The sequence below is a fragment of the Corvus moneduloides genome, chromosome 2, assembly GCF_009650955.1.
Source record: "Corvus moneduloides isolate bCorMon1 chromosome 2, bCorMon1.pri, whole genome shotgun sequence".
NCBI lineage: Eukaryota > Metazoa > Chordata > Aves > Passeriformes > Corvidae > Corvus > Corvus moneduloides.
In genome coordinates, this window is record NC_045477.1 from 17764412 (window position 1) to 18025718 (window position 261307).

The 261307-nt window shown below is 40.7% G+C and overlaps 9 protein-coding genes and 1 long non-coding RNA gene across 39 annotated transcripts; 4 read left to right on the top strand and 6 right to left on the bottom strand.

Moving 5' to 3' along the window:
• Positions 1–4127: 4127 nt before the first annotated feature.
• Positions 4128–15828, top strand: CCT8 (chaperonin containing TCP1 subunit 8). Of its 2 annotated transcripts, XM_032098255.1 has the most exons (16): positions 4128–4249; positions 6049–6139; positions 6747–6826; positions 7995–8144; positions 8416–8596; positions 9314–9375; positions 10046–10183; positions 10622–10800; positions 11762–11828; positions 11909–11996; positions 12105–12220; positions 13464–13535; positions 13710–13874; positions 14271–14390; positions 14838–14936; positions 15596–15828. In XM_032098255.1, exons 1-15 carry the CDS (start codon positions 4190–4192, stop codon positions 14928–14930), a joined length of 1662 nt encoding a protein of 553 aa, XP_031954146.1. In that variant the 5' UTR covers positions 4128–4189; the 3' UTR covers positions 14931–14936; positions 15596–15828. The 2 variants fall into 2 exon arrangements, with proteins under 2 accessions (XP_031954146.1, XP_031954147.1); XM_032098256.1 differs by lacking the exon at positions 14838–14936 and having other exon boundaries at positions 4129–4249.
• Positions 15829–17746: 1918 nt separating this feature from the next.
• Positions 17747–36701, bottom strand: USP16 (ubiquitin specific peptidase 16). 7 transcript variants are annotated; one of them, XM_032098248.1, is made up of 18 exons: positions 36624–36701; positions 34517–34615; positions 32737–32918; positions 32009–32112; positions 29605–29708; positions 27675–27856; positions 26586–26678; positions 25819–25949; positions 25378–25465; positions 24763–24841; positions 23800–23891; positions 23016–23072; positions 21998–22165; positions 20745–21414; positions 20386–20480; positions 19102–19188; positions 18692–18845; positions 17747–18074 (listed from the first exon to the last, which is right to left on the bottom strand). In XM_032098248.1, the coding sequence occupies exons 2-18, from the start codon at positions 34575–34577 to the stop codon at positions 17950–17952; spliced, it is 2472 nt and encodes an 823-aa protein (XP_031954139.1). In that variant the 5' UTR covers positions 34578–34615; positions 36624–36701; the 3' UTR covers positions 17747–17949. The 7 variants fall into 7 exon arrangements, with proteins under 7 accessions (XP_031954139.1, XP_031954138.1, XP_031954140.1 ...); XM_032098247.1 differs by having other exon boundaries at positions 36552–36637; XM_032098249.1 differs by lacking the exon at positions 36624–36701 and adding an exon at positions 36136–36262.
• Positions 36357–40841, top strand: RWDD2B (RWD domain containing 2B). 6 transcript variants are annotated; one of them, XM_032098257.1, is made up of 5 exons: positions 36357–36509; positions 37458–37676; positions 37768–37835; positions 38976–39341; positions 40043–40841. In XM_032098257.1, exons 1-5 carry the CDS (start codon positions 36399–36401, stop codon positions 40278–40280), a joined length of 1002 nt encoding a protein of 333 aa, XP_031954148.1. In that variant the 5' UTR covers positions 36357–36398; the 3' UTR covers positions 40281–40841. The 6 variants fall into 6 exon arrangements, with proteins under 6 accessions (XP_031954148.1, XP_031954150.1, XP_031954154.1 ...); XM_032098259.1 differs by having other exon boundaries at positions 36428–36634; XM_032098263.1 differs by lacking the exon at positions 36357–36509 and adding an exon at positions 36553–36634 and having other exon boundaries at positions 37468–37676.
• A 259-nt stretch (positions 40842–41100) lies between these two features.
• On the top strand, positions 41101–74503 carry LTN1 (listerin E3 ubiquitin protein ligase 1). Its single transcript, XM_032098264.1, has 30 exons — positions 41101–41215; positions 42828–43031; positions 43339–43437; positions 44422–44652; positions 45623–45675; positions 46099–46279; positions 47050–47223; positions 48297–48487; positions 49679–49823; positions 50545–51330; positions 51815–51856; positions 53039–53231; positions 55635–55874; positions 57518–57671; positions 57927–58077; positions 60205–60406; positions 61296–61455; positions 61624–61728; positions 61988–62130; positions 63930–64065; positions 65137–65281; positions 66353–66566; positions 66841–67078; positions 67887–67961; positions 68786–68972; positions 69414–69585; positions 70901–71121; positions 71641–71835; positions 72484–72651; positions 73445–74503. The coding sequence occupies exons 1-30, from the start codon at positions 41174–41176 to the stop codon at positions 73505–73507; spliced, it is 5310 nt and encodes a 1769-aa protein (XP_031954155.1). The 5' UTR covers positions 41101–41173; the 3' UTR covers positions 73508–74503.
• A 33139-nt stretch (positions 74504–107642) lies between these two features.
• On the bottom strand, positions 107643–125287 carry LOC116439136 (OX-2 membrane glycoprotein-like). 8 transcript variants are annotated; one of them, XM_032098265.1, is made up of 6 exons: positions 123859–124566; positions 123556–123637; positions 122469–122795; positions 121577–121843; positions 119643–119759; positions 107643–110234 (listed from the first exon to the last, which is right to left on the bottom strand). In XM_032098265.1, exons 1-5 carry the CDS (start codon positions 123919–123921, stop codon positions 119647–119649), a joined length of 852 nt encoding a protein of 283 aa, XP_031954156.1. In that variant the 5' UTR covers positions 123922–124566; the 3' UTR covers positions 107643–110234; positions 119643–119646. The 8 variants fall into 8 exon arrangements, with proteins under 8 accessions (XP_031954156.1, XP_031954157.1, XP_031954159.1 ...); XM_032098266.1 differs by having other exon boundaries at positions 107643–110254; XM_032098268.1 differs by lacking the exon at positions 107643–110234 and adding an exon at positions 111798–111816.
• On the top strand, positions 125089–132633 carry LOC116439138. The gene is made up of 2 exons (XR_004238061.1): positions 125089–125176; positions 131179–132633. It is a non-coding gene; the product is annotated as an uncharacterized LOC116439138 (long non-coding RNA).
• A 712-nt stretch (positions 132634–133345) lies between these two features.
• On the bottom strand, positions 133346–141764 carry LOC116436750. Its single transcript, XM_032094130.1, has 5 exons — positions 141683–141764; positions 140593–140931; positions 138989–139094; positions 138654–138777; positions 133346–133495 (listed from the first exon to the last, which is right to left on the bottom strand). The coding sequence occupies exons 1-5, from the start codon at positions 141762–141764 to the stop codon at positions 133346–133348; spliced, it is 801 nt and encodes a 266-aa protein (XP_031950021.1).
• A 6242-nt stretch (positions 141765–148006) lies between these two features.
• Positions 148007–185569, bottom strand: LOC116439140 (TPA-induced transmembrane protein-like). 10 transcript variants are annotated; one of them, XM_032098284.1, is made up of 9 exons: positions 180164–180179; positions 179275–179345; positions 167128–167142; positions 161545–161583; positions 159051–161306; positions 157234–157569; positions 152185–152496; positions 151510–151655; positions 148007–150620 (listed from the first exon to the last, which is right to left on the bottom strand). In XM_032098284.1, the coding sequence occupies exons 5-9, from the start codon at positions 159100–159102 to the stop codon at positions 150516–150518; spliced, it is 951 nt and encodes a 316-aa protein (XP_031954175.1). In that variant the 5' UTR covers positions 159103–161306; positions 161545–161583; positions 167128–167142; positions 179275–179345; positions 180164–180179; the 3' UTR covers positions 148007–150515. The 10 variants fall into 10 exon arrangements, with proteins under 10 accessions (XP_031954175.1, XP_031954169.1, XP_031954174.1 ...); XM_032098278.1 differs by lacking the exon at positions 148007–150620 and adding an exon at positions 164728–165112 and having other exon boundaries at positions 150644–151655; XM_032098283.1 differs by lacking the exon at positions 148007–150620 and having other exon boundaries at positions 150644–151655; positions 161084–161306.
• A 468-nt stretch (positions 185570–186037) lies between these two features.
• On the bottom strand, positions 186038–210604 carry LOC116439141 (transmembrane protease serine 7-like). Its single transcript, XM_032098287.1, has 17 exons — positions 209613–210604; positions 209122–209290; positions 208354–208478; positions 207427–207494; positions 206281–206459; positions 206146–206184; positions 205160–205379; positions 202346–202485; positions 200955–201052; positions 199938–200050; positions 199110–199243; positions 194642–194749; positions 193495–193614; positions 192747–192930; positions 191767–192038; positions 190402–190538; positions 186038–187799 (listed from the first exon to the last, which is right to left on the bottom strand). The coding sequence occupies exons 1-17, from the start codon at positions 209688–209690 to the stop codon at positions 187641–187643; spliced, it is 2343 nt and encodes a 780-aa protein (XP_031954178.1). The 5' UTR covers positions 209691–210604; the 3' UTR covers positions 186038–187640.
• Positions 210605–211364: 760 nt separating this feature from the next.
• TMPRSS7 (transmembrane serine protease 7) lies at positions 211365–239005 on the bottom strand. 2 transcript variants are annotated; one of them, XM_032098275.1, is made up of 17 exons: positions 238707–239005; positions 237814–237944; positions 235443–235510; positions 234214–234407; positions 233314–233352; positions 229498–229726; positions 228030–228160; positions 226687–226799; positions 225009–225115; positions 220584–220720; positions 219532–219639; positions 218827–218937; positions 217595–217711; positions 215447–215624; positions 215003–215271; positions 213854–213888; positions 211365–211604 (listed from the first exon to the last, which is right to left on the bottom strand). In XM_032098275.1, the coding sequence occupies exons 1-17, from the start codon at positions 238876–238878 to the stop codon at positions 211434–211436; spliced, it is 2310 nt and encodes a 769-aa protein (XP_031954166.1). In that variant the 5' UTR covers positions 238879–239005; the 3' UTR covers positions 211365–211433. The 2 variants fall into 2 exon arrangements, with proteins under 2 accessions (XP_031954166.1, XP_031954165.1); XM_032098274.1 differs by having other exon boundaries at positions 213752–213888; positions 238707–238999.
• Positions 239006–261307: the final 22302 nt, after the last annotated feature.

Genomic DNA, 261307 nt, shown 5'->3' on the forward strand with positions numbered 1-261307 from the left:
GGCCCTGCGGAGCAATGACCTAAGTAGTACTTAGCTGATTAGACATACTCTAGTTGATTAGTCTGTTCCTTCCCATTATGTCACAAGTGATGCAAGTACAGTCTGGGGAAAGCTAAAGTAACTGCTGCTGCTGTTACTAAGAGAATTATTCTGAATGTTTAGCACTATGCAGGTCACAATTTTCTGTTTCAGGTTTAAGCATGATTCTCTGCAAACTCAGCATGACCCTTAGCCTTCTCTCAAGATGCCACTCACATTTTTTTCACTGGCCAGGTGTCAGTATTATTGGTGAAACACAATTGTTCTACTCACACTTCAGTAGATGCTTTTCAATCCCTCCTTTTCCATTGCTCATGTTCCCACAGCTAAATAACCAAACAAAAATTAACACTCTGTCCTTTTTATGAACTTCCCAAGATCTTGTTAAAATTTTACCATCCCAGAATTTGACAAACAAGTGCCTACAGATAAGCTGGGGATTTCCATGTGCACAGTTATAGATTTTGGGTGGCGAAAGTGCAGCCAACAGCCAATAGCCAACCCTCTGACCTCTGCATGGTCCTTTAGCATGGCAATGTCTGTGCAGAATATAAATGGTGCAGATGCATAGCTAAAAAAAGATCAAGGAAAAGTCAAAGTCATGATTAGACAGTGAGTCCCAAAGAACTCCTGGTTGTAACACAAAGAGATGTTTTAGTGATAATTTAATACAGCTTAATACATCTATATATAGTCTATATTCATAGTCACAAACATACATATTTTGATTTTAGTGGTACTCTGGCTTTAAAATGTAGGTAGAACAAGCTTTGATAAAAGCACTGTACCAAGAGGGCAGCTCAAAAATCACACCATCATAGAATATCCTGAGTTGGAAGGGGCCCACAAGGATCACAGAAGTCCAATGGAGTAAGTGCTGCTGAGGGAGCAGGTATTGTCCCCTGTTGGGGGGTTTCTGTGTGGATTGCTGATTTCCTCTGTCAGAAATATTGTTGCTGTTAGTGTCTGTTTTCTAAACTCGTTGCTGTTTCCAGTAAATTGCTCTTACCTCAACCCATGATCTTTACCTTTTGTGCTGCCTGTTCTCCTCTCTTGCCCACGGTGTGGTGGGGTAGGGTGGGAAGGAGGGGCAGTGAGTAGTCACGGTTTCAGTGGAAGCAATAAACTGGGGAGTACCATTCCTAAATGACAACACATCTCAGTCACCTCTCTGCCAGGCTGGACAAGACAAATTACCTCAGCCACTCCTTGCAGGGCTTCTTCTCAAGATCCTACACCATCTTCGTAGCTTTCCTTTGGATGTTCTCTAATAGCTTTTTACCCTTCTAACATTGGGGCACCCAGAACTGCCCCCAGCACTCAAGATGAGGCCGCCCCAGCACAGAGGAGGGTGGGAGAATCCCCTCCTGATGCTAGGGCACAGGTAGCCCTCCTGTGACTCATATCCAACTTTCTGTAGATCAGGATCCCCAGGTCCCTTTCCCCGGCGCTGCTCTCCAGTGTCTTGTTCCCCAATCTGTCCATACCTCTGGGGCTGCCCCATCCCAGGTGCAGAATCTGGCACTTGTCTTTGTTAAACTCCTTACAAATACCTGGAGGAAGCAGAAGACAGCACTGGCACAGAGAGACTGTAGATTATAATGAGAAAAATTTGTACAAAGACTTGTAGAATTAGGGCAAAGTACAAGGAGTTATTCAAGCTGTATCACTAGCAGACAGCCATCAGTTCATAGAATCTAAAGTTTTCTGTGCTGACTTAGGAGTAAGCACCTCTTCTGATCTCCACAGCTAACATTAGATTACGGAAGTTGCTTTACAAAGTACAGTTTTTGGTATCTTGACTCTAGATGGATATTTCCTTCTTCTCTTGCTGCAGTGTGGTGCAAGATACACTGGAAAAAAGAAGAGGGGGATAAATGGGGTTATGCCCCTTGTGCCAGCTCCCAGAAAAGCTTTTTGGAAATGCCCACACTGCTAGGTCATGATAGACATGGCTGAGTAAGTTCCATCTTCTGCTTCAAGTGGCATCTACCTCCAAATACTTCTGGCAAAACTGCATACAGAATTTCTGAAGTTCATTTGTGGGGCAAATTCATAGTTTTCCTCTATTGTTAATTTTTTTTTTATACTGCCAGGGGCAGTGTACAAAATTGTTACCCTGTTACCCCGTTTTACAGGGTAAAACTGATTTAATTTTAAGAATCATAGGACAGTAAAACTAAACTGTGTTGTCCTGAGGTTACTTAAGGAACACATATCAAGTGATTTAACCAACCTTGCAGGCAGCCTGCTGCAGAGGTGGGTAATAGTCTCTGTTGGCTTAAAGGTTCAGGTACTGCAGTATTATTTCTGAGGCCTTGAACTTCTTGTCTTTAAACAGTGTATTTGATTTTGTGTGGCACAGAAGCAAAGTTAATAAAACTTGTCAAACTTAAAGCAGATCCACTGTCTCCTGGCAGGAGAAATGTCAAGGTGGGCCTCCAAAGTGCTCTTCAGCATGTTCTGTAGTGAGCAGACTACTTGGCATTACCCTGGATAAAAAGGACTTGACTGTGCTGCATCCAGCTCTGGGGTCCCCAGCACAGGAAGGATATGGACCTGTTGGAGTGAGTCCAGAGGAGGCCACCAGGATGATTAGAGGGATGGAGGACCTCTGCTGTGAGGAAAGGCTGAGAGAACTGGGATTCAGCCTGGAGAAGAAAAGGGTTTGGAGTGACCTAATTGCAGCCTTCCAGAACTTGAAGGGAGTCCACAAGGAAGATGGAAAGAGACTATTTATAAGGGCATGCAGTGAAAGTTTTGTGAAATGTGGAATATATAAAATTCTCATAAGAAAGGATATTCCTTAATGTTTGGTCCTTGTATACTTTCAAGTTGAATCAACAAGAAGGGAGATTTAATCCCTGAAATAGATAGAAGCTAACAAGCAAGTTCTAAGTGATGTCCAGGTGTTAGAAAAGAAAATTACTTGTTGGGAGAATTGCCTTGTTAAGGTTTAGGGCTTGACATGCTTTAATGATCTCAGATGCAGGGGAAGGATAACAAAGGGAAGAAGGATACCCACTGATAGTGGACACATAGCATGCAGAATTTATGGGCCACAAGGATATCTGGCCGAAGAAAACCTAATAAAACCAACTCAGCAATCATGCTGAAATCAGCTTGAACTGGGTAAAGGGTAATTCTGGCAGGGGGAGATCATTACCACTGACTCATGGACCACCAACTCAATAAACCCACTGACTCAAAAGACTAATTGACATGAGAAGCAAGAATCATTAAAAAACAGCAAATAGAATACTAATTAATAAGAGAACTATGTAACTTGCAGCCAATGAATACTAACTCCTTTGTTTGCTAAAATGTATTAAAACATTTTCATAATTGGCATGCATTATTTGTGGAAGTCCACTGAGCACCCAGGCTTGTACAACTCTGAAATAAATCATCAATGACCCTCTTGTTTAATTATTGGCATGTTGCACGCCAGGTAATGAATCTGATTTTTGTGGACAATAACAGGACAAAGGGAAATGGCTTCAAACTGAAAGCAAGCAGGTTTAGATTGGGTATTAGGAAGAAATTCCTCCCTGTGAGGGTGGTGAGGGCCTGGCTCAGGTTGCCCAGAGAAGCTGTGGCCGCCCCAACCGTGCCAAGTGTTGAAGGCCAGTTTGGACAGGGCTCGGAGCTGCCCGGTCTAGTGGAAGGTGATCCTGCCCATGGCAGGGCGTGGATCTGGATGAGCTTTGAGATCCCTTTCGACCCTAACCACTCTGTAGTTCTGTGACACTTAGTTTTCCTGTCTGTGCATTGTGCTTCCATTTGGACAAGTATGTACTAAGCGAAACAATTGACTGGAGTCTACTCAGTTTTATGATGAGCGTTTATCATCGGCAGCCATAAAAGCTCTGCACTGTTCCTGAAAATTCCATCGCAAAGCGTACCGAGAAACGCCTGAGGGACGGTCAACTAAATTCGACAGCGAAAGAAAGGCTCAGAGGGAGCCAACCTCCTTTCCCGACGCTCTGCCGGCTGCCAACCCGGCCAGGCCTAAGCGTGACGAGCCCCGCTGCCCGCGCCCCTCACAGACCCGGCCCGGCCCGGCCCGCCCCGCGCCTGCGCGGCCCCGCGCTCCCGCCGTGCCCCGCGCGCTCCTGCCGCCGCAGCCCCAGCACGGAGCGGAGCGGAGATGGCGTTGCACGTCCCCAAGGCCCCGGGCTTCGCCCAGATGCTCAAGGAAGGGGCGAAGGTGAGACCGCCTTTGGATGTATGCGCGGATAAATGGATGGATGGATGCGAGAGGAGTCTCAGGGTGGCGGTGCGGGGAAAGCCCCGGAAGGCCGGCAGGGCCAGGCGGCACCACGTGTCCCGCAGGGCGGGGGCCCGGGGGGTTCGCGCACTGTCCCTCTCCCGGCGCGGGGCCCCTCCGCGGCCTTTGGGCTGCGGGGATCCGAGCCTGCCCGGCCCTGCAGGGCGGCGCCCGGTACACGCGGCCTTCGAGAAGTCTCTGCGGGGCCGGGATCCCGGGCCCTGCCGCTTCATCCCGCCGCCCCGGGGATGCGCCGGGGTCCGACTCGTGCCCACGCTGTTCGGGGAGCTCTCACAGGGGCTGGACAGCAGCAGTCAGCCGGGGCCTGTAGTTGAAAGCTGTTCAGACGTGTCCGGGTCGTTCTCTGCACTTGTGCTTGACTTTTTCTGTTAACCTTTGTCAGCGATGCAGAACAATGTAGTATTTCCTGTATGTTTCCTTGCCATTAAGTCCGGTTTCATTATATTTAACGTTAACATAATAAAGATTTGGTAGAGTTGAAGGACTATGCCTTAATAAAGGAGAACCTTTCTTTGAAAAGTGGACTGAAAGCAAGCAGGTGTGGGATTTTTCTTTCTTATTCATAGAATCAACAGAAGGGTTTGGATTAAAAGGGACCTTAAAGATCATTTAGCTCTAAACCCCATCCAACCTAGTCTTGGACGCTTCCAGGGTTGTGCATCCACAGTTTTTCTGGGAAATCTGTGCCAGAGCCTCACCACCCTCACAGGGAAGAATTTCTTCCTAATACTTAATCTAAACCTATTCTCTTTCAATAGGAAGCCATTCCCCCTTGTCCTGTCTTTCCAGGCCCTTGTCCAAAGCCCCTCTCTCCAAGAAAGAAGGAAAATAGGAAAATTTCTGTTTGCTTCTACATAATAGAAAGAAGAGTGGAGGTAGCAGCTCTGAAAGCCCTCTTTGTTTCTTTTTAGAATCCTTCTTGGAGCCAAATAATGGCATATGTCTAGGGCAGGGGCAAAACAGGGAAGCAGAATGGCCTGACTGCTGGTTCACTGTTAGACAATTCAAGGTCAGAACAGCAAGAGTTGTCTTCTGCAAAACAAGGAGGCAGCTGGCAATCTGAGATATTTGGTTTGTATTTAGAAAGCAAACATTATTGCTACTTTTCTCCCTTCTCTTATGGGCTGCACAGTACTTTTTATCCTGCTTTTTCTTCTTTCTTAGGGCCCTTTCTGGGGATCCCATCTTGTCTTAAGGTTTCCAAACTGAAGCCAGGCTGATCACCTTCTCAAGCACAAATATTTTGCTTAATCATTCTGTTTCTGTACTTTCAAATCACAAATGTTTTGAATGTAGAACTGAGTTAAATGATTTTTGTAGCATACAAAGGTGCGAGTAAAGAAGCACATACAAAAGCCCTTGCCCCTCTCCAGCTGGGTTTCGGTTGTTTTCTGTTTCTCTTTGGCATGTCACAAAACTTTTTTGGAAGACTGAGGGGATGCAAACTGTATTGCAAGTCGAGTCACGGTTCAGATTTTCTGTTTAGAAGCTTTTTGTGCCTACTGAGCTGTTGAGAAGATGTACACAGTAGTTCTCACTGTCTTTGGGTAAGGTTTGGTGTCTGTTTAAACTGTAAGTGAAATACCAAATGTATATTAATAAAAAACTTTGGGGGACTCACTAGATTGGCACTGCTTTGATGAGAAGTTACTAGTTCATCTTTTTTTTTTTTTTTTTTTTTTGTTAGCCTAATTCTGATCTGTCATTTTTCTCTTTAGCATTATTCAGGACTAGAAGAAGCTGTCTATAGAAACATTCAGGCATGCAAAGAACTTGCTCAAACCACCCGTACAGCTTATGGACCAAATGGTAAATAAATCCTAAAATTAATGCTGCATTTTTGAGACAAATGCTATGTTTGGAGGCTAAACATAACCTTGACAAAGGAGCAGCTGTTTGTTTCTGGGGGAAACACACTGGACTTGCTCTAAAACTGTGAACATGTTCTTTGTGACTGTAGAAATCAGATTTTGTTTTGATAGCTTTTGAGTTATGCTCAGTGTCTGCTTTTGCCAGGTTTTTGTCACAGTTACTGTGTTCGCTTTGAGACATGGTATAAAATACACGAAAAAGCACAAAAATTAAAGGAAACACGATAACATGGTAGTAGTCACAGCGAACATAATCTTGTTCAGTTAGATATATGGAAACAAAAGATATTCCCCTGTATTGTTTAATTAAATAATGTGCTGATATTTCTGGAAAGAAAACTGCTTACTCAGAAACTACTGATTTCTCCTTAATGTCACATACTTCAAGTGTTATTTCACAAAAATCTTTTAAAGTTCTTAAATTATGAACAGAACTAACACTTTCATGTGCAAGATACACCTGAAAGTTACGAAACAGTGTATGTGTACAGGATATTGTGTGCATAATGAATGATTTTTAAAAATTATTTTGTTTTCCCATTTAGGAATGAACAAAATGGTTATCAATCATCTGGAGAAGCTTTTTGTTACAAATGATGCTGCTACTATCCTGAGAGAGCTAGAGGTAGATTTTCTTGCTTCAGAAGATGTCAATGTTTCTGCTCATGGGCTGCTATGGTTCTGACTGTCAGTAAGGAAATGTCACTTTGCCAGATGATTTCCATATGTCACTTTGGAAATCATTTACTTTTTTCACTGAATTTGAGGTCCACAGTGAAGAATATAATTCTTCTGTGAAGCAGCATTAATAGTTATAGGAGATGCTTAATAATTCCCTACTTTCCGCCAAACCAGTAGGTTTAGAAGGGGATATGTCTAGAAATGCAGTGGTTTGGAAAAGTCTCCGTGGCATACCTGTTGAGTTAATATCCCAGTGTTGTTGGTTGCCATGTTCTCCTGACTGCTTGGAATCCATCAATTGAATTTAAGAATCTGAGGCTATGGCAGCATCCTTCTGTAAATACTGTAAAGGCATGAAAAGGCTATCCTCTCTTAATTCTTCCTCTGACTTCAAATTGATACTTGAACAACATGAATAATATTTTACTGAATTTTATACTTGGTGATAGAAATAATGTAAGAATGAAGTAGTTCCTTACTGAATGCATTGTGTTGGTGTTCCATATGAGTAGAATAACTGTGGAAGTCTCAGTTGTGTTTTTAAAAAATATAGTCTGCATACTAGGGACCTACTCTGATGAGTTTTGCATGTTACTTTCTGGTATAAAATGTTAGGTATAAGTATTCAGGAATATAGTGTTTTATTGCATTTATTTGAAAGAAAAGTGAAGCAGTGGAATCTTTAAGCAGAGCCTCCCCACTCACCCCCATTAAAATTAAACTGTTATTTAGACATGTACTTTGTATGTTACACATGAATTCAATTTGAAGATCTAAACTCCAGACTGTTTTCCTGTTGCAGAACTGAGTTGTGAAGCCACTGCATCCTGTAAAAGTAGTTCAGAACCAATGTCAAGGATGTCTAATGCATGTTGTAGGGGCAATGCTCAGTTCTCTGATTTTTTTTTTTTTTTAATATATATTTGTCCTTTTTCTTGCTAGGGACGTTAGCCAATCTAGATTATCTGTGCTGTTTCTTTTCCAATTTTGTGCATTATTAGTATCTCTAGGTACAATTTCAAATAAGAGAGCTTAGAAAGATACGTAGAAAAGCCTGAAGCCACAATCTTAGGTGGGATGTTGGTAACCAAGATGTGTAATGTCTTTTATAGGTTCAGCATCCTGCTGCAAAAATGCTTGTGATGGCTTCACACATGCAAGAACAAGAAGTTGGAGATGGAACAAACTTTGTCCTTGTTTTTGCTGGAGTTCTTCTGGAGTTAGCAGAAGACCTTCTGAGGATGGGGTTATCTGTCTCGGAGGCAAGTTATAGTCTCATTACAGTTCACACAGCTTGAATCCAGATTGCCACTGGTCAGTATTCTTGGGTCATAATATTGTGAATCATCTGCTTTCTTCTCAACTGATTTTTTAGATAAAGATGTTTGAAGGAGAACCATGTGTTCTGCTGCTTGTGATTGCTTGCTTCCCTTATAATAAAACTTTTGCATCTATTAATGTTTTATGGCAGTTTGAAAAGCAGATAAAAACAGTATGAAATGTTGTAGTGAATATTTACTGTTTGCTGCACAGGTGATAGAAGGATATGAAAAGGCTTGCAAGAAAGCCCTAGAAATTCTTCCAGACTTGGTGTGCTGTTCTGCAAAGAACCTTCGAGATGTTGAAGAAGTGGCATCTTTGTTGCACACGTCAGTGATGAGCAAACAATATGGCAATGAACAGTTCTTGGCAAAGCTTATTGCTCAGGCCTGTGGTAAGTGGGCAGGAATAGGTGTGGGTATGCAGCTAAAAAACAGTAGGTTTGCTTATGGTTGTTACTTCTTCATGTAAGATGGAAAGTATGGTTAGGTTGGATTGGATGGAACGCTTTCTCTCTGAAATGACAGTAATCTTCCTCACGTTGAACTCTGCATTGGCATTGTGGCTCAGAAAAGGTTTGCCTTTCCTACTAAGGATTCCTAGAAATAGCTTTCAAGTCTTTTCAGTGACCTTTTTAGAAACCCATCGTTTTCCCTCTTTTTATATCATTAGGAGGACATATTGCGCTTCACATAAGCGGATATTAGTTGCAGCCACAGAACAATGGAAGCAAGACTGTAGTTCTGTTGAGTTGTTCTCCCTTTAGATTTCCAGGAAAAAACCTTCATTTTTAGTTCCAGTGTTTGCTCTAAATACTGTGGGTCACACTTGTCTCTTGACTGTATCTGTATGAGTGCATATTTAAACTTATTTATTCAGACTGCTTAGTTAATTATTTCTTTCTGATTATTACTTTATTAAAAAAAAAAATTCTGTTTCTCTTTATGCCAGTTATTAGTAGGTTATAATTGTCTTGAATTTAAGCAGGTATCTCAAACCACTGAAATTCAGTAGTTCAGAAAAATTGCAGGCATTATTTACGCTGTCATTGTTCTACTTTATTCACTAGGCAAGACATACTAATTTTTTTTTTTCTTTTTTTTTTTGCCAGTTTCTATTCTTCCTGATTCTGGTCATTTCAACGTTGATAATATCAGAGTGTGCAAAATTGTGGTAAGTTTGAAGTAGCTGTCTTTGCTGTGATTATTAAGGTAAACAGTGTAATGAAGGTTAATCTTTGAACTTCCAAAGAGTCTTTCCTAATTTTGTTGTGGCATGTGTAGTAAATTTTGGAAATTAGTCTTTACTTCTCTTCTTTAGTGCCCAGTAGAAACAGTCAGAAACAAAAATCACTAATATTGAAAGTAATCTAAAATGGGAACTTGTTAGACAATGTTTTTGTTGCTGAATAAGCTAAAGTCTTACACTTAGGGTGTTCCATCCAAATGATTGTAAGGTTTGCTTTTTAGGCAGAATAGTGCAGCTTTCTGACAATAAATGGTCAGTAATATGATGTTTCCCCATTCATAGAACCAAAGAGTGGTTTGGGTTGGAATGTGTCTTAAAGATCCCTCAGTTCCAGCCCCCTACCATGGGCAGGGACACCTTCCACTAGACCAGGCTGCTCCAAACCGTGTCCAACCTGGCCTTGAACACTTCCAGGTATAGGGCCAGCCACAGCTTCTCTGGGCAACCTGTGCCAGGGCCTCACCACCCTCACACGGAAGAATTTTTTCCTGATATTTAATCTAGACTTAGTTTCTTTCAGTGGGAAACCATTCTCCCTTGTCCCATCACTACTTGCCCTTGTAAAAAGTCTCAGATTCCATTTATTTCCTTTCAGGGTGCTGGTATTTCTGCTTCCTCAGTACTGCATGGCATGGTTTTTAAAAAAGAAACTGAAGGAGATGTTACTTCTGTCAAAGATGCAAAAATAGCTGTGTATTCCTGCCCTTTTGATGGTATGATAACTGAAACTAAGGTATGTTAAAGCTCAAAATAAGTTACATCTCTGTTTATGCTTATGTGCTCTTATTTTTAGACTTGGCTATAAATATTCTCGACACTTGGTGATTGAGATATTTTGAATATTGATTTTGTTAGTTTAAAAAAGTTCATAGAAAAGTTTTGAACCTTGATTGCTTCACAGGGTTTTTGAGATAGGGGAAATGGCGTTGGTTTTGTTGGGTTATGTGAGCCAAACTACAGCTCGAATTTCTGAACCTCAAGGTTGTCTAGAATTCCCTGGTGGTTTCCTTTTTTTTTCCTCTTGTTTTACCCTGTTGCCTGGGGAGGGTGTCAGTATTACAAAATAGAATGACTTGAAGGTTATAGTTAGGTTGGGAGACAAAATGGTTTGTCAGAAACTTGTAGGCATGTGGTTTAATGGTAAACTGTAACAGTGTATATGTTTTACTAGGGCACCGTCCTAATAAAGAATGCTGAAGAATTGATGAATTTCAGTAAAGGAGAAGAAAATCTAATGGATTTGCAAGTCAAAGCTATTGCTGATAGTGGTGCAAACGTAGTAGTAACAGGTGGCAAAGTGGCAGATATGGCTCTTCATTATGCCAACAAATACAATCTTATGTTAGTCAGGTAAGTACTAGGAGAGCACAAAAACATTTGGTCTACCAGATTTATGAAATGGACTTGCCATCTTATCTCTTAGCTCTTAAATTAATTACCAACAAAATACTGCAGATTACGTGTGTTCTTCTAGTAAGCCAAAATCTGACCTTCAACTTGGTTGTTTCATATCTTAAGTTTCTTGATAGAATTTCACCTCTGACAGCTAACTGGGGGAGTAACTTGTATATATTGGTTATATCTACAGTGTAGTGTATATACTGTTATTTTGGTTTAAGTGTTTCTACAGCACAGTCAAAATCCAGAATATCAAAATTCGTGGCTCTGGTAAAGAGGGATATGGTCTCAAAGACACGTGAGACTATTCCACAATGGTTTTCCCTCTTCACAGTCCTCATGTGATGATTTAGAAATGATGAGATGCCTCTGTGTATCACTAATGTATTTATAGATGGAAATTCTTAACTTAATGACTTTTCTGTCATTTTTCTGCTCTGTTTGTCTTTTTTCCTATAAATCATGTTTGTACATCTTCAGAATATATCCTGCATCACATAAAGTCAGATATACTTAGCAGCAGCTCTCACCATCTCACGCAGATAAGTGGTCCTTTTTTGAAAGCTGTAAATTTATTGGTGCTGTCCAAAAAGTCTGTACTTCTGGAAATGGAGTGTGATACTGTAATGTTGTATAACAAAGAAGGATTATTATTACAGAGGCATTTTAAAGATCAAATCTTTTGCAATAGTGGATGAAGCTTGGTGATTTCCATGTGTTTGAAACTCTTATTTGTTTTAAAATTTGCACACTATCCTTGAAAACTGATATTTATAACTCAAAAAAATAATTGAGTGGATGCTTGATACTTGATGCAGTAAATTTTGATCTTGCCATTGGTTTACAAAATGCTGCCAAATTAAGAGAATACTCTTGTATGTGTTAACATTGTTATGGAAACTTGTTTTTAAAGGCTGAACTCCAAGTGGGACCTGAGAAGACTGTGCAAAACTGTTGGTGCAACAGCCCTACCCAGACTGGTATGTACCTCCCAAATGCGGTGCAGGAGGGTGAGAACTGATGAGCAGGTTCAATTCTTAACTCATGTTTTTCTTTCCAGACTCCCCCTACTCTTGAAGAAATGGGTCACTGCAATAGTGTGTATTTATCAGAGGTTGGGGATACACAGGTTGTGGTGTTTAAGCATGGTATGTATGTTCTGTAGAACTTCTGACATTGCTGTTGTGTTTGTGTGTTTGTATGTGTTTTAGATATAAGATTAATGAATTAATTCAGTAATGCATGTCTCTGAACAGAAAAGGAGGATGGTGCCATTTCTACTATTCTCATTCGTGGATCTACAGACAATCTGATGGATGACATAGAGAGAGCAGTGGATGATGGTGTCAATACTTTCAAAGTACTCACAAGGGTGAGTAATAAGAACACTTGAGTTATCAAAAGTGAGAAGTGGATCAGTTTGAGGCAAGACTTGAGCCTGCCCTGTGCTCGTTGCTACAAAGGCTGTAGATACTAATCTGCTTAGGTGCCTTCTGGAGTTGGGGAGATGGCTGTGTAGTATTGAGATGTGGAGGGCTGTGTAGAGAAGATTGCCATTGTGAACATAGGGTACAAGAAAGGTGGTGCTCAACATGGACTGCACTCAATTTTCCAGTAATGAGTGAGTTCTTGAAGGCAGATTAGCTTTGCTACTTTCTAAAGACAGCCAGCTCTTTCTTGACTTACTCTGTAGAAGTTTTGTAATGTTCTTTGGAAACCAGGCACAGAAGAAAAGCTAGATAGCTTTGTCACTTGGGATCAGGAGAAACTGACTGGTTGGAGACTCAATTTCTAGTTCATTGGTGATAACTCATGCTTCCTCCACATAATACAGATAGGTTTTTATGGATGGAAGAACTCAAGTCTTACAGAGGATTTTTTTTTGTGAGCAGCTTATGTGGTCTTAAATATTATTATTTCATTTTTCTTCTCTTTATACAAAAGGAAATGTTCTTGTATTTACTTGGAAAATGGCATGCAAAAATTGTTAAAACTGTTAATCTCTTCTACATACCAAGACATGGATATTGATTTAGAATACAGAAATGCTGTGCATTTATGATTGTGTCCAGGAGTTATCCTGTTTTAAGATTTATGATGGTTACTTTGTGGGTTAAAAGACCAGAGTTATTAAGTAAATTCTGGTTTGCCAAAGGATGTACAAAATGCTTAATTTAAAGTGAAAGAAAACAAAACAAAAACTCCCAACACCTTGTGATACCTGTTGACATATTAAACTTAGTGTACAGTAGATTGGTTTCCTGTATGATACTTCCCACCGAAATAATAGAAAAGACGAGAAAATCTAGGAATGCTGTTACAGTTAACCATGAATTGAAGTTGTTACACAAAAAGCCAAAAAATCCCAGACACAAAACCCCCACTGCATTATTATTTTGCTTTTTACAAAAGAAGCTGTTTTTCTTCAAAGACATTGGAATGAACGAGTAAATTCTGGTAGATTTCCCTTATAATGTGTGTTTGTTCCGATTCTTACTAAGTCTGTGTGGAATAAATTTCTGCTGCATTCTTGATATACTAGAAAAATCCAAAACCAATAAAAAGTAATAGATGCTTTAAGCAAAACACTGTGTTTTGGTGTGGTCTTTCCACAGGATAAACGTCTTGTTCCTGGAGGTGGTGCAACAGAGATTGAATTAGCCAAGCAGATCACATCGTATGGAGAGGTACAGCAAACAGGCTTCTTGGCTTTTCGTCTTCACACACACATTTTACAAAAAAACCACAAATACTATTTTATACCAACATATATAGTTGTGTATTAAAAACAAGTGTGGGAGGAAATGCTTCCCTATCTTACAGTTTTTGAAATGCTGACGTGGTTTTCAACTTCACTTTAGACTTGTCCTGGACTTGACCAATATGCCATCAAGAAGTTTGCTGAGGCATTTGAAGCCATTCCTCGAGCACTGGCAGAAAACTCTGGAGTAAAGGCTAATGAGGTCATCTCCAAACTTTATGCTGTGCATCAGGAAGGGAAGAAAAATGTTGGATTTGATATTGAGGTAAATAGTCTTTCATGTTACTTGTTGCCCTGCAGTGCAGGGTTATACCTAATAGCACTTCTATCAGTATGAAGTATTTATAGATTATTTTGAATTGTTGGAAGCTCTGTGTTGCACAGCCTAGAATAATAATTTATTGGAATTGAAATAGTTAAATGTTCGTTTTTATCAGCAAGCAGTTCAATTCAGTATAGTGTAGTGGCCTTAGATCAGAGGTGGAGGGGGATACTGAACTAATGTGACAGGGAGTAAGTCTTCAGTAATTACTGACTTTGTCTTCCTGCTAATGGGTTAGGAATGAAGGTTTTCTGAAGGGAGGAGATCAGAAAAGTGATACCACCTTGCTGGGTAAAAGCCTGAGAAAGTTTTCAATAATGTTTTTTGCCCATCTGACAGGCTGAAGCTGCTGCGGTGAAGGACATGTTGGAAGCTGGTGTGTTAGACACCTATCTTGGAAAATTCTGGGGTATCAAGCTAGCTACAAATGCAGCAGTAACTGTCCTAAGGGTTGATCAGGTAAGCTTATGTGTCATTTGGGTGCTCAGTTAAAACCTGGCAGAACCCTCATGCAAATAGATGGAATCTCCTGGAAATGGAAGGCATAAAAATAATGCTACTTGAGAATGTGGTTTGTTCATTTCTGAAAGCCAGGAAGTAATTTGTTCAAGAGCTTGTAATCTGGAATGTGGCTGCTTTACTATAGCAGTACTATTAATGTTTGTTGGGTTTAGGATTTTTTTAAAAAGATTTTGTTGATATTTTAAAGACAGTTGATATTTGTATCCAGAGAGTTAACCCTAACTTCTGTAGGAACAAGCTTCAATAGAAGAAGCCTTCTGTCATATATTGTTACATGAAAATCCCATTTTTAGGAAAGATAGAGATTACTGTCATAATGATAGAAATCTTTTATTATTTTGTGAAGCTTCAGCAAAAACGAATTTGCATGTCAAATTTCTGTAGATCATTATGGCAAAAACAGCAGGCGGTCCAAAAGCCCCTAAGCAACAAGGACATTGGGATAAGGATGACTGGAAAGATGAGCCTGAAAACTAGTGTGCAGTAAGCTCTGTTTTTCTAGCAGAGAGGTATCTGTGTGAGTGCATGCATGAGTTCATTGACAAGCACATAGCAGATTGGATTCTCCTTGAGAACACGTAACACTGCTGTCGTTTGCTGTGTGCTGATTGCTACATCTTGTATTTGTGCCTTTGCAAACGAATTCTGCTCCTAAATCCAAATTTTCATGGAAGGGATGACAAGTGCAGGTTCAGTTTTACCTTACTTGTCCATATAGGCAGTGCAGAGAATGTGCTTTAACACGGACTTCATGGTTTTAAAGTGTGATACTTAGAGACAGTAATTGAGAACAGTAGCTTTGATAATCCTCCTTTCTGTAGTGTGCACTCTGTAAACTAGTCTGCTGTTGGTCTATTTAAGCACTCACTTTCTGTAGACTAACTGAAGTCTTACTTTGCATGCAAAAATGAGGTAAAATACCTTTTTTTACTGTATCGGGGTCAGCTTCTACCATTCTCAAGAAAGAAAAGAAAGTTGTTAATATCTCAATTAGATGGATAGTAATATTCACTGGCTTAGGTTCAGAGTGGGGAAACTGCATGAATGTAGTGAATGCCAGCAGTCAGCATCATGTGGCTGTAAGAGTAGGGTACGAGCCTGATTTTAACATCAGCTTTTTTTATTTCTCTGTTTTCTTCAAGATCATTATGGCAAAACCAGCTGGTGGCCCAAAACCTCCATCAGGAAAGAAAGACTGGGATGAAGACCAAAATGATTGAACAGTTTAACTATTTCTTAAGTGACATGACTTTGTGAGTTTTTTAATATCCCAGTTGGAGCCTGTCACAATGTTTTGCTCTAGCCTTTAAATTATGAACAGTGTCCAATGGAGTGCAGAACTTCAGACACCTCAATAAACGTACTCACTGTTAAAGCGTGGACTTACTTCATTTGGAGCCAGCATGACATACATGGTTGTTCCCAATCTGTGAATGTGTAGGGATAAATGACACTGTGTGGGTGTGATGGGCTGACCCTTGGCTGGCTGCCTGACACTCTCCTGGCGAGGAAGGAAGCAGAACTTCTCAGGGGCTGAGATAAAGAGGGGGAGATCACATACCAATTCCTGTTGCAGGCACAACAGACTCAATGTGCAGGGAGGCTGACCATGAGCCTGCTACAGGGAGCTCATAATCCACAGTTGTTGTGACTCTTTGTGCTCTTATTTGTGCTCCTTGGCCAGTACTTGAGAGTAAACAGTCAAATGAATGTCGAAATAATTAAGTGTTGGCAGCAGGTCTGTGGTCCCTGCATTCAGTAGCCCCTCTCCTGAGACCCCACTTGGAGCACTGTGTACAGATGGGGTGCCCCAAACATAAGAAAGACAGAGAACTGTTAAGAGCGAGTCCAGAGGAGGGTTACCAAGTTGATAAGGGGACTGAGCACCTGCCCTATGGAGATGGGCAAAGTCAGGGCTGTTCTGCTTGCAGAAGGTTGTGTGGAGACCTCACAGCACCTTCCAGTGTCTGAAGGGGCTACAGGGAAGCTGGAGAGGGACTCTGCATCAGGAAATACAGTGACAGGACAAAGCGGAATGCCTTCAAACTCAAATAGGGGAAATTTAGGGTAGGTACACAGAAGAACTTCTCCCCTGTGAGAGTGGTGAGGTCATGACACAGGTTGCCCAGAGAAGCTGTGGCTGGCCCATCCCTGGAAGTGTTCAAGACCAGGTTGTACAGGGCTCTGAAAAACCTCATCTAGTGGGAGGTGTCCCTGCCCATGGCAGGGGGTTGGAACTGGATGAGCTTTAAGGTCCTTTACAACACAAACCATTCTATGATTCTGTGCTGCTTTTTTTTTTACATGCATCTCTCTCCTCACCCTTTTACGTCCCCATGCTCTCAAAAGGGCAGCCTGACAGCAGTGAACTGCATCACATTCTAATGACCTTAAAAATAAATGCTGAGCAGCACTAGCCAGCATGATGCAGAGTGCTGGAATCTTTCAGCTGAAGCCCCCTGTTAAGATTAATCTTGGGAAGTAAACAGCTTATGTGTCTCCAAGTAGCTTGAAAGGAGAACTGCACTTGAAATCCAAGCCACTTCAATAATTAATCCTTTTACTACTCTTGCCAGCACTACTCTTATCTCACAACCAGAAGGGAGTGGAAGGCTAAATCAAGTCTGGAACTATCTTTTGCCTAAATAAGGCTGCTCTACTAATGCTGGCTTTATAGTCAGTTGTTGGTGAGGCTGAAAAATAAACTCAGCAAGTTTTCAGAAGGATTGGCGTACTGCTAGAGTCAGCTGCACGAGGACTACCGCTGATGGCTCTAAGGGTTACAAGAACAAGATGCCCATTTTCTTAGTAAGGCTGTTGCAAAAAATGCACTGAATGTAAGCAGCTGCTGCTCTAGCATGCCAGAGCCAAGATTTTATTCACATGAAAGTCAACATGAAGCTTGTGGAGAACTTCACAGTTACAAGTCACTGCAGGACTACTGGTCTTATGCCTGTTGTGTGGAAAGACTACGTGGGACTGCCTGTAATAAGAGTGAGCCAAGCAAACCAAGCCAAACACCAGCAAAAGAATTCCTGGAACATTTGCAAACTTGAGGGCTCTTCTATTGGACATAAACCAATAGTGGAAAGAGAGCTGAAAGCTGCAATTGTCTTGGCTCTTGTGGAGGAAGAAACAGCTTCTTATGCTTGGAACCCAGGTCTAAAAAACACATAGGAACGCATAATAGCCAAGATTAACTATAGTTCAAAAGTAGAGCTGGTTGCTTTAAAGTGAAAAAGCTGCTGATCAAGATCTATATCTACCCAAATTACTCACCAAAAACTCAAAGCTGTAATTTTGAAAAAAACTTTTATTGAAAAGTAGTGGAAACACTGGAAAAAGTATAAGTTAACTGCTTGTCAGTGTGTCTAAAATGCATAAAGTGAATTCCTGTTATACAGTAGCTCCAACATGTTAACATGATTTGCAAGTCTGCCTTCTCTCACACCTCTGAAGAAGGTGGCTGCACACACAGGAAGGCTCTTCTGAAGAGTTACAGCAGCCTCTCATAGAACAGAAGATAGGCTTGGGAGCTCAGCACTTTGGACACAGAGACAGGTTGTACGTGTGTATCGCTGATGTGGAACCACTGACCTTTGACTGGCTCAGTTTCTAAAGCTGTGAAAGGAAAAATTTAGGAGTAAAAGTTATTACAAAGAATTGAAGCAATCAGTTCTATTAGTGCTCTTCAGTAAGAATCATGGAGTACAATCATAGAATCACTGAGTTGGAGAAGACCTCCAAGATCGAGTCCAACCTGTGACTGATCACTGCCCTGTCAACCAGACCACAGCACTTAATGCTACATCTGGTTGTTCCCCGAACACCTCCAGGGATGGGGATGTCACCACATCCTTGGGCAGCCCCTTCCAATGCTTAACCACCATTTTGTCTTCATGTCTTCCTAATGTCCAACCTGCACCTCCCCTGGCACAGCTTGAGGCCATTTCCTCTTGTCCTGTCACTTGTTACCTGGGAGCAGAGCCTGACCCCCACCTGGCTCCATCCTCCTTTCAGGCAGTTTTGGAGACTGGTAAGGTCTTCCCTGAGCCTCCTTTTCTCCAGGCTGAGCCCTCCCAGCTCTCTCAGCTGCTCCTTATAGGACTTCACCAGCTTCACTGCCCTTCTCAGAGAACTTATCTGCCATGGCAGGATGTTGGAACTACATGATCTTTAAGGCCTCTTCCAACCCAAACCATTTTGTGATAATTTGTAAAATATTTCTAATGACTTACCTTGAGATTGTCCTCGAAGGACAAGATCAGAGAGGTGGGTGTTCATAGCTCTCATTTTAACATAGGCAGTGTAGTGCCCAAACCTCATTGTTCCGCTGTGTTCAACAACTCCATAGAGAGAGTACAAGACCTTTGTATTCCCTTCAGCCACATTCTAGAAAACCACAGGTTTAGCTATGTCAGCCAGGTGCTGAGTTTTGAAGAATGTAAACTCTTTGATTTGTTTGGTGATGAAATGGAAACTGGTTATTAGAGATTCATGCAAGCACTACAGTTATGAGCAGTGAAGTACAAGTTATCACACAAAGTAACAGGCTTGACAAGCGTTCTACAAAGATTTTGCTATGCAGCTTTGTTGTGAAAGCACATTAGAACATGGGAAAGGAGAATCTGATTGTTTTCCCACTTACTTTACATTTAGCTGTACAGAAAGGAGCCAAGTCTATCACTTCTGGGAACTTGATATGCCTGTTAACCTTCCGCAGATTAAATCCAGCCTTAAACAACCAAAGTAGAGGAAAACCCCATAATATTAAAATGGAGCATATTAAAACCATGCTTAGTTACTCTATGTTTCAGGTTAAAGTTTCAACAATACAAAATTAGTTTTACATTACGCAAAACTGGGAAAAAGCAAACTTTTTTTTTCTCTGATGTCCAGTATTCCAGCATTATTTCCTTGCTCCCACATGCTGCACTGGAGCACAAGTTAAGATGGCTCTTCAGCTCACTCGTACATTAACGTAATGGTAACAAAAGTGGAAAAAGAATCAGCTCTAATGCACTTCAGTAACTATGAGGACAAGTCTTGGCTTCTCAGATACTGGAACATGCCTGAGGATCTGATCTTAGAGCATCCAAACTGATGCAAACTGTGCTCCCACCATAATCACATAATTGTAATAATCACATAAAAACAAAAGGAGATGATGGCAGAAGTTATTTTCTTCATATTTCAGTCTCTTGGAATAGGCTACATATTTCCATTTTCTATATGAAATTGGTTTTCATCTAATTAAAGTTGCCTCCCTTATTTTTCAAGTATCTTGACCTAAACACCAAATGGGTTTAAATTTAGAAGAGGCAGAACTGCCTCTCTTTCCTTTCCTCCTTCTCTCTTGAAAAGCTAAAGGCCTGAGTTAAAATTTTTTCTACAGTTTGGGAATAAAGAGGTAAGTGACTTTACTTCAGTGTCTGTAAATAAAATTTAAGTTACTTTGCTTTCCTTTCATGCTTCCTTCTCCCCCACAAGGCTCAGAATCCTCTTTTCCACTTCTGCTAACTTGTTACTTACTTGTTACTAGTAAGGGATCCTATTTACCTGTACTTAGTGAAATGCATGAGCCCATGAACAGCTGTAATAGTAGGAAACCATTAATGCTAAGATTCCACTTTAATACAGTAAGCAGTAAGAATAATGAGGGAATATGTTGTGAATATGCTCACAAAACAGTGTTTTCCAGTTAATTAGGGGACTATTCTTTCAGAAAAACACTCCTCAATGCCTCGAAGACCACAAAACACAATGCCGCACACAAATGCCTTCCAAACTTTGGGAAAAAAAAACCAAACTAGTTTTATAGAAAATAAAAGTAACGTTAGCATGTTTTCAAGTTAAACTAGTACAACATGCATATGTACACATATATACATATTAACTTGAGGCTATATACATGTGTCAGCTTGCTACTTACATGCTGAAACCTCTTTAAGTGAAGGGTTAAAATTGGAGGAGCTAGAGAGATGAGCATCTGCTTTTTGGCATTAGTATAAACAAACTTCTTTTCACCTGCAGAAAAGAAAAACCACCAAGATTAAAACAAGTGTTTTATATCAAAACAAATGTTACAGCAGGAATTTATTTTCACTATTTAAACTGTTACAATGTCATCTACTGCAAGAACTGAGAAGCTGAGCGTTCTCCTTTAATACGATGAATGAAAGTAGGCAAAGTTATACAAATACCACTTTAGGGATAATCCCCCCACCTTTACCCACTCAAGAAGCACATAGGGATATATTTAAAGTTTTCTTTTAAAAAAGTTTGTCATACTTTTTATGTTGTTCTTTGGTCCACAATGCCTTTGTGTACACACATCACACAGTAGTTTATTGGTCTCAGTAAGTGTTTCATTACGGGTAAATTGATACAAACAGTGATGGATTGAACCTTCCTCTGGGTTCAGCTCTTCCCTGTTTGCCAGAGTACAAAATGCTGTTTCAGGGTCATCTGTAGATACTTCGCACGTCTTGCTAGGAGCAGGCTGAAGGCCATCCATGGTGCTCATGTCAGATTCACTGGCACCCAAGTGGAGTTTTGAAAAGTCTATAGCAAGCTCTTCCTCATCTTCATTGTCATCATCCTCCTCTTTCAAAGACAGGTTGTCAAGGCCATTGACAAACTTCATAGGAGAATCTAAGCCTTCCACAGAGAGATCCGTGAGAGACTCGTTTTCTTCACACTCTTGTTCTGGCTTTCCTGTATTTTCATGCCTGCTCTGAATTTCTGTACTATTTCCCTGTATACTCAAGTCTTTCTGAGTTAAGCAGTGATCTTTGCACTCATGTGATGATTCCTCTTCTTGCTTCTTATCAAGAGTTTCAGAGCTCATTTCAGTCTCTGATTCTTGCTTGTACTCAACATCTATCTCTGGCTGTTCAGTTGCACAGAGATCTGACAAGTGAAGCATCTTTCCTTGAAGTTTTTGCTGCCGGCGCTGGCTCTGCACATTTGAATACATAGAAACAAGAGTACAAAACACAAAGTAAGCATGAATTATATTCAGCATTTCTTACCACTTCTTTATCAGAATGTTTGTTGCATACCATAGATGCATAAGGCAGGAGAGGGAAGAATAATCTATGATTTAATGATAAGAGGTGATCAGTTCCACTAATACTGAACTTACCCTCACTCAGACATAGTTCCCATTGCTCCTTGTTAAGCAGTATCATCAAAATACAGCTAATTGTTCCCTTGCTATCTTCCTGATCCTTTCTTATGTCTGTATTCTAAAGTTTTGTGAATATTCTTGCAATCAATGACTGGAAAACAGTCTGATACAGATTAAGGCTACTTCAGACAAGCAACAAATTCTGTTGGATATTATTATATTATTCCTACAAACCAATGCTCAACAGAACATCTTAACAACAAAGACACGGGTATAATTAAGTCTTTTCAGTTGTGCATTTGAAAGAGGAGAAATTTTAAGCTGTCTCCTCCTTCATGTAAACTAAGGAAACAAAACCAGTATATTTCAACAGAAATAGCAAGCACAAAGTGAAATACCTATCCAAACCAACCTTGGCTTGTTTTCTGGCCTGTTTCTTCACTTTTTTCTGAAGGTGCTTACTTGTACCAGGGGGCTCATCCTTCTGCTTAAGGTAATGGTCATTGATTTTATCCTCTTCATCTTCGGACTCCTTTTCTTTGTTTTCTTTAATGTTTTCTCTCTTTGTAATTTTCACTTTCTACAAAACCCAAAAAGCCACAGAACAACCACAGAAATAGAGATGTTATCTGAGTTTTCAGCTCAAATATAACATTTTAATGATGTAACATACAACTAACTCACACCCTGGTGTTAATGGAAGGAGTGTCTCACTCCAGAGAGTCCGTATGAAACAAGGACTTATGGAATGAAACAGCATGTAAGAGCAAGGCTATTGATGGCCAAATTCTGAACATGTAAAGGGGCAACATCACCGTTGCCTCTAACCGATCTCATTAAATGCATTGAAGAGTCATGTTTTACACAAGCAGAGACATTTTCAGTTGAACGTCCTGCCACAGAATTTTTTGCTTCTGCTAAAATGAAACTTGTTTGTGGCAGAAGTCGTGATCTTTTTGGCTGTGGGGGTTCCATTCCAGTATTTATGAGTAAGCAGTGCTACACAACAAATGTGAAATATTACATATACAGATTATCAATACAAAACACAAAGCAAATCACGTACTTTGAGTGTCTGGAGATCGACCAAATAAGTATTCACATACTATCCTATCAACATTTCTTAACTTTATTCCATAACCTGAATATTAGGAGAAGTGTTCTTGGACTCAGTGCAGGAAAATGGATGAAAAAAGTGACAAAAACCCCCCAAAGAACTCAAACAACCTGTGTGATTTTCCAGAGACAATTTACGAACCACAACTTACAGGAATGACTCTCATGAAAAATCTTATTCTTTATCTTTCTGTGCAATTTTGATTTGCAAAAGAGACTTTTAGAAAGATGCTTAAATGCTGTTCCTAATGATTGTATAATAAGTGTTTCCATATAAACAAAAAAAATATAGGCCATAAAGTACTATTTCTTACCTGAACATCTAGTATGGGAAGTGACAAATCAAGGAAAGGCTCATGGACCAAGGATACCTTTAAATGAATAATCAAGAGTCCAATTTAATTTTGTTTGGAAGCAGCTGGCTTGCTGTCAATAGGTGTATTTGCATGTTTACATTCAAGGCCTGCTTTCACTTGTGCCCACAACTGTAAAACACAGCTCATTTACCTCCACAAATAGCTTCCACTGACTAAAATCCAGCAGTCACATTACCATAGAAATGAGCAGGAAATATTTTTATGAATTTTAGTTATCTAGTGATACTGCACCTTAAGGCCTAAGAGACTCATAGCTGTAATCTATCATGATATTCAACTAGCCCACTTGCTAATACACTCAATTACTTCATTCTCAGGATATATTATCCCAGTAGTGCTTTCTTCACTGTCCTCCTGGCAATTCCATGGTCTTTTCATTGTGGGAAAGGGGACGATGTAATCCCCTGAATAAAAAAGGAAAGGGCCCCATAACAATTAATTTGCTCTACGATCTGTACCACTGGAAGGTGTTCACTGAGAATCTAGGAGGGAATTCTGGCAGAGGCAGCTTGCTGTTGACCTCTTTTTCTGGAAGGCTTTTGAAAGGAACTGAAAGGTTAACTTTATAATACAAGGGAAGTAAGATTCCAGCCAAATAATGCTCCTTTTTGAAAAGCATGCAGCTAGTCAAGTCTTATTTCTACATTCAGTCACTTTGGGGTTCTCCTGCAGATTACAGGACATTACACTCTAGGTTATTCAGAGCAGGCAGTTTACTTACAGTTCTGCATTCCTCACACATAATTGTGCTGGTTAATTCTCCACCAAAGATTCGATCTACAAAACTTCGTATTCCATTTTTCTTTTCATATTCTGAGAATTCAAAAAGCATATAGTAAAATTAATAATATTACATACAATATACTGGCAACCAATTTCATTACCGCAAACCAAATAAAAAAAGGAGAATGTAACATGCAAGGTGTATGATGGAACATGTTGGCCTGTTCTGGTTTCCTCAGGATAGCAAGTACAGCAAGACTCTTAAATTAAGAATCTTTTGTGTATCAAAAGAGTGGGGGTGAAAACACATTTGCAGAAGACAGCTTGGTTAAACCATACCCTACCACTTTCTCTGCTCAAATGCATTTCCCTATTTTCTCAGAAGTACTGCTGTTTTAAGAACTCCTGTTTTCTCTCAGGACTGAAACAACTATCTGAACTTAAAAAAAACAAGCACCAACTTTTGTCTGACAAACAAAACCAATTTCCTCAAGTTGTAATTTCAGAATAACACGTAGTCTGAATTTAAACTGGCAACTCATCTCCTAAGTCACGTTGAAAAGTTTAAAAATTTCCCTGTTCATTATTTAAATTTTTTATACCACTTTTAAGTAACAATGAACTATTAGCAGCTGCATAAATTATATTCATATGCTAGTATTTTAACTTCTTACATGTTTGAATGATTAATCACTGCCCAAACATATTTTAATGTATGATGTCTACAGAATCAACTATCTCTTATTCTGTTAAGAAGGAAATGCCACCAAGTTCAGCAAGACATTTAAATATAGACTAAAACTATTGAGCCTCTTATTCTAGATGCACACATGTTCAAGAGGTGGCAAAAAGTTGTACAATTAGACATGTATCTTTTAGTTGATTCTATTAATGTTACTTTATATACTTCAACAAAAAAGGAGATTTTACAAGTTACTGATGCTGTGATAATTTATTTTACCTTTAATTTTCTTTTTAAGTTCTTCTTCATTTTCTTTGTTAGAGTCACTCATCGCCTTTAGTATTCCAACACTTATTTGCTGAAATTTTCAAAACAAATATACTCCGTAAAATTTTCTAAACTAATTCACTTAACGACTTCATTTTACGATGTGTTTCAGATGGAGGAAAAAGTAAAATCTTCACCAATTAAGAGAATCAATTCAAACAACACAAGTACCTGTAGAACTACACAATAGTTCCCATAGATAACAACAAAAAAAAATCAACTGGAAACAAGGTGCAACCATAGTGTTCCAATTAGTATGTAAGAAAATCAGTCTAAGGATTGCCCAAATTAAAACTAGCAAAAAAACCCCATGGAATTTCTACAAGTGCATTTCAGAAATGAAGACATATGGACATTCTTTAAGGTGACTACATATACTCCACACCCACTTTTTCTGCGGGTTCTCTTTGCTAATATGCTTCAAGTTAAGTCCTGTGGGCAGCACAACCACTCTATGGAGGCTGACATATCTCAGAAAGTATGGTTTTTCTCCCCTCAGCAGGAGAAAGAGGCTGGGTCTGGGGTACGAAGAAGAAAGGTATGCACAACTATGACTTTAGCACTCACCTGAATTTCTTCTGTTCTCATTCCATCAAGTAAGTAGCGAAGCAATTCATGACTGTCTTGCTGCTGATAACCTTTAAATCGTATTGCTCTGTTAAATGAAATCGTAAGGTATAACTGAACTCAGAGATAAACACAGCAAAAACAACTCACACCAAACACACATGGACAAAGTCTCCAGAATGTATGTATATAAAAGCAACACGTGTCTACATATACTATTTTCTAAAAATATGAAGCCAGCTCATCAGTATGTCACTAAGTATCTTTCATTTTACTGCTATTCATTTATATTTTGGTCTTCTTTCAAAAATTGTTAAGTGTTCTACAAATTTTATATGCTGTGTTCTGAGCTAGAGATAAAAAAAAGAGGAAAAACTGACAGTCTTTCAAACAATAAACTTTTTCATACTCACTATGACATGCAATTGTACAGATACTCACTTTTTACAAACCTGAGCAAAAAGTTCCTTAGGAGTCACTACCCCTTTTTTTGTCTCTTGCATTTCTGTCACGAACTGATGCATGGCTAGTGTTAAAGGACCTGGCTGATCTAGTTTTATTAGCTGAGGTTCCTGTTTGAAATAAAAGCAACAGAGCTGTTTTGCCTTAATTCAGTGGCAGATTCTTCAGCAGTAAGTTTTTCCTTTTCAGTTCCTGAAAACATTATTGTCAAATAGAATACACAAAATTCCAAAATGGCAGTAAGTTAACCTGAAAAAACAATGCATGGCTTATCATGAAATGATAGCAAAACTCAGTTATTTATTGCTCAGTTCAAAGTCTGGATTTCTTGCCTTTACTAGGAAAAAACCCGATTTCTGAAAAAGGAATTGTGCATCCAAATCTCTCACTGTAGTGACAGGTGTGTTATTTAAGTTAGTGCTACAGACATCCTCTAGTTTCCTATTTTGCATTTAGACAAGTGACACTATAGCAAGAGTTACACATTTTCATCCTTCATATAACATCATCATAATGCAAGCACTCCTTCTACAACAGAGTATCGAATCGCTGCTCTTACATTGTGAACAAAATACCTCCACTGACTTCAGAAGCAGCTTTATGGAAATCAGTGGTGAAGTTCCTGCTGAGTTTACATCTTAATCTTGTTAGTATTTAGCTGGAACAGCTTTAAAATCGAGAGATAAATACTGCTTGTTTCCTTAACTGGAAGGTGAGCACACACTACAGAGGTCAAAGCATATTACCATGCATAGCTCAGGTGACTCAATTTTAACTGTTGTGCCAGGCATTTTAGCTTCTTTAAGCAGCTCCCTCAGGACTGGAGTTTGTGATAAATTCTGTAGAATATAAAAGACAAAGAGATTGGAAAATGGGGACAACAGGAAGGGCAGCGGAACTCCGCTAGTCATGGAATTTGGAGCAACCAGTTTAGCAGCAATTTATTTTCCCAAACACAGAACTAAAGTGGTTAACTACCACTCTAGAATCTCCATCTGTGTTTAAGGCTTAAAGGTGAATTTCATACAGCTCATGGGACTTCCAATGCCCTCTATAAACATTACTTCAGATTGCAGAAACCCTAAATATATTATTCTTCAACAGACTGATCTTTTGACAAGTGTATTTACTAGCGTCTGTTTCTAAAACATCAAAAGATAAAATGCAGTGTGGGTATTTGCTTGGTTTAAAAAGTGTTTATAAGTAAATCAAAAGCAGTTTACTAAAATCTGCAAGTACAGTGGGAATTTTGAGTAAAACTTCAAGTATCAAGAGCCACAGAGCACCAGATCACATGTCAGTTTCAATACACATGAAAGAACAAGTTTATTCTACGCTTTCAGCTGAAGAAGTCACACAAGATGGCAATGGCTGCAACATGCTCATCCTGGTTTTTTCATCCAATATTTACTTTTGACTTTCTGTAGTTGAGACATTTTTATTGCAATAAACACCCATGGTCTTTGAGTACTCATCTCTTACAGTCTAAGAAGCCACAAGGGTGATGTGTCAGACTATTTCATATTTTTAAAAAATAACTAGAAGTTGGCATGCTAATTTTCTGTCAGTGAAAAATGCCCTCCCTCAAGGACAAGGCAGTTTATTGTATTTCCCCTTAGAGCAAGTCTGAACCTGCAGCTCCGTTTCTTCGTATTTCTCTGGGCCAACACACTATTTTTAGAAAGAAGCCATCATTCCTGGCAGATAAAAAAAATCACATTCTAATTGTGTCACGGTAAAATGCTGGGGGCAAGGCTGTTGTGGGCTGTTTTTCATTTTGTTTGTGGCTTCTTTCTTATTCAAAGTTTTTCTAAAAACAGCAACAAGTCCTGTACCTGCATCACTGCATTAAAGAAACATGTATTCCCCAAGTTACTAAGTCCTTTCACAGTGACTTCTCCATTAGCAGCTGAATGAGAATTTTCTCCCTTAAGTGAAACTTCTTTTTCTTGTTCATTTTTGCTGTCTTTTTCTACTTTCTTATTTTCAACTTCTTTGTTCTCTTGTTGTTTTTCTACTGAAATAATACAAACATACCACATATTAACATAGTAACAGGGTATAGGCCAGGAAAGATTATTACAGTCAGGAGCAATCTATGACGTTTAGATATTATACGTATGATAATTAATTCTTTAATTTTTAAATATAAAACTACTGGTTTAGGTTCTTAAATTGTCTAGGTAACAGAAGTTAAAAAATAAACAGAACAAAACAACAAAAACAACAAATCAAGAACCCCCTGAAAGAGCATTTCAAATCAGCATGTAAATTAAACATCTCTTGGCCCACAAGCCATTCATGCCAACATCCTCTGAAATTCTTCCAAGTGTTATCTCTCATTTTATTGCTGTGTCAAAATCACCTATGTGAGGGCTTTCTACAACATCCAACAGGCTCCCACTGTCAAAGCATTCTCATATTCATCTCATGTACCTAAACAGATGATACTGAAAGGTTTATAGTCTTCAAGACAAGTTAATAATATTTTCCCCCAAATTATTTTGGTGTACTGCTGAAAATTTCAATGACCTGTTTAATAAAGCCATAAGGGAGTTACAGGCAGTTTTCAAAATACACCCACACTGATTCTGCCAGTTTGGCAGTCAGCTATTGATTAGGCTTCTGGTAAATAGGGCTGTGAGCTAATACTAACTTTAAAATCAAGTAACATCAGTTCAAAGAAAGCAAGGAAAACAGACAATACAATCTTTGGACAAGAAACAGATGGATGGACAATGACACACAGAACACATGAAATAGGCAACAACTGCACGCAGGTATTCACTGGTTTTCCAGTTCAAAACTGAGAAGAAAATTTTGGCAACTGATATGAAGTTCAAATATTAGATGTAGAGTAACTGTGTATCTGGGAAAGACTGACCACTCAGAACACTCTGCTCTCCATGGGAAAACCTCAGCTGTTTTCTGAACAAATTGAATTCAGAGACAGCCACGTGGCATTGCTGTATGTTTGTGTTCCATTTCCCACAGGGCCTGTGATTTCACTCAAGGGTTGCAATTTCTGACAGTCATTTGTTATAGCATTTATTTTTATATGCAAATTCTTCCAATTTTTCTAGTGGAAATGCCTTGTACAAAACCAGTTTTGCTATTGTGGAAACTAGGTGGTTTTGCTGCGTTTGTTTTCTTTTAAACAATCATATTTTACAGATAGACTGCAGGCTGAACACAGTATTTTACAGTTCTAAAAGCACTGCAGCTGCCTATACTAAGTGTACAGACCCAGTGACAAAACCTCTGTATACTCCTTCCATTACTGGAGATTTAGTCATTCCTGATACATTCACAAACACCCACAAAAATACTGTAAAAAAATCAAATCAAATTATCCTTAAGCAATGACAATTTTTCTTTAGATCTCAAGACAGACTGAGCAACACTGATGAATAAACACAGCACCCTAAGTACTGAAAGTCAATTGCCTATTTGCAGAAAAAGTGACTGTCACATTTTTTTAAAAAGTCACAGTAAAACTGTCTTTTTTTTCTCCTGTTCTTGTTTGTCTTGTCTGTAAAAGTTTAGGGGATGCTGAGCAAAATCCTAATCTAATTAGATCAATGGGCTAGAACATTACTTATGTTATCAGATTTGTGACAAAAAAGATAAAAAAAGGGGAGAAATTAGTTTTTCCCTTTACCATAAGGTGCTAAATCCAATTTAGTGTAAATTCTGGATGTAAAGTACTGTCTCCAACACTTAGGAGACCTTCTGATTTACTGTATCTATACTATAATTACTTACCTGCATGTGATGAGTCAATACCAACTTGTTTTCTAACAAAATCCACAGTCTGGCCCAAAAGGGTTGAAGTTTTATATGGAACTTCATTATCACATAGGTAGCACCTGTCTCCGCCGCCCCCAAAAGAAAACAATTAATCCTATTTTTTTTTCTATTATTTAAAAATCCTAAACTATTTGCTTGCTTGATGCAATTCATTACACAAAGTTATAAAATTACAAGGTTTAGTGTAAGATTTAGAAATCTTAGGGAAGAATCCAATCTACTTATCACAAAAATAAAACACTTAAAAATTTTCTTTAGTAAATTATTTTGGTGACTGGCAGTTGCAATTTACAAGTATAAATTAGACTCTTAAGAGATATGCTTAGAAACCTTGCTGCAAGAAAAATAAAAGCTGGGAAAGTTTTGCCAAAAATCAAGAAACTAAGATATCAGGCCCTAAAGGAAATGACTCATGAATATTATGGCATGGAAAAATACTTTCAGTATTCTAGCCAAGCAAATACTTAATTGTATTTAAGTTGCATAAGAAATAATTCAAGTGTCCACCATTAAACCTGCAGACTTTTAGTCCCTCTTCTACTGCTGATACAAACTCTGTGTGTCTCTTTGTGAGCAAAGACGTGTATGGTTATACCAGTAATCTGCTTTAGACAAAATTGTGGGAGAAGCTGCAGTCATAAAGGCTCAAGAAGGGTAAAGTGCTGACGGAACACACACAGCAGAAAGTTTTACACGTACCAATTTTGTAGTTCCACCCAATCAACTCCTTGAAGAAGTGGCAAAAGGTACTGATACTTCTGCATTTTGGAAAACACCAATTACAGTTCTTAGGCAGACTTCAGGATTACCATAAGTCAGACTCAACTTTCGGATATTAAAAGCAGAAGAAGTCTGCAGTAAAATGTTTCCCCAAAACTCTAGCATCCCTGGCATTAGCTATAATCATCACATTTCTTCATATCTCATTAAAAAAATTGGCTCAGCTTTTGGATCCCTGATTGTTTATCTATTGTCTATCTGGTTAATCATAAAAATAGGCATCTCACTCCTGGAATAACAAAGGGTATTTACTTCCATGGTGTGTTTTAACACCAGAACCTTCTGCATGTGAAAAAAATTGTAGACAACCTTGAAAGAATCAAGGGATTGGAAAAAGTTTTGTTAGGGATGGCTGTTTGACCAGTACTGAAAATGTGTACAACAGCACTTGTAAACTCAAAAGAGCAGAACTTAGTGAATTCCTAGAATTGTTTCCTCTCCAAAACATGCCTTTAAACTGTTTACAGTTATTACTTATATCCAATTTGAACCACTTTTGCATGCATACCATAAAGAGATTTAGTCACACATTCATATAATTAATAAAAGCAAAAGCAGTTTTGATCAGAATTTTTGTACTAGGCCCACTGTGAAGTACAGTTCTTGACTGTGGGTTTTGATTTATAACTCATTTATAGCCAATATATCAATCTTTGGTTAACTTATTGGGCAATTAAATTCTAGAAATTCTAGAAGGAAGCCAAAACATCTTACTTTGACAACTTCCTCTCATTTGCAAATATTTTGATTAAAAACCAGGGAATATAAAGCACTTCAAGCCCACGATTTTAACACTAATTTAAATTCACAAAGAGAAGTTCACTAGTTCATTAGTAATAATGTTATTAATAATGTCCATTTCCAGTCTAGAATTCATTAAAAGTAGTGGTTGTTACACGTAAGTGCAAAGTATAATCAAATAAATAGATACTGTTATATATAATGAACATAATGACAGATACTAAGTTACAAAACCATGTTACTAAGCAAAACAAAAACTTTATGTCAAGTATAGTATTTCTGTATATCATAGTTTAGAAAATTAGGGCTCCCCCTTATATACAGAAGTGTGTAATTACTTTGAGAGAAGCAAAAACTACCAGGGACATGGACTTTGTATTGCTTGATCCAGTAGCATCTTGTAATTCTAGCTGCGCTTCCTGTCTACATGTGGTATTAAAGAATTGTATTTACCAGGAAGATAAAGGTAAGGTTGCCACTAAGTGCACATCAGAAAGAACCTTCTCCCAAGGTCGAAACTTAAGATTTAGAGCTACAGATCAACATTTGTTTTCATGTGTCAGTATTCTGACCAAGTAAAAGCAGTAAAATATGAAGTCAACCACATTTGACTAGTTGGTCAAGTTCAACCTTAATTATTAAAATATTCTGATCATAAATTTTACAAGAAAATAATACTTATTCTGCAAATCTCAGCAAAGACTGCTGGGAATTACATGTTTGGAAACATTTTAATATATGCCTAGAGAGAAATCTCAGAATTCACAAAAAAAGGACAAATTATATCCCAGCCTCTGTTGCTCTCCAGCTCCTGTCTTGTGTTGCCTGACAAACTCACCACACACTCCAGTTGTCCAAACTGAGAACCAAACAGTGGGGATCTGATCTTGGTGTTTTATAATGCTTTAAGGCATGCTGGTCTGCAGAATTTCTGTCACAGCCCTACAATATCGATAACCACAATTGTCACAAAATCCACTTGACTGTCAATGAAACATACATAAAGTCAGATCACAAAATATTAAAATGAAAACTGTTCAATCACGTTCAACTAACTGGAATCAACAGATAGCTATCTATTTCAAAATATTTAGTTCTGCAGATAGATAATTTACTGGGTGCAGAATAAAGGTGCTCTGGGACTGAACGTTTAATGAACAAATTCCAGTTTGAACACCTGAAAGAATAAAACAGAACAAAAACCTCTTCAGCATGCAGAGTTCCAAGTTTCATGAACTAACATGAGCATTAAGATCTTGAAAAAATCATAGATTAGGAGCATTTTTATTTTCTCAGCAAAATAATTCAAACTTTCTAGGAAACAAGTCCTCAAGATGATGTTTTGGCCTTAAGCCTGCTAAATGCCTTTGGGCCATCTTCCAAGTACTTCATTTGATCAGAGCAGGCATTTTTAAATCACACTCTACAGTATATAAAGTCATCTAGGTAGCACCACCTTTACAATAAAAAAAGAGACACTATAAGAGTTTAATTAGAAACTCTCTTGTTCCACTATATTATGAGACACTGAAAGGTATTAAGACAAATTAACAACAAAAAAGATACCCTATGGCCACATTTTAGGCATAACCATATCGAAGTGCCTTCATCAGTCTCCTCCTCCTCAGCCTTCTCTTGTGTCTTACTGTCTGCCTTGCAGTCCTGACAAACATGCCATTCCACACTCTGCAGTGCCTTTCTCAGATGCCCTTGGTCCAGTCCTTTACGAATATGCTTGCACACAGGTTCTACAAATTAAGAAGCACAAGAAGGATGTAGGCAACATAACGAATGCAAGTATTGAAGACACAGGCAGCAATCCAGAAGCTAGGATAGTTTTTCTAGAGCCAAGGAAACACTGACAATTTATCAGAGCATCAGAAAGAAACCTATTGTTACCACCATTTACAATCTGGGTATACTGTTGCTGCATCCTAAACTTTACTTTGAGGTGCTTTTATTGCTCAGATAGTGTGACAGCTCTGAATCCATCTTTGTTGAGGCAAGATTACAGCCCCAAGATTGCAAACTTCTATTGGCATAAGCTGAAACCAGTGTAAATTTTTGTACCTACAGTTCTGTTCCTGTCCAAGATTCCAGGATTTTATCAAAGTGCAAACATAGATATTCAGAAGCATTCTTTTAACTTTCTGAAAAACATGAGCTTCATCTACAACCTCAAAATTGTCATTTAAAAAACAAACAAAAAAATTTGGTACATTGGCAACTACTATTACAGTGGAATTATTCACCATGATCAGTCTTAGTTTCATTTGTGGCTTTATAAGACTTTGTCATTGTAAGACCACTTACTTATAGGCAAAAAAGTGAGATGCCACCAGCAGCTAGAACATAACTGATCTCTTTGCAGGAGAAAAAGAGGAACAGTTACAGCAGACATTGACCCTGACTCCAGGAAACAAAAAAGCCCCCAACACTCCCAACAACCAAACCAGACAAAAGCAGCTAAAAAAGGCATCCATTAGAGACAGAAGCTAACACAAGAAGACCAGGACAATCAGGAAACCAAAGCAGAGTAGACTTAAACAGGCCATCCCACCAAGCCTCCTCAAACTCTTAAGTGCTCTCTCTCCCAACTAAATTAACCTGGTTCAACTCACTTCCCCAGCTGGGATCAACAAAAAAGATGGGAAAGACACAATCTGTGACCTGGCAGATAAGGTGGTAGGAGAGAATGCTACACAATACAAGTAAAAACAAAAGCTACAATAAACAGGGTAAACAAGATTAAAAAAAAAAATTTCAGCACAGGTGAGATCCAGTGGAGCAAGGAGAATAAAATTTAGTTTTTGGGATTAGGAACTACTAGGAACAGAAGAACAGAAAGAAGAGGTTTTAACCAAAATACACTATGAGAGCTGAAATGCCCAGGGTCAGTACCAAATTAGCAGCTAGAATAAAGGCAAATTGCTTCACAAAAAGTATTTTAATCACAGCTTTTACTGCTGAGGCAAGAATCTTCTGCAACAAAATTTTCACTAGGAAAAAGCAACTTAAGCTTAGCAGCTGACTCCACAAACCCTTTATATTCTGAGTAATTCTACACAATCTGTATCAGTAAACGACTGTGTGTCCGAGTTTCCTGAAAACCGGAAATTAATCTCAGTTTTCAAGACAGGATTATTATTTTCTAGCATAGTTAGAAAAGTCATGACACCAATATTTCTTGCTAGACTTGAGTTTCAATTAAAAAAAATCCAGATTTTGTAAATGAGACTTCAAAGCCAGTGACCAGTGTAAAGGCCTTCTAATGTTAATCAGCTTTCAAGACTTCTTTGACGTTAAAAGAAACATTAGGTCCACAAACTTCTGCAAGGAAACATACTCAGTATATCCGGAGACTCATCAGACTGTGCAGTTTTGCCTTTGATGCGTTTCTTTCCCATACTTGTACTCTGTAATTTTTCCTAAAAGGAACAGTGACCTAACAAAGAAAAACAGTAAAATTAGAAGGTAGTCTTGGTTTTCCTTGTTCATTGCTACAAGAATTATTGCAGTGACCAAGCTGTGTCCCTTGAGGTGAATTAACTTGTTTTAATTTGACATTTTCAAACCAAAAAAATATTAATTATGTTTTAACATGAAACAATTGTAACTGTTGTATAGACAAGATCACAGTGTGAATTACAAAACCCAAATGATTAAAAATGTTAAATCAAAAGCATTGCACAAAATAACAAAACTGAAAACTCTAGTACCAAAAAATTCCTATAAACTTTAAGGACTTTAACTAACACCACAGGGATTTTATGAAAAAGAATTGGTTTTGTCCCAACTAAAACTTGGAAGTTATTTGCATTTGCAACCTTTTCGTTTTGTTTACTGCAAATTCCCTGTGTTTTTGATGAAGTCTGACACAGGTAAGATACTCTTAACATATTTGAAAATATACAGACAGTCGGAATTCTGATTTTTCAATTTCTTTACTGTGGAAAATTTATCATCACCTTCCCCACATATCAATCAAATAATTCAGATGGGTCTGTTACTCACTATACCTGTGGACCCTTCTTGACAAGAGTGATCTACCACTACATAGTCCTAAGCCAAGTGCTTGGCTTCAGATAGGTGGCTACTGCAGATGTGACAGAACATTTTTAGTTTCTAGTCTGTAGCACCTGTGCCTTACCTGACAGAAGATCATCCAAAAACCTCAGATAAACTTAAAACTCTACATATGCTATACAATGAAAACAAGGAAGCAAAAATGGTTCAGAATCAAGTCTCTGCAATCTTTGCAGGCTAGCTTAACCCTGCTGTCCACCCTTCATGTAAACACAACCCGCACTAAATCTGACCTTTATCAATCCACATTTCCAAATCCATTTCTTTGCTTGTACATGGCAGCACACCAGCCCCAGAGCACAACTGCCTGTTTGGAGCTGTCACAGCCAAAAAATTAAGCCAGACCAAGAGAACTAGAGAGAAAACTTAAGCTGGGGAGTGTTTAGGCATGATACTCATAGAGCAAGTTTTGTATGAAAAGCCATTTACAAACAAGAGCATGTTTGCATGAGCATACTCGTAGGGCAGATGACCCAGTTGTTGATGGCTGGTTGGCAGCCACTTCATCGAGAGCAAAATTATCAACTTTTGCAACTTAGCATTCAATTTGTTCAGAGTAAGAAATAACTGTTCATCCAACAACCTTCCTCTACAGCACATTTTTCTGCAAAAAGCTACAAGACTTGATCTTGTATGAACAACTTTTAATTGATAAAATCCTTTCCAAACTGTCCTTGCTCCTGCCGGGAAGGCAGGACTGCATCAACACGTGGGGTTGTTAACTTAACCCACGCCGTGCCTGGGCAGGCTTGTCAGACAGGCTCTGCAGCAGCCTTTCCACGGCGCAGCCCTCACGAGGAAATGCACAGCCTAAACGACCGACGCATTTTATGGTTTTTAAGATAAGATAAAGCGGTGTTTCAACGACCAAACGAGCACCTGCGTTTGGCAGACACCCTGGAAAAATGCGCTCAGAGGCTCGCCTGGGGAACCCCCGGGGCGCGGCGGGCAGCAGGCCGGACCCTGTCGCCAGCCAGCATTCCCGTCCCGTGGGCAGCAGGTGAGCCCCGAGCCGACCCGAGTCGAGCCGAGTCGAGCCGAGCCCGGCCCGCAGCCCCCCGGCTGGCCCGGCCCGCTCCGCCCGTCCCGCGGCTGGGCCACCCCCGTGCCCCGACCCCGCCTGCTTCCGATTGGCGGGCGCCATGACTGACAGCTGCCGCAGCCAATCAGAAGCCCCGCGTGTCCCGGCCAGAGCGGCGGCTGCAGCGCGCCGGCGGAGCGAGCCCCGGACTGGGAGGAGAGCGGCCACGGCGGTAGGAGCGCGGCGGCGGCCCCGGGGGGCTCCCGTCCCTCACCTGCCACTGCGGCGGGGCGAACAACTTGGTGGCGCATGACTCCACCAGGCGGGGCAGGCGGCAACCTCTCACCTCAATCACGGGTGGGTGGCGGGGCGGCGGTCACCGGCTGCCATGCGCGCTTCCGGCGCGCTGCATTGTGGGGCCGTGGCGGGGGGTGGGGACTGGGACGTGTACGCGCATGCGCGGGCGCCAGGCCGTGTCACTTTTTGCTCCCCTGTGGTCTGAGGGGAGCATGGAAGCGCAGGGCGAGGGGAGCGGGAGTGGTGTGTTCGAGGGGCAGCGGAGGCTCCCCAGCTCTCACGACACCTGAGAGCGGCCACCACAGCAGCCGTCTGTGGAAGACGTTGGTTTGGCGACGCACCAGTGGGTCCTGTCCCACCTCAGGGCAATGGAAACCGCGTGGGCTATCTGTGTGTGCGTGACCCAGAGTCCCCGGCAGACACGAACCGGTTATGATGGGCTTGTTCATAACTATTAACATACATAAAGTCTCCAACTTCCTCGTGAGGGGAGGTGGAGGGGCAGGCACTCTCTGGCGACCAGTGACAGGACCCGAGAGCATGACATGAACCTGTGTCGGGGGAGGTTTAGGTTGGGTATTAAAAAAAAAAAAAGGTTCTTCTCCCCGGAGGGTGGTTGGGAACTGGAACAGCCTCCCCGGGAAAGTGGCCATAGCACCGGCCTCACGCAGCCCAAGAAGCGTTTGGACAATGCTTTCAGGCACAGGGTGTGACTCTTGAGATTGTTCTGTGCAGGGCCAGGAGGCAGAGTCGATGATCCTTGTGAGTCCCTTCCAACTCAGCTTATTCTATGATTCTGTAACTTGATTTGCATAGGAGTAGTTAATGGACTTTGTCCCATATTCAAGCCGTGTTTTTCTTCCGTGATTTTTTCTTTGCTCAGGGAACAACAGAAATGGCCAACCAAGAAGAAGCAGAGATACAAATTTCTGAGTTAGATTTACTCTCTAGCATGTTTCCTTATGAGGAAGAGTTTGCTGTGACAGACCAACTGGCTCTAGCTGAACTGAAACACTATGTTGAAAATGAGTCTGCAGAGGTGCCATCTTCAAAAGTTCAGTTCATACTGAACATAAAGGCAGAGGTGCCTAATGCCGCTATGGTACTGTGAACACCTTTTTTAAAAAATTATTTTATTACTTTGTGGGATTTTACCGCTTACTTGAACTAAACATTTGCTCATTTTTTTTTAGGTGGAATTCTCTATGGCCTGTGCTTTACCATTTAAATATCCGACTGTTCTCCCAGAAATTACTGTGAGGTACGACTGCTAATAAAAACATCTGTAAGTTAGAGTGTGTTGCACAAGTACGGTTATGATCAGAGAAAACAGTCTTTTTTTTTTTTTTTCATGATTTACTGCCAAATTAAGCCAGGTGGACAACAGTGCTGAAGGAAAAACAAATATACAAGCTTATGATTTCTCTGGTGTGCACAGCAAATAAGTGAGGAAAGGGGAAAAAGTGTGAAGGAGCCATCGCCTATACAGGAGGGTTACATGTAGATACTGTTCATAGGTCTGATGTTCAAGAAGAGACACTTGTCTGTTTTGATAAAGCTTACCACTAACTAAAGGGGTGAAAAAATAGTCAAAGGTCTTATTTTTCCCCTGTCACAATCCTATTTCTTCCAGCCTTCTGATATTTTTTATTTCTGTTTAAAGAAGTAGGCTTGTGTATTACAAAATTAGTTCAGCCACCATACTTACTTTTCAAGTACCTTTTTCTTGATTTTGTTTTACAGATTGGTAGTGCTGTTTGTGAATTCAAGAGTTAGCACACCAATTAAATACTAATTAAGATGTTTTCATAGCTAATATGACTTAAATAGCAATAGCAAGTGCATATTATCTAACTATGCCTGATTTTCTTGGCAGCTTGAAGCAAAACTTTTGAAAAGTTATGAAGCTGGGGAAGGATCTGGAGCACAACTTCTATGACAAGCAGCTGAAGGAGCTGGGGTTGTTTAGCCTGGAGAAAAGGGGACTCGGGGGAGACCTTACCACTCTCCAGAACTATCTGAAAGGAGGTTTTAGGCAGGTGGAGATTGGCCTCTTCTCCCAGGGAACCAGTGACAGGACGAGAGAAAATGGCCTTAAGCTGTGCCAGGGGAGGTTCAGGTTGGACATCAGGAAGAATTTCTTCATGGAAAGGGTGGTCAGTCATTGAAGGAGCTGCCCAGGGAGGTGCTGGAGTTCCCTCCCTGGAGGTGCTCAGTGCATGACTGGATGTGGCACTCAGTGCACTGGTTTGGTTGACAAGGTGATCATCGCTCAAAGGTTGGACATGATCTTGGAGGTCTTTCCCAACCCTAAGGATTCTGTTATTATGTGTTTCTAAAAACATGCTAAATTGTAAACACATACGTATTTATACGCATTTATATTTTTCTTTTTCTTTAGGTCATCATTACTAAGCCGCTCTCAGCAGATTCTCCTGAACTCTGATCTAAAAACGTATTTGATGCAAAACTTCAGTGGCGAGCCCTGCATGCTGAATGCGAGAGAATGGGTTAAGGACCACGCAGCTGCTTACATCGACAAAGATCTTTCATCTTCCTCAATGACAGCCTCCGATGCCACGCAGTCACAAGTCACCACGTTCACTCGATTGTGGATCTACAGTCATCACATTTACAACAAGCAAAAAAGAAAGAATATTATTGACTGGGCCAAGGAGCTCTCTCTGTCAGGGTTTTGCATGCCAGGGAAACCAGGTGTTGTTTGTGTAGAAGGTTTACAAAGTAGTTGTGAAGAGTTCTGGTCAAGGTTAGTTTTTCTTTGTACTTAAATGCCATTAGCAGTTAGAATATTGCATGTTGTCATGTTGTACATGTGGCCAGAAGGTGGGAAATCCAACTGCCTGCCAGCCTGTGAAGATCTGCAAAGTATTTGTGTTTATAATGCATGTACAACTCTGAATATCCACTGTACTGTTGGTTGCAACAGTCAAAGCAACCAGTACTGCATGGTGCACATTTATTTCTGTTTTATTTTCCTCTGTTTCACTTTTATAGAGATGGACTGCCGTACCCCAGTTGTGTTAGATATGTGTGCTGTTGTATCACTTCACATGTGTGTTTTATTCTGCTCCCATCATTTATCCTTCTGGGTGGTGCAGATTAAATAAGCATTGTAATTCAATTGTGTAGCTAAGAGTGTGTGAGAATTCTTAGCACGGGGAAGGCAGAAGTGAGCTCTGAAATGGAAACCACATCTTCATTAATTATGTTGTGAGGAATAACATTAAATTTTTTCAGTTCTGAGATATAAAAAACCAAGCTCCTGCTTATGAAAGTGTTTGCATGTGAGTAGGTGGTATTTCTATCACCGGGTCATGAACCATTATCTCTGTCCATATATATACACAAATAGAATTTATTGACTTTCATGATAATGGTTATTCCATAGTATTTCCTAAAACAGACTTCATTTTATAGGTAGATTAATATTTCTCCAATTGCTTTCAGGGTAAGAAGATTAACATGGAAAAGAATTCTTATTCGGCACAGAGAAGATGTTTCTTTGGAAGGTGGAGGACATGCTGAGATCCAGAAGCAACGAAAGTTCCCCACTTTGGAAGAAAAATGTTTTGATGCACATGGTGCCAGGGGAAATCATATGGATTTGGGGCAACTATATCATTTTTTAGAAGAAAAAGGATGTGCTGACATATTTCAAATGTACTTTGGGGTTGAAGGGCATTGAAGGGGTTGAAGATCAGCACAGGCCCCAGCACCCACATTTCTAATTTAATCCTCATAACAGATTCCTTAGCTTTTCTGCAACAGTTGATCAGGGAAGGAATTAATATTTCATGATTTATGTGATGAATCCAGTTTTCAATGAAAACAAATATCCAGTGAAATCCCAAATAATGAAAATGACTGTATGAATGCTTTATACACTTCTTTATACACTTTTTACTAAAGAGATACCATAGTGGCTCCACTACGTCTGTTATTTTAGTTTGAGAAAAAGCAGCAGTTTAGCAAGGATAGGGCTCCCTTACAGCATGCTCCAAAACTCTGAAAGGATCCACAACCTCCTGAGTTCACAAATTTTCAGTCCTGTAACATGAAGTGCGTTATGCTGCGTGTGTTTTTGAGTTGGGTTTCAACGAAGTTGTATCAGTGAATGCTGATTTTGCGGATATTGTATCTAAACCCCATGGTAAAAAAACCAGACATTGGTTTCTTTGGATTAAATATTTTTATTAAATATTGTATTAATGTTTCTGTACACATCCAGTAAAATCGCTAACATTCAGATCTCTAGTATGGACTTGGAACACCTTTTGTAGGGATACTTCACAGCGATGCCATTCGACTAGCGTGGGTGAAACTTTCCCAAATCCAAAGTCCTTGTAAGTGTACAAGAGCGCCGCGGCTCCCTAAGGCCGCTCGAAGTTGAAGATCGATGGATTTTATTTTTATTTCTAAGGGTGGTGTTGAGTCTAAGGCCTCACCAAGCGGGTTCCCTCCCGCGCCGCGCGCCCCCTGGCGGCGCCTCGGTGCCCGCGGCCGCCGGGCCCCGCCCCGGAACTGTCGCGCTGCCCGCGGTGGCTGCGGCCGGGCCCTGGTGCGGCCGCCGCCGCCGCCATGGGGGGCAAGAACAAGCAGCGAACCAAGGGCAACCTGCGGGTGAGCGCGGCCCGCGGGGCCGAGGAGGGTGGCGGGGCCGGGCCCAGGCCTCGGGGCCTCGCGGTTCCGGCACCTCCGGGTGCCCTGGGCCGGGGGCCGCGGGCCGCCGGAGCCCGGCTCCCACGGCGGGGCAGCGCGATCTTCGGCCCGGTTGTGGTATCTGGCGCCTCTTGGCCTGAATCGTGCTTTAGGGGAGTGTGACTGCTGCTGCTGTGGTATTTGTATGGAGAGGGGCAGCAAAATCACCGCGGGTGTAGATTCAGCAAGGTACCGGTGGTACATTCGGTGTGTTTTTCTGTGCAGAGTCTTAGAATACTCTTGCCACAAGGCCAGAGGTGATGTGACATCTGTCCTATCACTCAGGATGTGGGAGAAGTCTGGTGTTCAGGTTCCCTAATTCCTCCCTGGATTTAGGGAAGACTAGGGAACGCAAAGCAGCGTGTCCGTAATAGCTCACATGCAGAAAAGGTGATTTAAACCCCACAAGCTCAGAAAATTGCTGCTGTCATTAGAAAATAAAAGATTAGATTTCTAATTAGAAATTAGAAGATGTCCCAGAGGACATTAAAGCATCAGTCAGTTTTGCGGCAGTCTTTCCAAAAGAGAGTGGTTGAAACAAACCTGAATGAATGATACAACTAGCAAATGGGGTAAACTAGAAGAGGCGCTGAGCTCCAAAACGCAACTGTGTGATGGTATTTGTTATACTTGTTACATATGCATGTTTTTGCTCCATTCCTCTAAATAATTTTTTACCATTTGGTTGGTGGGCGAATCCTTTGATTTGTCTGTGTGTTTTTATTTATTCAGAGATACAAGGAGCATTCCCTGGGAGCTGTATTGGCCCATGATAAGAACCAGGAAAACCAGAAGTAGTGAAGGAGGATAAATAGTTTCTTAATAAATTGTTCGCTTGCAGAAGGAGTTTTCTGTTAGGCTTTATTGTATAGCAAAAAAAGCAATAAGAAGCAATAAAAGCAATAATATTTTCCATAAGTATTCATGCATTATGAGAAAAGAGAATGCTGATTTGCAGAATCTTGGAATAGACTCAGAAATGTTGGGGTTGGAAGGGACTTTAAAGCTCATCCGGTCCCACCCCCTGCCATGGGTGGGGATGCCTTCTGCTAGATCAGGCTGCCCCAAGCCCCATCCAACCTGGCCTTGAACACTTCCAGGGATGGGGCAGCCACAGCTTCTCTGGGCAGCCCGTGCCAGGAATTCACCTTCCTCACAGGCAAGAATTTCATATTTAATCTAAACCTACTTCGTTTCAGTTTGAAGTCATTCCTCTTTGTCCTATCACTACAGTTCCCGATGAAGAGTTCTCTCCAGCTTCCTTTTAGGCTCCCTGGAAGGATACTGAGGGCTCCCTGGAACCTTTTCTTTTCCAGGCTGATCAGCCTGAACTTTCTCAGCCTGATCCTAAAGAGAAGAATCATTTTCTAGGTCAAATTTCTATGTTTAAAGCACAGGTGGACTTCTCTTTGTGAGACTTTCTTTTAATTAGAAGGTTAATTATACAATATAAATAGGATCATATCTTCAAATGCATGATATGTGCAAAATAAAATGAAATAGATCATTGACTCCTATCCCTGTTTTTTGTCAGCCTTCTAGCAGTGGCCGAGCTGCAGAGCTCCTTGCCAAAGAACGTGGAACAGTGCCTGGGTTTATCGGCTTTGGAACATCTCAGAGTGATCTAGGATATGTTCCTGCAATTCAAGGAGCAGAGGAAATAGACAGCCTTGTGGATGCTGATTTCCGAATGGTGTTGCGAAAACTTTCTAAAAGGGATATCACAACCAAGTTAAAAGTAGGTGTATCCTTTATCCCCCCCTAATTTATTTGTTTTTAATTGGAGAATAATACAGTTTTCTTAAGGGTGGAAGAGGATGTAACTAACACTAATTTCACTTTGGTGGATTTGCTAGAACTGCAATCCAGAAGATATCTTGGATACCTGTAGCAAGCTCCATGATGCAATTATCTCTATAGATGCTCAGTTGCAAGAAATGAATTGATTTTTGGAAAAGGGAGTTGCAGTTTCAGATATAGACTGGTAAATTACAGAACATATCTACCTGACTTCTTAAGTCATGCTCTTGATATTTTGATTTTAGGCTATGCAGGAGTTTGGGACAATGTGCAAGGAAAGAGAAGCGGAAGTTGTTAAAGGCGTTCTTCCTTACTGGCCGAGAATTTACTGTAAAATTTCACTAGTAAGTATTGAAGTATTTAAATTAAAAACTTACCATGTACTTCCTGTGACTACCTCTGAGGTGGTCATTGTTGACCTATCTGCCTTTGTTGGAATTACTGACTTGTTCTAGGACAAACATCAAGTTGAAGGAAAATACTGTTCTTTTTTTTTTTTGATGTATTTCAGTATTGGCAGTGGGTGGAATCTTGAACTGTTGATGTCTGGGCTGTACTTCCTTGATAGGTCTGTTAGACTTTATGTTTAAAAGATGGTACTGTATTTCTTAGGAAAAGTTCTTTTATTCCAGATTCCAGAAAGATTCCAGAAAGGCTAGAGAGTCTGTTCAGTTAATCTTCTTGATCTAAGACTAATACTTGACTAGACTTAACACTAAAAGAAAACCCCAAACCCAAATATGAAAAGACCATGTGTAGCCAGATTAGCAATAGATTTTTTATATATTTACTGTATTTCCAAGCTCTCTGGAATGGCTACTGTTGGAAACATGATATGGGACAAAATGAATCACTATTCTTACCCATTAGAGTAATTACTGACGTTTCTTTCTGGAGTCAAGAGTGTAGAAAATCATGATGTTGTAAATTCATATGCAAATAAAGGATAATGATGCACAGCTTTATGGTAGTTCTAATTCAAAAGATGTCTTCAAGGCTTCCTGTTTCTCCTGCCTCTTCTCTGTCTGTAAAATGTTTGTGTAAATTGGAAACAAAAACTGTAGTTAGGGATATCAGAGAAAGGTTACAATTCTGAGTGTACAACACTTTGGGAGTATGATGCTACTAAATTAGGACTCTCCCCGTATCTTGGGAGAGGTAAACTTTTTTGTTGGTGGTGTGTATTCTCAAATTTATGTTTCAAATCCAGTTAACTGCAAACATGGCTTTTTAATCACCCCTTTTGCTTTGAAGTACCTGAAATCAAAGGTACATTTCTTAAATCAATAAACCTTTCTCTTACTCTTCTTTCTTTTTTTGTTTAACAGGATCATGATCGCCGTGTTCGAGAAGCAACTCAGCAATCTTTCGAGCAACTGATTCTTAAAGTAAAAAAACACTTAGCTCCTTACTTAAAAACTATCATGGGTTACTGGCTGATTGCTCAGTGTGACACTTACTCCCCTGCTGCTTCTGCTGCAAAAGTAGCTTTTGAAAAAGCTTTTCCTTCAAGCAAACAACCTGAAGCCTTAGTATTCTGTAAGGATGAAATTCTCAATGTGAGTTTATAGTTTTATATTTCTTTAAGGCTTTGTATATGTAAACTTCTATTCCCCCATCTGTTCTTCACGGTTAAATTTCTTTCTCACTTGAAACTTTGCTCCTGTGAAGAGAATCATAGAATGGTTTGGATTGGAAGGGACTTCCAAAAGGTTCATGTTCCACCCCCTGCCATGGGCAGGGACACCTTCCACTAGACCAGGTTGGTCCAAGCCCTGTCCAGCCTGGCCTTGAACACTTCCAAGGGATGGGGCAGCCTCAGCTTCTCTGGGCAGCCTGTGCCAGGGTACCGTCACCGTCACAGGGAAGAATTTCTTCTGTAAGGAAATATAAAAAAGAAAAATAATAAAGAATGCAGAGAAAAAAATACATCTGTTTTTTTGGACTTGAGATGAGAATGACTGGAACCAGAGGAATGACTAGTGAATTTCCTTGTGTGCATTCCCATGTAATGATGCTCAGTCAACACATAATGTTGCTGACAGAGGGAGTAATGATGCTGGAGTAGTTTAGCTGCAGTGAACAAGGGATGAAGAATGCTGAGCAGTGTTTCAGCATCTACAAGTTTAGTTCTGACCAAGGTTTATACTCTTCTGCCAGTCAGATATGATACGGAATTGACTGAATTAAAAAAAGGTAAAAGATTGCATTGCTGGCCGATCATATGCAAACCTGACTATTTTGATTTGCCTCAGTTTGGCTTCTTTTTAGCAGGGGCACATTGGCATAGGGCTGTAATTTACTAAGTATTATGAAGACTTAATTCAAACAGTACCACAGCTACTATGTTCAGCATGAGTCAAATTCTTCTCTAGCATGTTTACTAGCATGTCTAAAAATACTAGAAAGACAACTCAGAGGTTGTGGAATTTTATTGTAGGGCTGTCTCTAAATAATGTATGGACTGTATTGTTCACATATAAATATTAGATTTCTTCATGTTTATATGTATTGTTTTTTCCCCCATAGGTACTTCAAGATCACCTTCTGAAAGAAACAGCTGATACACTCAGTGACCCTCAGTATGTCTGCCTGCTTTAATGTATATTTAAGTCCTTAAATCTTGGTCTGTATTGGGTTCTCTGTCCCTGGAGGTAGTGATTTTAGTTTTGTTTCAAGAGACAGAATAATTATTTGAGTCCAGATCCCAGCAACTTTGTTTGGAACTTAAGTATAAATGGTTTTGAAAGTATTATCAGTTGTCTAATTCTTGTTTCAGCTCTTTTAAGAATAGCATTTGTGAGTAGCTGGAAGATGAGATGACTTGAAACTCTTTCTTTTCTAACACTTTATAATGTAATTTAGAACCTATGGAACATTGCTGTCACCTGAAATCAAAAGAACAACACAAAAGAATTGAAGACAGTTTCATTAAGAAAAACATGGGATGCCTGCTGGTTTATTTGCGGTTCACTTTAACTTTTTTGTTTGTTTTGCTTTCTGAGAACTGTACCAGAAGAAGAAAGGGAAGCCAAATTTTTCCGGATTCTGACCTGTTCCTTGTTAGCTTTAAAAAAGTTGCTCAGCATGTTGCCAAAGAAAGAGATGCATTCACTGGAGGAGAAGTTAATGTCACTTCTGTCCCAAAACAAATTTTGGAAATACAGCAAACACAGCGTATCACAGGTGACTTTTAAATTTCTTCTTTATTTTGCTTGGTTTTTGTAAAAGGTAATGCACTTCACCTAAGGAAGTATTAGTTACTTGTATTCTACAGCTATGAACTTTGTACTTTGCTTAGGTTTGAAACAGCCTTCTGGTTTCTAGATAGATTCCAGAAAGGCTAAAGAGGCTGTTCAGTTTACATAATTACAAATCTTTTTGATCTAAGACTAATATCTGACCAGACTTAATGTTAAAAACCCCCCAAACTCAATATAGACAATATTGCTTGTAAATTTGTCCAGTAAGCTAAATTTTTATTTTCAGATTATCATGATCTACTTTTTGGCAATTTGCCAAAAATAAAAATTCATGTATAAGGTACAAACTTTGTCAGCTCACAGTATGTGTTCTTAGTGCCTTGGGATTTTCATTTTTTAAACCATGTTACTAGTCTTTAGTCTGTCAAGACCAGCAGTGCATAGAGTGACGAATTCATGCCATAGTATTTTGTTTAAAAGTTTTAAGTTGCTTTTGGGAAAAAATGCCTTTTGAGAAGTATATAAAAATACAACTTTTGATAAGCTTTTTATCACTAAACAAATTATGTTAAAATATTTGATAAGACTGTTGAATAACTGCTTTGTTTTTCTTCGTTTTTAATAATATTTTAACCTTTGTTAATAGGATAAAGTGTGGGGGTGGCATGTTGTAAGGTTTTGTTGAATTTAAAAGGAGTTTTATAAACTACATGTAGTGACAAATTGTGTTTTTTCTTCTGTGGCCTCTGTCAGGTTCGCTCAGCTTTCTTTGAGCTGATTTCTGCTTTTTGCCAGCATTTGCCTGAGATGGTGAGAGCTGAAGCACCAAGAGTTTGTCCTGCTGTTCTTCTCAGCATTGATGACAGTGATGCAGTGGTGTGTCCTGCTCTTTGGGAAGCAGTGCTTTATACTATCACCACTATTGAGGTAATGTGGGAAGCCTAAGGGGCAGATACTTTCATCAAATTTAACGTTTCGCTAAGTGTTGTTGTTCTCCGTGTAGAATTAGGAAGACAGGCTTGTCTGGGTTTCATTTATGATTAATAACAGGAACTCCTTAAGGCTGCATCCTCCTTTCAGTGTAACTTTCAAATATATCGTGTCTAGCAAATCTGAAAATTAGAGTTGTGTTATGAATTTAATTTAATTAACCTGAAACCCTTTCATTAAATGTAGTTACTAGTAAGTCAAATAGTGCTTAAAACGTTTTTCTTTGTTAAAGACAGTTACAAAAATGACCTGCAGTGTGTTTTTGGTTAGTTTGTTTCCCCTTCAAATGTAAAGGTTCTATAGCTTTTTATTTTTTTCAAATTTTAAGCGAAACACCAGCTTTGCATTTATTAGCAGGATGAGGTGTTGCCATAGACTGGGATGCTTTGAGGGTTTAATACTGCAGATCCCTTTTGCAACTGCTGGAATGAACTGTAACAAGTTTTCATGAAGAAAAGCCCCTAAACAGTCTTTGTTCAGCTTGTTATAAATATAGGTACCTTGAACTATAACAAATATTATAAGAAATAAAATAGATCAGGTGACAAAAAATTTTAGGGAGGGGAAAGTGCCAAAGCATCTTCTAACCATCAGAAAATTTTTGAAGAGAGTTTTGAAGTTAGTGATACTTCTAAAGTCAGTTATTGGTTGGTCTCGATAATGAGAACTTAAAATTAAATACAGGTCTAATTAAATAGTGATTTCTATGGAGCATCATGAAAGCATTATTAAAGAGAAACCTTTAATTGCAGTTGGCTAACAAGGAAGGGCAATTGATTTTAAACGATGCAGAAATAGTTTTGTCATGTTAACTTCTTAAATTCACAAGCCGAAATAGGGAGAAAGTGATTTTAAAGAATACTGGCAAGTGAGTAACTTAACAGAATTTAAATTTCACAATAACTTGTTTCAGTTATAATACAGGGAGGTGGGTTAAATGCCTAGCTTGGGAGTTCTTCTGAGGCAACATATTGTTGTTTAATTTATAGTAAGTGAGTTTCTTTCTGTAGGGCTGTTGGAGTCATGTAAATGCCAAAAAAGGAGTTCTGCCAAAGCTCTGGACAGTGCTTCGAGAAGGTGGGCGAGGATTAGCCACTGTTATCTACCCAAACCTCCTGCCCTTCATTAGCAAGGTGCCTCCTGATGTTGTGGAACCGAAGCTGGAATACTTCAGAGTTTTTTTCAGCTCTATAGTTCAAGGGTATGGACCACAAATTTATTTATTTGGAATCAGTCTATTTTACATTTGGAAATAAACTAATCTTTAAGCATTTAAAGATGAATGAGAATCATAGTTTAAAAATTCTTTTCAATATCCAAAACTGGAGTCAGTCCTTTGTGGCTATTCCTGTTGTCTTAAATCTTCAGCTTTCCTTTTGATTTCATTACATCTTCCTTACATGAAGCATTCTTATCTTTCCTTGTCCAAGCTTTGTGTTTATTCCATGACCAGTTTGAAAATGGAAAATCAATTATAATTAAGGGTGACTCTTTCAGAATCAGGTTTTTCTCACCAGTGGGTAATTCTTACAGAGGGGATTAGCCTTGTGATAGTGACATTTCCTTTATGCAGGAACTGTAATTCTTGTGATACTGCTTTTTAAAGGATTGAAACTGCTTTTGCTGTGTGTCTTTAAAATACCTCAAAGCCAACTTTCTATCAAATGTAATTTAAATGTGCACCTGTGCATTGTGTACTCAAAAGCATATAGAAATTATTTTATGAAGTACTGAAATTTCATTTATTTAAACAAAAATCAGTTCTCGACTGATGTTGGTGTGGCAATTAGCGGAGCTCTTGGGGAAGAGAGTTATGTAGGGGTTTGATTGAAAAGTGTATAGAATTTTATTACCAGTAGTAAAATGATTGTAATATTTCTATGATAATTTGTGTGACCTAATATTTATTAAAAAGCAAAAAAATTGCAGTTTTTCAGACTCAGAACTTGTGAAACTGTCTTTAGGTGGCTCTTTTCTTTTTTTCCTCTTTTTTTTCCTTCTTTTTTTTCTTTTTTTTTCCTGTAATGACAGAAAGTGACGGTTTCTGAACCTCTGTAGTGTGTGTGTAAGATTGCAAAGGAGTTTTGACAGCCATCTATCTGAAACATAAGACAGTGTGCTTGACTGTATATGGTTTCTCTGTTTACATAGATCTTTTTTTTCTGAATGCTAAGACTGGATGAAGAAGTTATTTTGATGTAGGTTCTATTAAATGCCTGGGTTTATTGACTTTTTAAATGGAATTTATTTTGATCTGACTCCTATAAATGATTCTATGATCCTGCATTCTCATACTGGTGTTGTCTGGATCAGAACAGCGTAACTGAGGGTGCATTGGTGACATTCCTACTGGGTTTCTTGGAAGCACAGCTGACTGTGTGTCCTCTTACAGATTGTCAAGTGAGAGGACAATAGCCAGCCCTTCAGAAAGTTCAGCAATTATAAGTGCATTTATGGAGTGTCTGTGCTTTGCTGTACTACAGAAAAGAGAAGAAGATGACCAAAACCAAATTCATCAAATGCTTATATGTGACCAGGTATTCATCAGAAATACTGAATATTGTTGTGTGTACATTTAATAATTCAAAATTAAAGAAAAATGTGAGTTTTAGGTGAGGATTTACTTCTCTGTTGAGAGTTTCTCTAGACTTTATGAAAAAACCACACAGAATTGTCAGGGTTGAAAAAGACCTTTGAGATCATCCAGTCCCACTGTCAGCCCAGTACCACAAAAATAGCCCCCAGACCATGTCCCCAAGTGCCTCATCCAGGCGTCTCTTAAGCACTCCCAGAGGTGGTGACTCCACCACCTCTCTGGGCAACTTATTCCAATGCCTGACCACACTTCCAGTGATTTTTTTTTTTTCCTAATACCCGGTCTGAATTTCCCCTGCTGCGATTTAAGGCCATTCCTTCTCATCCTTTCACTTGAGACATGGCAGAAGAGACCCATCCTCACCTCCTTTCAGGGAGTTGTAGAGAGCAACATGTAACAAAAGTAATGGTACTGAATTAGGGTTTTTTTTTTTCTTCCTATGAAATCATCCTTTTACTGTGCAATTTAAGTTATATTTAAGGGAAAAAAGTGCCTCCCACCCTGTATATTTTTGTGATGTGTTCAAGCATATGTAATTCTGATATTTGCAGAACTGCTTCCAGAAGGCTTTTCAGATTATATAATTTCTTGGCATTATAAAGAATAAAATGATTTTATAAATTGGATCACTGTTCTTTAATACTATTTTTTTGTCTTTATAGCTAATTCCTTTTACCAATGCTGTACTTAAGGAGCCCAAGTTACAAAGTGGACCATTATTTTATCAAATAGCAGAAATGCTGAGTTCCTGGGAAGCTAAAGCAGAACTCTCCAATGATGATGGCACAGATGAACTTTTCCAGAAACTGTTGTCAGAATTTTGGGACCATCTTTTAAAAATGTGTATACTTCATGTTGATAGGTTGGATGCTGATGAGAAATCATTGTTTGCCATATCTGGTATGCTAGAAATTCTTCAGAATCCAAAGAGTGCTACGAAACCAAACAATAGAAAATCTCTCAAAATCCGATTTACAGACGAGGATGAATCTGAAAGGAACACAGAGAATCGAAAGCTCACGGAAATGAGAAATGGTGACTCTGAAATTCAGGCTGAATTGCAGCAAACGTCACGTCTGAGGAAAGAACCTCTAGAGAACTTAGTCTGCAACCTGGCTGAGCTGAGCATTGTGTATGTCAATGAACAGAAGTCAGAACTGCATTTGAAATTTCTCTCTGCCCTGCTCAACTCTTTTTCCTCAAACAGAGTTTTCCAAGTACTTTTAGAGCAGGGAAATGATGTAAGCCCTGCTCAGGCTGAATCCCAAAATGAAATGAAAGCTCATAACCGAAGTCCAGCTGTACAATTTCTGTATATGAATTTAATAACTTGGCTGAAAGAAGATTGGAGAAAAGACACCCATTTCCTGGTTGATATTTTATACAGTGTACTTCATTGTTGCAACAATAATGATGAAAGGAAAGTCATTCTTGATGATTTAGCAAAGGTATGACTTGTACATTATGTTATTAATTTTTATCAAAGTCATTACTGTTTTTGTGGGCTGTGGTTCATTAATAATCTTCCTTTGGCACTGTCACCTGGAAGATAATTCTACATGAATTTGAGTTAAGTTCAGCATAAGGAAGGTAGTTTTAGGAAAGTTTGACATGATAGTGTTGATGTGAAAGGTTCTGTCCCTTTCTGTAGGGTATAAATACTTTTTAAAAAGCAACATCAGAATTTCTCTGCTCTTTCTTCTTTATACAGCGTATTTTTACAGTAGTCACTGGTAGCCTTTTGTATAAATACAGTCCCTTATTTTGCTGTAGAAAAAGATTTGGAAGACAAAAATTATATAATCAATAACTTTGTTACTGAATTTTAGCAGCTTCTACTTACACCCTACAAAACAGTTAAAATGGCATTATTGCTTCCTGTTCAGCAAAGATTTTTATTAAATATTGGGGAATTTTGTTTTTTCTTTTCAGATGGACCTGAAATGGGTTATTTTTCTCCAGATAATTCAAAAGGTACCTCTTAAGGTTTTTTTTGTTCCTGTTATGCATAGTTTTTAATAATCCTCTGATGTTAGCTTTAAGACTCACATGTGTTTGTAGTGATAATTTCCATAGTTTGAAAATCTTACAGTTTCAGAGTAGTGTTTGTTTTAAATGCACTTAAATCTGGAAACCATCTTAAAAATGAAATGATGATGCCAAAACAAAAGAGTATTTGTCCCTTCTGGTTTTGGTCAGCTTGCTTTTTGAGCCAGAGGGATTCCTGATTTGTTGATCATCTCTTCTAAGCTGGAGAGAATGGAGCTGGGGGTTAGACCAATAATTTAAATGGTTATTTATGTCATCATCTTTACAAGGTGCTTATGAGGAAAAGGTAGTATTACATTTTTTCACACTGAATGTTGACAAACTGACATTTAAGTGATTGCATGGGATGAAATAGGAAGTGTATGACAAATTTTTGGACAAAAACTCATAGCACATGACTTACAGTCCAGTGCACAGACCACAGGATCTTCCCTCACATATGCTGTATATTTTAGGAATATTCAGTTTTTATGATTTTGTAACTTACAGTGGCTCATCAGCAAAATAACGTTTTTAATTTGTGACCTTCTATTTCTTCTTAAAGAAATTCAGGTGCTGTAAACAGTATTTTTATGTTGTAAATAGATTTTATTTCAGCCAACTTGGTCATCCAGAAGTTATTTTTCTAATTCCTGTGTAGGAATTTCCTGGGCTCTGTAGTTGGAGGACAAAGGTAATGGAAGCATTTTCAGAAGGTGACTTATTTCACTCTGCAGTAGAGATCTGACCCAGCCATAAGTTGCTGTCTCTGACAAAAAGAAAGTTGAGGGTGTTGTTGCAGATATAAAATTTAAAGACTGTTTGTGGCAGATGATATAGTTCCCACTCTGCGTGTGCAAGTTTGACATATTAATCTTACACTTAGTAATAAAAGTTAATAACAGGTTGCCCAGAGAAGCTGTGGCTGCCCCATCCCTGGAAGTGTTCAAGGCCAGGTTGGTTGGGGCTTGGAGCAACCAGATCTAGTGGAAAGTGTCCCTGCCCATGGCAAGGGGTTGGTACTTAAATTGGAACTTGGAAGATGATCTTTAAGGTCCCTTCCAACCCAAACCATTCTATTATTCTATACCGTCAAAAGGTTCTTGGAATTTTTTTCTTATGATCCAGGCATGCTCAAGCACAACGAAACTTTCCTTAGTCTCTGACTGGCTGAAAGGAGACACGCTTGGAGAAAGACTAGTAATGCTGGCAGATGATCTGTGTCACCTGGGTTTAAAACCTAGAGCAGCCTCATCAGAATCAGCCTCTTCAGAAAGGTGGACCCTCCTGAGCTTGGTGTTGTCGCAGCATGTTAAAAGTGGTGAGCATATGTAATCCTTGGAGTTTGTGAAGTGTAAATGTTGCACTTAGACTTTGCGTAAGGTTGAAAGGAATTTGGGATCTTCCAGAATACTTCATGTAGAGCATTTAGGCTTTCTCCTGGTAGTTTTTTGTTGATTGGTTGGTTTTTATTGGGGTTTTTATTTCTTTGTTTTGGGCTTTTTTTATACCTGAGCCAGTTTACTACATCCAATTTAATTTTATAAACACTAACTTGTAGCAACTGCCATTTTTTTGGTCCACATTGCTAAATGCGGGCAGTGTTTAAAGAGAAGATTCAGATTTGCAAGTTTTGAAAAGTTGAAGAAAATTTTAAGTAAGCTCGATCTATTAGCTGATGTGCTGTAAAATAATATGAATTTTTAAACCATACTGTGTGAAATTTACCTTCAAAACTAGAATACAAAGTCAATTGTTACGGGCCCATGTGTGTTTTAGTAATGCCTTGTTACAGGACCTTTGAATTGTTTTGAGCCATTTCCATTTAGTTTCATGTCTTTTAAAAACTCTGTGTGTGCTCTTATGCTGTGTGTGTAATCTGATTTTTTTTATTAATAGCATCCTATTTAATTTATTCCTTGCATTTTTCGTATCTGATATAGACTTGCAGGGGAGTTCAGCTTTCTTCATTTTTTCCACGTAAACTCAGCATTTGCTTTGATCCCTGAGGTGACATGTTTCAGTGTCAGTGGATGCTGTGCACATTAATGGTGCTTTCAAGTTTCAAAGATGCACACAGGCAACTCACCGTGGTGGATGTTCTTAGACAAGGCATCCTGAAGGTGTCCTAAGATTGTTTTTTCTGTTACTGGAACTTTTGATGTAAAGGACCATCAGGAAAACCTGTTTTCCTCTCTCCATAGAGAGTCCAACAAATGTGCTTGTGAGGCAGTAATCTTCTAGGGCTGATCGTCCAGTGACTTTGCTTTTTGACTCTAGAGCTGGAGGCACTCCTGAGTTCGTTTTCTGCTGGGTGCTGGGTGACCTGTTTTTAATTCATATTGGATAAAGCCTAAGAGATTTTGAGGAGCTATGGTGGTTCTTGACTTAGTCATTCAAGCTGAAATAGGGTATGTGAACTTCCAAAAGGATTTTTTTAATGAGATCTCTTGTAAGTTTTTTAAGGTAAATTGTCACAGAGGAAATAGACAAGCCTTTCATGGATCAGTAGCCTATGATGATAGGAATTAAAGGGGAAAAAGGATAAATACTGAAAGGAAGATAATTGTTTCTGATAAATTATTAATGGTAATCAGACCTGAAACTTCACAGACCCATAGCAGTGTGTTGTGATACTGAATGCTTAACTGATACAAAAGATTACAAAAGAAATCCAAAGCCAATAAGTATTACAAGTATACATGGGAAGAACACAGTTGTAACTGTATCAATTCAATGATAGGCTCTGAGCTGGTAAAACTCAAAAGAGATCTGCAGTCATTGTGGTGTTTCCCTGTAAGTGACAGGTTGTAAAAAAGCAGTAAAAAAGGAGTAATACAGGTTATTAGGAGCTGCTGTAAAAAAAACAGAGGACAAATGAAAATTATTATAGCATGTAGTAAATACACTGAATATGTAGTCAGTATCTGGAATACTGCATGTAGTTTTGGTCGCTGCAATATTTTTGTTCACCTATATGCTTTTGAAAAATGTTTAATAGAATTAGAATATGCCCAAAGAAATCTGGCAGGGATGGTTAGACAAACAGTGGCTTCTGCCTGTAGGGGCAAGAAAACAGATTTGAATTTGTCAGGTTGTAGTGGAAGCGATTAGGGATGGGGTTGTGCTTAAGAGCCATAAAATCATCATTTGTATAGAAAATGCAAATAGTGAGAAATTTATCATTGTTTCTTTCAGTGAAAGGACCTGAGTTTCTAACAGATGCTTAGATAGCAGTCTTGAGGGACGAGAAAAGTACACTTCTTCATACAGTTTATAATTAAATAATGGAACTCATTGCCACAGAATACTGTGGAGTTTGAGGAGAAATGGAATTGGCTTGCTTGTATCCCATGAAAAAGGAACTAAGCATGTTCATGGCTATATGCAGTAGTCCGGTGAAATCTTGGGCTCACAGTTGGATGCCAGAAGCTAGGAAGGAATAAAAGGGGGAGGGATTACTCTGCACTTGCTCTATTTTATATACCTTTTTCAAAGCTGCTTCAGCTGGTTTGGAGAAAAGATACTTGGCAGTGTGAAACGTTGGTTGGTGTCTGTGAAATAAGAGAGTTTAGGGATCCATTAGACTGAAACTGCTTTGCACTTTATTTTGAATTCAAAATTAGTAAGTAGGAATCCAATTGGTCCATATTAATATGACATCTTTGCATGGTCATGTTCATCAAGTATTCAAAGCATACTGTCTTTTTCCTCTGCCCAATAGAATCACTGATTGGTGAAACTTTTGTTGAAAGGATTATTGATAAACTTCAAGCAGCTCTGTCTAAAGCAAAGGATCTTTCTGAAGCTGGAAATACTGAACCATCAGTATCTTTCATCTGCGATGTGGCCTCAAGCTTTTTCAGCTCAGTGAAAGGGTGTTTGCTGATGCCATCCTCAGAAGACTTGCTCCTTACCATCTTCCAGCTGTGTGCTCAGAGGCAGGATGCAACACACTTGACAGGTAATCTGGAAAAAGAACTTCAGCCGAGCTTTTTCATAGGTGATGATTACATCTAAATTCTTCCTTTTCATGAAACAGAATCATGTGATAGAATACTGAGTTCACATACATGAAGCATTTGCAGCTGTAACTGACATAAAAATCTGTCTTTTCATTTACAGTGCCCATAGTTACTGCTAAGCATCAAGTCCTGTGCATCTTTACAAGGATTTTGAAGTTTGATATTAGTATCAGCTAACTTGGAGGCTGTGATATTGCACACTTTTTGGAGTGTTACAGAAGTTATTTAAAGTCTATGAAACAAAACAAATGAACATATTTTGTTCATTTTGCAGTCTGGGGCGTCTATGAAAAAATATGTGCAATCGCTTCATTACAGATAACATGTATTTATTCTGAAACCATTTTTATTGGCCAAGTTGCCCAGATAAATTGTGATCCATGCCTCTCTCTACCAGTGTGTTCCGGTTTGGCCAGATCTAAAAATATATCCTCTGAGGCAGGCTACAGCCACCCCTCCCCCACCAGGTTCAGGAAGAAATAAATTTTCCTCAAAGGAAAGTGAAAGAGATAAAAACTATTTATTTAACAAACACATAGGAAAAGGGATTATGATGCTAAATAATAAAACCTCTTGCTCTGCTGAGAGAAACTTGGGAAAATTTCAGAGTCCCTCTGTAGTCTCTCTCTCCCCCCCTCCTTGGAGCTGGGACAGGGTGGTGGGCCCACCTCCAGGGCCAAGGCCTCGGTGGAAAGTCCTCCCATTGTATTCTGATGTTGAAACAGTCCAGCAGAGAAAAGGGAAAAAAAAACAAAGTCCCAGGAAGACAAAAATTTAGCTCTCCGAAGGAAAAGGAGCTGAGGAAAAAAAAATGCTGAAAGCTGGCTGGAAAGAAAGCAAGCTGGGTGCTTCCCTTCCCTCTCGCTGTCCTGCCACAGTTGAAAAAAGTCTCTGTCTCTGTGTGACCTTGAACAAGCTGCAAACTGCTTTGAAAAGGTTTTGCTCAGTTTTTCCTCCCCCCTCTCAGGCTCAGTTTAAAGGCATAGAAAGGCACAAAAATTAATTTCTGGGCATAGGGCAGCAATATGGGATACACATCATAAAGTCACCCCAAGACATTGTGTCTCATGTTCAGGCTGAGATCCTGATTTATATTCTTTGAATGCAGAATTTGAGAGTGTTAATTTGGTACATGCATTTACTGACATTAATACAAATAAATACAATGTTTTAGTGTTGTCATAGAAGTGAAGTAAGACAGTACTAGCTTGGAAACCACTGCTGCTTTATAAATGACTCTTGATGTTGTGAATGTTCAGTATTTGGGTAGAAAGATCTGTGGTTTTAAAGACTGTATGGACATATGGTAGCAGAAAACAGGAACATCAATGTTATTCTCAATTAAATTAAATCTTACCTGTGTGTCAGAGTTCATTTAAAACTGCTCTGCAACAAGAAAGCTGTGTGTGTGCCCCTGATAATTTTTGCATGTAACCACAGAAAAGAGAATTGTTTTCCTACTCTAGGATCTTTAGACATGTTGCTGTATGCTGTAGGTTGTAATTAGAGTTTACCTGTGTGTGGTGGTTTTGCTCGTCCATTTGTTGTTGTTTTGTTTTCTTTTTTCTTTTCCCTACAATAGATTTACTTGTATGCAAATTAAAACACACTTGGATGTCTGGTGTAAATTCACTTGTGCATCAGCTTCAGAGCACTCAGAAACAGAGCACCTTTTTGCTTAAAGCTGCCCTGTGGGTCAAGAACCAAGTTCAGTCTTCCTCCTTGGACGTTAAAAGGTAATTAGGATGCACATGTCTGTTCCATAATGTGTTGTTCTCCAAAACAAACCAGGATCAGTGCTATACTAGCCTTTACTTAATTGACATCTGTATTACTGAGAGACTTTTCAGCCTGTTGGAGGCAGTGGGTAGAGCAGAACTTAAAACCACCCCTAGTACAGCAGGTATGGAGCATTGTATCAGTGGAAAATTTGCAGGTGGCTGTTAATGAATAGTGCCAAACTTGTTTACAGCATTTTCTCCTTTTCTCAGTCTTCAGGTTTTGATTTCTGCAGTCAGTGATCTGTTGTTGAAGCTCATGGAAGCTGATGGACAATCTGGATATCTTGTGAGAGCTTATGATGAGCATGTCACACCAAACAAAACTGAGTGGGGGAAATTGCATGAGTCTCTGTGCTCTGAGGTATGGAAATGATAATGGATTGCACAGGGTGGTCAATCTTTCCTCGAGCCTCTGTCCCCTAGGGTGGTAAGCATTCTTCCTTTTGACTGGAAGACTGCAGTTATGAATACCACATGTTTGTGCAGAGGTTCTTTTCAGCCTCTGTCCATAAAGAGGACAAAATCTCTGTATTTATGGACCCAAAAATCAAAATTCATGAAATTACCTCTTCTGCATGGAACACCAGCAACTTGCTTTACAATTCAGGAATTTTATCTGACAGAGTTTATATTATGAAGATGTTCTTATCTCTAAGTTAATTCTTCATAAAGATGAATTTTGTGAAAGACACCAATTTCTGCAGAGGAACGTGCTGCGCTAACTATCAACAAAATGCTGACATACATAAAGTAGAGAGTGGGGAAGGACATAAATTTTCTGTCCAGCCACCAATCTTCAGTAGCCCTAGAATTTCTTGTAAAATATGTAGAGTTGTAAAGAAATGTATTTGTTTCTGAGGCATCAGTGCAGTTCCAAATTGCTGCTTTGCAATTAGGTTTTTAATACACTGGAGTGGGTCATCCTCACCATTGTGCTTTTGTTGTCAATGTGTATGTTTCATGGTGTAGTGGTTTGGTCCAAAATACTCATTACTTACTTATTTACCTTCTGTGAGATAAGAATTAGGAGAATGCAAAGCAGGCACAAAACTTAAAAGAATATAAAGAAGTTTATTAACAGACCTAAAAGAAAGAAAAAAAAAATCAGACCAAACCTTCAGAACACTTCTCCTTCCCCCACCTTTTTCCCTTCTCCCACTGACAATGTAAAAAGACAACCCTTGAGATGTTCAGTCAGTTTACCACTTCTATAATAACTTTGTTCAGTTCGCTTAGGGAGAGGAGTCTCTCTTGCTCATGCTATGGAGACATCTCCACAAGAAGTTCTCTCATGGATTCAGTAACACAACGAGACAACCGCCTGGGTTGGTTCTCTGCTCGCATGTGAGAGTCCCTTCCCCCGACTTACAGCTTTTCCCACAACTGCTTTCTGGGGTCCAATCTTGAGCTACTGGGGCACCATTTTAAGGTTGAGCTGTTCAGAAACAAAAGCTCTCTTCACCCATCTCTGGGAGCATCCTCATCTCTAGGAATAGAGGCCCTCCCCCTTCCCTGGGAGCAAAAGGGTCCTCATCATCTTCATCTCTAGGACTGTCTCTGGGAGCATCTCTAGGAACAGAGGTCTTGTCCTTCCGATTTGGAGCAAGAGTCCTCATTGCTTCCATCTCTCCCTGTTCAAACTTCTCATCAAATTACAGCTGCTTCAGCATTTGCTTGTTTCTGCATAGGTACTTTTGCTCACAAGTACAGTTTGAATGCTCCAACCCCCCATGCTTTCATGAAATTACAACTGGTACTCTGATGTATCATAGTCCATCACCACCATAGCTTTACAACAGAATTTCAGCTTTAAGCATCTCCTCTTTCTCCTCCCTCAGGGTTTCAGCTCTTCCTTCTTCACTGACTTTGGTGTCTCTATGGTGTTTTCTTCACCTTCCCGCTTCCTCAGACTCGGGAGAGGATTAATGTCTGCAGGCTTCATCTGTTCTGGAGGAAACTTACAGCACTAAAAAAAGTGTTAATCTCACCCAGGCCCTGCAGCTGGAGTTTGCTTATTGCTGTTGGTCGCATGATCTTTGCTGGACAGCGGAGCAGCGGTCTCAGATGAGCCCCGGCCGCAGCAGGGGCTGCCTGCACAGAGCAGGGCTGTGGCGGGGAGGGTCGCGGATGGAACAGGGCCGCGCCATGGCTGACCCGACCCGGCCGCACTGGGCCGCACGGCTCTCCCCAGTTAACTGTCCCAAGGCCGGAAGCAAGAGAGAGCTTTCCCAGGGTTTGTTCATTCTTAAATGTGGACCACAGAGGCGTGTCAAGCTCTTTAAGTGGCTTAAAAAGTTGCCAATATTCAAACTAGCCAGTTGATAGGTTCTGTCAGGTCATAGAGGAAGCTGTAAGCACCTCTTTGCAAGAGAATCACTTCCGTAGCTGTGCTAACCCATGACACATGGTTATTTCTTAATAATTCTGAATTTTCAAGGTTAAACAGATAAAAGTATTTTTTCAAACTCTTTTTATGCACATGTTACAGTGGATGCACAAGCCTCTTTTGGAAGGAAGGCTTAGTATGAATTGTGAACCTCTGGGATCAAGTGTCAAGCTGTGTGGCACAACAAAACTTCCAGGCCATCTGTGTACTTCAGCCTTATTAAGTAAAATGGTACTACTTCAATTGAAAAATGGTGTAGTCCATGGAAATGATGATGCTGAAAGAAAGAAAATTGATAATATAAGTAAGTTACAATGGTAAAACTTAAAGGAATCTTATTTTGTAGTAGTTGTAACCTGAATTGAAAATTAGAAATGCATAGTTAAAGTTTGGCATACAGGTATGAAAAATTATCCTTTTACCTTTTGTTGCTCTTTATTTTTTTTTTTTGTTCAGGTCTCCTTTAAAAGTGTGCACAAATGTAGTGTTTATATTCCTGGACCTCTTTTGGTTATATACATCCTATCACAACAGAACTTTGAACTGGGAGAAGTATGAATTTTTGATGAACTTCGGATTTGTTCATTGCCACAACAGACTGTGCACTGGCATGAATGGGCAATAAGAACTGTATCCCTCCCTTGAGGGTTTAACCATTATGTAAAGATAGTTTGGGACAACAATTTTTCTTAATTCCATGAGGTGTAATCCTTTTATTTTAGAATGCTCAAATTAAATGCAGCATTATCAAATTAACAATTATATCTCCAAAAATCTCACCATGATGAAAAGTGTAATTGTTTAATGTTGGTCTTTGTAAGCTAATGATGGAACTGCATGCTAGCTCTTACCAAATTTGCTTGGTTTTCTTCTGGACTTAGATATTGATTGCCTTGCCTGCAAGAAATATATATTAAAAAAAGGGGGAGAACAGAGAGGAGTCATATCATGCTTAATTTGCTTTAAAATTTCTTGAATATCTAGAATAGATTACTGTAGCCTTTTCTTTCTTGTATGTTATGATACAATGGCAAATACGCAGTTCATGCTCTGAAGCACCTGAGATTGCATGTAAAAATAATATCCTTAATGCATTAAAAACATATTAAAAAAAACCAACAAAAACTTGACCTGAGACTTCCTGCTTATGCAAGTCAGTAGTCATTTATAAACAGCAGCTGTTGTTTAATTAGTTGCAGAACTGCTGTACTCATTACAATGGATTGAAGAATTGGAGAATCCTCCTTATTTGCTTCTGGAATATCTTCATATGTTAGAAGAGATGCACATCACATATGAGGAGTTCAGTACTCTGAGTAGTACAGCTAGCCTGCAGCAAACTGTATTTGACAGGTATGTGAGAATGGGTGAAACAACTCTTAGCTGTGTCTTCACAGTTTGTATTATATAGACTGCCACTGTATTTCCATCTGTGTGTTGATTCAGAATGCATCCAGATGTTTTTGTGGTGAACCCTGAGCATCTGTGTATATTAACCAGAGTCTTTCTTCTTCTTTGAAGATCAGAGGCACATGGAAGACTCTGGTCCTTAACCATGGCCAAAGTGATTCATGCTGAGAGCGCTGTATCCTGGGAGAGGAAAGAACTTTTCAAGACAACAGAAGGGTATCTTAATACTGCTGCCTATAAACTTATGGTTTGTTGCAAATGTTGGTAGTGTGAAATGATCCTGATTCTGACCAATGACAACTGAAGGCTGAAAATGAAGTGATACATGCCTATGGCATGTGAAAGTCAGACTCAGTTTAGCATGTGGGATTAGTTATGTCAGAGGATATTACATCATTATGAACTAACTGATACTTTGTTTCCTAGTTCAGTTTTTGGGTTCCTTTCATTCTTGATGTTTTGCTTGCATGAATAGGTTCCTTCCATTAACAGAGGGCAGATTGCATACACTTCAGTGTTTATCACCTTTCTTAATTGAGGAGGAGAAGAGAGAACTTGTCTTCCATTGTGTGGCCAAACTTATGACATGTACACAGACAGAGCTTTCCAGCACTGATGGTGAGTATATTCTTACGTCAGTCTAGTTCATTAGAATTTAAGAACATTTGTTTGTAATAATGTTTGCTTTTAGATAAAACATATTTACTATAAATATTGCTTTTCCTAGAAAAATGCTTTCTCAGTTTGCCTATTTCTTCTAGACTATTTGGCATAGTAGTTTTCTGTGTCATTCAGAGAGTACAAGCTCTGCTGTCAGGTACAAAATTAGAACTAAAAGATTTAGGCTGATATTATTAAAAGCATCTTGATGTTGCTGTACTTGTAGTTTGATCTATCTTATATAAGCACATCTGTAAATATGAAAGTTTTCCATGAACCATTTAGGCTTTACACAGCATGCAAAAATATTACTATTGTCAACTGCTCATGATTGTCTTTAGATGCCTTGCCAAGAATTCTTTCACAGTTTACATATAATTTTTGAGTAGCTCCTCCAACTGAAAACTGCACTAGATTAACTGTCTGCAGCTGTGGAAAATTACTTAAGAGGTAATTGAGATGTACGATAATATTACTTTAACTATAGCCACTTAATTTGGGTCTATGTTTTCACAAACTTGCTGCTTTTCAAGAAAATTATTTGGAAATGCTCACACACAGTCCTTCTAGCTGTATGAATTAGATGCCATTTAAGAGGAAAGTAATTTCTGTTTTTGTCTCTTACTGCTTTTGTGTGTTCTTGCACACACTCTTATTGATCAGTCTATATGAAAACTGAAGTGTAGGTTTTGTAACAGAACTGTGTGTACTTAAATTGAAAAAGACCATCTTTGGTTACTTTAAACTGTGGGCGTCTGTCCCTTGGCAGTGTTCTCAGGATTTCAGATGAGTTCTTCAAATGGGTGTTCTTCAGGTATGAAAATTGTCAGTGTTAGTGTCATGCGGCAGTTGAGAGGAATCTTAAAAATCTCTACTGTGAAAGTTTCCTACTCTTTCATCGTAGTTGAAAGAGATGGAAACTCCTGGCTTTTTAAGTGAACCAGTGAGGCAAACAAATGTGTCTCTGAAACTTTAAGCAGAAGAAAATGGAAGAATCCTCACTCCTCCTCTGTTGTGGAGGCCTTTTCTTTGTAACCAGCATTTCCCTTCTACTACTTCTCAGTTTTCTAGGGATTCCTGAGCAGAATATGTATGTCCAAATTCACATTAAGTAGTAGGTTGTAGGCTTACCATTCCAATGGTCTCTTTCTTTTCAGATCGGGAAAATGCTGCTAAAGTTGTTTAAGTGAAGCAGGGCTTCGGTTGGTTTTGCTATGCATATGTGATACTTTACCTTATTTCTTTGTCAATGTGCTTGTTGGCAATGTTCATTTTCTCCAAGAAATCTAGATAAATATAGTTCTTCTTAAAAATGGTAAACAGTACTAATGCAACAGTTGTACTCCACTCTAAAAGTAAAAATTAACATTCCAACTAGGACTCCAATTAACATTCCAATAATATTAGAATTCACAACTTTCAGTTGCATTGTATTAATTATCTGTCCAAATTATTGCTTAGCATGCTGTTTTTTTAGTAGCACAAAGAAATTCCAATCTTAGCAGGTATTTTTCCTTTTTTAAAATTTTATGGACTATCACTTAATCTTATACTAGGTGGGTTTTTTTATAAGTTGGATTGGATATATTATTATAATTTAACAATGACATCTGTGGGTTAAGTGCTCAAAGAAGAAACCTTAGGTATTGTCCAAACTGTCCTATGATATTAAAGTTAAGTTCTGTTGACACACATTCTAATATTTGTTTTGTCTTGATAATTAAGACTATGAAGTATACGTTTTTATTATGTCATAGGAGCATTTGGGTGTCTTTCCATTTTGAACTCCTGCTTGAAGGATAGAAGTATTGATTGTGATCATCTACTACCTGCAATACTGAAAATCATAGTATCTTGGAAAAATGATAATGAGGACAGCTTTCTCTTTAGCTGGTGGGTGCAACTTCGAGATAATTTGACTTTTTTTTTTTATTTCTAAGACAAAAGTTTAAAAAATACAGACTAGTAATTAATTCAAACAAAATCAATCTGTACAACTGCTGTCTACTGCTCTAATATTACATATTTAAGCTTTTGTAGGACCCATGGTTTTAATATCTCTTTTATTAGGTATTTACAAACTCATGCTGCAGAAAATTACCTGGGTGGTTGAAGGCTGGGAAACTAAGGAGCTTTTGAAAGATGTCAGCTGTTTTCAAATGCATTCAGAACAGACCAGCTTTTGTAGCTGTTGCTGGATATTCAGTTCCAAGTTCTGATTGCTTATTTTGGCAGCAGGAAGAAAACTTGCATACCAAACTTAAGTGTCTGTCTTTTAAAATTCTGGACCCGAAAATGTAACTTGTAAATCTTTGAGCAAGGAGTGAAAATATACTGAGATTTATTTGTCTTGACTATAGTGAGAAAAATCCAGGCAACAAAGTTTCAAAATAATCCTAAAACTGTAGAGTGGTCTGGGTTGAAAGGGACCTCAAAGCTCATCCAGTTCCACCCCCTGCCATGGGCAGGATCACCTTCCACTAGACCAAGTTGCTCCAAGTTCCATCCAGCTTCGCCTTCAACACTTCCAGGAATGGGGCAGCCACAGCTCCTCTGGCAACCTGTGCCAAGGCCTCACCTCCCTCACAGGGAAGAATTTCTTCCTAGTAATCTAAACCTATAATGTATAATATTTGGACACTTGAGGGCTAATATTTTTTCCTAAATCACTAACTTAAAATGATTATTTTTCTTGCATTGATTTAATTAAAATTGCTAAATTTTGTAGTTTATATAAGTATATTGCTCGAACAAATGTGTAAATTGTACAAATTTATGAATCTGTAGTTTAGGAATCTTACTTCAACTTGGCAGCTAATGTAGCACTCTGCCTTTGAAAGACAGAAAATCAAAAGTGCATAGGGCAGAGCGTGGTGGTTCTGTGGGGAGGAGTGAAGGAAAGAATATAAATACTCATGTCTACAACATCTAGCTATATAAGCTTTGGTTGTATTTTTATTACAGCAATCTGAAAGAAACAAGTGCTCAATTGCTTGGTTTCAACATTGAGATGATGCGTTACCTTCCCTTGTTGCTGAAATACTCCACAGCTCCTTTGGCTGATAACGAGTGGGACTTCCTGATGTGCTCCATGCTGGCTTGGTTAGAGGTAATATGGAAGCATTTTCACTTTTAATGTACTTACCTTCTTGATTATTCCCTGTATATCACATGGACACTGTAGTAATCTCAGCATACCAAATACTTGACACAATGTTAAAAAGAATTGCACAAAATCCTGTTTATATTGGACTTTGGAGAAAGGTCAAATGTGGTTTAAAAGCACAAGCAATAATACTGTCCTCTTTGTGTTTGGAGATAAAATCAGCTCGCTCTTCAAGTAATATGATATTTAATAATGACACTGGTAATTGGAGAATAATTCTGAAATATGTCTGCTGTAGGTCTCTATGTTGAAAAATTATATTCCTTCAAGACACAGTCTAACATGATACATCAAAATTAACTGAGTAAAAAGCAGTGTCTGTATTTCAGTATCTAACTGATCACATGAAACATCAAAGTTATATTCTAATGCTGGTAGGAAATAGGTCAGTAGTGTCAGTAGTCAGCTGACTACTTCCTGATTAATCAAATAAAGATACAGAATCTCTCACTCTCTGTCACCTATGCACTTAGAAGGGCAGGCTGGAAACTTCATGTGACCTTTCTTGGTCTCAGGATTAATCTTACCTATTGTGCCTCAGAACTATGTATTTTATTTAAAACAAAAAAACCAGCAAACTTTTAAGAAAATCTTGTTGTGTAGACTAAGTAGGGAATATTTTTAATTGATAATGATACTCCTTTCTGAGGCAACTAGTTAGAACAAAAATAAAAAGAAAGCAGCTGTGTTGGGGGAGAGGAAATGTTCTCCTGACAGCCACTTCAATAAGTTCCGGTTTTGAGTAGCATGTTGTCAATTGAATTTTCTTTTTGTCATTGTAAGGAAACAATCCATGGTTCTAAGTATTGGTGACACTTGGAAATTCATTTCAGGAAGTCTTATTAAAGTACAAATCCTATTTTTAAACATGTCTCTGCCCCAAATGATTTTCAAATAGTTCTTGCAATTGAATCGTCTTTGAAATTACACTTACTGGTGTAGATGGAAATGTGAAACATATTTTAAAGCAAATTTATGGCTAAGGAATCTTCCTCTTTGTTTATTTCCTCCTAGACAACAAGTGAAAGCCGTTTGCTTTACCATGTCCCACTTGTGCAGATTTTTGCTTGTGTCAGTTGTGACTTGGCATCTGCCCTTAGCGCTTACTTTGAGGCTGCAACTCCTGACAGTACTGCAAATCTTCCTAGGAACTTGGTCAGTGAGTGGCAAGAATTCTTTTCTGAGGGAATTCACAATTTGCTGCTACCTTTGTTGGTGAAAATCACAGGCAAGTATATGACAAGGGGACAACAGCCAGGCTGTTCTGAAATAGAACTGAACAGACCACATTTTTGAATTTACAGGAATATTATGTAAATGGAGTTTATAACAACTCAGTTTTTTTAACACTTACATGCTAATTAGTAAAGTAATTGCATGTAACACAGAGATTCTTAAGATAAGATGGAACCTGCCAAGTGCAGTCTTGAGCTGTTTCCGGCAGAGCTTGTTTATGGTATCATCCATACGTTCTGCATCACAGCTTGTCTTCTTTTAAATAGGAGAAACCAAAAATGCATCAGGCGGCTCTTTTCAGAACTCTGTGTTAACATCTTTGGGTGAAGCTCTGACTTACATCTCAAAGGACCAGTTGTTAAACCATAAGCTGCCACCGAAGTTTGTTGCAGGCCAGAAGACAAATCTTCCAGATAAACTCCAGACTCTGCTGAACACACTCTGTCCGTTGTTGCTTTTCCGGGCTCGACCTGTACAGGTTTCTGTCTACCATATGCTGCATAAGTAAGAAGCAACACATTTCTCACTCCTGTCACCTCTCAACCTTCCTGCCTCTTTTTTTTTTTAAATGTATTCTAGAATATGCACTTGTAGCAAGATCATGTTCCATTATGGGAGAAAATCCTTAACTGGACAATTTGTGTTCTTTTTTGGAGGACACTATATAAAACTATGAATGCTAAAGTTAATTGTATTAGTAGACTTAATAAAGGTGTTTATTTTTAGCCCTTATTTTAGCACTCATAGAATCCTAAAATGTAGACAGAAATATTCCAGGTTTGATCTGGGCCTGGCACTACCATTAATTAGTATGACGTTCTTATTTTCACTAATTTAGGTAAGAAAGTGAATATAAATAGGTAATATTCTTGTGAACTTCTTGCATATTTCTGATACCTAAAGAGACAATACAGAATTTGAAAAATAGTATGTGCATTTGACTCTCCAAAATGCAGAGTGTAAGGCAGGTGGCTTAAGCCAGCCACCATTATCTTTCACGTACACTGAGGCATAAAGTTGCAATAGCTTTATTCTGATAGAGAATTTTATTTTAGCATGACTCAGGAAAAGTAAGAGGTCTGGAAAGAGAAGTGAGCAAAGATACATGCTTGTTGGCTGTCACTCATGAACCATCTTTGCAATGGTGACATGTCTCTTAAAGATTCTGTTGTTATAGAACAATTGCCATTATTTTATTGCCTGTCAGTAATGTTGACATTGATAAGCAAAGAACGATGCATCACATATATTAAAATAGTTTATTAAAAATTATTTAAAAATTAAACCTGATTTCCTTTCCATATTTCTACAGATTAATGCCTGAATTGCCTAAATTTGATGATGAAGATCTCAAGTCCTATGGTGATGAAGAGGAGGAATTGGCACTGTGTGTATTTTTTCCCTCACTTTTTATAATACTGTTTTCCATATTTTTAAAATGTGTTTTTATTAAGATTGAAATTTGCAGCAGAGTAGCTGTCAGCCAGGAGAGGTTAAAAGAAAAAAAATTGCATGGCTATGATAATAAGGTAATAAATACTTAAAATGTTAAATATTTTGGTTTTATCTGCCTTTGCACTAAAACTGGAGACAGTATTTGCAGTTATTTTTAGGTGCAGTTGCTGGACTAAGTGCAGATTTTTGCTTGTATTCAGAATGTGTCCATCTGCACAGTTAACTTAAGTTACTTGAAACTGAACAAAATCAACCTGTGTGTTTTATACAACTTGAATCCAGTGAAGCCTGTAGTTTGAAGAGGGAATGTGGTAATTGGTTAAAATTCCTTTTTAACCTCAGCCCAATGATTAATACCTTTCTTAACTGCAGAGCTGCAAAAGGCTTTTCAACCCAGAGCCAACAGTGATTAGGAGATCATTGTTTGGTTGCTCCTTTGTTGGTGTGACTCCAGAGAAAGCAAGCAAAGCAGCTATCCATGGTGTAGGTTAAATGAGCTCAGCCATAGACCACTTCCAGATGAAGTGATCAGCATTCAATTTAAATTTGTCTTCTAAGAAGGTAAAAAAACCAACTACCTCTTTCAGGGGAAAAAAAAAATTAAAAAGAGTAAATTTTCCTATAATGAAAGGCTCATTTTATGTTCTGTGTGCATGGCTTTACTTTCATGACGTTTTAGGAAGGCTATGAACATAAATTCAGTTCATGCTGTGCACAAGATTTGAGTTTACTATTCCAGATAACATTTTTCCACAGATCACCTCCAGCAGCTCTTATGTCTATCCTGGCCACTCAAGAACTCTTGCTAGAAAACATCCTGGAATGCATTCCGGTTGGAGAATTTGCAGTTATTCAACCCCTGAGCGATGAGTTCTGCCTTGTTCTAGGATATCTTCTCACTTGGAAGTTAACATTAGCTTTCTTTAAAGCAGCTTCTTCTCAGGTATATATTCAGAGTAATTTCTTTTTAACTGAATTTCTTAATCTACTTACTTAGTTTCAATCTTGAAGTTTCACCAGCCTTTTTATTCTTTTAATTATGTAACTTCTTATTCCTTGTTTTTGTGAAATTAGTGGAATTCTGAAAGCATCAATAGACTTAGACTTCTGCACCACTGTTGTTGGGGATGGTAAAATTAGAGCAATGAAGAAGTAAGATTCATTAAAAGATGACTCTTTTTTGCATTTTCAAACAAGCTTGGTACATATTATAATCTTCTAATCATTCAAAATGGTGCAGAGAACTAAACTTCTCTTCTAAACACTAGTTCTGAATCACAGTGTTGTTCTTCCTCCCTGCAAGGATATATTTGTATTATTTACAGAGTAAGCTGTATTTACTGTGTTGTGTTTTTTTTGTGATTTTTTTTTTTAATGCTACCAGCTGCGAGTTCTCTACTCACAATATCTTAGAAGAACTAAAAGCTTGAATAAACTGCTTTATCACTTGTTCAGGCTTATGCCTGAAAACCCTGTCTTTTCTGGGCCAACTTCAGAAGTTCCGAATAAGGACACAAAAACCTTCTTTACTGAAGAACTTCATTTAGATGTCAAAGGTTAGTAAAGGTTGTATTTGTGCATTTGAGAGAGTTGTTATATTTAAATGTGCTTTTTTGCTTAAAAATACTTATTTAGAAAATCTTACCTATAAAACAAATACACAGAGAGACAAATACATACCTGTGTTTAAAAATCTTTGGCTAACACTCCTGATATGAAACTTAACCAAAGTTGACATGTTTGTCAGAGAAACCAAGAAAAACAAAACCCAGGGATAATACATTACTACTATTGAATCCTGAATGTGAAGATTCCAAAACACTAAAAATGTGGGATCTATTCTGGGACCATTGCTTCTAGATATATTTTTTTAATACTAAATAAGATTTCTGTATTTTCTTGTATTTCAATATAGAAATTCAAAATATTAGAAAATATTTTAGTATATATTTTTAAATGTTTGAGATGTTAAATTGTGTGTTGTTTTTGTCATGCTGTTCAGAAGACCCAGTTAATCAGTGATGATGAGAGAAGATATGCTGCTTTCTTTAGCTGAGAAACATGAAAAAAAGAATGTTTTTGAAGTCCCTTCATTAATTTTTTTTTTAAATGTAGCTATGCAGGTATAAGCAAGGAAATGGAGTTTCCATTTCTTAATTTTTTGCTTGGACATCACTGTATGTTGCAGAACAATTTATCTGGATGACAGTAAGAAAGAATTACTAACATGACATCCCAAGGGAAAGATTTCCCTTATCTCATCATAGAATCATTAAGGTGGAATAGACCTATGGGATCATCCAAGTTCACCTTTTGACTGAACACCACTGTGCCCTCTAAACCATATCACAAAGTGCCCTGTCTGCTTGTTTTTTGAACACCTCCAGGGATGGTGACTCCACCACTTCCCTGGGAAGCCTGTTCCAGTGCTTTTCCACTCCTTCAACAAAGAATTTTTTCCTAATATCCAACCTGAACCTCTATTAGGGGAGCTTGAGGCCATTTCTATACATGCCTGCAAAGCTCAGCTGTCCTCTAAACATCTTACTGTTTGTGTGCTCCAAAGTGAATGTTCTTTGATTTCTACAATATAAAATTATGGTTGATTTCTGGTGTCCATTTGGAGTTCAGTCTCTAAATTAGAAGGTGAGTTCCAAGGTGTGGACTGTCATGCTAAGGAGCAAAAAAGCCAGCCTGGTGAAGAAGGGCTGAGTCAAACAAGCCCTTAGAATAGCAATAATAGGAACATGTACGTGAAATTCCAGTTACCACACTTATACTGGAATCAGAATTTTTGTATGTGGTGTGGAGGCACCATCATCCGTGACTAATGTACTAAGAGTATTTCAACACCTTTTTTTTCCCTCCCAGGGACAGGGGTGCTGTCATCCCAGATCCCACACTTGGCCTGCTCTGTGTACCATATAACGCTGAAAGACCTGCCAGCCATGGTGAGGCTGTGGTGGAATAGCTGTGAGAAGCGTGTCTTCAATGTTGTGGATAAGTTCACAAGCAAATATGTCAGCAGTGTGCTCTCCTCCCAGGAAATATCTTCCGTTCAGACTAGCACACAGTTATTTAACGGCATGACAGTGAGTAAGACTTTCTGTCCTTTCTTTTTATTTGCTTGGGTTTTTTGCAAACGTTTCAAGAAATTTTGCTTTTCAGAACTGGACTGTACTTCTGAGTGTTTTATACGATTGCAAATTTGTTGTTCTAAATGACTGATTAAACATAATTCTGCTTGGTATCAATATATTAAATTGATGTTTATTAATATTCTGCTTAGAAAAAACAGAAAGAATGGGTTTTAGGATGTTGGAGAAGTTGAGGAAGTAAGTGGAAGGTACTGCTATCAATATGCTATTTTTTTTGTTTTATTAAAAAATGTAATCAGTAGATTTAAAACTGGCTGGTAATTTCTTTTAGTTTGCCAAGATATGAGTAGATTTTTGTTTTCTTTGAAAAAACGTTTACCTGATCTAAGAAAATAATTTCATGTGTCTAATAATGTATTTATAGTTTATATATATATATACACACGCACACAAAGACTGGAGATGGTTAGTATCTCTCTGTGGCATTTTTTAATACGTGTATTTTTTTCAAAGGTAAAAGCTCGGTCTGCAGCACGAGAGGTCATTGCAACTTACTCCGTTGATGATATCTTTATTGAATTAATAATACAGCTTCCATCAAATTATCCACTGGGATCCATAACAGTTGAGAGTGGAAAGAGGGTTGGTGTGGCTGTACAGCAGTGGCGCAATTGGATGCTACAGTTAAGCACGTATCTTACACATCAGGTGAATTTAAAGAAAGCTCCTAGTTTAGAAAACTGAAGAAGTCCTTATAGCAGAAAGATATTCCTAGTAATGGAGTACTGTATAGATCTGTGTAACAGACCTCATCAGTAGATCGCAAAGGCCTTCATAGAATTGGGTCACTCTTATCATCTGCTTTTCTCCAGATACATAAACAGTGGTAAAATGATCAGCCTATAAGGTCCTGATAATTCCAGGGCCCAAGATGAAAATTTATGTCTCTTAAGATGTGGGCCAGTGTTTGTCCTGGGTGGCAGTACCATGTCAACTCTAATTTGAAAAGAAACCCAAAAAAATAACCACCAATAAAAATCAAACCAAAAACTCAGTCCATAGAATTCTCTAAAAGACTGATGATTGCTGAAATTGCATCATCTGTGGTTAGAACAAAACAAAGCAGTGATTGAAAATTTCAAAATCCCTTTTTAAGTTCTCCTGAATACACTCTTCCTGCTCTGATGAATACTCCCATTTCTATAGATCAGAGTATTATAAATTATGCACTGCATGTATTGCATGTAATTTCAGATTATAAACCCTTCAGGCTTTGTTTCCTTCATGTTTTTATGACTACAACAGGAATAGTCCAAAGGAATTCTATGGTATTAACAGCTCTTTTCCCTCTGTTAGAATGGAAGTATTATGGAAGGCTTATCTTTGTGGAAAAATAATGTGGATAAACGTTTTGAAGGCGTTGAAGATTGCATGATCTGTTTTTCAGTCATTCATGGTTCAAACTATTCTCTTCCCAAAAAAGCTTGCAGAACATGCAAGAAGAAGTTTCATTCAGCTTGCTTGGTAAGTACCTGGAGTAAATCTTTTTAAGTACGCAAAATATCATGGAATTGTAGAGCAGTTTGGGTTGCAAGGAACCTTAAAGCTGATCTGTTCCAACCCCCTGCTATGGGCAGGGACACCTTCCATTAGACCAGGCTGCTCCAAGCCCCATCCAGCCTGGCTGTCCATATAGTTTAAACCAGAAACTTCTACTGTAGTACGAACAATTTTCCCCTTTGTCATTGGAGTATCTGGGATTACCTGAACTCATAAATTATTTCTGTAGATTTTGTACTAGGATATAAGGGCAGGTAATGAGAGAGGAGCTGCTACACAATGTGTGTCTAATATGTGTGTGTGCAAATACATATGTACATATACACATGCATACATGCACGAGTGAAAAGGGTTTTTTTGCTGTTTCTTGCTGGGTTTTTTAAAGTATAGTTAATGTTTTGATAGTTACATTCACAGAATCACAGAATTAACTAGGTCAGAACAGACCTTTGAGATCATCAAGTCCTACCTATGACCTAACACCTCCCTGTCAGCTAGACCATGACACTAAGTGCCACATCCAGTCTTTTCTTAAATATCTCCAGGGACAGTGACTCGACCACCTCCCTGGGCAGCCCAGTCCAATGCCCAGTCACTCCTTCTGTGGAGAACTTCTTCCTAATGTCCAGTCTAAACCTCCCCTGGTGCAGCTTAACAACACAGATCCCTGGCAATAATGGTTATTACTGATGATCTGCCAGTGTTTCTGATACTCAGCTTGCCTTTTATATTAAACAGCTGTATTTCTCTTTTTCAGTACAAATGGTTTTCATCCAGCAACAAATCCACCTGTCCGCTCTGTCGAGAGACATTCTTGTGAAACAAAATGCTCTTTCTTCTTTCTGTGAGCTAAATAACAAATAAAGAGCAGGCAATAAACTGTATGTTGAAAGAAGTAGACTATTTGGAAATAATGTCAGTTACTTTAAATTCTTCACTAGTGGAGTATGACACATACTTACCTCTGGACTGGCTTTTTGTAAGTTTGAAGATTCTTCTTTGATACAAAGAAATATATAACAATAATTTATTTTAATTGGTATATTTTTAAGATATATTAAAAATTTCAGAAATAATGCAGAGTTATGTCTAAAAAGTGGTGTTTAAGCCACATCATAGTTGATTAAAACCTCTTATTTTAGGCATATTCTAACATGGTGTTATGTAATTAACCCAGATGATATCTCTTAATATGACATCTGAATATAACATAGGTGGTATAAAGATTTGATTTTTGATTATAATGCATTCATAATAGCCCCTTTTATGGGGGAAAAAAGAATGTCGTTGCTGTTAGACATTAAGGCATGAAACTATGCTGATAATCTGTTAAAGCATAAAATTTAAACATAGCCTGTTGTAATAAACTGAATTTTCACCTTTCAAAGTTTCTTTTTCCCAAAACTCCTCGACCATCCAGTAGCCTAAAATCATGAAAACCCAGAAGCCCCACTAAGTAGAGAGACCACAATCATTCCTGCATGACAATGAATGACACCATCTATTTATTGCTGATTGGCTTTTAAAGAGAAGGCAGACACACTGATCAGTCCTTGTTTGTCTTCATGAGCTGGCAAAATAGCTATCACTGAATGTCCACTGTACTTCCACTGTCCTAGAATAATAAGGACTCTTAAGTGAACATGCAGATGCATCAGAATTTAATAGCGTTCAACTGTACATTTTTTTCATGCCTTTTTTTTTTTAACAGTGGTAGCATACTAGTATATTCCAGCTTGGAAGGTATTTGCGGTGGGTTTCTTTGAAAAGTCAGTAAAAGTGGGGAATAAATAAATAAATTTTGTCAATCTCTGTAGTCTCTGGATTGCTGTCTCTTCCTGTGTGTGATAAACTTTTAGAAATTAGTAGTATAAATTTTCAGATGCTGAGTTTGTAGCATGCTCAACTGGCTGGCTGTACCTCAACAGCTATTTTTTTAGATTTTTAGCTGTTGATAACTGAAGTCTATATTTTTAACAGGTAATGCTGGTCTTTGAGAGGAGAAATTCCTTGAGCTTTTGTTTTGAGTAGGAGAGAATGGAAGGGATTTAAAACTGTTATCGAAAATGTCTAACTGAAAAGACAGTAGGGAACAAGCTGTATTGTTTCATAGTTACTGATGCTAAAACTCCAGCATTGCCTCTGTTTCATCACTTTGGTTATTCTAAATTACTTCTTTGCAAGGTCAGTGGCTGATCTGAAGGCAGATACCTTAATACCTTTTCATGGATGAGTACTCTTCATCTAGATTACTCCATAGTAGTATCCTCCTTGTAAAAGGGAGTAAAAGGGAATACAGTCACCACGCTACTGCCCAGAAGATTTCAGGACAGTAAGAGCATGCCTTGAATCATGGAATTGTTAAGGTTGGAAAAGACCTCTAAGATCCTCAGGTCCAACCATCAACCCAGCATCACCTCCATGTTCACTATTAAACAGTGTCCTCAAATGCTGTATCCACGTGGGTTTTGAACACTTCCAGGAATAGCGACTTGGCTACTTCCCTGAGAAGCCTATTCCAAAGCTGGACAACCCTTTTTTCGTAATACCTAATCTAAATCTCCCCTGGTGCCGTTGGAAACTTGAGGCCGTTTTCTCTTGTCCTGTCCCTTGTTCCCTGGGAGCCCACCTGGCTCGACTGTCCTGTCAGGGAGTTGTGGAGAGTGAGAAGGTTCCCCCTGAGCCTCCTTTTCTCCAGGCTTAGGCCCCGCAGATCCCTCAGCTGCTCCTGGTGCTCCAGACCCTTCCCCAGCTCTTTTCCCATGTCTGGACGTGCTCCAGCACTTCAATGCCCTTGTAGTGAGGAGCCCAAAACTGACCCCAGGACTGGAGGTGCCTCACCAGTGCCCAGTACAGAGGGACAGTCAGTGCCCTGGTCCTGCTGGACACACCACTGTGGGTACAGGCCAGGTGCCCTTGGCCTTCTTGCTCACTTGGGCACACCTGGGCTCATGTGCAGCTGCTGTTGACCAACACCCCCAGGGCCTTTCCTGACTGGCAGCTTTCCAGCTACTCTGCCCCAGCCTGGAGCACTGCATGGGGTTGTGGTGACCCAAGTGCAGGACCCAGCACAGGAAAGACCCTTCTGTTCAGAAGGACACCATTTCCTTCTGACAGAAACAAACTTGCTGATTATGCCTTGGACCTGTAAAAGTGCCTGATACTACATCAAAAGGAGCACCACTGATTCAAGGTATTCATTTAAATGTAGTATAGCTACAGAGGGGAGGAATTATATGCTGGAAGTTTTAATGGTTGTCTGAAAGCTGAAGTACAGGATTTCCAATTCAGTGCTAGTTCTGCATAAATAGATATACAGGTTTCTAATAAAATTCAGTTCCTGCCTCCACCCAGGTCACTAATCTTAGACCACAGTAAGACTAGTCAGTGGCTAAAATTTAGGATTCAACCCAGCAAACAGAAGTGTAGGTTTAGCAGTTAGTCTGAGAAATGGGAAAATGGATTTCTAGTCACGACACTACTTACTTGTTACAGAACGTGAAGTAAATAGTTCAGGCTCTGTGGTGGTGCCTCCCCCTTCCCCCTCAGGCTGCACTATAATCTCAGAAAGGCTCAACAGGCTCTCTTTGCTTTGATTTCTGTATCTATAGAATTGAGCTAATATTTCTTTGTGAAAAGAATAGTTTTTAAAATGTGAAAATGAGAAATATATATCTGAGGGCTAAGCATTATTTATTATTGCATGCAACAATTATACTTACATATATATATATATGCAAGTGCTGTTATACTTACATGTACAGTGCACTGGATCAGAGGATGGAAGCCCTAAAGAGAGAAAGCTCTGAAAGACTTCTGTTTATAACATACAGAAGCATCACAACAGTTACAGAACTAGTCAAGACAGCATTATAAAATATTTAATTATATTTCCTTTTCTTTCTTTTCACCTTACTTCATTCCTTGATTTCTCATTTAATTTCATTAAATGTAACTTCTTCATTTCATGAAATGAAATCTCGAGATTTCAATTAATATAATTTCATTAAGTTTCTGTTTATTTCACTGCAATTCATTTTGTTCCCTTTCATTTCATTATATTTCATTTCCTTTAATTTCACTTCATTCCTTGATTTCTCATTTAATTTCCTTTCATGAAATGAAACTTCATTTGATGAAATTAAGAAGTTTCATTTCACGAAAGGAAATGAAATCTTGAGATTTTAATTAATATAATTTCATTAAGTTTAGATTCATTTCACTGCACTTCATTTCACTGCACTTCATTTATTTCACTTAATTTCATTAATTTAATTTAATTTCATTTCTTTCCATTATAATTTCCTTTCTTTTCATGTCACTTCATTCCTTGATTTCTCATTTCATTTCCTTTCATGAAATGAAATTTCATTTCATGAAAGGAAATGAAATATCGAGTTTTCAATTAATAAAATTTCATTAAGTTTCAGTTCATTTCACTGCACTTCATTCCATTTCATTTCATTACATTCCACTTAATTTTCCTTCTTTTCTCTTCATTATATTTTTTTTATTTCTTTTCATTTCACTTTGTTTCTCTGATCCAGATTACACTTCATTGGTCTTAAACTGCACAACAAGAACAGCCGTTCATTGAAGAGCATAAATGTATTTGAACAAAAAGCATGAACCTTCTCTAATGGCTTCACACGACCTGGGTATAGGCCTTGCAGGAAGGAGGGAAAGGCTATCCTTACAGAGAATATGTACATGTGAAACAATATTGTTCTTGAAGATACTTCATAGTACTCTGCCCATACCATAATACAGGTAGGGAAGAGTCCAAAGACATTCAGGAGGCTGAGGATGGTTTCTGGTTACTGGTTTGAGTTCCCAGCAGTGGGTGTGTTTGTCTGGGCCTGTAGAGCTTTCACTCTGTCAGCCAGCTGAAAAGCACTGCCAGGTCTGTTCAGAGCAGTCCCAGAACCACAACTGACATCTGGGGCCTGGAATGAGACTGAGCACATGAGGAAGAAGTGTCTCACCATCAAGAGGTGTGAAGGCTAATGAAATCTAAACATGGTTTGTTTCACCTGTACAGCAAGGCTGAGCCTTGACTTAATCAGATCCCCAGAGAGCCCAGTTTGACTTGGAAGATGAGATTTTTGTAGATAAACAGGGAGTACCTCAGCACCTTACCAATATGTGAGCCTTGAGAAGCAAGGCACAGGAGCTTGTGGTGGCTTCATTTTGGTAAAAATTCATTTTGGTAAAAAAAAAGACTGTGCCTTTTGAAGCAGGGAAACAAAAGGTGATGACTGAAAGCATGTGCCTTTGAAGGTGCAGATAATCTCTTCACATGAAGATCAGCATTGCTCAGTTATCACAACTTTTTGGAAGAAATTAAAATGTTATTTCCACCACTGTAAGGCCCCAAGCAACTCATTTGATGAGAGTTTTAAAAGAGCTCACAATTGTTCATGTACTCTGAGTTAGATGCATGGGAGAAATACCGACAAGATATTCTCAAGAGGCCAAAGCAACACAAAAGTCTTTACTGGCAACTTCAGAAAAATCAAGGAACTTTGACAAAAGATTTAGTGCAACATTCAATCAACATGAAACACCTCTCAAAGCATTAGCTTGGCCCATTCAGCTTAGCAAACTTTAAGTGCATTCGGTTTCAAGTTACTCAAAATTCCAAGAGGGAATTAGAAGAAGGAGAAAGTCAGAAAAGATACAGAAAAGCATACATATGGCTCCCAGTTCCTGGGGAGCAATGATGATAGAAACTCCAAGGAGAGGTAGGGTCCAGACAATGTGATTACCTCATGTTCAGCCTTCAATACCTCTTGGCCTTCCTGGGCCCTTCCCCCAGGTGGGACTTCTGGTCATTTGGCTACTCAGGAGCTGGGTTAGGGGTTCCAGAGGTGGGTGGGGAGCATCACGTGTGCTGTGCCCCTGATTGGCACCACTGCGGGATGGGACACAGACTCTAGGGGTGGGAGGTGTGGGACAGGGCACTGCCTCAACAGGGCAAGGCCTGACCTGCCCCTTCCCCCACACAGGCATCTCAAAATGTCTCAAGACATCTTTCCAGTCTTTCACAACCATCCACTGGCTTTAAAACGGGCCAGTGAGTGGAAGGACTGTACTGTGTCACTTTAGGTGCTACATACTCATCCCAATCGCCTCATTGCGCCTCTCAGTAACACTGTCACATTTGATATCTCACCCAACAACAGTTGTGTTAAGGCTCAGCGGGTGGTCTTTGATTTTATGTGTTCATGTTGCAGCATCCTACTAAGGAGCGGAACACCATGTTGTAACCACTAGACTCTGCCTAGCAGGCTGCTGCTCCCTGAGAGCTCAGCGGGGGTTACCCAGGGCTGTGCAGTCAGTCGCATCCCGGAGTCCATTTCGGACAGCCCCTTGATCTGGCTCTGGCAGCCAACAGTGTTACAACGCAGTGGATGGCAAAGGAGGCGAGAGGGATCTCTCATAAGGGTTTGAGATGGCTTTAATCACATCTTGTCCCTGTGATGTTCAGAGGTAGAGAGACAACGTGGTCTGGGTGCGGGGTGGTTTTGTCAGGGGCCCAAGGGCGCTCCCTGGGTGGGGATGGGGTACAGGAACAAACAGGGAGAAACCAAGGGAGTGGCCAGGGCTAGGGCAGGGAACAGGGGGAACATGGCCTCACAGAATTAGGGGGTTAACAGGCTACCACAACACCAGTGGGAGGAGAGAAGTCTCCTGATTCACCTTGTGCACTCAATATATGACTGAAAAGAGCCAGTACTAGGTTAAATCACAGTGAAACCACGCAATCACAACAGTGCACAAAAGGAAACAAATAGGGTCAGGACCCATTCTGTGGGAGATGTACAGCACTTGCACAGCCTCCCTAAGACATGGTCCAAAGGCCTCCAATTTATATTACATATTTTCCTATGACTTGTCTTTCTTTTGCTATTTTTTACATCAAATATTCTGTACAGGTATAATCACACAGGAAGCCCAAAGAACAGAAACAAAGCTGTACAGCTCTCAAACCCGCAAACCAACGCGGAAGAAAAATAGTGAAATCTGTGGAACTAAAGGCCTGTTAATGCCAGCAAAGCACATTGCTGTGCTTCACTGCAATCTCTTCTTGCAGGGGAGAGGCGTGACTGGTTACTCCCACCAAAGCAACCTGCACAGCATACAAGCCTCTTAAAAGATTAGATGAAATGAGTGAGCCCTAGGCAGTAAAACACATCATAGATTTCTGGTTGAAGTGTGAGAGGCTACAATAATTTTCTCTCATGCAATCTTTTCCAAAACAATACCTCTCTCAGTAAAAGAGATAGGATTATTGAATTTTGGTATGTAATGAGAAACTTGCCTACTTTCTAGTGTTTCTGGATTACGGGAAGGATAGTAAAGCTATTTAAGTTGTTAATGCACAGAAGTCTACTATGTAAATTTTACATCAGGAATTTAGACTGAAGTTTTACAAATACTACAGAGCTGAGAACTTTTGGGAAATGCCATTTCAAATGTATTTAATACTGCAAAAAAAGAATTAGTAGCTTGCAGCTTCCTTTGTCCATGCCTTACTCATTGACAGTCTTAGTTTTCTGGAGAAGTGGTAGCTTCGGTAGACCCTCTGTTTTCTCAAGAAAGTCACATTTAAAAGGCTGACTTCACAGTGGGAAATCAAGGCACAAGAACTCAAGTTATGTAATTTGTGGTTATCGTATGACTACCAGCTCCCCAGCTGGGGACCTCACAGATGCACATGATGGCCAGGTACCTTGATCAGAGGCTGAAAACCCCTGTGACCTACCAGCTTCCTCTTCTCTGCAGTCTGAGAACAAACTTTACTAAAATAGTGGTCCTGCATTATATGCAAGTGATGGGAAGTAATAAGCATGTTTTGATTTTGGACACTGATTTGTCATGATGAAACAAAGGTTGAGCAGAAATGGCTTCCAACACCCACACAAGGCTCTCTTCCTCCAGTGTGGTTTCTTCTCTTTCTTAGAGGGGCTACAGAGCTCTAAGCCTACAAAAGAGAAATGAAACACAAACCAGAGATAAATCAGAAGTGTTAAAGTACTCTGAGGCTGACCTCAAATTACAGAAGTGTTACCAGGAAGCAAGTGCAGAATATAAGTGAACAAAACAAGAAAAAAATTCTCCCCAAGACCCTGAAGAACTTAATGCTTTTTTGCAACTGTCTTCCAAGGGTGTAGCCCTTGCTGAAGTGCAGATTTCCACTGATGAATGTAAGCTGACCAATACTCAGAAAGAGATGTTAATTGTGCCAGGTGGTTGTGTAAGGCTCCCTCTCCTCATCTTCTGAAGGTTTGCAGCACCTGCCTGTTGCCAAAAGATACCTGGTATCAGAACTAGCACTGCAGCATCTGTCAGCAGCACAGCAGGCCCATGAAATTTCTTTCCCTAGCAAAACCGTGAAGAAATGTAAGACATCCCTGAAGTAGCCTTTGCAACATATTTCTCAGCATGTTTTGCAAAAAAAGTACCCATTTCACATCTAGGAAATGTGAACGCTAACTGCTTGGAAATCAGACAATTCCTGGCTAACAGTTCCAATAATGAAAGGGTGCTGCCTCCCAAAAGTCATATACACACATTTTTAACTAAATATGCATTTGCTCTTGGTAAAGAGCAGCCCACCTAGGGCTGTGTTTAACATCATAGGAGATCTCACTTGGATGAACACTCTGGTGACCCCTTTGTCCAGCTGGTGCTTTAACTAGGGTCAGCTTTGAAGGTACACTGGGTTGCTCAGGGCTGGATAATTTTTATCATTCCATCTTTCCTATCTGCATGATGAATGGAGTGACATTATGACTGCAGAGTTAAAGGCAAGAGAATGAATGCTACGAAGGACAAAATGATCCAGCAAAATGATCCAGGACAAGATAATTCAGGACAAGACTGAAGCCACCTTAGGCCTTTCACTAACTTATTTCTATAGATCTGTAGTGATGGTTTTTGGTCGTTCGAAACCATATACACCAGAATCTTATAATCACTACCAACAGGGACTTCTCCTACATGTTTATCCTGAAAATCTTTTCACAGATTTAAAGCCGTTACTTCTTATTCTGTTTGAAGTAGACACAGAGGACATTTATTTTCATCCTCTTTACAGGTTTGCATTTATATTTGAAGACCTCACATCTCATAGTAGCCTAATGACTTCAAATCTTTCAGTCCTTCCTCTGACTAGTAGTCTTACTTGCTGTTTTCTCTGCTCTTTCAAATTGGTTGACATCTTCCTCGAAACACAATGCCTGAAAAATTGGACCCACTACCTCCCCATTTCTCTGAATCATCAAATACAGTTCTCAGGTAATTCCTTCGTTTCTTTACTAGGGAAGAAGAAAATGTAGTGGTGCCCTGTGCTAGCCAAAAGATTGTGAAGTCCTAATTCTGGAAACAGTGTGATTGTTTCAGAAAATGTACAGGTGCTACGTAACAGATGTTCACCCTAATATTATAAAATCAATTTTAAGGCCATAATATCAAGGCAAGCATGGATTGTGAAAATGCTTTATACAGCTAGAAATGAAATTTCAAATTATATGCATTTATTTTGCCAGGAGTTGTGACAATTCTGGGCCTGGACACACTTGTCAATACCTACTTCAAAGACTGGAAAGAGGAGCTAGGAACATAACTTATTCCTTCCTTCCTTCCTTCCTTCCTCTACAGAGATGACATAATATACTTTTACCTTAAAAACCAGAGAAATACATACTGATTAGGCCAAATATGTAAGTGAACTCTTTCAGTGGTGACTTGGCTTGCAAATACTTCTGCTACAAGCTCTATGGTTTGGGACCAGAAGAATTCTCTGCAAATCCCATCCCAACAAAGGTGATTGAGTCATATGCTTTGACATGGATCCTGAAGACAAACCCCAGAGAAACTTAGCTTAGAACTTTTGGAAACTTACCTAAAATTTGTAAAAGATATCTGCAAACATGCTCCTAGATATATATACAGGGTGCAGTAGCATAGGTAAGAGAGGCTCATGAATGCTGGGGAGTCTGCCCTGCCTGGCTGGACACTACAGCAGCCACAGCCACCTCGGCCACTTGGTAGGCAAGAGGGAGATGGCTCTTGTCCCTTTGGTCCAAAACAACCACTGTCAGTAGACAGAGCACTTCTTTGCAAAGAAATGGGTGAGGAGCATAGCACCTAACCCAGCAAGACTACCTGCTGCTGGGATCATAGCCAGTAAGCCCTCATTCTGTCCATGATAATGAACATACTCTCCATGTCCCCAGGAGTGCGTCAATCATCTGTGGCTTGAACAGATAGATAGCAGACCCTACTTGAGGGCTGATGTTTTATCCCCATCCCCAGAGAGGTGCCCCTAGTGTCTCCTGCCTGCCCTGCTCCTGGCTGAGGGGTAGGACAGGTACTGGCTGCTGGGACCTACTCTGCTGCTCCAGGCTAATCCTGGCCCTACTGCACCCTGACAAAGAAATCTGTCATCCCACTCCACTGCTGGTAGATACACTCCAATTTCTCTGGGTGGGGTATGGGAAAGGGTCTAAATAACAAAGTAATTTCCTGTTTTTACTTTATCTCATTACTGTGGAAGGTAAGGTGGAAAGCACCAGACTTTCAAAGCAGACTATTGCCTTTCATTTTCTACTTGCAGGGAATTTTTGTATGAATGTGTCAAAGCATCCTACTTCCTCTGGGAAGTGTTTTAACTAAAAAAACCTGATAACTTGAATCTAGTTGAAGAAAAAAAAAAATACTCTGAAGTTTACACTTGAAATATATTCAATGTAGCAAAAGTGTACAGAGAGAACAACTTGTACAGTTCCCACAGATGGGAGAATTAGTGAGCTGTCAGACCAATGCACTCACCTGCATTTGTTCTTGTAACAGATGTTAACATCTGAGTTCACCATCCTAATCTTATAGTTATTCCCAAATAGTTAAGTGATGGCAAAATCTCATGAAAAGAATGGATGCTACAGAATAGATAGATGTCAAATACCAAGGGAGGCCACACGGTGGGATTGCCCACACCAGGAAATTTTTGTCCAGTGTATGCCAGAATTTTATCTGTCTGTTGCTATGGGGGAATGGCTGGTAGCACACCCGTGGCCAGGCTGACCACATCAAGGTGTTCAAGCCTGGAGGGTGTTATTCCACCCAGCCCAGTAGCACCAAGAACCAAAAAACCTCGTGCTGTGATTCCACCATCCTCCACTTCAGGGCTGGCCAAACCCCAACTTAGTTATTCAGGAAACAGCAAAAGTAAAACTTTAAAGCCTTCTCCAATCCTAGACAAGGTCACAATGAGTGACCAAAACCTCTACCACCTGTCCATCCTCTGAAGGGAAGAAAGAAGAACGGGCAGAGGAGAGCGGGCGGGGAGGATGGAGGTGACACGGCTGTGCAGGGGCAGAATCCACCTCTCAGTGTTCTTTTCCCAGGGCATGCAGCAGCCTCCCTCCCTTCTGACGAGGGTTTTAAAGCCGTGAGCTGTGGGGCCTAGGACTGCTTTGGCAGACCACTAGATGGCAAGAAAGGCAAGGATTGAGCACCAGCTGTGCCTTTCTTCCCTGTGAGGGACCCCTCATGCTCCCCCCAGCACCCGGCTGGAGCCAAGCCGGCAGAACGGTCCTCCTACCTTCACTTGAGTGCATCAGAGCACAGGCACAACCCCTCTATACTCAGCAGCCCTCGAATCAATTTCCTCATTTTATTTTTAGGTGATACTTTGGGCGCTCTCTGGTATTGCTTTGTTGTCTTGCTGTGCTCTAAGAAGTCATGGCACCTGTTTTGAGATACCACTGAAGTGTGGCATGGTGGTGATGCGTGAACAGGTCCTGTTCACTTTAGGGAAGAGCAGGTGCTTCTCTGTAAGACAAATTGACATGCCACCAGCTGAAAGTGATGTTAATTGATTAAAAACAAGCCAAAGCCCTCACAGAGACTTATATTTTATCCTTAATTGCTTACGCTTTTGCTCTTTTTGCTGCAGTGTTATGTGTCCAGAGTGAAAATTCCCCAACACTGTGGAAATTTCAGGGCTAAACAGCTTTACTGGGAACAGGTTACAGTACTACCAGCTGAGGTATGATTTTTATTTCCATTTTTAGCCAGAACAACTCTCCTTTGCATAACTAAAGAACACCAAAACCATTTTACTGTATTTATCATTTTCGAGTGTTTTCTCTAAGCTTATGCATTTTCATTACTCTGGCGTCAATCAGAGGCCTTATTATCCAAAAATTTATATTCCAAACAGAAACAGAACAAGCTTCTTATTAAAATATCTCTGTCACCTCCTGTCTTTATGTACTGAGAGGATTCCATACAAGGATGAAAGTTGTCCCCTGCCTCATCCCTGCCTTGCACCCTGGATGTACCTGCCCACGTGAAGCCAAGGCAGGGAGCTGAACATCTTTTGTCTTGGTGACTCTCCAATTGCCACAGGTCCCAATCCCTCCTTGCAACCTGCTAGTAGGCTGCCTTATCTGCAAGGCTTGCTTCTACTTGGCTGTCCCAAACTAACTGTTAAACTAATTGACTTCTTTAGACTTTCTTAAAATAATGTGTTTCTTTTGAATTTAATTTCTCTGCATTTTCTACTCCCAGCCAGGTTTGTATCTGACACGTACAGTATTTCAAAACATGCTTGTCTTTCCCCAGAATTTCTTACTCCTTCAGGAGGCAACTAATCCAACATAAAATATTGTATGCCATATGGGATGTAACCAAGCCTCTTAAACCTGAACTTGTCATCTTCTCCCTGGACACCATCTCTGGTGTGGGATTCATTCTACATTGCAGACAACTACAGTGGAATGTATCTGAGCCAGGCACCAAGAGGCTCCCTTGGGACTCACAGGAGAAAGATGAATCATATCTCACAATTTGTGCATGCTGTAGTTATGTGGGCATTGGATGAATCCCAACATCATCAGCTTTGGCTGATTCACTCCTTGATTGTGAAGGAAGCCTTGCCATCCCCAGAGTAGGGACCCAGTGACCTTGCTATGAGCTTCACCAGGAACACAAGCTCCTTTCATCTGCTGTCATACACTTATTTTCTGTCTTGTGCAAGCCTCCTTTCCAACTGCTGTAAAAAATGTCCACGTGGATCAATTAAGGCAGGTCTAAGACTGAGATCTGCTCACCTGATCTGTATGCTTGGTCTGAGATCCCTTGGGTCTAGATCCAGGACTGAAGATCCCCAATCCATGTTAGTTTGTGGGTGTCCAGCTACAGCTATGAAGCAAAACGGAGCAGGAACCAAAGCTACCATGAACCACAGCAGAAAGTACCAGTCTCAGCCCTTCAAACACAAAGGATTGGAAGCAACTGAAGCCACAGGGCTGATCTCAGGAGGTCAGAGCAGTGAGCAGGTAACGCAAGGACACAGTGCAAGAGCTGGCATCCACTGCTCTGCAGTGCAGGTGAACAGAGCTGCTGCCTTTCCCCTTAATATTAAGGTGGCAGCAAAAGGAAATCCAATGTTTGTATGCATAAAAAATTTCAGGACAGTCCATAGGTGTCCTCTGATCCCTGTGGTATCTGAGGCAGGATAGGTAAACAAGGAAAAGTAGGGTGCTGCCTTCCCCTTCAAGGTGAGTAATTACAGAGTCTGACATCAGTTTTCATATCAAATGAAGTGAGTATAAAGGTTAGTGGTGGCGAGGGTTGAATCCCTATTTTCTCTTCTGCTGCACACAAAAAAATTTGATTCTGCTTGTCCCAACCATTTTCTGGGACAAACACCTTCTGAGAGCTCTTGGTAAATGAACCAGAGGGAAGAAAATTAATAATAATAAAAAAGAGTATTTTCATAGTTTCACATTTGTCTAAGTAGAGAGCACTTGAGGGTAGAAGACACACTATGCAGGCTGTTGCATCTAGAATTAACCTCTTTCCATCATGGAAGAGGACAACTTCCTTAAAATATGTGGGGGCAAGAATGTTAAATTCCATGGCATGATTTACTGTGAGACCAGCTCTGTTAAAATCATTGAAAGACAACCATTAGAAACCCTCATCCATCATTGTAGAGAGTGAAGGATAACTAAAGACTTAACTCTTGAACTACTACTTCTCCCCTTCTTCCTTAGCTAATGAAAGGGCTGCTGGAGAACCATCAAAGAGTGATGTCCATGAAGTCAGGAGAATACCAGGTCAGCCACTTAGGATAATCTCTCTTTCATGAATTGCAAAAATGAAGGAGGGTAGACAAGGAAGGAAGGGAATTTTACTCAAGGTCCACCCAGCAGATCAGTGCAAACATGGAAAGAGCAGCCAACCCTGTGTTTGACAGTGCGCACAGGGGATCTGAGCTGAGAACTGCGGTGTGGAAATTTCCTCACTGCATTTACTATTCTGATCCTTATAAAATGCCTTACCCAAAGGACTGTCCCATCAAGTACAACTTTCCAGAGCCAGAAAAAACAGTTAATGCACTTAAATATCACTTATGTCCCAAAGAATAGAAAACAAACATGACCTATTACAGGCCTCCACAGAACTGTAATTTGCCCAAATCTGGGGAAGGGAGACTATTCAAAATCAATCCTGACTTTTTTAACAAGACATCTAAAATTAATCTCCCTAGAATTCTCACGTTTCTTTTTCTAAATAATTTTTTTTTGCTAGCTGCTGTTTTTCCTCAAAAAGCTGTACCTTTGCTTACTAGTTGCACAGGGTTAGATTTTCTTTGAGTTTTAATCATTTTTGTTTTGTTCTGGCATTCTGAAGAGGTAGATACACTCCCTAGTAGATTAGTCTGTTACTTGAATACAGATAGACTTGTTTTAAAAATTGTGTATTATCATAGGTCATCCCAGCATCACTTGAATGCCACTACTAACCAACCATTCCATTACAGTTACCATGAAGAAAATTGCACATACTGAGAGGGCATCTTGACCTTTGGGTATTTTTCTTTCTTACAGAGCTTTAGTCATTGGTGAGGAAAACTGAGACATCCACATCCCCAAAGAAAAAGGGTGGCAGACAGCCAAACCCGTTCATTTAGAGATGATTTTTTCAATCAGCCAAGCTGAAAATACTCGTCCCCCACCCACACATTGCATTTGGGCCCCTTTAACTCAAGCCTGCTGGTTGTTAGAAAGCAAAGGCAACAGTGTTTTATGGGGCCACCTCAGGCAGTGTCCCTGAGATTAAGGACAGGTAAAGCTCACAGGAAGACTCGGGAGCTCTCATTAGGTTATCTGATCTGGCACACAGCTCTGGTGCAAATTTTGATTTATTCCAAACTCACTCAGGGGTCACAAAACCCATGGAAACAAGTGAAGCTGCCTACATTGACAACACACAATGGGCAGCCTTAGAGCAGATGGGAGCAATTGGCCCCTGGCAAGTCTTCCAAAAAAAAAAAAAACAACCCAGATCTAAATGATGAAGTTCCGTTTTTCTTCTGAAAAATGGTGACTGTGTTCTGACCCTCTACAGAGTGGAAAATCTATGATAAGAAGAAATAAACAATGTTAGTTCCTTCTGAGACTGTCCAGAGCTTGCAAGATTTTTTGGAATAATGAGCAGGCACAACACAGCTATTCAGGTGCCAAACAGAGGGTTTAATGTCCTTCCTTTAAAAAAAATTTTTTTCTCCTACCATGCCCTCTTGTTTTCCCTGAATTTATTACAAATGCAGTTTTGTTCCTGGCAGAAGGTTATGTTTGTAGTGGATGAAGGACCATTTTGAGGGCAATAACCTATAATTTTCATAGACACGTAGGTGTCTGAGTTGCTTCATGAATTCTTTGCTATGTCTAGGCCACAGGCTCAGTCTCTGTCAACAGCCACAGAAAGAGAAGGGAGGTGCAGAAGGGCAAGTGGACCCAGCAAGGCAGGAAGGGGTCAACATGGGCATAGCCATGCCATAGCCACATGCCAATCCTCTGGAATTCTATGTTTGGACTGGCAATGTGCCGAACTGGCTCCAACCACTTTAGGAGGGGGAAAAATGGTTTGAAAAGTATCGGGTGTATGAAAGCAGCTTTTTTATCTAAAGAAACACAAAAGGTATTTGACAGATTTGCTCAGTAGTTTACACTGCGGCTCAGGTCAGTGGTACATACCTGTAATGTTTAATGCAGTCATCTTAAATGATCCCTTAACTCTGTAAAGCTTTCCTGTGGAGAAAAGTATTTCTCCTCTTAAGTTCCCCTAAAATGTTGATGGAAATGCTCAGAGAAAATAAAAGACCCAGTGAAAAATACTATTTTTTTTCAGATAGGTTGTTTTGATTTAACGAAGACTAAAAGGCATTTCTGCAAGATTGCAAAATTTCATTTCCTCCATGTCTGAATAGGTGGTTTATTCTTTTCATTTGAAAATGTGGGTTTAATTCATGTGTGGCTTGCTTTGACACCTACTAGAAATCAGCTAGCCTGTTACCGTATCAGCTGCTGCTTCAGAAGTGGTTGTCTTGGTTAAGAAATGATAGGATGAGTTAAATAGGCCTTTTCTGACAGGCAAAGAAATCTTTATGCTGGCATCACTGTAAAATCATTGTCTAACTCCATGATGATTCATATTCCTTAAAGAAAGAGAAGACAAGGGTGGGAAGCTCTTACAACCTGCTTGTAGGTTACTCATTTCCTGACCGTCTGCCAAGGCCCAACACCCACTGCCCCCAGGGAACCAAGTAACTGCTGAGGACTCTGCATATCCATGCCCTCCTCTTCTTCAGGAGAGAGGAGAAGGGCACAGGAAGGTATGGGCCTCTGAAACACTGACATAGAACACTCAGAGCAGTAGAAGTCACTGAAAACAACATCTTGAACATCAAAATATGTGAGTGCTGTCTAGTGACCAGATGTGGAGAGCCCCATGGAAAAATGTAAGTTGAGGCTATGCTCATTCACTCCACTCAAGGAGGCCAAATTCAAATTACATGCATAAGCTTTTAATGTTACAATTTCATACCTGCCATTTACGTAAGGGGATAATGCTGTTTTCCCTATTATTCATCCTGTTACCTTGGAAACACATTTCTTTTAGGATCTCCTTTCCTCTTTTTAACTCAAGGGCAGATGGTGCTTCCTCTGGTTGTGTCTTTTCCATTCTTCACACTTCAAACAGTCAATGCAGAAGAGGAATTCCCACATCCTTTTCCTGTGTTGTACTTGCTGCCCGTTCCTCAGCAGAATCCTGTTGCCTATTCCCATTAGGCTTGCCAATAAAGTAACCAAACTCATGGTTCATCCACTTAGAAAAAACATTGTCTTTCCTGTTGCCCTCCATGAGCTACTTTGTGGCAGTACCCTGAGGGCAGCAGGCTTCCTCTTCATCTCCCCAAACCATATTTTGGGCCTCACTGAGGATTTTGTGGTATACCAGACAAATTCTGGTCCAAGCAAGTCCAGGAAACTAAATCAGTTGCAGCCAAAAGCAAATGCATTTGCTTGCTACCTAACACCCAGGCTTGGACATTTTGAGCACAATTTTCAGAAAGTCCCCAATTCCCAGGTAATTTAGCTACTTACACACTTTAAGGAATACAAGGGAGTTTTGCCTTTAAAGCACTAACTGCTTTAAATAGGGTATAGAAGAGGGGATTTCCTTGATGATTTCACTCAGCTTCAGACTAGGTCAGCCAAGAAGTGCTACCCATATAATGAATTTTTTTTGGCCTAAAAATGATGCCAGCTGGCAAACTAGGAGCTGGGGAGAGCTAGTAGGAGTTTTTCTAATTATGTTAAAGTGAATAGAAATGAAGAATTTCTCCTAGACTCTACTAATTCAGCAAAGAAAAGGATATAAAGGCTTGAAGAACATTTCAGAAAGTTTTGATACATAAATTCTGTTTAGTTTTAGTGAGGCTTTTCTATTTTCATGAAGAGCATTGCATCTCAGTTCCACATACTTTGTTGGTTATCTTCACTGGGGACTGATATCTGTAAGACTGGATATCTTCTTACCATGTCAGAGTGGCAGGTTACACATGAGGCAGCCCAAGTATGCATTCCCATAAAAGGAAGGACTTTTTTTGTGGCTCTTCAAGATGGAACATATCACCAATCTCATCTGAACATCATACAAATAATATTTTAATAACTTAAATATCTCAGGTCAACATATTTCTAGCTAATAGCTGAGAAAATTCTCCTGGATATATACTCCTGCTGAGTTGAAGCAAGGGCAAAGAAATCATAGAACAGTTTGGGCTGGAAGGGCCCTTATGGATAATCTTGCTCTAACCCCTCTGCCATGGGCACAGACACCTTCCACCAGACCAGGTTGCTCAGGGCCCCATCCAACCCGGCCTTGAACACTTCGAGGGATGGGGCATCCACAACCTGTTCTAGAGCCTTACCACCCTCACAGTAAAGAATTTCTTCCTAATATCTAATCTAAACCTACCCTCTTACAGTTTGGAGCCTATATCCCTTGTGTTATCAGTACCTGCCGTTGTAAAAGGGCCCTCTCCATCTTTCTTGCAGGTTCACATTCAGGTACTGAAAGGACACAATAAGCTTTTCCTGGAGCCGTCTCTTCTCCAGGCTGAACAACCCCAATTCTCTCAGCCTTTCGTCATAGGAGAGGTGCTCCATCCCTTTCATCATATTGGTGTCTCTTCTCTGGACTCACTCCAACAAGCACATGTTGTTCCAGTGCTGGGACCTCAGAGCTGGATGCAGCACTGCAGGTGGGGTGTTACCAGAGCGGAGCAGAGGGGCAGAATCCCCTCCCTCCCCTGCTGCCCATGGGGATTTGGATGCAGCCCAGGACATGTCTGGCTTTCTGGGCTGCCAAGTGCACGTTGCCAGCTCATATCCAGCCTCTCATCCACCAGCGCCCCCAAGTCCTTCTCAGCAGGGCTGCTCTCTGCTCTCTCAGGGGATCTGTTTATCCCATTTTGATACCAGGGGTTGCCCCAACCCAGATGCAGCACCTTGAATTTGGTCTTGTTAAACCTCATGAGGGTCCCATGGGCCACTTCTCAAGCTTGTCCAGGCCCCTCTTGATGGCAGAGCCACATGGTTCTGTCTTACCTACATCTTTTCATTTAAGTACAGAAGGAGCTATTGCTCCATCTCAGCTAGCACATATGCATTTTTTTCCCATGCAAGATTCTTAAAAATTTCCAGAGTTTGCCAAAAGAGTATGTAATGGCTCTGTAAGTGTTATGCGGTGCTTGGGGCCTCCAACTTAGGTGGATGTTCAATTTTATATTCAAGAGTATATACATATATATATATACACTATATATATATATAATATATATCTCTGTGTGTGTATCATGTATATACACTATATATATAAGCCAAGACTATATACAAATCCCTTAATTTAAAATGAGTTCACTTACCTTCATGGTATGTTTGAACTTCAGCCTCCAGGTGGAAGAACTCCTATTACATTTGCTACAAGCTGTTCCAGGCTGTGCATTATTTATTTGCTTATGAGAGATTAAATCTTCATCTGGAGTTCCTCTAGGATTGTAGCTAACAGCCAAAGTCTTCTAAAATTATTTATATATTATTTATATTCATGAATACAGTAATGTAGGGTCAGCTTAGTACCTTTGAAGCCTGGTCCAGACCACACCACACACCTATTCCCCAATACGACAGTGTAACGCCCATCAGCGTCTGCCACCCATCTTTGTATGAGCTGAACGATAGATCCAGGTAACTTAAAACCACAAAGCAGCTGTTTCACATGCCAGTAATTAATGAATATAATTCACAGTAGAAACATTTACTCCACATCAAAGATCTCAGAATTCTCACTGAATAAGAAAAGGAGACTTAATGCCTGCAACCACAGGCTCTACATGAAATAGGCTATCAAGAAGGCTGAAGCTTGAATCCTCACCACAAGCCTTTATCCCTTGAGCTAAGATGTTAACAAGTGATACATGTAGTGCACGTGCTCTTACAGGAGCTATGGATGCATCCGCAGGTTGGCCTAGAGGGTAAGATAACGTCTTTCAGCAAGAGAAGAAACACCCTCTGACTCTTCTATGCTGTGGCTGATAAGGAAGGGACAGTAACAAATCTGGAGTCAGTCTGGGGACTCTGGAATTCTGTTGCTGCAAGCCAAAGATACCAGGGTTTACATTCACACTGGCAGATCTCTCTCCAATTAATATTCTGCTTCACCTGTACCCTGTAGAGGGTACAAGATACTCTAAACATGGACCAGTCCCTCTTTTTACTAAATACTATTCCTGGAAACTGAAGCCTGCTGGTTTGACAGCTATGTAAATAGAAGTGAGTTTATATTTTGTTTAAATAAATACTTGATGACAATGTACAGTAATGGGAAGATGGTTCCCAGTTTTAGAGAGTGGTACACCCTTGTAGCTAACTTTGGCAAAACACTGGTGTTCATGGATTTGTCTCCTCCTTGGGACCTATTTAAATGCAGACTTTCTCTGGAATTTCCTGTAATCTATCAATTTGACAATCTTTCTTGGAATATTCGTTGAATAATAGCATCCTCATATTTATGGAGGCTGTCATTTTTCCTTTATTTTTGTTGGAGGAGAACTGAATGTAACTGCTGAAATTAGATGCTGATGTCTTTTGGGAATATGGATCTAGAACAACTTCTTGGACAGAAAATAGTAGAACAGTATAGTTCAGCTGGAAGGGATCTACAAGGATCATCTAGTCCAACTGCCTGACCAATTCAGGGCTCATTGAACATAAAAGCATGGTGTTAAGGACATTTCCCCAAATGCCTCTTAAACACTGACAGGGACATTGTCTACAACTCTAGGGAGCTTGTTGCAGATTTTGACCTCTTTCTCAATAAAGAAGTACTTCCTAATGTCCAGTCTACATCTCCCTTGGAGAAGGTTTCAACCACTGTCCTGTGACTGGATATAGAGGAGAAGAGATCAGCACCCCTCTCTCCCCTTCCCCTCCTCTGGGAGGTGTAGAGAGCAATGAGGTCACCTCTCAGCCTCCTTTCCTCCAAACTGTACAAACACAAGTCTTAGCTACTCCTCGTAGGATGTACCTTCCAGCCCTTCCACCAGTTTTGTTGCCTCCTCTGGATGCATTCAAGTAGCCAAACACCCTTCTTAAACTGTGGGGTTCAGAACTACACAGAGAACTTCAGGTGAGGCTGCACCAATGCTGAATACAGTGGGATAATCAACTCTTTTTAGTGACTGTGTTTGATGCGCCTGAGGATGGGGTTTGCGCTCTTGGCTGTCTGGGCACAATGCTGGCTTGAATTGAGCTGGCTGCAAACCAGCACCACCAGATCTCCTTCTGCAGGGCTGCCCTCCAGCCACTGCCCACTTATACTTGAGCCTGGTGTTACTCCATTCCAGGTGCAGAATATGGCATTTGGAATTGTTAAATTTTGTCCCATTAATCATTGCCCAATGCTCCATATTACCGCAGGCCTGGGCCCTAGGGTATATTACCGTGTCCCGCAACCATAGGGAGGAGGAGGAGAGAAGATCCAGCAGACAGGAATTGTGCAGCAAGATTGATTTATTTAATTATTTTACAAACTCTTTTATAGACTTTTTTCTTCATAGTCTAATTGGACAAAGGATCAGCCACCCCTTGGGGGTGATTGACTAAAATCCTAAAACATCCATTGTCAAAATATTTTTCTCCTATACCATAAACAAGACTTCTCAAGGCTGCAGGTGTTTGGTTGTTTACATAACTCTGCTACCTCTTCTGTGAGAGAGAAAAGTCTCTCACGGGCTTAGAAAATAGCAAGAAAATCCTTGCTAGCAGCATTTTTGTATCCACAGCCCCAATCTATCTAGACCCTCTGCAATGCTTCTCCTCCCTTGAGAGAGTCAATGGCATTTCCCAGTTTTGTATCACCAGCAGAGTTGCTATTGGTTCATTCAACTCCTGCATCCAGACCATTGATAAGTACAATAAAGAGTCCAGGTCACTGATAAATACAAAAAAGAGGACTGAGCCTTGATGAACACTGCTGGTGACTGGTCACCAGCCAGATGTAATGCCATTCACTACAGCCCTTTGAACCTTGCTGAGCCAGATCTTTGCCCAACACATCATATACCTGCTCATCCTACAGCTGGACAGCTTGTCCAAAAGGATGCCATGAGGGGCAGTATCAAAAGCCTTACTAAACCCTGTAAAAACTACCTCCATCACCTTTGCTTCATCCACTAAGTGGGTAACCTCACAGAAAGATACCAGTTAGTTCAACAGGACTTTCCCTTTGTGAACCCATGTTGACTGTGCCTGATGATTGTATTGTTCTTTAAATGACTTTCAATAGTATGCAATATGGTCTTCTCCATAATTTTTCCAGGTGCCAATGGGTCTGTACTTTCCTGAGTTCTTCCCTCATGTCCCTCTTTTAAATTGGAATAACACTGTCTAGCTTCCAGTCAGCAGGGACCTCACCAGACTCCCAAGATCTCTGGCAGATGATCTAGAGGGTGTCCTGTTATAACAAACTCAGCTCCTTCAGAACTCTGGGATGACTCCCATCAAGCCCCATGGGCTTAAGAACATTCAACTGATGCAAATGATTCCTTACAATTTCAGTGTCCACAAATGAAAAGTCACTGTTCCTGCAACCATAGTCCTCCGAGTCAGGGGACTGGGCAACCCAAGGTTTATCATTAGGGACTGAGGCAAAAAAAAGGCATTGAATGCCTTCCCTTTTTCTTCATCCCTATTTATCAGGTGACCATCTTCAATAAGTAGTGGTTTAATGTTTTCCTGAGACTTCCTTGTTCTACTAACATACTTAAAAAAGCCTATTTTTTTGTCTGATCTGGCACTGGCCAGTTTCAACTCTAATTCAGCTTTGGCCTTGTATGTCTTCTCCCTGCATGTGCAAACTAGAGCTCTGTAATCTTCCTGTGAAGCCTGACCGTGCTTCCAGAGATTGTACCACTTCTTTTTCCTCCTGAGGTCGGTGCTCAGCCGAGCTGGTCTCCTGCCCCACTTATGTGACTTACAACACAGTGGATTTGTCCGCTCCTGTGCCTCTAAAAGGCAGTTGTTGAAAACTGACCAGCACTCGAGGACCCCCAAGCCCATAAAAGCAGATTTCCAAGGGATTCTGCTAAATAGCTGCCTGGACAGCTTAAAGTTTGCTCACCTGAAGTCCAGGGTAGAAATGCTGATGTCCTTTTTTCTCATTACAGTGTGTCTTGGGGTGATTTTATGATGCTGTATCCCCTATCACCTGCTCTATGCCAGACATGAATTCTGTGCCTTTCTGTGCCTTTAAGCTGGATCCAAAAGAAAAAAGGGGGGGGAAAGCCGGGCGAATTCTTCAGTGCAGTTTGTGTTCAAGGACTCACACACACTCCCCCGCATCCTCACTGCTGAAGAGCCAAGGCAGCACCTTCATGCTTTTCCAAGCTCTCAGCTCTGTTTCCCAGGAGAAAGACGGAGAGATAAAATTATTTGCTTTTTAGCTAGCCTGCTAGCTGAGGCAAGAACTTTTTCCTGGGACTGTGGCTTTTTCTTCTTCTCCTGGAACTGTTCAGCAACACCAGAACATCACCGGGAGGTCCCACACCGTGGCCTGGAGGGGGCCACACCACACTCCATCTCTGGAGATAGCAGAGCCACACCTGCAGAAAGGACTCTGAATCTTCTCAGGTTTTCTCCACAGTGAGAGGTTTCATTATGTAAGATTATTCATTCATGCCTGTGTGCACCTCGCTTGTTAAATAAACATTATTTTTCACTTTCCTCCAAGAAAACTCTGAACCTCATGGGGGAGGGGCTGCTGAAACCTGCCTTCTATCAGAGGACGTTCATCTCAGGATGTTTCCTCCTAGTTTGTCCCAAACTGAGACAGAGTGACAATTTTAAACACAACCATTCTGTGATCATTGTGGCCAAGACAGTCACCTACTGTCACATCCCCCTCGAGTCCTTCTTTAGTCACAAATAACAAGTCTAGGAGGGCATCTTGCCTAGCTGACTTACTGAGTACTTGTGTTATCTTCAACAAACTACTGGAATTTCCCAGACTTGCTTGTCACATTAGTATGCTATTCCCAGCTGATGTCTGGGAAGCTGAAATCTCCCATAAGGACATAGGCTACTGACCCAGACATTTCTCTGGATTGCCTATGGAATAACTCATTAGTCCTATCATTCTGCCTGGGCTACCCATAGTAGACACCCGCTACAACATTTGCTTTGTTTTCCATCCCCACTATTCCTCACCCAGAAGCTCTCAAGAACACAGTTTCTAACCGTAAGGACTGTACAGCCAAGCCTCTCCCTCACACACAGTGCAACTCCTCCACCTCAACTGCCCTGCCTGCCCCTCCTCAGCAGACTGTGGGACTCATCCCACCACATCTCACCAACACCAATGCCATGATAGGATTGGGAACAGACCAGTGCTTCAAGCTCATTCTGTTTGTTTCTTATACTGTGTGCATTGGTTACAAGCATTTCAGATGAATAAAGTGCTTTGGTGAGCAGGAGCACAAGAACTAAGGACTGGTGTTTTAATCACTTCCTACAGGATGGCAGGGCAGGATTCAAACCTCACAATGTGACCTTGAATAATATGTGTTTTTTGTACATGCATAAAACACCCCTATTTTATACCAACGAGTAAAGGTGAGCAGTGTCTTAGTCCAGTGCTAACTCTCATCAAAAACTGGTGAAGAGACTACCACTGACTGAGGTGGATGATCATTTGGCCTTGACTGGCAACCGAGGGTTGCTGTGACACAGTCACCACACACCTAACTCTCCTTTCTTGCATCTCTTCCTCACTCGTGGGACCTAAGAAGGTGCCATCAAACTTACCCTGCAGAGGATTTTCCAAAAGTCTGAAAATTGCTCAGCCTGCCTCTGTGCAGGAATTTCGTATGAGGATAGGGAAGGGACTAGATCTTGTCAGATTCATTATCCCTGGAAAGTGGGATTTGCCATTGGTTTCTAACATACAGTCACTGTCCAGAGGCATCCCAGGGCACAGGTAAAATGAGATAACAGAGTACGCATGGCATTGATGCTGCTCCAGGATTTCAGCACAGCTGCGCTTACGTAAGTGAAAGCAGAATGTGATACTATACTACATCTCTGAAAAGATTTCCGCTATCTTCCTAAAATTGATTTATAATTAATTATTTCCCAGAACGAACCTCAATGAATTCTGGTACAAAACATTTGTGTCCTAATCTTCACAGCTTTTCAGTTGTTGTCAGTTAAAAAAGAAAATGGCAAAACATCTACATATCAGCCAAAAAACCCCCCAAAACCAAACCAAAACCAAACTGAAAAAAATAACAAGGAAAGTTGCAGTTTATGACATTTAATCAGAACTTCTCAGTTCTGGAAGTGAAATGCTTTAAGATTTAAGAATAAGTGGTGCCATGTTTTTTATCTGATGTGGACTGAGTCATTCAGATAAAAGTCAGCTGTGAAATACTAGGATGTACAGTCTGCACTAGTTTCCTTTATAATTATCTTTTCATCATGTTTACAGTAACAGGTTCTGGAAAAGATCGGGCTCCCTCCCACTTTTTGGCCTTTTATTGTTAAAATGACTATTAAAAATATTTGCTATTTTAAATATTTAATATAGTACAAATATTGTAAATTATTTTTAATAAATCATCATCTAAATGTTTGATGGCACACACTGGACTAACCACATCACTCACAGTGTGTTTGTCCATGGCTGAAAATAAATGGCATGAGGTCTTCCTTTGTCCGATGTCTCCACACCCTCTTCAGCTCAAACCTTTCCATTACAACCACACCAGCTGGAAACCCACCAATAAAGACCTGCAGGCAACTCAGCAGTACCTCCAAAACGTACACAATCCACTGGGGGCCAAAATATGCACTGCTGGCTTATTCTCACTGCGCTATGTGTGGCCCTTGGGGACAAAAAAAGCGATGGCAAATGAGCAGCCAAAAGGGCCAACAAATTATGAAGTTAAAAAAAAAAAATAAAAGGGAGAGAGAATGTGGGTAGTGAGAAAAGTTAAGGCACAAGAGCAGAGATGATACAAGATGGGGAAGGCAGAGAAATCTGTGAATCTGAACCAGGAAAGTCACCATTCAAGTTCCTTTCCTACCCACACCTGCTCTGGCTCTCACTCCCCCTCCCCTCCTAATCACTTCTTGCAAACTAAAATTCACAGGTGCACATTCTGTTCACCCTGGCAATTTTCAGATACCTTCCATGGATTCAAGTCATGAAGGCTACAGAATAAGAAAACAGCTCAGTAAATAACCCACACCCACATGTACATCTGTCATCCCCCCTTCCTCACCACTCTGCTTGTAGGAAATTAGTGGTAGCCACCAGAAACCTCTGGGAAAAACAAAGGATGGGAGTTAACGATTTCAAAAGTTTTGCAGCAAGGCTGAGACATTTCAGCCCTTCCCCTCTCTCTCCGGGCTGGGTCATTTTATCAACAGCATTGCTCACAGGCAGCGAGGCAAACTTGTGGTTGCCCCCCTTCCTGCACAACTGCTTGGGAAGGGAAAAAGAAATGCTGTGAGGAAAGCAATCTGAACTTTCTCAGGATGTGGAAAAGACAAGGAGTTGCTGGAAGCTCACTCTCAGGAGATTATGGATAAGAAAGAAAACATACACTCAAAATTAGGATTTAGTGAAAAACTGTAGTTCCTACCCTTGAGGGACAAAATAATTTTTCTTCCAAGTTAGGGCAGAAAACTGTAATTCTTAGTACTTTTCTGCACTACACTGCTTCATTATATGTAGAACAAATAACATGAGAAACAAAAGCTAAATCTCCACATTAATACTAAAATATTTTTTCCAGCCTAAACTCATTGGATTTATGCAACTGGGTTGTCACATTTCTTTCTTTTAGTATTCCACTTTCTATTTTCATATATTTTCCTCCCAGAAGACTCAGTGGTCTGAGTATTTCTCCAATGCCTACTAGGAAAGATTAAAATCTCTGATATGTAGCAAAATCAGACACTTTCCTTCTGGAAGACAAGATATTCTGGACAACTGGGACTCAGTGCACCCACAGAGAACTGCTGGAAGCAAGGACCTGCCTACAAGGACACAACAAGGTGGGAACAAGATACACACAGGCCCTTTATTTCTGTCTGTCACCTCAGTTTTCTCTTCTAGAATGTGAAGACTCCTATCTTAAATAATAACTAAATCCTACTTTTTTGAATTTACAAGTCATTCTGTTTATCAGTGGAAGATCTTGTCTAGGGAAAAAAGGCTACTTAAAGTCAAAGCTGGAGTCATCTGAGGATTTTATCACAGAAGTCAGCAAGTGGCACAATAAAGTACTGGTTGCATGTGTCTGTGCACGTTCATCTTAAAACAGAGGGCAAAACATGACTATGTGTGCTCCAAGAAGGAATCTGGAGTATTCTTTAAGTTTTTCTTAAGAATAATTAAGCAAGAATAAAATCCAAACATCTTTATTTCCACTTATTTCTACTTGATCCTATTATCTAGAACTAATGACACCTCTAGAACTAAAGTCATATAAACAGAAATTATTTTGTACACATGAGAATTTGTGTGGGTCTTGTTGGGATGTTTTAGTGCAGAGGCCATCAGCAAAACCACCTGGAAACAGGCGAGTTCATACAGGCAGCAAGAAGTCCTGTATCAGGTTTCTATAAGCTTCGACTTTCCAGAGCGAGGGGCTCTCCTTCTGTTCTTCAAAGTGCAGCTGATCTCTGACTTGCACTCCCATTAAAACCGCCATGACAGAAAGAAGTGACCTCCTTCAGTTCCTCCTCACAAAAGTAAGCTCTCTCTCTCTCCCCTGTAATCCTCTGTAATTCCTGTAATCATGTTTGCTACTTGCTGTAGTTCCTCTCCTGCCCTATAGCCCAGTGTTGATGGCACCCCGTATCACACAGGGCAGGCTCAGAACCTCTCCTCTAACCAGGGGGCTTGGCTCCACCGCTGTGTGTCTGTTAATGCTCTGAAGACAAGGACACGGAGTCATGTGGAAGTTGCTCTTGGCTCTTCCTCTAAGACAATTCCTCTTCAAGTCAGGTAAGAGGCAATTCCATTTCCAAATAGTTACGGGTTTGAAAATGCCACTGGAAAAGGGGATTAGAATTTTTATGAGTTCATATTTTTACTTCGTAATTTAATGGATCTCAGGAATATTTATGAATCTTCCATATTTTTATAAATCAATATTTTTACTCCATATATTTATGAATCTCCTTTCCCAGTGGCATTGTCAAACCTCTACCTCAAGTCTCAGTGACATTCTGAAACCTCTACCTAGTGTCTCAGAAAATCTTATTCAATTTGTTGTACATCCTAGTCATTGCTCTCTATTTTCCTTTTACTGTAGTCTCTTATCTTCAACAACAGCAGCAGTTTAGAGTCCGAAGATGTAGAATTTTACATTATTTAGGATTGTTCACAAGCTATCTATCCCCTAATTAAAACATTTTATAGCAATTTATAAAGGTAAAACAAAACATTAAGGAACACTTTAACTGAAAGTCTTACTAAACCTTGAAATACTTCTCTTGTAAAATATTTATTTATTGCACAGAAGGTACCTTCCATCGTTTCAGTGGGAAAGGCAAAAACCCACAATTGTTTATACTTGCCCTATTTTTGGAAGCAAAATTCTGGCAGTGAAGATGGTGAAGTAATACTTTCTTTTCTTGAGTTGACAATATTTACACAAGATGAATAAACGCTTAATTTCAAAAATAGAACACCAGATAAGAATGCTTTGTAAACAGCTAAATCATACCAAATCAGAACTAAAACAGACAGCGTTTTGGGACAGGGTTGTAGAAACAGACCCACTTCTCCAAATGTTTGTTCAGGGGAATTTACACTGAGAAACATCTTCAAGCCAATTACTTTCTCAAAAGGATATAAATGCTTTTAATACTAAAACTCTCCCAGATATTTCAGCAGGAAAGGCTAAGAAATGTGTACCAATACAACCAGTTAGAAATACGAAATACTGACTGTATGAAAGCTGTGCCTGCCCAAGCCCACTCCACAATGGCATGGATTATACACACACCATCCAAACAGCCACTCTGTACACAGTGCAAGCAAACAAAGCAAAGATATTAAACTGAGTCTGCTTGTGCTACTCCAAGAGTAAAGTTAAACCCCATAGCAGATGATTTGCAGCTAATATTAAATAATTTGTCATATTATCCACATAATACAAATTAGGCTGATAGAAAATAAGTTCATGCCTATTTTTTAGCAGTTAACCCTTCAAATTTTCAGACTTTAAAAAAGTCATGACAAACAGAAGAAACAATTTTTCAGTTTCCAGGAATATCTCCCCTCTTATATTAAAATATCAACCTTTCAACTAATACAGAAAAGTTTGAGAAGGGAAGACATTGCAGCAGAAACCTCATTTTAAACACAAGAGGAAAATGTCCTGAGGATTGCTTCCAGAAAACCAGAAATCTCTTCCAGTTGATTCACTTAGCTGCTTATATACACCATTTGAGATTTCCACATCTGATCCTTCTCAATGGCTTTGTCTTCTCTGGTTTTAGCACAATGGTTTTTCAGGGTGCCCATACAGATTTCTAGGATTAATTTTACCCCTAGTTTCTTTATGTTGGCTAAACTAGCATGCAAAGCTGTGTGAGAAGGGAGAGGGAGAATATCTGGGTTGTCTAGCAGAGACACAGTTCATCCTCCTACTGGGAATGAGATTTTTCCCATAGATGGAATTACTACTTACATGCCAAAAAATAAAGACATAATAAGCTCTTTATATGGACTGTTGGGCACAACATTCATCCCACAATGGAAAGTTTTCTCTTTTCCAAATTTAATATCAGATTAACATTTCTCACAGTAATTTGGTCTGCACAGCACAAACAGAAATGTGTCTGAAGACTCAGAGTCCAGAACTCACATTAACCTGAACAGTCCCAAAAAGCACTTCACAGGAAATCCAATTGGGAGAGTGTGGCAAAAAACCTCAGCCTTGATAGTTAGACAAGGCCATGCCGATAACCTCTCTGGCCTGATGCTGTAGGTCCATCACAGGGCTTCATGCCACCTCTGCTCTCTTACTGATTTGTGGGGGACCAGACCACACTGGAGGGATTTCCCCTCTATGCTTCTCGTTCTTGGTAGACCATCAAATAACTCCTATGTAAACCTCATGAACTTGTGTCTTTACTCCTCCTTGACACTGGGATTTCTGCTCTTGCAGGAAAAACTCAGCTTTTGCCTAGGAAGCAGCCAACCTGCTCAAGGAACTAAATTTCTCCAATTCCACTTTTTCAATTGCTCATGTAGCCAGTCTGCTGCTGTTCAAACACTGCAGTTCTGAGAGTCAGCCAAGCCAAAACATGGCTGGGCAGTGCAGGGAGAGTAACAAATCCTCTTTCCAGTGAAGCAAATGGGATAAGGATCTCAGTTCATGATTACTACTGCAATTTGCAATAAGATTTAGCTCCTCTGGTGCCCAAATCAGTTTAGAAGGTAGGACACTCAGCTGCAAATTAGGAAGAGATGGGAGTGCTGAGGGCAGCGGGAGAAGGGACCTGTTCACTATAGAAGAACCCTGGCCAACAGCACTCTTACCCTATTGATTATAACATTGTGACAAACTCCCTGAAAATTCTAAAATTAAAATATCAATCCCAGGAAGCACTATATACCTAAGTGCAAAAATATTCCTGAATAATTAATCTGAGATCTTACCATCAATTCAGGTCAAACAGAACACATTTACCTCTGTTTGACTCAACTCCAACCCTGTTCTTCTACACTGACAGCAGCATAAGTAGCTACTTGACTCCAGGCGTACCATTTGGAGGCAGAGCAGTACATATGAGCTCTCTCTCATCTCACCAGTGCAACCACTCTATGCTGGTTGCTGCTGGGATGCTCAGGGCTGTCAGGGAAACAAGCCAGCTTTCTCTGACCCCAGATCTTCTATCTCTCCTTCCCAACATTATGCCTTCCATGCTGTCCCAAGAAAATACTCTTGTGTTTCCATCAAAGCCTTAATGAGTTCTCCTAGTGCTGCTCTCATCATCACAGAGTTCTCACTCCTAGGTTAATTAGTCCAGAAAGGAAACAAGATTTACCAAGTGAATTTCAAAGTTATCACAGAATCACAAAATATTCTGAGTTGGAAGGCACCCTACAAGGATCATCAAGTTCAACTCTCGACTTAATGGCCCATATGAGTTTAGAGCCCTCAACCCTGGCTTTATTAGCACCATGCTCTAACCAACTGTCTTATTCCAGGCTGTGACATGATAAAGGAGGTCAGAGAATGCCAATATTTATCACCCCTACATAGGATCAGTTAGCTGAAATAACCAGCTGCTTAATAGAAATCAAACTTAATGTGTGCAACTGTGGTGAGAGCATGTTTTCCTTTTACTCCATAGTGAGACATCAGCCATGTTTCTCAGGCCCACAGCTGCACATTTTCCATACATTTTGATGGGACAATCATGCAGCCCAGCAAGGGAGGTGAACACGTCAATGGGCTCCACATGAGCTCCAGGCAGTGCATGCCCAGGATCTGAGCTCTTTGGAGCTCCTGCGGACAGACAGTCATCTCCATTTTCCCTAGGTCTGTCTACTCATGTCCGGGTTATTTGTCTTTCTATGAGGAGCTGCCTCCTGGTTTGGAAACAAGGACAAGCTTTCACTGGAGCTACTTTCACTTTGTGATTCCTGTGACCCAGGAAGATGAAACCAGCTTCCACTGATGGAGTGACTGTTGTGAATGCTCGAGTTCCAGAGAGGGAAAGGGAGAAATCAGGTGGAAGGTGTGTCCACATAAGCAAGAAAATAGCACACTTCAGGCCAAGTTCTTTGCAAAGAACAAGACTGATCTGGAAGGAACTTGTCCAGGACCAAAAGGAACAATAAATCAGGGAAGCCTGAACAGGGAAGGCCAAAATCAGGAGGAAAGAAGTTGAAATCAGGAATGCTTTAGGAGTGGATAAAATAAAATATAAGCTGTTCTTTCACTGTATGTCTCCTTACCAAATTACATTAACAAACTCTTGTCAGGACAGGCAATCTGTCTGTTCATACTTCATCAGCCAAGGACCAACCTGCCTAACCTCTGTTTCAAGTGAGAAGTGGGAAACTTTCTTTTGTCAACCACTACACTCATCTACATTGTTTTCCAGAAGTAATTTATTAGACTGCAATTAGTAAGGAAATATGTCTCCTCCTTTTCCTCTAAGGAAACCCAGATTAGTAAGGCTGGGACTGCAATCCTATTCTTTATTTCCCAGTTCTACCTGTCCAGGTGGCCACACTTCCTTCTTGCAGGCAGAGTGACTCAAAGTACCAAATTTCCATTATTACCATCTCCCAGGATGCTCACTGAATATGGTCTCCAGAAAACAATTTAAGTGCTTTCAACTTGAAGCTGAAAGACTTTTAAGCCTTTCTGGGTGAAAAAATACTGGTCATCTGTTGGAACCCTGGGTTCTGAGAATTTCAGCCTTTCAGTGCTGAGAGGCAGTGATCCTCAGAAACACACTGTATTTGATCCAAAACCCTGGGAAAAGCTTCCTAAATTGTGTGATAACACTGAGGTTGTTGCTGTGTAATTAAAAGTTATGTCACTGGGTGAAATATGTAGAAATGTAGAAAATTAGGTTTAGAACATACAGGTAAGAATAGGTTACAATATGGAGGATTTTGGGTGTGGATTTATGTCTTCTTTCTTCTCCTTCACAAATCTGAATGTTCTGTCACTGGGTCAAAAGTTCCGCACTACAGAACATGAAAAGTTAGTAACTGGATTGTAAGTAAAAAACCGTATCTCATAATTGGTTAGTTTAGACTTTAAAAAAGTCTGGAAAATTAAAACTCACAGCCATTTTCCACCCTTCCAACAAAGAGGCACAAAGAGTGCAGCTGTGTTACTGATAAGATATAATAAACAACTAAGTCCGAACAAGAATCCTTGATCTCCTGTGTCTCAATTCAAACTCTGGGTAAAAAGAACTCGAGATGTGAAAAGAAAAAGAAGAAAAAGTAATAGTCATCAACACTCAAGTTCTTGTTCAGCACTGATTCTGCCACTAACCTCAATCCATTTTAAGGAAAAAAAAAAATCCAAACCCCTACTGTACAGTCCCTTAGCTTCTAACTTAGCTTGCTTCCTTGACATCTTGTTATGCAGAAGACTTTGAGAGCAGCTGCCACTATGCTTTCAGAGCAAACAGCATTTTACTTAGCAGACACTAACTTCTGTGGAAGACACAGAAGTGAAGCAGCCAGGCACATGACATGACATGACATGGAAAAAGTCACCCAGAAGCCATCCCAAGTCTACTTCTCAGACTTGGAAACGGGAAACAATGTGCAGAGGCAAACTTCATGGGCTGGTGGAGGATAAGGAAAGGATAAAGGAGAAAACATAAGCACGCATTCACTACTTCAGAGGCAGCTGGAGTAGTTGCCTGACCTTGGGCTGGGTGGTTAGTGTAGCAGGACAATAGGAAAACACTCAAAACACCCAAGGCAGAAAGGAAAAGTCATTCTCACAAGGTGATCATAAGTGATTTTTTTTTCAAACTCCATCTTTCATGGGAAGGCAGCCCTGCTTACATAGACATTATCTCTCACAGACACTTTACCTTCCTTTCCTTTATGTCAGCACAATTCAAGACTCAGAGTAATTACACCCTTGAGCATGTCAGGGACAAAAGCACACAAAGAGAGGAGACAGCTGTAGGAATTAAGCAATGTGCTGTGACTTGAAAACTAAAGCAAACATTTTGACAGGTTCTGAGGACCAGGCTGTCAGCCAAAAAAACAACCTTTTATGGATTTTACAGCAACCCTGAGGTTTTCCTGAGGAAACATGCTGTTCTGCACATGTTTATGTTCTTTGAATGTAAGGGTGGCCAATCTACTCTTTCTAAGGGCACTCAACTCTGCCACCATACTTCGACCCCAGCCTGAACCACTTCATTCTGCATTGTTTGGTTCCTGCGCTGCTCTGTCAGCATAACCCACCTTGCAACTGGTGGCTTAAGCAGCACTTGACTCAGCTCTGCCAGGAGCTCCTGGGCCAGGCAAGCAGCCCTTTTGCTCTTGTGCATGGTAACATTGCTCTTCTTCCTGGGAAAACCACAGTTTGCCCGGCACTGTGCTCGGGGCAGCAGCACCGCTGGCTCACTGCTTTCCCTTTGCATGGAGAGGGAACCTGACTGATTTGAGAGTGTCAGATTCTTAGAATCATAGAAGAGTTTGGATTGGAAGGGAGCTCTGAAGGCCATCCAGTCCAACCCCCCTGCAATGAGCAGGGACATTTTCCACTAGACCAGGTTGCTCAGACCCTATCCAGCTTGACCTTGAATGTTTCCAGAGATGGGACATCCACTATCGCTCTTGGCAACCTGCTTCAGTGTTTTACCACTCTCATTGTAAAATACTTCTTCCTTATACATAATCTAAATTGTCTATTTTTTAGTTTAAAACTGTTATTCCTTGTTCTATAGCAACAAATTCCCAGGAGAAGAAACTACAATTTCCCATTTCTCAGGGTGAGTGAGGTATTGCAGCAACAAGACTTGCACTTTTGGCCAGCATACAGGAGGGAGCTCTTCAGAAGCCATCAGCAGCAACCATTTGTTTCCTTAAGAAAATTAAAAGTTTATGTTGGAATCTCTAGAAAACCACTGGAAATCACTGCCTATTGTATTTCACCAACAAATATAGCTTAGGTAAGCAATAACCTGTTGCCTTTCATTAGTATTTCAAGATCTAGGACACAATCCTCTAGGGATACAGTAGCATTGACACATCTTTTTAACCATATTCAAGTGTCTCACGACCACATCTTTTAAGAAGAAAAGTGCAAGTTGATGTCATGAGAAACAAAAATTATTGTGGTTTCACAATTAATCCCAAAAGGCCACATGTATTAAAGAGTACACTGGGTCACTCCTGATTTTCCCAAAGGAATGATTCATGCACTTAGAGCTCATGCATGATACTTCTCTCACTGATTTATAAAAGCTCACAAGCACTGTGCTATAAATGAAAGAAATCATGTGGCCTTATGTTCAAATTTGCTTTATTTGGCTTCTTTTCATCCAGGGAAGTACAGAAAGCAAGACAGACAATGTATCAGTAGAGCACGTAACTTTAGATAAAAAATAATTAAGCAACAAACATGACACAGACAACAATTGTAAAAATATAGAATATACTGTTTTGATTGACTGAAGTTATTTTCAAATCTGAACTAAAGTGCAGCTGCTGTGGTCAGAAATACTTCTGTAAGTTTATCTGAAAAGTTTTGCTCAAAACCTTTTGAAAAGAAAAATACCCCAAAACACCTTAAAAACCCCATGAACTCCCATTTTCTGTACAGAAAAGAAGCAAAGTATAAATCCAAACTACTAAAAAGCCCAATTGCAGTGACACATTTCTGGTATCTCAAACAAATAGGAAAAAAAAAAAAAGGACCAGTTGGTGTTTTGGTTGGATCAGGTTTTTTTTAATTAGAAAAAGTTAAATATACAAATAAATAATTCATACTGTGCCTACAATAGTAGAGTAAATGTCACCCCTCACATCCTCAGTAACACAAGCAGACATACATGCAAAACTTTTTACCAGACTCTGGATAGGCCACCGCTATAGAGCCAACAAAATAGTTGTTCTGAACACTGAGTCCTAAGTTTTAAATCTCCATTGTTGATTTTTCAGATTGACAGTTTGTACCCTTAGAAAACATATGACATAAAAAGCACAATCGAAAGTGCTACGCACTCTGGTAAGATGGAGTATTTCAGATACACAATCAAATGCTCATCAAAGCCAAAAGAAAAGAGAATATTGTTGGTGATCCTGATACAATAACAAACATTCAGACAGAAGGAAGACTGAGAAACACCTTAAACATTAGCAGTCATCAGCTGAACAAAAAATCACCAGAGGACTCCCTGCACTCCTCCCATCTGTCTATCCTGTCAGTAAAATTCGCCACTAAGAAGGTACACCCAAAGGTAGGCTTGCTTTTAGCAATCTTCGTCCTGTGGTGGCAGGCGCAGAGACCTGTGAAGGTGCTCAGAGCTTGTCACGGTTTAACCCCAGCCAGGAACTAAGCACCACACAGCTGCTTGCACAACCCCTCAGGAGGGAAGGGGAGAGTCTGAAAGGTAGCCTCATAGTAGCTTCTATCAAGAAAATGAACTCTGTCCCAACCAAAACAAGCACTGAGGCAAAGGGCACCTGGAGCCTTCAACTCCTCACAAAGATGAGGAGCAGCAGGGCAATGCCCAGGACTGCAGGGTCCTCCTGAGCAGCCTGCTGCTGCCCAGCAAGATGGGGCCAAGCACCTGGAATTTTAAGCCTGGAAATGGCTGGACCAGCAAGCTTGGGCTGGCAGTGATGAGCTACTTGGTGTGCCGGGAGAGAAGCTCCAATCCAGCCTGGGACAGCAGCAGAATTAGGTGCCAGCTCCTAAGAATAGTGCAGTGTCTTTATCTGCTACCAAAAGCATGACAAATGAGTAAGCTCAGTCGCTGCAAGACTGCCAGCTGGTATCATTACAGCCACAGTAGTGACACAGGACAGTGAGCTCAGAGTGTGACATACCACCCAAGGAGATCCAGCCATGGAATAATGGCTTTTGGCCACCTAAGCGATTCACCTGTGTTTAAAAAGACACACTAAAAATGAATGAAGACAGGGAAGACTATTCTGAACAGTGCATAAGATGAGCACAAAAACTATTGACCAAGTCCATGCCTTTTGACTGCTCAGCAAGGAGTAGGATAGGATATTAACAGAAAGGAAAGAAAAGATGGAGAAGACAATGCTTCCTCTACTGGCCTTTGTTACCATCTCTTCCTCACTCGTATCTTTTACCCCACCACACACATCCCTAAAAAAATCAAAAAACCCAGAAGAAAACACTCCAGGATTAGAAAGAAGACAAATAAAGTAAATTATTTATATATTATATAAGTTACTTACAATTCTTTCCAAACTGTGGCTGCTACTGCTTTTAATCACCTTCTTGGAGACCTATTGCTCTTCCCCAGTAATTTTGACAAATCCAGTGTGGTTTGAGTCCTCTGATTTTGAGTCCAGTAGGTCTTTCCAGACAGAGAAAAAGAAGTTGGAATAGATGGATAAGAGAAGAAAAACCAGATGACAGGAAGAGGGCCATGCACTCAGAGTTGCTGAAAGTGAAATTGCAGACAGATGTTGACAAAAATTAAATTCTTCTCTACTGCAAGAGCAATTAGGCACTGGAAGAGAATCCCCAGAGAGTCTGCAGAGCTTCTATCCATGGACTTTTTCAAAACTCAACTGGAAGAAGACAAATATATGTTGCCCAGCAGCAGTACCAAGAGTGGCATGGGCAAAGAAGGTTTCGCCTGGCAAAATCTCCTCTGCAAAGCAGCAGAACAAGTGGTCCCTCCAGTCCTACATTTTAAGATTAAGGGCCTAGACCAGATAACAAATATTGTGTTAGTCATTTCAGCGATCAACTCAGCTTCCAGATAGGGCAGTGTATGCGACGTCTTTTCCTTTTATTGCTGCTTCTTTCCAGCCAGTCAAGTCATTATGTGTAATGTTGGCTTCAGGCTGCTGGCTCTAATGATCCAGTAGATGGATGGAAATCCTCAAGGATCCTAGAAAACACAAAAAACAGCTGCAGGACAGGATGAGTTGTGGCCACTGTGTTGCTGTCTCAGGTTTTGCTTAGCAGTGTGGCTGCTGTTGGGACAGGAGGAAGAGAAATGCACAGTGGAGAAAGTGGGGAGCAACAGTTACAAACCCGTCCTTTGATGAACAACTTCCCTGCTTTTTTAATTCTGGAAATCACACACACTGCAGATTTCAGAATATGACAGTGAGATAAGGAATATACAAAATCCTGAAAGGATTTGTAAACTGTGAAAAGTAAACCAACTTTTCTCCCTGGTAATAATATACCAATAATTAATTAACACACACATATTGAGCATATAAATAGTTTGATATTTCAGAATGTCATCTGGATGTTTGAGATCCAGTTTGTAACTCTACCTTTACATGGCTTTGAAGACAATAATAAAATATATGGCATCTTTACTTTTCATGTAGAGGGGTATGAAAGAAGTTCCTTATCTAATAACCCTGCATACATGCAAAGTATTTTGTAAAGTATTTTGGAATCGCATATATAAATAATTCTTACCAAGGAAGTGAGTGAGAAATTGAAACAGTGAGGCAACTATTCACATATCACAGGAATGCTATTTTTTCTCCCTTTCATCTCCCAGGCATTTTATTTTCTGGTTATATACAAAGTCCTATTGTTGGAATGAAAAGAAGGAAGGACCAGAAGAGTACTTCATGATGAAATATGAGCACAAATATGATGCACAAGATAGAAATTGTATTGCTCACATATACTAAATGCCTCCCTGTTCGCCAAGAAAGGGCTTTGTGTCTTAGTAGCATAGATTTCATTGCCTTCTGTTTAGATGGGCAGGACAAACTCCAAGATGTTTCCTACACCACTACCTTCGTCCTGTCAGTAGCAAAACAGGATTTATTTCATCCTTACAGACAAAAACCCCAGCCATGGCCCAGGAGACCAGAACTGTGACCTTTCCCTCCTTCCTCCTCTGCCACACCCTTTTCCTGGCTCTTCTGAATGGAAAGCACAATAAGGAGCATGCTTTTCCCAGCAAAACATGTCAGGGAAAACAAACAAAGCACCAGCCATCCCTGTGCTGCACAGGTAGCACTAAAGTGTGGAAAGCTTGGAAAGTGTGCCCATCCTCCCTCTATATATGATACAGACCAGAGGGTACTGCACGTTTCTGTGAACAGAAAATTAAGTGGAATTACTAGGTGTTCTGGTTTGGTCAAATTTAGAAATATATCCTCTGAGAGAAGGCACAACCACCCCTCGCCCACCAGGTTCGGGAAAAAAAAATTTTCCTCGAAGGAAAGTGGAAGAGATAAAAACTATTTATTTAACAAACACACTGGAAGAGGAAAATAATGCTAAATAATAAAATCTTTTGCTGTGAAGAAAAAACCTGGGAAAGTATTAGAGTCCTCCCTTTGGTCTCCTCGAAGCTGGGGCTTGGCCCAGGGCCAGGCCCTCTGTGCTCGGCGGAAAGTCCTCCCAATGTGTTCTGATATTGAAGCAATCCATGGAAAAAGGGAAAAAATCCGAAATTCCAGGGAAGGAAAAAAAGTCCAACTCTCAGTCTCTCTCTGGAGAAGGAAAAACAAAAAGACTGAAAGAAAACCTGGTTGAAAGCTGGCTGGGAAAAAAAAGTCGCTATCTCTGTCTGACCTTGAACAAGCTGCAAACTGCTTTGAAAAAGTTTTGCTCAGTTTTTTTTTCCCTTCCCCCTCTCAGGCTCAGTTTAAAGGCATAGAAAGGCACAAGAATTAATTTCTGGGCATAGGGCAGTGATATGGGATACACATCATAAAGTCACCCCAAGACACTAGGGAACAAGAGCTGTCTGGAAACAGTGAGTGATTAAATGCAGAAAACATCTTCACTTGAGTTGCAAAATATTTATCTCTGTGGGAAACCTGATGGGCAGCCTGGCAGCAGAATTACCCTTTCACTGAATTACCCATTTTTGTCATGAGGGCTGTTGTTTGGTTATTTAATTCCTCCCCTCAGTAGCTCTGTTTAGGTCTGTTTGGCTATACTGTTTTTACACTGTGGCATTTTTGGGTTTTGGGATTTTTGTTTGGTTGGTTGGCTTGGGTTTGGGGTGGTTTTTTGGTATAGTATTAAGAAGGGTAAAGGAATGAGGCTGTCGTATATTCGCTGCACATTTTTTGCTATTTTGCAGGAATTCAAAATAGGACAAATATAATCTCCTGCTTCCATTAAAGCCACACATGAGAGCAAACCAAGTTTCTCTAAAATGAGCCTCACCAGCTGGGACGTGACTGCTAGAAACCCATTCCTCTGTGAGCAAAGGAAGTGTGTTATATCCATCTGCCTCATGAAAGAGGGAGTTATGTCCCAAGTTTATAATCTGAAAGTCTGGTATTTAGTGGTCTTCTCCAGAAAAATGATTCTGAAAATTCTCCTAAAACTAAGCTGCTACTATATTTTCTCAACTAGCGAGTCTCTTGCTAGTAAGAAAATGAGATGTCAAAGCAAATCAACTGAAGAAACATGTCACGTCGTAAGATAAGAGAAGAAATGTTGCAGTTTTTAAGCTAGATCTTAGAAACAGAACCTTCCCTAAACTGAATACAGACTAGAGAATACTGCTATAATGACTCTTCCAGAATTAATGACTACCTTTACTATAAACAAAGCAATGAAAAGTGTAACTGAGTACTTGTTCTTATAATGTTTCCCAAAACCTGGAATTTCCTGCATAATATTTTTTTCCCAGACTTCCAGGACATATTTGGCCACCAGAATTTGGGTTTCTGTCTTGGTTTGAAAGACAGGTGTCTGCTAAGGAAGGCAGGAGCCTCCCTTGTAATGGAAAATACAACCCCCTTCCCTCCGAATTATTATAATTTTGAAATTAAGGAGCTTTCAGGCAAAGATATGACGATAGGAATAACAGTTACTTACTTATATATACATATATATATATATATATATATATAAAACAAGGCAAACAACAATAACTATGCCAGCAACCACAAACAGAACCAGGCACCCAGTGCCAGCCTCTCTCGGCTGTCGGGCCCTTTCCCTCTCGGTGCAGTTCCGCTCACAGCCGGCAGGGGCGCTGGTGGCTCCCGGCCAGGCAGGGTGGGTGTGATGGTTCCCCGCGCCTGCAGGGGGCGCTGTGGCGCAAGCTCGGGGAGCACACAGTAATGGCGGCTTGGCTGAGCCAGGAAGGGATGGAAGAAAGGCTTCACAAACCCTTTGGGGCAGCCGATCCCGGCATCCAAGCAAGACCTTTGGGAACAGCAGGCTGGAACAGCAGGGATGAACACAAAATCCCGTGTGGCAGATGAGATGCTATCAAACTCCGGAGCTGCAGCAGAACCCCTGGGATGTTTCGGCAGGTAGGGTGTATGGAGCTACAGTGTAGCGAAGACTTGGAGCAGTGGCAAAGGAACCGCAGGGGCAGGACAGCCATGGCCCCGACTCCCAGTGGGTCAGGGAAAGGCAAGTTTGGGATCCCGGGGTCCCCTGAGGCACCTGAGCAGGTGGTGATACCTCTTTTAGTGAGGTAGGGTGTTAAATAGGGTCCCAGTGCAACAGCTGCTCCAGTGAGGAAGCTCCACTGACGGTAGAAGAAAGGCAGCAGAAGGCAGATGCCCGCAGCAGTGACAAAGTCTCTCCACAACGACAGCAGCCTCTCTCCCCTCTGAACGCCAGGAGAACAAGAGAGCTAGGGGCTGCACTCAACCTCCTTTTCCCAGTCCAGATCATGCGGCATCTCTGCCCCACACGAGAAAATCCCAGGTAAAAGAGGGCAGCCATCTGGACCCCTCCCCCTGTGGCCCAGTCTTTTTGTCTCTCTTAAGTATCCAGTAATTATTGTCTCCTAGCAACATGTATGGGGAAAATTCCTTAAGAGAAAAAGAAAAACAAAAGGAGAACTCCTAAAAGCCTAACAGTTTCTCATACCCACATATTATAGCTGATCAGCCAAGTTGCTATTTTACACTTACCGGACCTGATTCTATACTATTTGTAGCAACTATCAAACTTCAAAAGGTAACAATCAGGGCATCTTAAATTCCTATTCAGGGTATTAAGTGATCTCCAGCTCATAACAAATTTTGAACCTGTTTTGTAGTACCTGTGTAACATATGAAGCACATTGAGGTTCTGCATTTCTTTGGAATACAGATAGCTGGTTGTGTTCAGATACAATCGTAGAATCATTAAGGTTGGGAAAGGCTTCCAAGATCATCAAGTCCAACCTTTGACTGAACACCACCTGGTCAAGTAAACCATAGTGCTAAGTGGCAAAGACAATGCTGCTTACACCTGAGTTCCATAAAATCTCTTCTTGAAGAAAACCTGAATGTTTTGATTTCCAAACAGGAAGAACACGTTTCTGTGCTGCTGCTTTCTGCAGAATGGAATTTTTGGCCTGCTCTAGTCTCTTCTTTTATGACTCTTCAAGTTTTCTTCTTCCATGTTAACATATTCTGTTCAACTTCCTTAACTATTCAATATCATATCTATTCAATTAGAAGCCTCATTCTTTTTTTCCTCTTGTTATAGTTTTTTTAAACAAAAGCATACTATTTGACTATTTCTGAAGCTTTCCACATGGCAAAACCTATATAAGCTACCCAAAAGAGATCAACATACCAATTCTTAAAAACCAAACCAAACCAAACCCAAAATACCCATTCTGGCCTTTATATGCATTTGTGAAGTAGTCCTTCCTCACAGGTTACCACAAGCCTCCAGGAAAAACTTATGCGTGGAATTTTATCCCCCTGCAGATTGCTAGATCCTGAGAATTAACTACAAGGCTTTTTAATTGGCCAGGCTGAAATATGAGTATCCTGCAAGCCATGAAATAAGCATGTGATGCTATGGAAAGCATTCAAGTCAAGACACATAAATGGCAGGTAAGTCACAGGAATTTATTCAGGCTAATAGCCTTTATTTTGCTTCTACCCGGGCACTTGGCTTCTTAACTGGACTGCTTTATCTTGATGTGGTCTACAGTTAAGCTCTATTAGTTGAGTAAGGAATGAAAGGATTTAACTTTTTATCATATGAGCAGCACCAAGAAGCTTCACGGAGAAGGTATGACTGGTGATTGTTTGCAGCCTGCTCATTGCACTTATATCGAGTGATAGGCACAGCTAGGTTTGCCTGCCTACTTGGTAAAGGATGAGATGTAAGTTTTCCAAAGCTTGTGTGTCAGCACTTGCCACACAGGCTGCTCAGTTTGATTCCAAACAAGTCACTTTTCCACAAATGTTGTGAAGGGACTTCACTGGGGACATTATCAGGAAGAACCAAAGTATATGTATGCTCTGTAACTGGTACACAAGGCAAATGTCTGAGGGATGGGACATCAACTTTCAGCCCCAGCTCTTGACCTGATTCCCAAGTATCTATCATGAAGAGGAAAGAAGCATCAAAAATAAAAGCAAAGCAAAACCTAACCTTACTCTCAGAAGCAAAAGCACTTTGAAGAAACTTTGTCAGAGAAGAGTCCCCAGCCACCCAGAGGAAAAGCTACTGTTTTACTTTAAAAACCAAGCATCTTGATAAGACTGGAAAGGCTGTGCTTGTTATTTAGTGCAGAGTGAAAAGAAGTATTGAAGCCCCAGACCCTGGCCTTCTCTAGCCAGTGCTGTTAGCTCTCTATTGCACTGTTACAAAAAGCACATCCAAAAGCATGTACCTAAGCACTGCTCCTCATTCTAACCAATCTGAGGACAATAGAGGATAAAACCAGAAAAGGGCTGTCTGAAAGATATGACTGCCTTTTGGGTGAATCAACTACAACCAATGCTTTAAAAAGCATAAATATATTTTACAGATGATCAAGGAAAAAACAAGTCACCACAAAACCAGACTAGGCTCCATAGCTAAGAAGTTTAGGGGATTTCCTCATCACTATACTTGTGGAGTGGTAACGCACTGTAAATATAGTGTTAAAAATCACTGTAGCTCCACAGATATTCTTAGTATTCTAAGGATGGCCAGGAAAGTGACAGTGGAATCATATACAAGATAAACTGTAAGTAACCCTTAGCCGCCAACAGAAAAAAGCATTCTGGGAGAAAAAAAATAAAAAAATAAAAAAATAAAAAAAAAAAATCAGATGGTGACAGAGTGATCGAACTGCACCACCACTGAAGTTTTACAGCAAAGTAACTAATGATGCCTTCAGGGAAACAGATGTAAATTAGGAAGACAGACTAGACATTTCCCTAAGATGGTCACTGTAGGAAGGAATATGATCAGCTAGATAAAGTAATGCGGCCTTTATTCAAAACCAATCCAACTCAGTGCATTACATTTTTGAAACTAAAGACCAAAGAGCAACTGAAAAGATACAGACTATGACTGATAAAAACTAGACTAGACTAAAAGAACAGAGACTCAATGACTTACAAGCTCACTGCAGAAGTCACATCCTGGCATCAGAGTTAATCAAAACCCATGAAAAACGGGAAGGAACACAAACAACTGATGTCATTGAAATCCTGCTTTTCTTGATAAACTTTCATCCAACAAACACCCACTACTAAACACTGCTTATCTAATTTATGCCGTCTGCCCCAGTGAACAGGGATTTACGTTAAATCTTGACCTTGTGACATGTTGGCATACATGTGGGGCTAGGAATCTTGATATCTTCCCAGGCAGCAGGACATGAGACCCCACTTCCCTTGGTGACATAGTGGGACTTCAAGCTTTGAGCCTTTAGCTAAGGAAAAAGAGGCACAGTGCTTCCAGTTGAAACTAATGCATTTCTGTGTCTTATGCTTTCCTTACAAGGCAGGGGAGGGGGATCTGTTCGAAGTTTCCCAAATAACATGCAGGCTCTGTTGTACATCACAGCGGTGTCTCCGCAGCAGTAAATCATGTCTTACGTGACCCATGTCACGGCACAAGGATACATGAAATGGCTTGGGGGCTCCAAGCCGGATACCTAGTGCGTGGTGTATGGCATAAGAAACCTGCTGTCGCTGCCTGCTGGGGATGGCTCTGTTACAACCTATCACTGAACCCACATAAGTGTTGCAGTGGGGATACTGCAACACGCATATATCAAACCAGGAGTCCTGTGGAAAGGAAATATATATGGACAGACAGATTCTTGCTAGATGTTTCAGAGGCGTTTATTTCTCCAGCCACATGGCCGGGGCTCAGCGGAGGAACTGTTCCAGTCACGGGACCAAGGGTCCTTCTGCCCGCGCAGGGAACACAAACCAACCAATGGGAACGAGGCTGAGCAGGGGCAGGGAAGCCCCGTCTCTGTGCCCTCAGGGCCCCTCTCCCAGGACAACATGGCAGGGGAGGGACCTCAACACATAAGGGCATTGCCCGTGGGCCAGAATCATGCTAGGACACACATTAACATCCTCAGCCTGCTCTAAAAATGAACATCCTAGTCTTGTCAAGCAGTGTTTCACTGACACTGCTTCAGCTTCGGGCCCTATTGCAGCTGGCTGTGGGGTCAGTAGCTCTGACCCAGGAAGCTGTGACCGGTCCAGAGAGATGGTCCCGAGAGAGATCGTCTTCCTGGGGCCCGGTGTCTTCCCTCAGCTGCTGGCTGGAGTGCCCGTACAGAAGCTGTCAGCTCTTGGTGATTCTCAGCTCGTGATTTCAGCTCTTGCTCTGCGGGCAATCTCCAGGCCAGACCAGGGAGAGAGACGAGAGGCCTGCATAGCTGTTCTGCACGAGGCAACTTTATTAGTCCACACCCAGCAAAGGGAGGCCAGGGACGAGCTTCTCTCTCCCTCGCAGGGGCAGAGGGCTAGCTTTACAGGGATACAGGGGGTGGGTGTCAGAGGGTAAAGGCCAGTGGGTTACAAAGGATCTGCATAGGGTCTCCCAGAGGATTCTGGGTCTGTCTTCTCACTGTAGCTGAAAGTGGTTGCCTTTCCAGGGAGTCCTGCTGGGAGGTTAAGCAATCTCCTTATCTCAGCAGGCTTTCCCTGCAGGGCAGGGGCTGGGCATACCCCACAGGGCCCCAGTGCAAACACAGCATCCCAGTGTGGTTCTTCTCATCTGCTATGCAATGAAGGGGCTTCAAAACACTGCAAGGCAGCACCTGTGCTTTTTGGCACTCTCTTTTCCTGGCCAATCTCAGATCTGCTCTAGTGGTGATCCCAAAGCTCTATCACACCACCTCCATCTCATGGTCTCTCCTTCAAGGTATGCTTAGTACAAGCTCATTTGTGTTTGGAAGGGTTGTTCCAGAATAAAGATACATCTTTCTTGTGAGCATTTCACCTTTTTCTTCTGATCCTTTAAAAAGCAGTATTTAAGAACAAACTCCTTGCACTCTAACTTCCGGCTTGGTCTGAAAATTCAACAAGAAATTTTATCTTCTGTATTTTTTATAGGATCAATATAAGTCTTACATACATTTTATATTTAAGACATTATATCTGGGGTGTAAGAACTGTTCATTTCTCTTTCTTCTCAGTGAAGACTTGTGTCTGTGGCAGTAGCAGATTCATTAGGTCAAGCCCTCTTAATAGTAGATGCTGTAAGCCTACATTTGCAATGGACAGGTGTGATACTCCTTGAAACATTTCTTTACTTTATATCACATTATCACCCTGAAGCAGGTAATAGTCAGGAACTGAGTTAATATGTGCTAGTGTTTCTAAATATATTAGTGGAATTTAAAGCCAGACGTGGCGTTTGGATTTAGTCCAACAAGAGTGAAACTACCAACAACCATCAAATTTCTGTGATTTCTGAAGCTTATGGTGTGTCCCCCCCCCCGTTTTTTTCTGTTCATTATGTTACTACTAATTAAGGCTAGAGAGTTGAATTGATCCATGACCAGGTTATTACAAACACAGAGACATTATGCTGACTGCAACTTCTCCTTAATTCATCATTAGGAAGCATGCTCACATGCCAAATTTGAGCACAGTTCTTCATCATATTACCCTGTTTGTCTTAAAAAATACAAAGATGGTGCCGTGACCAGTAGAAAATGCTTCCCCTGAGAGGACATCACTCTCCCTGGGTGGGTTTCTCTCCAATGTTTCATTCATCTGCCAAAAATAATCTGAGCATACTACACTTTATGGGCTTCCGGGAAAACGTGAAAGATAAGTGAATTAGTTCTGCTGAGACTGCTACCTGAAAGCAAACCAAGAGAAGCATGTTCTGCTCTCCTTGGATCCTTCCCTCACAATTTTCAACCTTGAATTGTCCCTTGGCAGTGGCAAAACAACTCTTAAACTTACGTGCAACTGAGGCAACCTCTAAAAACCATAAATATATTACTATTATAATTTATTAAGTTGTCCAATATGACACTCTCATACCCCCAATGGTATCTCAACAAAGTCTCATTCTTCTCTGCAGACGATCAGACGTTATTATGGACTCTAGGAAAACCATGTGTTTCCACACATCAGCGACTCACCACTTCAACTCCTCCTGCATATTATCTTCCTCCAGAACAGCATAATCAGAATCAGAACTATGATGACTACTAAAATCACCACAATAATCACCAGCCAAAGCAATGAAGATCCCTCTTCTGTGAAAACAAAACAACAAAAAACCCACAGCAAATTAATCTCGTTTATAGAGAAAAAAGTAAAATGAGCCAAGAGAATGTCTGATTAATGACAGTGGTGCCACTGATATGGTTAAAGGTATTGATAAGATACATGAAAGCAGAAATTTCTCAGCAGAGAGAGTAAACCTATGTGTCTTCAAAAACAAAACTACTTACCCACAGAAAACGTGAAGAAAAGATGTGCTCATGGCAAAGAAAACTGCCATTCCCATACCTGAAACTGTGGTTGGCATACATACACAAGCAGAACTTCATACAAGTCTTAACAATTTCAGAAGAGTTTTTTGTTCACCCAGAATTTTATTATTTTTACTTTTAAACATTAACACTGTTGAAAAGGCAACATTAATTTTAAGAAGAGAAGACAGGCTATGTTTTGCTGACTGCAAATAGCTCTACCCAACAGCTGAGTGTAAATGTTCCTCCCTGGTTAGATATAAGCCACTTCATTTGACTGACGTTAATCAAAATGCTAATACAAGGGCCCATTTCAATGTTCACTGACATTAGCTGGAAAACTCTATGACTTAAAATTTATTTGACTCAAGCCAAAACTATTGTCTTTTAACAAAAATAACGTTGAACTATTCATTTGAACTTCTTGTCCTCTAAAATATAAGATTGTTAAAACAACAAGCTGTTAGCTGATTTTTTACCCACTTAGCAAGAAATAACAATGGTCTTAGTTCTCTGCTTTCTGAGATACACATTTTCTTTTTAGAAGACCAAAACAGAATAATATTAGAGATGGGACAAAAATATTGATATGCTTTTTCAGTTAATGTAATTCAGAATTAAGAACTAAATTGCTTTTGAATGTTTAGAGAGCAGATATTAAAAATCAGTTCCTGCTCTTTACTACTATCCCTATAACAACCACTTCTTGAGCATGTAATTTCAGAATTAACCCACAGCTATACAAGCTACTTTTCCTGTCTTGCTAATTTACAAGTGGTCTTCAATTTAAGGCTCTGGATTTAGAGACGTGAATTTTAGATCACCCAAGCCAATGCTCCTAGATGAACTAAGAATGGCACTTCAGCTTTTAATGTTGCTGTTCCTTATCTGAAGAAACAGGGTGAAAGTCTTTCCAGCAGAACAGAATGTTGGAAGAAGAAATAAATTAACCCTACAAGATATTCAGATGTTACATTAATGTATCTAAGATTTCTGTATAAACCAAATGTAAATATCTTCAACTGACTCCCTCCCTGTATGCCTGAAAGTACTATTCCTCCCTGACCATTACTGCAGCGCACATGTTCCTTAGCAAAAAAATCAGAGAAACTAGAACATAATATATGGGTTAAATACAACAAAACATGCAGTAAGTTGAACTGAAACATTTGATTCAGAGACAGTTTGTTATGAATTTCAAAACTTCCGAATTCATCAAACAACCCATAGAGTTTCTACTCATCATTCTACTCATAGATATCAGCTGACATATTTATATTTATTTTCAGGCTGTTAAAAAAAAATATGAAGGCCTACGTGGAAACCTAAGTTCAACTTGCTGCAAAATGCATGGTGCCTCTAAACCTCGTATCTCCCTAGCTGATTAGTCTGGCTTTTTTTCCCTCTTGGATAGGATTCCAATATGTTATTACTGCAAAGACAGGTTATTACCGAAAGACAACAATGAATGCAAATAGGATTTCCTGACATATACACATCTCATTCCCTCCACTTCCCAGAAGATTCCTACCCAAACACGCTACTGCAAAACATGGAGGCCAAGAGAATTCTAACAAGTTGCTTGTACTGCTTCCTACCTCCTTTTATTTTCACAGGCAACTCAATTTTTTCATTTGTGTTGTTTACACTGCAGGTCAAATCCTGTGCACTGATGCTCTGAATGTTGTAGATTTCCAGTTCACTGGTGATGGACACAATCCCATTTTTGTGCTTGACTGTCTTCTGTGTAGGAGTAGAATTGAACAGGTTGTTCCAGGTGATGGTGGGCTCTGGGAGGCCATCAGCATTACAGATGACTATCAAACGACCTTCAGAAATGTTGTAATGGACAGATGCATTGAGACCTTCCAACACACAAATGAGACAAGTCATCACCACAGTGAGCACCTGGTCATAAACAGTAGTAGCAGTACAACCATTATGAATCAGAGCAAAGCTTACTGGATTCACACTGAGCAAGGAATGAAGAAGAGTTCCTTGGGTCAGGTCCCCTCCATCCCCCATACTGAAGCTATGTACCCCAAAGATTTCACTCAATCTGAAATCCAAGTATTAAAATAATCTGTTATGTAAAATCATTTCTTGGTCCTATCTGCTAATTCCCTATCAATGGTAGGGTTTGGCAGAGCAGCTCACAGCACTGGGGTTGTACCTTGCAGCAAAAGGAAACTGCAACAGGCAGTGTCGGTTTGCCCAGGTTCCAGCTGGGACTGATCAAGGACTTAGAGAGATCCCACTCCTTGCTTTTCAGCTGCTACTCATGGAATAACAAGCAAGAGCCAAAACAAACACAATAGTCTTGAATATGACCCACAGAGTTTTGCTCACAGAAGTAGTGCTCTGTTTCTACATCATGTTTCACAAAGGGGTGCTCCTATCACTGCAGTTCTTGAATCTACTCAAGGAAATACTGTGGGTGAGAAAACTCCTCTTATTTCACTAGAAACATATCCCTGCAGAGAACCTCACCAAAAACACTCAGGCAGGTATCTCCTGAGAAGGTGCCAAAAGGGTAAGCATTGAAGAGACACTTGTAACATCCTGAATCATCCATTCTAGTATCCCAAAAAGTTATGCTTGTCTTGTAGAGTTCCAAGCTTGTGAAATTCATTCTGTCTTCATAGGGCTTGTGAATCTTTAATCCATTTGTTTTGCTGTATGTAGCTATATTATCATGTAATTCTTCGGAGTCCTTTTGCCACGTCACTTGCAGAACATCCATGGCTTTTGTCAGGGCACAGCTCAGAGTCACACTGTCACCCATTCTCACTTTTGTGTGTTTAGCCTGTGGAACCACTACAGTGATAGTAAACAGTTAATGACATGGGCAGATACCACACATATTCAGAAGCCTAATGTTGATTCTAAGGCCTGGATTACCCACAGACAAAACTCCTTCAGTTACATATTGTTTTTATGGCTTTCCCCTGCAAAAAAGTCCATCTCCTGCATACTCCTAGAAATCAATGAAGTTATGTTGATTTACATTTGCTGAGGCTTTAGCTTTCTTCTAAGCTACTTAAAAGAAAAAAAGACTTACTTATTTCTGTACCTATATCTGCAGACTTCCCTCTTAAGTTTTACTAAATCAGCTCATGGCTTTCTATTCTCAGCAAATACTCAATTTTTGTTTCCTAAGAGTTAGAGGAAGATCAAATGCCTAAGGGAAGTACACACCAAGCCATTATTAGAGAAGTAAACAGCAAAATGCCTTAAAAAGACTTTCTGAACTGTAGTTTCACAGTGCATTTGAGACAGAGGGAAGTAAGTTATTTAGGGAATGCCCCACTCTTGGAAGCTGTCAGCTCAGGTTAACAATGGTGTCCAGTGTCACTGTAGATATGGGATGCTTCTTCTCCCTCCCATCTCTAAATGCTACTCCAGGAAGTTTTGTGTCTAAACTACCAGCTCCATGCCTGTCTCAGCTATGTAGCATGTCAAAAAGCACCAGCAATCTGTATTTCACCTGTTTTTGTCTCTTACTTTGTTGGAGCCTCAGAAATCTGAAACCAGTTCCCCAAACATTTTCAAGCGGATTTCAGAATATTCAACTTACCATTTGCCTTTCCAAGCCCAGAACATGCCAAACACAAAACCAGAACTCGTAAAGTCATGTTGGAAGAGAAAATCTGCTTTACCTGAAGAAAGACAAGGAGAGATGACAGATCATCTTCTGGTGATATTGCATGGGTGCAAAAATTAATAGTAGATTTCTTATGTGAAAAAGAATGTAGTTCTGGGGTCATACAGAAAGATTTAACAAGTCTTATTGCCCTGTTTCCTACAACTGAATTGCAGACCTGCCTGGCGCTGAAGTTGGTGTTATATTCAAGTGGAAACATTATTTTGCAAAAAATACCTCTGTAACACACTCTGCCCATGCTGAGTTTTTTGCCAATGCCTGCAAAACTAGCTGATGCATCTTGGGACGATCTTTTGTCAAGAATGTAAGCAAAGCCAAACCTTATAAAGACAAGATGCAAAAAATAAAAGAGAGAATTAACTAAAAAGCATTTTCTATATTAAAAAGGTGGGGTGGTAAATAAACAAACAAACAAATAAATAAGAGGAAGAAAAAAGTATTTTTGTGCTAGAAGAACTCCTGATATAACTCTCCAGTTACGAAGCACAAGCAGAGACCAAGTTGTTACGTGTGGGATCAGGAAACAAGAACCCATCAGCAACGAGCCAAATGAAAAAAGTTTGTGTAGTCAGATATTTGAGCATGGCTATAAGAAATTCAGATGGATATTCCTACAAGGGTGCAGAAATCAAGGGCCACCATAGCAAGCAGAAACTATGGAGTTACAGAATTGTTTATAAAAACAGGGAAAAATTTGCCACACCTGCAGGCAAGCAGAGTTTTCAATAACAACCCTCTGCCTCACTGCTTGAGTACCCGTTAAAGCTCTTAATGCACCATCGCACACACCCGGGGTAGCTACAAGCATTCACACAATGAGGAACGAGGCTATACCGTGTAGGTACAGTAGCTATACCGGGCACAGAAAGAAAAGAAAATCCCTTTAGGTCACAACCTCAATTACGGGTACTGCAGGGTGGGGAAACAAAACCCAAAACGAACAGAAGAAGAAAAAGAAGAAGAAGAAGAAGAAAAGGGGTTAAAGATTGGGGCAAGTAAAGCGCAAATCCTTTGCTGCGCCTTCCCAAACCGCATCTCGGAGGGCTCCTGAGCCACCGGCTGTGCCTCTCCCTGGACAAACCGCTCCCCCGCCACTTCAATTTTAAAGAAACTGTCACCCTACTGGCGTCACACCAGGGTTCCGAAGGCAGCTGCTGACCGAGCCCGGCATCTGGAGGACCCTCCGGCTAAGAAAGACGGAGGAAGGAGACGCGAGTCGCGGGCGGTGGCTCCAGCCTTGCGTGCCCTCGGCGAGGTCCCGTTCCCGGCGGCGCTGTCAGGCTGACCCGCGCCCGGCACCCACTGCCCACCTCCGCCCGAAACCCTCCTCAGTCCTGGGAATGCGACCGGGGAAGGCGGCGAGAGGGGTGGTTGCTCACGGCCAAGTACATGGAAGCAGGGAAAAAGATGGAATGTGAGCCCCGGAGAGGCGGGAGTCCCCACGCCTCGCCCCCGGCGTCACGGTCTGTCCCTTGTCCCAGAGCCGGAGCTGGCAGTGTCCCAGTACAGCAGCGAGCGCCTTATTCATCCAGAGGTAACCTTTCCCTCGAGGGTATTCATAACAGCCCAGTAACAAATTATTTTGGGCTATATCTCTTATATAATTGGGAGTAGTCTTCTTTTGCTTTCGCTGCTACCTTCCTGTTGGGTGGAGAGGAAAAGGGGCAGCAGAAGTGATACTGGGCAATCTCGCTGCCATCTTCCTGTTGCTAGATTAGGATTTTCCAGTGATAAAATTACAACAGGGATAACTTATCAGGCCTTGTCACAGGCTTGACAGAAACAACCCATTTCCCAGTCTGATTAATTAGAAACAGCATTCTTAGTGATAAATACAGGACATTCAGTGTCTGCTCTTTCTTCAGATGCTTTCATACATATGCACATGTTCATACGCTGTTCATATCAGTTGCAATATTTATCTCGCCAGGCTCTAGAAGGTCTCCTGTTTTAAGCCATCATTGCTCACAGGAAAAAGCAAACAGCACAATTTCAACTCATTGCCAAAATTAATTGACAAAGGTGCTGCCCACATAAACCCAGAAACTCATTTAAGACACAGATGCGTGGGAATATGTGGGGCAATCGACTAAACTGTCTTAAGGAAGAAGGTGATGTTTGTAGCTTTCCCGGGCCATCCCAGGCTCACATGCATTAAACCTTGCCTGTCCTGCTGCTCTCAGTACCTCATTGCACAAAGGAGTGCCTTTTGACCTGTAGAAACAGAAAGCTTCTGCTGCCTCCAACAGATCAGCTGTCTCATCGCTGGCGTCTGGAGGTCAAGGCAATGTCTCTTCCAGATGGGTAGAGGTGTACTTGGAGACATCTTTCCCACCACCGTGCTTGATTTAGTGCAGCCTTTTTTCCCTGCCAACTAACCAAAGCCCCTTGGCTTTTCAACAAAATTTCAACTTCACCACTACCTTTATTTCCACCTTTCTTTCTATTTCCTAGAATCAGTCAGTAGGTCTTCACTTAATTTTCCCTCTGCTAGTCTTCCCCTTTTTGTTCTCTCTAAAACAAGCCAGCAACTAACCCCCCAGCTGTTTGAGACTGATGTACCTACACCCTTCACACTCCTTTTGTTTTAATGAGAAAAATGTGTTAGTAAGTTTGCTGTGCTCACCTGCCTTCACTATAGCTGAGGGGATTTTAGAGGGAACTCCAGAGGACTGCCCACTGCACAGCTTAAAACAAATTTATCCAGAAGAACCCTGGGCCATCAAAGCCATGAAAGGAGGGAAATCCCAGTGAAATCTTCCTGCTCTTATTTCATGAAAATAAAGGGGACTTTTGGGGGATTTGAGCGATATATTACAGTAATTCACATCTACTGAGGTGGAAAATGTCTGTATTTAGGCAAATGTTATTACTTCTTCAGTGGGCTGGAGAAACCTAGAGAAGAAAATGATGAAAGGTTCTGGAAAACAAAAGGGCTGCTTCTTTGGAAGAGAGGGAATAAATTAGAGCTGAGCAGGGAAAGGATGGTACTGAAGTAGTAGGTAAAGACCAGAGGTAACCTCAGGACAGACAGATGCAAATGAAAAATAATCCAGACAAACCAGCAGTGGCGGAAGATTCAAAATATTTTTATATTTAGAGGAGAACAAGGCACAGAAATTCCCTTCTGCCCAATTCTGTGTTCTTACGTCAACTGTTTCTTTTTACAGGAACCTGTTTGCCAAGTTTCATAAGGCTCTTTGTATGTTACCTTCTCTGGAGCTGGTGATGGTCAAGGTGACACAGACTCTCTGGGATGATAAAACCTTTGAAGTTAGTGAAAAAGAGAGGAAGTAGAGAGCTCTTGTCCTAAAATCCAGAGAGGTCTTTGTTCCTCTTTTTTTTAATTTATTCAGCTGTAATGCACCCTGCATGCTGGTGAAAGAAACAATCTAAAATTCCTTCTGTCACGAATGAGATCTATTCTTTTTTCTTTCCTCTGCCTTCTGGGTGGACACATTCCAGTATTAATATACTTCTTCATTCTTCCCTTGATTTCTGGACTTCTGACTTCTTATAAGCAGAGCCATTTGAGCCACTAGCCAGCAAAACCTGTACAGGCTTAAGGCAAATATATGATACACCTGATCCGCGTTTTTACATGGAAAAGGAAAAAAAGGATAAATGGAGTCAGTGACACAGATTCCAGTAAAACCAAACACAGTGAGTTTTATAGGAAGTACTGCCTGCTGGGTACTTAGAACATCTGCTCTGCTGATTCAACTCCCTTCTGGCTCTGCACATATCAGTAAGCATATGCCCCTTAAGCATCATGCTCAAGCAGTGCATCTTCAAGTCATAAATGCTCAAATGGGTCTACTAGAAGGTCTAGCCTGGTCCAGAGGATCTGCCACCAGCTGTCATTTGCTGGTGATTCAACCACATGATCATAGATAAATGACATCTCTCTCTCAGGCTTACTTCTATAAAAAAGCAAATGTTAAATTGTTTAAAGTTTGAGATCCTAGCAATTCTCCAGTGCAAGTTGCACAAGATTTCCCAGCAGAAAGTTAGCTGTGTGGGTGGGGATAAAAGCACAAAAAATTTCTGGAGTCCCTTTAAGTGTCAGTTTATCAGTGTACAAGGGGAGACTGGATCAAGGAAGGGGAGCACAGGAGAGAACAATGGCAGGGAGTGGGTGAGGAATTGGAAGAAGAAGAAAGTGACCACGGTAATGAAAGTTTTAGCCCATAACAGGGCAGATAAGCGGGGCACGGGGGGCACACAGGTAGTACATGCCCCACTGCAGCAGGTGGTAGGAGCTGAGGAATCCATAATTGTTAAGGTGTTGTATGTAGATTTGTTTTACAAATGCACACACATACAGTGTAACTTGTTATTAAGGGGTCCTTAAGTGATTTTAGCTTTAGAGAAAGAGCAAGAAAAAAAGCCTAAACATGCTGCTGAGCTTGTAGTATTGGGAAACACTGAAAGTATGTTCATGGAAGAGAGAGTTTGGGAGGGGCCACAAGGGGACAAGAGGAGCTGACAGAGTAGATGAGGTTGCAGCTGGGGACTTTGTCCAGCTGCAGGCAAAAGAGGCATAAGTGATCAAGCTGATGGAGGAGCAGAAGAAAAAATTTTGGGTTTGGAAATCGATGAAGGGTTTAGTCCTATAGCATGAACTTGTAGGGAAGACCTGGAGAAAGTTGTGAAGGTATGTGATGATTGGATATGTTATTCCTAGGGATTTGAGTAAGTTGTTAGAAGCAGCATGGAACATGTACAGTAATTAGGAGTGAAAGCTGCGATAGCAGAACAAAGCCCAGTAAGGGGGGGCATCATAGGAAAGAGGCAGAGAAGGAATTACAGGCAGTTGCACAGAGGTCTGTGTGCTATTTGTTAAGAGAAGGGCCACTGGAAATGGGAATGTCTGTGGGAAAGGGACAAACAGAAGCTGCTGGACCCTGGACTTCACCCAAGGCTCCTGATCAGGCAGGAAGGCTCCAGATGTTAGGAGATGTGCGATGCGGACTGGATGTGTCATCCCCAGCTGAACCTCTGGTTACATTAATGCTGGGGAATGACAAACAGAATTTCTTAGTAGATACTGGAGTGGTGTATTCAGTTTTAAATAGGCCTAAAGGAAAATTTAGTCAGGAAACAATTCATGTTGGTGTGACAGAACAAAAGGAAAATAGGCCTTTCTTTCAACATCAAAATTTGGAATTCGTAAGTGGGTGTTAGCCCATCAATTTCCTTATATACCTGAATGTCTCATACCAATACTAGGAAGAGATGTATTGAGTAAATTAAATGTACAGATTACATTTGAAAAATAAAAAATCCAAGTTTCTGGCCGCAAGCTCCTCTGTTACAATGAGCTGGTTGGGTTTGTCCTGTGGCTGAGGGATTGGTGCAGCACTGCAGAGGCCTGTGCCTGCTCAGGTGAACTGTTCTGTGGAAAGGCTTCACCTTGTAACTGGAAGGGTACTTGCAGTTTAGGAGATTTGCTGTTTCACATGGACAAAGGAGTCTGGGCCAGGAAAGAAAGGAGGATATCTGTCAGACTCCTGAGCCACTTTCTAAAAAAGAACTGAGCCAGAATGCCGGAAAGCCTTTCAGGAATTGAAGCATGATCTAGTGACTGCTCCTGCCCTGGGACTACTGGACTTAGGAAAACCTTTTGAAATATTTGTGCATGAAAAATTGCATTTGGCATTGGGGATATTGACACAACAACTGGCATCCTAGAAGAGCAAAGGATGGTCAGCCTGCCTCAGGACAGTAGTGGCAGCAGTCCTCCAAATCCAGGAAGGAACAAAATTAACCCCGGGGCAGCAATTGACTGTTTTTGTGCCCTGTACAGTTGTAGTGGTGTTGGAACAAAGAGGAGGACACTGGTTATCACCAAGAAGGATGTTAACATACCAGACAGTACTGCTAGAACAAGATGATGTGGAGTTAAAAGTAACTAACCCTCTGAATCCAGCATTGCTCTTAACAGCTGGCCCATAATGAAAGGAATTGGCCCATGATTGTTTGCAGGCCACTCAACAGGTATACTGTAGTTGAGATGACCTACAGAACTTGGAAGACATGGATTGGGAACTCTTCATGGATGGGAGCAGCTTTGTGAAAAATGGAATCCAAAAATCCAAGTAACTCAGTGGTAACTCAGCATGAGGTAATAGAAGCCGAAGTTATAACCCCCAACACATCAGCTCAGAAAGCAGAACTGATTGCATTGACAAGACCATTGGAGCTCTCACAGAATAAGATTGTAAATATATGGACAGACTTAAAGTTTGCTTTTGGAGTGGTCCATGACCATGGAACCATTTGGAAAGAGAGGGCTGTTAACCTCCCAGGGATCCCCTGTGAAACATGGACAAATAATAACAGAGATTGTTAGAGGGGGTGCAGCTGTCTTTAAAGGTGGCATTAAAGCATTGTAAATGTCATTAGTCTGGACAGGCCCCAGTAAATTTTGGAAATTGCCTGGCTGACAAAGCGGCCAAGGAGGCTGCTGGTGGGGACATCCTGTTGGTCTTACCTGAGAAATAACAGTATTTGGACAAGCAGGCTTCCTATTATCAGGCTAAAGATGAGAAACTGGCAAAATTGTTACATGCTGAAAAGAGTCCTGAAGGACGGTGGATTACACCCAGCAAACAAGTAATAATTCCCCAACACCTTATGAGGAAAATCACAGGGGAAGGACCTATGGTAATTCACTGAGGAATAGAGTCTATGGCAGAAGCAATGAAGCCTCAGGTTTTGAACATATGACTGGTATCATAAAAAGCATTCCTAAAAAGTGCCAAACACTTAAAGAACAATGCACATGAAATAAGATATCCTACACCTGTGACTGTTAAGAAAGGAAATGGTTCAGGAGGCTGTTGGCAAATAGACTTTGCTGAACCACCATGGCAAAAGGGCAGTAGGTATTTATTGGTACTGGTAGATACTTTTTCAGGATGGCCAGAAGTTTCTTCTTGTTGCACTAACAAAGCTGGTAAAGATTTTGGTGAAGAAAATGATCCTAAGGTTTGGAGTGTGAGTGGGAATATCACTGGACAGAGGTTCACATCATTGCTGAAATAGCACAAAGGCCAGCTAAAATGTTAGGGGTAAAGTGAGACTTGCACAATCCATGGAGACCTCAGTCAAGTGGGAAAGTAGGAAGAATGAACTAGAGTCTAACAGAATATATGAAATCCCATAGGAAGGTGATACGATACAAAATGACACAGAGTCTCCAGGCAGGTGCAGAAAGGAACTCTTTTATTGCAAAACCCAGGCCTTTTAAAGCAATTAGGCCTTTATTAGTATCATTCCTTTAAAACACAACAAATATAATTCAACCAACCACCATAAACCACGATGTGAGCATGTGATGGTTATATAACTTGTTTTTCTATGGTTACATAACTTGTTTTCTACCTCTATTCCAGATGAGTCATTACCCAGAATCCTTTTCTACTTAGCCAAAGTAACAGGAGTGAGCCATGATTTTACAAGGGTAACAAGGCCTTCATTTTATAAGTTTTTACCTATCTGCAACAGGAAGCTGTTTTCCTCTCTCCACAGACACATTGTGCTGGCAGCACCCGTGACACTGGATATCACAGCCCATCTGTATCAATGTGGAGATTACCTCAAAACCTGGACTGAAGAGCCTCTCCAAGAAAAGTGGAAGGGACCATATCAAGTGCTGCTAACCATCTATACTGGTGTTGTTTTAGGAGCTATTCCAGTTTAGGCAGTTTTATGCGTCCTAATTCGGGTTGTATGGGTGTTAGGTAGGATGGTTGAATGTTATGATTTGGGTTGTATAAAGTTATGCTGTTTAAACTGTTGAATAGAGGTGGAAGCCCTTTGTTTGGAGGACTGCAGTTGATATAAAGAGGCCAGGAGGTGGTGATATAGAGTACGGAAGGTCCCTAAGCCCCATTGGGATTACATTAGCCTTGGGAGAGGCAGCTGCACCCACCAATCACCAGCCTCCCTCCAAGCCGGACCTTGCACCAATCACTCGACGCACTGTGAGGGGAGAGGGAGAGACCTAGTGACGAGCCAATCATCACCTGAGAAGAGGGAAACTAAGCCAATGAACTGAGCCGCTAAGCAGCAACCCTGAGGACTGACCAATCAGAAGGACTGAAAGAGAGCATAAAAGGCCGTGTTCAGCTGAGAACATGTCTTCTTGTGGCTTCGAGTCTCTTATAGTGAAGTCCTTCTGTGATTGAAGCCTACCACAGCGAGGTCCTCCCGCCTCTGGGTTAAGAGAAGAGGGCTACTCCCCCTCCTGGTTCTTCCACCTAGTCTGTTTGTTTTGTTCTCTTTTCTTTTAATAAATTACCAGTTAATCACTTTTGTGGATAACTGGCCCTCATTTGTTACAGTGTGAAGGTACATGAAGTAGATTAGTGGCTCCCCAGCTTAGGATGGTTAAAACAACTGTTTGTACTTACTGTGATGTTCTTACTCGTGATCTTAATCACTTGTTGCAATGCATACTGCTGTATAGACTAGGTCAATACAATAAGTGAATATGAGACTTTGAAGAAATTACATTAAAGTCTCAAAGGAGCAATTTGTTACCAAATAAGTTATATTTTTATGAATAAATTATTGTTGGCTTTCTAACCTAGCACACTGCTTGTAGAATTTATTTCCTGGTTTTTGGTGACACAATGTCGGTTTAAAAGACAGATGTCTGCTAAGGAGGGCAGGAATCTTCCTGGAATGGAAAGATGACCCCTCCCTCCAAATTATTGTAACTTTGAAATTAGGGGGCTTTCAGGTAAAAATGTAGGAAAAGGAATAACAGTTCTTTACTGGAAAATAGATATAGATATTGTGATAGATAAATGTTATAATATTGGCTTTCTGCAAATGTTAAAGAGTGATGTTAAAGTAGCTTAGTTATTGTAATAGATACATATTATAATAGTGGCTTTCTACAAATTGATGCTATATGTAAAAGTAGCTTTGTTACAAATAGATGCTATATGTATAATATTAAAGTAGCTTTGTTATAAAGATGTAGTTTTGTAACAATAACTAATGCCTTTATTTCTGTCGTTAACTAAACTTAGACATAATAGTGAAATAGCTAATATAGTTATGCTTGTTGGTAATTGAACTGTCTGCTTGGTTGGATAACATCCAACCAACGTGTGTCAAAGACCCCTGCTACTGACACGCCAACTATCAGCAACTACCGCAGAAACCATAGACCAAAGCCCACTCTGAGGATGATAATAAAAACTGACTAAAAGCACAACCACGAAATGCGCATGCTCTAAAAGGGCGGACCCAAGGAAGAGCCATGCCAAACGTCCTGGAACATGTGAACTAGTTTAAGGAAAAGTTTGAATATGCATGATTGATTATGAATATGCACTAGGCTGATGCAATAGGACAGGTATGTAAAGGGTGTCTCCGAAATAACAGCTGTGCTCTTGGCTGAGTGCCAAGGCACCCGGAGCCGTGAATTTTGCTTTATTATCTTGTCCCTTATAGTCCTTTATTAAACTTTTAAATCCTAACAGAAGAGTGAACCTCGTTTTTCACAGATATGTAAGAGAACAGAACAAACACCACCCCAGTAACAGAAGTTTCGCGCCTGCTACGCGCCGTGTTTGCCCTACGGCCGGCAGGGGGCGCAGCCGGCTCTAGCGAGGCAGAGAGATGCCGGGATCCCCTCAGCCGGCGCCGGGAGGGAAGGAAGGAACTTGCTCCTTTTGCAAACTCAGGGTTCGATCTCAGCACTAACAAGGAGCAGCTGGCAGAAGCAGGGAAAGCAGGCAGATTCGATCGTGGTGCCGAATTGTAGCGTAGCAAAGTCCTGGAGCCCAATGCACAACTCCTGCAGCACCACGCTACCGCTCTCCTCAATCCCCTGAAACAGCAGAAAGGGAGGAAGGATCCACTCCCCCAGCGAAGTCTCACGCAGAGCCCAAAACTTCTCACACAATATCCCCAGCCTCCCAAGCTGTGAGGGGGAGAGCCCACGCCCCGATTCAAAATTCCCAAAACCCAAAACAATTCCATTGGTATGCCAGAGTTATCAGCCACTTCCCTTTGTGTCTTAATCACTGTCTATTCACTGAGAAAGCTGCCCCCTCGCCCTTCCAGCATCTCCCCGGTAAGACTGGGAAGAAATTCACTGAAACCTAAACCCACCCCCCACAAGAAAGATGGAGGCGAGGCCATACGTCTCCCGTGACTACAGCAGTCTCTGAACCACTCAGCTGGAGTACCACTGGTAACTGTCTCACAGTACTGAGCCTGCACATTTTCTCTCCACAATTTCCACTTCCCGGTAAAAATAGTTAATGTTAGGGACCGAGTCCGGTGAGCTGGCCAGATAAACGACATATACACCGATACGATTAAGCATCGTTCTCCCTTTATTGTTCAACTATGCAAGCTCATATCTACTTTTGCAAAGATTCATGCCCAGTCCCTCTAGACAGCCTCTAATCAGCAGGGGAGCCAGCCAGTGTATACCTTGCCAAGGACTCTCAGGGCTGCCTGCAGCCAGGTGCTTTCCAGGCCTGCCTGAAGCCAGGGGCCTGTTCGGGGGCTTTTCCTCAGGAACCCTGGGTTGTCCAATCTTTCCAGGGGTATCATATGCCCTTGTTCCATAAGGAATTCTTCTACAAGTTAACTTTGAAAACGGTATTTAAACATTATCTTGTGTTATGTTTATGCTCATATATTGATGGCATCCAATCATAGTCACAATGGAAGAGCACACACACATCAATGACAACCATGAAAAAACCCCACAGATAAATACTCTACCAAAAAAAATGATAACGAGCACTTAATCTCAGGAAACCCACATTTGAGGAATACCAAGTTGCAGCCCTCATTGTAACCCACATGCATGCAACATGACCCACTTCAAGGCAAGCTGAATTAGCATGGGATTTTCAGAAAGCGAGGAATGATTGTCTTCTAAATGCTGAGCAACCCTTGCTTAAAACATCACTTGAGCTTGACTTCTAAAGGTCCCTTGGCCAAGAAGCCTGAGATTACTTTTTAAAGGTCCCTTTACCAAGAAGCTCAGCTGCAGAAAATCCTGCTGTGTCAGAACCCCGGGCAGAATTTGTCAGAGGAATTTGGGCTGTCTGGCTGCTTTCCCAGGTACAACCAAATGGCTGCCATTCCCATTTCTCACTGAAAGGAATAGTAGGAATTTGGCTTCACAAACAGACATGTAGAGATAAGGCCAGAGACAGAGACAAGACAGTAACAGGAGGAACCATTCAGAAGAATGTTACTAATTGACACTGTCAGGAAAATTAATCCACAAACACCAGAGGTTTATGTCCAAAAAGGAGACAGAGAAGTCCTGTTACTTTATTCAAATAAAGGGAGAGGCCATGGGGCATTCCCCTGGGGTCTCTCAACTTGTTAGAGGATGCAGCCTCCTTTCTATCCTAGTTTCCCAGCCACATTTCCCTCTCTTTCCCCATTGGATGAGGTACTTGAGAGGTACAGACTTCCTGAATCACGTAATACAGACCCCCTTCTAATGTATACACACCCTTTTTCTTTTCCTATGGAATTTAAGGTTCTTCCCATTGCTTCTTTCATCTCTCAGTATCTATCTTTACCTATCAGCAAACCCACAGTTTGTTTGTAAAGACAAATCTATCTCATTCCTTTCAACACTGAATGTTGCTCCACCAAGGCCTTGTTAAATTCCTGAACCTAGAGTAGAAGAACAAAGATACAAAGGGGGTTGTGTGCACATTAGAAGGGAACATGTAGTGAGTGAATCATGAGTGTACTGTACCTTCCAAGTATCTCAGCCAATGGGGAAAGGGAGAGGGTGATGTGGCCAGGAAATTAGGATAGAAGGGAGGATGTGGTTTCCAACAATTTGAGAGAGGCCAGGGGAATGCCCCATGGCCTCTCTCTTTATTTGAGTAAAGTTACAGGACTCCTCTGTCTCCTTTTGGACATAAACTTCTGGCATCATGAATTTATCCGCACATTTTCTAGCACCTTCTTTTACCCATCGCTGGCCAGCCTGGAAGTGTGGAAAACAGACTTGGGAACATTTCCACATTCCTTTCCCTGGTCCTTGGAAAAACCTCTTTCTCCAGGAGAGCAAAGAAGAACTGATATCCAGTGCCCAGTTCCTTCACCCATCCCTTTCAACATCTTCTCTTCCAGCAACCACAGTCTGTGCCTCCTGCTGGGCAACCCTCACAGAGTGATTTCATCCTGGCATGACTTCGGATATGGTAGTTGTAGTAACTTGATACCAGAGATGGGGTTGCTGGATACCAAAAGACTATTTGAAAGTCCAAAGAGGAAAAACACAGTGCTGGTGAGTTACTATTTTAATGGAAGACTCACTGAAGGTGTTTTCCCTTCAGTGAGTGGATTTGGGATCTCTCCAACTAGTGAATTAAAGAACTTAAATCCAACAGCAAAATTCTGTTAGATTTAGAATTCCTTTATTACAGCACTGGAGACATGCTGGGAATTTTTTGCCATGAGCATGTCCCACCAGACACAGTTCCTTGGGGTTTAAAGAAATTTTAAGACTTAGGATTTCCATTCTAGCCCCTCCCAGAGTCTGCCCAGCCTATTATATCAAAGGTGTCCTCTCCAATGTTGTCTTGGTGTGGAGCAAGGCTGCAATATAGTGTCCTTTTCCTGTTATTATTTTGATTAGGGAGCTTTGTTGCTTCATCAGAGGGTCTTCATTATTGTCTTAATCTCTGGATGACACTTTCATGTTCACAGCTCCCAGCACGTGTGTAATTCACTTCTGATGACCTCTAGTTTTTTATCTTACTGTACTAAGTCACTACTAAGACAGTACATTTACCTTTAGTTAAAGATAACCCATAACTCCTCTTAACTAAACAATTCTCTATTGAATTTGCTTCTGTAGCTAAAGAATCCTCTATTCATTAAGTTTTCTGAGGTGTGTTGTTCCCTGATGTTATTTCCTGCAGGTTCAAGTTCAGCTGTTTATTATCTTGGGTTTTTAATCTTGTTCTGCTGACACTAAGTTAAACACAAATTTAAGTAAAAACAAACTACAAAAACCCCCACAAATTCTTTAGCTAACTAGGACATGACTCCTTACAAAGTTCAGGGGACTTCAAGATTCTTGGCTAAATGAGATATAATTCCTTTTCACTAGAGGGTCCTGTGCGCTTACCACAGGTAGTGCTCTGCGCTGAGACTGTCAGAGGAGCCTTTGCAAATGCATTGGAAGCACATCTCTGAAACACCTCGTGTCATGACACACAGAGCTGGAGGGGAACTTTCGCAGATCAAGGCCTTAAAACCAATTATTTTTTATGATTTTTTTCCCCCCAAATACCAGTCTTGGTCTGGTTCTGTTGGTCTTAGCCCATCCACAGCACAGATCCTTCTTCCTGATTGCTTGTGAGATATCGAAGAACATCCCGGGACATGTCCCCTACTCACCGGCTGGTGTGGCTTGAGCCCTGCTGGCCCTCACAGGCTCACCTGTGCTCGCTCCAGGTGCCACATCAGGGACACACAGGGTCTGGCCCTGGTCCAGGCTGGTGGCTGGCACTTGGCCTGTCTCACTCAGGTCTCCCCAGCTGCTGGCACCCGGGCACATGGGACCCCTGGTTCTGGCCCAGCTGCTGACATCAGGGCCCCCTACACACATGCACACCAGTTGGGGTGTCCCTCACCCCGGAGAAGAGTTAGAAATGGAGTTTAATGAGAAGACAGGACAGACTGTGGTGACAGGGCACTGGGCCAGCCCAGACAAGTGTACTGACCAGCCTCCTGCAAAAATGAAACCAGACCCTTTTATTTTTTTATCCATCCATTTTCCTAGGCTTTTTATTCCCAGATGCCCTTGATTCCTCCTTTTCCCACCTTTGTCTCCTTCTCTAAGAAGCCCATAACAGCCCAGTTCAGTCTCCAAATGCACTTCATTTGCATGGCACCACGTGTCCATAGCCCTCAGGCAGTGATGTCCTGAGTTCAGAAGGTGCTCCACTGATGGACTCATCTGGATGGGTTTCCCACACAGACCTTAGGACTAAGGATCTCCTGGGACACCCCTGGGAGGAGCCTGGGCAAGCTGCCGCTTCCTCTGAGTCCTTAGTGTGGGCTCCTGAGCAGGCATGGGCCCCTGTGCTCCTTTGGACTTGTGGAGCTGGCTGGTGCCCGTCCTTCCACTGCTGGGCTGGGGAGCAGCTAGGCTGGGGTGTCACCTGGACTCCCTCACGTGCCATTGCCTCCCCATCCTGCTTCATGGGAGAGCAGCCAAGCTCCTTGATGGATAACCCAGCAGGTCCACTCTTCAACTCACTTTGGAAGCTGCTGTTCAGGTTCTGTGTTTCCTCCAGAAACAAAGGCCTCCAACTTTTTCTCAATCCCAGGTTTCCATTCCACCTTTTGCGTAGTGTGGATCCTGGTGTCTGCTTCTGCAAGAGACCCAGCAGAGTGGTGTGGTAATCACAGCAGAGCTCTAGACTACGTGGCAGAGAGAAGTGATGAGTAGACAAGAGAGTTCCCAGTTACAGCATGGGACCACCAGGAGCTTGCAGGGAAAACATGGGATGTCAGAGCAAAGTGTCTAGGGGGAGGGATTCCCAGCTGTGACCACTTACTGGTTCTGTCTGTGGATGCCAGCAGCCCTCCAAAGCAGCTTTGTGTCTGCACCAGGAGGAGGGCAGGGCAGACCCTTCCCAGTGGGGAAACTTCTGTGTGAGGCTGCTCTTGACAGCACCCAAGCTCTGCAGGGCTCCCTGCCCTTGTCCAGAAGGGACATCTCATCTGCCCTCCTGGACATTTCCCGTGCCTCTTTCATGCCTTTGTAGCTAAATAACTTTGACTAACTTTTCTCCCGCACCCTCCAGGCCAGTGGTGCAAAACATTAAGCAGTTTTTCCTGATCGTTGCTGGAGGTTAAATGGGGCACATGTTGTGTCATCTACCCGGTGCAGCTGTCCCATGCAGCAAAGACATGGCAGGAGAAACAGAGACCCCTAATGGAGGATGTGAATAATCACTAGAAGCCTTGGGGGTTTGTGTTACCTCGTTTTGGTAAGTGATGTGCTGCTCTTTCGGTGTGTGCAGGCTCTCAGAGGCTCTCTCACCTAGGTCTTGCTGTGAGCCTGTCTCCTTTGCAGGAGTTGTGGGTGTGCGGTGTGTCTTCTGCCTGGGAGAAAACCACAGCATCAATTAGTCCCATGATGCTTATTATACCCCTTGTCATTTAGAGTGAATTGTGCTATTTTAAAGACGCTGTTACGAGCTGGATGAGTTTCCTGAATGGATATATAAAAATGCCAAGAAGAAGGAGAAAGGCAAATTGCAAGGTGAACAGAGGCAAGCCACATCATTTGCAAGAAAATGGAAACTATTCTTACTTGTTCCTTCTGCTGTTATTCAGTCGCACGCCACAATATATCAAGACTGATAAGAGCAACACTGCTGTTAATATCGATGTGATGATGACTGTGCTCTTCTGAACATCTACAAAAAGAAACCAGTAAGTTCACACAGAACATAATGTGTTTCTGGTGTCCTCTTCCAGGGGCTGGGACTGAGAGTGCAACATTCAGCATTTTGTGCCCATTTATTCTTTGAAGGAGAGAAAGGAGCACTGTAACAATATAACTCTACCAAAGGTCCTCTACTGAAGGATTATTTTACGTTTTTAAATAAATATGGATAATGTCTCACACTTCCCTGGTATCAGGGCTATCAAACCCCAGAATTTTTACTCTTGATCTATTTGCGTTTCTCTTTCTGTTGAAAGAAGTTTTATCACAAGAGAAGTGTCCCATCCTTCCTGACACATATCTTCCAGCAAGATAATCTATGAGAAATGTTTTTCCCCAGCATTTGTCAGCCAGGAGCCTGCTCTGCTGGTACCCTCCCGCTGTGGGTACTGGTGCTCTAAATAAATCATTAAGTAGAAATGTAGACATACAGAGCCATATATGCATGTGTATGCACAAATATACGTAGTTATCCCATATAACACATGCACCACACACATACAAAGGTACTACAGGGAAGAGTCTTCTGGAGGGTTTCAAATCCTGAAATCTTCATCTAGCATGAGATCTGGCCTTACAGAAAGTTGTCTATCAAGACCTACATAAGTACAAGCGGCCCTCCCATAATTGCACATCCTTCCCTAAGCATACCCCACTACACATTACACATCTCCACAAAACTACAGCCTACCTTCCCCTCCTTTTTCCAGGTGAAGTGCCTTCATTTTCCTTCCTTGTGGGTGGTCAAGGAGGCAGAACAAGACATGGGGGTGCTTGGCAGAGAAGGTAACTCTGCTTGCCACTGTTACTGTTCCGTTTGTGTTTTGGATGTGGTGTACTTCAGGTGCCTCCTCCAGGCCTCTGTCATGCAGCCAGGTGATGTTGGGGGCAGGCTTTCCTGTTGCTGAGCACACTGCAGTGAGGAGACCCTCAGTGGGCAGGAGGGAATGGAATTCCACTGTGAGCTCAGAAATTGCTGGCAGCAAAATGAGAAGGTGCTTTTTACACTCTGTGGTGAGTTTACAGTCAAAGCTGAGTGGGTTTATCTCTCTGTACAACGTTTTTATCCAAAAGCATCTGCTGGCTTATTTGCCTTCACTTCCCCTGAGGAAAGTGTTGCCTAGAAAATAGAACTGATCTTCCCAAACAATGTTAGAGTGAATATAAAAGCAAATTTTTACTTGAAAGCTTTCAGGTACACAATATGGCAAAAACCACATGTTGAACAGTAGTTCTACAATTTTTATAAGGATAATTGATTAGTATACCTGTCATTTATTGTCTATAACTAAAAGGTTAGTTGGTTAGGTAATAATTCCAGTGTGGCAGTCTGAACACTATCCACCAAGGAGATGCTGCTGTGTGGAAAATCTCCATGTGGTGGATAGGATAATGACATCCCCACCTCCTGACTACATCAGACCCGACCCGAGTGCCAGAAAGAGAGAAGATGTTAGTGCAAAACTTACTTTGGATGTTGAGGCGTATGTCTTTGCTGATGGAGCCATGACGGAACACACTGAAAATGCATTTGTAATAGGACTCATCTTCAAGTGTGAGATTTTGGAGGGTGATAGCTGAGGCCTTTGGGGTTGCTCTAGTGAAACGCACCTTCTTCTGAAATGACCCTATCAGCCTCAGCCCGTGTACTGGGCTGTAGGTGGCCATATTCTGGAAGGAAGTGCCATTTCTCTTTTGCCAGGTCACTTGCAAAACATCCATCCAGAGCGAGAAGTTGCAATAGAAATTTGCCTCTCCCCCGAGGGCTGCTACGATGATGGTATCAGATTGGATGGGTTCCTTCAAAGCTAGGAACAAAGCAAACCCCAAAATTAGGGCAGAAGGAAAAGTAAATCACTCAGGCAAGGCCATAGTTCCTTGAAACATCCACTCTCATTGTTCCCATCTTGTAGAACACTGGAGTAAGGAATTCCACCGCGAGGCCGTGTGGCACACTGGGACACTTCAGACACCCTGTTGTCACAGGTGGGCATCACATCATTATCCTCTACTGTACAGTTCCATGGAGAGGAGGAAGGCAGCATGGGAATGGAGGGCAGGCAGGCTCTTTAGCAAGCACAGCAACCACCCAGCAAAAACAGTTCTCGCTCCCAAGAGCACTCCTGGTCCCCTCTTGCCGGCGCCTGCAGGGCTGTGGGGAGGCAGAGTAGCCCAGGGCAGCCAGGAGGCAGCACGAAGGGCTGCAGAGGGATATGCCCTACTCCAGCCTCTCCCCAGAGAAGTGTGCACCACCCAGACATGGACACTGGAAATGCAAACCTGCCCCATCCCCTGTGCTGAGGAGTTTAGCAACACCAACAAAGAAAGGGAATATCCAGGCAGAGCACACAGCTTGTGAGCAAAGTGCCCAGTGCTCTCTCTAACCAAGCCTTACCCAATTTGGCTGCTGCTGCTGACTCATGCCCAGCTTACTAGTTACTGTTCCAGTCACCATGTAGTATATTTTAGTCAGCATCATATCTGTGTCTCTCTGCTTGCTAGGAAAGGCTGGTGCTGCTCCACAGTTAAGCTGGTGTGGGGAAAGAGCGCTCCACTCACCCACTGCCGGTTCCACTCGCTGGCAGCCTCCCCAGAGCAGCAGGAGGCAGATTTCAGCCCAGAAGAGCAGGCGGAAAATCATTGTGAGTTGAAGCAATTGCCCAGGAAAGCTCATCCCTTTCCCCGTTTCTTTCAATGAGGGGCTGGCATTGCCAGGGAACCGTTGAAAATTCTGGCGCCTTTTTTCAGCACACTCCTCGGTGGCCAATCAGCAGCACCACTGGTCAATCATTGATCATTATTGTGCCCTGCCTGCCAACAGCACTGGCTGCCAGAGGTGGCAACAAACAGCCCTCACTCTTTCTTTTTTTTCCTTTTTTTCTCCTTCTGCAAAGTTTGGTGGTGTCCCTTGCTCACCCCATCCTGGTGATTTGTTAGGAGGCATCACAACCACTACTTGCACCTCTCAAGGGTGTAAATGTGGAATCTTGCTGGTATGTGTGGGAGGTGTCTGATGGAAGAAACAAGGGACCACAGGCCCTGACAGACCCTGCTCTCTTTCTCTTTGGCTGGAAAGGGATGGTGGGAAGGGAGGTGCTGCCTGTGGATCACTGCCTAGGAGGCTTGCTGGACATCACACTGGGTGCCAATACTGGAGTCCTCAGGGAGATCACTTTCATCCCTTGGATGTGGCACAGAGGAATCCCAAGCAAGAGCGGGAGATGATTCCCCATCAGGAGAGCAGTGCGGAGTCGCCTGCAGGTGGCACTGCTTTGCCACAAGCCACAAGCAAACCAGACTCCCCCCCAAGTGGGTTGTGAAAGGAGTCATTGCAGGGAGCAGGTTTGGCTGAAGTCTCATCACCCCAGATGTGTTTGCATCTGATATAATTCCAGCAAGGGAAAGCCAGGGGTGTGACGGCGCTCTGGTGCCCAGAGGTGATGCCCTGTGCCCAAGGGGTTCACTGTAAAACTGCACAGTGCAGTTCCTGCCCCAATGGCAACCCAACGTTGAGATCAAGCACCATGTGAGGTTTCAAGCTGTACTTACAGCAGGATACCCACTGCACTCTACACCCTGTAAGAAAGGGAGAAGGCTATTTTACAGGAGAATATGAGAAGCGAATACCAGTCTGTGTTCATCCCTGCTGTTTATGACTTTGACTCTTCCCTCCATCGGGGCAGCAGCATCAAGTTCTCTAGTTCTCATCAGCTCTATGATTTCTTACACTTCCACCCCCTCCCTTCTCCCCAGTTTGTAGGTGAATTCCATACAAGGTGAGATGTACTGTAGAACATCCCTCCTGGCACCTCCTGGCATTAAGGGAAGAGGCTCCATCCAGCCCCTCATTTCTAGCTACAGCACCAGCTTGCACTGCAGGCAGTGAGCAGGGCAGTGAAACCAGCACATGCCACCATGTCAGAGCCTTTCCACAGCGTCCCTCAGGGGTTTTCAACTTCTCTCCCCTGATGCCTGCTCCCATCCCAGCCTCCTCTGTCCCAGAAGTCTGCTTTTGGGCAGAAGGGGTGTCCCTACTGCCAGCAAGGGAGAAGCATTTTAGGCTAGGAGTGAGCTCCCAGGGGCTGGCTGCGCCAAACTCTATGATATGGAGCAGAGAAAGTAATGACAACTCACTTATGTCCCCTTTTCCAGGGTCAGAATTGCCAATCAAATTCAGGCACTTTGTTAAACTCAGAAACCTCAACAAAAACAAACATCAGAGATTTTGGTGCAAGGAGCTCAGGACAAGAAAGGACAGGTGAGGACAGGAGAGATGCAGCTAATGCTGCTGAGCTCACACAAGGATCTTTCCTGGTTTAGAAAGTCCAAAGAGCCCATGGATGTGAATATGCTCAATGCACATGGGCAGCTGCATGGGGGCACAAGGTCAGTGTACCAATCAAAGTGACTGTGTAGCTAACACTAAGCAATCAGCATAAATACCAACTACTGCAATGTGTATCTTACACCTAAGACACAAGAGACTTAGCAGAGCAGATCTGCTCTTTTCCACCAGTCCCCGGAGCCTGGTTGGAGATGGCAAAGCAAACCCAGGTGCAAGCATCAGTGGAGGGTTGCACATGTAAAGAGTTTTGTGGAGGTACATCTTCAATTTCTTTCCTATATAAGAGGGGAATCATCTTAGTTTTCTAGAAGCTCTTCATTGTCCAGGCAACAAAACTGGGCTCAGATATTTTGATTACAGCAAGAACCTTTACCCTCTGAATCTCACTGCATTTTTTACCTGGGCAAGCATCCTACTGGCCAGCTGCATGTTGTGGAGCAAAACCTACCTGCTCACATACACAATAACAACATACAGAAATTGCACTAACATCTCTGGTGCAACAGGTCCTGGCAACAGGTCAGATTACAGAAACAGAATCTGTCCAACTTTTTTCCCACATGTCCCTTCCCCAACCTTTGCTTTTCTTTTGTATAGTTCTGAACTTTGCTCAACAAAAGAAGCCAGCTGTTTTTCTCTTTTCAGTCATTTTATAAAGTTGCTGGAAGATGCAGTTGTTTGTTTAAACAGAACTGTCCCAGGGGACTGCTTGTCCAAGCCAGACCTCAGTACTTTCAAAGTTTTAGATAAAGCAGCATGTTTGGACTGTGAGTACTGGAGAGTGTCATCTTAATTACTTAATTCTTACTTTCTGAAGGGAAAAAATAACTTTCAGAGTCTGCCTAATTGCCCTATGCTTAAATTGAAGAGACAACTTTCTGGTGGCTTCTCTCATTTTTGGGCTTAAATTCTGCTATTTCTGCTGATGCCAAAGAGGAGAATTACTAGTGAAGAGAAAGACAGTTCATCAGCAGCTTTATAGCACTGTACTTCCCCTGCTTTCTGGTGGTTCGTGTTTGTTGTTCTCAGTTCTGCCAGAGATCAAGGGTCACAGCTCCTGGTCACAGCCTGTAGATGAAAGGGTGAGGAGGAAATGAAATGTTGGCTCACTCCTGGCTGCAAGCCCAGACTCACTGCTGAGCCAAGAGGGGCAGACATTCGACTAGAAAATGCCATGAGAGCAGGTTATCACCATTTTCTGTTGGTAGCGTGTGTACTTCTGTTAGGAAGTTATGGGAATTTTATCAGAAATCAATTGAGGAACACAAAGTGATATCCAGTGCCAGATCCCCCCTGCAGCATCAGCTCCCTGCTGTGCCTGGTCCTTATCTTCCCTGGCTGCATTACCCATAGCCAGCCTCATGTCATATGCTGGCCATCAAGGGACAAAAAGGAATGCAAACTGCTCCCATCCATTGCTAATTAACTCTGCAGTCTTCACAAAACAGGACACTTGCTCATAGTCTTAAGAGGTTCTCTTTTTAAACACTCCTCAAATTACTTTCACCAAGCATCTCTGTGGCTTGGTTGTCCAGCTGGCCAAACTCCTTAAGCCACTTCGTTGCTAATGCCTGCAGGAGCCACAGGCCACAGAGAGGTATGTACAGATTGCAGGTAACATTCATATTCCAAAGCTAATTCTGCGAGAAGTTTTACTGCTGGAAGTAGCCAAGTCCTAAGCCCATGTTCTCTAACAAATTGCCAACTTAAGAGCTTTCCTGAGAAAATTGTTTCCCCATTTGGCTCCACTTTGAGATCCTTCCCCTGCCTTCAGGCTCTGTGTGTGCCCTTTTGCTTTTTTCTCTCCTTCCCTCCTTCCTCCCTAGCTCCCATTTCCCAGCTCAGCCCTATGACTACCCTAGTTGAAGAACAAGAGGTGCCCAGCAGAAAAGAGGTGATCCAGGTAGGTGGACAGCATCTTCAAAGGTGTGGTAAGACAGAACAGCATCAGGGAGAGGAAACAACTTTGAAACAACTAGGTGAGGGAAAATAGGTGGCTGAGTCAAGCAACAGGAATACAAAGGACAAACTTGTTGTTTGAAGCAGAGATATTACACTGATAGTTCAGCATCAGGTCTGGATCCCATGGACCAGAAAAAGAGCAAACAAAGAATAAATGTGCTAAGGGAATGAAGGAAGCTGTAGAGAATCAAGTATGGGGTCCCCAAGCCTTCCTGCTCACCTTTCAGGAAAAAGATCTGTCTCACTATTGATGACTGATGCTGTTTCTTGGAAGTTTCTGGCTTCAGTTTTTCCAAGCCTCCCAACCCACATGTGCCAGATCCACAGCAGAGTGATACAGAGTCACAAACCTGAGACTAGAGGAATTAAAACTGCACGATGGCCACAAGATCCTTCTGCTGGGCCAGAGCCCACTGGAGATCCTGGTACATCAAATCCTTTCAGCCTGGGATGTTATTACCTGTGACCCATGATGTGGCCCCCTTTTGTTTTGCATCCTAGTCAGAAGGTTTCCACCCCAGTGGAGCCTGCAGGGAGCTCAGCACTTTCTCTTAGTGATGCAGCAAGGTCTGGGTTTCCCTGTGCAGCCTGAGCTAGATTCCAAGGAATGTCTTCCAATTGTCTTGATGTGGTCAGAAATTGTTACAATACAGATTTTCAGAAAGAAATGATGAAGTTATGTACATAAATGCTGAAGTATTGAGTAGACAACTGACACCTTATTTCTATTAATATGTCCTAGAAAGTAGGCAGCCTACATTTAATACCCTTAAAATCAAACCATTCTAAAGTAGGTATGCAAAGAGCCTCAGAAAACTACACTAGGACTTTTCCCCTTTCTCCTCTTTGTGTATAGGTTCTGGTATTTAGAGAGAAACTGTAGCAAACAATAATATTTCTTGTTACTCAGATGATGGGCAGCTAAAATCCACCACAGTCTCATTTATGAAAATAGCTAGTTTCCTGTAAACAAGGAAGGCTCAAGGCAAATTGGTTTCTTTAAATTAAAATGTAAGCCTGGGTGTTTATGATGAGACCTGGGCTTTCTGTAATTTATCTGAAGGATAATATCAAATAAAATATTCTGGTTGAAAAAAAATTAGGTTGTTTCCTTTCTTTTTTTTTAATTAAGAAGTGTAGGGTTTTTTCTGCAAGCTTTTCATTCCACCTTAGCCTGCTCTTTTACTAGACAAAGCTGCCTTTTCCTCCTTTTTCCTTAGGGTGGTAAAGGACCACAGCTTCATGCTAGGGAATTTAAAACTGTTAGTATTGTGTAGGGGTCTTAGACTGAGGATTCTCTCAGGCTTCCCAGAAATTTCGGGTGGCTTTTCTCAAAGTTGAGCAGACTACAATGTAGTCCATCCACAAAGAGGTGGACAAGTATTCACTGCTCCTTTCACACATAGCTTTATATGTCCAAAGATGAAAGCAGCAGAGATATGAAAAGGCCCTTTGTAAGGCTTCCAAAAATATGAGCAATTTCTGGTGTACTGAGAGTGAAAACAAAAATACGCTTGATTTGTATCTGCCTGGCTTGATCGTCTCATTTATAAAGAGAAAAATGCAATCAATTAGTGCAATTCTCTTGTTTCAGCTGATTTCCAGAGGCTCAGTGCTGAAAATCGAATGAAAAACAATGGGTTATATTTTCTTCCATGTCTGATTTCATAAGAAAATTTACTGGCATGGTATTTAGATGAATCATTCCCCCAGGGTCATGCAACAGAGAATTGATGAATGATGCTTTCAAGGTCTATCACCAAAACAAAGTTTCTTTTCACTGTACAAATTTAGTCCCATGCCTCTGTCAGCACTGGTTTCAGAAGAAGAATATTCTTCCTATTTCAGCCAGTGCCTATAAAATATCTAAGGCAAACATTTCAGCTACACTTCAAAGTCATATCTTCAGCCAGAGCTGTTGGGGCAATTTGCTTGCATCTTACTGCTCTCTTAGAACCAGGAACCCAGTATCTGGGCAGAAAAAAATACCAACACAATACATCTCTGCAATACCCTGGCATGCCAAAACAGAAACATGGACATTTTACACAGCCTGAAGAACCTTCATTTTATATATATATATATATATATATATATATATATTTATATATATGTCTATATCTATAGCTATCTATATCTATCTATCTATATCTGTATCTCAACAGTTAAAAAGGACACTTCTTACATGAGTTAAAACCTTAACCCAAACTGGCTAATGTCAGAGTCAAAGGATCCCAAAGCTGAGAGGTGCAGGCTACATTTGCTTTATAAAGAGAAACACATTACCCAGAGCCAGTTTTATCTACGTGAGAGGCAAGCAGGAAGGTGGCATTCCCTCTTGCCCCTTTTCCATCAGTTAGGAGAAATTATACTCTGTATCAACACCACTTGTCCCTAGGCTAGACAAAATGCAGTGACACAAAGTGGCCAAAGGCAAAGTTGGGTGAGAATGACAACTGCCCAGCCTCAAAACAGGCAAAAATCCTAGACTTTTTTTTTGGTGGCAGTAGTAGCTCAGAACATTCTCACAGAATTTATTCTGAAAATATGGTCTGCTTCCATTTGCTTACAAAGTTAACTTGCTTCATATCGCTTGTATTGGAGCAGCAAAATGGAGCAGTCTATTTCACTTAAATATCCTACCAGTTTTATTTTTTCTCCTCTCAAGCTCCACACCAACCTCACCTACAGTCATGCAGGGCCACAGCAGACAAAAGATGTTGGGGATCACACCCACCCATTTATTAAAATCCCACATTTATTAAAACAAATATTCGGTCTGTGTATAAACCCATTCAAAATATAACCTCCAAGGAATTGCTTACAAATTGTTAACAGAAGTAACTGGACAGACAAGCACAAAATAATCACAAAGAAATCTCATAACAGCATTTACGATGTTCATCATTCATAGTCAAAACTTCTGAGTTCCTCAGTCACGCTTTTGTTGATTCCACAAAAGGTGGTTTGTATCTTTTCCATATTCTTTTTTCCCCCCATAGCTATCAGACTGTTAATTATCCACAGTCTGTATTCTTGCATTCATTTCATTGCTATGTGAAGCCAAAAACCCAGCAGTAGCATTCAGCATTTTATGGCACTGCATCTTAGTAGATGGCTTTGTATAGCATGAAGGTAAGTACATGTATTGGTTTTAAGTGTTCTGTATCTGGATGTCATGTTCTCATTCTGATATCCTGAATGAAAAATAAGTCTTGTACAGAATTTTTCTTGTAAGCCAGCTTCTGGACCTATCATGTTCATAAGCAGAAACCTCTAAAAGCTTAAAAAAATTCTACATTCAGCTAAAAAGTAAAAGAAACCACAGTCCCACACATAAACAGATACTTTTGTGACTCCAAGCCCTGCTTTCCCACACTCCAGGTGATCAGCTTGTAGAAAACAATAATAGATAATCTCTGTCATTTTCCTGGGTTTGAATAGATTTCTCACTGGCCTTGTGCCTATCTCTCTTCCCTCAGGAAATCCTTTTCTCTACCCATGTCCAAACTCCCTGTTTCTGCAAGAGTTTAGTTTCTTTTTTTTATTAAAAAACCCCAACAAACCAAACAACAAAACCTTAGTCTAAACACTAGCAGAAACCTCATGTTAGAACTCAAATAAACTGCTCTAAATTGCAAGTGCAGACTCTGCAGAATGGCAAGGCCTGAGGCCACACAGCCTACTCAAGAAAGGTGCCAGGGGCTCTCCTCCCATTCCTGCCCTCCCCAAGCCCAGGGGAAATCCTTCTTCTCTCCTGACGTCTTCCCTCATGGAGGAAGAAATGAAGCTGCAATAGTGGAAAAGTTTGGACAAACCATTACTTCCTCCTTTGACAGTTGGGGGATAAGGAGAAAAAAACCCCAATTGTAACAGGTGCAGCCAGTTCCCCTTTCCCCTCACTCACCAACTGTGCTATTACTAAGTGTTAGGGGGGGCCTAAAAAATGTATTTGATAGCAGAGACCAGATTTACTCATTCTCACCCACTTGCTTTCATTTTAGTTCACTTGGCTTTTTGACCACAACTTAGTGAGTCATGTGGGATGCCCGTTTGAAATATATGGATGAGGAAAAACCAGATTACATGCATTTGCTCCGGGAAGCCTGCACTGGTGGCTTCCCACAAGACCAGCATCAGCCAGGTGGGCTCATTTCCTCTTCCCTAAGTCTACAAGACTTCATAGAGCTCAGATCTGACCTACTGGTTATAAACAAAGCATTTTCAGAATAGAGAACACTCCTTGCCCTGCACTGGTATTTATCTGCCCATAAGGAAATAAATAAAGCACCCACCTCCTCAGGCCTACCTGCCTCCTGCTCCCTACTGCACTCACCTGCCACTACACCAGGACACAAACAAAATGTACTGGGCAACCTACTACCCCTGCAACTACTCCTTTATTGCCCTGCTTCCTCCTGCAGGTGGGTGGGATGCTGGGTGGGAAACACAAGGCACTGTGGAAAGCCCTGAGAATGAGGGAAGAAGGAATCATCTATGTGCCTTTTACATTGCTTTCCAGGAGAAGTGGCTGGAAATCAGACTTGGCACTCCCTCATGACTCCTGGCTTGAAGCCTGTTGCTCCTGGCACCTGGGTTATAAGTTCAGGCTGGCTGCAGTCTTGGCCTGATCTCTTGTGCCCTTTAGGGAACAAGTTCAACACCTGAAGTTCAGAGCAGTGTGCTAGGCTGTTCCATGGATTTTCTGCAGCCCAGCTCCTGGTCCATCAGCAACCCTTTCAAAGGCAGCCTTACAAAATGCTGCCTTGTTTCAGACAATCCCCCATCACTTTTGAGTTTGCAATGTTGAAATATCAAAAAGTAATAAACAATGTTCAAACCCCCCAAAAATACAAAGCATAAGTTCCACTAAATGGATCCACACAGCCAGCATGCGTTTCAAATAAATACTTTACATTTTTTTTCTTACAAAACAGAATATTATAGTGTAACAAAATAAATAAATATCTATTATAAATTGTCCTTTTTTGTATTTCTCTGGGATAAAGTCACAGGAGGTTTCCTTGGAAGCTTGAGGTGCCATTTTAAGAGTTTCTCTCTTGCATGTGTAGGGTGGGGAGCTTCTCAGGTGTTCAGTGGTGCACTGAGGCTGGGGGACACCACAGGAGCCCACCTGCCTGCAGCTCCATACTGCCTGCACTTCTTGGCCTTGGTACAGGCAGGAAGTACCTGATGAAAGAGAGGTTGTTGTGTTTATTTTTTCAAAATATATGGATGTTTTAAGTGCGAGGCTAAAGATCCTGGATATTTGTATTGCCAAATGAGTCCTTGCATCTCTCTGTAACCCCCTTGCAATCCCACCAGTAGTCTTCAGCTTGGATCTAGAGGTATAACACCCCTGGAAGACATGTTGCATTTCCTCCACTGCTTCTTTTTCTCCAGGATTTTCACCAAAATTCAGGGTGCACATGCTAGGCATACACTGCAAAGAGGATGAGGAACCTTCACAAAACTGGACTGTGATTCTCTGAAATGATGCCACTTCACTCAGTTTACCCCCACCTCAAGCTTGTATCCTGCACTCCCTGCACTAGGATAGCCTCCATGGACAACCATCAGTGCCTCAGCCGGTGCCACAGTGTGGGACCCTGGACTTCCCTCAGAGAGGCACGGTTTTCCTCCAAGACCACATTTTGTTTGACACACATCCTCAAAGCTGCTGCCTTTGTAAGCTGCATTGGCTGTGCTGAAGTAGATTATTTTAGGAGCTGCAGAAGACCAGTGCAAGGTCCTGGCCACTGCTTCCACAACTATTTTGTGTATAAATATAGTAGTAGAGTGATGCTTCTGCTGCAGCGTGCTTTGTCATTGGCACAGTGAATGTTTTCTAGCTCCCAGCACTCTTGGGCACCTGTAGGCTGGCTATGCAGAATCAGGTTTCTGCTTCCCAGCTGTCTGGCTGGGGGCTAATTCCTGTGTCCATCTCCAGCCCAGGTTCAGCCAGGCTTGGGCAGTGTGCAGGCAGCCCTGGTGTGGCTGGGGAGAGCCAGGTCACGGTACTGAGCCCCATGACCTGTGGGGGTGACCCCGGCAGCACCCTGAGGAAAGGCAGACCTACCCAGCATGGCCAGGCTGGGTTTCCCTCTGGGCCATGTAGGTGCCTGAGGCAGGGGTAGATAAGGCAGGTGAGAAGGAGAAGGGAGGTCAGGGGGACCAGGACCCCCACTGCAATGGCAATGGCCGGTACCATGCTGCTGTCTGGACCTGTGGGGAAAGCACAGGGATTCAGTTTGTGCAGGAAGTAAAAATCTAACCCAAAACCCCATTCAAACATCCCTTGGCTATTCCCTGGGGTGAAATGGAGTGGATAGGGGCACTGGGAGCACATTTCAGCATGATGCACTCAAGTGGCACTGCCAGCAGACTTATGCTTGGGGTCTGATGTTAAGGTCAGGCATACAGAATTCAGTCTCTCTGAGCTACCCAGCGTCTTGTCAGTGTGTCACGCTACACGACAGGGAACCCTGTCACAAATAGTCCTTCACAGGGACAGAGGCTGGGGGACACCATGGTGGGTGAGAGGACTTGATGAGCAGTAGACATTATGTGCAGTTGCCCAGGGCATCTGGATGTTCCATGGCACCTCCTCCATCCCTCCCAAGCCCAGCCACAGCTGCTCTTCCAGGTGCCTTCCCCACCTGCTCCCAACCCTCTGCGGAGTTTTCTGATCAACCCCAGGAGGTGTTGTGCAGTTTCTGCTCCACTCAGAGCAGGAGCAGAGTTACATACTGACCTGGCTCCAGGCTGTCTGTGGGCAGGACCAGGGTCACATTTAGAGAAGGGTGTTGGATCACACAGGTGATGGGGTACTCCTGAAGGATTTTGGAGTGGGTGTGGGTAAAATTGCTGATGACAGTCACAGTCTGGTTGCTGAACTTTATGTGGTACTCCCTTGGTTTCTGCTGCAGGATGCTGGGAAGGTGCCAGGTTATTTTTGGAGCTGGTTTCCCTGTTGCTGAGCAGCTCATCCCCACCATTTTCTCAGAGTCCTCAGCTTTGTCTGGACTGAGTATAAGCTTAGTTTCCACTTTGGGGTCTGAGATGGCTGTAAACAACAAAGTGACAAAGTCCATTAGTTTCTGCCCATGTTTGAGCAAAGAGCATCTATATTTACAATTTTCTTGGAGGACAAGCTTGCTATCTAATCTTGCCTCCCCCCTCCCAAAGCCCCAGCAGTGACAAATAAACATGAAAGTGATCGGACAGCAGTCTGGAAGTGAAGAGCTAGACAAAAGTAAGGGCAAGATGGTCGAAGCATCTGTTTCAATTCTGTTACTAGCAGCAACATCCCAACTGAGAAGTGGTGATTATGGCTGAGTTAAAAGCAGAAGGTAGTGAAACTGTGAAGTCATATGTCCTTTTCTCTCTGAAAGAGCTGAACTGCATTAATGAGTTAAAATTATTCTCCTTTAAAATTACCTTCAGGATTATCTTTACTGCTGTTTGAGGTGTGTAGAGTTGCAAATCAAAGGACTAAATGCATTTATTTATGCAAGACAGTAATAGTGAATTTGTATGTGGTTACACCATGGGATTTCACCTGTGGAGGGTTTGTGCTTGTATAACTTTGTTCCCTCTTGTACTGGGTTTTGGGTGCATCATAGTATCCCTTAAAACTTTCATTAAAGATCACCTCTTCTGAACTCTCTCACTCCAGAAGATTTGCGGATGTTGTCACATTTCATTTTAGTCTGGAAGAAGGATGAACTACAGGCATCATTCATGCTCACTCACTCACATGAAGTCTACTTGTTGATTCCTATTTATACAAACTGTATTTGCAAGGAATAGATAAAGGGGAGAAGTTCAAGAAGCTGCTTTCAACCTGGATAGAACTCCAGGTGAGAACTGAACACATAAGGACACATCGGTCCCGTGTGGAAAAGTCACCTATTTATCCTTTGACATAAAATCATACCATAATTTAGGTCAGAAGGGACTTCTGGAGATTGTCTAGTTCAGGCTTTTGCTCAGTTTGATAGGGTCAGTTTGTGCAGGCCAGTATCTATAAAGGCGTGCAGTTCCATTTGGGAGTGCAATCCATGGCTTTCTGTGTGGCAGCTCACCAGCCTGCCTTCTACTTCAGTACATGTGCTGATGGAATAGGGGTCCAAACCACACTCTACTTCTAGGTCTCTGTTTCTGAGAATATTACTTTTTTTAACCATTTCAGTGCAGTGGCAGCTCTACTTTCAATCAAGTCTGGGGTACCACGAATGCCCTCTGATTAAAAAAGTATCCATTACTATAATCAGTAGAACTCCATGTGTATATTACTACTTACATAAGAAAAATAACAGCGCTAAGTGGCAATGTTTATGCTGAAATTATTTTTTGTCCCAACACTAAAACATCCCACTATCATTTGGCAATTCTGCTTTTAAACAAGTGAACCAAACTTCTTTTTATTCTTCTTAGGAAAAACAGTGATTTTTTCCTTTCGTGAGGTAAACAAAGATTTGCCTGTGAAGTGTAGCAGGCACTGTGAAAAGGGGAAAAGGCTTGTGCCAGATGCATAATGGCACCTATGACCTCCTAGCACAATTCCAGTTGTACCTCAAGAGGTTGTCTGTGTCCTCCAAGCCATAACTGCCAGAGGGTGGAACCAAGACTTTGTATATCAACAATTTTGCTGCTTTTTGTTTGTTTGACTTTTTTACAAGCCTGACCTCATTCACTTATTATGGTTGTGTGAGCCTAGAAAAAATAAGCTGCTATTTCTCCTGTTTTGCATCACTCATAGACAAAAACTCAACCCCCACAGAGTTGCTGAAACCTCTGAGAAAAACAAGGAAAGTGTGTAGGGGGATTTCAGTTGGAACTTCTCAAAATCTCCCAGGTATGAAAAGACTAGTGTCACAAACAAGTTATGTTTCAATTAATAAATGATCTCTGAACTTCTTCTTTCACTCACGGGATGCATAAAAATAACATATCCACCCACAGCATTAACTTCAAATATTACATTGCAAAATTAAAAAACAATCAAAGGGACAAGTCACAGATGTTACCATAGAGGATGAGAAAAAATTCTCAGTGTCTTGCCAGAGACACAGGCACTCTACAGCTGCTCTTCTTCTGACTAAGCAGTTCTCTCTCTTCTCACAATGGACCCCAAGGAATGATCCTGTAGGGCTGAGCTTCTCTCTAGCAAATGTCTGTAACAGATGCACTATCAAAACCTGTAAGTGCTTGCTTTTGCAGTAAAGTCCCTCTACACTATTTGCTAGTATGTGCTGGCTGTTTATGTTTGATGCATACACTTAACTGCTTCTTTTGCCTTTCATCAAGATATTTGTTTCCAGTGAAAGTCTTTGCATAAGAGGTTGTTTGCAAGTACTTGCTTTAGTCTCTCTTGCAGATCAGTATTGCAGATGTTCCCAAATTTGATCTCTGTCAGCATTCTCAAATATTTGAAAAAGGGACTTTCTGTAATGGCTTTCCGTGATTGGAGGGGGACCATCTGGTCATGATATGCTTTTTATGCTTAAAGTCTTAGCAGTGGTGTTATAGGGAATGATAAAAGATTGTAGGAATCACAGTGTGCCTTGTGATGACAGAAAGCTTTTTCCAGCCATCGGGGGGGGGGGGAAAGGGGGAAGGGAGCAGTCTGTTTAAAGAGACCCACCAAGCTTGCTTGAAACTATTCTGTTCCAAAATGGATTTTGCTGAAGGGTAGGAAATTTCTGCTTCTTCCTGGGTTTGCTGTTTTCAGCCAGGCAGGTCTGACATCCCTCCAGTCATACCTGTTTCTTTTTTCACAGTGTTGTATCCAGTTCTTACGTGGTTTCATTTCCCCTCATCACGTGGCGATGGTGCCCGTCTCTCCCGGAACAGCCGCACTTGTGAAGGCTGCTGTAATCGGGCAATCACCAGCTCGTAAACTCCCTGGCAGTCCCCTCTTGAGGGCAAAGACATGGCAGCGTTTCATTTTCAACTGGTGACTCTGATTTTCTCACCTTGCCCTGAACCTCTGAGCCTTGGGAGATGCCTGCTGGCTTCACTCTCCCTCATGGGGCACCCTCTGGGCTTGTTCAGACAAGTTGTTCCCATTATTAAGAGTTGGGCAATAAGGAGCAAGACTGTGGCTTTTAGGTAGCATTGTATAAATTAACTTCAATGCAATAACCATATATGACCTAAAATCTTCTGTCAGAGTGCCAAATACTCAGTTTGTTCAAGGTGACCCTTGAGGGCAGGTTTGATACGGCACATTAAAGGGAGGCCACCATGACCTTGGTGAGGCAGCCTCTGGCAGTGGCCTGTGAGGCCTATGAGAGAAGTTAAGCCCTTCTCAGCTGATGTGTTTTCATCAGATGCAGGAAGAGATGCTTGCATGAGTGTGTGTGGCAGCAGAAAAACATCCCTTTTTTTTTTAGAAGTAGTGCTCTGGTGAAGGATGAACCATAGCCACAAGTTTGGTGGTTTTGGGAAGGAATTCCCCTACTTGGGTAAAAAAACCCAAACCAAACCAAAAAATCAAAAGAAATCTCTGTGTTTAGATTTACATGATAAAAAAGAATGGGATCCCTCTGCAAGGCATTTCCATGTTTTTCCTGTAATATATAGTCAGTGTTTACCCTCTGACTGACTCAGAACTGGGTTTCTTTAGGAACTTTCCTCTTGATATATGAAATACTGCATGAATTTCTCCTAATTTCTCTTTTCTGTCCTAGGAGTTTTCCCAGAAGAGGGGAAAAAGAACTTTTGTTCCAGACTTGATTTTCCCTTGTATTTTCCACCACCACCTCCTTTCCCCTGTAAGTTAGGAGCTTCCTTTCTCCACACACAGGACTCCAGAGACATGTGTGTGGACATATGTGTCTGTGTCCTTGTCAGCAGAAGGTACTAGGGTTAAACAAAATACTCTGCAGGGGTCATATCACCAGTGAAAGGTCACAGACAATGACACTCTCCACATGGGATATGATCTTTGGCCGATGTCCCCACAGCAGTCTCATGCATGAGAAAGCCAGGAGCCAACAGGGTGTCTTCAGAGCATTTTTAATGTCTCAGCTTTCTCAGCTGGACACAACCCAGCAGCTTTCCTCAAGAGATAAGCAGCTTATCACTCTTGGTTCTTTGACTTCCTCATTTGTCTTTATTTCAGGTTGCACTTGCTAGTTGATTATTTCATATGGAGGTGACAAATATTACCATCTTGACTCATGATTCGTTTCAGCTCTCTTCTTTAAGCTAGTTGATGCTGACCTGCTTAAGATATTCATGTGTCAAATCCCACAAGCTGTACAGTATTTCAGCCTTCTTTTTTTTTTTTTTTGCATCCTTTTCCTGACCCCAGCCCAACTACTGTTATTTTTACTCTAGCTTCAAAATGAGCTTCCAGCTATTCTGGTCATACATGTGCCTCTTTGCCTTTTGAATACTTTGCAGTTTTTTTAAAACCAAATGCAGAGCAAGCTAAAAATTGCCTGATTTCCAGGATTAGGAGGTGAGAGAAGCAGTGAAAGGAAGCAGAGGGACATGGGGTTCGTGGCTGTGGCCAGGCAGCTGTCAGCACAGCACAGGACCAGGGAAACTTGGAGGAAGTCATGGGTTACACGTCAGTTTTAAATCTCGCTGTTGCTGACTTGAAAGGGAAGAAAATTAAAGAACTGTTGAATGCTGGTTTCCCATCAGAGGTAAAACCAGAGAGGGAGAGAGCCAGGGAAAAAGCTGAACCATTTTTCCTGCATCAGTGTAGCAATGTTAGGGAAGGTTTTTCACAGGAAAAATGATTCGATCCTCAGATGAGTGCCCGTACACAATTACAGTGCCTTACCATAAACCTTGAGACACATCCTGCCGGTGACAGCCCCCGAGGGAAATGTGTTGAAGATGCATTTGTAGCATCCTTCATCTTGGAGGGTGACTCCATGAAGGGAGATGGCCGAGGCTTGTAACTCGCTGTGGGCAAAGCTCACATGGCTGACATAGGCCTTGGCTATCTTTTGGCCGTTCATCGTACTGTAAGTTGCTATGTTGTCTTCAGCCCCATCTGTCTCCTTCTGCCAGGTCACCTGTATCACATCTTCTTTCGTGACTGACCGGCATGAAAACGTAACATTTCCTCCTGCCTGGACTGACTGGACCTTTCTGTTCATCACCTGCACAGAGGCTGGGGGAGAAGCAGGTGCCACACTCAGCATTTCTCACACTCTTCTGCAGCCCAACCCCAGCCGACGCTCCCGCAGTCCCTTACCTTCATTTCTAAACAGAGCAACTCTGGAGGATTTCTCTATCCCTCCATCCAGCGAAAAATTGAAAATGTGGCATGAAAGAATACCTAGAGAGTTTCACTGGACTTGCCACTCTCATACCAAGTATCTTGCCAGCCTGATACCTGTGCTGCAGAGAGCACCACTGAGAAAGGCAGCTCTGGTGTTGGGAGCCACTGATTTGTCTACTAGGACTGCTATCCCACGGGTACCCACAGAGAGGTTCCCTAAACTTCCAGCCATGCTAATGACCAAACAGCTGTTGGCCCAATACCATCCTCTTAGCCCTCCAGTGGCATGGAGTGAAGCAAATCAGTAAAACTGCTAAAAATTATTACGTGCCCCACTATACACTGTGTATTCACACTTGTCAGAGAATGGCAAAGAACAGAAAACCAGAAGGAAAAAGCAAGGTAGGGAGGACCTGAGGCCAAATACTTCTGTCCTCTTAGCATAGAAGTCATGCTGCTGAGAAGCAGCTGCAGAAGAGACCCTACTGAAAGCCCTGAAGCAGAAAACTTTCACAGCATAAATGCTGTGGTATTAAAAGTCTCCAGAGAAAAGAAGAAAACAATCGGTCTCCTCTTCCAGTTTGTAGACATGAAAAAATTGTTAAGGCTACAGGCAAGGTGAAGCTGACAGCTCAGCTCCACAGTTCTCTTGGGATAATAGTTTTCAAAGTTTATTTGTGCATGTCAGCATGGGAAGGGAGATACCAACAGTAACAGTTGCAGCACTGAAAACATAATTCAATTTACAAGAAAGGGAAACATCTTTGCAGACTTTAAGGAGGAGTGAAGTTGTCTGCAGTCCCCAGAGGTACACTGGGTTAACCCACTCGACAAAGTGCTCTGAGATTCTGGCTGTGACTGTGGCCAGGCAGATTTCCACCAAAGACCAAGAAGCCAGTTGCCAAGATGTACCAGTCACTTTGCTTTCCAGATCTCAGCAGTGCCATAGGCAGACTACAAACCATGATCATGGGAACTAGTTTGAAACTAATTCAGCCTTTTCTACATGACTTTTAAGTACAAAACCAGTGTAATACACCCATGCTTTTGATGGCCTGAGCAGATACCCACAAGCACAGTTTGCCTGCTTTATAATTTGCCCATTGCAACCAATTTATACATCTCTCTTTAACTTATAAAAACACTGGTGGTAAATTAAGAAGTGGATGCTGCCAACACAATCAGCAGTGACACGTCCAAAGGCCCAGGTAAGTAGCACAGTGCCACAAGTACCGTGTCACCAATGGGCTTGCCCCAGGAGGGTGCAAGGTGGGGATGGCAGCACCCAGCAGCACAGAATGAGGCTGGCACTGAGGTCCCTAATGCTGTTAGGATAATGACACAGACACCCAGACAGACAAGGGAGTTACCTGGAGCAACGGTCCAGATGCTGGAGAGGAGCAGGCAAGTGACCATCATCATCTTAGCTGTGTGCTCAGTGAGACGAGCGACTGATCCACTGAGCGCCACTTCCCCTTTTTTATATGCTTTGCTCTTACTCTCGGGACATTCCCTCCATGCAGCTACAGTAAATCGAAGCTTGTAAAAACCTCCAGCCTCTATGACTTTTAGGGGATATAACAACAAATGTCAGAGCCAGAAACTCAGGTTTTCCCAACTGTGCTGCTAAGCACATAGGGGTCCTGTTTTTTCACAAGCACTCTGTCCATAAGGTTGGGTTTTCGTAAGTGCCCAAACACAAGCACAGATTTCTAAACTGGCTCAGCACCCAGTGTCTGTGGGTTGCAGGAGGAAAGGCCACCCTGGCCCTGACCTGAGCTCCAGGAAAGGCCATGCTGCAATGAGTAGTTCAAATGTCCCTACATATAACTCAGAGGACTCGGTTAGGGCTCTGCACCCTTTGTGTGAATCAGTGAAGACCCAGGAGCTGCTGAGGCTTCTGTAACGTAACTCTTTTTCTAGATTAAGGAGATCAAAGCAAGCCAAGAGGAGGACTCAGGGCCTCAGGGAAAGAGCAGAGCCTTGGTCTCGCCTCTCCTCCATTGAGGTTCCCACCATCTCCACAGGTCCATGATCCTTCCCCAGCCCTGTCCCTGGGAAAGACAGGGTTGCCCTTCCACAAACACACCCTTTCCCCTCCACTGTCACCTGAGATGACATAAAAATAGGTCACACAACTTGTTTGAGTCATTGTTTTTGTGCCTTTTTGCTTTGTCATTGTTATGCCTGTGTTCCCGTTTTTGTGTGGGTTGTGATCACACTGCTGAAACCAGCCAAACTCTCTGCCACAGGTGGCTCACTTATGGCCCAGTGCAGCAGCCAGACTGTGAGACCTCATTTGCTAATCAAACTTCTACTGGTAAATTGTGTTTCATGTTTCTGATTTCTGATGAGGTGGCTTACATTTTTGCAAATTCTTACTACTCCAAATGACTGTGATTGCAAATAAAATGTTTTCTCTCAGCTGAATGGCTGCACAGACTAGCCTTGAATTATGCAAATCGATTGCAAGCCTGTGGGCCCAAATCATAAAGTGACACAAAAAATTCTCAAACATGCTTTCACATTTATGGCTCCTTCTCTACTTGGTGCTAACTAATCTGAAAACAGAAACAGCTCGGATATCAGTATTCCTCTAAAGAAACATTTTGGATGTGCTTTTGAGTAGGTTCAAGAATTCATTCCCACAAGTCTACAAAATGCAATTGCTTCATACTATTGTCTTTTTCCTTTGAGGTATCTCATTTTCCTTTTCTTGAGTTATTTTCATAGTTGCACTTTCCTGCAAAATTTCTGGAAGGGCATTCTGGCCTGATCAAAATGTGAGATTGCCACTTAGCGATCACAAAATGAACTACACTTGATTTTAAAAAGAATTGCAGTCCCAATTCTGTAGGAAATGTGTGTAGGAAATATTCTTGTCAGATTTAACCAACTTATTTTCTCTCAGAAACACTCTAATCTTCCAGAACCCTTAAAAACTGTGTGCTGCTAGAGGAAACACTTTTCAATGAAGAGCAAAATTTCAGTCTTAGCAAAGGACAGAGATGGCTACGCCTGTGGGAGAAATTTGTTGGCTTTAATTTGTTACAGCATCCCTGATGAGAAAGAGCCATGTATGCGGTCTGCTCCTTCCAAGCTCTGCCTTTCTCCTGACAGCTCCAGGTGCCACAGGGAACCTGAGCATGCAGGGACCTCCCTAATGGCCTTCATGCGTCGGTGCTTGCATGTGCATCCAACTGCTGCAGCATCTGTCGGACCACTCCCCTTTCTCCAGGGACCAGACAACAGCAGCAGTTGATTAACTACTTTAAACATAACATTTTATTCATAATGAGAGATCCATTAAACCAGCCACTTATTTAAAAATGTTGAGTGTCTCTTTAAGTGTATGTATTCCTGCTCTGTTCATCTTTGCATAGACTTTTGGTGGATTACAGACCTTCTCCTTCCTTGTCAGTCAGATCCCATGCTCTTCTGCTTCAGTTGCACAATGTCCTCATTTCTGAGAACTGCACACCGTGCCTAAGGTTCAGCCACATTCCAAAAACAGTGAAAGCTTGGGGATAAATTAGGCAGAAGTAGTTGTGCAACTACTGCTTCGAAAGCACAGTGATTTGTATTATTTTCTTCCTTTCTGTTTCACCAGGATGTTCTCTTCAGTTCTGAGTAAATGAAAAAAAGGACATACAAGAATTGCACAGTCACAAAATGCCAGCATTTCCCCACAGACTGAGTGACTAATGAAATTAGTAATTCACATAGTTGAACTTCCAGAAAACATTGCCAGGGACAGTCACTCAGGCACAAATGTAGTCTAAAACATCGGTTTGTCAACCACCAGTCTAAACCACTGTTTTTATAACCATCCAAACCCAGGTTAACAACTGGACAGTTGCCTACCTTGTCAGAGGGATTCAGTGCCACCTCTCAAGACATTGCCTGTAAAGAGAACAAAACAGGTGGAGAGGGTTTCATCCACTTCTGAATTGCAGTGACTCTGGCTCCTCAGCTCTAGTTGTAGGTAGCACTGTTGGGAAGCAGCTTGTCGAATGCAATTGAACGGGCCTGGAACTTTATAACATGTTTAAGTAGTGCCTGCATATGGCAAATCACTCTACATCTCAGTTGAGTTTGGAGAGCTGCAGTACACTGAGGTAAAGACAGTAGCTGCATCAACCAACATTTGCTCCAGCCTCTGCCATTGCACCAGGGCAGGCTGTGGCAGTTCAAAGCCAAGGGATGCTGCAGGACCAGGTGGTGCTCATTTAGGCAGGATTACAGACAAATTGTTGTGTTTGCGCACAAGTTTCAGGTCAGAGGACTTAAGGGTAGTTTGTACACAGTCACAGCTGTTTATCCTTGTAATGTTTGAATTGGAGGTATGTGATCTGTGATCTCTCCCCAAACTGGACTCCCTCCCTCTGCTAACACACTGCTGTCAGCTGCAAGTTACAGCTTCCATTGCTGAAATCTGGTGTTGGACTGCCTAGCGAAGTGCAAAACAGATTCAAAGGAGGGGGCTACTTTTTGGAGACATAGCTCATGGTGGTGTACCTCTATCTGCAAAACCACATGCTCCCAGTACGTGTTCTTAAAGTGTCCTGTTAACTGCCTGACACTTCCGGCCTCTGAGGTTTGATGAAGTTGCTGCAGACACCTGAAGTCTTACAGAGATTTTATTTTTCTTTTCTGGCAATGTACTGCAATTACAATGTGTCAACTAAAACTTGATTCCTCCCCAGCCAACTAGCCCTGCAAATTGTATTTCTGGTTCTTCTATTTTTCTTCTTCCTTGTAGCTCAGGAGAAAGAAAAAGGGATAAAAGTATAACAATTTTTTTAAAAAGGACAAAAAGGAGGTGAAGAAGCACAAAACAACTGCACTGGAAAACTTCGGTAGCAAAGACTGTGCTTCCTTGTGGTTTGAAGTGTTTGGTTTTTTACAATTCAGTTTGTCACAGCATTTCTCAGAAGAGCTAGATGGCTATGCATGTGGTTTCCTCTTGCCAAAAGCACCCAAAGTTGCTATTTCAGACTACAGAACCTAGTGGGAGTCCATTCTGCAACACATTAGTCACTTTGTGGAGGCCACCAGCTCACCCCAGCACCCCAGGAAGCTGCATCACTCATCCATTCCACTCTCTTCCTCTCCCACCCCCACTTGTTAATGTTTGCCTGCAGTGGAGGCTTTGGGGTGGTTTTTGGTTTTTTTAGGTGCACAAGATCTGAGTGCTGCATACCCTTACAGTGAGATAACCAGCTGCTTTGGTCACTGAGTTTCATTCTGTAACACAGCCACTAAAGAAAACAATTCAGCCAGCAAGGAAACCCCACCAAAACTGGCTACCAAAGGGTACAGAAATCCAGTGGAAGGATGGGAAACTGCCCACCAAGAATAAGGTAGGTCCAATACCATTTTATATTTAATTACAAAACAAAAGGACTAATGGAGTGATAATGAGAGATAATGAGCTGCTTTGATCACTGAGTTTCATTCTGTAACACAGAAAGTACAAAAACCAATTCAGGCAGCAAAGAAACCACACTAAAATTGGCTACCCAAAGGTGCAGGGATACAGTGGAAGGATGAGAAACTGCCTACCAAAAATAAGGGAGGTCCAATACCATTTTGTATTTAATTACTAAACAAGAGGATTAAGGGAGTGATTCCAAAACACATAATACCTGCAATGAATCAGCCTCAAGGGATCATGCGAGGCACCATGAGGAGCTTCTTGATTAACAAAACATAATTTAGCAAGCAAATTAAGATGAACAATATAGTTCTTAATATGTCAAAGTGTATTGCCTCAGGATGATGTTTAGAGAGGTGATGTCATCTGTAAGCTCCCAGCACAGAGAGTCTGCCGAAGGGAGGAAGGGAGTTCATCCTGGTGAGGAACAGAAGGAACAGAAAATACTTGCCATCCACTCCAAGTTTCCAGGCAGGAAAACTACACTTAGAGGAGATTCATCTTGGTATCTCCTATCTGTTAGTACCCTGTCTCAAAAAGACAAGCTTTTATATATGCCATATAGAAATAAACTAAATTGTACAACATATTTAATTGCTGTACACAAGATATGCGAGTGTCCTATAGTTATGTACAACAGTGGTTAGGAATAGATTCTAGCCTAAGGAACTACAAAGACAGAGGAGGATGCTCAACAAGAACCACCTAGGACAGGTGGAAAATTCCCTTTCTTTTCCATTGTCTTCTTGATAGGTCGAAGAAAAGGTCATGCAACCTCTGAGTACTGTACTCTGACTGCTTACTTGGTCTTAAGGAACTCAGATGAGGCACTCCATTGACAAAATTGAATGTTCCTCTTGTTTCCAAAGAGCACGCATCTCTCACATCTCTGCAGATCTGTGGCCAGATGTCTAAGTTGTGACCACATTACATGGCCTTGAAGAAAAGGGCAGAAATTCTCAAAGCACAAAGCCTTGCTCTCAGAAGCAGTTTGAGTCAAGGCAAACAAAATCCATGTGAGACTGGTGGGTCCTTGCCTGTGGCAGCAAGGAGCAGGGATGAGCTCGTGTGCCTTAAGGGTCTCAGGTCCAGGCTCTCAGCTCCCAAGCTTGCTGAATCCCCACTTCTTTAAGTGGTCTTGTCACCCTTACATGTGGGATCTGCATTGCTTTTGAAATAATTCCTGACTGCTTTTTAGCAGCAGGAATAAGAACAGAATTCTTTATAAGAATCTTTATAAAGTTTTTGTAAAGCAGATTTTTCCTGCTAGCTTGGTGGGGCTGTGAAACCTGTATTCCCTATCAGAGGGGAGGAGCCACTGCCATAAAAGACATAACTGGCATGGTGCTGTGCCCCAGTCTGTGCTCATGTAGCTCCCTACCCTGTTTTCCTCACTTTCAAAAACTCTAACAAACCACTGCCAGGAGAAGTCATTCAGGGAGAGCATCGACCAGCTGCCCTTGCATGGCAGAGAGCAACTGCAATTCATCTCACCCAAGCTGCTGTTGATGAGCCGGGCCAGCTTGGGGTGATTTTTGCATGGCACATGCCTCCTCAGTCATAGCTGCCCCACTGCTGACAAAGCCATGTCTTTCAGAAAAATCATAGACCTTGCAGAAGTTCAGAGGGATGGAGAAATGACGAGGTTGGAGCTTTTGGTTTGGTTTTGGTTTTTTTTTTCCAGAGAAGAAGTCATTCTTATGCAGTGACTCAGCATCCTTGCAAAACTCTGGTGCTTCAAAGGTCCAGTCCTGGTTACCACCGCTCTCCAAGCAGTGTGAGAGGCAGAGACTGAGGGTCAGCTTGGAAAGGCTCCTCTGCTCCACAGCACAGGGCCAGCTCAGAGTCAGGCCAAAGGGAAAGCTCAGGTTACAACAGAAAGTTTATAAGTATCTCGTAACAGGCAGCCCATCCACATACAATTCCTAAGGAATGAGGCTCATGCAGTTTCATCATCCAGCTGTCAGCATCTCTCCTGAGTAACTTTAAGTAGATCTGAAAAAAAATCGAAGTAGATGGGCACCTATACGTAGGGAAGTGAGAAAATTGGCAGCCATTTGGATGAAATATCCCAAAATTATCACTCCAGTGAGACAGGCAGGCAAAGTTCACCAGCTTCAGATGAATTATCCCACATGTAGGTGAGGACCAGCCAATGTCTGGCGGGGTCCAAGGGAGGAGGGCCCAGAGTCAATTACAGGGGTGGCAGCAATTAAAATGTACTGAAGTGATGGGGTTTTCTTTGCCAAGCAGCCAGCCACAGAGCAAGGATGGTGCTTTTTACTTGGTTGGATGTGGGGGTTTTTGAGAGTTTGGCAGTTTGATGTCAGAGGTGGTGGGTGTTTAAGGAGTCAGGTAAGAACTGGATATTTTTGGAGGAAGGTCCAGCTATTTCTAGACCAGCAACCTCTTGTTGTGGGACACCAAGTTAGATGGAGACAACAGCTGCTGCAGGTCCCCACTGAAGCCCTCCCTCCTGAAGGCTGATGCTGTCATGCCCCAATGCAAGTCAGAGGAGCTTCATATTTCTGGAAGCAGGTGAGGCTGGCATCACCCCTTATTAAGGTGGCTCTGTGGGTGTCTGTGAGACCTTACCAGCAGCATCTGCCCAGGAAGTCCCCATTCAGGGACAGACAGGGGTATCCACTGCCCTGTCTCTTGGCCCTTTGGCAGCTGGGTTGAAGTAAATTCAGACTGAAGGCAACCTTAGTTTCAGGTGTGCAAAGCAGACCTAAGACAAACTTGAGCTCTTAACAGCAGGTGCTGGGAGAAAATGTTGCAGACCCTACCATTTATCTGTAAACTCTGCTGCTTCCTCTGTAATTAATTTCTTGACTCTTTCCTTCTTCCTATACATCCCCAGGTCTGCCATTTCACCCCTCTGTTTGGAGTGTTTGCTTTTTAGAGGCATTTCTATATTTGGTTTGACCACTTCCCGAGCGTGACAGCCTCTGTAGCCTGTAACATGGTTCATGAAGCTTCTCTGCAAAGAGCTAAGTGAAACTGTGGAGAGAAAGAAAAGGAAATCTGCCTTTTTTCTAATTTTCATGAGAGTCACATTTGTCCTCTTTCATGACTGCTGGCCAGAACTATTTCCGAGCATTTTTAATAATAAACTTATAATTGCCTCAAAAAACTTCAACCCAATAAATGCCAACCCTTCAGAACCCCTCTGCACCCATAGGCAAGCTGGACTCCCTTTCTCTGACTGCTGGGGACCTGCCTCAAAGAGTCAGCATGTCTGTAGCATGAATGCAGATGCTGAGAAAGGCTTTCAATTCTCAGACCATGCGATGCATATTCCTGCAGGATTACACATGATTGACTAAATAAGAATCTATCTAAGAGTTATGCATCAGCTTACACATCTAATTTGCTATAGGAACATATGGTATTTATCTTTTGACAGTCCTGGGGAAGAGCAAACCCAGCAGCCTTTTCATCTGAGCACGGGACTAAAAAATCAGAAGCCAACTGAATATAAACAAGAAAAAGTGGAATAAATAGACATCAGGAAACAAAAATACTTATATCAAACTCACAATATCTGACAGCTACAGCAGACTCCTAATGTTAGTTATGTGTATTACAAATACATATACATATTTTATTTTAAATGTAGCTCATAGGACTTCTATTGAATTGTATGAAATTGTCACACTGGCATCTCCAACTAAACTAGAGGATTTTATATCCACTATAGGCAAAACTCTATTTATAATTAAAAGAACACCAGGTAGGCAGCCTGGAATGAGGTAGTATTACAGCTTTATTTTTATGCCCAGCTGTAATGAAAGCTATCTAAGTTCTCCCACTAAACAGAAAATTGGGAAGTTCACTAATATTTGCAAAACTTTCTGCTACTCTTGTAAGAGCATCAGGGACATCTGCAGAAAGAAATTATTCCAGGTGAGTTGAGGAAGTTAGGTAGTTTATAAAAGAAATGAGACCTAAGAGCAAGGAAATTTAGCAAGGAAAGTATCAACAGCAAAAAAGAATGGTGGCATTACCTGTTTACCTCAGTCCTGGGAAAGAAAAAAAAAAGCAAATAAACAATTAGAAACTGATTCATAATGTACCTCCACCAGCAAGTTGTGTGTAATTCCTAAATTCATATGACTTGGCAGCTTTATATCCCTTAGCACATTTTTATTATATATATAAATCTAGCATATAAATATTAATGCTACACTGCAAAACGTTTGTTACTTACCAGCCTTTTACAACCACAAAATTGTAAACTATAAGCAACAGTGCATGCCCCAGAAAGCTCTTATTACCAAGAAACTTGCTGAGAGCAACTGAACACAATGTAAAGGCTCTTAAATTTGCCAAATGATTTCAGTCCTTAAACCTGCAAGTATAGTCTTCTGATTGAACCAGCAAGGATTACTTCAAGTGCTAGAGATCAGATCTGATAGCTTTGCACTCACCCTCATGTGTTTGCACTTTCTTTCACACTGTTGCTACATTTTTCTTCCTTTTGCTTTTTCCCAAGACATGCTAGAGGTCAGACTGATGGAGATCATTTGTGGGAGCATGAGACTGGTTCTTTCCTATCTCTTCCCAATATTTACTGCTGACTCACCCACCTAGAGCTCTTTAATATGGACAAGCCCAGAAAGGCTGATTGCTCCTCCAGTCCACAAACTTCGCTGCTGTACTGCCAGGGTTCCTAGGGTGCTTCCCAGGATCAGCTAAATGCTGTAACACCTGCCAACAGCTGCCACCTGCCCTCTATCCCTCGACCTTTGATTTGTGCCCTGTGGCAGCCCCTGCTTCTGCAACCCCCAGAGCAGGGCTGGGTGCCTGCCAGAGGCTGCCTCTTGGAGAGAAGAGCAGCAGAGAAGCTGCATAAAGTGCCTTGTCCAAAAAGCTGGAGAAGGCATCTCCCTAAGGGTTTACATGTGCCCTCAGTTGGCAGCAGGAAGTGAGGACCATGAAGCCCCTGATCTGCCTGCTCACCCTTATTTCCATGCCCTAGGTGGAAAGCGCCCATCCCTATCCAGAGAAAAAGATACTCCCACAAGCAAAGTAAGTAAAGAAGCTGCTTGAGCCCCTCGGGTGTGGTGTGGCATGGCATGAATGGGGACATGGGGGAGTCCTCTGCATCGCTGCAGAGGCAGCTGGCAGGCACAGCCATGGGCAGCAGCCACGGCAAGGCATTTTGCATCCCAGGGGAGGGAAACCTCCTTGCATTGGGTGGGAAATATACCTGCCCTCTGATGCCCCACTGTGCTGGATTGCTTGGGGGCTCTTTGGTCTTTTTTGTCTCCGGAGAAGGCAGCAAGAGGGGGCAGCCATCCCCTCCAGCTGTGGAGGTGCCTCAGCCACTGGCTTGCAGCTGCCTCCTGCCATGGGGCACTTGGCCCTTGTATGTTACAGCCAGACCCACAGGCTTGCAAGCACTTGAACCACAGTGGGGGAACCTCTGCTGTGCCCCTGCTTCCTCCCCCGCAAATGAGGTGGAGGGCTGTTGGAGCAAGTGGGCCAGCACAGCACAGCCTACATTTGCTCACACACTAGCCCCCGTTCCTCATACACAAGCACTGTTTAGGACTTTCTCTAAAGAGATGTCAGTATGAGGTGTTCTCCTAACCAAAGAGTTTCTGCATATTGAATATGCAAATAGGGGAGACTATGACAGCCAGGATCACATGTGCTCACATGAATCAGGAGGTCTTGGTTTAGATTCAGGCTGCTGCCTTTTACCTCTTGTGGGTAAAGCCATTCATGTAGCAGAGGTATAATACTTTTACCACTTTCACAAGTTGCAGTATTAGGAAAAACCCTCTTCTTGTTAGTCATGTACATTGGCAATTTCATGGCAGTGTTAAGGAAGCACAATAATGTTTGAAAACACCATAAATTCTCTAAGATGGCAGCTTTAATGCAATATTGAGAGACTGACGTCTCTCCTGACAGGTTGCAAATAAGTATGCTTAAGAAGCCCTGTTATCTTAAGCAAAAGTGAAAGTTCAGCTCTGAAATTTTACAGGAGAAATCTGTTCAATCCACCTCATAACAGGGGCCAGCCAGACTGATAAAGATAAGGCTTGGAGAAAGCAGGATGTAAAATGACAGACCTCTGCCACTGAGATGTTTATGGCACAGAGAGACAAATTTGCAGAAAAGCTTCAGACTACCAAACGTATGCACACAGACACCCATCGCATGTGGCACATCACATGGTGCCTCTGTGCCCAGCATCCAGCCAACAATCCCAGGCAGAATTAAGGCTGCGCTGGTCATACAGCTAAAATACAGTCAGAAAGCAAGGAAGAACTTTCATTTCTAAGACAGACATGTAAAACTGATTTCAGTTAATTAAATAAAACAAAAAACAAAACAAAAAGAAAAACGCAAGATTGCACATCTAGGTTTAATTAAGGTCAGTGAGCAGTGCTGTGTGACACAAGTGTGTATAAACTAGAGAAAAGATAAATCTCGCAAAGCCACCAGAATTACTTAGCTCTCAGAGGTTCAACCCTTTCCCCGACTATTGTCACACAAGTTCATCCTTTTGCACAGCCTATGCTCAGTCTGTAGCTGAGTAAATCCTGTGCTGACAAAAGTCCTTGTCTTGTGCTGCTACACCAGAGAATGACACTCACATGTGTTTTCTTCCTCTTTCCTCAGCACAGACCTGCAGCTATCTGCCAGGTACCATCAAGGTAAAGATTAAAATTCATTTCCCCTCCCCCTACTTCCCCCCTCCCCCCCCCCCCAGCTCTCTAGGGCAACTGAGTCCAAAACACCCACATTTTAGAAAGAAAAATTGTCCATCATGTTCCTGCAGAAGAGAGAAAAGCCCATAATAAAACTATTTGCTTAGGATGTAGAAAAACACCAGTTTAAGCCTACGTACAAAATGAGTGTATGCACATAAAACTGTAACACTGATATGCAGCCCCACTCTTGGGCAGCCAGTGGCCAAACAGACTGCAGCATGCACTCATAATTTCTGAGGGTGAGTGTAATGTTGTCTGGCCCAAATCAGACAATTCAGGAGGCTGAACCTTGTGATGATGTCTTGGGCGAATGTCCTCAGCCACTGTACAACTTAGGGCTGTGGGGGTGCTTCTCTGTCCTCCTCCTCCTTCCCTTCTTCACTCAGCTTTTTGGTAGCCAGCGGAGCCTCTCTTGACTACTGGTGTGTTTCCCCAAAAAGTTTCAGTTTCAGCATGACACTTTCTAAAAGTCATTTAAATGGACTATTGCCAACCAGGTTTAGTAATAAAGAAATCTTCCTTTGAAAAACAAAGGGAGATTTAATCCTTTGAGGCTTAAAGGGTTTTGGTTAATCTTTGCACTATAAAAAAATAGCCGATGTATCAACAAATGGCTAAGTTTCTGTTGGAAGAGGAAAAGGTTTCCCCTTCCAGTGTCTCACTGCCTCTAGAAGGAAGAAAAGGAAGACAAAAGATCCCCACAAAACCAAACATGCCCTTTCAGGTTGCACATTTAGCATCTGATAAACCAGAATGGAGCAAATAGTTGCATTGCAATGCAGGAAAGACTGGTAAGCTAAACACACTGCCCGTTCATCTTACCTCCCTGCTTTGGGGTTAGCTTTAGGAGTTCTGGCAATGCACCCCAGAGTAATTTAAGAGGTAACCCTATAACTTGGTGTGCACCCTGCTTCTCTGCCCAGACTTATCATCCTGGAAGGCAGGGGTTTGGGAATAGCCTCTTCTCAACTGTTGCACTTCACAGTCTTGTGTGGTTCTTTGTCTGTGGTTGTTTGTGTGTGTTAATATACTGGGCTCCGAGAGGCAGGAGCTGAGTACCTGTGGTTTGCTGCCTCTGCTTTGTAAATAGTTCATTTTAGCAGAGGGTAAATGAAGTTGCCTCTTGAGTCCCTGATGATGAGCTATCACCAGAAGCCCTATGTACCGCAGAATGAAGTGCTGCATTTTAGCAGTCTAACTGGGTTGGTTTGTGGTTTTTTTTTTTTAATAAAGATGACATCAGTAAAGCAAAAGTTGGTGCCCAGCAGATAAGTGGGTGTTAAGCAGAAAATTTTGAAGAAAGTGGGCAAGATGAAATGAGCTCATCATTTGTACCTGTGAGTGTGGGATGGACTGTGGGGGAAGAGGAGGGGGTGGAACTGTAACGGGGAACCTGCCAAGTAGCTGTCTGGTTTTGAGAGTTTTGGTGTCCCAAGGAAAAGTCCCAGAGTGTGGTTTGAAGACAGTCCTGGCAGGGCTGTTAGTGCAATAGGAGAGACGCCCCTTCTGAGTGTTAAACTTGGTTTGTGAATAATGGAAGTTTTCACACTTGCTCCATCGGCATGTGGGAGAAATCACTCCACCTCTGCACTTCAGTCTCCCTACTGATAAGAGAAGGTTGATAATAACAGCCTTTCAAAACATGATGACTGGAAGGATTCTGGAAAATGTGACTCAGAGCAAGTCTTGGTTAGACCTATGTGTTTGAAGGGAAAAGAGGTGCTCCAGACTTCACTCAGTGGACTGAGAGCCACTCATGAAAATTAAGAGCCTACCTGTTCTCATTTAACACGTACATTAAGAGAAATAATGCTGTCCTCCCATCTTTGCAATCATGGCTAGGGAAGGAGAGAGCCATGCACTTGATTATAAGCAAGTCTATCCTGTCTATCTGCTCCTTAAAATTTCTGGAATTTCTAAATCTCAAAACTTTATAAAACCTCAAATAAAAAATCAGAATTTATTTTCAGTGAAGTGTCCTCAAGGTCAGAAGATCTTTCATGCAAAACAGAATCTAAACAGACAGTATGATTAGCATAAACTTGGAAAATCCAAGGCAAATTCTGCAGGAATTTTGTTCTAACACCATTGTCCTGCTTCTAGGCTTGAAAAATAAAAGCTAACCCTTTGGGGTTTTTAACCCATGAAACAGAGACCTCTATTACCTTAAAAGAGTGTGAGAGGTAGCTACAAATGTCACCATGAACCCAGCAACACTCACTCAAAGTACTGCCACTACAGCAGACAACAGAGAATACCCCTATAAAGCCTGTACTTACTGGCTTCAGTACCCAGTGCATTCAAATCAAGAACAGAAGGGCAAACAATTTTTAACTTCTGGCTCCAAGTACTTAATCAGTGCACATTGTCCCTTTAATGAGTCATCCTAGCTAGCTGTTTAATAATCACCCACAACCCATTAGCAAACACCTTCAGGAGGCAAAAGGAGGGACAAGTCTAAACAGAGTGGGGAAGGCATTTGCCCACACAATCTTACCTCCTCCTTTGCTAATGGCTCTTCTTTCTCCTCCCTCTGCTCTCAAGGAGACCATCAGATGAGGGCTGCTGGGGAAGGGATTAGCCAGGGCCCTTTCCAGGCCAGTGCATCTCCTGTGCAGCTACACGCACACATGCACCTGGGGTTTTAATTGCCTCCCAGACCCTACAGTCTCTCTGGCAGCTTGCCGTGACTCCTGTCCCTCCCCTTCCTCTGTTTTCTTATGCTTTTTACTCTGCAAGTCACCCTGACCCCCTTCCTTTAGTTCCTCCCCTAAACACTCCATACTAAGTCTTGTTCAAACCCCAAATGCTCTCCCTTCACATGCACAGATAAAATGTCCCATGTAACTTTCCCTTCTTGCCCATCAGCTCCCATTCCCACCCACACATTGGGTGGATGTCACAAGGATGGCCTCTCTCTCGGGACCTCCCTGGGGGGAGCCGGGGCCCGGGATGATTCAGGCTGCCCGGCTCCATTTGTGCTGCTGTGCTCCCTCGTGTGGGGATGAGCTTTTACCATGTCACCACCGCTAGGCCGGGCCGCGGGTTGTTGGGCTCTCCAGGTGCACAGCCACGGCCTGGACAGCTGGGAAATGCCTGTGGATTTACGATCCCTTCTCAGTACTGCGTGTGTTAGTCAACAGCACTGCATGAGTATACAGGCTATACCAGATCTGCTCACGTCTCCAAACTTCTTCAGGGTATAATCATACTGATGCTTTGCTCTTTCTCTCTTCCCCCTTTTCCCCCTCAGGAACATGTTGCCAAAAAAGATTCTATGAATTCCAGTGAACTGTGGTACTCGACTGTCAGCCACGATGTAAAACATGAAGTCTCTGTGATTGACAACAGTAATCTGACAGAATATGCACTTGTCAGTGTGCCCAAGAAGAAGGCAGATGTTGCCAGCCCTGAAGAGCATAGTGAATATGATGATGTCCTGGTAACTTAGAAGGCACTCTTTGCCTCAGTGTGTGCAGCCATGATAACCCATCCTACCTCTGCTGTCGGGTCTTCAAACAAATATCTCTCTCTTGTTACCAAGCTTACTCATTAGGCTATGTCTACCATTTGCTATGAGACAAACCTGTCCATGAGCAGCTGATCAGAGAAAGAAACATGGTCTGGCTACAGGACTTGAAAATTAAACCACGAGGAATCAGTAGCAACTGCCATCATAAGACAATGTTCCTCTATAGAAAATTTGGAGCTACAATATTTGAAGAAACTGAGGCTGTACATTTTCCTGGACTTTTATAATACTTTTTTTTTAAAGGTACCTTAAAGAACTACTGCTATAAATCTCAAAAATGCAATAATAACAGGGTTTTTCTGTTTGTTTGGGGAATGTTTCATGTTTTAAATGAAAGCGTAAACCTTGTGTTAGATGCACTTACTCTTGTCCAAAATTTCTCTGACCTGCTCGATTTGTACCATTGTACAATGCACAATTTTTACAAAGAACTAATTTCTTAAATTCTCCCCTCCCCCTTCTAATGTAATACTACTTAGTGTGAAGTCTTAATGAAGATGGAATTAAATAAAAAAACCCCAAACAATAAACTGCATGCAAAAACCTATTGCACCCACTGAGAAAACAGTCAATACTGACACTGCCCAGGTAGTAGCTATCTCTCAGTAGCAGAAGTCCCGGTGCTGTTTCCATGACACAATGCTTCCAGCTCACTCCTGCTGGAGTCTCTGGTTTGTGCTTTCTGCAATGCTAGAGTATCACCTCCTCACAGCCCAGCACCCCTCTCTGCAAGCAGCATTTCATGTGCAAAGGACTGAAACCAGGTATTCAGCTGCTTACCAGAGCTCATAGAGTGATTATGTGCCTGCATTCTTGCTTAAACATGCTTTTTGCTCCCTCCATTTTTGCAACAAAAGAGTATGGAAGAAAATGTTAAACAGTTTTTCTGATTTTAAGTCTTCCTTAGTATGTAGTATATGATTGCTGGCTGCAGCCCTGGCTTTATGGTGCAGTGCCTTTGTGACTCCCACCTGCCATTTTCCATGCTGGGGACAGTCCCATGGGCAAGTGCACAGAGCAGTGGATGGGCACACTGCCAGCACGTGCAGGTGTCACTGCTGTGGCAGGCAGATGAGTCTGTCCAAAGCTCATACTGGCTGCTGTGGCTACACAGGTGGTACTTGCCATAGGATTTTAAAGGGCTGATTGTACACTCACAAGCTGCTTTTTAACAGTGTCTCAGTCATTAAAGTATTATCCTCATTTATTCTATTAAAATTAATATTGATCATTCACACAAAATAGCTAACTTGATGTAAAAATGTGTTTTCACACTCCTGTGTCCCTAATGGATTGAGTCTTAATTAATTCACTGCTTAATTTTCTTTTACATGATCAACTTACCTCACAGATAAATAACCAGAAACCACTTTTTTTTGACACTTCCTTCAATGAGAGCTCAAAACCTGACTGGATGCAGTCTGTAAAGTCAGACATTTTCTGTTGAATATTACATCTTACTACAGCTCCACCTCCTTCTTTCCTGTGTGGTTCTGGGGTAAAGGTATGGAAGTAGAGGAGGATGGCTGGGAAAAAAATGAATGCTTGATTCCTTTTTTTCTCTCAACATACAATGCTCTTATGGGTATCATCATAAAGAAGTCAAAAAATTACATTATTTCTCAGCTCCTAGAATCAAGATAAAGAAGTGTTCAAGGAAATGATCAGGTGTCTTGGTGAGAGCAATAAGATTGAGCAGCATCTCAACAGCAACTTATTTCTTTGCTGCTGGTACTTTCATAGCCTGCTGCTTTTGGGACAAGCCATATAAGCCATGAAGTTTATCTTTCCCCAGTGTAAGAATCAAAAGGATCCTTACAGCTCTCTTCTAGCTGTATGCTGCATAGAATATTACAGCAAGAGAAATTATAGTTCTTACAATCAATGCCATATCTTACAAACCAAGAGGGGATCAGAATTAGCCATGAATATGAGAGTCACGCAAACTACTAATTTGGTCCAGAATGTTTCCCTAGCTCAATTTAAACACATGCAGCAACAACTACAGGTTTGAGTGTATAGCTCTGTCATACATGCTTCATACAGCTCAGCATTTAGCATTCTAACGGCTATTTTCCTACTCAAACAGCTGAAAGATTAGAGCTGCTAAAGAATGAAAACAGTCACTTTAAGAGTAAAAATAAATAATTTAATGCACAGTAATATTGTCAGATTACTCCTTAAATAAGCTTATTAGAAAAAGAGAAAAACAATTTTCCATGACATATTTCTTACAATACAAAATGTTTCTTAAAATAAAAGGGTCTATCCAACAGTACTAGCATTTATAAGGCTATAAATAAATGACAAGATATACTTCACTAACATGGTAGTGAATACATTTCATTCTGCATAAAGTTAATGCTTAATTTTTATGTTATAGCCAATTACTGTCTATAACTTTAATGCCACGCTGGCCTACGTCGTCTGCTTCAGCATCTTCCTCTCGGCACTGATTCATCTCATCTGGTCTCTCATCAACAAGAACAACAATTTACTGCCTTATTAAGGCAAATACCTTACATCTGTTCATTTTTATCCCCAGTGCTGGGCAGGAACTCTAATTAAGGGTATAGACTAGTCTTCAGATTTACAAATACAGGTCAAGTAGCTGTCTATTCACTAGTAGCAGTAATTAACTATAAAAGCACACTGCTAATTCGAGCCTTGAAAGATTCCTCTGACATTCAGGTGCGCTAGTGAACAAGGCATGTCTTTTCATGCTTTTGCTTTCTTCTTTTGTATTTCACATTGAAGAAGAGAAAAATAGAGCAAAGAGCACCTTATCCAGGGAGACTGTAGGAAGAATAAGGAAGTTATGAGAGTTGAAGCTTTCTTAACAAGCTAGTGCAAAAGGCCTGCATGTAATTAAAGAATACAAATACATATATACCCACATATATATATATTTAGGTTTTCACCCTCTTTTACAAGGAAAGAGCAACAAGGAAACATGGCATATGAAGTTAGGAGGGAAAAAAAAAGATATGGATTTGGGTGGAAGTGAGCATTAAAGATGAAGCTGGGCAGATAATTTTTGATAAGCCAAGAGAAGAAGAAAGGAGTCACATGCAAGACTGCTCTTAAAGCTTGTGCAGAACATTCAGATTTAATCATAAGGCAAGACAAACCAGAGCTTTGAAAGTCAACAGAGCATGCATCGAATACATTATTTTCTCAAGGATGAAATGGATTAATGAGATATAGAAGAAGGAGGTAATGGTGCTATAGCAATACAACACTGTCATAAATAGACCACATTTTCCATTTATAATGCATCACAGGTAGTATTTACAGGACAACTATTTTAGAAGTGTTTCTACCTAATGAATAGTTCCCTGCCCTGGGATTACTAATAGATGGGGAATCCCATCTCTTCTATGTGATGATGAAGATGAGGAATCTTTCCATCATTTCTCTGGAAGTTAAAACAGTACAATATTAACATTAAAATGAAACTTTAATTAGTTATTTCAACATATTTTTTCCTGTCTCCTTTTACACTACTTTTCCTAAGAATCCTGTCAATATATAAGGAACAAAATGCTTCTTAAAATTGGAACTCATTACTTCTTGATCTCTTGTCCCTTGGTAAGAGTCCCAAGAAAAATCATACTTATCATCACTTATATACACTGCAATGCTGAATTGTTAGCCTAGGATTATTCTAAAAGCATGTAGGTGTGGCTCAGTACATTGGGGCTGGGAGGAGGTAGCTCCATGCATTGTTTTCAGTATAACTTCAAAGCTTATGGGACTTTTATACAGGCATTTCTATCAGGCCAAATATAAATGAATTGGAATGACTGCCTAGAAAACCTGGAAGAATGAACTTTTGGTTCCTTTAAAAGGGATCTCTGTGCATAATAAATTTTTCAAAAAAACTACAGAAAGACAAAAATCAGGAGTCTTTTTCATCCCTTGAATTAAAATTTGTTAGCATTCAAAAACAAAATATACAACAAGGAGAAATATTTAAAAAAAAAAATATATAATAATATTTTTTTCTCCCCATTATGGCACACACACATACAAAGAGAATTTTTTTGTACTGATAAATTGCAATATTAGATCAGAAAAGTTTGGTTGGAGTCCACAGCTAACCAGTCTCATCACTATTCCCTTTCTCATCAGAGGACAAAACAGTGAGTCCCAGGTTTTAAGTTAAGCATATCAAGACTTTAGGAAAACTATTTTAAAATCTTCTTAATACTGTTATGCAAATTATATTTACTAATGAATTTCAATACCTTTCTAGAAATATTTTCCTCCTTTCCCATAACTACTTCTGCTCTTTGTAAAGAAACAGTTTCTATAATGTACAGCACTTACATGTGAGAGAAGTTGGCTCAAACTTTAATCTGTCACATTCAGATGCCCCAGGATTAAGAGAATCTTCATCATAAATATTTTGACGTAAAATGTTCCTTATAAAATCTGGGTTCATAGTGTTTTCCATAAATCCCTCTGTTGATGGTGGTACGGAAAACACTAGCTGATAAATTACACTGGAGCTTTCATTACTGAAAGAAAAAGTCAAGGATGAATATCTTCAAGTTTCAACAGGGTCTTTTATTTTTTTTTTTTTTTTGAGAAGACTGACTTTTCATATCAATGTTGGCATGGATATTAAAAAAAAAAAATTTCCCCAAGAAAAGCATTATGAAAGAAAACTGCCAAAGATGCCAGTTTCTGCCTCCCCCTCCCTTCCCAGAACAGCTCTTGAGACTGGGTACATACTTGAAGCCAGCCAGAGACATTTTTTTAAATGTGCAAAGGGCAGTTGGATGTGTGTCCTGGTGGGATGTGGTTTTCAGCACTGGTGCTTCACAAGAAACTACTGATAAGAGGTGTTGCAATATCCTGCACATAGTTTAGCTAGGAACCTGAAGGAAGGTTTGTGTTCCTGCTAGCAGTACCTGGGACCACCCAGCTGTGCTCCTGACTCAGCTCTGGAATGGATTACACAAACCAGTGAACTGGAGACCATCTCTGAAGATTTTGTTTTTTGTGGTCTACCAAAACTATGATTCAACAGCTACCCTTTGTACTCACAGGATTCAAAACATTTTCAAAAAATACTTGAATGGGGGAAAATAAAAGGAAAGAAAGAGACAGCAAGAGAGAGACATCAAAGAGGCAGAGAAAGAGAGGTATCAACTAATCAATATATATGCAGAACTACAGCTTTGTACTTGATGGTCTAAATCATAATAAGTACCCATAAGGAGCTCACCATCGAACAGAGCTGGCATGCCCAGGCTGGCAGGGCAAGGGAGCAAAGTGCCCTCACGACTGCCCCTTGCCACATTCCAACGTGGCTCTTCCTCTGTCCTTGCTACCTCAAAGAACTTGGGACTTTGCAAATCTACTTGCCTTGATTGTCTCCTGTCTTTCTAACTCCTTTTGTAAGAGTTCTTTTTCACAAGTCCTTGGGGAAGCTCTCTGCCTTCCCTTGCCTCTCTGCTATTTCTCCATGACAGGAGACATATATTGCCTTTATCTCTTTTGGGAACAAAATGATTCTCTCCTCCCCATGAACCCTGTTTTTTTAATTTAAGAATTCTTAAACTATGTCAATCTTAAGTGACTCCAGCAATTAATTTTCCTTTTAATAAATATCCTTGAATATGTTTATTAAGGGCTGCAATTGAAACCAAAGATAACAGAGATGATACTTCACAGCAACATGTTGCCACCATTATACAATTTTAGCATCATTTACCAGATACACCAGAGGATCCTTTCACCAATTTTTACTGCCTATACACATAACTTTCCCCAAACAACCTATTTTTCACAGATTTAAATACTGTACATATTTACATAAGCACATACGTGTCTCATCAAAAGTCTGTAATTTTCAGATAACTTTGGTGAAAGAAATTGCTTACCTGAAAGAAATCACCTGAGCTGACCTAAAGTAACGTCCTAAAGCTGGAGATGAACTGTAGACCTCTGTTAGCTGAGAAAACAAAAAAAAAAATTCTTGTATTCAATCTCTTTTTTCCTATCAAAAAAAAAGCACAGCAAATCATTCTTACAAGGTGCTTTAAGGAGCATAAAAACAGGTGCTGAAGGTCAAATAACAGCAAATATCTGCCCTGGAAAAGGTACAGAGTCCCTTTAAATTTGACAGAGAAGCTAATTGTGCATTTGAGTGATTGCTATATAACCCTAACACAATGGAGGCATTCAGGGTGAACTAAAAGCATGTGCTCATGTTGCCATGTGCAATTGATGTTGTTAGATTTGGGATTTAATTAGTGCCAAAAGGCTCTTCTAACTCTTACTTTGTAGAGGGGAGGGTGTCTCTCCTGAGACTGCCTTCTCACAATGTCCAAATGAGCACTGCCGTGTATGCTGAACTTATTTCAGCTGTAACTCAGAGTTGTGTTGGTTCACTAGAAATCACAGCTATAAACCCAGGCTGTAGTCGTGTACTCATAAGAGAATGCAGCACACAGGATGTTTAGCCCATATTATGCTTAGATGACTTTCACAGGCCCCTCCTAAATTATTCAATGGTTCTATGAAAAAGGTGAAGACTGTGTCTTAACAAATGGTCAAAGTTAAGGGAAAAAAATCGATACTTTTTTGTGCTTAAAAGCAGACAATTCTTTTTTTTCTAGATTATGACTTTAAAAAGTACAACACATTTTTTTTGTGGACTTGCAAATGACTGAGGTGCTACACAGAGAAACAGACACTTCTTAAAAGGCAAAACACTGAAAATATGTTGTAAGCAGAATCAGCCTCGCCAAGAATCGCATAAACACTTACCCTCTTAGTAATGTCCTCAGAGGAGAAATGAGGGAGAACACACATTAACTCCAATGTTCCTGAAAAATTGTGAAAACTTCCACTGCTTAGCAGTTCATCAGGATCCCAGTAGTCATCCTCATCTGTGTAAACATCTGATAATCAAAAGGAGACAGAAAAGGGAGAAAAAAGTTTCAGTTAGCTGAAGTATTAAAAAAAAACCCCTCTTGGCTTTCTCCAGGGTGGCTTTCTCACAAATTTCCTAGGTAAGGACTGACTGGGAAAGACAGAAAGAAAGTGCAGGTCACCTGAAAAAAAGTGACAGCACATGGAGGTCAATCACCCACCTCCATTAGCAAAAGTCATCTGCTCTGGGAGCCTGACAGGCAATGACACCACGGGACCTAAGTCATCCATGGCACTTGTTCCCACATTACAAACATCATTTCCATCCTCATATCCAGATGTCTTCTTGTAACATTTTCTCACTTAGCTACAAACTGGAATTGCCACCTGATCAGGATACGAGTTGCTGCTTCCTGCTAAGATAAAAGCATTCCCATCCACTACTGAACACACTACCCTCTGCAGTCAGTATCCCAGTTCCTTGTGCAGTTTACTGAAGGAGATTAAAGGATGCTATGGTTGGATTTGTGTTCTAAGATTGCACATATTGCATGTTTGTATTAGTGTAACGAAGAGTGAGATACTTACTAGAATAAAGAATTAAACTGATGAGAATGACCAGGAAGATCACTAGAAATATTGTAGTTACAACCATCCATAGTTTACACTTCCAGAAAACTACATTCCTGCATGATTTCCAGGGATCTCTCTCCTAGGTATAACAGAGAAGGGCTTATTGATTAATCAAATAAGGCAGGAAAAAATACTGAAGCATGTCTCTACTGTCACATTTAGCAACAACCCCCCCCCACAGATTGGTAAGCAATGCCCTACACCAGGGGTTCCCAGCCTTGACTGCTGCTGCAGGAGGAAACACAGACCTAGAGAAGTCGGAGGACAATCCCTTGAGAGGGACCATTCCCCTTTGTGCAGAATTTCCGACTCCTGAATTGCCTATAAAGCTAAACGATTGCAAAGGTGATTTCTTGGCTCAGTTTTTTTTTAAATTGCATGAATTAAATTTGCATATTCCACAAGCTCTCCTTTTAATATTTTTCATCTCTCCCAGTCGAAAAGGTGTCTTTGGAGGTATTTCCAAAATCATTGACCTCTGCAGCATTGATGATGTCAACCTGCATCGTTCCTGGGTGCCAGCACCCAAAGCAAAGGCAGTGCTATTCAATAGATACTATTGTATTAAACCCTCCATGACGTAACTGAAACTTTTACAGCTGACTTACTTTTTCTTCAGAAGATTGGAAACTTGAAGCCTATTGAGTATATTTGACAGAGAGATTAATGCAAATCTCACTTGTTCTATGAGGTCATAAGAAAACTTTACTCAAAGTAGCTGTGCATGTATGTACATTCATATGGGAGAGAAAGAACAATACCTTACCTATAATTTAATTTTTAATAAGATTGAAAACCATGACAGAAATTAGTCTTTTAATGAGTTAATCCAGCAGGATGAATATTAAAAAAAAAAAAGTAAAACAAAAAAAGGCAAGCTTAGGAGACAGCAAAACAGAAAACTTCATCTGTCTTGTTCCACAGCCAGAAGAATCAGAAGACTGAAGGAAGGCCTTGAATTCGTAAGCAGACCATGCTGTCTTTTTAATGACTCCTTTTCCTCCCTCTCCATCCCCCATAAAGGTAGTAGTAAACTCCACGTCCTTTTTGACATCAGTACCAGGTAAGGAAAAGCACATGCTGAAGGTTGTCTGGGTCACACAAGTGCAGATTGGCAGGAACCAGCTGCTGGCTGGAGACACTAATCCAGGTTTCCTTCCTTTACTTTTTGAACTTTCTAAGAACCAAGAATAACAGAGAGGCTTTCACTGAATTTAACTGAATTGAGTGGCTGGATAAAAGCTTTTGTGTGGGTGGCTGGGGAACAGGGAGAGGAAACAGACACATAGAGAAAGACCTTACAAGAGAGATTCCTCCAGGAGCAGAGGCAGAAAAAGGGAAACACTCTCTGTAGAGAACTCCTGTAGAGTTCTCTGTAGAGAACTGTCTCTCTGTAGAGAACACCTCTGCACACAGAACTTTGCTCTGCTAGAGAATGAAAGGCAAACACTGAATATGGCTTCATTTACAGCATGCTTTCAGCTGTAATCACGTTTACGTATTTTTAAAATTTGTTTTTTAAAATGTTTTAGAAGTATGAAATTCAATTTAATACTTAACACTAGCATATCGTTTTGTATTTAAAAAAATTTTAAAAGCCAGTAACTACTGCCTAGAATGCAACAATGAAATCAGCCATAGCCTCATCCATTGAGACAGACAGCTGTCAAGCCCAAGTTTTGATTGAGCCACCACATGATTAGACTATCACAAAATGCAATTCTTAATCACACATAGCAAACTGGCTTGATCCCAGGAAAACATTCAGCTTCACAGCTAGTCCAGCACCTTCTGAACTTTGCCCATAGGCTGGAGGGAAGCAGCAGCAGCAGAGAAAGTCTCTCCCTGGTGGGCAGGGCAGCTTTGATTAACCTGCCAGCTGAGCAGAAAGCAGAGCATGGTGACTTTCCAGCAGTCTGTATAGGACGGGAAGCCAGTTGCCAGAATCAGCAGAAAGAGAGCTCAAATGAAAACTCAGTTCTGGAAAGGGGAAGGATAAACCTAAGGGTTAAGTTTCTCAAGATAAGTCAAGCAGATCTAGCTCACTCCTGCCTCTCCTCCACCCTCTGCTCTTCCTCTTTGTACCTCCTGGAATTTGTCTGACCCTGCAGCGAGCTGATTCAGCTTACCAGACCACAGGAGGAGTAACTGACCCCTGATACAATAGAATAAAGGGGATTTTGCCTAGCCAGCGGAATGAATCAGCCCAAGAGGTGACAGGCGGGGCTCACACACGGAAGCAGTGCCGTTCACAGGGAGCGGGAAGGGAGGGGCGATGTGTGACTCAGGCAGACGGTCCCAGCGGGGTCAGCCGTGCCTGCAGAAAAGCGGGAAACATCTTTGCTCTGCCACAAATATTCCGGGAATAAGTCATGTAATTCACTGTACAGCAGCCACGTGTGAATATGTTACTTCTCTGCCAGCATTAGTCTGTTCCGTAGCTTTAAGCTAGGGACTAGGAGCTACCTCCCTCAAGATTCATGTGCTGATGTTAACTGAGGCTTTGGAACATTCTATTAATACAAATTCATAATGGTTAGCAACTGAAAATTACTAGAGCTAAAGAGAATCTAACATGCCCTGTTGAAGGACATCTTATTTTTGGTTTGGCAGCTCTGTTTCCTGGTTAATTTCTACTGAAGGAAAGCCTGGTTTTAAAACTTATTTCAACTTTTCTGTTTTCTGGTTTTGAGCCCACTCCCACTGACAGCACACAAAAAGAAAAGCAAAACTCAGAGCACCAATTACAATTTCAGTTCCTAAATTAAAGCTTAAAATCCCACTCTCATATTAGAACAATTCATTGATAAGAAAAAAAAAATACATTAAACAGCTTTTAGCTTCTTTCCCTCTCCCTCAAACAACAAATTCAATCACCCCTACAAGATGTTCCTTCAAGTGTCATTTCTCTTGCTGTGTAGTACTTTCCCAAACAAGATGGATCAAATGAGTAAGTGAAATTCCTACCTTTCTCGTTTGAGCATCTAGAGTCTTGTCATGATCAGTCTCACTTTCCTCCACCTTATGTTCCTGTAATTCAATAATCTCATACTCCTGAGCAGAGCTCTGCCTTTTCATTGCTTCTGTCTTTGTGCGAGGACCTCTGTTTCTGAAGCAAGCACGGAGCCAACTCATTTCCTTCTGGTTTCAGCTGCAATTATGGTCAGTAGTAGCTCTGATACGAGGCTGAAAACAGGGAGAGTGGGGATAATTTTCACAGAGAGGTCTCAAAATACTATTAAATTAGGGGAATTCCTTGGATGAACAAATAAAGTAGGCTGCCCTAGCTGCAGAGAAACGGGAGGTGGAGGAAGTATCGATTTGCGTAGCCGTGAGAACTCCGGCTCTCAGCTGTGCAATACTAGGTTTTCCAGTTTGCCTACCTGCCTGTACCAGCCCTTGACAAGGAGGTGACTAAACCCTCAGCAATGCTGTCATTTGCTGGGACGATTTTGAAAGGAATCAGAGTGCTTTCTCTGCTGCTGTCAGCCAAAACAATAAAATGTTATTACTGTTATCCATGCAGCTGAACAGATGTGGTGCTGAACAGCACAAACTGAGTAAAAGTTCATAGAGCATGTTGTTTGCTTAGGCTGGGACACCGTCAACACTTGCAATTCTGGTCTCCCTCTGTAGTCAATAAAGAAATGAACACTACTGACCTTTGTGCTGTAAATTTTTCTCTCTCTAGCTATTATACTGCCTAAAATCATATCTGATGTTAAAGAACCATTTGTGTCCTTTAACATACTATTCAACCTCAATCTGAGAAGCTGCTTTCAGGTGAAAAAAACCCAAAAGACATAGCTGAAGAGAAGAGAAAGATGGCCTTCAATTTCTACTTGTGCTCTATAGGACATGCTTTAATGAAACAACCATGATTTGGTCTGCACTAGCTTCCCACATGAACTCTCACGTGCACTTAGAGTCACTCACAACAGCTTACTGTAGCCAGGGGCTGATTACACATGCCTCCAGCCTCTCCAATATCCTTCATCCTACCTCCTCTTATTTCTCCTGTTCATACTCCATCCACGTTTCTCCCTCCTCCCCACAGAGCATCTCTCTCCCCTCTGAATCGAAGTCTGGGGAGACAGCTGGTAACCACACCCTTGCTCACTCTTTTGTCCCAGCACAGGGAGTACCATGCATTAAGAACCGAACACAGCCTCTCTCCCCAACTCCCTTTCCTGCTGCCTGGGTATCCACTCAGAGCACCACTCCTTTTTCCTGTCAAAAGCTCAGGGTGCTCTCTCCTCACCTCACTACCTCAATTTTCTCTTTGTGCAACTCACCTTGGTTCTGCCGCCTGAAGCATACCCAGGGTTTGCATTCCTGATGTCACGTCACACCAATCCAGGCAAAGGCACACCACGAAAGTGAGCATGTCTTAGGCTTATTCCACAAGTAAAAAGAAATACAGATTGTATAACCCACACCTTTTGGTTCTGAGAATCCTTAAAGCTCTGGAGGACTGATGGTGAAGCTGAGCAGTCATCAAGATCAGAACATGTATCTGGATCCACAAAATCTTAGTTGGGACATCTTACACTAGAAAAGCCTTAATCTGGTTCTCGCTACTCCTGCTGGATATCAGGTTCATTTATTTAATTTCCACTCACAGTAGAAGACTTTACCTTCCTGCTGAATTGTCTGAAACCAAAACTGTTCCTCTAAGGGAGAGTTAATGATTATACAGCTCTCACCATGCAAAGGCCAAAGTCCTTATTTTATTTTACATATTTGTGAAGAAGCTTCTTAAAGACTTGGGTTTATTTCATCTGGGGGATCTAACTTCCACACTTGGTGCATTTCTTCCATGTGAAATACTGACCCTTCTGACATGTTGCCGAGAAACTCTCAGAGAAAATGGGAAGTCAAGAACTGACCTGAACTTTCTGGGCCAGGTTTTATCTAAAAGAAAACAGCAGGAAAGTTGTTTTCTTCCCTAGGCAAGACATCTCTGGTTTCAACAAAAGGAAAAGAAACTCGTGCCCTTAAATATACCCTTTAGTAACAGGGGAGCACTAGGCTCAGCTTTACAAAAAGAGGAAAGTCCCAGGCACCAATGCCGTTCTGATTGCACCTGGGGTTGAGAATTTAAGAGGCACATCCAAACAAATAAAACACAGCCACTTGCAGCTTTAGCACATGTTTATTGAAAAGGAAGATGTGAATAATTGGCTAGCCATTAAAGAAACAAACCTCCTAACATACAGGCTTTGAATATAGCTCATGCTGTAAGTTTGACATGAGCCAGGGCAAGATGCCCAACACGAGAAAGGAAGGAAGAGCAATTGCAGTGTTAGAAAGAGGAACCTCACTGCATGCAGATTACAGTGCTGGTTCTTTTCAACATTTTCCCCACACGCTGCCAAGGTGGGTCTAACATTAAACAAAGATCACATATGTACTGCAGAGTAAGTGTGCTTTGTAGGCAGCAATGACAGCTATTCAAACTGCCAGCTTCGTTTTTTAATATATATGTTAAAGGTGAAGGCTAAAAGCTTCCAAATGTTGAGCACAACTTAAAGACCATCTAAATGGTCTTAAGGCCATCTAGACAATTCTTTTATTAAGCTAAGTACTGGTATTCTGAAGTCCCATAAACAGCTTTGGAAACCTTAAATTGGCTAGATTTGGAGTGAGAAGCTCATCAGGAGATTAAAATTATCAAAACTAGATTTACTGCCAGGGTTAAAGGAATGTTACTGTCATCTTCTTTTACTTTCTTTGAGCCCAAGGATGCATCCAACCACATAAATCCATTTTCCTTTTATGTCCATTTCAATTTAGTGTGGCCTTGTGGGCACAGCCCAGAAAGATACACAACAACAACAACAAAAAAATTCCTGAGCCTGAAACTCTGCTTACTGTGGACCAAGGACAGCAGGAAAAACAACCCTAACGTACCAGGAACATGCTAAAAATTCACACTGCATGCCAGAGCCAAAGCTGGAGAAATATACCTGTAACATATTGCAAACATTAGACTCTACAGTTAGTTCAAATTCTAAAGAGACTGTAAGAAAGCATTAAATTTCCTTTTGTTTAATGAATTACAACACATTAATTCCTTCCTTTTATTTAGACATCATCCCAAAGAACCTAAATTATGCTTTTCCAGTTCTTTAATGAAAATTTCTTGCATCCTGACATTTTTGAGCTACATATCTGGTATTTTTAAGAAAACACAGTAGAGATCCCAAAAGTTACAGCCCAGAAAGTAAAAGTCATGCAGTAGCATGTAACTAGAATGAATTAATCTCAGCTTTTTACACAATACGCTACTCTTTTTTTTGAGAACTATGAAATAATTATTTGTGTTTAGAATCCTGTAACATCCCTAAGGAGTTGAATATATATGGCATGTGGTCATTTTTATCCAGATATGCACATGTGGAAACAAATATAGATAACAAGGGACAAGGAAGGAGAGGAGAAGGTTTATGAATGAGGCGTGGCTGGATTTTTGTTACAGGTTCTAATCCATTTTATCTTGTTTTTAAGGCAGTGCTGTTTCTGCAAATGGGCCTAAGGAAGATGAATCCATAAGGAATCTGAAGTTCCTCTGAGATTGAACAGTTATTGCTAGGTGAACCGCAAATGATAGTTTCTTCATTAAAAGTGTATCTTTCACAAAGGAACAGTCAATGGCATTTTCATGTTGTATCATCAAATTGACTACAGTAGGAAACAGCTTTCACACAGAGATGATCTGCATTTTCTCCTTGGCTCATCAGTTTGCATTCTGACGGATCCAGTCATAAAGTGCTGTTACCTTGGTGTACACACCAGGACGATTGCGCCGAGCACACCCTTCACCCCAGCTCACAATGCCAGCAAGGTACCATCTATTGCCCTTCCCTGTGCAGGCCAAGGGACCTCCAGAATCTCCCTAAAATGAAGGAAGTCCAGCCATTAGTGCGTGCACACAGAGCACTGTAATAAAAAAATAGGTTATTTAAGAACAGTAAATACCTGCCCCTCTTTTTCTCAAATTAAAACTTAGTATTAGAATCTTATTTCTTATTATAATGTACCCAGACAGATGTCAAATTTATTCAATTATTTTCACTTATGTATGTAGCACCCTAGTCAGTATAAAGCCAATGGGAAGAAGCAGTTTATAAAATTACTCCTTGATAATGTCCCATTACAGGATTCATAGAATAACTCACCACAGCCCAAATAGGGAGAGAAGAACACAGGGATGGAAATGGGGAATTCTACTACAATTTGAACGTAAATTGTTCACAGGTTGAAGGCAGATTTCTCAGACTGTATGTTAAATAGGAACAGAAAGATACCACACACCCCCAATCAAAAACAGCCAACAAACCAAAACAAACCCAAACCCAACAAACAAGTCAGGCACAATTAAGTATTATCAGCAGTTTTATAATCGAGACCGAGTATACAGCAGACTACTTTGGAGAGGTAGAAGAATGAACAAAGACTAAGGAATATGCAAATAAGAACTGGCTTCTCAAATGGAACATGCAGGTTTGCACAGCAATGTAGAAAAACAAAAATTCCCATTAAATTCAGTTCACAGGATCAAAATGCATTTGGGCTCATCAATGCTTTTTCGCCCTTCACTGCTTTAACCTTGTATGTCTTCTGTGAACTGGTCTGTTCACAGAGCTCTGGGCAGCTACAGGGCAGCTCCTCCCTGCAGCTGTTCCTAATGCACACAAGGAAGTCAGCAGCCTCTAAATTGACCCTGGGGTTTGTCTGAGCCCTCAGCTGGAGCCAAAACATGTAAGAGGTCAGGGGAAAGCCATGTACTGAGAAAAGAGTAATAACAGAAAGTCTTCATCACCCAACTGAACAAAATTATGTATTATGGTGATACAAAATTATCTAAAGATAAGAGAAGAAGCCAGAGCTCTTCCTCTCTCTCAGGCTGCTGTCACACTAGAAATTTTGATAATCCAAGAGACTGATGTCAAAGTGACTTGAGAAAGGAGGCTGTGTAGTCCAGCCAATTACTCAGCCAGTTCTGAAAGATGAAAGGGGCTGTATGCCAGTGGGGAGAGGAAGGATCCTAAGCAGAGGAACCAAGATCAAAGAATATCCTAGAGTGATAAAAAACAGTCTGAACAGGTAAATTTTTTATTTCTCGTGTATAAGATCCCCTAAAGATGAAAGGTATTTGGAAGCTTCACATAACTTGTGCAACACATGCACCGCTTACGTGTCCAGGAAAAAGTGAAACAAAACAGGATGCTCACAAGCCTGAAAGCATAGTAAAGGGGGTTTAGGGTGCTGTGGGGGTTTCCTGAACTCCCAGTGTCATTCCTCTCTAGCACTGTACAGGAAATACATACTATATATTATATAATACATATACTAGTTACAGAAAGCAAAAAAAAACAAAACAAAACAAAGATGCTCCCCAGACTAAGAGCTTAGAGACCCAGAGGTACAACATACTAGAACTCAAACACAGCAACTCATGCTGGAAACTGGCCAATATGATGTATAGCTGAATTGGTTAAAAATGCCCATCTGAAAATTCAAGGCCATTTCATAAGCAACACATTTTTTGGAGGAACATCACCCCTCTAAATTAACATATTTTAGCAAAACAATTCCAAGGTCAAAGTTTGCAGACAAACTCTACATAATGTTAATAAAAATAATAATTAATTTAATTAGATCTTAGAGACCGCAAAAAAATTCTACAAATAGTCTATTGTGTTAAAAACATTTGACCCATCATGAGCTACAACCTTGCAAAAGTTATCCTATTGCATTAAAATAATCAAGTTTATATATTACACAAAAATTGTACCAAATTACCTCAGTCTAATAGTCAGTAACAGATTTCTATCCCCTTTACATGGTAACTGATATAAAAACCATATTTATAAAGTTGATATTAATCATCAGAAGTTTGAACACCAATGAAGTACACAACTAGTCTAATAACTAAGAAGGAGAAAGAAGGCAGAGTCAGGACAGGTGAAGTATGGCCAAAAAGCAGTTTCTGATTGTGTGTGTAAACAAGTTGGGTTTTATAACTTACGCTACTGTGGTGTAGTCACAACTTGTAATTATACACATGAATGAATGTTTGAAATTAAAAAGCACCATTGCAGCTGCCGTTCCCAAACTTAGTTTAGCTTTTCCTTTTGTATTTCTTTGCCACTGTAACAATACATTACTCATCATACTTTTACAGTATTTTAGCAATTCCATACCCAGAGATTAAAAAAGATAAAAAGAAATTAATACAAATAACATAATTCACAGATGGACCCATCTTGATTCCTTTTATCTTTATACTTTTGTTCTCTTGTATGAAATATAAATGTTGAAGATGAAAAAGAATTCTTCTTTTACCCCTTGTCTTTGCAAAATGATATTTCTCAAGAGAGTCAGAGATTATCTGTGACAAATTTTCTTCCTTATTTTGGTGGGCTTTTTGTTGCCATGTTAAATTAACCATATACTCACACTCAAGACATCTCATTGTACAAGTTTCAGATTACCTGGCATGCATCAACGCCACCATTAAGATTCCCAGCACACAGCATACGTGAAGTAATAAGATCATCATAGAGCTTGTTGCAAACACTTTGGTTAATCATTCTCACTCGAGCTTCCTGCAGTGTTTTGGCAAGATGACCTAGAAAAAAATACAAATTGTATTGCAGAGGTTAAGGTGGCACAAATTTCTCATAGAGATACCAATTATCAAAACAAAGGAGAATTGCTTCAAACTCAAAATCTACCCAGCTAATGACAGCAGAGTAATTCCCTTCCCTTCCCTTCAAATGGTGCCTGCCCTAGTTTTTGAAAGCTGTTGTCCACACTACCCTATAGCCATAGAGGTTCCAATGCACCACCTTTCCATTTCCCTAAACTTCATCCTTATGACCTTATTCTGCCAAAAAGTAGTAAAAGTGCCAAGCAAATTGTAAGATAAGACTGCACACAGGGTGACTAACTGTAAATGACATTTCAAATTATGCCTGAAGCTTTCTGTTACTATTTACACCATGGTTGTGCTCCAAACAACATCCAAGTCCTACAAAATGCAATTTCTATATTGTTTTCCACCCTTTCAGTTCTAGGGAAGAAACTGAGGAATAAAGCTGAGCGGGGAAAAACAAATAATTTAAAAAAAAACCCCAAGTCTGTAATTCACAAATGATGCTAAGAGCTTAATTCTGTACTATGGTATTGACATGAGGTGCCCTTGTGAGCTAAATATCCTGACACCTCTGATGTGCTGAGACGCTCTCCAAGCCCAGGTTTCAAGCTGTTTAATGATGAGATAGGGCAAAGATCTCACAGGCTCCCCTGCCACCCCTCTTCAACTCAGCGTGCTTTTTCCTGCCTCCCCACTGCAGCTGGCTGCTCCAAGCTACACAGAGGCAGAACTCTTTGTGATGCATACTTTAAACTGCCTTTGGTTAAGACAGAGGAAATGAAAAATCCTCCACAATTTTTTTTGCAATTATTGCTGCTTATGGCTCCATATTGTCAATCAATCTTAGAAACAAATTCTTTCTCTGCAATAGTTGCAAGTCACTGATCTCTTTACCTGCAAGGTTCTATTCACCAGATAAAATGAGTCATGAGCATGAAAATGGGCACATTTTCATAAATCTATAATATTTTACTTTTCAATGATCTATGACACCCAAGTATGCATTTTGTCACTTATCACCTGCCACCCAAGCAACTATTCAGAATTCACAGGCTGTAGCTAAGGAGATTTTTTCTGGCTTTTTACAGACACACTAAGTAAACCACATGGGGTAATTTTTGCTTACAAGTATAAATATTTCATTGTTAGAGTTTAAAACTAAGCCAAACTTTCAAAAAGTATATCCAGGAAATGAACATACTATTTTCTTTTATGGCTCCCCAGCCAGTTACATAGCAGACAGTTCCATAAAGAAATACTCTAGAGGTGCTGGGTAAACAAACGGGCTGTACCAGCTCACTGAAGAGTACAGGCGTCTCCATTTCCAACAGGGCAATGTCATAGTCTGAGATAGATTGGTCATACTGTGGGTGGACAATAATCCTTTTGATTGATCTCATAGCTACACGATTGTTCTTTTCATTAATAATATGTGAGCCCATATACGCCCTCCATTGCATCGGAACAGAGTATCTGTAAAAAAAATGTTTTTAGAACGTCCCATTGGAAAGCAATGCAGTGTTAGTTCACTCCATTTTAACTACCTTTCAGTATTTGAGGACATTCATCAAAACCAAAGTTCATGGAATAGAATATGACTTCAGAAGATGGGTGCACTCTAGTCTCTGTCTGCTAAAACATTAAGTAATGTTTTTACTTGCTATTTTGAAAATATTTAATTTCTTGGAGCTATAAGACCAATTCCTTGCTATGCATCATGATTTGGAACTCACAAAAGCAAATTATTAAACTCTGTCTCCTCCTTACCACATGTAGGAGGTACGCATTTTCAATTTACACTACCTAACTGAACATTAGTGGGTTTTCACTCCATTGATCAATAAATAGGACCTGTCTTGGGAAAAAAAAGGCCATAGCTTCTACTCAGAAAATCCCTGCCTTTTGAAAAGAAGGGGGGGGAAAAAGAATTGTGTTTACCCTAAAAGAGCAGTGTTCTATCATGTAGGATTCACTGGCAACGGAAACAAAAGAATAACTTCAAAAACTTAAGCGTTTTGAAGCCAGAAGACAACACCGAGTGTTTATGTAGTGAGGTCATGTAACAAAGTTATAGCCTGGATCAACTTATCTAGACAAGGAATAGCTTCTACAAATTATTGAAAGCAACTTTATAAGGTTATTAAACTGCAAATACTCTACAACAGTATGATTTCTTCATACCTCACAGAATCAGAATCCAGGAAGCAATGGGCAGCAGATATGAGCCACCTGTTGGAAATCACAGATGCACCACACACGTGGCCATGTGCTCCCATCTGTAAACTTGCTTGCCAAGGCCACTTTTCAGATCTCGCATCTTCACCTCCAACAATTCTGTTTTTCTTAAGCTGGTGTCTTCCACAAGCTAATAGAAATAATTTAATAAATTAGTAAAAAGCCCACCAGTTAATTCACTTTGTCATGCTTGACACAAACTTTTACCCTTAGACCTTACTGTGCAATTGGTAGAAAAGTGAGTACTTGCCCATTTTCACTCAATGGGCAGGTCAGATATAAACCAATCATTGTCTATCCTCCCATGCAGCTTTGTAAAGAGTTGAATAACTCAAAAGGAGATTAAGCACAATTCTAAAGTTCATTTGAATAATTCTCATATCTTTTCCCTCCTTACAAACACAGCTCCTTGACTGCATTTCATTCAGCTCAAAAAAGCAGCAAGACCTACCTGCTTATCCTGGAAGTGCATTGCTTGAAGTAAGTCATCATAGACAGAATGGATGAGTTGATTTAAAAGAAACAGTGCAGAATTCAAGACAGACATTTGCATACAGATGTTACCAGGAAATTCATTTTTTAAAATTCGTATTTGATTTAGTCAATTGTTAATCCAATAATGCTTAATAATAACACAAATTGCTGACTTAGTTTCCCAAGTAATTAACAAATTTTAAAATAAATGTTACCACACCACAGTTCATTTCATCAGATCCATTTGTACAGTCTCCTTTCCCATCACACTCAGGATTTGGTTTCAACAGGCATTTTCCATTGAGGCATTTGTATGCATAAGGGGAGCAACTTTTGTAGGCTGAAATGAGAGAGTAGATAGTGTCACATGTTTGGAGTCATGCTTTCAAATTATTAACAAAACCTTGCACGTTCAACAAGTTGTTCAAAGCTACACGTTCTAGCCTGCCTGAAGTAGTAGTCTATACTGCTGTACACCGGTCCCTCTGTGAAGAGGGGACAGGGGAATGATCCAATCTAATTAATGATCACACTAATTTCAGTCTCCACTATTCCTGGGGAAAACGAAGAGTCTCCAACTGTCCACACTCCCATTTTACATAACTCTAAACTGAGTAAGCGAGGCTTGTCAGATCTGTTCACCAGCACAACTGGCATTACAAATCATAAATATTCACAGCATCTTTTCATTTTCAAGTGAACTTGAGAAAACTGTGGAAGAGCTTTATACCTCTCCAATAAATTTCTGACTAAGGATTATCACAGTTTACTATGTGAGAATCCTGATAGATCTCAGCAACTGGCTTCCATTACTAGTATTCTTATTACCAGTTGTTTACACAGACCTCGAACAGTGGGAGGTAGGTTTACTTCAACAAAGACATACTCTTGGCTACCTCAAGGACTCAAGATTGAAAGCAAGACAAAAATTATATCAGCAAAATGCAGCAAGTCACTAGGGTGCCATTGGTAGTACCAGCAAAGCCCACAACCATTGTGGATCTACAGTAAAAAGACCATCAATGTGGCAAAGTCCCCAGCCTACTATGTCTCTCTTCCTTAAATTATGTGGTACTGATCCAACAGCATTTGGGGAAAAATCACTCTTCCAACAGGATCACCAGCAAATTGTGGTTTGGTTTCTTTACTAAAATCCCTGCTATCTTGGATTTTCCTTCATTAATTGTCTAAACTGTCCCCAAACCTATTTTTTTATTTTGCATGTTTTGTGTTCACTGTTATGAAACTTTTACTTTGTGCCACAAAAAAAAAATATCTAGGAACAACATGTTTAACCATTAAAATATGCATATTCCTGCTTCTGCCTTCCACCGTCTTTTGGAAAGTAGCTATAAATACATACTTACAGCAGTTGTTTTCATCACTGTCCTGCCTACACCTGCCATCATCTTTACAAGACTTATACTGATGTTTACAGTTCCCATCACCACAGTTCAATTGTTCTGGATAACAACCTGAAGAAAAATGGTCTGTAAATTTATAATACAAGTAGCAGACAACAGCCACATGCTACACACACTCCCTATCAGAGGTTCCTTGGATATTGCAGTGCCATTTCTGTCAGATATTTATCTACCTTGGTTCTGATAGCATCCAGTGACAGAGAGACTTGTGCTGTAATCTCTGGCCTTGGATTACCTTCTGGTCACTCTTTCTGGCATCTTTTGAATGTTCCCTATCTTCTTTGAAATGCAGTGCCTAATTTAGGTACAGTACTCTAGCTGAAGCCTTCCCACTGGTGATTGGAAAGGTATTTTCAAATTCCTGTCTTGCATCCTAATGTGACACTTAAAAAAACCCCAGAACAAAGACAACCAACCAATGAAACACCAAATACAAACAAAACTCACAAAGAGTATTTTGTGACTTTGACTCACAAGTCAGCTTTTGAGCAACAATCATGCCCCCCATCTTTTAGCAAAAAAGCAACGTAGGCAATCCCCATGTCCATTTAATTACCTATATTCTGATCTTCAACGAATCACAGAATATTCTGAGTTGGAAGGGACCCACAGGGATCAACTTCATAGTCCAACTCTTGGCCCTGCACAGCACCATCCCCAAGACTCCCACCCTGTGCCTGAGAGCATTGTCCAAATGCTGCTTGAACCCTGGTAGCCTTGGTGCTGTGACCACTGCCCTGGGGAGCCTGTTCTAGTCACCAATCACCCTCTGGGTTGAAGAACCTTTTCCTAATATCCAACCTAATCCTCCTCTGATACAATTTCAGACCATTCCCTCAGGATTGTCACTGGTCACCAGAGAGCAGAGATCTCTGGTATCTGAGATCAGTGCCTGCCCCTCCTCTTCCCCTCACAAGGAAGTTGTAACTGCAATAAGGTCTCCCCTCAGCCTCCTCTTCTCCAGGCTGAACAGGCCAAGTGACCTCAGCTGTTCCTCGTACAGCTTCCCCTCAAGGCCCTTCACCATCTTCGTTACCCTCCTTTGGACACTCTCTAATAGATTAATATTTTTTATACTGTGGCACCCAAAACTGCCCTAAGCACTTCAGGTGAGGCTGCCCCAGTGCAGAGCAGAGCAGGACAATCCCCTCCCTTGCCTGGCTGGCAATGCTGGGCCTGATGCCCCCCCCAGGACACCATTGACCCTCGTGGCTGCCAGGGCATTGCTGACTCATATTCTTGTCTTTATTTTTCTCCATATATATTCTACAGCTTCTCAGGACCACTTACAAATACATCCCTCTTAAACACTTCCATCTTTCTATTGTGTAACAGTTTTCCTATTTCATAAGCATCTACGCTAATCCATCATTTAGACCGTGAACAAAAATTATGTGACATTCCATAACAATATTGGCAGAATGACATTAAAAATATCCTTCCTCTTTGGTAATGAGTCTTGACCACTCGTTCTGTGGACAGAGTTTCCTGTATTTTTTCTCCCCACATTTTCTTTACTTACTGATAAGCTTGTCACACAAGACCGTGTCAAAGTACAACTTCTCTATTTATCCTCTCACAGCAGGGAACTAAAACAAAATTTTAAATCTCCATGCTGGTTTTAATATTCTTTTCACTATTTACAAATAGCTTACTTTGGCTACTTCTTGTGCATTATTTTTTTCCTTTGGAAGATTAACTTATAAAGACTGGTGTAAAATTCCCTCTCGATTTTTCTGTTCTCACACTCTTTAAAGGGACACATTACACAGCTTCTTTTCCAGACTTTTTCATCTTCACCCACATCCTTCATGTGATCTTAAAGATTGCCAGCAGTAGTTTAGAGATAATTTCAGCCAATCTCTCAACTTTCTGGAAAAAGCTCTTTACAGAAAACAACAAACAAGAAATAGTTGCTCTACCCCAATCCAATTAATCACTACCATCTGAGCAGCCTTTCCAGCATTCAGACTGATTTCTTGAAGGAATGCACATTCTGTCTCTGTATCTAAGGACAAGCTAGAAAAATGAGAAATCGATGACACTAGAATTATTGATACAGTCTAAATACAGTAATGCAGGACTCTACCATGAAGAAATATTAAAATGGCCATTAAAAATTAAAGCTAGTGTCATTGTAAAATAAATTGAATATTAAAAAAGAAATAATATCTTATTTGGCACAATCTGTCAAAGATTTTTATCAAGCAGTCTGAATTAAATGAGTCAATATTCACCTAAATAGACTTAGCCAATTAAATTCCCATTAATTGCCTCTAAGGGTTGAAAGTCATTCACCACAGATACAGAAGTACTGAGAGGTAGCACTTCTTTAAATTGTTAAGGTAATGCATTTTGTACGGCAGCAGCTAAGGAGAAGGAAAATAAAATCAAAACTAGGCATTCTCTTCAGTATTACGAATACATATTTCCTGATATTAAAATTTTGTAGAAATTGATCTCTGTGTTGCTACGCTCAATGTCTGATGCAAATAAGTGCTTTATCAAACATTTCCCAATAATCTTGCAATCTCATCATGAAACAGCCTTTGACCAAGAATTTCTTTCACATTCACATAAACTAACTACTGGTATAGATGGTAAGTTGTTTCTTTCCAATATATAAAAAATATTTGTTCTCCTTCACTCTTTCAGATGTGCAAGAAAAAAAACTCTGAAAGAATAAGTAGCCCAAACCACTCCTCTGCCTGCCCAAGTCAAATTAAATGAAACTTTCTCCCATTTAGCACCATAGGCAAATTAAGAGCTGCATCAGATTGAGAGACCAAATCCATTTGTCCCACAGTTGTTTAGTCAGTTCCAGTCAGGAGTAATTTAGTCCTGTTCACTGCCTTGCATGTGATGTCAGTGGGAGGAAAGCACACATTACGCAGCCAGCACAAGCTCAAAGCAGTAGTGTCTCCATTTTCTTGTCACCTCTCCCTGAAATTATTCAGCTGATGGCTGGCATTTGCTTTCCAGGTCAGCTCAGATTTTTAGTAACTGTGCTTTGATAGGCACCCAGCAGTGGGAAGAAACTAATCTCAGGTGGGTGAATGCAGGTACTAAAGATGTGGGAGAACATGAATTTATTTTTTTCCTTCTCCTGTTACTACTGCTACGGGCAAGGCTGATATAGGCCAGTGCTCTCAATCCATGCTGGTATCTCAGACATCCTTCCACAAACTACTGCATCAACTTGATACTGACACATCACAGCTATTCCACTCCTCCTGAGTCTTTATACAGAGCCTTATGATTGTGACTAAGAATTGATTAAATAACTTTGAGCCATCTGCTTGCTGGCTTAGTGCTAGAAGCAGAGCACACAGATACACACAATCAAGACTGGGGATTTTCTCTGTTAAAAAAGGTATTCTTGGGCTTAGACTCTTTTTAGCCATTTTTGAGGCAGTAACCAGAGTAACCACAGAACTCAGAATTGTTGGTAACTTTTTCTAGTAGAAAGAGACCCACATTGGTGGAAGAAGAAATCCCTGAAAATGTGTGAGTCTTACAGAATGACCGACCACAAAACCTGCCACTTAGAGTGAAAGGCATGAAACAAAAATCTTTACCAGAGACCTTAACACTTAAATGCTTCTATGTCAACAATGAACAGAACTACATTCAGACAAGCAAGCTGAGGATTTGAAGAGGCTTCTCAAAATGAACTGATCTCTTGAAATCACAGAGAACTTTAACTACCTAGACATTATTGGATAAAGAAAATAAAAGGTATTTTAAAAATCAGAAATTGCATCTTTTCTAAGAAAAATCACAAGTAAATATGTGTATCTCCTGAAAATTCCTGTTCCACCATCTGGAAGCCCCCCAAAAGCTAACATTGATCCAGAAGCACATAGACTGGGGAGTTAGGAAAGGTCTAGAAAAACCCCAGACATATTTCTGCAACATCTTCTAGCAAGGGTCCTCTTTGACTGCCAGTAAAACTTAATAGTTTGTCTAAACCTGGAAACTGATCTAGAGCACTGATCTTGAGTTGTGATTTTAAAGAGAAGGCTAAGTATTCATGGTTAACTTTTGCTGGCAGAAGAGCCATGCTTAGAGGACCTCTGCCATTCTATTTTTACGTTGCAGCTTGGCTATTTTAAGGTGTCAGCAAAGTGCCATATAATTAGATCTACAGAAACTGAGAAATTTTACTTTTACTCCCCATTTTACAGAAGTGTTGATAAAAGTTAGAAAATAAGTACTTGCTTCTAAAAGCATCTTACATCTAAATTTTTACCTCTATTTGTGTAACTAAAGGCATAATAACATTTTACACTTTTGTCTCCTGCAATTAGGTTAAGAAAATAGCCAGGTTGAGTTGTATATGATTGGTCTGTCAAGCAGGGTTTCTCAAAGATTTCTCCTTAAAAATTAAAGTGTGTGCTCAATAACTTACGGTCTGTGTCACTGAAGGCTTTGTATTCAATATAGAACCCTCTGTGGGTGACCAGCTCATCAGAATGGAAGTTGATTGCAACAGAATAGCCATATTCTCTGTTTCTGTTGTTTTCTGAAAGAGCTTTACAGTATCTAGCAAGGCAAAAGTGAGAAGTAATAATTTCTAACCAAACTGGCCACTACCATCCAGCTGTGTCTCCTTTTACTGAATAGTGGTGACGTCAAAAAGCTTCAAGACAATGCAGTAAGGATCAGCTGTATTTTGGTGTTAAAAACAGTCCAACAGAAGTATTAGAAAGCCTAGTTACAAACTTCTCCCACTCCGCAACTTTTTTGGGACTAGCGGACTTCGAAACAAAATACAGCAAGATGATCGGTGTCAGGATCTACCATATAAACACAAACTGTTTCAAGCATACTTGTTTTCAGATTGCCCGTTTGGGTTTGCAAATCCAAAAGCAACAAATCCAGGAAAGGATTAAATAATTCAGCCAAATCCAACAGCTGTTGCTTGTTTCAATGTGCTCCTTCCAAGAGACAAATTTCTCTGAATAGTGTTATTTTTAGTGTTAGCATAACAATTACAATCACTGAAGAGCAAGTGGTAAAGAAAGTGGAACTTCTGATTACGAAACTCTTCACCCACATCAAGACCACAGCCAGGAATTTACAGTTCAGCTGCAGCTGCATAGAGTCTTGTAGTTTTCTACATGATTACTCTAAGGGGAACAAAAGAAAAAGCAAATGCCTGTAAGAAAAAACTAGGATGCCTAAATGTGCAGAACTTCAAAGTGCAAATTAATATATCAGAAATGTATATACTCACCTAACTCCATCAATTTCTAACCAGTCTTTATCACATTTACTGGACCCTGGAGACTTTTCTTGAATTTGTATTACAAGGATTTTTAGTGAAAGCTTGTAGCCAGGTAATGGTGCCTAAAAATCAAAATTCATGACATGACACGCATTCACAAAATGAAAACAGCCTTTGCTTCCAAGATGGTTTACTTATTATGGGATTGAAAATACTGCATTTCTATAATTGAAATTAGCACCTCTGAAGAAGCAAAAAACTTTGCTAATTTGAACATTTATAGAAGCCTTTTTAGACCCAACTTTGGCTACCCATCTGTGCCAGATGAAGGAGTGTGCAGCCAGCACAAAGCACTGTATCTGAGGTTCCTGCTAAGTTTGTAATGCCATGTGTTCCTGTCCTGCACAGAGGTGTTTTGTTCTACAAGCTGCTAATAATTTTCATTGAGTACATGAAAGGTAGAGAGTTATCAAGTCACATACATAAAAAGTTTCCTTTACAGGGAAAGTAAAAAAATAGTGAAATGCTGAATGGAGCAATAGACCAACACATTGGGCAGTTGGTAGAAATCATGAGCAGATTTTAAGTCTTGCCAAAGCACTTGCTGGAAATTCAGAGGTGAATTTCTGAGCTAGAGAAGGTCCTGCCTCTGCAGAATTCAGGGAAATACAGTGTGGATCCATCATGTGAGGCATGATTTACATGATCATTTTTTCTTTTTGACATAGAAGAAAAGCTCTGATTATTATTAATTTTCTCTGGCTGCTGGGAGTTGTCATCTTACACATTAATTTGTTTCTGTCACGAATAATGCTCAGACTTCTGGAAGTTGGCAATATTTCCCTCTCATAGTTGGCACCTGTACATAGGACAGGAAAGAGATGAGTGACTGAGAAGAAGTCAGGTTCAGTGGTCTAACTAGGTTTCCTCTCCGTTTCACCCGCATCAGAAGGCATTTCTCCCAAATTTGTATCTACATAAGATAAAGAAAAGCCATCAGTACTCAGAAGAGCTCCCAGCACTTACCTTGATGATCCAGGTGCAGTCAATGTTTGGTGGGTAGTAACTTGGGTAATAAGGGGAACTCAGCGTCCCATTCCAGGAAATATAATGACCACCACATACTAGGAAAGAAATACATCAGCAAGGAACACAATTATCTCAACTAGACCAAAGTGCAGAGTCTACTTCACTTGCTAGGACCCTTCTCTATGTACGGAGTTAGAAGAATACATTGTGACAGTATTAAACTCACATTTTTCCTGTATTAACTGAAAATCACTTAACTGCCACCTCCTCATCACACTGAATTTCTCTTATTTTTGGATCAAATTACAACTAAAGGGAAGTAAAAACCACCTCTGACTGAAGATTTTTTTTAAAAAAAAGCATTCTTTCATGGTAAGTGAAAGAAACAACTAAATATGGATGCAACAGACCTCCCCCTTCCAATTTACTTCCAACTTTTCTGTAGGTATTTTCAAAATAAAAAAGCCATCAGCCCAGTGAAGTGAAAACTGATTAATTTCATGTAAACAAGGAAGTTTGTGTGTCAGTTCTCAGTTTGAAAATTCATGCCATATTTGAACAATATCTTTGAGGTTTTATTTTCTACCAAGGACTCTCCTAGACATCCAGTCCTTAGTGCTTCTTGTTCCCTTTAGGTAACACCATGAATGCAAACATGAACATAACAGAAAAAAAGACAAACTTGAAATAAAAAAAAAAAACTTATGGCAAAACCTGGGCTAAATATAATTTGGAATACCCATCCTCAGAACAATAAAGACATTTTAATTAGTAATGTGCATGGGATAAGTATTTGCATAAGGAGCATGCAGAGAGACATAAGCTGAAATGTGGCAGCTTTTGAGGAGTTTATCCTCTGTGACTTGTTCCACACATTAAAAAAAAGTCACTTGTTTCATTGTCAAAACTCTTTCACTTATACCTTACCAAATAACTGCAGCTAAACTTGACCTTGTGAAACCCCATTATCTTTTTTAAAATTAGTACTACAGTTTAGCATTACTCAAAATATTTCACCACGCAGCACTTATGTAAAATCCATAGTACCCCATAGGTTTGGAATATACTTCTAAGGTCTGGAACACACTTTCTTTATTCAGTTAACTACACTGAACAATGCTTTCAGAAAAAGGACAAAGGTAAATTAGAAGTGACTGCTCTTGTTTTCCTTTTTCTTTAAACACACGTGTCCTAGGTTACAATGTAAGATGTAACCAAAAGCATGTATTCTATTATCTTCACAAGCTGTTAAAGCAGGTGGGACAGTGTTCATCAACATTCCCCACCCCCCCCCGCCCCGATATGTTCAAGGCAATATCAACTTTTTTAGAGGCAAAACCAGGAATAAGTGTGCTTCCATCAGATGCTTGTTTCTATTAACTACATACTGATTTTAGGAACGGCTTGAAAGTGAGCTTTTAATATGTTGCTTTCTCCTCTTCGGTCCAGTGAGAAGGTAAGCAACATTACATTGCTTGATGAAGTTAAACGCACAACAGAAGGAGTCCAGGCCCCAGGCTCACACCATCTGGAAGGTTACCAAAAAAATGCATTAAAAAAATAGTTCCAAAACATTTCCCACATTCCTGTCATCTTTGCTGGGAAACTGGCCAGAAGTAACACTGATCAGGGCATCTGTGTTTCAGAAGCATTCCTTTGGCTACCCTGTTATTCTTCCACCCAGCTGATAGTACACAGGATGCTAGAGTTTTCTAGCAGTGAGGCTTCGTCACTCTGGGTGTACATCACCATTTTCTTGCTTAACAAGTGCCCTGGAGTTTTCATACCTATAGAAGCATCAGAAAGGCAATGCCAGATTACCTTACTTCAGTGGTGATAGTGGCACTGAGAAGCAGAGGTTAGGCATGAAAAGGCAACAAGTGCCAGTGCAGCGGCGTTGAGCAGCATCTATGCAACAGATGAGCCCAAAACACTTTCAGTCTATCCACGTTCAGCCTGGTTTTGTGTCACAAAAGCTATCACACAAAATGTGAAGCCCCATGCTTGGCAACTATTATTCCTATTGTTCTTTTACTTAATTAATGAGTTAATTTATATCCTGAAGCTTGAAACTTACTTCCACTTGTAATGTGAGATGCTATTTCTTGCATCTATAAATTCACTCTTATGCTTCATTTTGCAACCCACATTATATTTTGGACTTTTTTCATTTATTTATAACTTGATGATCCTTGTGGGTCACTTCCAACTCAGAATATTCTGTGATATGTGTGAATCTGTGTGTTAAAAATTTCTAACAGGTTTCTCTTTTTCTATGCACAGCAAAAGAAAGCAATTAAGATTAGACCTCACAGTAACACAGTATTTCCATCACAGCCCTGCTTCAAGTTTTAATGTCACTGAGATCCAGCTTGGCAATATTAAAATCAAATTTTTGAACCTTGAATTGAAAGTAGTTGTCTTCTGCTTTAGCAGGCTATTCCTTTCACCCATTTGAAGTGAGACACTAGTGAATGAATCTCTGATTTGCCTCTCCTGCAGACATTATTAAATGCTTTATATTATAACAGCTGAAAAAACATTTATAAAATAACAATTTAAGTCCTCTCCATGTTGCCATGTGGAAATATTTCAGCATCTTCATCAACCCGGTCGACAGCCTGGTTTATCTTCTATCTGTACCTTCTGTCACAGTATCATCAGAACACCAAGGCAAGCTATGAGGAGAGTGGTCCACATGAGATGCTTACTCTCATAGTACACCTCACCATCTCAGCTTGAACACTTTAGGATTTGTCACTGAACAGATGTATTACTGCAGTTTACAGAAACTGGTGAGAATCATTTCAGTCAGCATGTGTGACTCCAGACCTAAACATCAGGGAATAATGGCTGCTATAGTTACTGGCTTTCACAGATATCGGACATTCTATTATTATTAGTTCTACTGTATGTGTCTTAAGTATGTCACTAGGCTGCTTTTGACCCAAGCAGAAGACTAATAGACATATGCAAAACAACATATTTTCTAGGGTGGCAGTAAAAGTAACCAAAAAGTCAGCTTTTTTTGAGGTATCATCAGACATAATTTCAGTCGCCACATTCTGGTTTGGTTCTTTAATAGACAGACAACAATGCAAATTCTTAATTTTTTTCCTACAGCTTACTGCATCAGTGTTCTCTGAATGTGTTACATCAGACACCTGTGTTGGTCTTGCTGTCTTCCAGGTGCTTTTGTGCTCATGGCCAGCTCTACATTTGTGGTTCCTAAAAAGCTGAGCCAGTGTTAATAACTCACAATGGAGTAACAGTCACAGCAATAGTCCATAATAAGTAGCAGAACACATGCTGGCCTGCATCAGGAACAGGATTCTCCTTGTTAAGCTACAATTTGAGAGTAACTCCTTAAAAAAATCTTGTGTCCATTCCATGCCAACAATGGCAATCTGTTATGTCTTGTTGCATAGAGAGAAATGAGTCCATTAATAAAGCTGAAGAGGACCACCTACTCAAGTAGCACTCCTAAGTTAAGTGCATTTCAGATTCCTAGCTGAATCCTCATGCCCAGCTAACCTCTTCCTGAAAGTTCCTGAAAGAAAAAAATTAAATGAAGTTCCCTTCTTGAAACCATCCATCTTCTGATCCTCCAAATTTTTTATTTATTTGGTTGAGGAAGACAGATTCCTTGTGTTCATATATGAAATTTGACTCTGAAAAGTAGGAGCAGTGTAACCACTCAAATTTAAACATCATCTGAACTCACTTATGCATATGGACCACACAGTGACTCTGAGGATGGAGCCTTCCACAGACACAACCCCCCTATTATGAACAGGAATTCACCTGTGACTGGACTGCTATAAAACATATATTTTCTGACAGTAACAGAATACAATATTCTCAAAAAAACTGTACCTTTTTGAGCTGTGAGGGTAATTGTATGAAATGAAACCCATTAAGAAATTTATAGCTGGTTACCCAGGAAAGGGGTCATAGCACCAAGCCTGTCAGAGTTCAAAGAATATCTGGACAATGCTCTTAGTCAGATGGTTTAGTTTTAGGTAGTCCTTTGAGGAGCAGGGAATTGGACTTGAAAACCCTTATCACTTCCTTCCAACTTTTTTAGATCTTTTTATTACCCTATACAAGACTTTTAATTGTTTTTCAAATCTCACATTTTATCAATTTGGTACAGTTTCAGAGATTTTCTGTACAGCTCATCTTTGCTCTGCATATCATACCTGGTAATGATCTTGTTCTGCAGTGGAAGAAGGAAATCATATGCTGATAAGTGGTGTGATGCACAGCTCTCTGGAGTGACACCACGCAAAGCGACAACTACCAGTCTCACCACATAGTTAGAGGGAACTCGCAGCCTCCATTGATAAAAAGACTTTTTGGGATTCATCAGAGTTAGAGTCCTGTTGTTACCTGGCTTGGCATACAGGTCAAAGGATATTGCTGCACAAAAGAATGTAGATCAGTGGATGAAAAACTGTTATATTGAAAGACAAGTCCTTGGGTGAAATTTCAGACAAGGTAGAAACAATCACCTACCCACGTTTCTTGACTTCTCTAGTCCCTTTTTGCTCTTACATTTACAACTCTATTCCCTTTTCCCTACCCAACTGCATCACCTTCTCCTGCTCTGGCCAAGGAAGTACAAAGCCTCACCAGCTCATTGCACATTCCATGAGCAGGAGCTTGTTCAGCCGCAATTGCAACAATCTCTGCTTCACACCTACTGCTTCCTTTGCCATTTTCTCTTTGTCCTTCTCCATGCAATGAGAACACTAAGTACATGAAGACAAATTTCGAGACATGCTTGATATGAAGAAATCAGGCAAAGTGAATTAAAGCTCTGCATTATCTGACTGATAACTAACAACCTATAACCAAAATTATCTAATCACAAGACAAATGATGTATAATTTTTTAGAGGTTTTTTTTTGTTTGTTTTTTTTAGAGATGCCAAAAATAGGAGCCGCAGCTCACTGCAATTCAGTGGGAACTATTAAATTTCAACTATTCTAGTCAGAACATCAGAATAAAATCTGTAAGGTATTTTCATCCAGCCTTCATTTGAAACACAAGCCATGGAGATTCTGCAGTCTGGTTTAGTTCATAAGCCCTACAGATATAAGAATAACTGGAAAAATGCCATTTTTCTATCACAGGATTCCACTCCCCCCCATAGTAGTATCACTCGGGATTGAGGCATAATTACCTGATTTTAGCATCACATCATATTCTGTGGAATCTGAAACTGAAATTTAATAACTATCAGCTACACAAGCCAAAGACACCAACTGGAGAAAGAAAAACAGACAGAATAGGTGTTAAGTGACAGGTACATTGTTACCAAAAAGATCCATTGTAACAAGATCAAAATCCTCCTCCCCAGAACTGAACAAGTGAGCTGCTTTTTTATTACAGATTTCTTTTTGTTCCATGGGGGTTAATTTTTTAAGAGAAGCAACCATATCTTGTGGTACCCAGAATGTATTCCAGAAGTAAGCTCGCAGCCCAGATTGTCCTTCACTGTGAAAGGAAAAAAAGCATCGTAAATACAGTCTAATTACAATTTTGGACGTGGTTTTCCCTGGTCTGCATTTTTGGCTGGCACAGTTTCATAGCCAGTTGAACCTCTGTGCCAATAGTTGCTGCTAGACATGGTGACAAAAACCTCTCTTGTTTAACAATTATTTTTGCTATACAGTAGAAATATTTTTGACATATGGGGCTTAACCAGCTACACACTGAGACTGAAAACCACACCTTGAAATCCTTTATGAAATTGGATGTTACCATCCCTACTATATAATGATACACTTTTAAGATCATGTAACAGCTCCAGACACACTGTAATTAATATTTTTTAATGGAAGCTAGCACCATACAACAACAGAATTTTATGCCCATACTTTGATACAGCATTTCACACAATTTTTGTTGAAATAAACAATCTTTGAGCATACACATACAAGTCATTACTTCAGTGATTCCACCACAGTCCTCCTTTTGACATCGCCTGTGTACTGACCCTTCAGGGTTTTCAGATTGTAGTAACCAGGATTGTAGTAACCTGCTGCTCAATGGATTTACATTTCTTACCAGGAGCTCAAATAGAGTGTTTTGCTCCAAATTGCACATCTAAGGATTTGTTTTCAGAGGTTAAAAAGGAACTTCATTGGAATGGACAAAACCAAAATAGGATTCTGCAAGTGCTGAATTGTTATTTCCAAAATTAAAAATAGATTAATTAGACAACAAAAGAACCCATGGACTCAGGACCAATTAATCAGACTTCATTTCTCTCACCAATTCTACAGGGCAGGACACAAGTCACACTATTAGCTTAGCTCATATACTTAAGTGCATTTCTTCATTTTTAATTCTCTTATAGAGATGTGCATGTTATTCCAGATAACTAATTTAAAATACATGAAAAAAAGGACAAACACAGCTAATATTTCAAATTTCTACCATATGCTGAAACAGCACCTACCTGAAAGCAGCCACTACAGACCTCAAGTAGTACTTTCCCAAGAAGGAAGATTCATGTGTTTCTGCCAACTGACAATTAAATAGTGGTAAAAGAAAATGTGACATTATATTTTAGTGCCAATATTGTCTCTAATACTATAAAGTGCTTGTCTTTTTCATTCTTTCCCCTTCCTCACCCCTCCACATTACAAGCACTGTCCATCATTTTCACAACATGTATCAAATAAATGTGCATTAAATTCCACTAAAAATTTGCTTTTAAGTCACATTACATTTCAAAACCATTGAGACAGTTCCTGATAGTTAGTAATGAAAAAAGTCTTTATGAATACATTTATATTTTTGTTTCAGTCTTTAAATTTCCAGTATGATCAACTTGTATTGGCTGTGCACAAAGTAGCTTTGAGTCACCAGATTAGCTCTTTTGGGAAATACAGGCTAACAGAGAACACCTTTGTCTTCCGAAATGCTGTCCACATGTACCTAGGAAGCAGTATTGATCTCACAAATAGAAACTCATAAGAAGGGCAAGCAAGCAAGAAGAAAGCAAGCATTGTTGTGATAAAGAAAATGAAACAAAAAGGTGAAGCATTGAATTGGAGGTAAAATTAAAAAGAAAAACATATAAAGAAGAGAGTTTGAATAAAGTAAAATAAAACAAAACCCACTGTCCTATTTCCTTCAAGACAAGTTATTTTTCCATAACCCTGAAACCTTCTTACCTAGAAAATACTGTCCTTGCTGTAAGACACACAGCCCCATCTGTGTAGCTACATTTCTAAATCTGAAAACTGCCAAGGCTCTTGCTTTAAACTTATTATTTCAAAGGAAAAAAGTAAAATATGGCTAACAGGAGTCCTCTCCTCATTCCCAGTCTGATTCTGTATAAATATTTACAAGATATTGCTCTACTTATATGGGAACTTACATAATTTTGGACTGCTTTTGCTTGCAGGAGGAATTTCTGTGATGTTGGATCATTGAGGTCATTTGTATAAGTCAAATTAGGAATTTCTACACTTCCACCAATATAAATAAAGGAAAAAGCTGGAGCTGAGAAAAAAAAAAAAAGATAAAAAATTAGCACACCTAATAACGTTACAGGACAAGATGCTTGCAGAAGTATGTGCTTGTCCTTGGCATTTGCAGGTATTAGCTCTTAAAAGGAACATGCAGTAACAGCCAGAGCACTGAGTCAGGCCCACTGACAGAGTAAAGCCCAGCAGGAAAGGAAAGGAAAGAAATAAAGGTTTAGGCAGGCATTTCTACTAGGAAGATTTCATTGTTAAGCTTCCATTTTTTGCAGTGCTCTCCTCCTGAAGAGGCATGGTTTTAATGGCTATATGGTGACATTTGGGAAAGCACATAAACAATTTAGGTACTCATTCTGTTTTAAAAAGAAGTGAAGAGAAAATAGATAATTCCTATAGGTTCCTGGAAAAGTTAACACTTAGCATAATGATAGTATTCATGAGCAGAGACAAAAAAATATTTAGAGATAAAATGCACACTTGCAATATTCTTGTGCAACTGCTAATTGCTAGTTACTGTGTATTTTGCTGCTTTAGCAAAGACATTAAGAAGAAGGGAAAGTCAGTAGTTTATATACACGTTATGTGCTCAGCTGCTTAGTGCAGAGCTCTTCACAGTGCAAAATATCCATCCCACCCAAACCACACTGGGGAGTAACACTTACAGAGTGAGTAGTGCTGGACTAGCACGATTACTGCAACTGTTAAAGAAACTGTAGGTAATATTCCTAGAAGCCATCTCCTCCAGAAACACAACTTCATCCATTTGAAGGAACGATACTTTCGGCACAAGTCTTCTTGGTAGGATGAGCAGTAGCAAACCCGCAGACTTTCCTAGAGAAAGACCGTGGAAGGCATCAGTTAGTAGGACAGAAGAGATATTGTATCACATTTTGGACTATTTACTCTCTTAGTTTTAAAGAGATTAAAACTGAGATAAGATCTTTGATGTTGTCATCTATGTCCCACATGAAACCTGCATCTCTCGTGGCTGTTTCCTCCTTGTATGCATTTCAAGCTGTGAAAGCGTGGGGGGGAATTATTATCACTTTAGTTAAGAGCAGTTTATGAAGAAACGGGGTCAATGCACACAGGAGTAGACAGAAGTAATTTATTTACTGCATTCTTGCTACAAAGCTTAGCTGGTGGCTCTTACCTGCCCTGCAGCCTGTTCAGAGTCCGGAGCTGTAATGCTGTACACAGAAATCTGGCTGGAGGGAAAAGCCCGGAGCATGATGCCGTGACAAATGCCTTTTGACAAATCTAGCAGCAACCCCCTAAATGAACTTGTTTCTTATATGTAACTCAGAATAGCTGCTCTCCCCACCACACACACAGGGCTTCTCTTATTTCACCTTTGCCATACTGCTTGAAGCTGGAGCCAGCTGATCTGCAGTCAAAGATGGTGGGCAGGAAAAGTTACCATCACTGTAACTCTTTGTTTTCCTAACTGGCTAAGTAGGATATGGATCCCATCATTTGAAAATAGATCACTTCTTTCAGAAATACAAGTGTAGGGAAATAATTTATGACACAATGAAAAAGACATGCAATCAATTTACAGATAAAAGGTCCCAGGGCAATATAAATGAGGCAACTTCTAATAAACACCCCGTGGAATCCATAGAAATATCCACAAGAGAGGATAAATGCTCAATTCCACATATCACCTTTGTTTTCCAGCTTCAAGATGGTACCACAGAATAAATGTGGTAAATAAATACCAAACCAATTTATGTTCACTTTTCCTGTTTGAAAGGAAAAACAGCTTTAAGTCAGCAAACCAAGTTCAGCATATTCTGCATGTAAAATAAGAAAATCAAGGATGAATGTGGAGAAATAACATATGTGATACATGCTGAGAGAGAGAGAGCACAAAGAACAAAACCTAGAAAAGCAAAATGGGACGAAGAAATCTCAGCCCCAGAAAAATAATACAAAGGGAACAAACAAATCCCAACACAGTTCACACAGAGATTGCAAAAGGGATTAATTGGAAGGCAATCCTCACAGCTCAGAAATTCAAACTACAGCTGCAGACAGATGGCTTTGTTAAAGTCCTCTTTTTTTCAACAGCCTGTCTGCTACACACACAACCTGCTGACTGATACTTTGCCCCTTCCTTCATGGAAAAGAGAAAAAAATACAGAAAAAGCCTAGAAAAAAGCCTGAGGAAACTAACCCACTTTTGCATAAAAATTGTATCAGGACCTTTCAGTTTTATTTAGGCAAGGACAAGACCATTGCAGTAACACACATCACCATGTTTATTCATCTTGTTAAGGTTGCCTGAAACTAGAGAATTCAAATTCTTAGGTGGATGAACTTGAAAATAAAGAAATGATAGCAGGAAATAAAAGAGTTAGTAGCTCCAAATCATGCAGTTAATTAAAATGAAAGCTGGAGAAGGAATAAGCATCTAACAAATCACCACTTTTAGCAGCAGAATTTCTGACCTTCAAAACTTAAGACCCTATGGATTTGAAAGGATTGAGTTCACTTTTGGCAATGTCTCCTCTCCCTTTCTCCCTGCCAGCTGTTCTTGGTGGAGGAAGCAGGGAAAGTAGTATTTGCCAGAGTGCAAACAGTTCATTGCTGCTTCACAGTTACTCCTGTATTGGCTGTACACCTCTCAGAAGAAATGATGAGTAAGCCTCAGGCTCTCTGTTTACATGATCAATTGTATCTTCAGCTTCCTGACAGATGAGTGTACCTGCACTTAGTTGGTGCCTTGAAAATGGAGTTTATTATTGCACCTCCCCCCATGTCTCCAGACACCTGCATGGAACAACCACCACAAGGAACAGGCTCCTCCTTTTTCACCAAAGCTTGAAACAATGGTATTTATTACCTCTATATGTGAATTCCAGAATCAGCAAGAGACATGCAAAGAAATTCCACCATGAACAGTTCTTCCAAATATGATTTTAATGAAGATATCTAGGACATGTTTTATTCCAAGAAAACAGCTTTCAAGTTACAAGACTGAAGGCACATATTTGTGTATCCATGGTGCAAAATTTGACACTCTTGTGTAGACACCTGGGAAATTTGGTCTTCCACATCCATAACCCCAGCTCACAATGCCAGTCAAAAACCATTTTCCATCTCCATTGCTTTGACATGACAGTGGTCCACCAGAATCGCCCTAAAAATAATATATTGAGTTATATGTGTTTGCAATATGAATTATAAAAACTGGGGGAAAATCCAGGGGAGATATTTTGCATGAGTAATTCTAGTGATTATATTTTCATAGTCACATAGTTCAAACACTTGATAGGGGTTTTTTTTTCACGTAGATGGGATTGCACAGTTGTACCAAAGTTTGCTCTTTCACAAGAGAGAAGATAATTCTCACTCTTTAAAGACACTAATTAAGATATTATTTTGCAGGGACTACATTTGAAATTCACTTTTTTTGTCTAGCCTAAAACTTACAGGTAAACCCCAAATCTGCTACTAAACATGTTCATACATTCACAGGTTACACACTAAAACTCAAAACCAGTAAGCTTTAAAAAAATATTAAAAAAAAAATAAAATTAATATAACAAATAAACTATTTAATAATTGTATGACTTCTTTCAAATTAGAGATAAATGGAAACAGATGGAATCCCTCAATTGTTTTGTGTTTGTGGTTTTTCTTGATTTTTTTTTTAAGAAGGAAAAAGAGCCTAAGCACTGTCCTTTAGTAATGTAATGTTTAGCATGTAATGTTTAGAGGCTCATAATGTCTTTGTAAATAGAGCAGTTAAAATGAAGTCTGTTCTAGACTTCAGAATTTAATACAGGATGTCATAATGCTGTAACAGGACAAAGCAACTACGACTCTTCTAGAGCTAGGGTGTTCTTGTAGGAATGCATTGACAGAGCTTCAGGTGTAAAACCATTTGCCACCATTTGGAGAAAATTCCTTGGACCAAGCTTATACTTGTACACTTAAACCTGTAAGGCTCTGCTGTACACACAGCATCTCTGAAAAAGACACCCAGTGGTACATTAAACTTCACCAAAACATTGGGTGTATTAAACAACTTCCAAAAGCAAAAGGTGCATTTGGCAAAATTCAGATGTTTTGCAAGAGAAGTGCCTTCTTTCTAGACAAATATTTTGTTAGAGCTAGAAAACTATTTTGCCTTCACTTTATAGTTTGTTGGGATATGCAGGTTGGAAGGGACCTCTTCTAAGGTGCTTAGGTGGCACCCTCTCCTCAAAGTAGGATTACCCTGAATTGCCTCAAAAAGGTTAAGAATTTGGAAGACAATTTCTTCCTTCCATGACAATTAATATTTTACATTTAGAAAGTAAAATTTGCAAGTCTTTTCTTTCATTCCTAGGACAAAACACCAGCTGGAACACCAGCATTTTTCACAAAACAGGAATACCACAATTTGAATAGATCTAACAACTGCCAGTCACAGACACAAATCATTTGCCCTTAAAAAATGCAGCCAAAATGATGCCTTTCCTTGCCTATATCTTGAGTGGCCATAATCCAACAAATTCTCCAGATACTGAAAATGATACTTAATATCAGTGCTCTCACTAACCTCTAAAAACAGCTGGTGCATTATACTCCCTCAGCCATTGTAGTCTCACTCACTTTTATGTAGATTAGTGAAAGCTAGAATATCTTGAAGATTCCAGATCTCCATCATAAAAAAATGTTTTTATTATTATTTCAGCAGTAAATTTACTACTGTTTTAGCAGTAAATATGTATGGTTTATGTAAGTTCAATATAATATAATATGGCATATTAGATCTGTAATAGTAAGTGTCATATAGATACATATTGTGTATCTATGAGGTTTTACTACTACTGACTACGAGTAAATTCAGCACTTTACATTTATCATCTTTCAGCTTTTCCAGATCAGAAATATCTTGCATTTGTAAATTTATGCCTAATTGTCTGCATCTCATCAAACAGTCCTGTAGTTCCAAGTTGGAAGGGAGGGATCCTGAAAAGACACAAGCTAGTTTCTCAGTTTTTTCTTCAGCTGAGAGCCTATTGTGCCAAAAATTGCCTGATTTCAGCTTATAGGGACTTGCAACTTGATTGGCTCTTGACCTGTGACTGAAACTTAGTGGTGCTACTCATTCACATAAAGCAGCAGAACTCTGAAATCACCCACAGAAGAGATTTGCTGACAGACAATTCTCACACTGCTCTTTTTCAGAACTGAAACATATTGACCACAAAGTAGTCTGCCAGTCAACTCTTACACCTCATCATGCAACAATGAAAGACAAGATAAGCTCTATGCAAAGAGTGCTGAGATACATACTTTACACCCATCTCTTTTCCCAGATGATAGCCCAGCACAAAACATCCTAGCTGTGATAATCCCATAAGTGGAGTGACATAATGTCTGGTCAATAATTTCTACCTCTGCTTTCTGAAGAACTGCTGAACCTTCATCATCTGGAAAACAAATTTGGAGAAGGGTGATTCAACAGATCTTAGCATTTTACTCATCTTTTGAAATACAAAACAAGAAGTCTTCAGGAAATATCCACAGATACTTTTGATCATTGAATTATTCCAGTTTCCAAACAACTAACTGCAACACAGAAGAAAGCCTCTTCTAACTATCAGGCAATTGTGTAACGTGATCTGGGTCCTTTGGACACACCAAATAAAATGGCATAATCACTAGGATTGGCCAAAAAGTTTTTTGTCTTTTTCAAAATGTCTCAAGACTTCTTAATTTGTTCTCTTTTTATTTCAAAAAGGAAACAGAATTTTACAAAGATATTTAGATCCCCACATGAGAGATTTGCAGCGAGAGCAGTATATCTGAAGGAGCCAAATTCAAGATTAAGATTATGAGACAGAGTTTCAGAATGTGAATTTTGGCAGCATAAAGAACCAATTCCCAAATTTGATTCTTTCTATCTGAAAGATTTGGTAAAACATCTCTTTTTTATAAGATATATAGTTTAATAATAACAATAATAACAACAGAATTAACTCACATTTTCCCCTCCTTTGAATACAGCAGGCCCAATCTCATCAGGTGATCCTTTCAAAATCTGGTTATAGCCAAAAACCCCTCACTCACGTATTCAAATATGCAAGCGCTGGTTTATATCATGAAACTTTGTTTTAGGATTTGATAAAGCTAGTATGTAATAAAGTATACTTTGAAGTTAAAAGACTGATTTGGCACTTTCATTGTAGAAACTGACAAAGGGAATAGAGAGAAACAGGGAAAAATGCCCCCCTGGGGTTCTTTTTGAGGCATTACATTTATCTTTCAAATAACCAGCCTTTTAATTTCACATACGAATAACCAGCAACCCAAAGAGAAAAACCACTCCATGTGTCCCACACCTCCAAGGGGAACAGAGGGGAAAGACAACACTGATATTTTGGAGTAAGTGAAGCTCCCTATACCAACAACACAATATGGAAGACTTTCAGACCCATGGGACCAGCAGCCAATTTTCCTGAGCATACGAAGGTAGGTGCACACGCCCCCAGGTGTGAAGGCTCCTGGGAATAAGATTAGCTCAGCAGAAGGGATAAAACTCACCTGCTTCCTGCTTTTGGCCCCAACCTGTTATCCAGCACTTGTCCCCGCTGCGGGCTTTATGTGAAGAGGGAGGCAGGCAGATGGGCTGGATGAGGTGGCTCATGGTGTCCGGCCACGGTGTGCTCAGCTGCAGCAGCACGATGTCGTAGTCATAGTTCCGGCTGTTGTAGTACTCATGGACTATGATCCGCCTCACCGCAGACACAAACTTGGCACGGCCTTGCATTTGCATGCCCAGGTGGGCACGCCATGCTCTGGGGTCAGCCAGCCTGGGTGGGAGCAAACAAAGAAGACATTTCTTAAAAAAGTACCTCAAAACACCTGCTGACAGCAGGGCTGGGGAAAGGGGAGTGCAGCACCTCCATGCAGTTCAAACTCTGGAACCTAAAGGCACTTGTGGATCCTGACCATGTCTGGGATAGAGTTAGAGGGAAGACTACTTACTTGCTCCCTTGAAAGCAGTGTGCTGCAGACACCAGCCATTCTTTGGATATCACTGATGCTCCACAGTAAGCAGCTCCCCCAAAATGAAGGCTGACCTGCCAGGGCCATTCACCTTCCTCAGTGTTTGAGCCACCTACAATCCGAGAGATGAGATTGCTGATCTTGCTACTGCCACAACCTGCAAGGGATATTTCAGGTTATAATCCCCATCTCCAGTACCTTCCTTTAGTGAGGCGGCTTCCCACACAGGGCATGAAAAAATATTGCACTTTGAAATATTTTGAAATCTATTTTGTTCTCCTGCTATAATCTCAAAACTTCTCTCTTTGGCTACTCTATTAATGAAACAAGAGGTGACTCCATAAAAAGGCACTAGGCTGGAAATTTTACTAAGTTGCTTTTCTAGCTCTGCTACAGAAATTAGCCCCTAAATATTTCTTGTGCCATAAATGTCACATGATCCATTGATCTAATAAGCATCACAATGAATATACACAAATAAGCAATCTCTCATCTCTTTTTGATGCTGCCAACTCTGACCTGAAAGGAGATCATCAGCAAAGAAGTTCAACATCATCAGAACACGTATTTCTTGCCAAAACAGTGGGAATGATACAAGAAAAAATGTATGTGGAGATTGGACATTTATTTGAGAAACAAGGTGGTACAATCATTATTTTCTATGGAAGTGACTGACAGTCTGACAATGCTGCATATTACTAACAGGTAAAGAAGCAATGTCTCATCAGCACAAAAATCTGAACTCTTAATTAGAAAAGCAAGGAAGAAAGACCCTTCTGTAGAGCCTCATGTCCATCCCTAGTGCCTGCACATAAAGTTTCTGCTCAGGAGTTTTAGTCCCACACACAGGTGTTAATATTTCTGGACCCTTTCCTGAACATGTCCCAAACGTCGAATGCACCTTTAACGTTTCCAAATAAAAATAGGCATATGGCTAGTCTCTTAAGAGGTCCTACTGGAACCAAAGCAAGTGCTGAAAGATTTGACATACAGATGGCATGCCAGAGGCAGCTGAGGGCCAGGCAAAATCATAACATTGTAGAATGGTTTGGTTTGGAAAGGGACCTTAATCTAGTCCCAGTCCCCCTGCCATGGGCAGGGACACCTTCCTGCTAAACCAGGTTGCTCAGGGTTCTATCCAGCCTGGCCTTGAACAATTCCAGGGATGGGGCATCCACAGCTTCTCTGGGCAACCTGTGCCAGGGCCTTGCCACCCTCGCAGTGGAGAATTTCTTCCCTGTATCTAATCTAAATCTGCCCTTTTTTATTATAAAGCCATTCCTCCTTGTACTATCATTACATGCCCTTGTCAAAAAGTCCCTCTCCAGTTCTCTTGTCGGCCCCTTTAGGTACTGGAAAGTGCTAAGAGCCTTCTTCCTAAAGCTATCTCTTCTCCAGGCTGAACAACCCCAGCTCTCTCAGCCTGCCTTCATAGGAGAGGTGCTCCAGCCCTCAGACATCTTCATGAACCTTCCTTGGACTTGTTCCAACACGTCCATGTTATGTAATATACCTGAGACCATTCAGTTTAAGCAACTAATCCTAACCCCACTTTTTTTTTGCTACTGCAGTGACAATCATCTGTTTGTGTTACAGCAAAACAAACTGAAAAGGTTGTACAGAGGTTACTTTAGGAAGATTTAAGAGTAGAACATAACTTGATACTATAAAGTATTGGGGTCTTCACCATCTGGATGAGTCAGAGAAGTGAAAAGTTCATGAGTTTTTTCTCATTGCAGCTGTATCACTCCTGAAGTCCAAATACAGTCCGACTTCAGCAAAGTGCTGGCATTGCTGCAGAGAACAAAAGTGCTGCCTCACTAGCTAAGCAAGTTCACTCTGTAATTAACCCTGCTGCCCTAATCCTTAGCATAGCTGCGATAAGCAGTACAGCTGTCTAAGGCTCCCCATAACTGGAAGCCCACCCTCCCACAAGATCTTGGCAAATTCTGCAACCAGATCTGAAGTAAACTGATAGCTAATTATTACCCCACTGTCACAGAGAGAATGCAATAAAAATCCAGTACCTCCAGCATGACTTGTACCCACTCCAAAACAGGAAGAAATAAGTCTTTATTGTGTAAAAAGTTCAAAGTTCAGAAAGATGAACATTTGAAAGGAACTTACTGCAGCTGCTTTCATCACTTCCATCAACACAGTCCACAGTCCCATCACACCTTGCATATTGTTTCCTAATGCAAATGTTATTCCTGCACTTGAACATGTGGTTGGTGCAGGGAATACCTGAAATAGTTGTGAGGAGAAAAACCCAAAACAACCATTGGCTCAGCTTAACACACGAAGACATGTCTGCACAGATAGAAGATGTACATATATTAATACATGTATTAATAGATACGAAGTAACATGACAAAAAAGCACTTTGGTTGGAATGGCTTAAACCAACCTCTAAACAGAATAAATTATTCAAATAGGACTGCATCTATACTTGGGTGTGCATTTACTTGGCTGAGTCCAAACAAAGATTTCGTCACATTCTTTCCTGCAACACTAACAAACACAGATATAGTAGTGAAAATTAGATGTAGAGTGTAAGGGTGGCAAGACAAAACATCCAGTACTCTGGAAAGAAGCTCTCCTTTGTATTTCAGTACTAAATGTGAAAAGAAAGGTTGCAATGAAACCAGCCTTATTAACTGTATCCAGTAAAACTGCAACCCCTAAACTCGGCATTTTCCTGTTTCCCTGTGGCTTGCAATAAATGAGGCCACTCAAACCCAATCTATTTTTCTTGTCAGCACACAGAAGTATCCTGTAATCATTTACACAGACTGTCTTTTCTGAGGGATCAAAAAAGTTTTCTTCAAAAAATCACTTGCAGCACTTTTCAGTTGTGCTCCCTTTCATATGTCACAGTGTCCATCTATTCTAAAAAAATTCAAGAAAGTTCTGATTCAACTTTCATTTGCCTAATGCTAAATTTATGGCTTCCACTAACCTTACAACCCTGAAAACTGCCAGAGAGAAACCATCATTTTTATAGTTATTTTACAGATGGTAAAATAGATCCAGGAATTAATTTGCACAGATTATGCTGTAAAGAGATAAAATCTCAGATTCAAGTTTTAAATCCCTAGATCCCCGGCGTGCACCTGAAGTACTTAATTATTCTGCCAGTATTTTGCAGAAACAGATGTTCATGAGCTTATTAAAAAGAAACAGTTTAAAATCAGTAATGGCTTCTTTCTAAACATATCAGAAAAATGGAATGGAGTTATATAGCCCAAGTGAGATTTGACAGTGCCTCTTAACCCTTTGAATGCAGCATCCAGAATTCAAGTCAGGACAAGATGGATGATAAAAGAGAGAAAAAAAGTTACTCAGGAGAGCAGCCTTACTGTGGGTGCAGTTCTGCTCATCTTTTCCGTTCTCACAATCACGTACTCCATTGCAGGCAAGCAAGTTGTCCTGTATTGCTAAGCTGGAGTTACAGTTCCACTCAGGGACAACTTTAAAAACATAAGCCAAATCAGGTACAGAAGCATTCCTGTAAATGCTAACACATCCCTTTCTGGCTGTGCCTGGATACCACATTCATTCCTTCACAGCACGGTACAAGGATGGGCATGAGTGCCACGTTATCCGTGGAGCAAATAGAGCACAAAAGAGTTCAGCGAGCTCCCCAGGTGGAGATGTTTAGTATCACTCTCATCTACTCTGTGCACCCCCCTTTGTCATTCCCCCACAAAAATAGAATAACTCATCTCAAAATGGAACAGAATTTTATTAATAATTGCTAGCTTTTATCACATGAGGAAAAGCTAAAATATAGCCTACTACAGCTATTACTGCACATGTAAATTTCTTCCTTGTGCTCTCCAGTGCCATACCTTCTTCATTCTTGGTTTTGTCCCTTGCCAATTAACTACGAATTAAGCACTCAAGAGACTGAGGGATAGTCTGTACCTGGACATATAAAGGAAGCTGAAAACATCTTTTGGTATCCCCATTAAAAATTTTCACCTTGTTTCAGCTGCCTTCTAAGACTAGAGAATATATTCACTGTGTTTTCTCATCAAGATCTCTAATAAGTGAATACAAACCACAAGAAAGTTCATCACTTTCATCGAAGCAGTTGTTTATGCCATCACAGCGCTGCATCTGCTGGATGCATAAGCCAGTAGAACACTTGAAATGTCCAGGTGGACATGCTGGAAGTTAAAAAAGGAAAAAAAAAAACCAACAAAACAAAAAACCAAGCAACCAAACTTCAAAATTTCCTTTCACAAATATTGCCAGCTTGTTTCAATTTACAGTCACTAAGCTTCTCCAAGGAACAATTAAGTTGATCTAAATTTACTATAGCCTGTATACATTGCCAGCCTTAAATTGAATTCAAATGTTGAAAACTGGGATTTAAAGAAGAGGAAAAAATTTCTCTAAAGTTCCAGTTCAGCTAATCCTGGAATATGTACCATAGGCTCCCTAGGGCTGGACCAAATCAGCCAGTGTTATACAGTACAACACAAGGCTGCTTAGTAATTATGTATAGAAACCACTGCTTCTTTACTACTTTAACAGGAATATGTAAGATTAACACAGGTGAAAAAGTACCAGTAAACAAGTTGTCTGTTTCAGGACTGGAAAAAACTCAGGGTCTCAGAATTTATTAACGTTTTGAGCTGTTTTTTTAATCTCAGATTTCAGATTTGAACACAATATATATAAATATATGGAAACCGTGAAATAAGCAGTTGATTATTTGGTACTCTTTTCATTACCTGAAGTCTTATAGCAATAGAAACATTGCAAACAAAACATTGGGGATGAAAACAAACAGGAACAGCAGACTTCAACTGGCTGCACCATGGCCATAGCCATGCAGGAAGCTTTGAGGACTGTGCAGAAGAGAATAGACTGTGTGCGTGCAGGAAACCAGAACATGCTGCACATGCCCACAAACCTTAGATGTGCAGCCTAGAAAAGGTTCTTTGTTTGCTAGTCATCTGACTTAGTAAGATTAGAAAAGAAAATGAACTGAAACCCAACAGGTAATTTCCTGCATAAACTTAATTAAGTCCTACCGGACCCAAAAAATGCTGCTTCACAGGTCTGAAATGCAAAGAAGGGTTGAAAAAGATAAAATCCATCTTACGCTGGCTGATGTTGTAGCTGCCATACTCCACCAGCAGGGGCTTCTCAGAGACCTTCGAACTGCACTGGAGCTCCACACTGACAGCAGAACTTGTAATATGGAATACTGTTTGGTGATCAACATAGTAACCACAGTACCTAGAAGTGTTCATGCAAGTTCTAGAGCAGCCTTCATAGGAAAATTGCCTTACATACGATTTAAATGTCAACACCACTCAAATTCAGAAATACAGTCATCTGCCATACTTTAATTAAGAACCCAAACCAAAAATATTTCTTGGTGGTCACCCAGCCTTCATTCACCACTAACATTGTGGAAATTTACTTTTGAATATCATGCCTTCAAATAAATAGTCTTAAAAATAATGCCTTGGATGCACATCGACTTTCAGTTGCTATTTTGACAAAGTGGCTCCTTGGACTTCTGCCTAGGTGCCACTTGATTCAGAGAAACCTAAATGCTCTCTGATGCCAGCAAACATTTAACCCATCCATTGTTAATGAATTTCTAATGTCCCTTTCATCAAATAGGCCAATCTCTAGCTGGGGTGTGGGGGGGCAACAAAAAACCTAGATTAAAAAAAAAAGCAAAGTAAAACAAACAAACCCCAAAGCAAAAAACCCCACAACAAACAAAGCCTCTTTGACCAGGGAAAGGTTGCTGGATCATTATTTTAAAAATGGAAACAGTTTTAAATGTAGTAAACCAGTGAACATCAACAGTACAGGTTGTTCTAGAAGTGGAAAAAAAGACCCTCTCCTCTGTTCAACAAAAATGCCTCAAAGATGCAGCACTTACAAGAAAACATCTGGCTTTAATATTCCTGCAAAAATCAAAGTACATATGAATCTTAAATAGATTTAAGAGCCCAGGCAGCTCTCTTGATTTTTAGCAGACTTGGCACACATACCTGTTTGACAGCAGTACAAGGTCACTCGCTGACAACAGGATGAACACAAAGAACAAAAGACAAAAATGGATTGTTGTATTGTTAACCGGACTAGTGGACTATTAGCCAGAGGTAAATATTTCCCTTGTGTATTTTTCACATCAAGCATTGCACTGGGACTACTCTTCATGTCAATGAATGGAGAAGAATTGGTCAGTGATTTCCATGTGAACAGATGTTGCCTCAGTGTCTGGAGCATCCCAGTGAAGTCTGCCACAGGGAATGGACACACTCATTTATATGTTTTCATGTGTGCTTTATTTCACCCTACTAAAATGAAATATCCTGTTAATAGATCTAGGAGATTCTGTTCCAGCAATGTGAAAAACAAAGGAAGAAAACAATTTAAAAGAACAAGACTCCTCTTTGACATCCTGAAAGCAGATGCAAAAAACCCAGTTAATTTTACAGACTTTTACTATAGGAAAATTAATTGTAAAAGAAGCCCCAAACAAAGAAGCAAGCTGTTAAAATGGGAGGAGCAGTGTTCTTTATCTTTACCATGACTCAGTCCTGGTAACTCCCACTGGGGAAGCAGCAGCCACCCTGGGGGGCCATCTCTGCTAATGGACCACCAAGGTCTCACAGAGTGACTCATAGAATTATACCATCCCACTGTGAGATATCCCACCCTGGGGGGAGGAACCAAACATTCCTACCTGTATATAATCTGAGGCTTGGAACACCACGGTAGCACTACCACTGGATACTCAAGGACAGGATCTCAATAACCACCACTTGACCTCCAGAGAAGGACCAGATCTTTCTACAGGATCACTGCTTTGACAAAACCACATCCATCACTCCAAAGGGACTGCAGCCACCACCAACAGGGTGTCAGGCCGTATTCTGACTTTGTCAGTTTAAGCCAGTGTTTCCGTATTATTGCCTTTATTTTAATTTTCCTATTAAATTGTAGTTCTGACTTTGAATCTCTCGCAAAATATTTGTGTGGAGTTCATTTTTCCCACTGGTTTGCCTTCAAACCAGTACATGCACCCACCAAATCCATCAGTGTTAAGAGTGAAGACTTCCTACAACAGGAAGTCTAATTGTCACTAATTTTAGTGTTTGTCACCAACGCTCTCAACCTAAAACAGCCTGTCAAAGTGCACAGCAAAATGCCATCTAACAATCTGATTCCCATCAGTTAGCCCACAGACATTTTCTACATTTCTCCTGTCAGTCACTTAGACAATCTTCCTTCCAACAAACCCTAGCACCATTAAAAAAAACCCCAAAAAGTTGCAGGCTGCATTGACCCCTTCTCAGACAAATAAAACAAACTCATCTCACCAAAAGTAGAGGAAATTGCTGCCCATCTGTGGAAAAGCTGGAACAAGTACATTGAGTAAGCTATCTCCTACACACAGTGAGAAATGCCATATGCTCATGGGATTTGTAAGACAAAGCTACAGGCCCTCAGGAGCCTTTTGCTGGTGTTTTACTGGTCATATATCCAGGTCCAGGGCAAATGGAAATTGCAAAGCACCATCTGTAACTCTGTGCCATTGCTCCAGAGAGAAACTGATTAAGGGGATCCTGTCCCATATGCTGGAAAAGTGAGTGGGGTAGTTTTTCAGGGGATGAGCAGATACATGCATGCTGCTCAGAAACGGTGGGATGTTGCACTAACAGTTTTAAGACAAATAAAGCACCTCTGTGTTCACATAAACCTCTAGTGGCCTGCTCACAAGAGACTCACTGGTATTCCTGCCTCTGAGAATTTCAGCAAAAGCAGTTCATCAGCTGTAACTTCTTTGACTAGGCAGTGGAGCATTGTATGTCCACGAGGAAGAACTGCATGGTTGTGTTCAGTGTCTCTGGTTAGATAAAGCTGTCCCTAGAGGTCTGAAGGAACCTTATCTGCACCACCTTCTTGGTCCCAGTCTTTCCTAATATCAGTATCTCAAAGTTTATTAACTATTTTTACCTAAGATAACAGAATAAGCATTCCATAAGGCACAATTGCAAAAGAAAGATGGGGGTCCCCTGCCCCCCCACCCCCTCTGCATTTCGTTAACTATTAAAATTTGGGGAAAAAGAAGAAAATAAAACATCACCATGTTTCATGCATTAAGTCATAATTTTTCCTCTTAAAAGTAAACATAGAACAGAAAATCAGAAGTTCAAAAGCCTTATTTTTAGTGAAAAATACTCTCTTTCAAAGGAAGAGGTCTTGGTCTACTACTATAACCAGCAACTTCCAACAGAAATCAGGAGCACGCGTTCTTGTGCAGTACTTCAAAAGTAACCCTGAGTGCGCTTCTAAGAATCATATCATGGACATTTGATCCTGTGGAATGCATAATTGGCAGGTTTATCAAAAAGCTGCTCAGATTCTTTCAGGATTCTCTGTCAGATAATCCTTCAGTATGAACCTATTATCATTTTTGCCTCCAGATTTTGCCTTTGTTTTTTATCTCAGCCATCCCAAATAACACAAATCTTTCCATTTCTGTCATAAAAAGAACACCAAAAAACCCCACAAACACACTAAGCGTGGTGTGTTTTGACTGGTGTTTTTATGTGCTCATCTCGTCCAGCAACCAATTCCCATCAAGGCACAATTGTAGGAGCGTCAAACTGAATTTTCTCTCTATAAATACAACATGGTATTGAAGAACAGACAAAGTTTTTTCTTCTCTCTGTAATTCTTTCAGTTGCACTCTAAAGGGCCTAATTGACTTACTTTCAGTAGTGAGTTCAGAAACTCAGTTTAAGACTAATCTTACTGAGGTTTCCATTTGAATGAAGTTTAAGAAAAAAATCTGATGTTTTAAATCTAGCCTTGCCTCATCATCCAGCATTCCAAAGATGACTTCAAAATTGAGGAAAGAATGGGTGGACAATGTGCTGGGAAAGCAGTGGTATCTTAATAAAAAACCAGCAGCAATATTATAATAAAGAACACTTCAGAAATAACAGTGGTTCCTTGAAAGGCACTTCGCGCAGTTTCTCTTTCAAGAGCCAGTGACTGGAATGAGGAAGTAGTTACAGTTCTATTTCCAATCATCTCATTGCAATGGCTTTCACCAAGAAGTTAATTAGATTCGCTGTCCTCTTGAGCAATCTTAGTATTAAGTTACACTTAAAAGGGTTTTAAACAGACCTTGTTTAATGGCCCCAGAAAACACAGAATTATTTTAGGGTTCACAGGACATCGATCTTTATCCAACTCTTTCCATTTCTCTCTCTCCAGAGAGTACCAAAGACTTTTGTCTTCATTTTTCTGGTACTTTTCAGTAGAATATATATATATACACATATACATACATATATGTAAAAATTTATATATATATATTTATATGTATATAAATACATTTTATAAAGACTGTACATCATCAGCTAAAATAAAAGAATGGTAGGGCACCCCGTGAATTACTTCTGTCCTTGTGGAAGCTCTCTGAGCTGCAATAGTAATGGGAAGGTTTATTTTGGTACCATTACATTAATAATCCATGTGGAGTACTTACATGCGTTCATTAATTTTCCACCACCCTCGCTCACAGCCTTTAATATTCTTCTCACTAATGGTATAGTTATGAAACTTCAGAGCTATACCAAGGCTCTTCTGTGGAGTCTGTTGTGAGCAAGAAAGACAGTGCAAGCAGTCTTCTTTTTTCCTTTTGTGGGCATAGAACACAGTAGTCTATAAACTTATTTCAGCAATTATGGAGCTTGGCAATGCCATGCTCTGGGAGCTGAGCTGGCTTCACCAGCTCAACAGCCAGCACCTTACACACTTGCCAGCTATTCAGTCCTGAGTAAAAGCAAGGGTTGGCACAGCCCCACCACAGCTGCAGGCTTTCTCCCCCTCTAGCCAATAGCCTTCTCATCTTCAGAGAGCCATTGACCATAGAAAGCAGCTTTTGTATCAAGATCAAAGCACTCAAACACATCCAAATGTACTTGTGTAGGGACACAGAGCCCCAGCGGATTTTTAGAGTTAAGATACCGCCTGGAATACTTGTGTCACCTTTGTAATGCTAGGATTTACTTCTACCACAATATTATAGTCTTCTGCTAGCACCTGCTCAGCCATGCATTCTTTAGTATTTTACAAAACATTTCTAAACCCAGCAATATCACGAGTGTTCATACTTAATTGGAAATTCCTTTCATAAAAGGATCAGAACATGTTTTGCAAGGCAAGGCAGGGTTCATTTAAAAACAAGGGCTGATTCAGGGCAAAAATCCAGAAATGAAAATTTTTCCCCTCTTCTCTTACAGAAAATATAATTTGGGAAATGAGTGAAGTTTCAACATTGTACAAAAATAAAATCTTGAAAATGAAACTGGTTTGAGCAATAAACCTTTCTATCAGAAGTCAACGGTGAAGACCTTAAATTTAGCCCCCCCAAAATCGCCTTATCATTCTAGAAGGGCAAGAGGCTGTAGGTCATGGCTCGCTGGACTTAATTTCTATTGCTGTGATTCAATGTGGGCAATCACTAGCTTAACAATAAGCAGAAAGATGGGTAAACAGTGGACCTCATCATACCCATTGCTATATTCTTTAGAGAGGTAAACACTGAAGGGCAAGCCCTAAGTCAAAGACCTTATTTTAGCAGCACTAATAAGGAAACACTCATGTCAGAGAAAACAAAACTACTTTAAAACAATGTCAGCTTTCAGCAATTTGCTTTCAGGAGAGTACCTAAAAAGATGAAGGAAAAGGATACCAAATTAAAAAAACAGTCTATGGGATTGTGCTGATAGGACAGACCATTCTGAAGACAAATTAAATGTATTAGGCATATGAAAAGATACCGGAGAAGTGGTGGTAATAACTAGGTTAGAGGAGGTTTTTTGTACATTATTTTCATCCAAATTTCTGAGAGTGGGAAGAGAGGAGTTAAAAACAGTCAAGTCTTACATTGCCTGCCATGAAGTAATTATGCTGGCTAAACGTCAAAACTTATCTTAGCTCTTCACCTTTGTAATAGGACACCTTAGGAACTATGCTCTCTTCCTTAAAAATAAGTGCACAGAAAGAGAAAAAAGAAAAAACTGATACAAAACATCAATGCCATTTCTATAAACTACTACGTCTGTGAAGATGCAGGTTACTGCCAACTCAATCACTGCTTTACTTAAGCTCTCTGTTCCCCAAACACACAGCAATGCCTCAGAGAGAAACAGTCATGTTACCTGGAAGTTCCATGCACACAGGCATTTTGGAGGATAATAGCTTGGGTAATAGGGACTTGTGATTCTCCCTTCATAGCCAGTTTTCTCCTTTGTCATTATTGCTTTTCCACACTCTAAGGGAAAAAAAAGAGGCAAAATTTGGCAAACCTTGATACACTTTCAGTAAAGCTATTCAGTGGGTTGAAGCATCCAAATTTATCACAAGTCAGTCACTGCAAAGTGGGGCAGGTGAGGAATTATATTTAGCGGGATTCAAGTTGTAAAAAGAGACCCTTCCCAATGATGCACACAGAAGACAAAGGATGTAAAGATCCAGGGATGAGTGCTGGGCTCTGCAGGACCGGAAGAACACATTGTAAAGTTTATTTATATTATTTCACTGAGGAAAGTTTTGCAAACAAGAATATCAATACATCCACACTGCAGTACTACACAGGGACCTCTAGTCTTAGAATGCAGCCAGTTAGAAGTGAAATGTTCAACATACTGAACTAATCAACCTCCTGGAAACCAAAACTTTCTTATATGACTGCTCAATGGATTTACAGAATTCATTAAAGACAAAGTCACACACAGAGAGAAACGAACAAAGAAAATCCAGACTCAAACTTAAAGAAAACAAACCAACCAACCAGCCCACAACCCACACAGAACGGAACTTGAAGTTACTTATTATGGAGAACTTATCACATGCTTTTCTGATGGTATATTAATGCTTAATTACTGTCAGCATGAAAAGTAGGCAGCATCTTTTAAAGCAACTTGAATTTCCTTGCACTGAGCTGTGTGAGATTTTTCCCCTCGTGCCACTAGCATGATATTCCTTGTATTATTTGTGATGATGATCTAACCACTTAAATATATAAGCAATAAAGTGATGGACTTGACACACAAACGTTACTGACTCTTTTGTGTTCCTGTGGAGTCAGGGACCGATAGCAAACGCAGACAAAGCAATTGAAGGTTTTTTTTTCTGAAAGCAGGTTTTAGTGCTGACATCCTTCCACCTTTAGCATGATCCCTGAGTCCCACGGCAGAAGGGAGGCCACTGCTACACCTGAAATAATAGCTCCATCTACTGGCACCTTGCAGCCCTCGCCAACTGAATTCAGGGCTGCTTTCAGCCCTCTACCTTCATACTTCACAACTAGTCTGATCAGATAACATTACTCAATAGGAAGGCACACAGTAATGCAAAGGAGAAGAAGGGGAGACAGGCACCTGTAAAAAGAAGAAACTCAGTCACAGGAATCATTTATCCATAGTCAGAAACATGACAGCCACTTCAGGCCCTTAGAAGAAACAATATAATAAACACACTTCCAAACACCGAACAAACCTACTTTCTTGTGTAATGACCTCAAAATAGCCATGGAATTCCTTATGCTCCTTTACTTGTGCTGCCTTAAATATTACCAGCATGAGATTATTTGTGGACACAAGTGACACCAATGAATCAGGTGGTTCACAAGCTCTGAGGGGGAAGAAAAGAGCAAATACATAAGCAATCACTTAAAAAGCGAAAAGCTTAACACATTACTCTCACTCTATGCATAAATTTTCCACTGGTTCAGATCTTGCCTACTTCAAAGTCCACTGAAATTTCCATGCTCTTAAGCACAAAAATACCTGTTACAAGGCCAGTTTAAACCCAATACTGGAAATTCTTCTTACAAAAAGAGAAAGAAATTGCAAACATGAAAATGGATATGGAATGGTTCACTCTACGAGGTAATGACTTTCAGCCTTCACTCCCAGTAAAAATGAATGAAGCCAACATTAACGAAAAGCTGGAAGAAAGAGAAATCTTATTTTATTAGACCAACAATTTTATCTTCTTGTTGGGCAGTGGGAAAGACAAGAAAGTTATTCTTCAAGTCAGAAATTAAGAACCTGAGCCAATAAGAAGTCTCAATAAAAAAAACCCAAACACGTTACTTTCCATATGCATAACCTAGCAGACATCTTCAGTCCTCTACCGATACTAACATGTAAGTGAACACCATCCGCTGTTCCACAGACAAGTCAGTTGGAGATACAGATTGGTAGAGGACAGCTCTCAAAAAGGACTGAAAAGCAAATGCTCTGGTTTTGAGGCTTATACACAGACTGAAATGCCAGAGAAAAGGGTTTCAGGGGTGAAAACACTGAGCTTTTGTCTACTTCATGAAGGTGCTGTCTTTTCGTTTCGACTTACGTAGTCCTATGGAATTAATTATCAGGAATTTCAAAGAAAAAGTCCCTAAACAAGCATAATGGATCATTAAAGAGAGAGAAGAAAAAAGAAAAAAAGAATAGTCCACATCCCTCAACCCATCACAGCTTCAACTCTACATTTTTACAACCCTCTAAACAAATAGAGCAGATAAAAAAAGCACTGAAGTAGTGAGTGCCAGTAAGTGAAAAATCATGAGACTTAGTTTCTGAACTTCAGTCTTCATCTGAAAAGCACTAATCTTCATACAGAAGAATTTGCCTAAGGGAGGAAATTTTGACATTCTCTTTCAGTTAGCATCTGTTTCCTGATAAGAAACAGAAAATTTTGCTCAGTAATGTGTGAATTTTTCATAGTTCTGTAGCTAGGTGAAGATGCACTCCAGTTGAAAAAAAGAGAAATATTTGAAGAAAATTTTCCCTTTTACTAGCAAGATAACTTATCCAAGAAATTTTAAATTGTCATGGGTTATGTGAGTAATACATGAAGATCAGAGCAATTTTAACAAAAACAAACTAACCACAAAATACAGATGGCAGATCTTCAGAAAAAACCCAAAAGTTGTCAATTAATTATCAATAGAAATTTATACTCACCGGTACAGTATCTTATCTTTGATTGGCATCAGAGAGTCATAGATGGTGAGCGAGTCAGTGATGCAGTTATCTGCTTCAATCTGAAGGGATACTATTGAAAGGCGGATAAGGTGGCCCACAGATGCAATAAGCTTAAAATAGCAGATTGTTCCCTCTGAGGTAGCTCGCATATCCAGAGGAAAGTGCTTGTGCAGATGGTCAGCATAGAGATCATACATGCAATTAGTTCCTGTGAAAATGTCACATTTTCAACACTGGATGCAATCACTCCAAAACTCCTAAATCCACATAGCATTAAAACAAGAAATCCTAAAATCCTTGTGCTAAACTAAAGCAAAATATGAAAGTATATCTAACTTGAAAAACAAAGTAATAATAGAATCATACAGCGGTTTGGGTTCTAAGAGATCATCTAGTTCTGAACTCTCTGCCATGAGGGCGATACCTTCCACTTGACCAGGTTGCCCAGAGCCCCATCCAACCCAGCCTTGGACACTTCCAAGGGGCATCTACAGCTGTTCTGGGCAACCACCCCCACTGTAAAGAATTTCCTACCCCAAACCCAAACCTACCCTTTTCTAGCTTAGAGCCATTCCCCCTTGACCTTGTAAAGAGTCCCTCTCTGGCTTTCTGTGCCACTCACTGTTTTCATCTTAGTTACAACGCTGTGGTCAAAGAACAGTCTATTCATAAAAGTACAGAGTATGGCCAACAAGTGCTGTAATTCAGTTCTTGCACGGTATTTCCACTAAAGCAGTGCCATTTTGTACAGATTGCAGTTAAAATTTCGCAGACTCTCTAGAGAATAAATGACTCTAATAATTCTTCACTGGGAGATACTCATCTACTTTCAAAGCATAAATGAACTGCTTGCCCCTATGGACATTATGATATTTATAATACGTAAAACAAAATCAAAGCAAAAATGCAGCTACATGTCTGTATTCCCCCACCTTTTTTATTGATCAAATGTCAAGGTTCTCAATGTTTTATCATGACATGAACTAGAAGTGTAGCAACAAATTCGGATTCCCCAAGTCCTTCCATTTGGAAGGGATGGAGGACTTTTCTTGCTGAACATCCTGCTCAAAGCAGGATCAAAATTAATTCAGATCAGGACTTTGTTCTGCCCCTTCTTGAAAATTTTTGCAGCATTAGAAATCACCATTAGAAATGGAAATACTGTGAAATACAAATTATGCAACCTACCCTACACAACATTTACAAAGGAAAGGGTAAAAATTTTTGCCATAATTTAGACAAGGATAAGAAGAATATTATTCTACTTGCATCCAATTTTCCAATTAAGCCAAAACAACTGTGATTTCCAAATAAAATATATTGAGATCTTTATTTCAATTCAATATTGCAGCTCACAGTCAGCAAAAAAAGTAGGGAATTTTTGTTTGGTCATATCTAAAATTCTTAACATAGCTCTTTGAAAGGTGAGAAAAAAGGGAAATGCAAATTAGGGGGAATAAGATACAAAGTGAATATTTGCATTAATTTCTGGCTATTACAAACAACATAAGTCTCTGAAATAGTTACCCTAATGGAAAACCAATTAGAGCACTGTGAAAGTTTACTACTAGTTGTTGACTCAAATTAAATGTTGACCTTTTGACCAGTAGTTAATCAAGACAGGAAGTGGCAGGCTTTGTCCAACTTCCACTTCTTAATAACAATCTCGAAACTAATGCTATGAATGTTTATGAACAATCTGTAAGGGTCACATTCCATTCAAATGAATTACAGTTACAGCTATTTAAAGCTTTGTTCTTCCTTCTTCCTTGTTCTTATCTCTTCCCAATAACATTCTTTTTGTAATAGTTATTTGTGCTTAGTTAGTCATCCTTAGCAGAGCCAACTTTGATCATAATCTCTAAAATTATGTGACTACCATTATTTCTACTAAGTAATTAATAATGGGAGAGCTCACTGCTTCTATGGAGCACAGTGCAGAGAATTCAGAGCTGACTCTAGAACTACAAGTAGTGCAAGCATGCTGGCTTGAAACCAAAGCTGCATAAAGTCTTTACTCAAGCAAACCCTGCACAACCAGATATTACAGCAAGGCAAGAACCTTGCGTCAGCTGAATGTCCATGAGTCCCTTCTCCAGCATCATTCTTCAATAAATCTGCACTCCAGTCTGTGCCTGAAGCAACCACTAGGTGCGTCTCCATACCCAAAGTCAACTACGTTTCTCTCAAAATACAGCCTGCTGATGCTCATTCCTTTTGTGCTGCTGCATGATCACTTTCACCTCCATGTCATATTCCATAATCCTAAATGGACACAGCCAAAGAACTCAAACAAATAAAATTGCACTAGTATAAGATTCTCAACTACTGTGGCCATCCATGTTGTTGACTTTGTTACATACCCCCTCCATGCTTCCCACAGATACCAGCTGTATAAAAAGCTGCCTATATAAAGTCTCCAAAAGGTGTCTAGAACATGGCAGGTCATCCTTTTCCCTTCATGTGAAAGATATCATATAAGTCCTAAAAAAGACTAAAAAAGCAACAATTATTGTGTTGTGCGCTTCTTAATGTCTTCCGGTTTAGGGGCTGCATTCTGGAATAAATTGGAACCAAGTTCCAACTGTGCTAATTCCTTTCCCCTGGAACACTGAACTGGGAAATGAAATCGCTATGCAAGCAAACACCAATATGCAAAACTCTTTTATAGAAATAAAATGCATGTAATGAGATGCGATAGAAGCCAATATTGTTATGCATTGCAGCTTAAGTCAGGAGGCTTTTAACAAGTGAATGCTGCAGCAAACTTGTTTGAGTTTTGAGAAATTATGGGCTGTTAGCAATCCCCATTGCAAGCCCTGGCCCATGCCCTGTGACCTGAAGTCTGCCTGTGGACCTCAGAACTAGGAGAGCTTGACTTGGGTGCGTGGCAAAAGTAGTTACTGGATTCTGAAAAAAAATGCAAGCTAAAACCTTTGCAAAGTAACAGAAGTGAAAATCACAGATAGAAGTGCAACAAAATGTCTCATGAAAGAAAAATACAAATTCAGAAAGCTGTAAAGCCCTTGAAAAACTTAAACAGTGCAACTGCTCAAGATGAAGAGTCAGTTTGTGTCAAGGAGCAAGGAAGGCCAACACATCCCCAGCTGATTGATAACTGCTGGCTCAACAGAGTCTTAGCGGGTGTCTGCTTCAAAGGTGATTAGCCTATTGCTAAGCCTAGTAGCACATTTTTTTTAGGTACCTACTCCATATACTAGTAAAGGTAGATGTACTGTACTTTTGAACTCCTTGTTCAGTGCTTTGCACACTGGCAAAGAATCCTTCTGGGAGGTCTACAACATGAAACCAAGCAGGTGTACAAATAGTGTCTCCCACAACATGGGAAAACTCAACTGCCTAAACTAATTACTGTTAGGGAATTCACTCAAAAGAATAACTCACCATTAACCTTGGAGAAAAGGGAGTTAAGGAGGATAAAGGATGCACAAAAGCATTGCTCTTGTTCAGCATATTAAATTCATTACTGTCCAGTTTAGAAAAGGTTAATCTGCTGGTCAACACAATGAATAGCAAACACCTGATTTAGTTTGTTTCCTACTATGTCACCAGGTACATCTAAAAAATTTATCAGGCAGATTAAAGGTAGATAGTTTCTGTATTTGTTATTTGCAAGATTCTTGGTCATTCTTTCAGTAAGTCAGGACTTAAATGCCAAGGCTGAGTTTAACCCTCTTAAATTAACACTGAACAGTATCTTTAAGTTCAAGTCATGAACTCAAAGCTTTGTTCTCCACCTCTCCTCTGAAGGAAGCTGCCAAAAGGGTGAATTACCTGTTCCCGTTGTTGACCAATAATCTGACCGAAGACCTGCTGCATAGAAAAAGAGTTGTGTGAGTCTTCTTGTTTGCCTGAAATCCAGAATTCAGGGTTTTATTCAATCACATCTCAGTCCTAATACACTGAACACACAGGACAAAACACTTCTCTCGATGAGTGGGGTTGCCATAGCCCCCTTCACTTCTGCAGATTCTGTAGTTTTGGAGGTGAGGCAAGAAGAGACTGCATGGCAATTAAGCAGTCAAAGTCAACTGAAGGACTACGACAGAGGTACCCAGGAGGTCATTTTCTCATCCTTGGCCACAAAATCTCTCTCAGCTTTCTTTTTGACAGAATTGTTCTGTCTGATGTCAACAGAATGGAAAATCATTAAACATTTTGTAACTAAATACATTAAACAGATGCTTGAATCACACATTGTGAGTTTTTTCCCCAGACAGGAATGTCACAGGAGTTATTTAACAAATGGGCAGCTTTATAATCTGTTTTTGAATCTTTAATAATGGGGTGATAAGAGTCTCATTTTCAATGAAGGGGCTAAAGTTTGATCCATGTGATCCACCTTAGCCCTTCATCTTTTTATGCTTTTAAAATCACAGACTAACCCAAATCTGCCTACAAGGTATCCATCTTACCTCCTGACTATGAACATGAGCACTCCCAATACAGGAAGTTTTGCAATCACTGGTTACAAGGACAATTTGTACCTTAATTTGACCTCAAATCTCGTTTTTATTTTCCTTCTCAGTTTTTTTTCCTATTAAACGTTTAGTATTAGAAGCTAGAGATGTAGGATCAAGATTTTAGTTTATTTATAGAATTTGCTACTCCAAGGTAAAAATGTTTGCTTACTGAAGTGTTTCCTCAAGGATATGGATATGCTCTAATACTAACCACTTAGGACAATGGAATCCATGTCGACTGCAAGGCCCTGAAGACTTCCCACCGAAGTTCGGTTAATAATACTTGTCTGAATGGAATCCTTTAAAACAGCAGCCACACAATCCTCACACAGCACTTGCCCTTTCGCCTGTGGTACCACAAATACGATCCAGAAATGAATGAGAAGGCCTCCATTGTTGTTGTTACTGAAAAAAAGAGCTCAGATTATCATCCTGTTGGAAGTTCTCTGAAGACTAGGCTCTTAGCCCAAGCTTCTGAAGTACAGATTCAGAAGCATATGGCTCATTTCCATATTTTTAATTACTTTAACCCACTGAATATATATTTTCCCCTTAAAAAAAATCAAGCAAACAAGACAAACCCCAAAACACCCAAACACACTCTTCATATCTAGTTGGGAATATTCAGTAGGCTAATTTCCTGAGGGCTCCTGACTTTTGAGATCTATGGAAATCACATTGTCTACACATGAATTAGAGCTGGACTATTTCCTAAAGATCAAAACAGAAATAGTAGAACAGAAACAGTAGAACTATCATCTCCAGAAATGCAGAGCTCTGCACTGGTATGCATCTCACCCTGCACTGTGTGCTGCAGGATGTAAGAAACGATTCCTAGATTATTTAGGTAACACATTAGAGGCCGTTTATGTTCACACTACTCTCTACCTCTTTAGTGGGGAGAAAGACCTTTGAATCAAACACAGCCTAGAAACCTCCAGTTTCTGAACCAAAACTGTATTGGGTTCAAGAGGACTGAAATAACTAAACTTCTAACATTAATTGCAAGCATAATATTAGAGTAAGAATACTTTATTGCATAGAAATTTCCTGCTTCTTCTATAAGTAGAAAATAGTTTTATTCCAAGAACATTACCTAAAAAATACATGCAATTTAGTCAATTACACAGAGTTGTGTTCCAACAGCATGTTTAAGTAGTTAAACTTCTGCATGAGCCAAAGTATCACCAAACCTCTTTATTGACATTATTTCTGTTCATCTTGCATTGTATTCCTGGCAGACAAGGAACTGTTTATATGACTTTAGTTTGTCCTTACTTTTGTTAAGTGAATTGGTATAGGTTATAAACCTATTTTGCTATCAGTTCAAGTACATAGCAAAGACATTGAATCATAACCATTAAAAATAAGCTTGTTTTGCAGGCTTCTTACATTATATCCTGGCCAGCAGAAAAGCAATTACATCAACCGCAGTTTTACCTGACTTCTGAGACGGTGGACTGCTTATAAAATTTGGAGAAAGAAGAAGTTGTGTAGACCAAGTTCATCTGAAAGAGAAATTATAAAGATTTAGCATTCTGAAAACCAGTCACACCTAGAAATGCTACATGCCTAGGCATTCCTACGAACAACCTATTTTCCACCAAGATTACCCACCATGCACACACTTCCAGACATACATCAGCCAAGCTAGGCAGAGCAGGAGATGGGGAGACCAGCTCTTCAATGCACCCATAACAAATCCAATATTCCCAGCAAACATCAAATCTTCTGCCCATGGCCAGCTGACATATACAGTAATGCTCTTTCCATAGAAATGAATTTTGAAAAAGGTGCATATCCTTCACCCAAAAAATCCCAAACACACAGGGCTCCCCTATGCTGATGCTAAAACTTAAGGCCAAACTTCAAGAAACATGCACACACTCATAACATTTTTTGTGTTATTACTAACGCGCAGTGAACAGCACATATCAGAGCTTTTCCCACAGAATCACAGAAAGATTGAGACAGGAAAGGGCCTCTGGAGAGCATCTAGTCCACTGCTCAAAGCATGGCCAACTATACCACGTTGCTCAGGGCCATTTCCAGTTGATTACCTCCAAGCACGGAGACTCCACATCTTCCCTGGATGAGAACCCCCAGTGCTTTGATTCCCCTCACAGCTAAGGAATTCTTTTTTTTAATGTTTCCATGGAATTTCTTGCACTTTGATTCATTTGTGTATATTTTCTTTATCAACAGCTTAGTATTAACATATTTCTTTCCAATACACACAGTGTAAAACATGTGGAGAAGCAAAATCTCTCCCTGTTCCCTGATGAAGGACTGCCTTTGGGCAAAGCAAGCTCCTGATTCTCCCTGTTGTTGGGCTGGGAAAATACCAGTGTGACAATTACCTTCCTCTCCCCTTCCTGTTCAAAGCCACAAGGTGGCATGTACCTCAAGCTGTTCAGACCTCACTCTGCGCTTTATGATTAAAACTAATGCCCAAAGGACTATGACACAGATTATTTCAAAGGTTGTAAAAATCACATCCATATTAATCCCTTTTATTGTTTGAAACGGGAAGTTTGAACAATAATTTTAAAGGCCTAAAAAAAGCGGGTAGAGCTCAGTCGTTCTCCAGACTAAGGTACAAGGGATTTTATGTATTACTGCTACTATCAAATGAAAAGAACCTATCCTGAGAGGTTCTTCTACTACCACTTGGGGTCTTTGGGCCAGCAGCCATGAACAAAAGGGTTTTGAGGACAACAACTAACAAAATCCTAAATCCCCCACTTCCCTACCAATTTTAGTCAATAGTTAAGGTTGCCACAAAGCCCAGTTTCAGCAATGCGAAATGCATTGGTGATTTCAGGCAAAGAAAAAGAATAAGTTCCAAGTAATGTTCAAGTAGGAGGAGGTGACACTGGCAGCTCAACACCTTCTGTCTGTCACCTCTCTCCACTATGCACGACAAGGGCAGGATGCTCTGAGACAAGAGCAAGACACAGGGGTCACAGGAGGTTAGAGCTGCTCCATGGAGAGCAGGGAAAGGTGATACCCTGCACTGGTTATCTGAAAGAAATTTAATGATTAATATGCAGGACTTGGAAAGAGCCGGAAAACAGGAACATTAGTTCACATTATAAGATAACAAAAACTTAGTAATTATGGAAAAATTTCTTGGTTGTATCTAACATTTTTTTGTTTGTTTGTTTTTGTTTAGCAGTTTTTACACAGTCGCTTGAATCCTTGTGTGGACAGTACTGCAGTGACTGGCATTAATGTATTTTTGCTCTCTACACCAAATGTCTTCAAAGTCAAATTCCCTTTTAACCAAGATTTCCACCCTTTTCTTCCTGCTGTAGAACAGCTATTGATCCAGAGTTCTGTTTCTGCTTCGTCTGCTGAAAGGTATTTGGGAAGAATAATGGTCTTTAGAATACCTAGTATCAGAAGGAAATGTAAATATGTTTGTGATCCCTAGGGTAATTATAGATGCTTTAAGGCAGAAGACTGGCAGAAGATGCCAGTGTAAATGCGAAAGATTTCATCTGTTTGATGTTTAAAAAGTGGCAATTGAGTTTAAGGACTTTTTTAGAGTTTTAGTCATAGATTTGTGGGGGAAGTATGTAAAATTTTAAGTAAAATGTAAAAAACAAACAGACCTGTTCAAAACTCAGTTTGTGATTAACAAACTGAAAGCAGTCAGTTCCTCCATACCTCTACACAGCCACCCTTTGCACATAATCCTGTGGGGTGAAAGGGGTGTAAGAACACCACAGCAGCTTCAATGGCACCTGAACATCACTTGTTCACAGCTCTGATCTTTTTTGCTAACCAAGCAGCCCACCCATCTTACCACATGCTGCACAGTCTGTGCCATAGAGAGGAATTCCTTTGACTCTTTCTGCCTATATTCTGGAAGAAACTCTATGTTGGCAACACGAAACAGTCCAACAAAATACAGTGCATCTTTGTTTTCTGCCTGAACTGCAAGAAACAAAGAAGACAGTTAGCCTTTTTTTCTTTTCTTTCTTTTTTTTTTTTTCAAATAACAATTAAGGTTTTTTATTAAATTCTAAACCAAATTAATCTATTTGGCCTAATCTAGTTTCTAGTTTGAAACAACTACCCAAAGAACACTACACTTTTATAGCCAAACTGTTCTACATGTGTACCAAATGATGGTTAATTGAGCTCCTGTTCCCTACACACCAGATAAGACACCACCATACAAATGAGCCAGTATAATGAAGGCAGTATCAACATCCAGATTCTGGAGCATCCCTAAGGAATCTTAGGCAGTATTAGCATCAGGGGTCTAAAGAGGAAAACGTATCTTTTAATGCTTAATTACACACGTATTTATTTTACTCTCCTTTTACTTCCTTAAATCTATTCTGAAAAATAACCTGAACTTCAGAAGCCCAAGAAACACAGTGGAAGGCAAAATTTCGGAGGAATCAAGCTCATAAAAACACGTCAATTTATGTGCAAGCGTGCGAATCAGCTTGCACATAAAAATGTTTCGCATAACGCTGAAATAAAGTCACACCCCCTAAAGCCAGCAGATATGCCTGCTTTTCTAATTACTTGTTAAGTCTTAGTAAGACAAAAGCTTTTCAGACCCCATTTAAAAATTGCCATGTTTATTTTAGAAACAGCCCTCAGGACAACTGAGATCCTAAAGTAATCTCAAAGTACTGTTGGCAATAACAATACAGGAGTTGGCATGAGCTTTCAGCAACTCACCAATGAAGAGCCACAGTAATGTCCAGGTTACAACTCCTAAAATGAATAGAATGAGGGTAAAGAGAATTATTTTGTTTTGAAAATTCCATAGCAACTTATCTTTTTTCTTCAATTTGTCATGCTTTTTCCTTGCCAGAATCCTCTTTGCCAACTTGTCTTCTGCAGATACCATTTGGACTGAAATGTTGGCTGCCTAAAATAAGGTGAAAGACAACAAAAATCGTGGAATGTTTCTAGCAGGAATTGACTGACCAACAAGTCTCAACCAATCTGTTCCTCAGAGAAAAGTCTCCACCTCCTTCAGGATGTGGAGCGGTGGCTATGGACAGGCTCTTCCTGCATATCTAGCTCCCTCTGAGAAGTTATCTCCAGTGAACAGGAGAGCACAGCACAGGTCTTGCTGAGATGGGACCTGCACAAAATCATCACCTGGATATCCAGATGCTAGACAGTTTATTTTGAACTACAGTCCCACATTTTCTAAAGCTAGATCCAAAATATGTCCTGACCATCTCATCTAGGTACAAAAGACTACATGACCATTTCTATATTTGCAGGAGTAGTTTCCACTTCCTATAAGGTATCTCCAGCTTATCTGTCTGGAAAGTCCATTTGTACCAGACACCACCACCATGTCCCAGGCATTTTCCTCAGCAAAAGATAATCAACACATTTAAGCAGACAAATAATGTTTATCAGTTGCTGCAGGCACAGCAAGAGCTGCCTGAAGAAGTCTCTGTCACTTCATAAAATTCTCTCTTAGGGTAACTCCTGTCACAATGGTTTGTTGTGAGATCAGCTAGAGATTCAATCACCTTTTCTCAAGTCAATTCATTGTCTTATCTCTGCAGAGTTTAGCCAGCAAATTCCTGGACCACTCACAGCATTACTGACCAAGTGCACTGGTTTTACAGTTTTAGCTGTTATACCCAGCTGCACCAGAATTAAATTACAAGAAAAAAAAAAACAACAAAAACCCCACAACAAAACCCCAACAACCCAAACCCACCATGCATTTCCTCCTTACATAACAATTATAGCATAAGTTAGATAATATTGCTACATAAACAAGGAGCATTCAGGAAAAATACTCTAAAAACATGTTGATGCCAGTAAGAGGGAAGATCTCAAGGAGCGGCCTTAGAAAGCTGTGGGTTGTCCATGACTGGAGGTGTTGACGAATACCAGTCAGCAATCAGCAGCAGGAGTTTTAGTGCACAGTCTTCTATGAAGCACAAAACAGTCTTAGACAAAATGACATGGCTCAGGAGCTCATACATATGAGGATTAAACTGAACTTCGTCATTTCAAAGATGAAGACCAAAACGAATAGGTGTTTTTCCTTGTTTTTGGGACATCTTGGTTCATTTTAAGGGCATCTTCAAAGTGGATCTCCCTCACCTCACAGCTGAATTTATGCCACTCAGAGGCATCTCTAAGTCATACATCATCTACAAGCAGTGCAAATCAAAAAGCTCTGACAACGACCAGTGATACCTGGTCTATGATGTGCTCAAGATGCTGACAGCCTCACTCTGAGAGACAAACCCCTGTCCTATCACCTATCCCCTTCTGTGCCCACACAAAAATACACTGAGGAATTCACAATCACACCAGAAGAGACACACAAAACAGCAGAGCCCCCGACTTAGGCAGATTTAGCTCTTCCCTGCGCTCAATAGGCCCTTTTTAGCCTCTACAGAGCTACAGCAGGTAGACCACGAGGAGAAAGGGTGCAACAAGATGGTCACCTATTTACCAGCATTGCATTGTTTGAAGCCTTTCAGAAGGTATCCTGCAAAGAGGGTGTAGCCGGTTGTAGACTAAAACGTGTGGACACAACAGTCATTTTTCATCCCTACTAATTGTATCCCTACACTTGATGAGAAAGAAGACCATGAAAGTCTGGAAGTAACCAGCTAAGGATTTCTCTCTTGGGTTTTCATTGTGGGATGCCAAGTTTAATACAGTGGCTACAAAACCTCTTTGCTGATGCAGCTTGACACACAGGAAATGACAAGCACAACTGCCAGCCATCTGCAAAAGTGGTGTTGTGCAATAACCTACAATAAGTGCTTGTTTCCTTTTGCTCAAGAGTAGGAGACCCCCATCTGTGTTTTGGGCCTATCAGGATAAGAGAGATGTTGATAATCCAGAGTGATTCCAGAGGAAGATCACAGAGGTAGGGAGTTGGAGGATGTGATGTACAGGAAAAAGCTGAGAGCCTTAGGGTTGTTCAGCAGGAGACAAGAAGGCAAAGACAGTGTGAGTAAATCTAATTATACAGTTCCATATCTAAAGTGGGCTATGGATAAGACAGAGCCACACTTTTCTCACTGATGCACAGTGAAAAGAGCCACAACAGCCACATACAGCAGCAGGGGACATTCCAGCTAGACTGGAGGAGGGGGAAGAATGTATTTCACCACAAGGGCTATGAACCTGAGCCATGCCCAGAGAGGCCAGGAAACCCCCATGCCTGGAGTTATTCAAACCTCAGGGGATCAATGTTCCAAGAAATCTGTTCTGGTTTTGATGTTAGCTCTGCTTTTAAAAAAAAATGAAAATTCTGCAGAAGTCTCCATCAACACATTTTTTGATAAGTTTCTCTGATATTATGCACTAGTAATACTATCAAGAAGACACCTCTCTGTATCCTCAGAGGGAGCATAAGAAACATCCCCACAAACATCCTGTTGGTCCTGTAGTCAAATACAACAGATAGCAATCTTTGACCTCAGAGTGGAGGATGTTCAAAGCGGAGAAGAAAACTTGGCAATAAGTAATAACAAGTAGAGTTAAAAGACTAAGTTAAAAGACCCTCTACAATTTCGTCAAAAAAAATACAAACAAAATCTTTAAACACAGAATTGCAATACTTCAGATTTGTGTCTTCTATCTAAGTAATTAACTACACTTGTTTTGTGTGTTCTCCACTTGATTTACCCATCTTCTGTATTTTTTACAAACCTTATTGAGTCTCTTTAAGGATGAAAACCAGATTGCCTGTTTGTTGGTTTAAAGCTCTGGATTGTCACAAAGTTCCTTTATACACTCAGGTGTTCAGTAGGCCAGCTTGAGGCAGCTCAATGAATGATGAGTTCTGACATCTGAAACTTTGGTCACTTTCATCAAGATTCCCACAATAATATTTTATATTAAAGTTTTCCCATGTAACTCCTTTTTGTGGCTCTAGACCTAAACAGAGATTTATTATTAAAATTTAAATCAAGTATTGTTAAAAATTGCTCAAAATTGACATCACTGGATATATACGTGGGCACTTGAAACAACTGATGTCTTCATTGCATGTACTGTAATCCTCATCTTTTTTTTTTTTTAAAGCAGTTAATGTATCAAGCTATCCAAGACAAAGTTCTCTGTTACATGGGATTCATAGGACTATTGAATGCTGTGTGCTACGTTATCAATATTTCCATATGTTTTATTAATTTACTATAAACATTTTATAGTGAGGAAAACAACAGCAAAGTTAAGCTGCTCCCTTCTCTCAATATGGACCATAATTCTCAGTTCAGCTTCCCTCTCTGCTGCAACTTAGTTCTTGTATTCTAGAATTGGTTTCCAGCTAAAGTTGCAGTTTGACTATCACCCTACACTAAATTATTTAATTACTTCTTTGTCATGAGTTAACATTCATACTACAATCCCCTTCTCTATCTTCTCTGGGAAAAGCAAAACACTTTGCCTCCTTTAATGTTGCCTTTCTTGCCTAGAAATTAACTTCTTTGTGGAAAAAGGTGTTGCATGACACCAATATAAGCTTTTACGTCGTCACACTGACACGTCCATTATTTCAATTGTCTGAAAACATGCATTACTAGCCATCCAGAGATAAACAAACGCATGTTGACATTTTCAGACTGAGCTATAAAACAGAAAATGATACCGAATCTAACCATCATGTTAAGTTTAATACTTGAGAATTAGATCACGACAGATCTAATAGTGTCAAGAAGTACAGAAAATCAAGAATGTTCAAGTCACCTACTTACACTTACTTCATCTTCAGGTTTAGCTGTTGGGGGATCATTTTTTTCATCCATTTCAGCAGAATTAATTTTATGACTTGTCCAAGCTGAGAAAGAGCCTTGCACCTTTTCTCAGGCACCCCTTCTGCTTGTGAAGCTGAAAACAGCTAATTGCAATGTCCAGGACCAAAAGAGGCATCAATTTACTTTGATGAGTTTCCAATTGTAATCTCATCTGCCCTACTGCACCTTTGCCAATGTTAGGAGGCTGCTATCATGTAACTTTAGACTTCAAATTCAGACTGGATAAAATAGGCTTTTCATGGTCTTTATAAAGCTGAAATATTAAAACACAACATTGCAGCGCTAAAATCTATACATCACTGATCCTTATGAGTCCCTTCCAATTCAGCATATTCTATGATTCTGTGAAAATGTCACAAAATTAGTTACATGAACAAGAAAAATAGCAAGTAAAATGTAAAAGTGAGAGCAAAAACATGCTAAAATAAGGAAAGTAAATGTAAGCATCTTAGGTAAGAGTGTTGAAAATAGCAGATAACAACAGCAAATCAAGCATTTTGACTCTCTTCTAGAATTTTGTAATGTGCCTGTTGAAAACTCAAATTTGGTTATTTTATTGTAACTGAAAAATAAACTGCTCCAGGCAACTTATTTCATATTGTTAAAATAGATCAGGCTTCAAACTGAGAATCCTTTTTGTAGTCAGATGCAGGAAGTCACTTGTATTATAACAGTTGCATCCTATTTTCTTTGTTAATTAAATATTTATAGAGGATGTAAACCAGTACTTTCCTCAATGGATGCTAAGTATAGAGCTGTCTTTACTTTTAAGTGATTAACAATCTCAATGTCTTCCTTGGGTCAACTTCAGAAATGGTACTGGAGATATACTAATATTATTTTTAAAATAACCCTTTTTACATTAGAGGTATAGAATAGAAAAGATCTAGTCAGAACTCATAACAAGTGAGCTCCAGGTGCGATCTATGCTCTGTCCATGTAACCAGCAATAAATTACTTCAACTACAAGGCAAAAATTCCTACAGTTAGATAATGTACTAGCAAACTAAACACTTCTTATCAGGGGTCTTTGGCTTACACCCTGAAGCACAGTAATTATGTCCTCAGTCCTTGCTGCTTGTTCTAGAACTGCAAGGTATTTTAACCACATGAAGTGATATGTTAAGCTCTGGGCCATATTAAAGCTTAGCAGCATAGAAAAGTCTATCCATGTAAACTCCATATTACTATATTTAATTGCTTCCAAGTCTTTTTTTTTTTTTTTAAATTTTATTTAATTATGCTTACCTTTTGGGGACTACTCTGTTCTCTTAAAGTGTTCATATAACTCCCCAAAGCCTCCCACTACCCCATGCACAGGGAGTTACTATGATACAAGTGCTATTTCAGAAGCTAGTCCATAGATTGAAAGATCATTGTACAGGTAAATACAATAAGTTCCATCCCCCTGCACTACTCAGGGTTTGGGAGATGAAGAAGTATGGGTAAGTAGAAGAGCAACAAGAGAAGTGGGCCTGGGAAAGCAGGGAGGAACTATGTTGTTTCAATGTTTGCCTTTTGTTTTCCCACTACCCACACTCATAGTTCCATTTCTATTTGAATTTGCAATAAATTAAGTAAATTTTCCCCAAGTTGAGTCTGTTTTGCCTGTGACAGTATTTGGCAAATAATCTCCCTGTCTTCATCAGAAAACATTATTTTTCTCTCCTTCCTGTTTCTCCCATTTTCTCCCCTGATCCTGCTGAGGGGAGGAGGTAGGGGCTGAGCAGCTGGGTGGGAGTTTGGCTGACAGCCGTGATCAACCCACAATAGTATTGCAGTACCTGGTACATACTTTCCCCTCCTTTTAAAAAGTAAGGGTTTGAGTTTTGTTTGTGATATCTTTACTTTGAAACAAAATGCACTAAATATAAAAAGACTGACAAAGTGAAATTAAACATGAAACACATTAGAAATAAAACCATCTTATGAAAGCAAGCACTGTTGTTTCTGTTTAATTAATTGCATAGTCCCTATATTAAAAAAAGAAGTCTGAAGATTAAAAAAATTCAAAGCCAATACAAACTATAAGCTTACTCTCTCAGATCCCCTGACAGGGACCAGTGATTCCAGTTCAGCTTGAAAAGCTACCATGACCCACCTATTCCAGTTCTAAGCTCTGTGGAGAAATTGGCTTTCACACAGGTCCACCTGAAAGGGCTGTTGGTCTAAGTGGGTATGAATGTACTCGTATTAAGCAGCTTGATTTTCATCTTCTATAAGTAGTGCATAACAAAACATTACTCTAACCTCTTTCTGAGAGGAATCAACATAACAGTTCCAGCATCCTATTTTCTTCTCTTGTCACAGCTTCCAGACCAGTCCCACTACCTCATGTTTTTCTACTGCAAAACCCAGTTTCACAAATCACAGACTTCTCAGATTATTCACACGGTGACGATGACACTTGGTTTTACTCACACCATTCTCACTTAGGGGAGTAACTTCCTCATGCACATCTGTTTGGCAGCCTGACTTTCTGCTTCCAATCTCATCAAGACCCTCACACAAGTGGGGCAGCTTGACAGTCTACTCTGTGACTTCCCATGATGGTGACAAGAAAAAAAGATAGTGAAGAAAAGATAGTTGGATCTTTGGTGCATCCTCCCCTACACACACAAACACCCCTCACCCTTTCCACTCTGATGGGCAATGTGATTTGTCCTAAGATGAAAACACCAGGTGGGTACTTGCAGGACGAACAGTCTGGATGCTCATGTAATGAATGCATTTCCAGAGATGGAGGAGCTGTGATGTTTGGATTGACATTGGTACACACTCTCCTGCAAAAGGGTATAAAATGCTACTGGAGACCAGGCAATCTGAGCAAACTGATGTCCTGAAGCTGCCAGAGGCTTTGGGGTGGATTCCTTTAACAGGGAAGACAGGAAACACTCACTTTTGGATGAGTGACTAAAAGTGCTAAGATCCTGGTAAATACAGAGATGCAATCCAAATGAGCTACATAGGTGCTTTCTTGCTTTATAATTGAGAATTCTGCAAGGCTAAAGATTGTAAACTTACACATTTCTAGCCAAACCTCCTCATATTATAAGCCTTTAGATACTATAATCCATTGTAATAGATCATAATGCTTTTATTTATATGCTGCATTGGCAATATTTATATACTGTACTAGCAATAAAGCTAATTATGATAATCCACACACTGATTGTGCCCCACTTCTCACATCTGGCTGAGAACACTCCCTCAGCTAGTCCGCTACACCCCCCAGCCCACTGAGTTCCTGATTAAGAGAAAGGTTACCGAGGATCCACACAACAGTCTCAAGCCTCAGCAGAGATGTCTGTCTGTATCACGTAGATGTACCCTGGAGGAAGCTGGGATACCAGCAATTCAGCCTTCTAGGACAAAAAGCTTGTCTTGTGCTGCACAGACCTAGTGCTATGCTGGGGGAAGGTAGGATTCATCTCACCTGTTTCAGACTGTCTAGAAGTTAGGCATGTAAATCCAAGTTTGTTTTCTAGACTGAGTCTACACATGATGGTGACGTTCAAAACAGAGAAGATGAATCACACTTTCACCACTGGGTATAGACAGAAAAGAGGTGATTATCTTACCAAACCTATCCTCTACAAAATCATCTCTGTGTAATAGAAATGTTTCCCTTCTGACCAAAGCTGCCTTCATGCTCAGTTCCGAGGCCTTCTTGCTCCTTTAACTGATGGGAGCCCAGAACCAATGCTGACAGCATCAGCTCACTAACACGGCAGGGTGCTCCACAGAGCTACTAACCTCAGCATGACATTTTTTCCAAACTGAACATCAGAAGTGACAGAGTTTGCTTGTATTGCAGGATCTTCCACTGCTTACCAGAAATGTCTAACAAGATGCATGAAATCATGGAGGAAAGTCCCTGCACAAAGCAGTTAGCTCTACTACAACCTGGTTTTATTACATATAAGAATTTTCTTGCTAGTATCTGTTTTTCTTTAATCAAAACTCAGGCAAAGCACAGGTTTTAACATGCCTGTGAAAACTAAACAAGAGTTTAAGTGACAATTTATAATAACACTTCGGGAGGCATTCATAAACATTCTTAAATCAATCAATTTTCATTGGTACAGAATCACACTGTCTGATTCCATACTTCTTCCCTCAAATAATTTCTTCAAATTACAGCTGAGCTTACTTTCATCAGAGGAAGAAAAGGTTTTGGCTGTTCTTCCTAATAAACCAGCTGAATTTGTTATTCAGCTTCATTTTGAACACAGAGAAGGTCAAATACCTATACCTTCAGTAAGCATGTACTAATAACTACTGTGGTATTAGCAGTCTGCAAAGATCTGCATACACACAGGCAAGTCATTAACATTTTGGATACATCTCTTCCGCCCCAGAAGACAGAACCAGTACACAACAGACGTTATTTCAATTTTTGAAAGCTGCAATTGTAAGCAAGATGAAGTGACACTTTTATCAAAGCGTGGAAGTGGGTGGCAATTGATTACTAAATACTAAATTATTAATAACTGTCTACTAACACGTTTCAGTATCATCTTTGAACCTCTTTTCCCCTCCTCCACTGAATGAGTACCATGTTGCTTCTTTCCAGATCTTTATCATCCAGAGATGCAACTTGGAATCATAGTGCTTGTACTTATTTTTCTTCTCCTTGAGCCTTACTCAATGTCTGATTGCTGACAATGCTTGACTATGCACTAGAGGTCTCTGGCGTAACAAAACATTTTCCAACAGACAAAATCACCTTGGAAATTACAGGCGATTGAACTGTCTTCAAGGATCCAGAAACAATACATAACTGCCATTGGCAGAGCACATTGCCTGAAATGAAGCAGCTGACCATCTTGCACAGCAGCGCTAATAGAGCTATTTCATCTCAACAACGGACTGAGAATAGCTGTTATTTGCATCCCATCAATTTAAATTAAATTTAAAATGCTAAGTGAGCACATCTTTTGGACACAACATCCATTTATCAGTCCGTGCCATTTTAAGGACAGCAAGCCCTGCTATTCCATCAATTAACAGTCTTTCTCTATTCAATGCTCATTGATGCCACTAGCTAATTTTACTCTTCATTTCTCTCTTGCTTATATGAAACTGCTAAGTGTAGCAGGGCAAGGAGCAACTCAAGCAATATTGACATGGAATACATGGAATAATACTGCTAGATTAAATATGACTTATTAGGACAATCACAGTGGTAAGAAACCTGCTGCGTTTCAAATAAAATAAATACTACAAAAAATAGAGTTTTTACAATAATGATGTTGACGCAGTTGAAGTAGCACTGAAGCCAATGATATCCTCTACAGAGGCCAAGTCAGGGCAGCTCTTCAGCCAAGCAAAACCAACATTTGTAGTTTTTCAGATGATTTGCTGATGTGCAAACTCCCATCTATTAGAATGCTCAGTCAGGTGTGCTTGGATAGGTCAGGCCTCAGCAGGGTCTGACAAGCCAAGTCAAAGCACTTTTACTGGTGAAAGTCTCTGTGCTTGTCCCTGCAAATCACGCTTCAGGTGGTGACCTGGTCCTTAACTGGTTAAAAACGAACAAAGATGAGATTTATTAAGGTCATGGCGTCAGCTTGTGGGCATTGCTGTACAAAAGCACTGGTCCATGAGGCTAAGACCTCCAGAAACTCTCATGATTAATGGATACCCTGTTCTCTTTCATCAAACCCTGTGTGCCACATGGAAAGCAAAGAGGAAAACATTTCTCTTCTCTCACTTTCTTAGCAGTCATATCTGTTACCACAACAGATGCCAGCTGATGTGAGTCTAATGTTCAGTGCAAGCAAACCAAAAATATCTTACTCATGCTTATCTCCCCAGGAAACACAAAGCCCCATGCCAGCCTAGCCTCAGTGTTTACCACAAACAAATGCCCCTACAAAATGCTAGTATAATCTGCTTGTTCTGCCTTTCCGCAGTTGCATTTTCTGTGCAATTAGGCAGAGAAGATCTCTGATACCCTGACAGAAGACCAGCACTGGAAGTTTAACTCCTTGTCTTCCCTTCTCTTTCTTTCAAAAACCTACCCATGCCCCTTCCTTTCAAGTCTTGATGTTTCCCCTCATTTCTATTACTCTGATCACTTTCTAAGTAGGAGGACAGACCAAACAAGCCTGGGGGGAAAAATCCAACAAACCCAAACAAAACCGAATCCCTAGAGTTTTTCTGGCTTTATTACTTTTACCTAAAAGACTTCAGGAGGGCATTGATGCCGCCTGTGATACTTTTATCTCTACTCTATCAGTCCTTCCATGTTATCATCCAGGCAGTGAGAATACAGCAAGCACACACAACTTCAAACTGTTAAGGAGCAAAACAGATTTTTTTTTTCTTTTTAAAGCAAGTAACTCAAACTAACCTACTAATAAGCAGTTAGATTATTTGCACTTTCAACTATTAAACAAGCTGTTTCACTGAGTCTGGTGAGTTTGGGGTTTCGGTTTCTTTGTTCAGGAGTTATGGAGCAGCTCAATATTTCATCCCTAGAAGTGACTGACGCTGCTGTTGTCATCTCTCACCCACCAAAATTTTGATTAGCAGAATACCCAGAAGACCTAAAGAGATTAATTCAGGAACCGAAAAAACCTACTTGACAGGGAGAGGCACTGGGAAGTTAATCCACCTAATTTGAGATAGAAAATTTGAACAAAAGTATTTTTAGTGTTTGAATAACATAGCTCTGCTATTCGCAAGTCCTCACCAGGACAAAGAAAATCCTATGTCCCAGCAGAGGCAGGGCAGTGCAACCAGATAACTTACAAAGAAAATCTGGTGTTCAGGATAAAATCCTCACAGAAGCACAGACACACCTGTCAAGAGAGCTGTTAACCATAAATACAACTGACCAAGAATGGTACTGGCTCCTATTGACCAAATTGCTCTGTTCAAGTTTTACAAATTTTTTCCGGAGATGCTCTTGATGTTCTACCTAGGTCACTGCAGTCTCCTCTGACCTTGACATCTTTGGGTACTTTATCTCAGCTGCAGGGATGCTAATCTTCATTAGGGATTGATCACCAGCTGAATATCTGCTTGTGCTCTTGGGCTGAGCTCAGGGAAACAACAGACAGAAGTTAAGAGGATCTGGACTGATGGAAACAAATAAAAGTCTAAATATAAAACTTTAACAAGTTTTATATTTAGTTTAACAGACACCTGTTACCGTGCTCCACACAAGCTGCATTTTTTCCCCTGTCTGCTTCTACGTTCTGCATTAGAGAGATTGCTGTTTTTATGTTGGTTAGAGAAGCAGGACTTCAAGGGTTGGGTATGGGCCTGTTCTGCCTATGGCAGTGTCCTTACACATTCACTGCCCTGTGAAGAAATTGTAAGAATTAAAGAACTATAAACAGGAGGGAGCTACAGCCCTGTCTGCTCCATTTACAGTATAATCACTTAAAAAAAAAAAAAAAAAAAAATCTTCCTATAGTTTGAACTACAGCTGAGGGGATTTGGTTTTGGTTTTATGTTTTGTGTCTGCCATGTGGAAGGTCAGCAGAGAGAAACACCCTTTCCAGCTGCTGGGTCTCTGTACAGCTTCAACACAAAGAGCTTGTGAACCTTTCTCCAGCATTATCATGTTATCCAGCTCCATCAGTCAACATCTCACAGTCACACCACTTGAGCCAGCTTTTTGGACAAAAGCTCTGCCTGAGATTTAAATACTGTGTTTTCCCATAAGCAGGTCCTACTCCATATTCTTTCAAGAAGCTTCAACTCTCCCAGTGTTAGAGCCAATCACTTTGTAAAAGAGAAAATGAAGCTAATCAAGATCATTGGGGAAATCAGTCTGATCAGCAATTTGCCAAATCGGGCGAGCCACCTGAGATTTGTTTAAGGAGCACACAGCACACAAGCTGATCACACATGTACAAATACAGTGCCTAGTAAGGACAGCTGGTCACATAAATGCACCTGCCTACTGCAGCGAAATTTCAGTATCCTTTGTTGTCTGGAAAGCATGGGATAAGATCCCCACACTAAATCCTTTGTGTACAGTAATGTCAGAACCTGCAAAGACTGTACTTCCTCCATGTAACACAGTAGTGCTGAATGTCTGTGTCTCTTGACCTTCAGACCCAGGGAGCTCCCTATATCCACTTCCATGTTGGCTACCTACCTACCTTTTGCCTGTCCAGACTTGTAGTGGATTTATTTTGACAGGCCTGATGAATCCCCCATGGTGTCTTGATGAGTCAAAAGGAGGAGAGAGCTAATTTAGGATCATCTGAGATGCTGGAAGTGCCACCTTTTTTACTGTCATGGCCACAAAACAATATAAACATGACAAAAAATGCCTACGCTTCTGTAAGGACAACTTGGACCCCTCCCCACATAGCTCAGGATTTCGTGCAGCCTCATGAGCCTCTATTTGCTCTCAGTTTTGCAAGAGACATGCAGGGCTGTCCATATTTCTCCTCCAGAGTATTTATTACACACCGAGCCCATCACATAGTTGGGATCCTGTTCAAGACATCAAATCCCTTCGCTTGCCTCAGCCTCATCATTACTCAAACCTTTTTCTCATAACATTTTAAAGAATATATTTAACTCCAATCTCCCTTTGGGGGTGGACGTGAGGAGGTGAGGACATGACACATGACTGTATGTACATGATTTCAAATTAGTTATAGAAATTGTATTTTTCAATGAGTCTTCATAATACCCTGCATTTTCAATGCATCCCAGACACAATAATAAGTCTCAGAAGTGCTTTGCATTTGTAATGAATCCTAAGGGAGGAAACATGATTCATTCTGTAAAACACTGGGCAAATGGCAATAGCCAAATCCTCCATCTCAAAGGACAAAGTATAGTTACAAGCATCCAGCTCATAAGTAATGTTCTTTATAGAACTATTTTTGGAGTTAGTTTTTCTTGCTCCAAAGAGAAAAATAGTGTTCTTAAAAACTAAATTTTTAAAAAATATTCTTTTGGAGGTCCTAGTTGCCTTTTGATGAATAGACACCCATCTATACTGGAATACAAACACCTTAGTCAGAGCGCTGTCTTTAATTTTTTGTTCTTTGAGTAGCTCCTGCTGGACATAGGAACAGTTTTTCCCAGCGCAGCAGCTCTGCCTGCACAGACGGGAGGATCTGGAGAGAGCATGTGCGTTTTGCTGCGCATTCAGTCTTATTTTAAGACGGCCAAGTAAACAAGCAAATGCCAGTTCTCTTTAAGCAATGCACATTACTGGTCCGCGCTATGAACAACTTCCCACTAATGTGAATAAAGTTCCGCCTTCCCTCATTCCCAGCCAAGATGACAGGACTTCCACCTTCACTTGCTATATATAGATTTAAATTAGAAGCCTAAACTGAGCCTATACAAACATCGACCAAAGGAACAACTAAAATTCAAGGCCCCTTGGTGACCTTTGATGACAGAAGGGGTGGTATTGATGACATTAAATGTGACTGGTTTGTGTTTCCATTCGTAGAGGTAATTCATCTCCCTCTTCTCCCAAATGAGGGAGATACTCCTTTTTTCTAAAGGAACAGCTGGTTACCCTCCACTGTAGTCTTTTTTCCCCAAGAACTTACTTTAATCTGTCCACATTTTCCTGTGTTTTATGGGTTATCTTTTCCTGTATTTCATGGGTTATTTCAAGTCTGCTCACAGAAAAGACAGCTTTAAAACCATCTATTCTTCTTTCTAATTTGCATTTTTTTCCTAATGACTTGCCACATGTATAAAACAGGCAGGTTAGCAGCAGGTAGGAAATGTTTACATTTAGTTTTTATTTGCTATCAGACTGCATCTGCTCCCCTTTTCAGAGTTAAATAAAGTGCCCAGGAATAATAAAAAACCCACCACCAACAAAAAGCCCCTCTCTTGTTTTCTCTGCCCATTAGTGGGTGTTATATTCATCACCCCCCACCTAGGCCAGCCACTGCAGTTCAGTTCCCTGCAGACTTTGCTGACCACATGGCACTCTGTAGGGGCTCACATCTCACCACCATGACACAGCAAGCAAACAAATAAATCCAGATGTTTCCATCCTGCATATTCTGATACTCTAAAAATATCACTGCAAGGTTTTGAAGTTTAAAGCATGCTAACTGTTCTCTGCTGGCCTTAATCACAACTGTTAAACCTACAGTACAATTAAACTATCATTTTAAGGAGATTCTCCTAAACACAAAGCTAAAATGACCCTTTTATTTCAAAACCACTATAAAGAACATAACATTTTCTGAAATTTATTGTGTTCAAAACTAAAGATTCATTCTAGATGAATGTTAAGGTTTATGATTCATCCCATTATAGCTAGCACAGAGCCTCTTAAAGGAAGAAGACAATGTTCAGGACTAAAACCTCCTTCCTCTATCCCTCCTGCTTTTGTAAGAGCCAGCATTTATACTTAGCTAAAGGGCAAGAGCATCATTGCTCCTGCAGTTAAGTGCTCCCTGGGCCCATTTATCTCCAGCTAATAATCCAATTTGCCTGGATGTACTTGACTCCAGTAGGAATGCAATTCACAGAGCAACTGCAGAAGGTAGTTCTTAAGGGACTCATCATATTACATGGAGACAGGCATTTTAAATAGAGAACATATTCTGCCAGAGTGAGGTACACTCATGCAGCCTGCTTCAGTGACATGGCAGTACTATGGCTTCCTTTATTTCACAACTCCCACTTAAAAAGCAAGCAGCACAAAAACTGTTTAATCATTCATGGATTCATTTTACAGAACACAGAGACTGTAAACACTAATTTTGCTTTTGATTCTCATCCTACACCAAGTATAAAGAAAGAAAGTGAAAACGACAGAAGTAATAAAGAAAAGGAAAATAGCAAATTACCGTAAAAGCATCACTCTCTTTTTTTCTACTTACTTTGATTCAATGGGTTACAGGTGTCTCACATCCAGAAAACATAGAAACAAACCACAACAACCACTTTCACATAATACTTCTCTTCATATTCTTTCTTGAAAGGTTATGGAAAAGCTTGACTTATTAATGCATACCCCTCCCCACCACCACCACCAAAAAAAAAAAATCTCTGTTCTAGCCATTGTATTTGGCACCTCATAATCCAGCTCATATTATGGCAATGCTTCTGGGGGAAGGATTTACATAATTAAACATGTCACAGCACAAAATGAAGACTTGTGCTTTTAAGCAGGACCTCAAGAGCCAAGTAAATTTCTCAAAAAACAGTATGATTTCAGTGGATCTCTTTCAAGACCCGAGCAGAAAGGCTTTTTAGTTGCAGTAAGAAGTCCTAAAGAGAAGATCTCCAAGAAAAAAGGTAGAGAATGAAACTGAACTGCATAGGAGCCTGAAATAAAATTCCCAGTACTGAGAAGCTGTGGATCTGTTTCCTAAAACTCACTGCATGGACCTTCATGGTGGCAGCCAGCACATCTGTGTGGGCGAGGCTCTCCCAAGGGAGCCGGCTCCTGCCCCCAGGCAGCTCCTGCCCTTGGGACACAGACACTTCACACAGCCACCTACAGGGCTCACCTTCAGCTGTGGCCACGCTGGCCCTGGTTAACAACAGCTTCATCCACATTCAATAAGAAACACGCTTAGTTACAAACAGCCAGGGAGGATTAGCAGCTGCTTTGCCGCAGTCCCAGCAGTGCTTGCCCCCGCTGAGCCCTTTTAGGGACGCTCCCTCATAGCAAAATCTCCCACAACGTTTACTTCAGCTTACACACGGGCCTGGGTGTTGTTTACCTCACCTTCTCTCTCTTCAGGGAAGGCCTGGAACTTTCACTGCAGTTCCTTCATGGCCTCTAGCTACCAAATTCACCTGGCTACAGCTCAAGCTCTCGATTTTCAGTAGCAAAACTGTCTCCTGCTGCTACTTGCTTGGGGACCGAGCTGTAGCTCATCTTCACAGAATCATACAATCATTTAAGTTGGAAAAGACCACAATATTGAGAATTTTAACTGAGTCCAACCATTATCCATATTCTGAAATACACTTCTGGCGTAGGGGAATCTAAGAAATACTGCTTTGATTTAACACCACTGGCAGAGCTGTTGTGGCAGATCTGGGGAAAAGGTATTTTTAAGAATGCCAGATGATGAACATTCCTGGCAAATGCATAGAATCCCTTGATATCCCACTTGCACCTTCCAAACTGCTGCCTGAATTATTGATTTTTCCTCCTTGAATCAAAAGGTTTCTCTATTTTCTTGGAAAACTTATGTTGCCATGGTATCCCAGCGCTTTAAAGCCAGACCTGAATTTATGTGACTTTTCCTGAAGATGAGGAAGGGGTTTTGTCCCCTTTTACCAAGAGCCACACCAACAAAGACCACGTCCAGTGCTCAGCAGCCCTGGGAGTGCTGGGGCATATCTATGGGTGCAAGCACTCCAGCACATTTGAGAACCTGGTCAAAACAACCCTTGGGCTGTGTGCTGGAAGGAGCTGGAAGCAGCAGAGTTATCCTTACATTTACATTATGTGTGGGAGCTAATACAAAGAAACTTAGAATGAAGCATTGACTCATAATGACACTAATGCAAAACCTGCTTCTAAAAACAAACCCTGTTCATTTTTGCTGGCCTTTTCATGACTTGACAAGAAATGAGAGAAACAGAGCATTTAGTTGATTTTTGTGCTAACAAAAAAGCTTTCATCCACCTCACATCTTTGCTGACAAGATGACAATGAATACCTTTTCTTAAAATTCAGTTTGGAAGTACCCAGCAGTGATGCCTGAAGATTTTTGCTTTTTATATATTTTTCCTATACTTGTAGTTTTGTAGACTGTTAATACATAGTTATATAGCTTCTAGTACTTTTCCTGCCCTTTCTCTTACATTTTAGAACAAGAAGCTAACCCTTTCTAACACATTCCTGAAATTCTGTTTAGTCTTATTTTCAAGAAGAGGAATTCTAACAAGGACACTGTTTTGCACTAGAACTTAGAAGATATAACAAGAAAAAGGGCAAAGAAGTCCCTGGAACAACTTCAAGGGGCAGACCCAAGGGTGGGTTGCTGGGGCAACTGGTCTCTTATTGGATGTATCTGCTAGATATACTGATTAAGTAACCTTATAAATTTCATAGTAAATCAATTGTACACATGCACAGAGCCATATTTGTGCACCTGAAAGCTTGCATTAAAGACCTGCTCTTTATATTATCACTCTTAATGTCATTTGGAAAGTTTTTGTCTTTGATTCTAGGCAACAGCAGTCACCAGCCCATCTCAGACACATGCTGCTTCCAGCCCCTGAAAGCCACATGCCTGGGGCTGCCTGCTCCTTCCCTCTAGCACTGCCTCTCCCCTCGCCAGCAGGCTGGGCCCTGCAGATCTCAGGAAAGTAGAACTCTCTCCTGCGTTTCTGGACATCACTTCTTCTGAACCTAGACATAATCTTTGAAGCTGCCACATGGTCTGCAGAGCACTGACTCACTGGAGCATAAGATTTACTTCTGCCCAATAACAGAGTAACCTTTCTACCAAAGTAAGCCCTTTAACAGAAATTTCATTAGGGAGAAAGGTCACCTCTCTAATTTCCCCTATAAATCAAATAGGACTACAGACAAATCTATTTCTACATCTGAGGAATGGCGTTATAACTTCACTTGAATGTCACACCAGCACGCACTGTGTGGTAGTACAAACAATGCAGGTAAAACCAGAAAAACTTCCTTCCATCCAAGGTGGTCATTTTCCCTCTATAGTAACAGTTAATATTTTTTTTTGTCCCCCTGTGCCATTTTATCTCATCGTTTTGTACTGCTCAACCTTAGCCACAGAACTGTGGTGGTTTTATTTCGGAGATTCATGTGGGCAGAACAACCTCAGCAAAGTTAAAATAGATACATTGATTTGTTAGGGTGGGGAGTAGTGGCTGCCTCTGAGTGTTTTCCTGCTAGTGGCTTGTGGTGTCTTCTTTCCTGCCTTTTCTGCGGGACAGCAAGCCCCACGGAAGAGGAAAACAGTTTGTTTCCAGCTAAGAGCATACTGTGTGCAAAACTCATGCTGACAAAATTGCCTATTACTCTGTCTGTTTTGTGACAGCCTTAAATTTCGGGTGTTGCGTTTTGTTTCCTTTGGTAGCTCATCCATGCATTAAAACTATCAGCTTTTATCTTTCTTTTAAAGTTTATGGAAGACAAAATAGCTGTAGGAAGGTCTGTGTACACAGGCTTATCTGCAGCCTTGGTAACCCCTCGCTCCCTTGCTCAGGAACTACACTGGCAGTCACAGAACAGGCTTAAGAGTAAATGGCTGAATTTCTATCCTCTAAAGGTGCTCGCTTCCCTTCTCAACACACTTAAAGCTTATTTTCAGTCAGGAGACATTAGCATATCAGTGATGCTATTAATGTCTGAACTGTTCAAACCATCACTATTGTTAGTATTTCCCATTAGAGGAATGGAGGTAGCAACAATGCAGCCAGAGCCAAATGCAATCAATTACAGACATGGAAATGAAACTCTTATGTCCTGAGTCCTTATCCTTGCTCCTTGCGGGCTCTGCTTTGGCCTAAGAAGTCAGAAAACAAGACAGCTTGGTCTGAATGCCTGTGAACAGCCCACACAGACAGCTCCCAGGTGAAAGGGACAGGGCTGCTGGTGCCCATTGCTGCCAGGAGCACCTTCCTTCTCCTCTCATCCCTGCGGAGTGTGGGAGATGCTGTTTAGCACAGGCATCTTAGAAAGTGATGGTACGGGCTAATTTACTGGAGAGCGAAGCCTCTTCATGCCATTCACCCTCATCGGTTTTTATTTTAAACACATCTTGTTATGTTAGCCTGACAGTCCTCAAACTCCAACTTAATTGAACTGGCTGAACTTAATACTGACTTTTTGTTCACTGTATTTTCTTTCTGCTCTTCTTATACATGGAGATAAACTTGCATCCCATTCTCATGTGTGCAGTTCTTCCCCCCTCACACAGCTGTTGAGCATCCTTTCAGAAGGCCATTAGATGCCAACTTAATGTTAAGAAGTTATTTAGCAATTGTGCATAATGAGCTCATGGTCTCAAAACCTCTATAAAGGCAGATAAATATAATTTATTTGTCTACAAGTATGGCAAACTGAAGCTCAAGGGTGACAATGTTCAAGGCTTTTCTGGTACAGCCTGCTCTGATGGGGCTTATCTGGTACAGCTGTTGAAGGGGGATGGTATTATGATATTTAAAGCACTTTATCACAAAAATATTCAATTCTACTCTATTCTATTCTATTCTATTCTATTCTATTCTATTTTTAAGCTGGGATAGCTCATCAAGTTACAGCCAGACTTCGAACAGGATTATAAGCAGGATGTGGGAGATCTTGTCTTAGCTCATCCTTGCTGTCAGACTGAGTCCAAAGCCTTCAGGGAGATGCTGTTCATCATCTGCAGAAGAAACCCTCCCCTAAGCATTAGAGAGCTAGGAGAGGAAACACATAAACTCCTCCCAAACACACACTCTGCCCCTCAGTATTCAAAGCTCCTGTATGTATTTATTCTAATGTATATCAAGGCTTTTAACTAGTAACAATGCAGAAGGTTGTCACAGAAATTAATTAGCCTTCTGGGAGATGTGCATAAGTGCTTTTGATGCAGTAGAAGCAAATTTACAGTGGCTTATGGCTCATATAAGAGAAGTGATGATGTTTTCTGCTAACTTGGTTACAACTGGCATGGTACTATATCAATTTACTTCTTAGCTTAGGATGTTTGTAAACTTAGTAATAAGGATATTTTAATAGAAGAATATTGGTAGGCCAGAGCATATTAACATTTAATTAACAATAACATTAATATTTCTGTATCTATCATACGGGGATATGAAAGGATAAAGCTGACTCCCAGAATACAGTATACTTTGCAGCATCAACTGCCAGACATTAACAGCTAGATTAGTTTGATGGATTAAGGTAATGAAATAGTATGTTATGATCTTGGGGATGGGTTGCTGGGGAATAAGGAAATAAGGTCCTGGGGAATCAGTATTTTTGGCCATTGTTCCCACACCAACCAAGTCCTGTGTCTGGAGCTACATGGTATAGATTTTCTTTCCTGGAGCACTTAGCTATTTTCCCCTATAGTTGGTTACATTTCTTTTCTTTACTCTTTTTTTTTTTCTTTTTTAATGTGCAAGCACACAAGGTTTTCTATAACTTCAATGAGGCTGTTAGCATCAGAGAAAGCAACATACCCTGGGAACTTAATTGTCATACAGCTTTTCAAAATTGTGTTTTCAGAGCGGACATATGAATGGAAAATGGAATGAAAATTCTGCAGCCAGAGAGAGGAGGCTGAGGTCACCAAGTTCAGGATGGATCCTGCAGGCTGTGTCCCCTGTGGGAGTGGTGTGGGGCAGAGGGTCAGGCTGGGACCTCTCAGGCCTCTTACCTACCTGCAAGGCAGTTCTTCCAGCTCCTCCCATCCAGCCATTTCACCTGCTGTGGCTATGACTTTCTAGTTTCTATTAGAGGAAGGTGGCTGCTGTCCACATTCACCAAGGTGAACTTTCTGCTGCCAGGCATTTGTCTTGCCATCAGCCTAGATTTCTTTAACCAGCTGATTTGGTTTTAGTAAGAAAACCTGCTATTTTCTTCATGCTACACTTAATGTCATGGCTAGGGGGAAGTTATGTACTATACTTTTCACTGTGCTGCTGCCCTACCACAGCTGAAAGGTGAGCTCCCCTACCTGAGATGGCACCATCTGGAGTGGTCATCTGCTCCTCTGCTGAACTAATTTACCTAAGTAACAGAAGAATAGCCCTGAACAGGTAGTAAACACAAACCCCTGTTTGACAGTAGGACAGTGGAGGAGCCACGATGCCCTGTAGAGGAGGTATAAGTGGGGACAGGACCTTTTCAGGGCAGCTACTATAGATCCACTCAGCCCCAACAACATAATGTGACCTTCACATCACTTTCTCTGCAGTGCTTGGCTGCAGTGGGGAGATGTTATTCTCTTCTCCTGACAGGGAAGATAGAGCTTCCCATGAGCTGAAGGAACCATCTCTTCAGTTTACTCAGTGGTAGAAATTTTTGAAGCCACACAAACCTGTGTGTGGCTGGCCCTAGGGCTATTTAGTAAACAACCAGCTGTCAGCACGTGTCACTGGGTTCAGAGCCAGACAGAAATCACCCCATCTATGGATGTAGGCACTCAGAGAGCTGTCAGAACAGATTAATCTTTGTTTGCTACCTGTCTAGATACTACGTTTTCAGGCTTTCTTGGAAGACTGTCATGAATTAAAAAGAAAAAACACCGAAGAGCCCACAGAATTAAATTATCATGTTTCCCTTCCCTCTTGCTTGTGGGGAAGTGTTGGGGAAGATGAAACAGGAAAGCCTTATAAATATGATTGCCTGACAAAAGATTTTGGGAATATGAAAACTACAGGCAACATCGAAATGAAAGCCACTTTTGAAATACCAGGTCTTAGTTACTGAACAACTGGAAAACAATGGTATGGCCGACTGAAGGTAATCCCCTCTTGATTGAACAATACCCTCTGCTTGCAGGCAGGTCCAAGGGTCAGAGCAGACCCTACTAGCTCAGCAGAAGGGGTCCAAAGAGTAGTTTTTAGAAGTTAAGATGTAACACTCTATGGTAATATAAGAACTCTTATAGGCTGTATGTAAATGCTATAGGATTTGTATCTTGTATTAGATTGGTTAGTGACAGTTAGAATATTCAGTACAGAAGATGATTTATTGTATTGTAACCAGGACTTCAGACACTCTTACTACTTCTTCTTCACTCTCCTTGCTCTTACACTCTCTCTCTCTCTCTTGCCCGCTTGCTCTCTTGCCCTCTTGGGCCTGCTCCGAGCTGAGTCTGGCAGCTCTAAGCAGTGCCCCTGTACCCACGCCCTTTGCAATAAACCGCATGTTCCAAGATCTGCCTATAGAGATCTCTCGTCTCCGACCGTCCGTAAACCTACAGGGAAGAAGTGAATGGGCTTTGTGAGAGAAGCCAGCAGACAGTCAATAGCAAGGAAACCCTGCAGAGAAAATAGTGTGCACCCCTCAAGTGTATGTGGGGCACAGCCCCAAGGCAGCTGTGCTGACTGGCAAGTCAAGTACTCAGAGAATGCTCTGGCAAGCTTTGGTGGCCAGGTGACTGTGTCAGCCACTTCTTCTATTGACAGCCCAGCAACCTGTCTCCAAATGAACCACCAGCCACATCTACAGCCCTTCACAGGTGAACAAACAAATTATTTGAATTTGAACTGTGGGTATTTTTCAGGTGAGAAGCATTCTGCTACTTTTGTTCTGTTTCTTGATGTGCATTTAAAACGCGCCTTGCTTTGTGCTTTGCTTGGTATAGTATCAACTATCACAAGATGAAGCCTGTTCTCACCTCTGTCTGACAGACTGTTCATTCACAGTGGAGAATTCCCCAAGCTTGGAGACTCACCTGCTGCTGGATGTGCTGAGTCTGGCTGGGATGGAGCCTATAGCGTGCTGTGCTTTGGACTGGGGACTAAAGAAGTTGGTAACTCACCAGTAGTGGCTACTGCTAAACTGCCTGCACTGTGCCAAGGTCTTTTCTCTTTCTCATTCTGTCCCCGCAGCTGGGAGTGGGCAAG

Bases quoted from the DNA above. Each gene is read 5' to 3' on its own strand.
- CCT8 (XM_032098255.1), top strand. From the start codon at position 4,190: ATGGCGTTGCACGTCCCCAAGGCCCCGGGCTTCGCCCAGATGCTCAAG. The intron at 6,140-6,746 runs GTAAATAAATCC...TTTCCCATTTAG, and splicing joins TACAGCTTATGGACCAAATG to GAATGAACAAAATGGTTATC. The intron at 13,875-14,270 runs GTAAATAGTCTT...CCCATCTGACAG, and splicing joins ATGTTGGATTTGATATTGAG to GCTGAAGCTGCTGCGGTGAA.
- USP16 (XM_032098248.1), bottom strand. From the start codon at position 34,577: ATGGGAAAGAAACGCATCAAAGGCAAAACTGCACAGTCTGATGAGTCT. The intron at 23,073-23,799 runs GTAAGTAAACTG...ATTCATTTAAAG, and splicing joins TGTGTGAGGAATGCAGAACT to GTATCCTTGGTCCATGAGCC. The intron at 22,166-23,015 runs GTAAGAAATAGT...TGGGTTTTGTAG, and splicing joins TTCCCATACTAGATGTTCAG to AAAGTGAAAATTACAAAGAG.
- RWDD2B (XM_032098257.1), top strand. From the start codon at position 36,399: ATGACTGACAGCTGCCGCAGCCAATCAGAAGCCCCGCGTGTCCCGGCC. The intron at 37,836-38,975 runs GTACGACTGCTA...CTTTTTCTTTAG, and splicing joins CTCCCAGAAATTACTGTGAG to GTCATCATTACTAAGCCGCT. The intron at 39,342-40,042 runs GTTAGTTTTTCT...AATTGCTTTCAG, and splicing joins TGTGAAGAGTTCTGGTCAAG to GGTAAGAAGATTAACATGGA.
- LTN1 (XM_032098264.1), top strand. From the start codon at position 41,174: ATGGGGGGCAAGAACAAGCAGCGAACCAAGGGCAACCTGCGG. The intron at 41,216-42,827 runs GTGAGCGCGGCC...GTTTTTTGTCAG, and splicing joins GAACCAAGGGCAACCTGCGG to CCTTCTAGCAGTGGCCGAGC. The intron at 44,653-45,622 runs GTGAGTTTATAG...TTTCCCCCATAG, and splicing joins GTAAGGATGAAATTCTCAAT to GTACTTCAAGATCACCTTCT.
- LOC116439136 (XM_032098265.1), bottom strand. From the start codon at position 123,921: ATGCATCAGCTAGTTTTGCAGGCATTGGCAAAAAACTCAGCATGGGCA. The intron at 123,638-123,858 runs GTATTTTTTGCA...GTCTTTCTTCAG, and splicing joins GGGCAGAGTGTGTTACAGAG to GTAAAGCAGATTTTCTCTTC. The intron at 119,760-121,576 runs GTAGGAAGCAGT...TTGTTTTCACAG, and splicing joins GCCTGTGAAAATAAAAGGAG to AAGAGGGATCTTCATTGCTT.
- LOC116436750 (XM_032094130.1), bottom strand. From the start codon at position 141,764: ATGATTTTCCGCCTGCTCTTCTGGGCTGAAATCTGCCTCCTGCTGCTC. The intron at 140,932-141,682 runs GTGAGTGGAGCG...CTTTGTTCCTAG, and splicing joins GCGAGTGGAACCGGCAGTGG to CTTTGAAGGAACCCATCCAA. The intron at 139,095-140,592 runs GTAAGTTTTGCA...TTCTTTTTGTAG, and splicing joins CATACGCCTCAACATCCAAA to ATGTTCAGAAGAGCACAGTC.
- LOC116439140 (XM_032098276.1), bottom strand. From the start codon at position 159,102: ATGATGATGGTCACTTGCCTGCTCCTCTCCAGCATCTGGACCGTTGCT. The intron at 157,570-159,050 runs GTAACTCCCTTG...CTTCTCCCCCAG, and splicing joins CATCTGGACCGTTGCTCCAG to CCTCTGTGCAGGTGATGAAC. The intron at 152,497-157,233 runs GTAAGGCACTGT...TGTTGTTTACAG, and splicing joins GATGTGTCTCAAGGTTTATG to CCATCTCAGACCCCAAAGTG.
- LOC116439141 (XM_032098287.1), bottom strand. From the start codon at position 209,690: ATGCTCCGGGCTTTTCCCTCCAGCCAGATTTCTGTGTACAGCATTACA. The intron at 202,486-205,159 runs GTATGATATGCA...GTAACCTTCCAG, and splicing joins CAGAACAAGATCATTACCAG to ATGGTGTGAGCCTGGGGCCT. The intron at 192,931-193,494 runs GTGTGGTAACAT...TATTTCTATTAG, and splicing joins ATCTGATGAAATGAACTGTG to CTTGTGGAAGACACCAGCTT.
- TMPRSS7 (XM_032098274.1), bottom strand. From the start codon at position 238,878: ATGGTATCTGCAGAAGACAAGTTGGCAAAGAGGATTCTGGCAAGGAAA. The intron at 215,625-217,594 runs GTAAGTTCCTTT...TATCCCTTGCAG, and splicing joins AAGTGATGAAAGCAGCTGCA to GTTGTGGCAGTAGCAAGATC. The intron at 211,605-213,751 runs GTATGTATCTCA...TATTATTTTTAG, and splicing joins GGAAAAGAGATGGGTGTAAA to GGCGATTCTGGTGGACCACT.